This window comes from Peromyscus maniculatus, chromosome 20, assembly GCF_049852395.1.
Source record: "Peromyscus maniculatus bairdii isolate BWxNUB_F1_BW_parent chromosome 20, HU_Pman_BW_mat_3.1, whole genome shotgun sequence".
Classification (NCBI taxonomy): Eukaryota; Metazoa; Chordata; class Mammalia; order Rodentia; family Cricetidae; genus Peromyscus; species Peromyscus maniculatus.
In genome coordinates, this window is record NC_134871.1 from 71878537 (window position 1) to 72139829 (window position 261293).

A 261293-nucleotide genomic window follows, 5' to 3' on the forward strand; every position below is an offset into this window, starting at 1 on the left:
AACCAGGCAGAGGATAAGGACTGACACCCCAGGTTGCCCTCTGACCTCCACATATGTGCTATGGAGCATGCATGCCCACATTCACACACATGAATACACAAATACACACATTGTGCATGCATGCACAAAAATTAATTAACTAATTAGTACTATTAAGCTAGTGAATTATTTTTCCCCTGTTTACTGATAAGCAAAAAAAAAAAAAAAAAAAAAAATCATCAGGGGAATATTAGGTTTTTCCCAGCAAGAACTTGGCTAGGTGTGGTGGTGAATGCCTTTGATGACAGTGATTAAGAGGCAAAGGCAGGCATATCTCTGAGTTCAAGGCCAGCCTGGTCTACAAAGTGAGTTCCAGGACAGCCAGGGCTACACAGAGAAACCTTATTTTGGGGGGAAAAATTTCATTGGGACTGGAGAGATGGCTCAGAGGTTAAGAACACTAACTGCTCTTCCAGAGGACTTGGATTCCATCCCCAGTACCCACATGGAAGATCACAACTGTCTGTAACTCCAGTGTCAGGGGATATGATGTGCTCACACAGTCAGACATACATGGCAGGCAAAACGTCAATGCACATAAAATAAAAATAAATCAGGGCTGGAGAGATGGCTCAGAGGTTAAGAGCACTGGCTGCTCTTCCAGAGGTCCTGAGTTCAATTCCCAGCACCCACATGGTGGCTCACAGCCATTTGTAATGAGATCTGGTACCCAGTTCTGGTATACTGACAGACTGTATACATAATAAATAAATCTTTAAAAAAAAAAAGACCAAACAAAAAATAAAAAAATATAAATAAAAATAAATCATTAAAAAAAGAACTCTGAGTGCCCCACCATCTCCTAAGTCTATATATTCTAGCATATTACATTGATCATAGCATGCTAATAGGCCCTAGATGCCTTGGCTAGATAAACAACATGCCAGGAGGGAATAAGCCTGGGAAGACTCAAAAGACTTCAAGTCTAAGCCAGGCTGTGGTGGCGCACACCTTTAATGCCAGCACTTGGGAGGCAGAGGCAGGTGCATCTCTGTGAGTTCGAGGCCAGCCTGGTCTACAGAGAGAGATCCAGGACAGGCACCAAAACTACACAGAGAAACCCTGTCTTTAAAAAAAAAAAAAAAAAGACTTCATGTCTAGTAAAGATGATTCTGGAGTTCAAACAGGGAGAATGCCAGACAGCTCTTGCAGACTGTGGACTTTAGAGTCCCTACCACTAAGAAAGAAGCACAAAACAAAGAAAACACCTGCTCTACCCAGTCGCCAAGCAACCCAAAAGACGGAGCTTTGATGTATGAGTGTGAGGCTGGCCCAGCCCACAGTGCAGCAGCCAGGAGGCCTCATGACCTTCCTTTCAACAAATGGCTCCTGGTTGCCTCCTACACACCTGTGAAAATTCAACATCCAACCTCTGGACATCGAGGGAGAGCGACTTAAGTGTTACCCAAAACAAGTGAGACGCGGTCTGAAGCCTTACAGTCAGGCAAAGCACGCAGCAGCTTCACAGCCGGAGAGCAGAGACTCCTACAGTCCCTGATTCATCCCCTCCTCACGCTCCCATGCTTGGAGAGGGAGGTGGCCAGAGGTAAGATCTATATTGATTCCTGAGTAATGACTAATATTTTTGCCAGATGTTTGTGGACTTGGAAGACTGGGGGATTGATGACCAAGAGTTCTGGGAAATGGGGATACAGATTGAAATCTCAAAGTAGGCCAAAAATGTAAGACTGTTGTCATATATTGTGAATGTTCACCAAGGGAGGGCTCCATGAGAGACAAAGAATTTAATACCCTACACATCAGATGCACCAACCTGGTGCTATAGGCAAGCTCCTTCCTCAGCACCTCCGGCTTCGCTCCCAAGGGATGAACACAGTAGCCATGGTAACAAGGACAGAGACTACTACATCACTTTATTGTGAGAGATACAGTGATTTGTCCTCTCTGACAGAGATACCCCGGACACAGACGACGTTCAGTATGTCCTTAGATGGTAAACATCACATCACAGCCATCACAGCACCTCAGATAGCATTTCTTCTGGACAGTCTCATGGAGAATCCAGACAGAAAGGCATCCAGAGCCTCACCTTGATTACAGTCCAGTGAGTCATGGGCCAGACTTCTGACCTACAGAACTGAGAGATGAAAAATGTGTTTTTGCTGTAAGGTTGAGATGACTCGTCACAATAGTAGCAGGAAATGGAGGCAACTCAGTTCCAGTTTATGCAGGTGATGTGCCTGTGGCTAATGGGACAGAGGTGGAGACAGACAGAACGGTGTATGAGGTAGCGAGCTGTGCCACAGACAAGATGGAAGTCGGGGTGGGAAGGCAGCTGTTTTGTCCCCAGCATGGCACAAACCTGGTGTGGTGGTACACAGCTGGAACCCTAGCATCCAGGAGGCAGAGGCAGGAGGATCAGAAGTTCAAGGTCATCCTTGCCTAGGGCTGGAGAGATGGCTCAGAGGTTAAGAGCACCGGCTGCTCTTCCAGAGGTCCTGAGTTCAGTTCCCAGCAACCACATGGTGGGTCACAACTATCTGTAATGAGATCTGGCACACTCTTCTATATACATAATAAATAAATAAATCTTAAAAAAAATAATAATAATTCCAGTATCTAGGATGTAAAGGCAAGAATACCAGCCAGTTCAAGGCCAGCCTGGTCTACGTAGTGAGTTCCAGGCCAGCTGGGGCTACACAGCAAAACCCCATTTCAAAAATAAACAAGAACTAAAATTTCATGCAAACAACAAATATCTCTGAGAAAAGTAGTGTAGGACACCGTTTATTAAACTCCCATTCATAGACAATTGTAATGGCACACATCTTTAATCCCAGCACTCCAGAGGGAGAGGCAAAGGCAGACAGATCTCTGAGCTCAAAGCCAGCCAGCCTGGTCTACAGAGTGAGTTCCAGGACAGCCAGAACTTCACAGAGAAACCCTGTCTTGAAAAATAAAAAGCCGGGCGTGGTGGCACACGCCTTTAATCCCAGCACTCGGGAGGCAGAGGCAGGCGGATCTTTGTGAGTTCGAGGCCAGCCTGGGCTACCAAGTGAGCTCCAGGAAAGGCGCAAAGCTACACAGAGAAACCCTGTCTCGAAAAAAAAAAAACCAAAAAAAAAAAAAAATAAAAAATAAAAAATAAAAAATAAATAAAAAAATTAACTCCCACTCATGACTGTATTCGCCCAAGAAAATTTTATACAACCAGGCTACATAGGTATAGAAAATAGGTCTATAAATCAAACATTTACTAAAAGATCACAAAGAAATGTATTTTAAAATAATTCTTCAGTATACATATTAAAAACAAAAGCAAGTTTGCATGGTAATTTGCTGAATGTACTTGTTTATTTTACTTTTATTTTTTAGTTTTTGAGACAAGATTTCCCATAGCTGGCCTTGAACTCCTGATCCCCCTACTTGCGCCTCCATGTGCCAGGATCACAGGTGTGCACTGCCACACCTGGCTACTGCTTGTTCCTTTTTACATAAACAAATAAATCTCAGTTGAAGCTTTAACAATGCAGGAATCAGAGCATTTCAATGGTTTCCAGGGTCAATCAGTATTGTGATCTTATAATCATCCACGCTGAAGACATTCCACAAACACATAATACAACCACAGACCTACACTTAGTTTCTTTTCATGAATTGTGAAAATTTTGTCCTAATTCTAAATCAAAATTTATTTAACAATTTTTTTTTTATAAAACTCAAGTCAGCAACTCAAATAGCAATTTTTTTTTTTAATTTTTTTTTGGCTTTCTTGAGACAGGGTTTCTCTGTGTATCCCTGCCTGTCCTGGAACTAACTCTGTAGACCAAGCTGCTGGCCTCGAACTCAGAGATCTGTCTGTCTCTGCCCCCTCCCCGACCCCTGAGTGCTGGTATCAAAGGGCATGCACCACCATGCCCAACTAAAAACATTTTTTTAGGTTTATTTATTTTATATGTATGTATCAAGTGCATGCCTATTTCCTGTGGAGGTAGGTCAGAAGAGGGTGTTAGATCCCCTGGGACTGGAGTTACAATTGTGAGCTACCATATGAGTGCTAGGAATTGAACCCAGGTCCTCTGGAAGAACAGTCAGTGTTCTTAACCACTGAACCATCTCTCCAGTCCCAAACAATACATCCTTTTAAAAATCTGATTTGTTTTTAACCACTGAGCCATCTCTCCAGCCCCTCAAATAGCAATTTTAAAATTCATACGTTCTGTTCGGTCTCAAACCCGGGACAAACTGCTAATTGAGGCGCCTATTAAAATGTCAATGTGGAGGCTGTGGCCTCCACATGTCCTCGTTCCATTTCTCACTCATCCGGTGTCTAAACCACGGGAGTGGCATCAGTGAGCTCCTGTCCAAGGGACTTGGCGGCTCTGAACCAAGCTGCCGATTTCACTTTAAGATGTGTGCGTATCGTTTGTTTCTGCGGGCTTCTGCCACCCACCAAATTGGACTCCAAATTCTAGGGTTTGTCTCTTCAGCTGCCTTCTCCCTGGTCATCTCCTCCTCTGTAAGTGTCTCTCTGACTCCTGCAGCCTGAGATGCCTCCTGGGCACTCATCTCTGGCCTGCTACACCCCTCTGGGCACGTGTCTCTGCTAAAGAAACTTACTCCTTCCCTTTCCCAAAAGCCTCTGACTTCCTCCTGCAATATACTTGTACCCTTTCTCTAGCCTCCCCGTAGGCAGGGCAGTCCACCCTCACCAGCCACGGCCTGAGACCTTTCCTTGCTTCCTCCCTCTCTTCCTTCCTTTCTTTCCATTCACTAACACAATATATTCAAAAGATGTGCTAATTTGATCGACGGTGAGAAGTGATGATAGGAAAATCTTGAAACTCATTTTCCCACAGTTAAACCTTATGTTTCAATCAGAGCAGAAACTGAGCCGGGCGGTGGTGGTGCATGCCTTTAATCCCAGCACTCGGGAGGCAGAGGCAGACGGATCTCTGTGAGATCGAGGCCAGCCTGGTCTCCAAAGCGAGTTCCAGAAAAGGCACAAAAACCCTGTCTCGAAAAACCAAAAAAAAAAAAAAAAAAACACAGAGCAGAAACTGCACAGTCACAGAAGAAACACAGCAACTCAACCTTCTGTCGCCTCAAGTTTAAGCAGAGGTTTTTTTTTTCTTTCAATTAATTTTTTGTTTGCATTTCATTGTACTTTGTACGCATATGTGGGGGTGGGGTGCGTTCCTGCCATGGTGAGTGTGATGATCAGGGGACAACTTGTAGGACTTGGTTCTCTCCCTCCTCTGTGTGCCCTGGGGTTCGCACACAAATCAACAAACGTGGTGGCAGGAGCCTAACCCCGCCCCCCCAAGTTGTCTCTCCCGCCCAGGTGTTCCTGGCTGTTTGTTGCTAACACGTTTTGTGTGATGGCTTGCTTAGTGCAAAGAACACACACTGTGGGTTTAGAACCAAGCCTGCAAAGTCAGGCTAGGCAATGCTCAGGTGCTGCCGGAAGCCGCTGCAAAGTCACTTGATTCTTTGTTTGCGATTGTTGGTGTTTGATGTTTGAGGTTGGTAAGTTTGTTGAGACAGAGTATCACGCTGTGATCCAGAGTAACCTGTAACTCAGTAGGTAGCCCAGACTGGCATTGGACCCTCATGGATGCCCCTACCTCAGCTTCTCTCCTGAGAGCTGGGATTATAAGTGAGGGCCTCCATGCCACACTCCACACTCCACACTCGTCCCATTGGGTTTTAGTTTGTTTGGTTTGTTCCAGGAGTTTGGTTTGGTTTGGTTTTGCCATTGTGTATTCAGAAACCTTTTATTCTGGTTAGTTTTTTGTGATTCCCACGTTCAGTGATGTGGCATATCTGGGGTTTAAGGATATAGAAAAGAGAGCCGGGCCTTGGATCCCAGCACTCCGAGGCAGAGGCAGGCAGATCTATGTGAGTTCGAGGCCAGCCTGGTCTACAGAGTAAGTTCCAGGAACTACACAGAGAAGCCTTGTCTCAAACACACACACACAAAACAAACAAACAAACAAACAAACAAACAAACAAAGAATACAGAAAAGCAAGTGTCACCATGGTGTCCGGTACAGAATCCATAGAGTTATGTTTTCATACTTACAATAATAACGCCACTGAATAGTGTTCTGTCCCAAACCCTAGGTGTGGAGATGGGAAAGGGTAAGTGTGGCTGTGTTGGAGGTATTTCCCTAAAAGAATAATTGAAGTTTTTCTGGGAATATAGGAAATGATAAAAGGAGGAATCTTGTTAGATTAGGAAGGGCAGAAAAAGAGTAAAAATTCGCATAAATACATCTTCCTCACGTTGACTTCCCTAAAGTATGTTTGGTGTCTGAAGCAAAACTTACAGCACCATGTGTTTTCAAAGTGCACAGAGAAAATTCAGATCGTTGGGGCTGGAGACGCACCTCCATCAGGAGAGCGCCTGCTTAGCATGTGTGAGAGGCTCTGGGTTCCAGCCACAGCTCCACATAAAACAAGATGTGGTGGTCTGCCTGCGGCTGTCCTTCCAGCATTCATGAAGCAGAGGCAGGAGGATCAGAAGTTCAAGGATTCTCAGTTGCAAAGAGAGTTTGAAGCCAGTCTGGAGATATAAACCCTGTCTCAAAACAAACAAACAATAGCAAAACCAATCCCCAGTCTCAAAATGCATGACTCCATTACACACTGTCTACAAAAGAAATTCACTTTCTTTTCTTTTCTTTTGAGGCAGGGTTCCTCTGTGTAGCTTTGGAGCCTGTCCTGGAACTCATTTTATAGACCAGGTTGGCCTCAAACTCACAGAGATCACCTGCCTATGCCTCCTGAGTGCTGAGATTAAAGGCGTGCGCCACCACCCGCTGGCTATAGGCCAATCTTATGGAAGCATTTTCTCAGTTGAGACTCCCCCATCTCTGATGACTCTAGCTTGTGTCATTAAAGCAGCCAGTACAGCTGACCCCTCGTCAACCTGACACACAAGCACATCTCTTTTTAATTAGAACCTTTCCTTTCTCATTTACCCCCAAGATGGAACATCAACATTACTATCACAATATAAAACATAAATAACTTTAAAAGTCCCAGTTCTTAAAAATTCAAACATATTAAAAGTTTAGTCTCTTTAAAATATCCAATCTTGGTGCTAGAGAGATGGATTAGTGGTTAAGAGCACTGGCTGCTCTTCCAGAAGACCAAAGAATTTCCCCCATTCACAAGACAACTAACAACTGTAACTCCAGTTCCAGGGGACCTGGACTCTGTATACACTACATAGGCATACACTCAGGCAAAACACCATCCACATACAATAAAAATAAATAATAAATAATTTTAAAACATCCAATCTCTTTAAAAATCCAAAATCTCTTATAAAAGTTCAAAGTCTTTCAGATGTAGGATTCTATAAAAATAGAAATCAAGTTAAATGCTTTCTTCAAGAGGGAAGAACCAGGGCACAGTTACAATCTGAACAAAGCAAAACCAAACTCTATCAGCGTTCACAACTCAATGTCCAGTTGTCTGGGATCCACTCGTGATGTTCTGGGCTCCTCCATGGGGCCTGGGTCCCTTCTCCAGCTCTGCCCTCCCTCTGCAGCACACACAGCTCCTCTTCTAGGCTCCAGCAGGCTCCACAGCTGCGGCTGTTCTCAGTGGTCGTCCCACGGTCCTGGCATCTCCAAAATGCTGGGGTCTTCTGCTGCAACTGGGCTGCACTTTCACCAATAGCCTCTCCTGGGCTCTCCTCAGGGACTCCAGCCCTGCCACACAGTGCTGCTCTCCATGACCCCTCCATGCCTTCAAAAGCAGCACCACCTGGGTGATGCTTACACTACCAAGTTCAGCTGCCAGCACGAGGTACAACCTCAGCCACTTCTGGAACAGAGCTTGTGTGTGCTGACCCTGAGGAAACACTTCCCAGAAGACTTTACCTCAGTGATTCCGGTCTCTTCTTAATCACCACTCATTTCTTAGCTCCAGCTAACCCGCATCAATTGTCCCAATAATACAAAGGTTTCACTTCAGTGGTGCTGGTCCCTTATTAAACATGACTGATTCTTCAGCCCCAGCAGACCAGAACGACAGAATCTTACAGCAAACAGCTCTAATGGAGCCTTTAAACTTCCCTCTGAAGCTTCACAAGCCTGGCCCGGTTGTCTGCACTGCTTATCTTCCAGGCTCCTACAAAGAGCCCCCTGGGCTCTCAATCAGATCTGTCACAGCAATAGCCTACTATGCTGGTACCAATTTGTCCTGGTTAGGGTTTCTATTGCTGCAGTGAAACACCATGGCCAAAATCATCTTGGGGAGTTTATTTCACTCACAGTTCTATGTAACAGTTTATCTTCAGAAGCAGTGAGGGCAGGAACTTGAACAGGGCAGGAACCTGGAGGCAGGAGCTGATGCAGAGGCCATGGAGAAGTGCTACTTATTGGCTTGCTCTTCATAACTTGCTCAGCCTGCCTTCTTATAGAACCCAGGACCACCAGCCCAGGGATGGCACCACTCACAATGACCAGGCCCCCATTGATCACTAATTAAGAACATGCCTCACAGCCCAATCTTATTGAGGCATTACTAGCCAGTACAAAAATATTCCCAGAGAATATAGAAATGACAAATGAATGCCTAAGAAGATCCCTAGCATCATCAGTCACTAGGGAAATGTGTAATAAAGTCACAAAGAGGTATCAGCATATGCCTATGAAAACAGCTATAATAAAAAATAGTGAGCACTTGCTCCCAGTACCCACGTGGCAGCTCATAGCCATCTGTAACTCCAGTTCCAGGGAATCCAATGTCCTCTTCTGGCCTCTGAGGATATTGTACACACATGTAAAATACACATACATATAAAATAAAATTTTTTTAAAAAACCCAGCAAATTCTGGAGAAGATGTAGGAAAACTGAATCCTGTATACAATCACAGGTCAGAATGTAAAGTGTCACAGTCACTGTGGAAAATGGTTTGGCAGTTTCTTTAAAACCAAATATACAACACAACAATTGTGCTTCTGGGCATTTATCCTAGAAAAATAAAAACTTATACTCATACACACACACACACACAAACCTCTACAAGAATAACAGCTTTATTCTAACTAAGTAAAAACCAGAACTAATCCAGATGTCCTTCCACGGATGAATGGTTAAACAAACTGGGGTCCAACCATCCTGTGGAATACTCAACAATGAAAAGAAATGAACTATTGGCATGTGCAAGAGCCTGGGTAAATCTCCAGAGAATTAGCTGATTGAGAAAAGCCAACCTCCAAAGTCTGCATGCTACATAATTCTGTTTAGGTAACATTCTTGAAACGGAAACAGCCTTGTGACTGTCAGGAGGCAGGGTCAGAGAAAGGTGTGTGCCATTATACAAGGCAAACAGTGAGGTCCTTGTGGCGGGTAACAGATGTTGGAGTCTTTTGTTGTTTTTGAGACAGGGTCTCACTATGTAGCCTTGGAACTGCATGTGTAAACCAGGCTGGCCTCGAACTCACAGAGATCCACCTGCCTCTGGCTCCCAAGTGCTGAGATTATAGGCATGCGCCACCACACCTGGCCTAAATATTAAGATCTTTATCCATGTCAATATCTTGTGATTTTTGTACTGTAATTTTCCAGGATGTTAGCATCAGGTCCAACATTCCGGAGATGGAAGCAGGAGGATTAGGAATTCAAGGCCAATCTAAGCCTCTGTAGGGAATTCAGGCACATCTTTTGGTAAAACAAAACCTATTTACAAAAATACATACATAAAATTGGGGGAAAGGGTACATGGATCTCTGTTTTACCTCTTACCACTGCATGTCTCTCTTTACAATACAATTAAAATTTTAATTTTGAAAATACATTATCAAGGCTGGAGAGATGCCAAGTTAAGAGTACTTGCTACTCTTCCAGAGGATCTGAGTTAGATTCCCAGCACCTGTAACTCCAGCTCCAGAGGATCCAAGATCCCCTTTTGGCCTCCATGGGCAGGACAGAGTTTCCCTGTGTAGCTTTGTGCCTTTCCTGGATCTCACTCTGTAGACCAGGCTGGCCTCGAACTCACAAATATCCACCTGCCTCTGCCTCCCAAGTACTGGGATTAAAGGCATGCACCACCACCACCACCCGGCGTAATTTAAATTTTTAATAATAAAATTCAAATTAAAAATTGAAAATGTATAAATATTTTGTGTTCATCTCATACCCCCAGCCTCTGAGACTCGAACTCACAGCCCTTGCCCAATTAAAACAGAATTTGTCTTTGAGACAGGGTATCTTGCTGTCTAGGCTGACCTTGAACTGGTTTCTATAGCCGCGATGACCCAGAACCTTTCCTCCTGGCTTCACATGCTTAGGGGGCGGGTGGGATTTTCAGTCGTGTGCCACGAGATCGATTTTTTTAATAACCCTTACATGAGCCCACACTTCAAAAAATTTTTATTCCTTTTTTAGAATCATGGAAAAGAGTTCCCACGAAGTTTTCTTGGGAGATTGGATTGGGGTCGTGTGGGTGCAGGGTCTCGCCACGAACGTTCCCGGACGAGTCCCAGAACTGTCTGGAAACCAGGAGATTCTCCCAGCTAGGGGCTGCCGGGAAGCGAAGAAAGGAGAGCCTGTATTCCAGTTCCGGTAGGCTCAAGGGACCTGGAACCAGGTTGCCGGGCTGTGGCCGCGCTGGGACCGGGGCATGGAGCGTCCGGGCGCCACCTGCTGACCCAGCGCACGCGCGCAGGAGCCGCGCCGCAGCGGGTCCACGGTGCACTCGGTTGCCAGGGTCCGAGGACGCGGCGAGGAAAAAGGAGGCCACCGGCAGGGACGCGGCTTCCCCACGCGGTTCGCTGGGGGAGCGAGTCGGGTGGCGCCGAGCCCGGGCTGCTCTGTAAGCGGGTGCGGCCTCGCAGCCCGGCTGCCTCGCTCCAGTAGAGTCCCGAGCTCAGCTTGGGCTCAGCGCCCTCTCCTATCCTGTTTTAATCTTGGAAATGGCTCTAAGGAAGGGTCCCACGGAGACGCGAGTCGCTTTCTCTTCTAGTCTCCTTCCCCCAACCCCGCCCAGGCAAGGTTGAGGGTGGTGAGAGGTTCCATCTGGTCAGGCCATGGTGACAACGAATTTCTTGTTTGCATCATTCTCAGACGTGATTCCAGCTAGCGCAGATCTGGCACATAGTAAACTGCCAAGACTATGTCCCAAATTAACGGATGCATGGTTCGAGTTTGTCCTCTCCACGTCTATACCCTCTTTGTGGCCCTTCCTGACATTTGTCCTCCGTACGAAGTTCAATAGGTAGCCCCTGCTGAACACTGCAGTTACCATAAAACGACCCCTCCTGCTGGGCCGCAGTCAGTCTCCAACTAGATTCCTACTGGAGCCGAGCAGAGCTCTCTCCCGCATAGATTTCCTTTAGGAGGGATTTCAAAGTCATGCCTAAAACCCGTGTGGAGGAAGCCCCAAGCATGTCCCAGGATTTAGCTCCACTTCTGGCATGGACCCCACCCGTGTGGGGACAAGTTCCTTGCAGGCCTGAGTGAGCCAGGAGAGCGAGCTCTGCCCTGGAGCAGAGGGATTAGAACTCGAGAACTTTCAGGTCTCGGGAGGACCTGGTCAGGACTGTTCCTACTGAAGGCCTGCCTGGTGAGGACGTGTTGAAGTAGCTGGTGCTGCCGCGAGGTAAGGCCTTAGGGTCAACCACTGGGAGGCAGAGCGCATTACCAGGCCCTAGGCCTAAAGCACACGGAACTTCTGGGGCAACAGACACCAGGGTCAGAGGGACCCCTGCCAGACTGACAACCTTGCCCCCATGGCCCACTTTCTGCAGACCTGAAGATCTCCCAGGCCCTTCCCACACGTCTGTGGCTGAGGCCTGCTCTGTATTCCCTGCTGGAGATAAGGATTTCCTCTCAAGGCCATGCTGAAGGGCTAGGGAGCCCAGGTAGGCGAGGGAGGGGGAAGGGGGAGATAGAAACCACCAGGTACAGAGAGTGACCCTGTGGTACACCCCGAGGCCACACCCCCACCCCTCTCCATTTCCCGACATCCTGCACTGTTCTTCCCCTCCTACTCCTGAATGCTACCCTCCCCCGCCCAGCATTCTCTGTCCAGCCCCACTTGTGTTTTTTTTTTTGTTGTTGTTTTTTTAATTTTTCGAGACAGGGTTTCTCTGTGTAGCTTTAGAGCCTTTCCTGGAACTCACTCAGTAGACCAGGCTGGCCTCGAACTCACAGAGATCCGCCTGCCTCTGCCTCCCAAGTGCTTGGGATTAAAGGCTGTGCCACAGATGCCGCCGCCTGGCTCCTTTATCTTTTTTTATTTTTTTTAAGCAGAATTTTTTTTCAAACTGATGAGCATACCAGAAAAGTAAGCTGTATAAATGTGTTTTTCTGGACCTGCAGGGTGGCTCAGCAGGAAAAGACACAGGCCATGATATGTTTTCCAGGGCCTGGGGAGAAAGCTCAGCTGGTCAAGTGTTTGCTACACAAGCCTGAAGTCCTGAGTTTGATCCCAGAACCCAGGTAAAAAGCCAGCCATGGCAGCACCCACCCGTAATTCCAGCATTGTGGACAGAGACAAGTAAGTCTCTAGGGCTGCCTGGCCAGCTGGATAATATTGTTGTTGATATTTATACATATGCTGTGTATTTTATTTTACTTTATGAGTATGAGTGTTCGCCTGCATGTATGTCTGTATACCACATGAGTGTCTGGCCCCTGACGTGAGTCAGAAGAGGGTGTCAGTTCCCCTGAAACTGGAGTAACAGATAGTTGTAAACCACTGTGTGGATGCTGGGAACCAAATCCAAGTCCTCAACAAAAACAAGTGCTCTTAACCATGGAGCCATCTCGCCAGCCCCATATATGCGTATTTTAATTTTGTTTTGCTTTGTTTTGAGACAGAGATTCTCTGTGCAGCCCTGGCTGTCCTGGAACTCGCTCTGTAGACCAGGCTGGCCTCAAACCTTTAGAATCCCCAGTGAAGGGTGAAAGTATAACTCAGTGGCCAACTTGTGTTCAAGGCCCCGGGCTCCACCCCTGATGCAGGGTAGTGGTGTGGGACAGCAATCTATAGCACTCAAGTCTGCTAGGTCTGTTCTGGATCAGGGCACTGGACCCATCTGCCAAACCTGTTCTTCCTCTTCCTCCTGCCCCCGGCTGCAGCGCCTCCCCTGGAACATTCTGTAATAATGGACTTTGTGCTGTTTAACAGTCACTGACCATATTTGGCTTACGATGAGGCGTAGGAACGAGGAGACGATTTTAGAATGACATTTATTCTAAATTTTAAAACGCACGTCAGCGGTAGCTCGGAGCTAATAGTCACTCGGTGAAGCAGGTCAGTGAGGCCCCAGGCTGCAAGCGTCCATGAGCAGAGATGGCCTTGCTCAGTATCACGTCCTGGACTTAACTTCGTTCCACACTGTGTTAAGTCACCAGTGAGCAGTAAGTTTTTAGCACTTTAGTTTTGAGAGGCTTTAGCTTTTTGGTTGGTTTGTGTTTTGACTTTTTTGAGACAGGGTTTCTCTGTGTAAACCAGTCTTGAACTCGGGATGGTCCTGCCCTCCCGCTGCTCCGTTGCTGGGATTACAAGTGATTTCATTTTAAAAGAAAAAGGAAAAAAAAAATTGCCCTGGCCTGTCGTGTCTGCCAGTTTCTGTGGTACGGGTATTCCCACCGTGGCCGATCCAATTTAATTGAATTGCATTAATTACTGCAGATTTCTGAATCTGATGGGCGCCTGCCAACTTTGCATATGCAAATGAATGAACGGTGAGGCAGATTGCCTGCGGAGCTGCCAATCATCCAAGGAGGCAGGACAAGGTCAGAGGCTTGTTCAGGATGGTCATCAGGTATGGTGGTCCATGTCTGCAAGGCCAGCATGCAGGAGGTAGAGGCAGGAAGCCTCACCCATGAGTTTGAGGTCAGCCTGGTTTATACAGCAAGCTCTAGGCCGGCCAAGGCTATATAGCAAGACCCACCCCCATCCCCAAAACAAGAAAAAAGAAAACAAACAACATTTAAACATCAATAGGCATATTTCTAATTTTGGTTTGTTGTTGTTGTTGTATCTTTCAGGAAGACTTTTTTTTTTTACTACTTTTTAATTTTTTTTATTTATTTCAAGTTCAATTTGATCCCAACCTGATCTATGAGTTCCAGGACAGCCCAGGATACATAGAGACTGTGTCTCAAAACCACAAATTTTGTGTGCTTGTTTGCATGGGGGTAAAAGCCAACCACAGCATGTGGGAGTTGGTTCTTTCCTGTTTCTTTCTTTCTTCCCCTTTGGTTTTGAAGACAGGGTTTCTCTGTGCAACAGCCCTGACTATCCTGGAACTCACTCTGTAGACCAGGCTGGCCTCGAACTCACAGAGATCCGCCTGGCTCTCCTCCGAGTGCTGGGATCAAAGGCGTGCGCCACCGCCGCCCGGCTTGGCTCTTTTCTTCCACCACGCAGGTTCCAGAGATTGAGCTCAGGTCGGCAGGCTTGGCAGCAGGTGTCTTTCCATTGCAGTCCTCTCCTCCGTCTTCACTCTGCTTTCTCATTTTACTTTGTTTTGTTTATGTATATATACATGCACACACACACACACACACACATATATATATGTGTGTGTGTGTGTGTGTGTGTGCTTTGCCTTCATGTATGCCTGTGAACCATGTGCATGAAGTGCCCACGGAAGGCAGAAGATGTCATTGGATCACCTGGGACTGGAGTAACAGTCAGTTATGAGCCACCATGTGGGACTAAAACCTGGGTCCCCGGGAAGGACAGCTAGCATTCTCAGCCACTGATCATCTCTCCAGCCCTTTGTTTGGTTTTTCCGAGACAGGGTTTCTCTGTGTCACCCTGGCTATCCTGAACTCACTCTGTAGACCTGGCTGGCCTCAAATTCAGAGATTCCCCTTGTCTCTGCCTCCCGAGTGCTGGGACTAACTGTGTTTGCCAAGATGCCTGGGTTGCTTTGTTTTGTTCTCTGAGATAGAATCTCACTATGTAGACCAGACTGGCTTTGAACTTTGACCAGTCCAACTGTCTCTGCCTTCTGAGTAGTAAAACTGGGAGCGTGCTCCAAATGCCCAGCTGCTTCCCACATCTGCAGCTCCTCTTTGTTCCAACGAGCAGAACCTCGTGGGAGAACGGCAGAGTTTCCTCAAGCTGCAACACCCTCCGTCTATATACCCCAGCTTGCAGAAACCCCAAAAGCCTGAGAGCAGGTCTCCGCCTCTGTCATCGCTGCCAGAGAAGAGATCCACATACTATGAGAGCTACTGAATGACCATTAAAGCCTACACAGGTGTGCTGGGCATAGTGACTCACGCCTGTAATCCAAGCACTTAGGAGAGAGAGTGGTTTTCTAGGTATTAATATCACCTGGTGTTTCTCAGTTATCCAAACAGTCTCTTAGTTGCTACAACTATAAATTTTGCAGTCTTTTATTGGCTCAGTACAAATATTTATAGGCCCCAGGCACCACTTAACATTTCCTCTTTGCCCCCGGGGTCACTCCCACATTCTCTACATGTTCAAGGAAGGAAAAGCTGGTGCCTAGTAAAGGAACAGCTTGTCCCCAAGCTCAGTCTCTGGGTTTCAGCCCTCATTCAGAACACCGAGCCCTCAACCAAAAATTCAAGTGAAAGCACACAAGGCAAAGATGTAACAAAGGCTGCGGGTTTAGTTCACAGCCAAGAGACAGCCCAGCCGCAAAGGCTGCTGGGAGCTGTCCGGGGGACGATGGCGATCGTGATTTGTGGTAGGAGTAGAACCTGAGACTTGTGCAAGGACAGAGGTGCACACCCCAGACGAGAGGAGGCAACAGAACTCTCGAGATGCCACGTTTGTCTTGCACATCACAGGACTCAATAGACACAAGCTCCCTGGCTTTCCTGGGCTGTGTGACTGGGGTCCCAGAAACGAAATCCTTGCTCTTGGCTGCAGCAGTAGCAAGAGATCATGGGCAGGCAAATGCCAACCCCAGGCAGTACATCACCGGGGAGATAACCTTGGCTGGCAGGAGCAGCCAGGCATACAGTGGGGCCAAGCTGAGCCAAGAGCACTAACAAAGGGGTCTTGTCCCTGCACCTGTTATCAGGGAATGCTAGCCTTCCAGCGGCCCAGGCCTGGGCCTGGACAAGGGACAGCACCTACCTGAAGAACGTGGCTCTGCCTAGGTGAGCTCTCAGAACCCTGATGCCCAGCGGGCACTATCTTTAGACCCAGTCACAGGGCACTCTTGAGGGCTTTGAAGCCTGTCTTTTGGTTGGCCAATCCAACTCTGATCAAACTGAATGAAGCCTTCCTGATTTTTTCTGGAGCCAACTCTCACATGCTCCATTTCTGGGCATTTTTCACCCCACTCCAGGTCTTCCTAGCAAGTTCTCCAGCCATTCAAGTCCCTTCTAAGGAATACCAAACCATGTTTAAACAGCACGATAAACTTAGTGATAGAGCTCAGAGTGTGTTTGCCTAGCATGCAGGAGGCTCTAGGTTCATCTCCAGCACAACACGGAAGGCATCACACTATTATCCAAGCTCTTTTTGGAAGATTTATTCTAGCTTTTAATTACATGTGTAAGTGTGTGCCTGTGTGTGTGAGTCTGAACATGACTGGAGGTGCCCACGGAGACCATAAGAGGGGGGTTGGGCCCCCTGGAGTGGAGTTATAGTAGTTGTAAGCCACCAGATGTGGGGGCTAGGAACCAATTCTGGTCCCCCGCAAGAACGGGAAGATTTCTTAACTGAGAGTCCTCTCTCCATCACTTATTCACTCTCTTAAGCAAACATCCCAGGTTCCAGAAAGCTCTTGGTAACTCACACAAAAGTTGTCATGTGACTATAGTTTATGCACATCCTGTGTATTGCAAACACTCCTGTGTCTAATCACAGAAATAGTAAATGTAGCTAATTCTGTGATTCCGAGTGTCACCTCGAAACTCCCTGTGGTTTTTCATTATTAAATGTTACGTACACCACATTTCCTTTCTAAAATCAAGATCATTATGACTCCATAGGTTCCAGGGTTCCTTTAAGGGATGGTGGACGTGTAACCGAGATCCAGGCTTAAGTTTAGAGCCTGGGACCTTACATGCCTTCTGGGCCTGGAGATGCTTTGGAGCTGATGAGGAGTAGGATGACGACAGAGGGAGAGGAAGGGTCGGGGACCTGGACAGCACAGGTCAGGGGCCACTGGCCAGCTGATACACAGGTACAGAATTGCAGTGTCTGTGTGTTCTCACCAGCATGCCCAGGAGCAGACCCTTACTCATCAGCCACGGCCTTGCCTATCACTTGCTGTAGCTGCACCCAGAGATCCACACGCCTCTGGAGCCTCCTAGCCTTGAAGGACACCCCTGCCCTTAGCATTGGTGTGGACGAAGGAGCTATACATGGTACACACCTCAGGGAACTACACTTTCATTATTCCTTCACCCAGGGAGTAATTCTTGGCCGTGTTGTAAGGCCCATGGGTGAGACAACACCCTGTGGGTGGTGGGCAACGTGAATGTCGGTCTCCAGGAGACTCAAAGAGGAGAGCAGAGTGTGTGTGTGCACAGAGAACCCATGTAACTGAGAAGACTAGAGCAGTGTTTCTGAAGAGAGGCTAACCTGGAGGAAAACAGTCTGGGCAAAAAGAAAGTGCCCTGGCCACAGCTGGAGGACTAGGTCCGAGTCAAGGGTGCTTACTAGACAAGTAGGATGAGGTGTTTCTCTCTCTGTGTCTCTCTCTGTCTGTCTCTCTCTGTCTCTCTCTCTCTCTCTCTCTCTCTGGGGAGGGTGTTGCAGCTCGGTCATAGATCACTTGCTTAGTGTATATGAGGCCCTGGGTTTGACACCTTACAATGCACACATGATGTGCACACACAAAAATAGTAGTAATAATAGAGAAGTGAAGCACACAATAAATAGAACAGCCACGGTGAGGTGGGCTAGTGGAAGGCAACAAAGACTGGGTATGTTGGGGGAGGAGGGGGCCTTGTCCTTAGGTCCCACCCCCCTCTAACTGGGAATTCCTGCCCCTGTTCCTTCTCTGTCTCTCTCTTTCTGTCGCTCTCTGTCTGTGTCTGTCTCTCTGTCTCTCTGTCTCTGTCTCTGTCACACACACACACACACACACACACACACACACACACACACACCTCTTCTCTTTCGGGTCCCTAACACAAGCTCCCCCGCCCTTGCCTGTAGTCAAAGCCCTGTGGAGGAGGTGCAGCCTGGCTGTCTGAGTGTAGAACCTGGCTTGGCAAACACCAGGGAGACTTGCCCACAGGAAACACCAGGAGACCGCGGCCCAGCGCTTCTCTGTCGCCAGAGACAAGGGGTTGTGCCCAGCATCGCAGAGATGGAGGGTCACTGGGAGAAGGAAGGGGAGCTGGCTTCCTGGGGGTGGTGGGCAGCAGGCTGATTGGTAAGAGCAGCAGAGGGTGGGGACAAGGGACAAGGCCCGGTGCCCTGAGGCTCTCAGAGTCATCTGGCTGGGTCCAGGAAAAACTTCCTCTCTAGAACTAAAGTGGGAACCATTTTTGGAGGGGGGCCGATGGAGTGGAGATGGTTTAAAAATATAGAATTTCGGGCTGGAGAGATGGCTCAGCGGTTAAGAGCACTGGCTGCTCTTCCAGTAGGTTCTGAGTTCAATTCCCAGCACCCACATGGTGGCTCACAACCATCTGTAATGAGATTTGGCGCCCTCTTCTGACCTGCAGGCATGCATGCAGACAGAACACTGTATACATAATAAATAAATAAATAAATAAATAAATAAATAAATAAATAAATAAATAAATAAATAAATCTTTAATATATATAATTTCCTCTTCCCACACGTAGAAGCATGACACACACATTTTATACACGCAGGCGTCTGGGCTGGCAAAATAGCTCAGTGGATAAAAGCGCCTGCCACCAAGGCTGGTGGCCTGAGCTCAGTCCCTGGGACCCACACAGTGGAAGGTGAGAGCTGGCTCCTGCAAGGTCTCCTCTCACTTCCACACGCACACCCTGGCACGGGCCCTCCCGCCCCCATCAAATGAATAAATAATGTGAAAATTTTTCAAGAAAAAGTAAACTTGTGGTTCACGAGCCACAGACAGGCCAAATGGCCAGCCCCAATGCTGCGTGGCCCGCGGGCAGGTGTGTTTGTGTCTTCCTTGTCCTGTGAGTACCCCTCCCTCGGTGTGCGCCTCATGTTACACCCAGGTGAACCAGCCTCGGAGTTGGCATCCCTCACCGCTCCAGGCCCGTCCAGCAGAAGAATCTGGGCATGTGAGGGTGTGGAGAGAGGATGCAATTAAAGATCCAGCTGCCTGCCTTTGACAGAAGAGTGGATGAAAGCTCCGGCGTCTGGGATCCCTGTATTTACACTCAATTTTATCTCCGCTCCTGAAACAGTGGCTACAAACCGCCCGGTTCCAGCTTCTGGGGCAATGCATCTCTCTAAACAGCCACAGAAGTGGCCATGGGAGTACATTGCAGCCATTCCTGTCCCTGTCACCAAGATCCTTTGCCCCCTTAAATTCTCCTGCGCTCCTAGGTGCCTCGCCCCAGAACCTCACTTGCAGGGTTTGGGGTCAGAAGTAGCGAGGCCGTGGTGGTCCGAGGGCCCGTCACGTGACAGAAAGGCAATGCTGGGAGCCTCTGAGTGGACCGAGCCCTAGGATGTCTCCACACAGGCCGGACGGGGCCGGTTGGCTTGTTCTAAAGCACCCTCCAGCTTTTGCGTTCTCTGCTCCCACCAGCCTTGAGCGAGCTGAGGTGAGAGCACACCGACGCCGGCGGCATCTAGTGAAGAGAATCGGTGCCTGGACGGTGCCAAGCCCTGCAGCCCAGAACAGTCCGTTCTGTCCTGCACTATCTGAGAGGTAGGAAGGGCTTTAGGCCCCAGCTCCAGTGTGGGAAGAACCCTTAGTCAGGAGTGGAAACATGGCCCCGGCTAGTCCCATGACTGAGAGGAGGAGGAGGAGGGAGTATCTCATCCTGGTCCTCGCTCAAGGCACCCGGGAGCTCCGTGGGGGCAGTGGAGGAGGGGGAGCAGGGGTCAGTGGATGACCCTCCCCCTCTGCCCTGCTGATCACAGTCCACAATGCTCTCCTGGGGTTATCTTTAAACCCCCGGCACCTCTGTCTGTGCTCCCTCCCAGCTCTGTAAACATCATTATAGCTTTGCAGTTTAAAAACAGAAAATCCAATCTTATCCCACATTCCATCTCCCCTGCCCCCATTTTTGGCTCCTTCCTTAATTCTTCCAGTCCCCCTGAGTCCGGGACCCCCAGACAGCGCCGCCTAAAGCACCTCCTGCCAGGACTTCTTCCGGCTCCTTTTCCACAGCCCACACTCTCCTCCTCAAAGCTTTCTTCCAAAGTCTCAGCTCCTGGGCTCTCTCCTCCTCTGACACCTCTACGACTCCGGACCCACTCAGGGAGATTGTTCTGTCACTTGGGGAGCCTGGCCTCACAGCTGATGGGTACCCATGACCCTTAGCTTGTTAATCAGGGGCATCGGTGGAATGAACCCTGTATTGGTGCCATGAGGTGCCTGCTCTCTCTTCCCAAAAGAGATGGAAGAGAGAATCCCACAATGGGAGGGGCCAAAACCTCCTAGCCGGAGTTCGAGGGCTATCTCTACACACTGATCTAAATGCAAGGCCCCTCCAAGTCCAGATGCTCAGGCTGTGTACAAAGGGAGACCATAAGGGAGGTAAGGTGAGGCCCAAAGAGGGAAACAGAGGCGAAGGAAGGGGCAGTGGTGGATTAGGAACCTGACTACAGAGGCTAAAGCGGACCGAAACCATGGGAAAGAACATGGTGTCTATTCAGATCAAAGAAAATGGAAGTTTACTTGGAGAGGGGCAGCCTTATCTGCTGTTTGCATTCCAGAGAGCCCTGCAGCTTCTCATCTTCGTGAGAAAATACCTGCAGGGTGTCCCTCCTATACCAGGCAGAGAGATTCAGGCATCTCCCCCAGCCTGCTCCCCTTCACCTCCGGCCTCCTGTCTGGCTGTGGGGGTGGGGGGCGGACCAGGTAAACCAGAATCCCACCTTCATTTTCTCTTGTCTAACTCTAAACTCATGCCTTGAACTGCTTTCCCTGAGATTGCATGAGAGGGGCCGGAAAATACAAGGACACTGAAAGGATATGTGCACGCACGCACGCACGCACGCACGCACGCACGCACGCGAATACAAACACACACATGAACACTCACACACAAACTATCAGAAATAGCCGCTGAGGGAAATAGCCGAGTCTCTCAGTCAGATTGCCACCCCTCTGCACCCACACCACAGTGAGATCATGGAAGTCAGGGCAGGAGAGAGCAGTGAGCTAAGAGTGCTTGCTGCTGTTCTTTCAGAGTCGCCCACACCCACATCAGACAGCTCACAACTGCCTGCAGCTCCGGGTCTGGGGAGATCCAACACCTCTTGTCTCTGAGGCACCTTTGCTCGAGTAAAATTCCCACACACAGACGCGTACATACACACCGTCTAAAGCACAACACATCTCCTTTGCAAAGAAGGATGAGGCCGGGTGGTGGCGGCGCACGCGAGGCAGAGGCAGGTGGGTCTCTGTGAGTTCGAGGTCAGCCTGGTCTACAAAGCGAGTTGCAGGAAAGGCGCAAAGCTACACAGAGAAACTGTGTGAAAGAGAGAGAGAGAGAGAGAGAGAGAGAGAGAGAGAGAGAGAGAGAGAGAGAGAGAGAGAGAGAGAGAAACGGGTTAAAATAAGTTATAAGAGCAAGTGGGAGAAGTGTAAGACAAAGCATTCATAACTAATAAGCCTCTATGTCAGGATTTGGGGGCCGGTTAGTGGCCCAAAAGAAAGTCTGCTACACTCCTGCCTCTCTCTCCAGTTTCAGGGATGCAGGCTTGCAACACCATCCCTGGCTGTTGCCCCTTCTAGATGTCTCTGGTCATTTTAAAGTTAGCCTGCTCACTGATTTTAGCCTCCACAGCTCCTTAATCATTGCTCACTTAGAAAAATGACAAACCCTCTGTCCAGTTGTTCATCCTGGAAACCCGGGAATCTTATTTCACACCTCCATCTCTCTTACCTGACTTCCCTGTAACGAGTTACTCACTGTACTTCCAAAGTGTGTTCTAATCTCTCCATCTGCCCACTGTGTCCAGGTTGCACCCACCTGTCCTCAGTATTACCGCCACATCCAAACAACGTCTTCTCGTGGGCCCTAGTGACCTTTCTGCTTTTCTCCACATACTAGCCAGCAGAATCTTCTTAAAAACAAAAACAAAAACAAAAAACAACAACAAAAGAAAAAAAAACAAAACCTTAGTATCCATCATCCACTCAGAATCCCTCAGTGGTCCAGGAAGCATCCAAACAAGGTAGTCAGTCCGCTGGCTCCCTCCAGCCCTGCCACCTTGTCTCCCCGTGTGGATCAGCCTTCAGTCACAAATGGGTGCTGGGCTCTGAACAGCCGCACTTTTCCCACTCAGAGACCTCGGACTTGGTCCTCTCCGCTAGTTGCTCAACACAAATCTAATGTATACCCATACACACACCACTTGACCCCTCCTACCCCATCCTCATGGGTGTCTCTGTAGGCCCTGGTGACCGGAGGTGTTCAGGATTAAGGAAGAAAGAAAGGGAGACAGACAGAAGGACGGGAGGACGAGCTTGAGAAAGGAACAAGGTCTGCAATAAGAACGTGTGTGGACAGAAAGTCCGAAGCTTGACTTTGACCCGCCATTCGAACTGTCTCTTCAGACATTTCATTCCAAACTCGGTACCTGTTCATTCTGTTTCGTCCTGGTACGTCTTCATTATCACCTTCCTTTTTATGGAACGACAGCTACGGTCCTGTGACTCCCTAACCTCGCTCTGCCCCCTGGTGGCCTTTACCTGCAAAACACAGTTGCTTCTTTCTAACCCGGAGCCGCTGCGCAGCCCTCTGATTTCCTGGCTTATAGCGCCACCGTGTGGCCAGTTCTAACAGGCGGCTGCTCCATCCCACATTCATTTCCAATCTTCACTGGTGGTGGACGCTCAGTACGGGCAACATCAATGGATCTAAATCCCCCTCCAGAGCTTCATCCCTGCTGGTCTACCGTGAACGGCCATGCTAGAGGTGTGGATGGCACACAAACGACTGGGAGTCAGGGAACTGGCTACGATGCCCAGTCTCTGACATCTCACCTGTGCCCGCTACAACGCCTCCGCACTCCAGCACGGGGCACAACACCCCCTCTGTATTCCTCACCGCTTCCTACCACCTAGTCCTCCTACCTTCCCATCTCTGCCCATCCATCACCACACCAACAATGAATGTCAGCTTTAAAGATTTATCTTAGTTTATATGTGCGTGAGTGTTTGCCTGCATGTCTTTGTGTGAACCAAGTGTGTATGTCTGACAGGCAGTTGTGAGCTGCCCTGTGGGTGCTGGTCAAATCCTCTGCAAGAGCAGAAAATTCTCTTAACAGCTGAGCCATCTCTCCAAGCCCTTAGTTGTTCTTTATTACAAAAGCGGGGGCCTGGACTGGGCGGTGGTGGTGCACACCTTTAACCCCAGCACTCAGGAGGCAGAGGCAGGAGGAACTCTGTGAGTTCAAGGCCAGCCTGGTCTACAGAGTGAGTTCCAGCACAGGCAGGCTACATAGAGAGATATGAGAGATGCTGTTTCAAACAAACAAAAACAAAGCAAAAGGCCGGGGCCAGGGAGACGGCGCTGCTGGTGAAGGCGTCTGCCTCGAGTCTGATGACCTAAGTCCAATCCGGAGGCCTTACACCGTGGAAGGAGAAGAGCACCTCCTGAAAGCTGCTCTCTGACTTTCACACGTGTGCCGCAGTACACGCATGTGTATGCACACAGAAAATTAATATTCTTAAGACAGGGTCTCTCAGTGCAGCCCTGGCTGACCTGGATCTCGCTTTGTAGACCAGGCTGGCCTCAGTCTCACAGAGCTTCACCTGCCCCTGCCTCCCAGATGTAATTTAATTTAGTTTTTATTTACTTATTCCGATGTGCAACTGTCTTGCCTGCATGTATGTCTGTGCACCATGTTTGTGACTGGTGTACCGGCTGGTTTGTGTGTGCACTTGACACAATCTTGAGTCATCAGAGAGGAAGGAGCCTCAGCTGAGGAAATGCCTCCTTGAGGTCCACCTGTAAGGCATTTTCTCAATCAGTGATCAATGGGGGAGGCCCAGCCCATGGTGGGTGGTGCCATCCCTGGGCTGCTGGACCTGGGTTCTACAAGAAAGCAGGTTGAGCAAGCCATGGGGAACAAGCCAGTGAGGAGCATCCTTCATGGCCTCTGCATCAGTTTCTGCTTCAGGGATCCTGCCCTGTTTGAGTTCCTGTCCTGACTTCCTTCAGTGATGAACAGCAATGCTGGTGTAAGCTGAATAAACCCTTTCCTCCCCAACTTGCCTTTTGGTCCTGGTGTTTCGTCGCAGCAATAGAGACCCTGACTAAGACACCCGGTGTCCAAGGTGGGCAGAAGAGAGCATTAGATCCTCTGGAACTGGAGTTACAGACAGTTGTGAGCCTCCATGCTCCATGTAGGTGCTGGGAATTAAACCCAGGTCCTGTGGAAGGGTAGCCAGTTCTCTTAACCACTGGGTTGTCTTTCCAGTCCTCTAAATGTAGTTTTAAATTAAAAAAGAAAGAGACAAAGACAGGACATGTTCATTGTGGAAAGTTAGAAACAGATGAGCAGAAATAAAAAATTCATGGACCTCTCGGATGCTATCGTCTAGAGAGTTGTTTGTTTTGTGGTGGTTTTTTGTTTGTTTGTTTTTGTTTTTTGAGACAGGGTCTCAACTATGTAGCTCTGACGGGCCTGAAACTCACTATGCAGACCAGGCTGGCTTTGAACCTACAGAGATCTACCTGCCTCTGCCTTCCAAGTCCTGGGAATAAAATTGGGCACCACCAAGCCTAGCTGAGAGAAGCATTATTAAGACTGTGATATTTGGGAGCACTGACTGTTCTTCCAGAGGACCCAGGTTCAATTCCCAGTACCCACATGGCAGCTCACAACTGTCTGTAACTCCAAGATATCTGACACCCTCACACAGACATACATGCAGGCAAGACACCAATGCATATTTAAAAAAAAAAAATTTTCTTTAAAAAAAAGGCTGTGATGATATGTATCCTTCAAGATCTTCGATTTTCCCTTTTTTTTTTTTTTTTTTTTTTTTTTTAGACAGGGTCTCTGTAACCCAGGCTGGCAGCCGAGCAACTTTCTTGCTTCAGATGCTCAAGATTATTGGCAAGAGCCACCATGTTCTTTAAGAAAAAAGTTTTTTAAACTATGTGCATATTTATGTCTGGGTGTAGGTTTGTGCTCAAGAGTGCCATGGCCGCAGGAGCTGGAAGAGGAACGGGAACCCCTGGAGCAGGAGCTACAGGCAGCTGGCAGCTGCCAGATGTGGGCGCTGGGAACCAAAAGGTCCTCTGGAAGAGCAGGGTGCACTTTTAACAGCAGCACCATCTGTCTTAGTCAGGGTCTCTATTGCTGCGACCAAACACCAGGACCAAAAGGCAAGTTGGGGAGGAAAGGGTTTATTCAGCTTACACCAGCATTGCTGTTCATCACTGAAGGAAGTCAGGACAGGAACTCAAACAGGGCAGGATCCCTGAAGCAAGAGCTGATGCAGAGGCCATGGAGGGGTGCTGCTCACTGGCTTGTTCCTCATGGCTTGCTCAACCTGCTTTCTTGTAGAACCCAGGACCAGCAGCCCAGGGATGGCCCTGCCCACATGGGCTGGGCCCTCCTCAATTGATGACTAAATGAGAAAATGCCTTACAGCTGGATCTCATGGAGGCATTTCTTCAACGGAGGCTCCTTCCTCTCTGATGACTCCAGCTTGTGTCAAGTGGACACACAAACCAGCCAGTACACCATCTTTCCAGCCTCCATGTCTAGATCTTTCACAGACAAGATCTTTAACCTTTACCATATGCTTTGTGATTATTTCAAAATGGTAAAGTTGACTTGGATCCACTGTGTTGTCAGTCCAGATCCCACTTGTATGTGGAACATGAGCATCCTTTCATGTTGAGTCTCACCTAACTGGATCCTATTGATAAATTTTTTTTTTTTTTTTTTTTTTTTTTTTTTTTTTTTTTTTGGTTTTTTTGAGACAGGGTTTCTCTGTGTAGCTTTGCGCCTTTCCTGGAACTCACTTGGTAGCCCAGGCTGGCCTCGAACTCACAGAGATCCACCTGCCTCTGCCTCCCGAGTGCTGGGATTAAAGGCGTGCGCCACCACCACCCGGCTTGATAAAAATTTTTTTTTCAGGATTGAACACTATTCCCTCAATGAATTTCACATAATTTTACTTAACTAGTCCCCATTTTTTTTCATATTTATATTGCTTTTAATTTACTGCCATCATAAACTGAACTCTGACAAGCATTCCTCTGGCTGTGTGTGTGTGTGCATGGATGCACGTATTTGTACCTGGAGTTTGAGCCAAAGACCTTCTGATGCCAGGCAAGCACTGTGCTACCGAGCTGCGTCCCCAGCTGGGCCTGACAGCTTCAAAGTCGTTTTGCATTGCAAATATCCCTGTGGAAGGCATGCGTGCCCATTCAAGTGTGACGCCTGATGCACACGGTGAGGCCATTCTTCCGCTTCATGCAAAGCCACACTTTCAGACTGGGTCAGTTCAGGCCACATGTCAGGAAGCACTTGGAGTCACTTGTCATTTGCAGCCCATCTACTCCGGTTCTCGCCTTCCAGGACTCTCAAGTTTCGAGTTTCGTTCCCTGCTGTCTTCTCACCTGGCACAGAATCAGCCTCCGTCTGACTTCAGTCTGACTTCACCTCCGAGGTTAGTGTAAAAGGAGGCCCTGTCTAACTCCCATGTTGTCATTTCCAAATCATACTCAAAGTCTCTGTATAATGTCTCGCGTTTTATCACGTGTTCTATTTTGTGAGAGTCTCGTGTAGCCCAGGCTGGTCTCAAACTTATTATGTAGCCAAGGATGACCCCGGATTTGCGGGAATCCAACTCAGGCCCTTGTGCTTGCTAGTCAAGCACCTCATCAGCTGAGCTAAACTCCCAGCGATGACTTATTTGATCCAGAGCTGCTTCTCTTAAGTGCTTACTGTGTGCCGGTACTGCGCTATGAATTTGTACTAAGTTGTCCTTAAGCATGTGTGGGTAGGTGATAGTGATCACGATACAAAAGATAAAACCGAAGTTCCGGGCCCAGCAGAAAGAGTTCCGGAGTCATTGACCCATGGGTTGGTTAGTAGTGTCACAAACTGTTAGATAACTCCGTAGACAGATGTCAAACGGGAAGATTAACGTGAGTGCACGCGTCTTCAAGCCATCTTGTATTCTTCCATCTTCCAGAGTCTGCACACAGCTCCACACACTCGCCTACAGATACTTGACAGTATTTGAACTTGAGATCTCTGAAAATATACCGTCTGACTTTTAACAAGGGGCTTATAAGGCGAGCGGTGTTGTTCCAGGATGGTCAGAGAGTCCATCTTGACGTGGAGAATACGGGACTGCTCTATCTGTAGTCCATTTTAAAATAGTAAAAGTGACTAAAAGTCAAGCTGTCTTTTAGTATCACCATGTGGGCCATTCCAAATAAGGCCAGAGATAAAATAAATTCAAAGCCCAATGAACATGCTTTGATTACTTACCTTTTAGAAAACATTGTGGTCCATATGGGAGTCAATTCAAAGGCTACCCAAAGTTTTTCTACATCTATTCATTTTTAAAAATAGTTTATTTATGTATATATTTGTTCGTGAGCATATGCTTGCCATGGCATGTAGAGGCCAGAAGAAAACTTTCAGGAGTCTGTTCTCTCCTTGCTCTATGTGAGCTCAAGAGATCAAACTCGGGTGGTCAGTCTTGGTGGCAGATGCCTCTGCCCACGGGGCTGCCAGGGCCTACACCTGTGCATCTGGGACTTCACCTTCAACACTTCAGAGTACTCTTGCAGCCATAACTTAGAACAAGATGGAGTTATTTATTTATTTAGAGACAGGGTTTCTCTGTGTAGTTCTGGAGCCTATCCTGGAACTCACTCTATAGCCCAGGCTGGCCTGGAACTCACAGAGATCCACCTGCCTCTGCCTCCCGAATGCTGGGATTAAAGGCATGCACCACCACTGCCCGGCTTCATTTATATATATATATATATATATATATATATATATATATATATATATATATATATTATTTTTTTTGGTTTTTCGAGACAGGGTTTCTCTTGTGTAGCTTTGCGCCTTTCCTGGAACTCACTTGGTAGCCCAGGCTGGCCTCGAACTCCCGAGTGCTGGGATTAAAGGTGTGCGCCACCACCACCCGGCTTCATTTATATTTTTTAATGATTGCTTTTTATGATATTTATCTATATAAAAATTTACTTTTAGTGTGTATATGTGCGCACAAGCACACACACACACACACACACACACACACACACACACACACACGCTTTCCCACATGCATGTCTATGGCATTCACATGAATGCTAGTACCCTCAGAGGCCATAAAAAGGCATCAGATCACCTGGAGCTAGAATTCCAGGAGGATGTGAACTCTGATGTGGATTCTGAGAACTGAACTTAGGTCCTCTGTAAGATCAGTAAGTGCTCTTAACAGCTGAGCTATGTCTGCAGCCCCAGATCTTGTTTATGGTTCTCATGTGTGACTGTTCTGCTTGCATTTATGAAGTGCACTACATCCATATACGCACAGGGAGGCAATCATAGGGCATCCAATTCTCCAGAACTGAAGTGCTACAGGTGGCTGTGAGCTGCCATGTGTGTGCTGGAAACCGAACCCAGATCCTCCGAAAGGACAGCCAGTGCTTTTAACCACACAGCCATCTCCCTGGCACCAAGATGTGTTCTCTGGTTTGAGCAACGCGTGAGAAACAAACCACAGCCATGCACAGCGACTGTAGAGAAATGCCACTTGAACTGTGCAGCTCTGCCACTCCGTGTGTCATCCGAATAACGTTAGGTGTTTGAAACAGACACCAGAGAGGTAACTCAGCAGATGAAGGCACTCACCGCCCGGCCTCTGTGTTTAATCCAGGGGCTTGTTCTGTCCTCTGATCTTCAAGCAAATTTTATTAGGGTACACAGGGCAAGGCTTCTCCTGAGAACGCCAGGCGGACCACGATCGTTATCCTCCCAGTCACACCCCAGCAGCTAGAGCTGAGTCGGAGGCCCTGCTCAGTTCTTCACTGTGGCCCTGCTCAGTTCTTCACTGTGGCCCTGCTCAGTTCTTCACTGTGGCCCTGCTCAGTTCTTCACTGTGGCCCTGCTCAGTTCTTCACTGTGGCCCTGCTCAGTTCTTCACTGTGGCCCTGCTCAGTTCTTCACTGTGGCACTGAGATCAGCTTTGTCCCCGTCTTACATGCTGTCTAGCTTTTTTAATCATTTTTTATTTTATATGTATGGGTGTTTGGCCTGCGTGTGTGTCTGTACACCACATGTGTGTCTTCGGAGATCAGGAGTCAGATGCCCTGGGACTGGAGTTACAGATGGTTGTGAGTTTCTGTATGGGTGCTGGGAATTGAATGTGAGTCCTCTGGAAAAGCAGCCAGTGCTCTTAATTGACAAGCCATCTCGCTAACCCTGGTCTTAGTCGCTGTTCTATGTGAAGGGACACCATGACCACGGGAACTCTTATAAAGGAAAGCATTTACCTGGGGGCTGGCTTACAGTGTCAGAGGTTTGGTTCATTCTCATCAGGGCATGGAGCGTGACAACACACAGGCAGGTGTGGTGCTGGAGAAATAGCCAGAAAGCTTTACATCTTTATCCTCTGGCAGCAGGCAGAGGGAGCAGACACTGGGCAATGCCCGTGGCCCAGAGGACGTGTGCTCTGCAGCTCTGCAGCTCCGCTGCCTGCTGCCTGCCCACCAGTTTGCTGAAATAACTCCTAGTATCTGCTTGGCCCTGGAGCCGCCGGCATTTGCAGCTGCCTCGCGCCGTGTGGAGTGCTGCCCAGAGCACACAGCAGAGCCTCACCCCTGCCGTGTGTCTTCCGCCTTCCCCCTTCTCCTCAAGGCAGCGCTCCGAATGGCAGAACCTGCTACACCAAGGATGAACTTGCCAGATCCTTCGGCTCCAAGACACCTGATTTATCTCCAGAGTTGCAGATTCAAAATGTCATGTAGCAGGCATGATGGTCTGTAGCAGGTCTTCTCTGGACTGCCAGTCCCCAAATAATCACACAGAGACTTTTTTTTTTTTTTTTTTTTTTTTTTTGGTTTTTCGAGACAGAGTTTCTCTGTGTAGCTTTGCGCCTTTCCTGGAACTCACTTGGTAGCCCAGGCTGGCCTCGAACTCACAAAGATCCGCCTGCCTCTGCCTCCCGAGTGCTGGGATTAAAGGCGTGCGCCACCACCGCCCGGCTGAGACTTTTTATTAATTATGAAAGGTTGGCCTTAGCTTAGGTTTGTTCCTAACTACCTCTCTCTCTCTCTCTCTCTCTCTCTCTCTCTCTCTCTCTCTCTCTCTCTCTCTCTCTCTTCTTTTGGTTTTTCAAGAAAGGGTTTCTCTGTGTAACAGCCCTAGCTGTCCTGGAACTCACTTGGTAGTCCAGGCTGGCCTTGAACACACAGAGATCCGCCTGCCTCTGCCTCCTGAGTACTGGGATTAAAGGCATTCACCACCATACCTGGCTTCCTAACTAGTTCTTAAAGCTTAAATTAACCGGTTTATATTAATCTATGTTTTACCACATGGCTCATTACCTCTCCTCAATAGTGTATGTCCAGCTTCCTCTTTGGCTGGCTGTTCAGCTCTTTATTAAACCAATCAGAAGTTGCCTTAATGAGGTGAGGAAGAACAGAGACACATCTTCATACAAGGACAAAAAGATTATCCCAACAGTGGTGCACAACCTGTAATCCAGCACTCAGAAGGCTGAACCAAAAAAAAAAAAAAAAAAAAAAAAAAAAAAAAAAAAAAACAAACACAAACAAACACAAAAACCAAACCCAAGTTCAAGGCTGTCCTAGGCTACAGGGTGAAACCTTGTGCCCATTTCTTTACTCCCACCCTCCCCCTTTCTTCCTTTTGGGTCAAAGTCTCACACAGTAACTCAGGCTGGCTTGGGTGTCCTGGAACAGCCTGTACAATGCAGGCTGGCCCCAAACTCATGGCAATCCTGCTTCAACCTCTCCAGGGCTGAGATTATAGGCATGAACCACCCAGGCTGCTTGTATATCTCAAGTCCCTCCTTGACTACATCCCTCCACCTAAGGGAAATACAGCCCACTGGGCTGTATTTCTTCTCCTCGCTCTTAGTTTGCAAAGCTGCAATGTGATTACTAAAACATGGGTTTGAACACTGCTGCCCCTTTAAATGCTATCAAAGAAAACTCTCCTTAAAAGACTTTGTGTAATATTCATCCTGCTATTTACTATCTGTTCTTCCTTTTCTGTCTCCATTTTGGTAATCTTTTGGGATGTTTCATTAATTTATTGTATTCTTAGCCATATACCTCTCTGCATAATATTCAATGTGTGTGTGTGTGTGTGTGTGTGTTTAAGACAGGTTTGCTCTATGTATCCATGGTTGTTCTGGACCTGGCTGTGTAGACCAGGCTGGCCTCCCAAGTGTTTGACAGAATTAAAGGCAACAAACTAATTTTTTTATTAGATTGTGTGAGTGTGCATAGGCATGTGCACACTCACAAGGCACACATATAGACCACAGGACAGCTTACAGGAGTTGGTTCTCCTGACATCAAGTGGGTCTCAAGTATCACACTCATGTGTCACCATCCCTTTCTCTTCAATGAGACAGGGTCTCACTGTGTAGCTCAGGCTGGCCCTAAACTCATGCTTCTCCTGCCTCAACCTCCCAACCACTGGGATTATATATAGGCCTATATCACCATCCCCAGACTGAATTATACATTCAACCAGGTAGTCAGGAGGCAAGATGTACAGACATAGGCTCTTACTATGTAGACCAGGCTGGCCTTAAATCACAGATATCCATGTGCCTCTGCCTCTCAAATGTTGGAATTAAAGGTGTGCATCAGCACATGGGCATTATACTTTAATGCTTGCTCTAGTTTATGATGTATTTCCATCCTAGTTTCATTCCTATTACTGTGATTAAAAAAAAATATCCTGACAAAGCAGGGTGTAGTGGTGCATGCCTTAAATCCCAGCATTTGGGTGTAAACAGACATTTCCTGTCCTGACCACCCATTCCCAAATAAACACACAGAGGCTTTATGGATTATAAATGATCAGCCAATAGCTCAGGCTTATTACTAGCTAACTCTTCCATTTAAATTAACCCATATTTCTATTTATGCTTTGCTACATGGTGGTACCTTTATTAGCATGGCATGTTCATCTCCTGCTCCCTTTGCATCTGGTTGGCAACTCCTCACTCTGCCCTTCTCCTTCTCATTATCCTTAGTTTGGGTGCCCTGCCTATACTTCCTGCCTAGCTACTGACCAATCAGCATTTTATTAAATCAATTTGAGTGACAAATCTTTATAGTATACAATAGGATTATTCCACAACATTTCCCCCCTTTTGTCTAATTAAAAAGAAAGGTTTTAACTTTAACATAGTATATAACAACATAAAGTTATGAAGTAAGAATTACAGTTACAATATCCAGTCTATTTGTACTTGGCAAAATTAGAGAAAAAACTCCATTATTTATCTTATCTTTGTGAGTCCAAAGTTTTGTACCTAATTTATCTTTTATCATAACTAAAAAAAACTATATTATTACTATATACTCTTCAACTCCATCAAAGACCCCAGAAGGATGTAATGTTACCTAATGACAAGGACATCAAGCTGCCTGGACAGTCACCCAAAGTTTCTCTGTAACATTGGAGCATCCAACTCTGGCCTACAGGCCTAGCATATCTGACAGACTTTCTGTGAAGCAGGGAATTCTGAAGGACTGTCCTACCTTGTCTTGGCAAAGTTTGGCAGTCACCTTTCTTGTCCCCTGCTGGTCCAGTTTGGATAGTAACTGTCAGCAATTAAGACAAGGGCACTTTCTTTGCCCAGTGGCTAACTTTTGCCATAAAGAAAGTAAACACCATATGGAGTTTCTTTGATGTCCATCATCTTTGAGGTAGATTGGTGTTGCCAGGATCAGACCTGTCTGTCATGAAAAGCTTTAGGTTATTAAACATATTAAATGCCATATTCTATAGGTCTTTGAAGTGTTTGAGGACCATCTATTTATTTGAAATATATCTCTGTATGACCTTGAAAACATATCTAACACGATTATAAGTTTGACTATTATAGGTGACAATTAATCTATATTTAATTATACATTATATTTTTAAATGAGATGTATAGGCACAATATCCTAAACAAGAATAGAAACATAATACAGCATAACAGAAATAATTTTAAATTTGTATCAATAAACAAAAATCCAAACCAATATAAAATATGTAAGAGTAATAGTTGTTTTTTGAATTAAAGTAGACTCAATAATCTACCCTTTTATCCTTTCTATATCCCCCTTTTCCTTTTCAGGACAAGATTCCTGAATCTAATCTCTTTTGTTTAGCTTTTTTCTTGACCATTATCCATAACAACTTGTAAGCAACTCCCCTAAACAATGACAAACATTCATAATTTATTTTGGGGAATGTGGGTGTAGTTCTCTAGACTATTTCCTGCTGATTGACGGAGCTAGTAATCTTTGAGGGAACCCTGAGAAAATTTAGGATTATGATCAAGTGCTGACTGGAGTATTGTAGTAAAAAGTTTTCCTGTGTCCCACCAAGTCCCAAAACTGCTCAGACCCAAGTAAACACTCAGAGGCTGAGCATTCTGTGAGGCCAGATCATCTCGGCCAGCAGCTGTGAAGCTGTTCTGAATGCAGAACTCAGAGGAAACTGCAACAGAGGTGCTCTGAAATGTTGGATATCTGGGTCATCCGTTCCCATCAGAGATTTTTCAGGGGCTCTTCCTTCATCAAACCTGATTTTTCTCAAACTGGAATGAATGCACAGCTTCTCATTTCCTGTGGAAACAAAAGCATAACCTCTCCCCCAAAGTAACATATCCTTTTACTTAAATTTTCTTTTTGTTTTGTTTTGTTTTTCAAGAGTTTCTCTGTGTAGCCCTGGCTGTCCTGAAACTCACTCCATAGACCAGGCTGGCCTCAAACTCACAGAGATCCACCTGCCTCTGCCTCCCTAGTGCTGGGATTAAAGGCGTGCACCACTGCCAGGCACAACCAAAATTTTTAAAGACAACACACTAATACACTAATCCAGATTCTCTGTGTATTTTCCATCTTTATGTGGCTTATTTTTTTTATTACTCTATTCCTTTTTTAAGGACTTTCTCTACCCTTCTTCTTTTCTCTCCTAAGCCTACATATACTTTTAAACACACTGTAACCCATTTAGCAGCTTGAATTTGTCTTTGTCTGAATCTGTCTTTTCTGGATATCGCTATCTTTTGCTGACCACATGAGTCTTTAAACTGCTAAGAAGCATGGCTAGGACCAAAGTGGCAGCTCTGACAGCTGGCTCCACCCCACTCCTCGAGAGGCTGGTCTTATGGCAGAGGTACATTTACTGCCCCAACTCTGGGAAGTTTTGGGGTCCATGCTGCCACCAAGCAGTGTGCCACCCACTGCTCATGAACCCCATTTAGGTGTTCGGCAGCAGGGCCTCTTAAAAGATCCACTTGGTTTCTGCTGCTAAGGCTCACAGGAAGCCATCTCTTAAAGGAGTCTCATCTCTGCTTGCTGCCAGCAAACAGAGCCTACCTGAGAAAAGACAGTTACCAAGAAGCTGCGTTTGACTCCATTCTTGTGTCTAGAATCCTTTTTTAAGCTTTGTCACATTTTATGTGAAGTTTCTGCCATATGTTGGAACACCATATGTAAACAGACACTTCCTGTCCCAACCACCCAGTCCCAAATAAACACACAGAGGCTTGTACGAATTATACTCAGCCAATAGCTCAGGCTTGTTATTAGCTAACTCTTCCATTTAAATTAACCCATATTTCTGTTTATGCTTTGCTATGTGGTAGCACCTTTATTAGCATGGCATGTTCACCTCCTGCTCCTTCTGCCCTTCTTCCCATCATCCTTAGTTTGGTAGCTCCGCCTATACTTCTTGCTTGGCTACTGGCCAATCAGCATTTTATTAAATCAATTCGAGTGACAAATTGGTTTGTTTGTTTGTTTTTGTTTTTCGAGACAGGGTTTCTGTGTAGCTTTGGTGCCTTTCCTGGAACTCACTCGGTAGCCCAGGCTGGCCTTGAACTCACAGAGATCCGCCTGGCTCTGACTCCTGAGTGCTGGGATTAAAGGCGTGCGCCACCACCGCCTGGCTCGGCTCGAGTGACAAATCTTTATAGTGCACAGATTATTCCACAGCACTCAGGAAGCAGAGGCAGGCAGATCTCTATGAGTTCGAGGCCAGCCTGGTCTACAGAGTGAGTTCTAGGACATAGAGTAAAAGTACTTGCCCACTGTGAGGGCCCTAGATTAAATCTCCAGTACCACCACTTACACACACACACACACACACACACACACACACACACACGCACACGCACACGCACACGCACACGCACGCACGCACGCACGCACGCATGTGCACGCACATGCACACGCACACACGGAGAGAGAGAGAAAGAGACAGAGAGAAGGGGGACAGTTTTATTGATGTTATCAATTTGGGTGGGGTTCAATCTAGTAGGAACTCACAATCCCAGAATTAGAACTCACTCCTATATAATCCTAATATATACCTAAAATTTAACCTTACACATTCAAAATTCAGCAAAAATTGAGAGTGATGGAACATACCTGTTGTGGAATATTACTTTAGCTATGTAAAGATGTGGTTGATAAATTGTATACTCTAATAAACTTATCTGGGATCAGAGGACACTATATTAGACACAGAGGCCAGACAGTGGTGGCACACAAGGGAGGCAGAGATCTGTCTGGATCTCTGTGAGTGCAAGGCCACACTGGGAACAGAGCCAGGCATGGTGGCACACTTCTTTTTTTTTTTTTTGGTTTTTCGAGACAGGGTTTCTCTGTGTAGCTTTGCGCCTTTCCTGGAGCTCACTTGGTAGCCCAGGCTGACCTCGAACTCACAGAGATCCGCCTGGCTCTGCCTCCCGAGTGCTGGGATTAAAGGCGTGCGCCACCAACGCCCGGCAACACTTCTTTAATCTCAGCACTGGACATCTCATGTCTTTGCTTGGGAAGGACACATGCCTTTAATCCCAGGAAGTAATGGCAGGAAGCAGAAAGGTATATAAGGCAAAAGGACCAGGAACTAGAGGCTTTTTAAGCTTTTAGGCTTTTAGCAACAGTTCAGCTGAGATCCATTCCAGTGAGGACTCAGAAGCTTTCAGTCTGAGGATTTGTGGAAACAGGATCGGATGAGGAGTTGTCGAGGTGAGTTTGGTTGTGGCTTGTTCTGCTTCTCTGATCTTTCAGAATTCACCCCAATATCTGGCACCAGTTTTTTTTTGTTGTTGTTGTTGTTTTTTTAATTAATAAGACCTTTTTGTTGCTGTTGTTCTGTTTTGTTTTTTGTTTGTTTGTTTTTTGTTTCTTTGGTTTTTTTTGTTTTTGTTTTTGTTTTTGTTTTTTTTGAGACAGGGTTACTCTGTGTAGCTTTGCACTTTTGGAGACCAGGCTAGCCTGGAACTCACAGAGATCTGCCTGGCTCTGCCTCCCGAGTGCTGGGATTAAAGGCGTGTGCCACCACCGCCCGGCCAATTAATAAGACCTTTTAAGATTCGTCTTACATAAAGGTGTGTTACATTTGTTTATGCTGCATTTGTTCAATTATGAAAAGATGTGGGGCTGGAGAGATAGCTCAGCGATTAAGAGCACTGGCTGCTCTTCCAGAGGTCCTGAGTTCAATTCCCAGCGAGCACATGGTGGCTCACAGCCATCTAGAATGAGATCCGGCGCCCTCTTCTGGCGGACACTGTATACATAATAAATAAATCTTTAAAAAAAATAAAAATAAAAAGGCCGGCCGGTGGGGGCACACGCCTTTAATCCCAGCACTCGGGAGGCAGAGCCAGGCGGATCTCTGTGAGTTCGAGGCCAGCCTGGTCTACAGAGTGAGATCCAGGAAAGGCGCAAAGCTACACAGAGAAACCCTGTCTCAAAAAAACAAAAAAAAAAATCAATTATGAAAAAGATGTGTTGCTCTGCCTGCCTAAGGCACCTGTGATTAGTCTAATAAAAAGCTGAATGGCCAATAGCTAAGTAGTAGAGGGATAAATAGTAGGAGGAATCTAGGAGAGAGAGAGAGAGAGAGAGAGAGAGAGAGAGAGAGAGAGAGAGAGAGAGAAAGGAAAATGCCTGGGACCAGCCAGACACGGAGGAAGCAGGAAAAGTAGGACATACAGAATGAAAGAAAGGTTAAAAGCCCTGAGACAAAACATAGATGAAGAGAAACAGGGTAAATCAAGTTCTAAGCACTAGTGGGACACACATAAGCTACGGCAGAGCATTCATAAATGATAATGAGTCTCCATGTCTTCATTTGGGAGCTGGTTGGTGGCCCCAAAGAAAGCCTGCTACACACACCTTTAATCCCAGCACTCAGGAGGCAGAGGCAGGTAGATCTCTAAGTCTGAGGCCAGCCTGGGCTACAGAGTGAGTTCCAGGACAGCCAGGGCTACACAGTGAGACCCGGTGTCAAAGAGAACAACAAAATTCTATAAAGGAGTTTTACTTTGAGACATGCTCATGATGAAACCAGTGACATGATTTTGCTTGTCCCATGGGGAAGCAAAGCAGAAAACAGTAAGAAATTACTTAGTTACCAAAGCTTAACAGAGCAGAAGTAACTGCCTTGTAACACTCTGTCCATCTCTGGGTCGGCTGACTTCTGTCAGGTGAGAGACACCTTAGCCAGTGTCACTGGGAATATGACAATGTCTGTAATTACCATCACATACGCATAAAATGACATAGCACACAATGTAATAATCTTGTTTTACAGACTAAAATTCTAAGGCTCAGAAAAGATTAAAGGTTCTAACTAAAATGTATTAACTAAAGCAATTACGATGTGAAATGTGCTAAACTGCCAAGTATAGTCACGTAATTTTAGAAATAAATCTAATTTTTCTTTTTTTTTTTTTCTTTTTTTTGGTTTTTCAAGACAGGGTTTCTCTGTGTAGCTTTGTGCCTTTCCTAGATCTCACTCTGTAGTCCAGGCTGGCCTCGAACTCACAGAGATCCGCCTGCCTCTTCCTTCCAGTGCTGGGACTAAAGGCGTTCACCACCACCTGGCCTATAAACATACATTTTCATACAAGGTAATTATATAAAGAAAATCTGGGGTGGGGTGGGGGGCGGAGCACGGCTCAGCGGTTAAGAGCACTTGCCCTTGCAAGGACTTAGACTTGGTTCTTAGCAGCCACATAGCAGCTTACAGTTATAGTTGCCTGTAACAACAGTTTGGGGTTGGGGGAATCCTGCACCCTCTTCTGGCCTACTCGGTCACAAGACACACATGTGGTACACATACAAACATGCACACATCCAAGCACATTTAAAGAAAACTTGAAAGAAAAAAGAAAGGAAAACCTTGGAAGACAGAGAGAAAGGAAGATCTGGGCAGTGAGATGGCTCTGAGGAGAAAGGTGCCACCAATGGTCTGAGGTCCGTCCTGGCTCTCCCAGCAATGGTCTGAGGTCCGTCCCCGGCTCTCCCAGCAATGGTCTGAGCTCCGTCCTGGCTCTCCCAGCAATGGTCTGAGCTCCGTCCTGGCTCTCACACAGGTTGTCATGTCTTCCACAGGTGTGCGATAGCAGGAGCACTCCCCCCCACACATAATAAACAAGTAAACAGTCTTTTTTTTCTAGCATGATGACACATGCCTATAATCCCAGGATTCTAGCACTAGCAAGATAGGAGGTAGAGGCAGGAAAATCAAGAGTTCAAAGCCAGTCTTAGAAGAAAAAAGAAAGAAAAGTTGACTACTTGGGAAGCTAGATTAGAGGACCACAAATTCAGCCAGGTGTGGTAGTCCACATGATTTCCACACCTTTAATCCCAGCACTCAGGAGGCAGAAGCAAGAGAATCTCTGTGAGTTCAAGGCCAGCCTGGGCTACAGAGTGAGTTCCAGGACAGGCTCCAAAGCTACACAGAGAAACCCTGTCTCGAAAAACCAAAAAAAAAAAAGAAAAAGAAAAAGAAAAAGGTCTGTGAAAACTTGTAAAGAACCCTGACCTGACCAGGAGAGGCCCTGCTGCTTTGCTGGTTGTGTGCTTGAGTGAAGTATTACTGTTTCTGAGTTTAGGGTCATAACTGAACAATGAGGTCACTAATAATCAACATTGTAGGACCACTGTTAGTACTAAATAAGCTATGTTAAGTGGCCTAACACTGGGAGATGATAGGCGCTCACTAACTGCACATCTCCCTGCCCCACTCATCTCTTATTTGGTGTTTCTCTGAACTTTCTGAAATTCACTGCCTCCAATGGACAACTTAACTGTCAATTCAATTTAAGTCATTTTGTTGTTTCCTTTGGTTTGGTTTGGTTGGGGGGGGGTTCCTCCCCCAACACGGTATCTCTGTGCAACTCTGGCTAACCTAGAACTAGCTCTGTAGACCAGGCTAACCTCCAAACTCAGTGATCCCCCTGCCTCTGCCACCCAAGTGCTGGAATTAATTTCAATGGTCACCTTAACTCTAGCATCATTACATTTTATTGGTCCACAACAGAAAAAAAAAGAAAAAAAAAAAAAAGGATCTCAAGTATCACTCCAGTCCTACTAGTCAGGGTGATTTTCAACAAATCTTCCAGGTGATCTGTAAGCACAGATAAAGGAAGTCCGAGAAGCTGAGTCTGTGTAGCCCTACAAGTTTGCTCTGCCTCACCCATGCACTAATAATGAAAACTTGGGAGTTTTTAAATTGAGTTTTTGTAGTCTAGGCAAAAGTATCTAGAGCTCACCGTGAGTCATTACGTAGCCTTGGCAGTGACCTTTTAATTGACCTTTACCGTGTTATTGCGCATGTATAGTTCACTCTCCTTCCTACCCAACAGTCGGTGTGACCTGCGTGTGCTGTGGGGAGAGACGTGTGTGAGCGTAGGCACGCCTGTACCACAGGACACTTCTGGAGGTCCAAAGACAGCCTACAGGAGTCAGCGCTCTCCCTCCACCATGTGGACTCCGGGGATGAGCTCGGGTCATCAGGCCTGGAGCTGAGCACCTTTACCGGCTGAGCCATTTCACTGGTCCCGAGTAATCTTATTTCTAATTAAAGTGTGGCTTAAATAAAGAGCACCCATCTGAAGTGTGTGAACCCAGAGCTCCTTGCATTTTAGGCCGTGTTCTAACACTAAGCCACATCTTCAACCCTTTGTATCCTGTTTTCTAAAGGTATCATGAAGCCATTCCTGGGGCCCACAGCCCTTTTGTTTCTGTTTTGTTTTGTGGGAGGCATACCTGTGTGGGTGCCCGCCCATCCATGTAGGTGCCGGTGATGCCCACCCGGGCAGTCCAGAAGACTATGCCGGGTATCCTGTCTCACCTCCTTAAAACAATCTGTCACTGAACCTGGCGTTAGGCAGGTGGCCAGTAAGTCCTGCAACTCCACTGTCTCTGCCTTCCACAATGCTAGCGTTACAGGCTAACCCTCCTCCAGCCATGGATCACCTCTTCTAAAAAACAAAACATGTGGCTACAAGGGACAGGACTAAGGCCCTTATTTATGCTTGAGCAGCAAGACCTCTGACTGAGCTTCCCGGCTCCCATTTGTTAATAGCATGGAAGGATTCACTCCGTATTCCAAACTGACCTGGTACCCATTATGTAGTTCAGAAAGGCTTAAGCTCTCAGCAACTCCTGCCTTGGCTTCAAGAGGCCAGCTCCACCGTGCTCATGCCAAACATCACTTCCTCAGAGACCTTCCCTAAGCAGGAAGCAACCACCTTTTACTCTTCTTCTCTTACTTACCTGTAGTGTTCATCATTTGTGATACTTTATTCAAGACAGTTTTGTTCTGTTCTATCCACAAATCTGTTAAGCACTGCCTGACACATGGTTGATGCTCAGCGGTTTTACTTAGTGATGTATAGTGAAAACGGAGCATTGGCTGGAAGAATGTGGTTAGCACTTGGCGCTGGACCTTGTCGGTAAATTGGAGGGTTATATGAGGAGTTAAAGTCCATGGCCGTAACACGTTCACATGTTACCTCTTTTTTTCTTCTAAGCACGTTTAATTGAAACCATTTACAGAATGTTGGGTTTGCTTTGCCTTTACAAAAAGTGACTTAAAAAGAAACTCAGAGCCGGGCAGTGGTGGCGCACGCCTTTAATCCCAGCACTTGTGAGGCAGAGCCAGGCGGTCTCTGTGAGTTCGAGGCCAGCCTGGGCTACAGAGTGAGTTCCAGGAAAGGCTCCAAAGCTACCTAGAGAAACCCTGTCTCAAAAACCCAAAAACAAACAACAACAAAACCCAAAACTCAGATGTGGTGATATATTGTGTATCCCAATATATTGTGTACCCTAATAAAACTTATCTGGGGTCAGAGAACAGAACAGCCAGTAGATTACACAGAGGCCAGACGGTGGTGGCACACACCCGGAATCCTTGCATTCCAGAGGCAGAGACCCATGCGGGTCTCTGTGAGTTCACGGCCACACTGGAAACAGAGCCAGGCGTGGTGGCACACACTTTTAATCCCAGGGAGTGATGGCAGGAAGCAGAGAGGCATACAAGGCGTGAGGACCAGGAACTACAGGCTTTTAAAGCTTTACGCTTTTAGCAGCAGTTCAGCTGAGATCCATTGGGGTGAGGGCTCGGGCTCGGAGGCGGAGCTGTCGAGGCGAGGTTGGCCGTGGCTCGCCCTGCTCCTCCGAGCCCAGCTGAGTGCACCGGGGTACACACCATGTCAACCCCACTCAGAACCTTCTCTAGAATAACAATGGTGGCACCCCCATTCGAGATTCCAAGCCCACTCGGTTCCATGGAACCAGCGAGCGCGGCCCCGCCCTTCGCGGGGGGACCCACCACCCAGAAGTCTGCGCGCCAGGAGACCCCGCCCCGCCGCCCATGCGACCCGACGGCCGCGCCGGGCCCGACGTAAAGCGCAGGGCTTCGCGACAGCTCCGACTCCACCCCTCCGGCCACATGTCGCGCAGGTCTTCCGGCCGGACGCCGCGCCGCCTCCTCGCGCTGCTTTACGAACCCAGCGCGGCGGCTGCGGCGGCGGCTGCGGCGGCGGCGGCGGCGCCCCGCCTCCTGCCTTCCGTCCTCACTTCCCCGCCCCCTCCTGGCTTCGCGTCTCCAAGCCCCGTCGCGCCCGCTATAATCACGTGATTGCCTCATCCGGGTCCTTTGCGTTCTCTCTCCCTCTCCCAACATGGCGGCCTCAGGTGAGTGAGCGGCCGAGCGTGGCCAGGGACCAGGCTCCGAAACAGCCTCCGGGCTTGATCCGCGCCGTGCTGGGGGCCGGGGGGCAGGTGGCCCCGGCACCCCTCGGGCCTGGGGAGCTGCGGCCGGCTGGCGTGGCACGGCCGCTCTCGGGTTCCTGCCCCGGGATGCCTAGGGGGAGGGGAAGGCCGGCCCTCCCCTCCCCCTCACGCCCTGTCCGCCCCGTTGCGCGAGGTTGGAGTGGGGGCCGTAATGGTGGACCCCGGCTCCCCCCCGGAGCGGGTAGCGCGGGGAGGTGTGCGGGAGGCGCGAGGTCCCCCCTCCGCTCTCCCAGACGGGGAGGCACTGCGCCCGCGCCGCGCCGGAGGACGGAAGGAGGCGGTTGGCGCGCGGACCGGAGCGCACGCGACCCGGTCCTCCCCGAGGCGCGAGGCCGTTGCGGACCCTAGTGGGGGGGCAGGGGGTGCCGGGGGGTGGTGGCGGTGGTGCGGGGGGAGCAGTTGGAGCGCGAGTCGGTGGAGGGGCGGAGGAGAAGCCGCGGTGCGGGTGCGCTTGCGCGACCAGGGAGCCGGGGCGAGGTGGAGAAGGCGCGCCTCGGAAGAAGCATGCGCCGGAGTCCAGATGGGAAGCCTTGCTGGGCCCGGGCTTGGCTCGTTTGTGACCTTGTACCTTGTGCTCTGGCTGGTTTCGGAGTGTGACCCCGGCCTCCGTACTCCAAGAGAACGCGTGTTAGGTTTGGTGCTACTATAGTTGGGGGGTAGGGAGCCTAGTGTGCGCCCACGTGTTAGGGAGGAGCTGTAGGGACGGACACCTCTCTCCTGTGCGGTTTTCTTTCCAACTCTAATTCACCAGTATTTACTCAGTGCAGACTATGCCGGGCACGGGTGGGGAACAAGATCAGCTTCCATTGGTTGGCTTTTTGGTAGGTTCGAGTGTCAGGATTCGGCTTGCTTTTGTCATTTTCCTAGATAATTGGGAAACTTCCAAAAGGTGCTATTAAAATAATGGCTAGAGGTTCTGTGGTTTTCTAGCTATTATTTTTTTTAAGTGGGGTGTATATGTCACTGCATTGCAAGTGGTTTGGTTTGGTTTTTGCATTTGCAATGGACCTGTAAGAATGTCAGTGTGGCTTTTAAACACCTAGCTTTAGTTTGGGAAGTACAGCTTATTTTCTCTAGCATGACCCTCTAGTCTATAAAAAATACTTTGTGGATTGCTGCCTCTAAACTTTGAGAAAGGGTCTCTATCTCTATTACTTAGTCTCTATTAATTAGTTGTGACTGTCCTGGAACTAAGTAGACCTGGCTGGCCTTGAACTCACAGAGATCCACTTCCTCCAGAGTGCTAGGATTAAAGGCAACACTCAAAGCCTGTTTTTTTTCTTCCCCTTTCAGGACTGTGTTTTCTCTTTGTAGCCTTGGCTGTCCTAGATTGCTTCATAGGACAGGCTAGCCTCCAACTTAGATCTTCCTGCCTCTGCCTCTCAAATTCTGGGATTAAAAGTGACACCATACCAGGTAATTTATCAGAAATCCCATCTTTGCTGGTCGGTGGTGGTGCCAAGCCTTTAATACTAGTACTTGGGAGGCAGAGGCAGGTGGATCTCTGTGAGTTCAAGGCCAGTCTAGTCTACAGAGTGAGTTCCAGGATAGGCTCCAAAAGCTACACAGAGAAACCCTGTCTTGAAAAAGAAAAGAAATCCCATCTTTTCTATTCTTACAAGGAAACTTAGACATGGTGAGCAAGTGCCCACCTCTACCACCACCCCCCCCCCCTTTTTTTTTTAATTTTGGTTTTTGGAGATAGGATTTCTCTGCATAGTCCTGGTTGGATCCCCTTGCCTCTGCCTCAAACGCTGGGATAAAAGGTGTGTGCCACCACCTGTTTAGGCAAGCACTCTCAACACTAAGTAAGCTATATCCCCAACCCCGGATATAACAGCTTTTGTTAGTATAGCACTTAATTGAAGAAGCCTGTGAGATAATGTAAAGAACTGGTGGTTTCTCACAGCTGAAGAGAAATTGCTTAAAGATTTGTTTAAGGCCATATTGCTTGCAGGTAGCAGAGCAGGGTCAAAATCCTGGAGACTCCAGGCTCTTGGGCTCATTAAGATGAGAAGTACTAAAATGCCACACTAAGCTGAAGTTGCTATCGAAAAAAAATCATCTAAAACTTACAAAACTGTTTTAATCGGTGAAAAATACTCATTGGCCTAGATTTACTGCCTTGTCAGTTCAGTGTCTTATCTGGGTGAAAAGTCTAGATGGATTTCCCTTTTAGGAAATTTTTGGTTGTGGAAGACATAGCTGAACTGAGGATATGGCTCAGGCTAGGGGCACTTGCTGCCAAGGCTGACAGGTTGAGTTTAGTTCCCAGAATCCACATGGTGGAGGCGAGAGCAGACTCCTGAAAGTTATCCTCTGACCTGTGCACTATCAAACAAGTCAGAAGTTAGAAGAAGACATCACAGTAAGCTTTCATTTTATTCGCGTGTGATTCGAACTCAAAAGGTTTGCCTAGTAATATTTCTGCCCCCTCTTTAAATTCAGCTCAGGAAATATAGCTTGATTTGTTGGCTCAGCACAAATTACCTCTTACTTGGCCTTTCAAGATTTTGGAATTGACCACATTTCTTCCAGTTACACCAACTTAGAGTGGCCAGTATACCCAGAGCTGGAAATGGGTCTTGAGTTCTCTGAAAATAACAGATACAACTTAATCACTTCGGTAAGACCAAAAGTTTCTGAAGTACTGGGCAGTGGTGGTGCATGCCTTTAATTCCAGCACTGGGAGGCAGAGGCAGGCGGATCTCTGAGTTCAAGGCCAGCCTGGTCTCCAAAGCAAGTTCCAGGAAAGGCGCAAAGCTACACAGAGAAACCCTGTCTCTGTAAAAAAAAAAAGTTATTGAGGTAATACCAGTTTCCATGTGACCCCTTGCTGACCTTCAGTATATTAGTGTCTCAGAGCTGACTGACAAAAGAGACTGTTTAAGTTTCTAGGAAACTTGAGCCAAAGTGGGAATTTAATTTAAAAAAAAAACTTCAATCTATGAGATTTTAGCTGAATATGGTGGCTTACCTTTGTCATCCCAGCACTCAGGAGGCTGAGACTGGAGGATTGCCATGAGTTCCAGACTAGCCTGAATACAGTGAGATTCTGCCTCAGAGAAAAGGTGTTTTTAAAGTTTTTATTGTGGCTATTTGAGTTGTTAAAGTGGGCTGCCTCTTTACCTAGTGTGAGTTTCTTCATTTATAAATGGACATAGTTTATCCGCAGATCTCTTGGCAATAGGAATCATAATTTTGATATTATAATTTGATATATTACATTAAAATTGTAGCTAGTGTATGTAAGGTGTGCTTAGGACTCATTGTGCTGTGAGGTACTTCTTTGGGTTTATAGTGAGAAAATGGTGTTAAATGGTTGCTTTTATAAAGTGCTGATCTTTATAGTTAAACGGTTTCAAAGGCTGTAGTTACATTGTATACAAATTACCTTTGCAAATCCCATCCTTTACAGAGTATTTGTTGCATTGCAAGGATACTTAGATTTAGATGGCCAAGATTAAAACACTAATAAAGTCCAATTGTGAGTATTGTCAATTGAAGGAAAAGTGTTTCGTATTGAAAAGGTATGTGTGTTCATTTTGATAATAGCTTTAAGATGTAATTCACAAGGGAACTATTTGTATGTTTTAAGGCTTGCCTTTAAGTCTAGCATCTAGCATTTGGAAGGCAGAGGCAGGCAGATTTTCATGAATTTCAGGCCAGCGAAGAGCTACATAGTGAGCCTCTGTCTCTCCTACCCCACCCCACAAAAAAAGGGGCAGAAGGTTGCTACATACAAATAATCTTAGTTGCATATACTTGGGGTTGGGGCAGGAGGTGTTCAGCTATGTAGCTCAGTCTGGTAATTGATATTGCCTGAGCCTCCCAAGTTTTAGGATTTACTTTTTACACACACACACACCCTGGGGTGGGTTCTCTCTGTGGCTCAGTCTGGCCTTCAGCAGCCTTCCTGCCTCTGCTTCTGAGCCTTTTATTTTTGAAGTGAAAATGTCACCTGAGCAGTGTTTCTCAGACTAGCGATAGGTAGAGCTCAGTGGTGAGTGCTGGTCTAGAATGCATGAAGCCAGAGAACAAAGTGTGAACTGTTGAGTAGCAAACGCCTGTCATCTCAGTGCTTGGGAGGCAGGGAGGGGCAGGATTGCTGTGCATTCCAGGACAGCCAGGACTACGCAGTGAGAACCTGCCTCAAAGGGCTGGGGGGGCGGGGGGGGGAGAAAAGGAAAGTTGAGAAAGATCCTGATTGAAGAATTGAGCTGATCCCCCAGGCCTCCCCAATTTCAGACACAATTGAATGTGTTTGTTTTGTTTTGTGTTTTTGTTTGTTTTTCAACATTTATTTATTTGGGTTATTATGTTGGTTTGGTTCTTGTTCATTTTATTTATCTATCTATCTATCTATCTATCTATTTATTGATTTATTTATTTATTTGCACGCACAGGATTTCTCTATGTAACAGCTCTGGCCATCCTGGAACTCACTTTGTAGACCATGCTGGCCTCGGAACTCTGCCTCCCGGGTGCTGGGATGAAGTCAAGATTTATTTTATGTGTATGGGTGTTTTTCTGTTTATCTTACATGTGCCTACAGTTCCTGGGGAGGCCAGAAGGAGGCATCAGATGACTTGGAGCTGAGTTATTGACTGCTGTTAGCTTCTATCTAGGTACTGGGAATCAAACCAGGGTTCTCTGGAAGGACAGCCAGTACCTTAACCTCTGAACTATTTCCTGAGCTCCATATGTTCAGTTGTGGTTTTTTTTTTTTTTTTTTTTTTTTTTTTTTTTTTTTTTTTGTGAGAACCTATTGGACCACAGTAGGTGCTGGCAGCAATAGAGTGCTTACCTAGCATGTGTAAAGCTCTAGATTCAATCCACAGTACTTCACAATAAAGCAAGATACAACAGAGTATAGTGCACACCTGTCTTGTACCTGGAAAGTTGAACCAGAAGTTAAATTACAGGTCAGCCTGAACCACTAGCCCCTCCCCCAGTATATTGTCTCTAATAAGGTCTTCTATGCTTTAAAACTAATTTGGGAGATGATTTTAAATTCTTACATTTAACTTTACCAGGTAGGTAGAGCTTCAGATGTATAATCCCTCTCCTTGGATTGGGCTTAGCTTTAGAAATTAGAAGAAGTTTGCTTTGTGAATTGATTGATTTGTTAACTAATTCATGCAAGATTTGGGGTTGGGGGAAAAAAGATAGAAGAGAGATGAAAGAACTGGACCAGTTAAATTGTTGTGTCAAAGGCTTCATATTATTGGTTTTTCAAGGCAGGGTTTCTCTGTGTAACCTTGGCTGATCTGGCACTCCCAGTATACACCAGTCTGGCATTGAACTCACAAAAATCAGCCTGGCCGGGCGGTGGTGGCGCATGCCTTTAATCCCAGCACTAGGGAGGCAGAGCCAGGGGATCTCTGTGAGTTCAGGCCGGCCTGGGCTACCAAGTGAGTTCCAGGAAAGGCGCAAAGCTACACAGACAAACCCTGTCTCAAAAAATAAAAAAATAAATAAAAAAATAAAAATCAGCCTGCCTTTGTATTTTGAGACAGAGTCTATCTTTGTGTAGTTCTGTCTGTCCTGGAGCTTTGTAGGCCAGGCCAGCCTCGAACTCGGAGCTTTCTGCCTCTACGTCCTGGGTGCTGGAAATAAAAGATATGTGCAACCACACCCAGCCTTAAAATCTTTTTACCACCAGTGTTTACTCCGAGTGGCCAAAATAGACTAATGAATAGATATTAGCTAATGATAGTAGCCAAATGAGGATCAGAATCTCTGACGGGCATCATTCTAACCCCAGGTATTTTTTTTTTTAATTAAAAAGTATAAAATCAGGACTAAAATAATGTGGTTAGAGATGACAGAGTGATTAGGAGTACTTACAGAGGACCCGTGTTCAATTCCCAGCTCCTACATAGTGGCTCTCTATCATCTGTGACTCTGGGTTCAGGGGACCCAAGACTTTGTACTAGCTTCTACAGGCATAAATCTAAAGTGTTCTGTCTTGTATCACATTCAGGTGATCTTATCGTTTGTTAGTTCTGGCCTAGCATGCACAAAGCTCCTGAGTTCAGTCACCATTCAACCTGGTGTGGTGCATTCCCATGTCACAGCACTGAGGGAGGAGTTGGCTACATGGGGGCAGTTAGTGACCAACCTTGTCTCAATGAGGGAGCATATGGCAAACTTAAAGGTGTCTGAATATGAATTGGAGCGATGTGAGTGCTTTAGAACCCTCTGCTTAACTATTTTCAAACAGTAGGAAAGTTCCCGACTGTAGCTCAGTTTGTGGCCAGGCCTGGCACTCTAGTCTTAGGAACAGAAGGCACTGAGAATCACTTACGTGGTCTAGCTGTCCATTGTAGAGCCATGGTAGTGTTAAGTCGCTTAAGAAACTACTAATTTATAGCCATCTTCTCTGTTTTTGTGGCATGTTCATTTGGGTTGAGCATTTAAATCATAACGGTTGATTTGAGGTGGTTGTTCCTTATGTCCATAATGTTGTCTGTAGCATTCATAGTAGGCAGGGCACTTTACTTTCTTGACAGTTGAATTTGAGAAAGCAACTTTCTGTTAAGTATTGGTGTATCAAGTTAGATTATTCCTCTTGAGTTGAAAATTAGGTGAGAATTGGAAGATGGAAGAACTCATGATTGCTAAAAAACCATGAGGCTGCTGGGCATGGTGGCATATCCCTTTAACCCAGCACTTAGAAGCCAGGGGTAGGTAAATCTCAACCAGCCTGGGCTGCATAGTGAGAGCCTGTCTCAAAAAACAACTATGAAGCTGAGAGTTGATACAACAGAGTTGCTTAACTTTTGGAGGAGGGGGAACAGTCACTGTTTACCAAGGCTGGCCTCAAACTTGTAATCATCCTGCTTCGGCCTCCATGACGCTACAGTTACAGGCCAGTGCCAACCAGCCACGTGGGATTTTGTTGGTTTGGCGCTCCCACCCCACCCCTTTGCCTTACTTGTGTGTTAGGCCCTAGGTGAGTGAACAGTAGAGTAGAAAACATCTATACCTTATTTCCCTCTCTGTACCTAAATATGCTTATATACATAAGCATTTATCTATCTCTGTTACATTGGTTTTGTGGGACAGGGTCTCATGTGTCCCAGGCTAGCTTCAGACTCACTGTGTAGCTGAGGATAGCCTTTAACTTGTGATCTTCCTGATTTTGAGTGTATCCTGCCACACCCAGTTTATATGGTGTTAAGGACTGAAGCCAGGACTTCGTACTAGCTGAGCGTTTTCAGAGGTTCAGTCCATCACTGAGAAGGGGAGCATGGCAGCATGCGGGCAGATGTGGAGCTGAAGCTGAGAGTGTCATATCTTGTGGGCCACAGGAAGTCACTGATTGTCACACTGAGTGAAGCTTGAGAAAAGAGACCTCAGCCCACCCCGACAGTGACACACTTTGTACAAGGCCACACCTAATAGTGCCTCTCCCTTGGGGTCTTTTTCTTATATCTACATAGCGTTTCATGTCAGTTTCATAATCCAGTCATCTGACCAGTCTTTGTTGATTTCTTAGAATGTCTTTAATGGTGCAAGATAAAAGTCTAAATATTTGCGGGACAGTGGTGTCTATGTATGCCTTAAGTCCTAGCACTTGGGAGACAGAGATAGGCAGATCTCAGTGAGTTGGAGCAAGTTTCAGTACAGCCAAGGGCACACAGAGAAATCCTGTCTTGAAAGCCAAAAACAAAGTCTAAATACTTGACTGTTGTTGAATATATAATCTTTCTCTTTTCAGCAAAAAAGAAGAATAAGAAGGGGAAGACCATCTCCCTAACAGACTTTCTAGCTGAGGATGGGGGCACCGGTGGAGGAAGCACCTATGTCCCCAAACCAGTCAGCTGGGCTGATGAAACAGACGATCTGGAAGGAGATGGTAATGTCCCTTTGTCATTGTCCTTAGAACTATCATGCTTAAATTTTCACTGTTTCACAGTTGTTTTCCATAATTTGATTCATTTGTGATTGGAAAGGATCTTTCTTTGTAGAGCCTGAAATTCTTTGTGTGTTTTGGGATGTTGAGTTTACTCTGGTTGGCTCTCAACCAGAACTTTCAGAATACCTACTGGCTGCTACATTAAGATTGAGTAGCTAGCTGGGTGGTGGTGGTGCACGCCTTTAATCCCAGCACTCGGGAGGCAGAGGCAGGCGGATGTCTTGAGTTGAAAGCTCAGCCTGGTCTACAGAGCCAGTTCCAGGACAGCCAGGACTACACAGAAACCTTGTCTTTTAAAACAAACAAACAAACAAAATGAGTGGTTAGGTGTTGCGATGCACACCTTTAGGCCCACCCAGGTCCTGTCTGTTGCTGGCTACTGTTTGAATGTACAAGGCATTCTGTATTTTCACACATAATTAGTTATGGTATACATAATTTAGCAGATTGCATTGCAGCATCACTTATGGGGATAATAAAATTCTACACCTAAAAGAAACAACTTGTTTGTTTGTGGTGTTTTTTTTGGTTTTTCGAGACAGGGTTTCTCTGTGTAGCTTTGCGCCTTTCCTGGAGCTCACTTGGTAGCCCAGGCTGGCCTCGAACTCACAGAGATCCGCCTGCCTCTGCCTCCCGAGTGCTGGGATTAAAGGCGTGCGCCACCACCGCCTGGCTTTGTTTGTGGTGTTTTAATTGGTTGGTTGTTGTGGAGAGTTTGTGTGATTTCTCTATGCAGCCTTAACTGACCTGGAATCCATAGAGATCCATCTGCCTTTGCCTCTGGAGTGCTAGGATTAAAAGCCTGTGCTATTATGCCTGGCTGTTTTTGGTTGGCGTGCATGTATGTTTCTGTTGCTATTTGTTACAGACAAGGTCTCTGTAAAACTGTCTTGCTGTATAGACTGACTGACCTCAAGCTTTCAGAGATCTGCTCACATCTACTCACCGCCCCCAGTACTGGGATACAGGCGTGCACCACCACCTCAGAACTTCTTTGTAGTTATTGGGGCTCTTTGTAGTTATTGGGGCATGTCAGTCTAACCACCTTTCTTCCTCCTTTTTCCCTTAAAACTTATTACAAACTGATTACTTTGTGTGTTGCCCATTTTTATAATAAAAATAGGAAATTTCATATAGCTTATACCTTCTCTAAATGTTGAAACTAAATACAAATTCAGGGACCAGGACTAGAATAGTTGGTTTGGTTTGGTTTGTTTGGGGGGAAGGTAAACCTTGAAGGAAGCCTGGTGAGGCGGTACATACCTGTAATCCCTGCAGTGGGAGGGGAGGCAGAAGGACCTAAAGCCCGGGTTTCATAACTCTGTCTCCAAAAAGCAGAGGTGGAGGGGCAGAGAACACAAGGTCCAGCCCTGTGGTGGGCGTGGGAGAGCTGTCTGTCAATAATGGTTAATGTACATCAGAACAGACATGAGTGCTCATTACTCCTGCTTTTCTCTCACTGTGAATATTTTGCTTGTGTGCTGTTGGGTGCCCCAGAATTGGGATTACAGATTAATTATTATGGTCATAATAATTAAACCTGAGTCCTGCAAGAACAAGTGCTCTTAACTCCTAGGCCATCTTCCCAGCCTCACTCCTGAATTTTAACACCTCAGAAGCATTTTCCTTGTCTTTTTGCATTGCTAAAGCACACCCATTATTGTCTTGTGCTTCAGTGGTACAGCCTTGTTGTGGCTTGGGCTGGTGTTGGCATGAATCTCTGGTTCTATAACACCAGTTATAAGGGAGTATTGCTCTTAATTCCTTTTTCATTTGTTTGTTTGATTTGTTTTAATCTTGTATGGGTGCTTTTTGAGACAATATCACTTTATAGTTTTGACTGGCCTGGAATTTACTGTTAACTACCAGGCCGGTCTCAAACTTTGAGCCAGCCTCTGCCTCTATGCCTGCTGGGGTTTGGGTTTGAGTGTCTCATTCTGTAGCCCAGGCTGGCCTTGCTCTCACATCAGTCCTACTGTCCATCCTCCCAAGTGCTCTACCATGCCTGGCTTCTTAACCCCTTCTGTCTGCTCTTCTGTCCTAGTGTCAACAACCTGGCACAGTAACGATGACGATGTGTACAGGGCACCTCCAATTGACCGATCCATCCTTCCCACTGCTCCACGGGCTGCTCGGGAACCCAATATCGACCGGAGCCGTCTTCCCAAATCGCCACCCTACACTGCTTTCCTAGGGAACCTGCCCTATGATGTGACAGAAGACTCCATTAAGGAATTCTTTAGAGGACTAAATGTGAGTGTCTTAATTAATGTTAGACTTTTACGTATGGGGTGTTGAGAATGGTACTTGAAGTAAACTGATAGTGGAAGGCTGCAGAGTCCAGGATGGAAAGAATACATTAATTTTTTAAGAATTAAAGTGATAGGATTTGAACGGTAGACTATAGAGTAGTTGTTTTCTAGCCTTCTTCACCAGTTTTCCCCCTGGAGACTTGCAGATACTTGGATGTTCTCAGAGAAATCAGTTACATCTGTACTGACCACTGTGGTTTGCTGTTGTCCCTGTCATTCCTTCCCTTGTTCTCTCAGATCAGCGCTGTACGCTTACCACGTGAACCCAGCAATCCAGACAGGTTGAAAGGCTTTGGCTATGCGGAGTTTGAGGACCTGGATTCTCTGCTCAGTGCTCTGAGTCTCAATGAAGAGGTAAAGAGACAGTGGAGGCAGTGCCAGGGTGGAGGGCACGCTTCACTTCCACCAGACCAAGTCACACTTCCAACCAGACGAAGTCGTTTGAACTACAGTGGTTTCCATTAATTAGGGGAAACACTTTTGATGGAATTTTAGGGAAGAAGAAATATATCATGTGCCAGGCAGGTTTCTAAAACCTGCTTAATACTTTGTCTCAGCTCTAAGGTTTTACTTTTTCAAGATAAACTGTCCTAATAAAGGCAGATAGAGCCTGGGTGGTGGTGGTGGCGGCGGCGGTGGCGGCGGCAGCGCACGCCTTTAATTCCAGCACTAGGGAGGCAGAGGCTGGTCTACAAAGTGAGTTCCAGGAAAGGCGCAAAACTACACAGAGAAACCCTATCTTGGGGTGGGGGGGGAGGCAGATAGAAAAGTAAACCAGTTTTTATTAAAGGGCATTTTTTTCAGGGCTGGGGGTGTTTAACCCCAGAAACCCCTGATCACTTCTGAGAAACCCATTTCCTCTGCCACATTCCATAGTCTAAACCTACATTTGGTATGATTGTAAATAAACAGCTCTTAGAAATACTTTCACTGGGGGGCTGGAGAGATGGCTCAGAGGTTAAGAGCACTGGCTGCTCTTCCAAAGGTCCTGAGTTCAATTCCCAGCACCCACATGGTGGCTCACAGCCATCTATAATGAGATATGGTGCCCTCTTCTGGCCTGCAGGCATACATATAGGCAGAACGCTGTATACATAATAAATAAATAAATCTTAAGAAAAAAAATAAGAAACACTTTCACTGAATAGTGATTGAATGTCATAACCGGTATCAGATAGTGGTAAAAATTCACGGGTACAGCCAGACACATTGGTTCATACCTGTAATCTCAGCTTTGGGTCGGTATTTAAAAGGCAGTTTAGAAAAGGGAAGTCGGGATACACAGAAATACTGAGTGAAAACAGTGAGGTGTAGACAACATCCTGGCTGCTGTGCGGTGTCCTGTTTGAATCAAATGCTTTGGTACTAATCATGCTAGAGTAGTTGTGGTTTTTGTTTTGTTTGGGTGGGTTTTTTGTTTGTTTGGCTTGGTTTTCCAAGACATGGTTTCTCTGTAACCACTCTGGCTATCCTGGAACTCACTCTGTAGACCATGCTGAACTCAAACTCACAGATCTGCCTGCCTCTGCCTCTGGAGTGCTGGGATTTAAAGTGTATGTCATCACCACCTTGCGATTGGTTAAATTTTAGTCCCATCTCCCGTCGTGTGTGGGTTCCCCCCCTTTTTGAAGCTGGGTCTCTTCCTGTATATTCTGGGCTGGAACCTGGAGTGACTCTGGCCTCTGCCTCGCTCCTGAGGGCTGTAATTATAAGCATGTTAACTGATTGAGAATTGCTTTCAGGATGCTTAACAAACTGCTAGAGAGTTAATTCCATTATATGAAATTGGGCTTTGGGAAAACAAAAAGATTGGTTTTGTATTCATTTAAGGCCAACTTTGTTAATTCTTCTAAGTTTATTTTAATCTTTCAAATCTTTATAAGGGATTTTTTAAGTCAACCAGGGTTAGTTAATAGGGTCCTGTGCTCTCAGTCTCTAGGTAACAGGAGAATTCGAGTGGACGTTGCTGATCAAGCACAGGATAAAGGTGAGAAAAAACCTGGTACAACATTCCAAGTTGGCAGTGGTCCAGGGAAGTAGTGAGTCCTGTAATAACAGTTCTCAACTAGTTTTGCTCCATGTGAGGCCGTGTTAAAGGATACTTGCCACGATGAAGGGACTACGGCTTATAGATACAATCCATAGGGTTGTCCTGTCTGCACCTCAAAGAATCCGCAACCCAAAATGTTAGTAGGTTGAGATTTCAAAGCACCGGGGGCTGAAGAGAGCTCAGGGCTTCAGAGCCCTGGCTGCTCTTCCGGGGGACCCAGGACCTGTCCCACACCTGTCTGCAACTCCAGTTCCAGGGCTTCTGGCACCTCACACAGACATACAGGCGAAACACCATAAATATAAAATAAAAATAAATTATATATTTAAAAAATTTCAAAGCACTGACTAGCCTAATTGAACCTTAAATCTACAATTAGATTTAAGCTGTACTATGAAACAGATAAATATTAAATTAATAAAAACACATTTGAAGAAAAGAATAGATGAGTTACTTTAGAGAGGGCAACTGCAAGACCTGGACCACTTCATGATGCTAGTGCAGTGGAAGACAGAAGCCAGTGAGATGTGATGTGAGGAGTGAGCAGGGTCTTGGCTAACTTGTTTTCTCTGCAGACCGGGATGATCGTTCTTTTGGTCGAGATAGAAATCGGGATTCTGACAAAACAGACACAGACTGGAGGGCCCGTCCCGCCACCGACAGCTTTGATGACTACCCGCCTAGAAGAGGTGACGATAGCTTTGGAGACAGTAAGTTCAGTTTCCGAATTCTTTCTTGGGTCTGTTTGTATAAGTGCCGCGTGGTGACCGATTGCACCACTCTTGGGTCTGTTTGTAATAGACCATTAACACTTAGAAGTTAGGGTATGGCTTAGAGTTTCTTTTGTTTCTGGTTATGTGGGAGGTGTTTGGTTTTTGTTTGTTTTGTTGACAAATGCAGAAAAGGATTTATTAAGCTCCTATTGAAAAGACTTAGCAGAGCATGGTTGTTTATAAAGAAGCAGAGCTGGGGCGAGAGATGTGGCTTGATCAGTTAAGTGACGAAGAAATACCACACCAGGGAGAGCCCAGGGTGGACTCCTAGTACCCCTGCTAAAAAGCCAGGTGTGGGGAGGTAAAAATAGGCAAATTGCTGGAATCCGCTGTCCAGGCTCTTAATGGGTGTGCTGCGGGTCAGTGAGAGGGACCCTGTCTCCAAAAACCAAGATGGACGGTGCCTGAGGGACAAACCCAAGGGTGACTTTCAGAGAACCTGAAATTTGTTCACTCAAACAATACAGCGGCTGCACTTTGTGCTGAAGGCAGTGTGCAAAGAATCTGGTCTTCACCAGACGTTGGTGACAGTGGAAGAGAGATTTGGGAATGTGGTGTGGGGGCAGGGAAACAATGCCCCATATTTGCCACCTAAATCCAGGGGGAGACAATATGGATAGTGATTCACCTTTCTTACATATATGAAAAAGGATCAACACTTCATAAAGATTTGAAGATAATAGACTTCTTCATGTTATAACATGTATGTAATAGCAAGAATAAAATTTAAGGGGAAAAAACAAATTTGAAAGCAGCACTGTGCTGTGCTAAGTTAAGCACACTGTGCTGTGCTGTGTTAAGTTTTGTTTGAGGTGGTTTCACTTTGGTCCTGGCTGGCCTGAGTCTGTGCACATCTCCCTCCTGTGTGCTGAGACTGGGACAGCTTAAGGTTTTGTTTTTGTCAGGTGTGGTCACGCCTTTAATCCCAGCACCTGGAAGGCAGAAGCAGGTGGATCTCTGAGTTCGAACGAAGATAGCCTGGTCTACACTGAAACCCTGTCTCAAAAAAAAAAGATGATTTTATTTTTAGTTGGGTTTGCACCTTTTCAGTGGAGCTGGCACCCAAGTATCATGTCTCCAGAGACAGTGAAACATTGGACCCTGAGCTACAGTTAACTCAGGTCCTCTGGAAGAGCCACGAGCACTCCTACAGCAGGGCCACTCTCTCCAGCCACCACAGCTTATTAAGATTTATTTATTATGCACAGTGTTCTGCCTGCATGTATCCCTGCAGGCCAGAAGAGGGCACCAGATCTCATTACAGACGGTTGTGAGCCACCATGTCAGTGCTGGGAATTGAACTCAGGATCTGGAAGAACAACCAGGGCTCTTAATCTCGGAGCCATCTCTCCAGCCCAGTTCCCACCCCCTTTCTCTTTTTTGTATGATTTATTTTATGTACATTGGTGTTTGTCTGCATGTATGTCTGTGTGGGGGTCTCGGGTCCCCGGTACTAGAGATGCAGACCAATGTGAGCTGCCATTTGGACACTGGGAATCAAACTTGGGTCCTCTGTAAGAGCAGCCTGTGCTCTTAATGCTGAGCCATCTCTTCACACACACGCACACACACACCCCAGTCTGTTATCCGTCCTCTCGATGGGTCCTCGGAATGGAACTCAGGTGGTCAGGCTTAGAGGCAAGAGCCCTTATATGCTGAGCCATCTGGCTGCCCTCTTCTTCACACTAAACTTTTTGAACCAATCTTTGGTTGTTTTGTGTCGAGCATAGAAAATCCCAGCTGTGTTTTGTTTTATGCTTACATGTATTTAAACATCATATTTTGTTATAGAATATATATATTTTTATCACCCCACCCACCCAAGAAAAAAAAACACTTTAACCCAGCAAAATTTCACCAGGGGAACATCCTAGAGCTGTCATTTTGTGGGTGTGTTTTTGTTTGGTTTTGACAGGAGGATAACCTTGAACTCAGTCCTCCTGCTTAGACCTCTCAAGTGTTGTTCCTGGGGCAAGCATTCTGCCATGAGCTCCATTCTTAATGCCCATCAGGGTTTTTGTTTGTTTGTTTTGGTTTTTATTAAATAATTAACTAAGAATATTTTTTTAAGATTTATTTATTTATTATTTATACAGAAGAGGGCACCAGATCTCATTATAGGTGGTTGTGAGCCACCATGTGGGTGCTGGGAATTGAACTCAGGACCTCTGGAAGAGCAGTCGGTGCTCTTAACCTCTCTCCAGCCCAAGAAATTTTTAATTCAGTACAAATGGTTCTTATTTGGAGGTGTGATTGAACTATAAAAGCTGAATCATAGTGAATAGAACTCATTAAGCCAAACTGGTCGAGTGAGCTCCCACATTCTATCAACTGTGGGAGGGGAGTGATGTTACGTATATTCTTTTCTTTCTAGAGTATCGAGATCGTTACGATTCAGACCGGTACCGGGACGGGTACCGGGATGGGTACCGGGACGGCCCACGCCGAGATATGGACCGCTATGGGGGCCGGGATCGATATGATGACCGAGGCAGCAGAGACTATGACCGAGGTAGTCACAGTAACATTATCCATGGAAGCTCTTCAAGAATTTGGCTTTTTGCTTTTTTCCCTTTCTTTGTGACCACAATTTGAGATCTGTTTACAGGCTATGACTCCAGGATAGGCAGTGGCAGGAGAGCATTTGGTAGTGGGTACCGTAGGGATGATGACTACAGAGGAGGTGGGGACCGCTATGAAGACCGGTATGACAGAAGGGACGATCGATCATGGAGCTCCAGGGATGACTACTCTCGGGACGACTATAGGCGTGATGACAGAGGTACTCATTTTCTCATCCTGTCATTGTGGGGCAGAAAGTTGGAAAGTCGTGGTTGTAAATACCTTACCCACTTCAGCTTTGACACAGATGCAGAGTGTAAAGGAGGTAGGGGGCACAGTGGACAGTCGGATGTGGGTGACATGGTGGAAATGAACAGAATCTGCTCCTGAAAAGCCTTCGCATAGAGTAGATGCTTCAGTTAGAATTTAAAGAACAGCCGTGTGGTGGTTTGTGCACACCTTTAATCCCAGCACTGGGATCTCCGTGAGTTCGAAGACACCCTGGTCTGCAGAGAGAGTTCAGGATGGCCAGAGATGTGCAGAAAAACCCTGTCTAAAAAAAAAAAAAGATTTTTATGAGCAGTAGAAAAGTAAGCATTCTATCTTTCAAATGAAGAAAATGAAAGTCCTGTCTGGGTTGTCCTTGACTCCTGATGTTCTCTTTTACATGGTCCCTTCCCTGTCCTGGTATCTCCCTGTCTTCCACATCTATCCTCTTGGATGCATGCTCAGGCTTCATGGTCCCTTAACTGTTATGAACAAAGTCTTAGCATGATATCTTTTAAAAGCTGTTGTTACTGGTAGTGCATGCATTTAATCCCAGCACTCAGGAGTCCGAGGCAGGCAGTAGATCTGTATGCTTTCCAGACCAGCCGTGTCTGGCTCTTTTCTATATCTGTATCAGACACACATACACACTCACACACTCTTTTGTGTGTGATTGCATGCGTGGAGGTTGAGGACAATTTGGGAGTCCAGTCTCTACCATGAGTGTCCAGAAAATCAAAGTCGGGTTGTCAGGCTTAGCAGTGAGCATCTTGAATTGCTGAGCTTCCTCAGCAACCTGCCGTATCTTTAGAAAGAACTTATTATGCAAGCAGGAGGAACTGAGTTCTGTCCCAACACCACATAAAAAAAACTGGGCAAGGGGCTGGAAGAGCTGGCTGAGCAGTTAAGAGCACTCTTGTAGAGGATCCAGGTTCAGTGCTCAGCACCCACATGGTGACTCACAACTACCAAAACTCCAGTTCCAGGGGATCTGTTGCCTCTGGGACCTAAGAAGTCACCAGGCTGTCCACATGTGCTACACACACATGCAGGTAAAACACTGCACATAAGAAGAAAAGCCAGGCAGATTCCTAGAGCTCACTGGACGGCCATCCTACCTTAATGAGCTCTGGGTCAGTCAGAGACCCCCTTCAGAAACGGTGACAGTGCTTAAGAAATGAGTGTCCGAAAGTCGACTTCTGGCTTCCACACAAACCGCACACACAAAAGCTAAATAGTACATTATTTCAGTACATGGACACATGTAATAAAGGTATAAAGACAAAATTTAGCAATTATTGGTGCTGGAGAGATGGCTCAGAGGTTAAGAGCACTGACTGTTCTTCCAGAGGTCCTGAGTTCAATTCCCAGCACCCACATGGTGGCTCACAACCATCTGTAATGAGATCTGGCACTCTCTGCAGTATACATAATAAATAAATAAATCTTTAAAAAGAATTTAGCGTTTATTGTGAAAAGACAGTACAGGTGAACATGTATTGATTTATTACTTAAACCCGGTAGTCGCACTCCCTGGCTTTCTTTCTAGTCACTATACCTTTCATAACAGTTTTCTGAACTAAGGTTATAACCAATTTTAGGTTTATTTTGAAAGTACTGTGACAACGTGGAAAGATAAGATATCAGACTACTCAGAATTTCATACAAAAATGTAAGAACTAGATAGTCTCCTTGGCTGGGAAAATAGCATATCTGTGTGTAAAGTGCCTGCTGTGCAGGTAAAGAGTCTTGAGTTCAGATCTCCCGCACGTGTCCTTTAAAAAGGTGGTAAACTGGGTCTGTTCACCTGCATCTATAATAGGGTGGGTGAGTGTGTACAGGTAGATCCTTGGAGCTCTCTGGCCTTGACATTCGTGTTCTCTCTCATACACACACAATGTGTGCAAGCACACGTACACACTCCTAGGATCTTCCTGTTATATTACTACAACGCCTTTCTCACCTGTTGAAGACACTCATCTTCCAGACCAGATCCTTGAGTAAGATCGTAAGAGCTGTGTCTGGAGTCTGGCTTTCAGCATTCACCTTCTGATTATTTGGAAACTGTTACTTAGAGTTTCATTTAACTTAGGTCCCCCTCAAAGACCCAAACTGAACCTAAAGCCTCGGAGTACTCCTAAGGAAGATGATTCCTCTGCTAGCACCTCCCAGTCCAGTCGAGCGGCTTCCATCTTTGGAGGGGCGAAACCTGTGGACACGGCTGCCAGAGAGCGGGAAGTTGAGGAACGGCTACAGAAGGAGCAGGAGAAGTTGCAGCGGCAGCTGGATGAGCCGAAACTAGACCGCCGGCCACGGGAGAGGTGAGGCTGTCTCTGATTAGGGGTTTCCTTCCTGCTGCTGGGCGGGGGACGTTTGGGTAGTGGGGGTGATGGCTGTAGTCACTGAGCAGGGGGGCGTTTGGGTAGTGGGGGTGATGGCTGTGGTCACTGAGCAGTGTGTATTGGGCGGGGTGCAGAGTGAGACAGTGGCACACACTTGACCTGTGCTACACTTGCCATAGACAGACGCTGGCGGCACTGGGCACAAAAGTAAATCATCATACCTGTTTTTATTATATTTGTGTGGGTGCCCACTTAAAGATCAGAGGGCAGTTGTGTAGATCCTGGGGCACAAAAATCAAACTTGGCTGGAAGTGCTCTTACCCAGCAAGTCATCTACATAATCCCTTACAAATAAGATTACAAGCTGGGTGTGGTGGTGTGCTCCTTTGGGAGACTGGCAGCCTGGTCTGTGTAACTCCTTTTAAAAAAAAAAAAATACACAGAAAAAGGAATTTTTTCTGTCTTTTAGGAAGGGTGTCAAGTAGATGGTGGTAAGTAGATAACATGATAAGTAGAAACCAGAAAGTGCTGATCATGGTAACTCATGCCTGTAATAATTTCAGCACTCAAGCTGAAGCAGGAGATTGCCATGGGTTTCCTTGTCTACAAAACACAGCAGCAGCAAAAAGATTATACGTACTTTTTGGTTTTTGAAAGAGTCTCACAAGCCAGTCCAGAAACCACTGAGTGAGACAAGCTTTGTGCTCCTTCCTGCCTCTGCTGCCCGGGGGTGGAGAACCTACCTTCATTGTTCTCCTCTTGGGGGAAGGAGGGAAGGAGCCTAGAATTACTTTGCCTTTCTTTTTGTGTGCTTGTGTGTTACTTGTTTGTTTCAGAGATGGTAAGAACTAAAGTGTGTGTGTGTGTGTGTGTGTGTGTGTGTGTGTGTGTGTGTGTGTGTGTGTGTGTTTGAGACAGAGTCTGTGTAGCCCTGGCTGTCCTGGAACTTGTTTTGTAGACCAGGCTGGCCTCAAACTCAGAGAGATCCGCCTGCCTCTGGCTCCTGAGTGCTGGGATGAAAGGTGTGCGCCAACACTACCCAGCTTATACCTGTCATTTTCTATAAACAGTTTGTGTCAGGTTCATGGTGGCCTTAAGTGGACTAAACACCATTTTTCTCTGTCCTGTTTTAATCTCCATTGTACAGACACCCAAGTTGGCGAAGTGAAGAAACTCAGGAAAGAGAACGGTCGAGGACAGGAAGTGAGTCATCACAGACTGGAGCCTCAGCCGCATCTGGCAGAAGTAAGTCAGACCAGGGTGGGTGTCAGTGTTGCTGTTTCCATAACCGGGTATGCAGGGACTTGCAGTGTTTTCTTCAGACAAGGCCTCTACTTAGGTATCCTGAACCTTCGTAGACTAGACTGGCCTTGAACCAGCGGTGGTAAGCAAGGGCTGGTGGGTTTTCACATCGTACCTTCAAAAGCCTGAGGAACAGGCACCAGAATCGACTTAAATGATCTGTTGACCACCTGTCACTAAAGACAATACTTGACTGATAGATTTGTCCTGTTTTTTTAACGTTTATTTTGTGGAAGAATGGGGATTCATGTCATGCCTTGAGGTCAGAGGAAATTTTGCAGAAGTCTGTTTCTCCACCATGAGTGTTCTTGGCACTGATTAAATTCATTTATTAGCAGGTCTTGGTAAGAAGTGCCCACACCTCCTGAGCCATTTTGCCAGCCCCTGTTCTCTGCCTCACTAGTGGATGTTGTCTTTCAGAGCCACTCACAAGCATAGCAAGTGTTTTAGTACAGCTTCCCGCCCCTTCCCATACTGTGACCCAGTGTTGCCTAAGCTCTCCTAGCTCCAAGTTTACTTGTTCTATTTTATATTTGTATATTTTAAAAGAGCTCAAGGCCAAAGTGATTTGTAAATTGAGCCAAGTGGTGTAAGAGTTTTCTGGAAATGTTTCACACTTGGAGTAGCCCAGTAACATAATGTGGTCCTTGTGGCAGGTTAAGTGTGGTGTTGGTTTCTGTGGCCCCTTTGATGGCCTTGTACTTCAGATGTAGGAGGCACCTGGCAAGTCAGGCTCCACAGTTGCAGAAAACTTTATGCAAGCCCGAGCGTGTCTGGTTTTTGTCCTGCAAAGGCAGTTGTCTCCTTTACACAGATTCCCCTTTTCTGTGTCCATAAAGCATTTTTCTCAGGGTGACATTGAAACCGTTGGTTTTTGTGTAATTGTAACTGTTAGTCAGAGCGGTCTCTGCTGATGGAAGGACTGATGTGGAGATGCGTCCCCTTCCGTGCTGACCAGTCAGTCCACGTGAACACTATACAGTGTGTAGACAGCAAGTCTCCCCTCTCCCCAGATACACGCAGGAGAGAGAGTGAGAAGTCTCTAGAAAATGAAACCCTCAATAAAGAAGAAGACTGTCACTCTCCAACCTCCAAACCTCCTAAACCTGATCAGCCTGTGAAGGTAATGCCGGCCCCTCCACCAAAGGAGAATGCGTGGGTGAAGCGAAGCTCTAACCCTCCTGCTCGATCTCAGAGCTCAGACACAGAGCAGCAGTCCCCTACAAGGTGAGTAGGCCTGCAGCAGCAGCTGCTTAGCTGGAAGGTGCCCTGAGGGGGGCTGGCCTTTGTAGTGTCACAGATGAGGTTGCCTCCTGTATAATTCATACCCGGGTGTCTCATAACAGTGTCTGTTTTCTTGATTTTTGTTAGCCGGTTGGCATCATTTTGATGGGTTGAAATCAGCTATGGTGGGAGTATTTATACCACAAATCTGTGGACATGTATATTGGGCTTCGCCCTGAGACTACTGTTAGTGTAACCTTGAAAGGTCATGTCACTTACGGGACTTAAGGTTCTCTTAAATTTTCTCAATATTTACGAAGAGAAGACTACTGCCAGCCTTGCTGGGTTGTAAATTCCAAAGCGTATGGCCCTTGAGAGTGGAGATGACTGCGTCTGTTGTCTCTCCTGTGCTTACTGTTCGTGTTGAGAATGCAGGCCCTTGTGGGCTTCTGTAAGGGATGAGCCTGTGCTGTCTTTCTGTATAAACTGACGCTGATTGCTTGCTTCTCTAGTGGAGGGAAGGTGGCCCCCACTCAGCCCTCTGAGGACGGACCATCAAGGAAAGGTGAGCCTCGAACACAAACCGGTCCAGGAGTTTACAAGTCCCCAGAGCCCCTGTGGTGGGTCACAACCGTTCACATCTCCAGTTTCTTCCCGGGCATTTGGTGCCCTCTTCGGTCCTCCACACGCATCAGGCATAGGTGGTGCACATACATGTCGGCAACACTCATGAAATAAAATAACTTTAAAGAAAAATTCCAGAACTAAGCACCTTGCCCAAATAAATTTTTTGTTTTTCTGGACAGGGTTTCTCTGTGTAGCCCTAGAACTCGCTCTATAGATGAGCTGGTCTCACAGAGATCTGCCTGCTTCTGCCTCTTGAGTGCTGGGACTAAAGGTGTGAGCCACCACTGGAAAGAAAAAATTTATTTACTTATTTATTTATTTTTTTAAATGCTGTGATATTTTTTTAGTTTTTCTGTGTAGCTCTGGCTGTCCTGGAACTCACTCCATAGACCAGGCTGACCTGGGACTCAGATCTACCTGCCTCTGTCTCACCAGTACTGGGATTAAATGTATGCACCACCACCACCACCTGGCTTCTAGTCCTTATTTCTGTATTGCTTTTCTGGCTGGCATTCACTACAGTGGGACTTTTGAATAGGTCTTGTTTGTGTGCATGTGTGTTACACAGGAACTTGGGGAGAAGGCCTTTGGAGGCTGGTTTGGAGTGGGGTTACTTTCTCATAGCACATGTTTTCTTTGGCTTAAAGGAAAGTTAGGGTAGAGAGATAGGTTACTTTATATAACTTGAATTTGATTTTGTATTTCTGTTTAAACAGATGAAAATAAAGTAGATGGGATGAGTGTCCCAAAAGGCCAAACTGGGACCTCCAGTCGTGGTCCTGGAGAAGGAGGGAGCAGAGACCCCTGGAAGGAGTTGGACAGGTATGTGTAGTCTCCTCTCACCCACGTAGGGATCCTTTAATGTTAGATGCAGGGGCTTCTGCAAAGTGTTACCAGGTCTACCACTGAACAGACTCAAGTCACTGTTAATTTGAGGTATCTGAAGTTTCTGTGCTGTCCTAGTAATGCTGTTGAATAGGTGGTCTGTGCTTTGTCTCTGCAGGAAAGATGGCAAAAAAGATCAAGACTCGAGATCTGCACCTGAGCCAAAGAAATCCGAGGAGAATCCAGCCTCTGTAAGTGTCATGTCATCCACTTCCTAGCTCAGGTTTGCATCACACTCCTCCTGTTTTCTTGAGACTGGAGAAGTTGGAAATGAGGCAGTGGTGTTTGTTCAAATTAGTGGAAAAAAAAAACGAAGATGGGCTTTTTGCTGATGAGCCAACCTTTCTGAGCCCTCATCCTCTTGGAAAATAGAGAGAGGAGGTATATGGCTGGTGAGCTCTCTTGTGACCCTGGCCCTCCATGACAGCTGAGAGGAACATGCTACCCTTAGAGAATTCCTGTGCTCTGAACTCAGCTATGCCAAAACATTAACCTTCTGCGTCTAGATATTTGGTAGGAGAATCTCAGCAGGCTCCGTTACCTTGTCCCTCTCCTCTGTTACAGAAGTTCAGTTCTGCAAGCAAGTATGCTGCTCTCTCCGTGGATGGTGAAGATGAGAATGAGGGAGACGACCACACTGAGTAGACCTCCACGTGCTGTGCTTTCTTCTAGTCTCCACCCCGGAACATTCAAGAGCAAATCAAACCTCTATCCAGACAAGAAAAAATAAAACTCACCATCTCCTGAAGACCTTTCTTAACTTTTTTTTAATGAAATGAAATTGTTTTGCATGCTGCTGCAGCCTTTTAAAGTATTGAAGTAACTGGAGAATCACCATTGTAGCCAAAGATGTGGCTACCGCTTTTGAATGGGGAAGTTGTGATCTGTTCTGATGATACCAAGCAGCCACCTGTGTGACTAGTGCCTAGGGCTCCATTCAGCAGAAATGTAGTGACAGTGAGGCAGTAGAGACAGGTACAAGGAAGAGTGAGATGTCTGCCTTGTCATTCTTATCCTGTGGTGGTACCCATGAATTCCCGAACATCATCTGAATAAATTTCCCATCCTTGGAAAGGTAGATTTAGTCTCTCAAGTTCTTTTAGTCTCCAGGAGGCTGCCAGTCCCTCTACTTTAATTCTGACTTAACTGGGGCCAACCTAGGGGGAATTGTTTTTTGTTTTTTACCCCCCAAGGGGGTAATTGGGAGTGAGTCTACAGGCCACTAACAAGTAGTACCGCTTGGGGACCAAAATGAATGGGAAACTCAATCGTGGTTTGAAAAGCTTTGAGGGAGTGATCAGTTATTTTATACCAGGTAGTAAGGGAAATGGCATGACCTCCGATATAAACACATGAATAGAAGGATCGTTTCCCAGATGAGGAAGCACGTAGCAGGTGTGGGAAATTCGTCTTCTAAAATCTGTCCTTTCTAAAGGTTCGAATCTATCCACATTCTTTCAAAACCTTGTCACTCTGGTCGTCTCATGTTCTTGATGGCGCTGTCAGCCTTCCAAAAGCAGTCCCTGCTCTCAGGCGTTTTATCACCAGAAGCGGTGGCCTGAGGCTCTGTGGTGGTGTTGATCCTGCCCCTGCCTGCTCCTGCTGCTTTCACCACCCCCTTGGAGGTCAGAGTATTTCAGTTGATGGGCTTGGGTGGTGAATCGGGGTGCATACATGGGGAGAGTTGAGTTAAAGGTCTTCAGCCTGGATTGGGGTGTTTCTATACTTTCCTTTCACTGGAACCCCACGCTAGTGCTTGGGTTTGTAATGTGACCTAGACTGTGGTTTTCTGCTTAGAGGGGGTTGGTTTCTTGACCTCCCTCAAGAATAAAGGATAATGCAAAGAACTATTGAATAAGGTCCTGGCTTCTCTTGCACAGTAGCTTGACCTGTCTGCTTTGATCTGCACCTTTGTGTAGGGGTCAGCTCCAAAGTCGGCAGGCTTCCCTGTTGTGGGACGGCGCGCAGGCAGATGAGACCTTGGTCTTGGTGTGCGAGCCCTAGGCCTGCTGTGCAGGAGGCTGGTTTGGTGTGCTGCAGCAGTGGCCATAGCAAGTCGCTTACCCAGTGGTCTTGATTGGCTAGTAGCTAGAAAGTGGGCTTTTAGAGAGAGACCCACGGTTGAATGGGTTTTTTAAAACCGTTGGTTGTAGACAATGAAAAGGTAGTTTGCCCTCTTCATGTCTATTTCCCTTCCAGATAGTTGCACCAGAAGAAAGCTGTTCTGTCCCACTCTCCTACTTTGCTCCTCTGTTAAAATAAAAGCAGGGGTTGACTTATGTCCCGCTCCTGAATACATGTAAAATTTGTACAAAAATATCTTCTATGAAAATGATTTGTAATCTGTAGACATTACTTGGGAGATGTCTTGAGATGTAAAATCCCATCCTTTGGGTTGAGGGTTTTTTGTTTTTCTCCAAATAAATCCAGTCTTTAAAGTTGAAGTTACCGCTGCAGTTTTTGGATACTCCGTGTTTGAACTGTCCTCGCCTCTTCCCTGTCTCCAGCCCTTGGGTTTTGTGTAGCAGTGGAGGTAGGCCCCAGTACATACGCCCAAGGTTTGGTGCCCTGGTCACTCGCCTCAGTCCCCAGCCTTTTTACTAGTGTTGACACCGGAGTGTGGATGTGACCTGCGGCGCATGCCTCTTAAACTCGGCCATCCATGAGGCCAAGTGGTGCCAGCCACACTGACTGGAGTTGCACACAGCAAGTTACTTGGCACCAATGCAGAAACTGCTGTCCTGGAGATACCTCAGATTTAAGTTTTCCAGACAGAACTAGTTGCTACCAGAAAGCAGGAAGAAGGGTTAGGACAGAGACAGAACCTCTGGAGTCAAGGAATTGGAACACATTTGAGGGAGTTGTATCCAAGAATGATGTAGCACTGGCTGCTGGCCATTAAGGGCAGCTGGTGTGTGTGTGTGTGTGGTGTATTTTGTTTTGAAACAAGGTTTCTCTGTAGCTTTGGCCATCCTGGAACTTGATCTATAGACCAGGTTGGCTCAAACTCCTGTAGATCATCCTGCCCCTGCCTCCCGAGTACTAGGACTAAAGGTGTGTGCCGACACTGCCTGTTTTTCTTTTCTAACAAGTCCAAATCTGGCAGAGTTGGGTAGGGATCTGTGAGTGGCTGTGCTGTGAGAGATTTTCAGTGTGACTAGATAGAGGGTTTCCTAGGCTTCGCCCCAGGAGCTGATCTCCGTAGACCTAATGGCTATCTAACTGGGAGCAACCGAGGTCTGAGAAGAGACTCAGAAACCTAGTTGCAGGGACAGGGCTAATCAGTCCTCACTACCTGTCTGCCCCTGTCAGCCAGCCGAATGCAAACAGGATGTTCACTTAGACTCTAACCTAGAGTCTAGGCTGGGTATACTCCAGGCCACACACACTTGCTTTCTCCTATCAGAGCAGGCACTGTGCTCTGGAATCCGAGGTAGTGAGGGTCCAAGTTCATGCTAAGAACGTCACCTCAAGCGCTTCACTAGCTCGCAGCAAATATTCTCAGGAACTGACTGAGCTTCACATCTGCTTCTGGGAAGCAACATTCGACAAACAAGCTTCGTTTCTCAGCAACCATTATAGCCCCCAGGGCTACAGTGAAGGGGGACTTGTTTTCCCGCCTCCACAGAAAGTTTGGAAGAGAACGCTGTCCCCGCCCAGCTGCAGCAACCTCCTGGTTGGACAAGGCTTGCTCTGTCCTCCCAGGAGATCTGCCTCTGGAGTTGGTTCTGCGCCTTACCCCACACTGCTCTTCCTGGTTCTTAGAGCCCAGACTGAAGTTCTGACCCAGTGCTTTTCAGCCAGGACAGCCCCACATTCTCAAGACCCACCCCAAGAAACTGAGTCATGGGCATGAGGTCTCAGGCTGTGGAAGAGGGGGTTCTTCCTTCAGTGCCAAGATGGACGTCTTTCTGTCTAGTCAGGGTAAGAATATCTGCATGGAGGGAGGGTAAGTGGGTGAACACCTTTATCCATAGTGGCCTGGCTCTTCCCTCCCCTGCGGCCCTGAGCTGGCAATCACAATGCCTCGCTGGCTCCCCAAGCCCTACTCCCTATTACCCTATCCCACCAGGTAGCCTGCTTTAGATCCCTTTCCCTCAGTTCGTACCCGGAGAGTGGTGATCAAGCTTGAGCTGAGAATCCAGCTACCCATCTTATGACTCCTCTCTTCCCTCTCCTATTCCTAGGAACCTTTCAAGTTCCTCTTGGTGGCTGCTTAGGCAGGGTAGGATGCCAGCCTGGTGTGAAGTTCTAGTCCAATCAGTCTTGCTCACTCACTGGTGATGTCATCAGTTAAAAACTCGGAGGTGGTCCCTGCCTTTGATCCCAGCACTCAGGAGGCAGAGGCAGGAGGATCTCTGTGAGTTCAAGGCCAGCCTGGTCTACAAAGCGAGTTCCAGCTAAAGCCCAGGACATTCTGGAAAGGTCTGAATATTAAAAGAGCTAGCTGCAGGCATCAAATAAGTGTATTTTCATATTCCAGGTTAATTGTGTAATCTAATCTCGCCACAGCATCACCCTCAGCCTCCAATCCCTGTCTCTGTCTTCTGACCTCTGCTGCTCTCTCTTCACCGCCAGTGCGACCACTCCCTCCCAATGCCTCTCCAGCTCTTCCCTGGTCCCCCAGGAGTCCAGCCACTGGACAGTAAGAACCGTGGCCTTGCTTCCAGCCTCTTCCCAGCTGCCAGAATAGAATCAGGGGCTCCATCTCCCAGTAATCAGAACCAGACCGCCAAACACAGTCTTTGCCAGAGACAGGATGAGCCCAGAACTCCGCTGAGATGGGGCAGGCAGGCAGACCCAGAGGGCTTGAGCAGGGAGTGCTGGGTTGCTTTGGGCACCTACCCTAGCCTTGAACTCCCGGCACGGCACTTCCCACTTCTCAGCACGGAGATCCTCGGGCTCCACCAACTCCCATTATGGAAATTCCAGTGGGGAGGGTAACAGCAGGAGAGTGGGAACGGCGGCAGGTTCAAAGACTCTAGGACCACATCCCTACCCTCCACCTTCCCCTCCCAGCGTCACAACTCAAACTAGCACCACGGCCCATTAGTTTAATTCCAGACGTTCCTATCCAACACCAGCCTTTAAAAGAAGGGAATGGGATTACGCCATCAGAAGAACTTGCATTGGGAAAACCCAAGAACACCGGGGCGATGACTGAAGCCGTCCAGGGGTGGGAGTCTTGAACCTTCTGTGGGTCCTCAGCCCTGAGTCCTTTGGGAGAAAAGATGACACAGACAGCTCCCGTGGGTCCTAAGACCTGGGACACCGGTAACATTGGGTGTCTAAGTCTGGCGCCCCCACCAGGTCAGGCCTGGTTCGGACGAGATCCCGCATCCGGCTCGGGGCGTCAAAGAGGCGGCGGAGATGCCCAGGCCCCACCGCTGTGCTCTGTACCCTTCTTTTAGGATCTGTGTCCACCTTCTTTTAGGAGTCTGTGCGGCTCACGCGGCTCTCTGCGCCCGCGTCCCTCTCCCTCTGCAGCCTCTCGGTCCGAGACTTCCCCGGGGATCTGGCTGCCAGTCCCTCCCGGGCTCCGGCTGCCAGCTCCGTCCGTCTGCGAGTCTCGGCTGGAGCCAGCCTCCGCGAGCTGAGCCGTTCGCGGGAAGGACAGTGGGAGGAGAGGAGGGGGAAAGGAGGCGGCGCGGGCGGGGAGCGGGTGGAAGGTGGCGATTGGAGCCCGGGAAGAAGGAGGGAGCCAGAGGGCGGGAGGAGGTGGCGGGCGCTGGGCGCGGAGGGAGGGAGGGAGGGAGCCAGCTGAGTGCCCGTCCCGCCGCCGCCGCTGCCGCCGCCGCCCGCCGCCGCCTCCGCGTGTCGCGGCGCGGCCGGCCGGGATGGGCTGGCCCGGGGGCGCCCCCTGCTGCTGCCCCGGTCCGCCGCGCCCCCGGCCCTCCGGGCGCCCCCCACAGGTGAGTGGCTGCGCCACACCGAGCGGGAACGCGGGCGGCGGCCCTCTGCGTCACAGCGCGCGGTCCGAGCCCGGGGGCGGGCGCCAGGGGGCGCGGAGCCACCGGGGGGGATCCGGGAACACCGGGTGCGGCAGGAGCCCGAGGCTGGGACTCCGGCCAGCGCCCTCCGGGTCGCGGTGAGCTAGGGGGCAGTTGGAGATCCTGGAGGTGACCAGGGGGCGGGGCACGGCTGTGGTCCTAAGCTCAGGCCGCCACGCCTTCCCGAGACTCACTGCGCACTACTGTTGGGTCGGGCCGCTCTCTGCGTGCATCCCCAGGTCAGACAAGCGCACTTGGAGCACAAGATGCCCGTGGCGGCTGGCAGCTGTGCCCCGGCCCTGGCCTGGCAGAGGGCATGCAAGCGTTTTCTTCTGGTGTTCCCTGTCTGGGACACTGAGGCACAGTGCAGGCACAGATGAAGCTGATCCCTCCTATGCCCTCTTCTACTTCTGCCCTGCCTAGACACCCCCTAGGTCCCTTTGGACACACCCTTGAATCCTACCTCCATTCCCCTCCCGTCTTTGCTGGGCCTCACTCCTCTGTGGCCCAGCTCCCAGCTTCACATCCAACCACAGCTATTTCCAGGAAGGAGGGGTGTGTGGGTGGGTGGAGGGGTTTCTCCAAACAAACCCAAGGCTTCAGAGTAAGAGGGGGCCCTGCTGAGGAGAAGCAAAAAAAAAAAAAAAGCTCTGGAATATTCCAGGCAGGAGGTGGGAAGTGAGGACCCACAGGCTCTGGTAATGCCATCCCAGCCGTCCCTCAGGCATAGGTTCCCCCATCTCCTTCCAGAAGTACCCCACTCCCGGCAGGGCTCTTGACCAGCCCACATAGTGCCTACTTAGCCCACAGCTCCCGTTGCAGTCATGGAATGGACACTTTTCTAGGTCTGGGCGGGCAGTGAAAGTTCAGTGGGCCTGGAGGATGTCTGGGGACCTTCCCCAGAGGAGGGGACTTAAAAGTAGGACTTTAAGAAGTAGGGCTATGTGCCATAGGTGCAGAGGAAAAATACTGGATGGGAGAAGCCACACTCACCCAGGCACTACAGTGACCCATCTCCCCCAGCAGGGCCGGGTGCTGAATCAGGCCAGGCCCAGTTGCCCACCTGGCCATCGGCCTGGAATGTCCTGGGACACAGCCAGGACTCGGGCAGGGGTTACAGGGCCGCTGGTGCTCTCCGGTTACAGGATGGAGGCACACACCTTGCCGCTCAGGTGCTACCTTCTAGCCAGGGTACACAGGTGACAGGCTTCCTAGAGAATGGAAGCATGTAAGAAGAGGCTCCCCGGGACGGATAGGTCTTCTGGGGTGTCCCAGGGAGCGTAAGGCAGAGGAGGAGGGAGCTCCTGTGGGACCCTGCATAGCCAGAGCTGGAGGAGTCAGTCTCACTGGGACGTTCAGTAAATACCGTGCAAATGAGGATGACAGCGTTTGCATTCTTTCAAGTGACAGCTACAGCATTCCAAAGGCTGCTGTCCAGGGCGAGGGCCGAGAACCCCCAGGCCATTGACCCTTGTTTAGGAAGATTGTTCCATCCTTTCCAAGGCCCCATCCACCTCCTTCCCTTGACTCCTGGGACAGGAAGTTGGCCCTATTCCCAGGAGGGAAGCAGGAGGCCCTAGAGGGGGTGGAGTATGTGTTGGGAGGGGGCCCTCCTGTCCAGTCCTCAGGCCCAGTGACAGCCACAGAGGAAGGAGAGCCAGGCCCAGAAGAGCCATGAAGGTAGCGCTCAGGTTTGGGTGGGTGGGTGGGAGGGGTCCCGGGTGCAGGGGGCTAAGCCAGAAGCTGTGAGTTTTATCCGGAGCACAGTAGCTGGGGTCTTCAGGTGGTGCCCTCCACTGCTTTGGGCTGCAGCAGGATGGACCACTACTGTGGGCAGCTGGGTCTTCTGGCTGGAACTTGGCCTTGAGGAGGGCGCTGCGTGATCCTTTCCCGTCTAACAGGGAAGTTGGACTTCATTCCTACTTTCTTTCACCCTGAGGATTCTGAGTCCTGGGCTGCCAGGGGTACTGGTTCCCAGCTCCACTCCCTTCCCACAGGAAGTCCCAAGGGAGCATAAGAGTCCAGGCTGGAGACTGGCTAGGGACACAGTGTTCTCCTCTGGTCCTCGAGCCCTGCCCTGAGACCTGAATTCCCACCCTGCCCCACTGGCTGATTCCAGGGCTGGATCTCAGGACCACAGACCCCTACACAGGGTGGGCCACCGGGTGAGAGGCAGTTCCAGAGGAGATGGGGAGAGCCGAAGATCTTGGGCGGACACTCCCAGCAGGGTAGATCCTGGGAATCTGATCTCCTGGCCTCCCCCACATCCTCCCCCACCCCACTTCCTGGAGCAGCGACCTGCCCCCTTCCCGCCTGCACTTCCCTCCACTTCCAGGGCCAGGCTTCTCCACACACCAGCCAGACAGCCTCCCCTCCACCCAAGGGAAGCGGCTGCCTCGGCCAGGCTGCTTCCAGGAAGCCCCAGGCCAGGCCCCAGCATTGTTCAGGCCCTGCAGCCAAGAGCGCAGCCAGCCAGACACCATGAAGTCCAGCAGCCCTGTGGAAAGGTTGCTCAGAGCCCTGGGGAGAAGGGACAGCAGCCGGGCCACCAGCAGGGTAGGAGCGCCCACCAGCTGGGCGAAGGTGGGGAGGGTGGAGGTGCGGACAAGGGGGGAGGGTCAGGATTCAGGCCAGACCCTCTTGCTAATCTCAACCTCTTCTCCGGCTCCTCGCCCTGCCTCAGTATTCCCCCTCATTCTTCTGGCCCCCTGAGGTGGCCAAGGTGGCTGTGTGATCCTGCCTCAGTGTATTTCCATCTCTGTGTATTTCCCGGCTTGAGCTTGAGTAAGCCCAGGGGTGGGGGTGGGGGAGTCCGGCTTCAGCTAAGAACGTAAATCCTGACCTCCCAGGGAAGCTTGGGAGTAAAGGGATGGAGAGAAGGCAGTGAAAGGTAGGGAGGCGGCCAGGTCTCCAGGCACTCTAACTGGGAGGTTGCCTTCCACTGACGTCATCTGCACATGATGTTATCAACAAGTGAGTCCCGGTGTCCTCGCGGGTCCCACCTCCAGTCCAGAGAGGTGTCCTGGAGAGTGGAGGGACCAAAGCTGCCCCATGTCACCGTCCTCTCCCTTTGCCTTTCCGAAGGTGTTAACGCTGTGGTGGGCAGATCCTGGGGGAGGAGGGGACAGCGGGAGCTGGAATACAGAGGTGAAAAATCGTACGTGGAGGGAGCCTGCCCACAGACACAGGGTGGGCGGGATGGGCTGAAGTGGGCCTGGGCGACTGGAAGCAGCCCAGCTGCTGGCCTCGCCACCACTGGGTGGGGAGGGGACACACGGAGGCAGCAAGTCAGCTGCTTGTCCGTCCCCACCGTCAGCCCTTCTTGCAGCCCGGCCACCACCCCCACCTTATACAACTGCCGCCGGCCGCCCCGACGCGCAAAGAGTAAACATGTTGTTCTGACCGTGGAGGAGGGAGGGCTTGTCAGCTGCCTGGAGCGTGGGGACACTGAGAGCCAGGGGCTCAGGACTGGCTGAAGCCAGTCTGGGTGTTGGGTGACAATGTGCATGTGTGCCTGGGCCGTCAGCTCACAGTACACAAGCCTCATCTGGAGAGGGCAGGGTGGGAAGAGAGTCAGACTCCCCCCCCCCACCACCACTCTGCCAAGGTTCGGAAAGCCCTCACATTTGAAGTGGCAGTGGCCAGGACATCACATAGCAGCGCCACGTGAGGGGCCCAAGTGATCCCTCAGGGAGGAGTTGACCCAGCCAAGGTGACGCAAGGGGCCACATTCCAAGCCCCGTAGAGGACAGGCCCCATGACTACCCTGAAACAGCTGCGGCCAAGTGTGCCTGGGAGTTCAGAGGCTTCGAGCTAGAAGAGAGGGAAGCAGCGTGGTTCCAAGGCAAGGTTCCTACCCAGCCTTGGAGATGGGCCCACTGGGAACTCATGCCTCTGTCTGTCTGTCACTCCACCCGCAGCCTAGGAAAGCAGAACCACACAGTTTCCGGGAGAAGGTTTTCCGGAAGAAGGCTCCGGTGTGTGCAGTGTGTAAAGTGACCATCGATGGGACCGGTGTCTCGTGCCGAGGTGAGGCGCTCTGCCCGTGTACCCTGAGCCCTCCACTCCATGCCACTGTGCTGTGAGGCTCCAGGGGCAGGCAGATTCACGGAGCAGAAACAACGCCCCCTCTCACCGAAACATCCACCGTGCCACAGCTCAGGAGATTGGTGACTCTGCCACCTTCCCATCCTCACCTGTGACTAAGGGGCTTTCCTCCCTCCTCACCTCCATTCCTAGGCCACAACCTCTGGCCCTCTTCCCTGACTCCGGAGCAGAACCTGTCCATACGCTGCCCTGCTCACAACTCCGGGAATCTAGTGTTGCCCCAGGGTTGGCCTTCAGGACCTGGGGAAGTGGAGGGTGGCCCTTTCCCTGCTCCCATAAGCCTCCGATAACCTCTTTCCTCCCTTCCCTCTCTAGTCTGCAAGGTGGCCACACACAGAAAATGCGAAGCAAAGGTGGGTACCTGGTCCTAGCTGAGGGGGCATGGAATCCTTTCACTGCTCAGACACTAGCTGAGGGGGATCGAGTCCTTTCACTGCCCAGACAGACAGTCTTCTTTACCCACACTGGCACGGTTCTTCCACTCAGTCCCATGTCATTCCTAGAGACCCCTCCTGGGTGGCAGGGGGGTTGTGCTGGGCCCTTTAAGAACCACCCTACTCCACCCCTGGAGGGTTGGCCTAGGAGGGTGGACAGTGAGACAGCGTTTGTCTTGGTGCAGTGCCCAGGCTGCAGCTGGCGAGAGGATGGGGGGGGGGGCGGGTGGAGAAGGAGGAGGAGGAGGAAGGGCGGGGTGGATAGAGAGGGAGCAGGATTTCAGAGACCAGGCGCGGGGCTACACTGTGCCTTTCCACTGGGGAAGGGTCCTCAGGATGCCTGAGTTGATCTTATCCTGGGTGCTGGAAGGGCTGGGCCTCTTCAGGTACATACACACTGTAGGTGGTACCCACGGTCCACCAAGCAGTCCCATCTCTGAGGAGCATTCCTGGTTCTCCTCCTTCAGTGCAGGGGGTGGTCCCAGGGCCTCAAGTTAGCTTGGGGGAGTATGTGCCCATGGGTGGGGTCTCAACGGTGAAAGAGGCTAGTGTCCACCCCTGGCCATTGCCTGCCTGCCTGCCTCTATATATAACTCCTGTCCTGCAGCTGGATGAATGGGGGTCTGTTTGGGCAGGGGGCTGAGAGCCAAGAGCAACAAGCAGGGGGCCTGAGAGGTGGGGGACCGGGAGGCCAGGAGCAAGGCTCCCTTAAATAGCGGAACCTCCACTGGAGCCTGTACTCATCAGCTGACAGCCCCTCCACCTTCCCGCTGAAGCCAGGCACCCCATTTCGCCAGCTCCGTCCCTTGTTCCCATCTCCCTCCAGGTGACCTCATCCTGTCAGGCCTTGCCCCCTGCGGAGCTGGTGAGTGTGCTCTAGGATGGGGCGGGGAAGGCAGGAACCTGACTAGCGTCCAGAGGTCTGGTGGTCTCAGAGCGGGTGTCCAGGAGGTTACCTAGAACTGAGCGCTGTGGTTATTGGCCAGTCATCCGAAGAGATGACTTCCAGCTCTTGGCTGTCATTGTCCATTAGGGCCTGCTGGGGGGCTGGAGTCCTCTCTCTTACCCCAGGGAGTAGACGCAGACATGCCCTCCCACCCCCACCCCCAGGTCCAGACTAGTCGTTCCCTTGGCCCTAACCACTCCCATTTCCTCCCCCACCTTCCCCCTTCTAGCGGAGAAACACGGCCCCGGTCCGGCGCATAGAACACCTGGTAAGGGATGCTAGGGGCCTGGGCGGGGAGGGGCGTGTGGGTAGCTTTTGGGGAGACCACGGTGTGTGGAACTTTGGACTGGGAAGCCTAGAAGAGATGCATCCGAAGAGATGTCTGCTATGGTTTCTCATCCACCAGGGGTCCACCAAGTCTCTGAACCACTCAAAGCAACGCAGCACTCTACCCAGGTGAGTGAGGGCGCCCGGCGACCCCGCGTGGGCACTCTCCACCGGACCCCCACTCAGCTCATGGCAGTGGCCCCCAATAAGACACCCCAGGGCAGTGCTCCCCCTCCGGGCCACGCACCCTCAGGAGTTAGCAGGCCTCAGCGCTCCCCAAGACCCTTCTCCTTATGCTAGCCCCGTGGGGCGCCTCGCCTCTGTCCCCTAACTCAGCTTTGCGACCTCTCGCAGGAGCTTCAGCCTGGATCCGCTCATGGAGCGTCGCTGGGACTTGGACCTCACCTACGTGACCGAGCGGATCTTGGCCGCGGCTTTCCCCGCGCGGCCTGACGAGCAGCGACACCGGGGCCACCTGCGGGAGCTCGCCCACGTGCTGCAGTCCAAGCACTGGGACAAGTACCTGGTGAGGAGCGGGTCGGCCAGGTTCGACCAATGGGAGGGCCGGCCGGGAGGTCCAAATAGGCAAGGCTACTGTTTGCCATCCATCCCTGAGATGGGACTGGCAGAGGGCGGTGTTAGTGTGCAGGGGCGGGGCGGGGCGGGGGGCGGAGCCTGAGCTCAGTCCCGCATGCAGCAGCTCCCGAGAATCCAGCTCCAGAGGATTGCAGCTTCAGAGTAAGGTTCTCATTGAGGGTCCGCCTCCAGCACCTCTGTCTGAGGTTGTCTTTATTTATTAACGCTTCCCTTTATTTCAGCTTTTCAACCTTTCAGAGAAACGGCATGACCTGACCCGCCTGAACCCTAAGGTAGGGGGAAACGGCCAACCCTGTGAGAAGACTCTGCCTCCTTGTGATTGGTAGCGGCTGACATCCACCTTACTCTTAAGCACTCTCCTAGACGACATACCGTTTAAGATACCTGAAAACATGGTGTAGTGTGGCTGAGAAAAGTGTCCAGGCTACTGGTGACGGCTAGGGAGCCCCACCTTGCCTCGGGTCCCCTTGTTACCCCCCCCTCACCTCCTTGTTCCTGTCCCTGCACACACACAGTTGTTCCTTGTACTTCCCCAGGTGCAGGACTTTGGCTGGCCTGAGCTGCATGCCCCGCCTCTGGACAAACTGTGCTCCATCTGCAAAGCCATGGAGACATGGCTCAATGCTGACCCTCAGCACGTGGTGGTGTTGTACTGCAAGGTGGGCTGGGACCTTGGGGTCATCACAGAGCTGAGGCAGCCTCCACCCAGAACTCACAGGTCCCACAACCCTGCCTCTCTCTCTCTCAGGGCAGCAAGGGCAAGCTTGGAGTCATTGTCTCTGCCTATATGCATTATAGCAGGATCTCTGCAGGGTGAGTTGCCCTGGCCCGGTGGCCTCCCTCATCTGGCTCTGTCTGAGCTTCTCCCTGTAGTCAGAGAGTCCTACACCGTAAACCTGGTGTGATGCCACCCGTCTCCACTTGGGTGCCCAGCCCTCTCCAGCAGATGAGCTGGGCTAGCTTCCTAGGGCCGTCAGCAAAAAGCCACAAACCGGCTTAAGATAACTGTCTCCCAGTTCTGAGATGTTAAAACTCCAAAGTCAGGGTGTCAGCGGGGCTTTGCTCTCTCTGTGACTCTAGGCAGACTCCTTCCTCGCCTCTTTCCAGCTTCTGGTGGTGGCTGGCAATTCTGGGCAGTTCTTGGCTTACAGCGGCATTCGTCGTCACGTGGTGTTCTCTTTGTGCGTCTGTTTCTGTTTCTCCTCTTCTAAGGACCAATCCCCCTGATGCTCCTGCATGATCTCAGCTTAACCTATCTAATCACGTCTGCAGAGACCCTCTTTCTAAATAAGGCCCCGTCTGAGGTACATTTCTCTGGGGGAGGGACACCACTCAGCCCGTCAGGTTGTCTAACAGCCCCATTTTACAGATGAGGAAAGTCAGACTCGGGGGAACAGCAACTGGGAAACTGTACGGCAGGGCTTCTAGCTCTCCTCTCCACGGGGGAACCCCTCATGGTTCCTCCGTCCCTGCCCTGGGGCTTAGGCATGGAAGGCCAGAATGAGACCGATCCCTAAGCACCCCCACCTGCCCTGCTCTCCCCAGGGCAGACCAGGCACTGGCAACTCTCACCATGAGAAAATTCTGTGAGGACAAGGTGGCCACCGAACTGCAGCCCTCCCAGCGCCGGTGAGTGGCCCAGTGAGGGAGGGGCGGGTACGCTGGCTCAGGCAGCCCACCTGAACCCGGCAACGCAAGGGAGCCAGGCACCGCGCCAAGCTGTGGGGACTCAGGACGCACAGGGTCGGGCTCTCCTGGCATTCCTTTGCTAGCGGTGTGGAAGGCAAGAGGCCATGCGTAAACAGACGAGATCACTCCAGCGGGTGATAGGGTCTGTGAAGAAAGTAAAGCAGAGGCTTGTAGGAAGGGCGTCACAGGCCGAGCGGAGCTTGCCTCCTTGAAGTGTAGAACATTCTAGGTCTCCCGAGGTTGCGGGGGAGGGTCTGCATGGTTGAGCTGGTGTGAGGACGGTGCTGATGTTTTCCTGGGCATCTCCCCAGCTACGTCAGCTACTTCAGCGGGCTGCTGTCCGGCTCCATCAGAATGAACAGCAGCCCGCTCTTCCTGCACTATGTGTTTTTGCCCGTGCTGCCAGCCTTTGAGCCCAGCACAGGTGAGTCCCACCTGAGACGTATCCCACGGGGACAGCCACTTCCTGCCCCCCTTCACCCCATGCCCCTCACGTCCTCCTCCACCCCTCCAGGCTTCCAGCCCTTCCTCAAGATCTACCAATCTATGCAGCTGGTCTACACGTCTGGAGTCTAGTGAGTACTCCGTTCCCAGGCCCCGATACCTGCCTGTGCCTGCTGCATCCGCCCCCAGCCTCCCCAGGTCCAGCCTTCTGCCTCCAGCCAGGGATGCTGAAGTACCTGCCCCCTGGGGGCTGACTCTGCAGAGTCACCTCCGTGCCCGTGCCCTCGCTGGATGCCTCTGACTGTTCTGCCTTCTCTCTGCCCAAAGCCACATTGCAGGCCCAGGACCCCAGCAACTCTGCATCAGTCTAGAGCCAGCTCTCCTCCTCAAAGGCGATGTCATGGTGAGGGGGATCCTGAGGATGGGGACTGCAGTGGGGTGGGGGCTTCTAGCCATATAGTCGACTGACAAGTCGTCAGTTCAAGCAGGGTTGGAGGGCCCAAAGGGAATCCAAGAGAGTTCACCTTGAGATGAGGGCACCGCACAAGCTGTGGCCTGGCAGCCCTTGGGGTAAAGGCACAAATAAGGCACAATGGATGTGAAGGCCTGACCCCCAGCCTCCTGCCCTCCTTCAGGTAACCTGCTACCACAAGGGTGGCCAGGGCACGGACCGGACCCTTGTGTTCCGGGTTCAGTTCCACACGTGTACCATCCATGGATCACGGCTCACCTTCCCCAAGGACCAACTAGATGAGGCCTGGGCTGGTGAGTCAGAGGCCAGGGAAGGGGCAAGTGGGCAGGGAAGGGGATGCCATCAGGGCCTGACTCCTCACCACCACCACCACCACCACCACCTCCACAGACGAGCGGTTCCCTTTCCAAGCCTCAGTGGAGTTTGTCTTCTCCTCCAGCCCTGAGAAGGTCAAAGGTAAGAGTGGGAGCTGGAGGGGTAGGGTGCTGAAGGTGTCGGGGGTCCCCTCATCCCCAGCACCCCGGTGGCTTTCCACAGGCAGTACCCCACGGAACGACCCCTCTGTCTCGGTGGATTACAACACAACAGAGCCCGCCGTACGCTGGGACTCCTACGAGAATTTCAACCAGCGCCACGAGGACAGCGTGGATGGTGTGCGGGGTGGTGGTGGTGGGCGGGCGGGAGATAAGAGCTTTGTGGCTTGTGGGGGGAGGCACACGAAGGCATCAGTGCTGTCCCCGCTCACTAATTCTTCTCCACGCAGGCTCCTTGGCCCACACCAGGGGCCCCCTGGATGGCAGTCCTTACGCCCAGGTGCAGCGGGTCCCCCGCCAGACTCCACCGGCACCGTCTCCAGAGCTCCCCCCACCCCCCATGCTCTCTGTCAGCAGTGACTCCGGCCACTCATCCACACTCACCACAGAACCCACAGCAGAATCCCCTGGCCGACCACCCCCGACCGCCGCGGAACGTCAGGAGCTGGATCGTCTGCTGGGGGGCTGTGGCGTGGCCAGCGGGGGCCGTGGAGCTGGGCGTGAGACCGCCATCCTCGACGACGAAGAGCAGCCCTCTGTAGGTGGGGGCCTGCACCCTGGGGTGTATCCGGGCCACAGGCCTGGCCTCAGCCGTCACTGTTCCTGCCGGCAAGGTTACCGGGAGCCTTGTGCAGTCCCCAATGGGGGCTACTACCGGCCTGAGGGGACCCTGGAGAGACGAAGACTGCCCTATGGGGGCTATGAGGGGCACCCCCAGAGCTACACAGACGCCTCTGTGGAGAAGAGGCGCCTCTGCAGGTCGCTGTCGGAAGGGCCATACCCCTACGCCTCTGAGCTAGGGAAACCGGCCAACGGGGACTTTGGCTACCGCTCAGCAGGCTACCGGGAGGTGGTGATCCTGGAGGACCCCGGAGCACCTGCTTTATGCTCATGCCCAGCCTGTGAGGAGAAGCTGGCACTGCCCACGGCAGCCCTGTATGGACTGCGACTAGAGAGGGAGGCTGGAGAGGGGTGGGCCAGCGAAGCAGGCAAGCCTCTCCTGCACCCAGTGAGGCCCGGACACCCGTTGCCTCTGCTGGTGCCTGCCTGTGGGCATCACCATGCCCCGATGCCTGACTACAGCTGCCTGAAGCCACCCAAGGTGGGTGAAGAAGGGCGTGATGGCTGTTCTTATGCCATGTGCCCCGAAGGCAGGTATGGGCACCCAGGGTACCCTGCCCTGCTAGCCTATGGCTATGGGGGAGCCGTTCCCAGCTACTGCCCAGCGTATGGCCGGGCACCTCACAGTTGTGGATCCCCAGGCGAGGGCAGAGGGTACCCTAGCCCCGGTGCCCACTCACCACGGGCGGGCTCTGTGTCCCCGGGAAGCCCACCCTACCTGCAGTCCAGGAAGCTGGGCTATGAGATCCCCGCAGAGGATGGAAGGGACAAGTACCCGTTGCCTGGGCACCTGGCCGCAACAGGACCCTTGACAGCCACAGGTGAGCACGCTGGAGCGGCACTGTCCAGGGCAGAGGAGGACTTGAAATGCTGCTGTGGGTGCCATGGGTGGGAAGGAACGGGGCCCGACAGAAAAGCGGGCCCCTGTCCACAGATCCTCTCTCCCTGTCACAGAGTCACCTGAGCTTTCCTGGAGGGATGGCTCCAGTGGGCACACCACACTGCCTCGGTCTCCCCGAGATGCCCAGTGCGGTGCCTCTTCGGAGCTCTCCGGTCCCTCCACGCCCCTGCACACCAGCAGCCCAGTCCAGGGCAAAGAAAGGTACACAGAGGGCCAGGGCTGCTTGGGCACGCTCCATGGGTGTCAGCAGCCCGAGGCAGGGCCGTCTGACCGTCTTCATCTCCCCCTGCAGTGCCCGACGGCCAGACACCAGGTCTCCCTCCTTGGCCCCAACTCAGAGACTGAGTCCTGGCGAGGCCTCGCCTCCTGCTGTCCAGGGAGGCACTGAGAAGGCCCCTGAGCTGCTGGCCAGCAGCCGGCCCGAGCCACCAGACCCTAGCCCTTTCTCCCAGACCTCCCCACCCAGCTCACCCAACGGCTGGCCTCAGGAAAGGAGCCCAGGGGGTCACTCCAACAGTGCCAGCCCTCGAGGGCCTGTGCCAACCACCTTGCCCGGACTCCGCCATGCCCCCTGGCGGGGCCCCCCAGACAGCCCCGATGGCTCCCCCCTTACTCCTGTGCCTACCCAGATGCCTTGGCTTGTGGCCAGCCCAGAGCCACCCCAGAGCTCGCCCACGCCCGCCTTCCCACTGGCTGCCTCCTATGATGCCAGTGGTCCCCCTCAGCCACCTCTCCCTGAAAAACGACACATGCCTGGGCCTGGGCAGCAGCCATCGCCACCAGCCAGGGCTGCCAGTCAACACGTCACCTTTGCGCCTCCTCTCCCAGACGTCACCCAACCCCCAGGTATAAGGGTGTGGGGCATCGGGTGTCCTTTAAAAAACCTCACCTCCCAGAGGGAGACCGTGGGGACCCCTGGGGTCTGAACTCAGTCCCCCCCCCCTTCCTCCTAGAGCACCCTTTACAAGAGAACCAAAGCAATGCCAAGTTCGTCCAGGACACATCCAAGTTTTGGTACAAGCCGCACCTGTCCCGGGACCAAGGTATGAAGCCAGAAATGGTAGTGTGCCCATCCCACCCCACCTCCAAGGCCTGTCTTGGCTGTCTCACCCTGGTGGGGGCTTTGGTTCCTTCTGTCTCAGCTCTTGGCTGAGGGGCTCACCGGCAGCGATTCTAAGCTTTGGCCTCGGACTAGCTGTCCCAGAGTCCTGCCATCCACACAGCTGCCGGAGTGAGGGACTTGGGAACCTGCCAGTGGGGCGCTGTGGGGAACCTGCCTGTGGGGCGCTGTGGGGCGCTGTGGGGCGCTGTGGGGAACCTGCCTGTGGGGCGCTGTGGGGTGCTGTGGGAAACCTGCCTGTGGGGCGCTGTGGGGCGCTGTGGCGCTGCCGCCAGCTCTAACTCTTGCCCCTGCAGCCATTGCCCTGCTGAAAGAAAAGGACCCTGGGGCCTTCCTGATCAGGGACAGCCATTCATTCCAAGGAGCCTATGGGCTAGCCCTCAAGGTGGCTACACCCCCACCCAGCGCCCAGCCCTGGAAAGGTACAGTAGACTGCTGAGGGAGCAGGTGTGGACAGGGGAGAGACTGCAGAGCCAAGAGCAGAGAGATGCACAGGACATCTCCATGAAGGGAAGGGGCAAGGAAAGCACCCCCTCCCCAGCCTAGGAAAGAGTCCCGGGGGTGGGGCGGGGAGACACTGAGATCCTGGAATCCAGGAAAGCCTCACTTTCATCACCCCGCCCTCCTCTCAGGGGACCCCTCAGAACAGCTGGTTCGTCATTTCCTCATTGAGACTGGGCCCAAAGGCGTGAAGATCAAGGGTTGTCCCACTGAGCCCTATTTCGGTGAGAAACAAGAGTCTGAGAGGGCTCTAGGGGGTCAGTTAAGGGAGAAGCCTCAAGAGGGCGGGAGAGAAAGCCCTGGTTAGCCATGCATCCTTCAGGGTGTGTTTTCCCTCCCCTTGCACCTTGCAGGCAGCCTCTCTGCCCTGGTCTCTCAACACTCCATCTCTCCCATCTCCCTGCCCTGCTGTCTGCAAATTCCCAGTAAAGGTGTGTGATGTCTCCCCAGCTCCCACCACCCCTACAGCAAATACAGAGGTCGGGTCCTTCCCCCCCCCCCCCCCCCCGCTGCCCTTAGGGTGGCTAAGGAAGCCTCCCCGCGCTGACCTTCCTTGGTGGCCCTCATCTCCTCAGATCCTCTGGAAGAAGCCCCCGAGGCCCCTGTACCCACCAACATGAGCACAGCAGCAGACCTCCTGCGTCAGGGAGCAGGTAGAGACGCCCTTCCCCTCCCCCTCCCTGGTGGTCCAGAGGACCTTGTAGACTCCTGATGGGGCGGGGAGGGGGCATGGACAGGCCTGTGGGAGGTAGCCCCAGAAGATGCATTCAACCTGCAAAGGCAGAGGGGCCCCATCTTTCCAGGAGGCAGGGAAGGGGTCACAGGCTAAGTTCTCAGGGTGCACAATACAGGAGCCACAGCTGCAGCCGAGGCAAGAACTCCCGTTTTGCTGGCTGTCGGCCCCTCGGGGTCTGAGAGTTGCCTCTCTGACTTGCCGGGACGTGAGGCTAGTGCATTCAGACGGCACGCATCAGAGAAATGCACGGGATGACTGGGTGAGAAGCCCCTGGTCCTGGCAAAGCCAAGCTAGCTCACCCTGCTTCCTGTCTCTTTAGCCTGCAGTGTGCTCTACCTGACCTCCGTGGAGACAGAGTCACTGACGGGACCTCAAGCTGTGGCCAGGGCCAGCTCTGCAGCTCTGGGCTGCAGCCCCAGCCCGGTCCCAGCCACTGTCCATTTCAAGGTTTCAGCTCAAGGCATCACACTGACAGACAACCAGAGGAAGTGAGCCCAGGCACCAGCCTCCCGAAGTCCCAAGAAGGACCGGGGGCCTGGGTTTTTCTTTTTTCCTTTTCATGTGTATGTGTGTGTGGTGTGTGTACATACATGTTTGCCTTTATGTGTGAAGGCTCCAGTTTGATAATTAAGAATCTTTCTGGTCCCAAGTAGTGGTGGCACATGACTTTTATCCCAGTACTCAGGAGGCAGAGGTAGGTGGATCTCTGAGTTCAAGGCCAGCCAGAGTTACAGGGAAATCTTGAAAAAAAGTCTTGGGAAAACATAAAGCTCTTTCTGGGTTACTCTTCCACCTTACTGAGGCAGGCAGGGTCTCAATCAAACCCAGAGGTCACAGATGTGCTAGTCCTGTTGCTGGCCTGCTCCTAGGACTCTGTCTCTGCTTCCTGCAGCTGGGATTAGGGGTTCTGGCATTCAGACTCGCCCTCTTGCTTGTATGGCTAGTGTTAGCCTCTGGGCTGCCTCCCCAACCCAGAAACCTGGATTCACGTGTTTACTTGTATTTTACGTGCGCTGGTGTTTTGCCTGCATGTGTCTGTGTGAGGTGTTGAATCCCCTGAACTGGAGTTACAGACAGCTGTGAGCTGTCATGTGGGTGCTGGGAATTGAACCTGTGTCCTCTGGAAGAGCAGCCAGTGTTCCTAACCTCTCAGCCGTCTATCTCTCCAGCTTCAAAACCTGGATTTTTCCTTTTTTCCCCCTTGATTTTTCAAGACGAATTCACTTTGTAGACCAGGCTGTCCTCGAACTCAGAGATCTGCCTCCTGGGTGCTGAGATTAAAGGCGTGCGCTGCCACCACCACCGCCGCCACCACCACCACCACCACCACCACCGGCAAAACCTGGATTTCTAAGTGTGACACTCCTTCCCCAACCTACTCCTCACAGGCTCTTCTTTCGCCGCCATTACCCAGTGAACAGCATCACCTTCTCTAGCACTGACCCCCAGGACCGCAGGTGAGCCTCCTCAGAGCCCTATGGTCCTGCCAGCCCCAGCTCGCCCTTCAGGAGCGGTGTCCCGGGCTGTACTCCTTCAGGGCTCTCTCTCTCTTTACAGATGGACCAACCCAGATGGAACCACCTCCAAGTAAGTCTCCCTGGGAGCCCATCCCTGTCCTGGCACAAGCCACCCCACATGGCCACCACACCCTCCTGGGAGAGGGATGCAAGGCTAGCCCATTCCTGTCCTGGCACAAGCCACCCTACGTGGCCACCCCACCCTCCTGGGAGAGGGATGCAAGGCTAGCCCAGCCCTGTCCTGGCACAAGCCACCCCACATGGCCACCCTACCCTCCTGCGAGAGGGACGCAAGGCTAGCCCAGCCCTGGCTTTGTCCCTGTAGGATCTTTGGCTTCGTGGCCAAGAAGCCAGGGAGTCCCTGGGAAAACGTGTGCCACCTCTTTGCGGAGCTGGACCCGGACCAGCCAGCCAGTGCAATCGTCACCTTCATCACCAAAGTCCTCCTGGGCCAGAGAAAGTGAAGGAGGCCGCAAGCCGAGTCCACATCAACACTGCACCCTCCCAGCACCCACAGCTCTCACTGCCTTGGCCTGGACCCAGGAGCCCGAAGAGCCGGCGCCCACCCTCCGAAGTGGGGGTGGCACCAGCCCGGGCCACTGTTCTTTCCTGCCCTTGCCTGCTAAGCGAAGTGAGTGGGCCTTGAGATGACCTGGCATGTGAGCAGATGGCAGAGACAGGTGTGAGGCGTGAGGAGCTATCAGTAGTGGAGGCCTGGTGGGGATGGTCCTGCCAGCTCAACCCAGCTGCAGGTCCCATCACGGTGGGAGAGGGGAGGCGTGGGAGCTTCCTTCCTCCCCTCTGAACAGAGACCAGAGTGGGATCACACAAACAGAGGAAAAAAGAGAGTCTATTTTTGTGTAATAATAAAGAATTTCTATAAACTTTTGAGTTGATTACTTCATAGGAAGAAGACATTGTGCATCTCCCAGAGACACCCCCCTGCCGGCCTAACTGTGTCCCACAGCCGCCCTGGCGCCATCCACCCTCAGCTGTCTCTACCTGCCCGCCCTGGCCCTCTGACTGGAAAGGATTCCCTTTCTGTCCGTCCTGATAAATATGGAAACTCCGTCTTTATTGGGCGTATAAACATCTCTGGTCTGTACATACATTTCATACATCATAGTGCAGGCCCGGAAGGAGGGGCAGGAGCCCCAGCAGCACAGCCCCCCCCCCCAGTCCTACCCACTGTGCAAACTGAGACCAAGAGCCCCTGGAAAGGGGGGAGAAGATGGGGGCTTGGTTGCAGGGGCGGGGTCTATGTAGACGCTAGAATCAAACACTGAAGCCAAGAGTCAACTGGCACACACAGCAAGCTGGGCACAGGGGCGGGGCGGGCAGGAAAGGGGGTGAGGGGCCACGCGGTGGCTCTGAGCGACAGCCACAACATAATACATGCCCTGGTGCCTTGGCCCCATCTTGGGGAGCCAGGGCTAGGGGTGCCTTGAAGAGTGCAGACGAGATGGGAGCAAAGGCCACAGTCCCATGCTACCACACACACACACACACACACACACACACACAGAGCAATCTGTACGTGGCCAGGTAGGGAGCCAGGCTCTGGCTTTCTGTGGTGCTTTAGTGTGGGGGTGGGGCTGTCTCTCAGAGGAAAGAATGGAGACCCTAGATGTGATTTAGGACAGCAGCCAGTCAAAGGGGAGATGGCCAAGACAGGCCCCCTAGCCCAGCCAGGGGGAGACAGCAGCATCCGGCTCCCAGGAGGGCAGGGAGTAAAGAGATTTCAGGGGAACTACGTGGTGAATAGACAGGGTGCCTATACTCTACCCTTGGCCCAAATAGCAGGTGGGCTCACACCTCTCAACTCGCACAGGATCCAGTGAGGTACAAGGAGATCTGAGTGCCCCACTAACCAAAGCACGGGGACCCTCCCGTATATCAACACTGTTCTCTGCCCATCACCAAAGGCTCGGGCCCAGGGACAGAAGGTCCAGCCTGACTGGGCCCTGAGCTGGTGGGGGCAGGGTGATATCTTCCCAGAGCCTGCTGGTGAGCAGGGCGGATGTGCCGGGGAAGCCTCTAGCCACTTAAGGGGTGCAGGTCGACTTTCACCTTCTCCCCACAACTGAGCATTCCAATGGTGGGAAAGAAGCCTCCAGAAGGTACAACAGCATCCTTCTTCCCAATGATCTTGCCATTCCGGGTGAAGAAAACCTGGTAGTGGAGGGGAGGGAAGAGAGTGGACTCTGGTCTCTTCCCTGGGGACACTAGAGTGACACCCGACTCCCACCACAGGCTTTAGGATTCACTTGAGGTGATACGGGAAGCAACCACAAGAGGGCGGGTTGAGGCTGGACAGAGGCCGGAACTGCAGCCTGGGCTCTAAAGCCACTGTGAGCCTGTGAGCCCGCCCCAGGCAGCTCCGGATCCTCCCCTCACCGACCCTCACCCCCTCCCACCGGTGCTCTGCCCCAGGACCCCAGAATGAGCCCCTTCCTCCCTACTCACCACCACCTTCTTGCCCTCATGCTCCTGCTCTATCTCCTCTTCCTCTTCCTCCTCCTCTTCCTCCTCTTCCTCTTCACCTTCCTGGTGCAGGTACATGACATTTCGGACGTTCCGGACAGCCCGGGCAGTTGGGGACAAGATCACTGCGTCACAGCTGTCATCACTGTCCCCTAGGAGACAGGAAACATGAGCTCCTGCGGCACCCACCGCCCGCTGCCCTGAGCAGCCTGGCTGCTGCCCAACCTCACTCACCCTCACTGTCCAGAATGTAGTCCCGGGGGAACATGATTCCACAGCCCATAATGTCCCCTTTGTAACAGCGTGGCCCAAAGGGGTCCCCCACACCACTGCCATGGAAGATCTTGCCGTCATCTGTTGGAGAGGGGTAAAGGACACACTTGAAGGGACTGACTCTACAGTCCTCGGGATGAGACAGATGCAGGAAGGACACCAGGCTTCAAAAAGGAAAACAATGTCCACTTGACTGAACTGGTCGGAAGAAAGGACGGGGTCCCTGGGGGGTGAGCACGCAGGGAAGGGAGGAGGGGAGTCCAGGCGCCAAGGCTCAGTATTCTCAGGAAGCCAGCCCTACAGGAGAGCTGAGCGATCTTCAGGAAGGGCACAGGGGAGCCATGTCAGAGGCCTGGAGTGTTCACTCTGGGCCCAGCTCTCCTGCCTTGTCCTGTGCCTCCAGCTTTCAGGACTGAGAGAAACAACAAGATGAGGAGAAAGCCTGAGCAGCCTGGGAGTGAGGGGAGAGTTGGCAACTCTGGCCCTGTCCCCTCAGTTTCCACAGCAGCAGGTCCCGCTTACCTGCGTGGTACGCCACAGACCCTCTGCTCCAGCCGGGGTGCCTGTTCTTGGGATAATCCTACAGCAGGAAGACAAAAGGAAATCTGACATCACACATGACCAAAGAGGACAGAAGAGAGGGGCACCTGAGTCTGTGACAACCCAGACGGCCGGCAGTCCCCAGCCAGGAACCGGGAGAACAGGAAGGGGCCCAGGGTCGGATAAGGTAGCACACTTGGGACACTGTGTCCTATGTCACAGGGCCTGTGCTCTAAACAGACTTAGAGCCATGATCTGCCTCAGCTCACAACCCAGGTTTTCCCAGCACTTCCTGGCCCCATCCCAACAGCCCCAAACTGACCCCACAGGGACAGAGACGGCACTTGCGCCCACCTTCCTGGCCAGCCCCAAGGCGATGTAGCATTTCTCTCCAGGGTCCACGATCTCCACCTCGAAGTAATGGCTACGGGTGCTGAGTGGGTGCCGGGCCTGAGCCAGCCCCACATCCACGATACTCTTGCCCTTCCCCAAATATTCCAGCAGCTGTGGAGCAAGAGCCAGAGGTCAGGGGTCAGGTGGACACTTCCCTGGACACGGGACGGTTTTCTGAGTCTGACAAAATCCCCTGGCTGAACGGAAAGGGATTCTAAAGGCACAGTGGACTCCAAGTTCTAGGCAGGCAGAGGACAAGGATGGCAGAAACAAGGTGTTTAGTGTGAGATGTCTCACATTCCTACAGAGCCACTGTCTGGGACGCCCCTGGGGGTCTTCAGGCCGGAACATCCCATTCCGGGACAACCCCAAGCCTGCCTGCCTTCCTGGAAGAGGGGAGACAAGGGGTATGCAGAGGTCAGGAGCCAACCGCAGACGGGGGACAGGAAGGGACGGTCAGGAGCCAGCGCTGCACCAATGGGACTGGTGTCATTTCTCCAGGTCCTGCTCTCCTGGGCCTGAACTGCGCCATTCATTGCTGGGCCAGGGAGGAGCTCAAGGGAGCCAGGAGACAGCAACCCCGCCCTTCACTTCACTCGGGGCAAAGATCAAAACAAAGACAACCGGCAGGTCCTCCAGTTCCCCACCCCCACTCAGGCTGGAGCTGGGTGTACATCAGGGTAACAACCTCGGTCTGGGAGCTTTACCTGTCAGATGTCAGGCAATGGGGCTATGACCCAGCCCCAGCTCTTCTTTCATCCACCTAGCATCACCTAGGACTCCTTGACTCCCTTTTAATCAACCTAACTGCCCTCAGGACTTTTCTTCTACTCTCTAAGCCCTGCAGCCCTACAAAAACACCGTTCCTTGGGACCTCCTCCACTAATCCCTAGCAAACCTTAAGACAATGGCCTCACCCCACTAACATTCCTGCCTGAACCAGCAGCAAAGCATGAAGGCCTGGGGGCATCTCCTGCAGAGGCCAGCCCTCCTCGTCTCCCTTCAGAGTGGACAGGAAGATCTCACTGTGCTCAGCTCCAGAACCTCCTAGTCTACGCTCCTGTACTCTAAAGACAAGTGAGGACAGATGCAGAAAGGCCAGAGGTACATGGGAGCCACCAGGTCCACACCCAGCCCACCATGTATTCTGTCTGGAGCCCTTAGAGTGCTCCCCGGCCTGGCTTGCTCAGCATCGCTCCCCAGCCAGGAGAAGGGTCAACTGGTGTTTATTAACCTCATCTATCTAGCAGCCTATGATCCACTCTCTCCACCCAGTACTGCAGAGCTGGATCAGGGACCCCACAGCTGCCCTTGACCCATGCTATCCAACTGGCCTCTGTGCTGGAAACAGGGTGTTCTCTAGTTCCGTGGCCAAAGGCAACCGATCCAGATCCTCATCCTTGGGAAAAACCCGCCCAACCATTCCCTCTGCCTCAGCCCACAGAAGACGGCGGCCACAGTTCTGACAGGGTGGGGAGGCTTCCAAGGGCAAGAGGCCATGGGGACGACCTGCCCTGACAGGGAACTTCAACCCACACCCACAGGCTCCTGAAGAGCAGAGGCAGTCGGCTGACATTCTGGCCCTGAGCAACAGGCCCTCTTCAAGAGTGGAACATCCCATCTTGGGGCAGCCAAAGTCATAGGCTGCTCTCCTGCTCCCAGCAAGCCCTCCTGAGCATGCACAGGCCAGAGCAGGGAGTCACTTCTCGGTAGAGCCTTTCTGGGTGCTACTGTTGGGAACTGGGGGTCTGGCTTCTAGAGCCTCACTTGTCAGGATCTGTAGGTTTGGTCCTTCAGTCTATGCCTTGGTTGCCTCTTAGTTTGAAAGACCAAGTTCAAACCCTAACTAGTGTTGCTTGGTTACCACTAAGCTTGAACATCATACATTCATGTAAGAAAAAAGCCTTAATGTCTTCATCAGTAAAATGGGGACACTACTACTTTGTCAAAAATAGTAAAAAGATAAGATAAAATGAGATCAGGGCGTCAGTGGAGCCTGCCACACCCAGTTGATGAAAATACGCATTCTGTCAGGAAATGGGGACTGACCAACCACAATGGCCATGACCTTTCAGCCTGTACCTCCCACTAGAGCAGCAAACCACCCTTAGGCCCACCAGGATGGGTATCTGTGGTGCTGGGTACCATAGCTGAGAGTCCCACTACTGAGACAGCTCCAGTCCCAATGACCCTCCTGTGCATCTGAGCTGCGGGTAGAGGGGGCCCTTTCCACGGGAGCCTCAAGTCCACCACCACCACCACCCACCCCGTCACAGGGACTGCAGATCAGAACTCTGTCTACACTCCAAGCCCTCCTCACTCTTCTCTTGTCGATTCCCTCTCTCTCATCGCTGGCCAGAATGGACTAATTCTTCTCAACTGGAGCAAGCCCGGAGGGCCCAGAGTAGCTGACACAGGAATCAAGTGCAAGCTCCCAGCTCAGGCCTCAACACAGACTCCTCCTGAGTTGAATCGAGGGAGGACCCTCTCCTTTTGTGTACCGAAGCTGCCACTGTAAAGAGTGTCAAGAGCCATGAACAGCGCACAAAGACAAGATTAGTCTAATGCAAGCGTACAGACAGCTCCTAGAACCCTGTCCACACACGACCTCACTGTGCAGGCCTTAGGGGCGGCAGCCATTCTTCAACATCTTCAGCCCTGGGGAGTGGGGGGCAAGAGACCTAGGACTTCTTTAAAAGGAGGGAAAACTGAGGCTACAGACAGCAGGGGAAGAACTCATGCAAAATGAGCTACACCTGGGGTTGAAGAGATGGCTCAGTTAAAAGCACCTGCTGCTCTTCCAGAAGATGAAGGTTCAGTTCCCAGCAACATGTCGGTTCACAACCATCTGTAACTACAGTTCCAGGGAATCCACTGTCCTCTTGTGACCTCCAAGGGCAGCAGGCACACACATGGCACAAAGATATACACGTAGGCAAAACACCAAGAAAGGCAGGCAGGCTGCCTGGATCTGTAGCTCAGGGGGCAGTATCTGCCTAGCATTCAGGAAGTCCTGGTTTCAGTCCCTGACCATCATAGAAAGCAGGTATGCTGATAATCCCAGCACTTTGGAGGTGGAGACAGGAGGATTAGGTCAAGGCCAGCTTCAGCTCTACAGCAGGTTCAAGGCCAGCCTCGGTTACATGAGACACTGCCTCCAGAAAAGAAGAAGAAGCAAGTGCACTGACTGCGCCCGACCAGAGCACCACCCTCACTGCGCTGCAGCATGTCAGCTGACTCCTCTCGTGTCCGCACTGACCGGAAGCTGGAGCTTGCTGTCAATGCCCATGACCTTGGACAAGATCAAAATTCAAAATCTACTTTTCCCCCCTTGTATACTAGGAATTAAATGAACTGAGGGCTTCATGCATGCAAGGCAAATGTCTGACACTGACCGACCTCAAAATTCAAAATCTTAAGTACAGTCTGGCAGGGTTACACATGCCTTTAATCCCAGCATTCAGGAGGCTGAGGCTGGAGGATCCTTGTGATTTCAAAGCCATCCTGGTCTACATAGAGAGTTCTAGGCCGCCAGGGTTACAAAGTAAGACCCTGTCTAAATAATAATAACAACAACAACAATAATAATAATCTCTGAATCATGGCTTCTACTGAAAGCATACAGTTCTCATCTCATCATAATTGGAGAATCTTCATTCAAAGACCATGAGTATTAATCTATCAAAAAGGCCACAGACAGATCAAGGAACAACTACCTGGGCCTGCTTTTCCTGTTCATTGGCTCTTTGACAATTTGAGCAAGTCCTTTCACACTTCTCTGGGACTGCTTTATGGTGATATTATATTTGTACTGAAATGTGATTTTATTTGTATGTTAATAAATAAAGTTGCCTGGGGATCAGAGCTAATAGCAAGCCATAGCAGAAGCCAGGCGGTGGTGGCACACACCTTTAATCCCAATCACATGACAGGTAGATCTCTGTGTGTTCAAGGATACAGCCAGCATGGAGACACACGCCTTTAATCTCAATACCAACCATAGAGACCTAGAGGTCTGTATAGACAGGCAGTGACGAGGAGGTCATGTGGTTGGGTTACAACCAATGAGAAGGCAGAACAGAAAGTCAATAAAAAGACAGACACACAGGAAGTAGGTCTCTTGCTGAAGGGAAAGGACAGCAGTGGCAGGAAGGGTAAGAAGGCGGTTTTAAGTCTCAGCTCTCAGCTACTGCTCTGACCTCTTGGGCTTTTAACTCTGCATTTGGCTCTGTGTTTCTTATTTAATAAGACTGTTACATCTACACAGAACATGTTTGAAAATGGGGGTGTTCATGCTGTACTATCATAATACTACCAATAACTTGTGTCTGCATGCTAAAGATGCCCACTGTCCTGCACATAAAAGAACTCTCCTGGGCTGGCAAGATGGCTCAGCAGGTAAAGTGCTGTGGGATGTTAATGTATGTCCTGTGGGAGCCCTTCTTGGGTTCCTTGTGGCGTTACCCAGCAGGTTTGCATAGAGGATGATTAGGACCATGGGCCTGAGTGCAGGTGTCTGAGATGGTCTGCACTTGGCTGTACTGGGGGATGGTCTGTATGTCAAGTTGCTCTGATTGGTCAATAAATAAAACCTGATTGGTCGTGGCTAGACAGGAAGTATAGGCGGGACTAACAGAGAGGAGAAATAAAAGAACAGGAAGGCAGAAGGAGACGCTGCCAGCCACTGCCAGGACAAGCAGCATGTGAAGATGCTGGTAAGCCACGAGCCACGTGGCAAGGTATAGATTTGTAGAAATGTGTTACTTTAAGATATAGGAACAGTTAACAGGAGGCCTGCCACGGCCATACAGTTTGTAAGCAATATAAGTCTTTGCGTTTGCTTGGTTGGGTCTGAGCGGCTGTGGGACTGGCAGGTGACAGAGATTTGTCCTGACTGTGGGCAAGGCAGGAAAACTCTAGCTACAGTAAAGACCCTCACTGCCAAGCCTGATGAGCTGAGTTGGACCCCCAGACCCACATGGTGGCAGAAGGAGATGATTCCTGAAGATCAAGCTCTGATCTCCACATGCATGCTATGCGCGCGCGCGCGCGCACGCACACACACACACACACACACACACACACACACACACACACACACACACAAATGAATGAATAAAAGTTAAAAAAATAAATAACTGTCCCTACTGAAATACCACTTATGTCCTTCTGAGAAACTTTAGGTCAGATTTGAGGCCTTCCCAAATCTCCATGGTTCTGGGACACCCTACAGAGACCACCATCCACACGGGAAGAAGGCCTTGGGTCCAAGGGCGGGTCCCCAACAGCAAGGGATGTAAAAAACAAGGGCAAAGGATGAAAATGTATGCTAGTCATCTTTAAAGGAATGAACTCTCCTTCCAAGACAACACAGCTCTGATCAGAAATACAGTGGATGGTACAAAAGAACAGAAGATGAAAAAAAAACCAGGCAGGTTATCCTCATTTGAAAGATGGGACAGTTGGCAAACCTAAAAGGACCTATGTTCTCCAAGAGACTCACCCTAGGGCTGGAGAGATGGCTAAGGGGGTGAGGGCACTTGCTGCCAAGCCTAACCACCAAAGTTCAACTCCGGGAACCCACCTGATAGAGGGAGAGTCGGTCCCCACACTTGTCTTCTGACCGCCACATGCGCACACACCAACACACACACACAATAAATTAATAAATAAATGTAATAAAAGATCCACCAGAAAACTGGAGGGAGAAGAGACTGACTGCTAGCCAGGCATGGTGGTTCACATCAGTAACCTCAGGAAGCTGAGATAGGAAGACTGACAAGAATTCACGGCCAGCCTGAGCTAAATGTGAGTTCCAGGGCAGACTGACTACAGTTTTGACTGTCTCAAAACACACAGCTGCCCGACTCCACTGCAGAGGAGCTTGTGTGCACAGTGCAGTGGACTTACCCTGCCAGCAGCCCTAAGCTGAGGTGAGGGTTTAAAAACAGCCAAACAAACTCTACAGCTAAGCTTAAGGGAAAAAAAAATTCCTAAGTGAGTGGACTGAGGACGCTGAGGGGAGGGAAGGAAGGAAGGCTATTTATAATGTCTACAGGACTCCACCTCAGTTAGAAAAGATGCCTGGGAGGAGCTGGGAGTAGAGTAGGGACAGGTCCAGGCAGGGAAAGGATGCCAGGAAAACACTGAGGAGAGGTCAGAATGAGAGCTGGAACACAGCCATGGCTCAGGCCCAAGGGCAACTCTGTGGATGTTGTCAAAATGACGGTGGAAGGAGAAAGAAAGAAGCGATGAATCAAGGCGTGAGCATCTGAGGCCTTGGCTCACAACCACCTAGCCCTCACACCCCAGGGCCAGAGGGAAGTGGGGCATCAGACAGCAGGAGGACGCAGTCTGCCATGCTCTCTGAGCTCAATTTACCTTGAACTCCACAAGGAAAGGCCTTGCTCATAACCCCCCCTGATTTGAAAACAGCTTGTGTTGGGGTGAGAAGGCCAAAGGCCAGGCTGGGAGCAGTAAGAAGGCTGCAGAGAAGAATTCTAAGTGGGAGGACTGAGCATCTCACAAGAGATTAGAGTTAGACTGAAGAGAAACACTTGAAAGCAAGCTTGGAGGCTTCAGGTCCCCCCGACTTATCATTTATCTACGTTGTCATCTTCTACAAAAACACAGAAGAGATTAACACTGAAGTTTATTCGTGACCCCCAAAACTGGGCCTGCATGCAAGCTTCTGACCCCTACCACTTGAAAGGCAGAGGCATGTGAATTCAAAGTTCAAGACCCAACTGGGTTGGAGACTGAGTTCAGATACCAGTCAGGGCAGCTTAGTTAAGACCCTATCTCAAAGCCGGGCGTTGGTGGCGCACGCCTTTAATCCCAGCACTCGGGAGGCAGAGCCAGGCGGATCTCTGTGAGTTCGAGGCCAGCCTGGGCTACCAAGTGAGTTCCAGGAAAGGCGCAAAGCTACACAGAGAAACCCTGTCTCGAAAAACCAAAAAAAAAAAAAAACAAAAAAAAAAAACTGTTTGTCAAGAAGCAGCATTTGGGGTCTCATCCTGTGTTCTGAGATGGACTGTAAGTGTAGATTTTATTTGACCCTATCTCAAAAAAATAATAAAAGAGCTAGAGATACATACAGCTTGGTGGAAGAGAACTTGTTTAGCATGTGCAATGTTCTATTTTAAATACCCAGAAACACAACACACATACACACACACACACGTCCCCAACAACAACCCAACTGTTGTGGAATCTTTTTGTACACTGTGAAGATGTGTCTCTGCCAAAGCACCTTCTGATTGGTTTAGTAAAGAGCTGAAAGGCCAATAGGAGAGGATAGGCGGGACTTCCAGGCAGAGATAGGAACTCTAGGAAGGACTCAGAGAAGCAGAAATTTGCCAGAGAGATGTGGATGTACAGTATGGAGGAGAGGTAACAAGCCACACAGCAGAACATAGATTAATATTAATGAGTTAATTTAAGTTTTGTTTGTTTTTTTTGTTTTTCGAGACAGGGTTTCTCTGTGTAGTTTTGGTGCCTGTCCTGGATCTCACTCTGTAGCCCAGGCTGGCCTCAAACTCACAGAGATCTGATTGCCTCTGCCTCCCGAGTGCTGGGATTAAAGGTGTGCGCCACCACCGCGTGGTGAGTTAATTTAAGTTTTAAGGGTAGTTGGGAACATGCCTAAAGCTAAGGCCAAGCTTTCATAATTAGTAATAAGTCTCCGTGTCATTATTTGGCAGAGAAAGTCTGACTACACCCAACTCCTAGAGTCTTTTTCCACATTTGTTCCTCAGTTCTATGACCAGGGAGCCCAGCTGAGCTGAATCCAGCCAAAGGGAAGCATAAGAACTGGGCTTCCAAAGCTGTTCCCCAACATTGAAGAAAGAGAAGCCTGCAAACGAGAGCGTCGGCTTATTCTGGGAATCAACAGTCAATCTGAGGTCCCAAATGAAGGGAAAAGAAGGGAGGGAATGAGCCTCACAACACAGGTTTGGACTCCAAGAACCACGCCAAGGCCTTGGCTGCTCTACCCAAATTTCCACTTCCCCAAGCCACACAAAAGCCTCTCCCGGGTGCAGCAGCACAGGACTGATACTCCAGAGGCCAAGGTGGGCAGAATGCAAATTCAAGGCCAAGCAAGATGAAGAAAGAGAGTCAGGCATGGCGCACGCCTTTAAGCCCAGCACTCAGGAGGCCCAGCCAGGTGGATCTCTGAGTTCCAGTCCAGCCAGGGCTACACAACGAGACCCTGTCTCAAAGAAGAAATGGTGGGGGGGGGGGGGGGCAACACTGTTCTTCCTCCTCATCCTAAGCCATACCAATGTGCTTAGCTGCACCCGTGTTCTGCCCAGCCCATTTACCTTCAGTGCCTTTTACTTACAGTCCCACAGACTCTGACGTCATGTAGCCGGCCCCATTCATCTTCATAGCTGTCCACCATCATGACGCTGTCATCCTCACGGCCCAGCTCGGCATTGAGATGCAGCCTCACCTCCTCACCCAGGGAATGCATACCAACTGCTGGGAAGAGCCCATCTGGAGACATGGGCATGATGGTGGAGCCCACCTGCAGCACAGGGAGAAAAGAGAGGCTGCCATGTGGGTCAGTTTCCCACAGCTCATCCCATTCTCAAAGGGCATTTCCAAGACGATGCAACCAACCATTACCACATACACACTCACAGACTTAAGAAAGACAGAGGTCCTGGAGAGTTTTGACAATTGGTAAAATTGGTAAAAACTCCTTGCCAAGCAAGTTACATGGAGCTAGAAGTCAAGCCTCAGGCTCTGCAAACACCTGCGTGAGCGCCACAGCAGCACCAATGCACGTCTGCCAAGGCTGCAGAGGGAGCTGACCTCTTGCCTGGCTTGGGAAGCAATCTTCCCCCAGCAGAGTGGGAGGAGGCAAGAAGAGGGAGAGAGTCGCGTGGCTTTCTCTCACCAAAACCACCATCTCTGAAGAAACGAGGACTCTCGGAGTGAAAGAAAATAAAACCAAGGACATATTGCCCCAAATATTCAAACCAACCCAAAACCCTGCAGCTGACACAGCACAGATCCCCTGGACCTGGAGGAGTTAGAGACACTTGTGAGCTACCATGTGGGTGCTGGGAGTTGAACCTGGGTTCTCTGGAAAAGCAGTCAGTGCTCTTAACCACTGAGCCATCTCTTCAGCACCGCTTTTTACATTTTTATTGTCTGAGAATTTCATACATGCATGTAATGTGCTTTGATCAAATCCACCCCCCTCCCCTCCCCTCCCCTCCAATTTCTTCCCTACCCCCACCCGGACCGTGTACCCCCCTCCTAACTTCATGCAGTCTTTTTTCAAACCCACTGAGCCAGCTTAGCATTGCCTACATGTGCAAGGGCACAGAGCCATCTACTGGAGCATGAGCAGCCTCAGGGGCCACATCCCAAAAGAAAACTTTTTTAAAGATAGCACTTCATGTAACCCAAACTGTCCTTGAATTCATCATGTAGCAAGAATGACTTTGACCTCCTGGTTCTCCTGCATCCATCTCCTGAGTGCCCATGCGGTGCTGGGAGCTGAACCCAGAGCTCAAGCATGCTAGGCAAACACACTACCTACCACCTGAGCTACAGTCGCAAACTCTTTCCCTCCCTTTGTCTGTTCAAAGTCTTCCTGCATTGGGCAGTGATGGTGCATGCCTTTAATCCCAGAGGCAGAGGCAGGCAGATCTCTGAGCTTGAGGCCAGCCTTGTCTAGAGAGAGTTCCAAGATAGCCAGGACTACACAGAGAAACTCTGTCTCAAAAAACAGAAACAAAAAAAAGTCTTCCTCCAAATCATGTATTTCTGCCCCTGCTGGCTGTAGTTCCCCATCCTTCTAACCTTAGATCTGGGTCATGTTCCAGCTGCCCTGGGCAGGAAGTGTCTTCTCAGATACACAGGGGACTGCCTGAGGCTAGACAGGCAACAGGAATGAAACCACCACTCTCCACTGTCCCTCTCACAGATCCTGAGGCAGATCCAAGCCACTGAAACCTCTCAGACAGGGTTCCCCACTCACCCGTTTCCCGTTTTTGGTGAAGAAGATCTGGGCAGTCTGAACGTCAAAAGACACAGGCTCAATGCCACAGCCAATCCGGTCCCCGGAATTGCACTTTGAGCCAAACTGGCGCCCCTTGGCACGGCCGTTGTACAGCCTACGGAGAGAGTGGCACAAGACATGGACTATGGCACCTGCTCCTCTGCCTCTTCTCAGCAGCTCCACTCTTGATGGCATCCACCTGTGTCCTGGTATTCGGTCACCCTGACACCCACACCTTACCTAATTCAGTTTATGAAAAGAACCCAAGATAGGAAGCAGTCGAGAAAAGCACTCAGAGGTGGTTTTCCCTTCACATCTAGACTGCCACTCCATAGCAAAGGACCCACTCACTTGCCATCATCAGCATGGTAGGCTACGGAGTCAGGCAACCAGCCAGGCTGGTGATCCAAGCTGTAGTACTGGGGGACCAGCCCCACAGCAATGGTGCCCCGGACGCCACTGTCCACAATGGATACCTGGAGGGAAGAGAGCATGATACAGTTCACAGGGACAGAAAACTGAATGAACTTCTGGAGTGATCAAAGGGAGGTTTATGCTCAAAGAGACCTGGGGGTGAGAGATTAGGCCCTGCCAGGGAGAGTAGGGGAGGGCAGGGCCCCCTTTCCTAGGGTTATTGAGGCAATCACTCTTTTCTTTTTAAGGTGAATTCTTTTTTTTTTTTTTCAATTTATTTATTTTTATCTTGTGTACACTGGTGTTTTGCCTGCATATATGTCTGTGTGAGGGGTTGGATCCTGGAGTTACAGACAGTTGTGAGCTGCCATGTGGGGCTGGGAATTGAATCCAGGTCCTCTGGAAAAGCAGTCAGTGCTCTTAACCACTAAGACATCTTCCAGCCCTGGACAATCATTCTTGAGCCTTAGTTGGGCATCATGGCTCACATCCTTAATCCTAGTACTCTAGAGGCAGAGACAGGTTTCAGGCCAGTCTGGTCTACTTAGAGACACGGAGAGTTCCAGGCCAACCAGGGCTACCTAGGGAGATCCTGTCTCAAAAAACAAGTAGGGGTGGGGAGCTGGAGAACTGGCTCAGTAGTTAAGAGTATATACTGACCTAAGTTTGGTCCCCATGACCCACATCAGGTAGTCCACAACCACCAGTAACCCCAGCTCCTTGCGGATCTGATACTAACTTCCAGCCTCTGTGGGTACTACACTAACATGCACATACCCACACACAGCATTTATAATAATAATAACAAGAAGAAGAAGAAGTTAGGCACACAATCAATTCTGGGCTTCTATTAGGGCAGCAGTTTTCAACCTGTGGGTCTTGACCTCTTAGGGGTCGTGACCCTTTCACAGGGGTCGCCTAAGACCATCAGAAGACATAGACATTTACATTACAATTCATGACAGTTATGAAGTAGCAATGAAAATAATTTTATGGTTGGGAGTCACCACAACATGAGGAACTGTACTAAAGGATCGAAACATTAGGAAGGTTGAGGACCACCGTATTAGGAGCTAGGAAAGTGAGATATGGGTCAAAGTCACCCTAGGCAAGGGGACAGCAGAGCAGAAGGGCAAAGGGTGATGAGACTCCAAGGTGCCTGTCTCTCAGATCAAGAGTCAGGCTGCTCTGCACCCTTCTCCCAAAAGAACAACACTGATGGAAAACTTAAAAGGCCAGGTCATAAATCCAGGAGAAGAGCTCCTCATCGCCAACCCCATCACCGCACCCCGGCTCCCCAGCTCTGCCCAACTACTGCTTGATCACCTCAAAATAATTGCTGTCCTTGGTCAGCGGTCGAGACGCCACATAGCAGCCAACTTCACCAGAATTTCCATGGTAACTAAAGGAACATGGAAACATTCTATGAGCAGGCAAGCCCAGAGGTTAGGAGGAAGTCCCAATACCCCGAACCCCAATCTTGTGAGGGATAGCACAGAGAACATCAAGGCACGCTTCAGAAAATCGGCACATAGCCAGGCGTGGTGGCACACACCTTTAACCCCAGCACTTGGGAGGCTGTAGTAGGGGAATCTCTGAGTTCGAGGACAGCCTAGTCTACAGAGCGAGTTCCAGGGCAGCCAGGACTATCCAGAGAAAATTAATCAATCTGTGTGGATGCACACACACATGAGGTACTTAACCAGCCCCCCTTCCCACTGCTTCTAGCCAGGGCCAACCCACACTACATCAATCCAGTCTAGTTTCGTCATTTTCAGGAGGTAAATGTACAGCCTTCCTTAACTGTGTTTTAGGGGTCCCACAGTCTTGTGTGACCTCAATCCCTCCCTCACGTTGCAACTTTGGCCCTTCCCTTCAGCCCTGTCCTCAGTGGAGCTAGACAACTAGCCTTCAGCCTGGCAGAGTCACTCAGTTCCCACAATTCAGCTTTCTTCCCCTCAGGCTAAATAATGCTACTTCCTTCTCCTCTTAGATGATAACTATCTAGGAGGCAGGAAGGAGGCAGGGAAGATTCCAGACAAAAGAGAGAAAAATACAAACCAAAGGGCTAGAAAGACACAGGGTGGGTGATTATGTACTGGCACTCCCCAGCCACTCCCTGCTGAACCCCATCTTTGAAATGTCGGCAGTGGGGGACTCAGACCACACAGATCCACCGTCCTGGCAGGTCCTGGCAGCCTCCTACACATGCCATGGGGACTTCCAGATCAGAACATGCATGGCCTTTCTGGATCCTTTCCTTGCCAGACCAGAAGACAGGGAGCCAAGATGGCTGAGATGGTACATGCCTGGAATCCCAGCTTTTGGGAAGCTGAGGAGAAGGGCTGTAAGTTTTAGGACAACCTGCCCATCTCAAAAACAAAACAAAGCTGCCGAGCGGTGGTGGCGCACGCCTTTAATCCCAGCACTCGGGAGGCAGAGGCAGGCGGATCTCTGTGAGTTCGAGGCCAGCCTGGGCTGCCAAGTGAGTTCCAGGAAAGGCTCCAAAGCTACACAGAGACACCCTGTCTCAAAAAACCAAAAAACAAAGCAAAGCATGGAGCGGTGAGGTGGCTCAGTATAAAGCACTTGCCTAATGACAGTTGGATCCGTGGGTCCCACCTGACCTAAGACGACCAACCTCCTCCAGCTGTCCTTGAGCAGCCACCCCCGAGTACACACACCCAATAAACAAAAACCAAGGGCAACCCGAGTGACCGGAGGCAGAAAGGAATGCACGAAGGCCACCGGGGTGCCCTCCCTCTGAAACACCTGGAAAGCACTGGAGGGTCAAGGTGGAACCATTTCCCTGCACTCGCCTCAAAGTGTCACCATCCACGAGGATATGTTTGAACCTCTCCTGATACCGGAAAGCCCGGACCTCTCGGATCTCCCGAATCCTCCTCCGCCAATTCAGAAACCGGTAGTGCAAGTTGAGGTCATCCATCTTGTTCATGAGAACAAACCTATGAGAAGAGAAATGACTGAGGAGGAAATGGGGCTGAGCACAGAGCACCTCAGCCTGCTCAATCCTGAGTGTGCAGAGGGCCCCAGACTTGAAGCCCGATGTCCAAATGCATCTCAGTAACTCCAGCCTCGGCCACTCACTCGGTCAATAGATATTTGTTGGGCTTTTTCCACGTGCACGGTCATCGAGGCTAGGAACAAAGCTGTGAGCAAGACAGATGGGATTCATGTTCTCGTTGTTTCCAATCTCGTGGGCGTGAGGAAGCACAGCGGGTAATTAGCACAAATGGCCACTTTAGCCAGCGGAAGAAAAAAGCACAGAGGTGTAACAGACACTGGGCGAGGACAGACTCGGAGGGGCTGCGTGTGAGCTGAAAGGCAGGCAGGCAGCATGGCAGCCCAGCAAACAGCATTCCAGGCAGAGAACAGTCGAGGCACGGGGCCTTGGGTGGAAGAAAGGTGTCGCCGTAGAGACAGACAGACAGACGGCCAGAGCCGCTGGTATATGGGGAAGGTGAGTAAGAATAAGATAAGGCAAGCCGGGTGGTGGTGGTGCACGCCTTTAATCCCAGCACTCAGGAGGCAGAGCCAGGCGGATCTCTGTGAGTTCGAGGCCAGCCTGGGCTACCAAGTGAGTTCCAGGAAAGGCACAAAGCTACACAGAGAAACCCTGTCTCGAAAAACAAAACAAAACAAAAAAAGAATAGGATAAGGCAAAAGACTACCCAGTCAGGAGTTTAAATTTTATTTCAAGGGTATCGAGAAATTGGAATTGTAAGCAAGAAATGGTATGATTTTAAAACATATCCCATCTTGCTGGGTATGGTGATACTCATCTATTTAATCCTAGCAATTTTTTAAATTTTTTATTATTTTTACGTGTATGGGTGTTTCCTGTGTGTCTGTGCGTACTGTGTGTGCCTGGTGTCTTCAGAGACCAGAAGAGGGCATCAGAGCCCCTGGAACTGGAGTTACAGCTGTGAGCTGCCTGCCATGTGGGTGCTGGGAATTGAACCCTAGGTCCTCTGGGAGAGAAGCCAGTGCTCTTTTTGTGGGGTTGGGGCTCGAGATTGGGCTTCTCTGAGTAGCCCTTCCTGTCCTGGAACTCACAGCGTAGCCCAGGCTGGCCTGGAACTCACAGAGAACCACCTGCCTCGGCCTCCCGAGTGCTGGGATTAGTGTTATACACCACCACCGCCCAGCAATCCTTCTAGCACTTTTACTCCCAGGCAGAGGCAAATGGACCTCTGAGTTCTAGAACAGCCTGGTCTACGCAGCGGGTGCCAGGCCAGCCAAGGCTACGTGGTGAGCCCTTGTCTCAAACAAAAAGAATTTATCAGATCGTGACTCTCATTCCCAGCTCACCGGGCGGCAGCCATCAGAAGGGCAGCAGCAGCGGAGGAGAAAAGGAATGGGACTCTCTTGGTCTTTAGACAACCCTCAAGACCAACCAATGAATGAATGAATAAAATTTTCCAGAGAGCCAAACGTGGGAAAACGATGAAGAAATCTGTTCTTCCCATTCCCCAGACACCTGGCACAGTGCCCCCCCTACCTCCCCCAAACACACACACACACAGTAGGTGCTTAGCAAACCTAGGCTAAGCGGAGTTCGATTCCAACGTGCACATCAGGGCTCTTCTGAAGGAGCTACCCATCACCACACGCTGCAGGCGAGCAGACACCTGTGGCACGGCACTAGGAGGCCCCTCCTGGGCCCGGGGCCGGGGCTTGAACCCGGGTGGAAGCTGGAGCCCCAGACGTGAAGGCACCTGATCCTCCAGCACCCGACAGCCTCAGCACCAACCAGCCGCAGCGGCGCTGGGGCCTGGCGCGGCCTCAGCAGGGTCGGGTCACTCGGAGGAGACCCGGGGGCCACCCGGCCTTCACCTGTCAATGCGGCTACGCCCGGTCTCCGCAGGCCCTGCACTAGGGGAGGTGCGCGGCGGCGGCGGGAGGAACGCCAGTGACCCGAGCCCCCGGCGCCGCCCCTGAGCCCGGAGCCGCCTTCCAGGACCCCCGCCTGGAGATCTGCAGAGACCGCGGCCTCCGGGACCCCGCCCCCGATCCCCGCCTACCGGGGCCGCCGCGTCCTCCTCATCCATAGGCCTCTCAGCTCCGTGCTGTAGCTCTTCGGCCGCCGCTGCCGCCGCCACCACACACATCCGGGTCCCCGCCCTTCCTATGCTCCGCGGGGCCCGCCCCCCCACGACGAATCTGACCAATCTGCGGCGGCCTCCGCAGACGGGCACCCACAGCAGCCAATCGCAGGGCTCAGGCGGTGTGGGGCGCGGCCCGGTGAGCCGGGTACCTAACACTCGGCGGCGTCTGCGAAACCCCGGTGTCGGCAGGGTTGGGGGAGGCGACGTGGCTGCACCGACGCCACCCTGGGCGCCAGGAGCTCGGGGAGGCGGTCAAGGGGCGGCTCCCTTGGGGCGGAGCAGGTCGCCGTGCCCGCGCGCGCGCGCGCGTGCGAGCGTCACGTTACTGGAGCAAGAAGTGATGCTTAAAAGCGTTACTGGAATGGCTTTTTGATCCACGGAACAGCCTTTGCTGGGGGGAAAAAAATTCTTAAAATTTTATCTCCTTTTTACGCGTGAGGAGCCAGAGGCCGAGCTCCGCCGCGGCCGCCCTCAGCTGATACCTCCTGTTTACTTCTCTCCAGAGCACCACTTTGCATCCCGTGCCTTCACTCCAGGAAGGGCGTTCCAGAACAGGAGAGAACTTCAGATGCAAAAAAGCACAGTGAAATGAAACCCAGTGCTGTTTGGGAACAGAGGGCTTGCTAGGCAAGTTAGGCCAGGTCAGAATATGCTGGAAAGGACACTAACATTTATCGTGCATCTCCTGTAAAGGGTGGGATTGCCCTTGGGAGGATTTGGGATCCTTGGATGGCGTCCATGTTTTGCTCCCAAGACTGAAGATTCTCTCCAGAGAGACTCACCCTCTGTCTTGAGTACCCTGTGTCAGAAACATGAACGAATATATTTGTGTCTTTCCACATCTGAATTTATTGACTATCAATCAATTAACAAGCTATGTCGGTTCCATTGGCCGCAATTTGCTAATTAGTCCTGATTTACCTGAATAATGGGCTAAAAAACAAGCACAGGTTCTTTTTATTAATCACTAACTCTTGGGTCACACCACGTGTAGACATACATAGGTTATACTGTGGCTACAAAAGGGTTAAAGAAGCCACGGCATAATTCAAGACAGCTGATAGGTTAAGGCAAAGTTACCAGGTCCCACAGCCAGAGAAGAAACCCAGCTAGAGCTGCTGGAGATGCAGCCTCGAAGGCAGCCACAGCCCCTGCCTCACGGCCAAGCAGCAGGTCACAGGGCTGAGCCCAGCCTCAGGCAAAATGCAGGACTGGGTTTTCTGGATAATCTAAGTAGTTCTCATCAACAGTGGACCTGAGCTGTGTGAGCTGAAGCCCCAGAAACAGTGAGGATTTCTCTCTTGTCCTTTGAGCTGCGCACGCTCTCACACACAGTGGTCAGTAGGGTGGGGATCATTGTCCTCACTGTGTTAGATGTCCTCATTATGGGATCCCACTGAGGGTGTGGCACCCGTTCTAGGTCTGATTATGTTTGATAAATTCTTGAGCCTGCTGATACTTAAGTGATTTTAATACACCTACTGAGCATAGGTTCTCAATCTATACTTGGATACATTAATAGGTGGTACCTTTTCACTTTTTAAAAATTAGTGTTTTGCCTGCATATGTATCTATGCACCATATGTGAGAGTTACAGTTGTGAGCTACCATGTGGACTCTGGCAATTGAAACTTGGTCCTCTGGAAGAGCAGTCGGTGCTCTTAACCGCTGAGCCATCTCTCTGGCGAAGCCTTTTCACTTAGCAATAAGTTATCCATCTAGGTCTCAGGGTGATGCTGGTGGCGTGTATGTGCAGAGTCACCCTGCCTCTGCACTCAAGCTGGAGCCACTTGCAAGAGCTGTGCAAGGCAAGACAAAGCCTGAAGCCCCTGACTTACACACCAGAGAAGAACTTCAGCAGGCACAGTCTCATCCCAGTACCCTCTGCTGCACCACCCCGGCTGTATTTATTTTTTTCATGTCGGGTGTGGTGAAATGCACCCTTTTTTGTTAAATATTAGCTTATTGGAGGTGAGTGAGAATGCATGCTGACATGGCCCAAGTGTACGGCTCAGAGGACAGTTGGCAGGACTCAGTCCTTTCCTTCCACCGGGTGGGTCCAGGGGTTGAACTCAGGTCTTCAGGTTTGGCAACAAATCCCTTTACCCTCTGATCCATCTCGCCAGACCCAGCACCTCATCGACTAAAGTCAATTTATAAATAAAATGCTGATTGGCCAGTAGCCAGGCAGGAAGTATAGGTGAGACAAGCAGAGAAGAGAATTCTGGGAAGTGGAAGGCTGAGGCAGGGAAATGCTGCCAGACGCTGCCATGAAAAGCAAGATGTAAGGTACCACTAAGCCACGAGCCACGTGGCAATTTATAGATTAATAGAAATGGGTTGATTTAAGATATAAGAACAGTTAGCAAGAAGCCTGCCACAGCCATACAGTTTATAAGTAATATAAGTCTCTGTGTTTACTTGGTTGGGTCTGAGCAGCTGCGGGACTGGCAGGTGAAAGCTTTGTCCTGACTGTGGGCCAGGCAGGACTGGAGAAAACTTCAGCTACACAAAAACAAAAACAAAAAATGGGCTGGAGAGATGGCTCAGAGGTTAAGAGCACTGGCTGTTCTTGCAGAGGTCCTGAGTTCAATTCCCAGCAACCACATGGTGGCTCACAACCATCTGTAATGAGATCTGGCGCCCTCTTCTGGCCTACAGGCTGAACACTCACTGTCTACATACTAAATAAATAGATAATAAATAAATAAATAAATAAATAAATAAATAAATAAATAAATAAATAAATCTTTAAAAAAAGACTAATTATTGCAGTTATACTGCAATACTATACTAGTTAGCTTACTAGTAGAGTGCTCTTGTTTAGCAAGTTCAAAGTTCAAGCTCAAGACTCTGGGTTCAATTCCAAGCACAGAAGAAAAAAAATTGAGACAAGTCCTCACTATGGATCCCTGGCTGTCCTCGAACTCACTTTGTAGACCAGGCTGGCCTCAAACTCACAGAGATCCGCCTGCCTCTGTCTCCCAAGAGCTGAGTTTGAGGTTGTGCACCATCACTTCTGTTTAATTCTTTATCCCTACAGAGACACCTACAGAGGTCAACTGGCCCACCTCCTGGTTCAGCTGTAAACCTGGAAGAAGGAGAGGGAGATTTAGGGATGGGTTTGATCAGTGTATATATGTATATAAAAATTTGTCAAAAAATAAAGAGGCTGGAGAGATGGTTCAGTGGTTAAGAGCACTGACTTCCTCAAGAGTCGCCTGGTTAATTCCCAGCAGCCACATGGAGTTCACAACTGTCTGTAACTCCAGTTCCAGGAGACCCCTCTCTCTCTCTCTCTCTCTCTCTCTCTCTCTCTCTCTCTCTCTCTCTCTCTCACACACACACACACACACACACACACACACACACACACACACACAAAGCACCAATGCACATAAAATAAATAAATCTTAAAAAATTGAGGATCCCATCATTGGGCTGGTCTATATGTTTTTAGCTCTCTGAATATTTTTTAAGAGAAAATGTTGGCATAATCATGATGGCGACCATGTCGTCAGTCCCCAAGATCTCCTTGTGCTCCTCTGTAGTCCTTCCCTTCCATTACCACCCCCTCCTCAGGATACCACTCATCTGCTTAAAAAATCATTGTATTTATTCATTCTTTTTTTTCTTTTTTTCTTTCTCTGTGTATCTCTGGCTGTCCTGTATCACTCTGTGGCCCATGCTGGCCTCAAACTCACAGAGATCCACCTGCCTCTGCCTCCCGAGTGCTGGGATTAAAGGCGTGCACCGCCACCACCTGGCTATTCATTCTGTACATGTGTTTATATGTGTGTGTGCATATGCACATAAGTACGTTGTGGAACATGTATGGAGGTCAGAGGACAGCTTGCAGGAGTCGATCACTCCTTCAAACACTGGATCCCAGGGGTAGAACACGGGCCACCAGGATTGGCAGCAAGCGCCTCTACCTGCTGAGCTGTCTCCCTGGACCTGCATTTTTCTAAAATTCTATGTAAGAGAACTCAGACACTAAGTGCTGTGTTTGGTGGGCTGTGTCTGCTTTCTTTCACAGCACAGTTATCTTGAGATTTATCCATGTTGTACAAGGCTGTGTAGTCACACAGTTTTCAATTACTGTAACAAGTGACAGATACATTAAGAGGGGAAAGGGGAGCCACAGGATGGCTCAGTGGGTAAAGATACTTGCAGCCAAGCCTGTTGATCTGAGTTTGAGTCCTGGACCCCACATGATGGAAGGAAAGAACCAACTCCCACAAGTTGTTCTCTTACTGCCTCACACATGTAGCATACATGTGCACATGTATACACACAAACACACTAAATACATCTAATTGTTTACATACTTTAAATTTTTATTTATTTACTTTGTGTGTATGGATGTTTTGTCTACGTGTGTGTACCACATGCATGCCTGATGCCCTTGAAGAGCCTGGAACTGGAATTATAGATGATTGTGAACCATCATAAGCTTTAATTTGGTAGCCCATCCTGGCAGGGAGGGCTTGGCACCAGGAATGCCTCTGGTGGTGGGAGTGTGAGACAGTGTTCCTCACATCTTGGAGATAAGGAAGCAAAGAGCTTGGGCTCGCACCAGAATCAGGTAACAGTTTTAGGAATAGTGCCTACCCAATAACCCACTCCTGATAGGTAGATTTAAGAGTTCTTAGACCTCCCAAAACAGCACCACCTGGGGAATCACAAGTGCTGTGGAATATTACTTTAACTAGGCAAAGATGTGCTACATTTGTTTATGCTGAGGAATGTTACTGTAACGGTGTAAAGGTGTGTTACATTTGTTTCTGCTGCATTTGTTTAATTGTGAAAAGATGTGTTGCATATGTTTCCCCTTGCCTGCCTAAGGCACCTGTTTGGTCTAATAAAAGAGCTGGACTGCCAATAGCTAGTCAGAGAAAGGATAGGCGGGGCTGGCAGGAAGAGAGAATAAATAGGAGGAAAAATCTAGGCTCGAGAGAAGGATGAGGAGGAGGAGAGAGTGAGTGAGTGAGTGAGTGAGTGAGTGAGTGAGTGAGTGAGTGAGTTAGGTGCTCAGGGCCCGGGCAAACACAGAGAAGCAATGAAAGTAAGACAGAAACCGGGCGGCGGCGGCGGCGGCGGCGGCGGCGGCGGCGGCGCACGCCTTTAATCCCAGCACTCAAGAGGCCAAGGCAGGCGGATCTCTGAGTTCGAGGCCAGCCTGGGCTACAGAGTGAGTTCCAGGAAAGGCTCCAAAGCTACACAGAGAAACCCTGTCTCGAAAAACAAAACAAAACAACAACAAAAAGATATACAGAAGTAAGAAAGGTAAAAGGCCCCAAGACAAAATAGATAAGAGAAACAGGTTCATTTAAGTTAAAAGAGCTAGCCAGAAACATGCCTAAACTAGGCCGAGCACTTAAAACTAATAAGTCTATGTCATGGTTTGGGAGCTGGTTGGTGGCCCAAAAGAAAAAGCCTGGTATGCAGGAGGCTGTGGGAGACACTTCACATTCAAAACATAACAATATGTAAGGCATGCAAAGCACTTTTTAAAAAGTTAACCCAAAGCTGGGCGGTGGTGGCGCACGCCTTTAATCCCAGTACTCGGAGGCAGAGCCAGGCGGATCTCTGTGAATTTGAGGCCAGCCTGGGCTACAGAGTAAGTTCCAGGAAAGGCGCAAAGCTACACAGAGAAACCCTGTCTCAAAAAAAAAAAAAAAAAAGAAAAGAAAAGAAAACCTTAACCCAGGACTAACCCAGTGGTTAAGAGCACTGACTTCTCTTCTAGAGGACCCAGATTGAATTCTCAGCACCCACATGGCAGTTCACAACCATCTGTAACTCCAGGCTCAGGGGATCTGATGCCCTCCTCTGGCTTCCAAGGGTACCAGGCACATGCATGGTCTCATACATATGCAGGCACACGCACAAAGTAAATACATTTAACCCAGAAACCAGGGGTGGTGGTGCACACCTTTAAACCCAGCACTTGGGAAGCAGAGAAGCAGAGGCAGGCGGATCTCTGTGAGTTTGAGGCCAGCATGGTCTGCAAAGTGAGTTCCAGGACAGCCAGGGCTACACAGAGGAATCTTGCCTCCAAAAACAAAATCAAAACAAACAAACAAAGCATTCCTGCCTGAGTTTCCAGTAAGAACAATTCTTACCCCGAGGTGTGTTTATGTCATAAATGTATGATACGGTTAGATTAATTTGTCACTTTTTACATTCTATCCCAGAATATTCTGGCATCCCAGACAGATGATTTTTCAGTCCTGGGGCTCAAGCACAGGGCCTCAGACATGTTAGGTGAGTTATTTTTCACTGAACTACATCCCCAGGGCCACCAGCTGAGTTTTTAAGCTGTTTATCCTGTGTGGATGAGTATAGCTCGTATACTACACCTCCACAAGATAAAAGAAGTGATTTCAAATATCTGTGTTCTAATGAAGTGATAAATGTTTGAAGAGATTTCTTTAGCCAAATAGCACAGTGTGTGCATGTAATAAATCTCACCTGGTACTCCACTAATATGTACGGCATATTAATCAAGTCAACGTTTGGTTTTTAAGTATGCAGTGGATGGACAAATGTGTAGCAGGAATCTTCAAAGTTCTTATTTATAAAAACAAACCTGAGGCTGGTTATTGGGATGAACGCTGGAAGATCAGAGAAGCAGGACAAGCCACAGCCACCTCACCTCAACAGTTCCTCAGCTGATCCTGGTTCCTCAGACTGGAAGCCTCTGTCCTCATCCGAATGGGTCTCAGCTCAAAAGCCTAAAAGCTTAACTGGCCCTAGTTCTTGGTTTTCACGCCTTATGTACCTTTCTGCTCCCTGTCATCACTTCCTGGGATTAAAGGCGTGAGTCACCATGCCTGGCTGTTCCCAGTGTGGCCTTGAACTCACAGAGATCCAGATGGATCTCTGCCTCCCAAGTGATAGGATTAAAGGCGTGTGTGCCACCATTTTCTGGCCTCTATGTCCATCTAGTGGCTGTTCTGTTCACTGACCCCAGATAAGTTTATTAGGGTGCACAATATTTTGGGAAACATAATATCACCACACAAATGTCAACACTAAATTCATTGGGAGCACAAATCTATTGTGTCCACATCTCCCAGTTATAGTCACATAAACAGGTGTTCTATAGATGTATTTTAATAATTACATTTAAAAATGATTGCATCTGCTTTTATTCATTTAACTACACAAAAAGAAAGTTCCATATCCCCACAAGCTACTTTTTGTTCACTAATTATTCCCAACTCCAAACTGCTTGACTCTGCTCCATTCTCAGCTCTCCTCTCTCTGATGTTCTCGAGGCCCTGGGAACCTAGAACATGCTAAGCACACACATGTATGTACATATGCTCTTCCCTGTTTCCCCGTCCTCTACCTTTGTGTCTTCCTTGGACTTCTGCCTGTGTTCCCTTCCAGCCCTTCCAGCCCTTGTTGGGATAATCTTTGTATATGCTGTGTGAAGATGTGTCTCTGTTTAACCTCACCTGCTTAGGCACCTTCTGATTGGTTTAATAAAGAGCTGAATGGCCAATAGCTAAGCAGGAGAGCATAGGCAGGACTTTCAGGGAGAGATAGGAACTCTGGAAAAGAATCTCAGACACGAGATTCGCCAGCCAGATGTGGAGGAAGACTTATGGCGCTGAGGAGAGGTAATGAGTCAGGCGGCAAAACGTAGATGAATGTGTAAGAGTTAATTTAAGTTTTAAGAGCTAGTTGTGAATAAACCTAAGGTAAGGCCAAGCTTTCATAATTAATAAAAACTCTCCGTGTCATTATTCGGGAACTAGTGATATTAAAAAAAAAAAAAAAAAGACCTGAGCCGGGCATGTGGCACACGCCTTTAATCCCAGCACTCGGGAGGCAGAACCAGGTGGATCTCTGAGTTTGAGGCCAGCCTGGTCTACAGAGTGAGTTCCAGGACAGCCAAGACTACAGAGAGAAACCTGTCTCAAAAAAACAAAGCAAAAAAAAAAAAAAAGGTATAAAGATATAAAATGGCCACACAGATGGGCAAGAGGAAGGGTTTAGTTCTCCTGCGCCTAAAGCTTGGAGACATGGGAAAGAAATTACCTCTGAAAAACCAATTACACCTCACCTTCATTTCCTCTTGTCTCAACTCAAGAACTAAGATGAGAAACTGACAAAGGGTGCTGGAGAAGGTGACCCAGATAGCTGGCCGAATTGGTGTGTAATTACAGAGCTCCACCCTCAGGGTTAAGAACGACAAAATGAGAGCTGGGCTCTGCGGTGAGGGGGTCTGTGTGGAGTACCCCTCAAGGCTTTTGAGGGGGAGACCGTTACTTAACCAAGATAGCACTCAGCAGAGCAGGTTGAGGGTTGTGGGAGGCCAGATGTCAGGAAACAGGCTGGATGTCAGCTGTGGTTATCGTAGTACTCCAGCCAGACCTATGTTCTCTCCCTGCACTTCCTGAGTCTTCCTGGCCCAGGTATGCAGCCTTCTTGTCAAACTTAAAGCTGAAAATAGTCCAGGCAGGCAGTCCTCTCCTTCTGCCTCATGTTATCAAAAGGAAGTCCGTGCCTGAGGATGCACGGGACGGTGGAGCTTCGAGCTTCGGTGATTAGAAGTGTGTGGTGTGTGACAGGAGTCCCTACCAAGTTTATGGACAAACCTACATCATAGGCCAAGGCTCATCTGTCTGAGCCCTGGCACCAGCTTCTCAGGACAGGTTCTCATGCAGACTCCCACATCATGTGCTCCACGTCTCTTCTCTGGGTGCTAAGGCAGATGGCATCCCAAAAGGAGGAAAAGCAGAACTCAAGGACCTCTGTCTGCAAGGAGACTTGTGCCCAGGCAGGAATGAGCATGACTGTCTGGGCACTCATATTGGAAGGATGAGGAAAGGGGACTTTCCTGCCGGGATAAATGCATTCCTGCATTGTGTAGTCCTGCAGAGAGGAACCAAGAGAGCCCCAGGAGCAGAGAACCACAGGGAGGGGAAATGGGGAGCACCAGGATGGAGTGGTGTTAGACATTAGCAGAATGCTAGGTTTTCTCTACAAAGGTGGAGTACGTTTTCAAAAGACCCACTAAGGAGACCCCAGCAGGGAGTCATCTTTCTCCTTCCCAACTTCCCATAGGCTTTTCCGTGGTATTCAGAAGCAGCACACACACGACTCCATAAGAAAGGCCCTAGCCAGAAGCATTTGCAGTGGAAAAAAAGTTAATAAATAATAGGGATAAAGGTTTGGACAGGAACCACGCTCTCCACTCTGGGGTCAGAACACAGAGGAGGCGCTCCAGGGAAGATAGTGGTCACTTTTTCCTGCCTGTTCAATCTGTATCCGTATCTCATGGCAACGGGAAATCATCACTTTCCAAATGCCGCTAGTCCTAAAATCTCAGAGGAGCCACGGGCGGTTCTTTTTATTTTGTATCTGCTTAAAAGCTCAGGAAGCCCTTGCTGACATTCTTGCTTGGGGGCCCAGAATTTAAACTTAGTCACTGTCCGGAGCCCTTGTTTTAGGAAAGAATGAGATTGCTGTTGCATAACTCAGGCTTGTGCTGGCCGGGTGGACCAATGCAGCAGCCCCACTTCTTCCCTGAGACTTCGCTCACCCCTGCCCAGGGTGGAACTATGACTTGGGATGAGCAGGCACTGCCTTTGGATGGACCCACTGGAGATGGCCAGGCAAATGAGCGTAGAGGGACTGAAGTTCTCAGGCCAGCCCCTTCCCAAACCCTGAGGACACAGAACAATCTGAGAAATCCAGAAGACCCAAGGAATGACCAGAGACAGGAGAAAGCTTGAGGAAGAGAGAGTCATGGAGGGACAAGTTAGCTTGAAGGGCAGAGAGGAGGATGACCCCTGGTCTGCGGCCAGATGACTGTCCCTAAAAGCATCTAGAATATAATCCCCTACTTTTACCCATACCCTGCAGGCGTTCAGGACCCCCTTTCCCTGAACTTTGCGCTCAGTGGCTCTCAGGCAGTGCTAGGTTTGCTACAATTTACTCAAGGTGATTCATCATCTCACTGCTGCTCTGGCAACCTCTTGTATCATCTTCGCAGACCAGAGTCTCTGGTTTTATTGTTTTGTTTTCACAGACACAGGCCTGGAGACTTTATTCTGCCCCTTCCCCATTTTACTCTCTCTCTCCTCTCTTGGGTCTACTTCTTGCCCATGGTAGGAACTTCTGCCCAGATGCCAATTATGTCTCTCCTAGCGCTTACCGACCCCCCCCCCCATCACGATTTTTTCTCGGTTCACATTTAGCCCCCAGGCTCCCATCTTCTCATCTGCAGGAGTACCTACTGGTCCTCCTTCTTCCTGTACATACACGCATGCTAACTGGATTTCAGGGTTCGCTGTCCTCCCCTTCACTCCTCCCTATCCCACAGTCCCTTTAGCCAGATGTACAGCTCCCAAATTCCGGGCGAGATTCCCAGGAACAAAGCAAGAAGAAGAAGAAAAAAAATCAGAACAATTTTGGAAGTAAACAGCAGCTGAGAAGGAGGAGGGAGGGGAAAGCCCGGTGGATCCAGGTGGGTGGCCCTCCAGTCCCTCCAGTTTAGGGTATGCCCCTGCCCTCGTTCCCTCCCCTTTCACCTGGCTTTTAAGGGCAGACCCGGCCAGCTGCTTCACAAAGCAGAGAAACAGCAGCGGCTCGCTGCGCTACGCTCTCTGGAAGGAGTGCATTGGGCAAAAACTCTGACCATGACCCAGGACAGGCTGCCCCCTCAGCCGCTGCTGCTGCTGCTGCTAACTCTGTTGCTGGCTGCCGGCTCAGGGTCCGCCTCAACGCGCGGGGTGCAGACCAGCAGCTGTCGCGGGGGCTGCGTGGAGGAGGAAGACGCGGGGTCCCCTGCAGAGGGCTGTGCAGAAGCCGGGGGCTGTCTCAGGAGAGAGGGGCAGCCGTGTGGGGTCTACATCCCTAAGTGTGCCCCAGGACTGCAGTGCCAACTGCGAGAGAATGAAGAGACCCCTTTGCGGGCGCTGCTGATGGGCCAGGGTCGCTGTCACCGCCCCAGGGGGCCGTCGGGTGAGTTCATGTCCACCCCGCCTTCCATCTGCCCACCTCAGATAGGAGAAGTTAGTCTTTCCTGGTAAGAATATGGATCGACGCAGATGGGCAGCTTCTTTGAGCTTCTGGGACCGGCCTATTGGTTCCTCCCAGGCCCTGGGTGGAACGTGAAGCAGAAAGATCAGGGGGATAAAGATCAGCCTTTATGAGGCTGCGTGTGGCTAGGGGCACCCGAGACTAAGGAAGGGAGATGTCCGGACTCTCCATTCTCCCTTCCCTTATTTATTTTCTCCTGGGGGAAAGGGGCATACGTAGGAAGAGGATGGAGAGTTTTCGCTTTAGCTATCCCGGCAGGCTCATCTCCATCACTCTAATGGCCCGTGCTGGAGACAGGACCTGGGTTCCATATGGAGGAGGAGGAAAGGGAACCTCAGACTCCAGTTCCCCACACTGAGAAATGTCTCCTGCTCCTCTTTCAGTGTTGGAAGCACCTGATCCCAGAAGTCTAGAAGAAAAGATACTGAGTAATAACAGGCTAGACCAGGGACAGTGGGCAGGCCCTGGAGAGCCTGGGGAGAGCCAGGTGGGCAAAGAAGGACTCGGCCAAATCAGGCTTATTATTCAAACCTGGTCAGAACTGCTGCCCTCCCTGCCCCACCCTACTGCCCCCAGGGATGAGCACTGGAGACTGAGTCACTGGGTGGGTGGGACCAGAGTGAGTCAGCACCCAAAAGATGGGGGTGAGGAGGCGACTGGACGCTGGAAGGTAGTAAGAGCCCTTGGTTTTTCCATAGAAATCGACGAGAAATGAATTTGGATCCCTGGGTATGGTGCTGCATGTCTGTGATTCCAGCACTTAGGAGGTGGAGGCAGGAAGGTCGTCAGTTCAGCATCATCCTTGGCTACATAATATCAGGCCAGCCCAAACTACATGAGACACACTCTCTCTCTCTCTCTCTCTCTCTCTCTCTCTCTCTCTCTCTCTCTCTCTCTCTCACACACACACACACACACACACACACACACACACACACACACACACACACACACACACACGGTGGGGGGTGGGAGGGGGTGGAGTCCCATTCCTTGGTGTCAGAGCCCAGGCTTCTAGGGCTCCTCTTAGAAGGTGTGTTTGGGTTGGAAAAGGCAGTTTGAAGCAGCATCACAGTTTGGCACCCAGTGCAGGGAGTAAGGTACAAGGTCTGAGGAACATGTGGTACCCAGGGAATGAGGGTTAAGACTACCACAGAGGAATCGGAAGTTTATCTCTTGACACGCTGCTGTGCTTTCCTAGCTTCGTCCTAGCCCTGGCTTGCTTCTGTCGCCCCTCCCAGTCCTGAGCTCTCCCCAGAGCACCCAGACACTCTCCAGAACCAGGTGCACCCTGCAGGTTGGAAGCCTCTCATTCCCTGCTCCTTTGCAGCCTTCAAGGCATCCGGTCAAGGGTTGAATCCAGAGGCTCCTGGACCACGAGTGTGGAACAGGGACAAAAAGGAAGAGGTCCCTATGCAAGGCCCTCAAAGTAACATCTCAGGCCTGGGAGGGGCGGACTGACTCATTGGAGGGGTCATCACAGGGTCACACATTCCATTGGGTCCCTATTGACTCCCCCCCACACACACACACCCGCCGCTGTTTTTTTCTCCATCTCCCTGGCTTGGTGTGCCCTCTTCTGGCCCCTAGTGGAATAGGCAAGTCTTTTCACAGGAAGCCTAAAGGCTGGAAATAACTAATAGTGCTCCATGTTCACTCCGCATTTTTGCTTTCCAAGATGTTTTTAAGACTTGAAGTTGTTCTGGGAGGCGGGCGGTGGTAGCTCATGCCTTTAATCCCAGCACTCGGGAAGCAGAAGCTGGTGGATCTCTGTGAGTTCGAGGCCAGCCTGGTCTACAGAGCTAGATCCAGGACAGCTAAGGCTACACAGAAAAACCCTGTGTGTGGGGTGTGTGGGGTGTGTGTGGGGTGTGTGTGTGAGGGGGACTGAGGGTAGGAGGGAGGTGGTTGCTTTGGGAAATATTATCAGGAGCAGTAACCTAACTGTGTTTTGTAGGATTTTATTTTTATTTCACATGTGTGGGTGTTCTGCCTGCACATATGTCTGTATACCACATGGGTGCCTAAAGGGGGCTTGGATCCTCTGCAACCAGTCACAGACAGCTGCTGTGAGACACCATGAGGATGCTGAGAGTTGAACTCTGGTCCTCTGGAAGAGCAGCCAGTGCTCTTAACCGCTGAGCCATCTCTCCAGCCCCTGTTGAGCAGACCAGACTAGTCTCGAGCTTGCGGCAGCCCTCTTACCTAAGCCTCCCGAGTGCTGGGATTACAGGCACACACCGCCACACCCCACAGTATAATTATCTGTCAGAGGAAGAAACAGCAGCCAGGATAAGGCTGGGAGAAAAACTGTCGACTTTTAGTTCCTAAAGCTGTCGGTTGCTCATTTAGTAGAGACGCACCAGGGCTCGTGTGGAACTAGCCTTTGGCCTTGACCAAGTTCTGATTTCTCCCATTCTTCTTGTGACCACAGAAGAGACTGCAAAGGAAAGCAAACCTCAGGGCGGTGCCTCCCGCCAACGTGATGCAAGCCGCAGAGACCGGCCCAAGAGCCCAGGGACCTCCACCACCCCTATAAGGCCCAGTCCAGGGGGTGTTCAAGACTCTGAGATGGTTCGTGCAGGGGTGGTGGGGTTCAGAGGACTGGAGAGTCTCCCTGGGGAAGTCTGAGCACCGCCCCCACCCACCCCTGTTCCTTTCCAGGGCCCTTGTCGCAGACACTTGGATTCAGTACTGCAGCAGCTCCAGACTGAGGTCTTCCGAGGTGGGGCACAGGGGATCTATGTGCCGAATTGTGACCTCAGAGGCTTCTATAGAAAGCAGCAGGTGAGGAGAGGCCAGGAAGGGAGAAGGAGAACTTACCAAGCTGCAAAAAAAAAAAAAAAAAAAGACACAAAAAGGATATTGGATGTGCTGGGGCATGCCAGGTAGATAGGTGCTGGTCCCTGTCTCAGAAACAAACAAACCAGGACACACACACAAACTACCTCCCCTGCCTCTCAGGATCTTCCAACTTTAAGACTCAGAGAGACTTGAAAAGAGTCGGGGAGATTGTAAGTTCAAGGCCTGCCCGGCCTGCAAACAGTAAGCCTCTGCCTCACAATCACAGTAAAACAAAAAGAAGTCTGATTTGAAAGGGGGGGGGCAACCATTTCAATAGAGGACGTAGAAGTCACCTTAGGCGAGGGCCCTACCTGCTATGGCTGTCAGAGGAGGGCCGGGGAATCTCTGGAGGCATGTGAGCTGGTGGAGCCCGCTCTGCATCTTCTAACTCAGCCTTCTGGGGTAGGCCGAGAACACAAAAGGGAGAAGCAGGTGCTGTGGATCTGGGGCTATTGTCCTGGCCTAGCAGGGTGGGCCCCGTTCAGCAGGTGAAGGGACTAAGAGCTCTTAATTTGTTTCTCCTGCTCGAAGCCTCAGGCCTCACCCTCTCTGTGCCTCTCCCCAGTGCCGTTCCTCTCAGGGGAATCGCCGTGGTCCCTGCTGGTGTGTGGATCCGATGGGCCGACCCTTGCCCGTGTCTCCAGACGGCCATGGGAGCTCTCAGTGCTCCGCCAAGAGCACTGGCTAATCAGGGTGGGAGCCTCCAGGACACTGTCCAGAGCACGGGCTGTCATCTGAACTATGTGCGGCCTTTGTGCCCCAAGACCTGCCTTCAGGCTCTGTACCATTGTTCCTCTCACCCTTGGGCCTTTCACATCTAGCCAGAAAAATTGTTATTGGCTTGGGGTACTAATAAAGCTGTGTTGGGGGCGCCTCTGGTCTACGTCTTTGTGTCCATCCTTCCCTTACAGCCCTGGAGCCCCAGGCTCTCACATCTCTCACAGCACTTCTGCCTTCCCAGTAGACCACTGCCGGTCTCTTCTGCCGTCCTAGGAAGCAGTAGACTGCCACTGCATGGGCCTCAAGCCCTCTAGCCTCATCCAGATACCCACCTGGAGTTCCCTCCTGGGGACTGACTGAGATCGAGGCCTGCATGCAAATCAGTACTGCCACACCTGATTACTGGTGAGATTGTGGTGACTGCAGCCTTGCTTCCATTGCTGATCTTTGGACTGATGGAGGCGAAGGATTAATGGTTAATCCCCAGCAGGAACTTGCCAAAAGGGAAGTCCCGAAGTGCTCACCTGCCCTACTTCCTACCAAAAAGGAAGAAACGTATTATTCAGGCTCTATGTGGTTTACCCAGGCTACCTTATTTATGCTGGCACTCACCTGATGAGGTAGGGACTTTTTGCCCCACCCACCCACCCCCAGAAACTTAAAAAATGTGGACCACTTTCCTGCAGTTACATAGTCAGGCATGGCAAACCCTGGCACCACTTAGTGTTGAGTAAGTGTGCGTCTGACCTTTCTGCTTATGGGGTAAGCAAGGTGTAGAGAAGAGCTGACATTCAGGGGCCTTGAGGCACCTCACCGCCACACAAGTTACAAATGCAGCCCCCAACAAAAATATTGTTGCACACATGTAATTACAGCCCTCGATGTGTACCCTCAGAAAGCTGAATACGAGGTGCATGAAGATGTTTCTGGCCCCTCCCTGACCTTCAGCTTTCATGGAGAAAGCCAGGAGGCACCCTGCTGCGTGATAAGCCTCAGGGAGGCAAAGTCCCCCTGCCACCCAGTCTTAGGCACAGATTCACCCCGAAAGTGAGATAGCAAGCATGAACCTGGCTGTTGGTTGGGGACAGAGGGGCTGTGACATGCAGCAGACAGAGCACAGCCAGGATCTGAGAAGCGCTGCCTTCCGATAACCTCTAACCCCCAGCCCCCTCCAGAGAGGACTTTAGTCTCTGGAGCTGTCGGCTCTCAGTGGGATAAGCGCTCCGTAGGTAGGGCTGAGAAGGGAAGGAAGAGGACACAGCTGCCCGCGGCCCACTCCAGACTGCCGCCATGGAGCCAAAGGGGTCCCAACTGCGGCGAAGAGAAGGGCTGGGAGAGGAGCATCAGAAGGGAGTCTGCGGAGAAGGTGAGCCCCCCGGCCCCTACCCCGACGGCCTGAGGTGGTATGTCCTGCTTAGCAGAGTTGGCTGTGCTGCTGGGAGCCCCTTCCTTGCTATCCTGGGAAGCCAGAGAAGGCGGTTTCTGCACCATCCCCCACACCACTAGGACTGGCAATGGAGGAAAGATGTTCAGAGCGGGGCCTTGCCTTCACTGAGGGCGAATGGAGTACTCACACCCCTGTGTTCTGGGTCCCCTGTTTCCAGCAACTGATTCAGGCTCTCTCTTGCCAACGGCCTCATTCACTGCACATATCACTCCCCCTTTTAATGACTCTACTCACGATTCTAAATATTGACAGGGGAACGAGGCTGGTGAGCACACAGCACATTTTTCAGGTCAAGGTCAGCTCTGACTAGGGCCCTAATTCCTCCCTCTCGGGTGTCCCTTTTGGTTCTTCCTCCTAGGGAACATCAAGACGCACAGAACCCCAGACTTGGTGCAATGGACCCGACATATGGAGGTGAGGGGTCACAGAGGACGGGCTGGGCTGGGGTTGGAGCTCAGCCGGTAGAGAGCTAACCTATCATAACTGGTTATGGTCCAGACTGGGACTGGTCCTAGCACCACATAAACCTGGTGTGACAGCATACAACTATAATCCTAGCTCTTGGGAAGCAGAGACTGGAGGATCAGAAGTTTGGGGTCATCCTTGGCTACACTTTCAAACCAACCTGGGCTACCTGAGACTGGGTGTGGTGGTGCACGCCTTTGATCCCAGCACCTGTGAGGCAGAGGCAGGTGGATCTCTGAGTTAGAGTTCAAGACTACCCTGGTCTACAGAACAAGTTCACGGACAGCCAGGGCTACACAGAGAAACCTTGTCTCAAAAGAAAAAAAAAAGTTTTCAAACTCACAGTTAGAATTAAGGTTAACTGGAGGGCGGTGTTGAAGCCTAAATCACCAGTTACTGCTTAGCTTTTTTTTTTTCATTAATCTCTAGTAATAATCAGAGATAGGACCTCTCTTTTAAAATTAGTGGTGGTGGTAGTGTGTGTGTGTGTGTGTGTGTGTGTGTGTGTGTGTGTGTGTGAGAGAGAGAGAGAGAGAGAGAGAGAGAGAGAGAGAGAGAGAGAGAGAGAGATATTTTCAGAACTCAGTTCTCTCCACTGTGGGTTTGGGATCAGAATCAAGTCACAAGGCTTGCACAATAAATGCTTTAAATGCTTTTACCTTCTGGGCCATCTCACCAGTCCCAGTTTTTGTTACAAATATTTTAAAACCTCAGTTAAATTGTTGTCTGGTAACATTGTTCAGATAATGCCAACCTAGATCCCACCCACCCCCAATTTAAAATAAATAATCTATTAGGTTTGTTTACATCTTATAAATTAAAAAGAGGGGGCTGGAGAGATGGCTCAGAGGTTAAGAGCACTGACTGCTCTTCCAGAGGTCCTGAGTTCAATTCCCAGCAACCACATGGTGGCTCACAACCATCTGTAACAAGATCTGGTGCTCTCATGTGGCTTGCAGTCATATATGCTGTATACATAATAAATAAGTAAATAAATAAGAGTTTAAAAAAAAAAATTAAAAAGAATCAGGCTAGCAAGGTGGTGGTAGCACACGCCTTTAATCCCAATATTCAGCAGGTGGAGGCAGGCAGAACTCTTTTTTTTTTTTTTTTTTTAAAGATTTATTTATTTATTATGTATACAATGTTCTGCCTGAATGTATGCCTGCAGGCCAGAAGAGGGGGCCAGATCTCATTACAGATGGTTGTGAGCCACATGTGGTTGCTGGGAATTGAACTCAGGACCTCTGCAAGAACAGCCAGTGCTCTTAACCACTGAGCCATCTCTCCAGCCCGCAGGCAGAACTCTTGAGTTCAAGGCCAACCTAATCTATGGAGTGAGTTCCAGGACAGCCAGGGCTATACAGAAAACAAAGCAAAGCAAAAAAAGAGAAAGAAAAAATAATTGGGCTAAGACAGAGTTGTTTAAAACATAGGTCTTTGGGCAAGGACAAGAGTCCACTGGTGAGGTCTTACTTTTAGCGTGGCTAGAGTTCAGAGGTTAGGGAGTGAGGACTGGAGATGATCTGTCTCAAACTCTGACTCAGTGAGTGGCAGCCTCACACCTACGGTCATTTTTTTTTTCTTTGAGATGAGTCACTCCCTCAAGCTGGACAAAAACTTATCACCCTCCTGCCTCGGCCTCTGAGCAGCAGGGATTGCAGGTGTATCCTACCACATTCAGCCTCTGCTAAGGCTCTTTGTCCTCACTGATGCGCCAAGAAGAGAGACAGAGGTTGGGGAAGCTCTGGGATCATGCTTACCTCTTCCTGTTCCTAGCACTTAACACTGTGTGGTTCAGAGCAGCTCAGTAAATGCAGGTCAAGGGAGGAAGGAACGGCTGGCGGGAGGAACAACGGGCTCTAACCGGGCTCTGTCCTGTAGGCTGTGAAGACCCAGTTTCTGGAGCAAGCCCAGAGCCAGCTGGCGGAGCTGCTGGATCGGGCCATGTGGGAGGCTGTGCAAGCTTACCCCCAAGACAGACCAGTTCCCTCCGCTGCCCCAGATACCACAAGCAAGTGAGTCTGAGGTCCCGCACAGGTGCCCTTCCAGCCCCTTGACCAGCCTTGGCGAGACCCTGGCTTCAGCGTTCCCTCCTCTCCCCGACCCCGGTCTTCACGGCACTGGCTTCTATCTTTCAGGTCTTGCTCTGCCCCAACCCTGACCTTCTCCTGCTATCACTCCTGCTCCTATTACAGTCTACACTGCCCTCCACCCTTTCTTGGGGGCCTGGTTCTGAAAACTGTCTCAATCTAGGACCCGGGAATTACCCCATGCGAAACGGAAAGTTTTCATCACCCGGAAGTCACTGCTCGAGTAAGTTGCGGGGAGGACAAAGGACAAGAAAAGGTTTGACTAAGGGGCCCCACAGACATCACAGTTCTCATGCACGGGCTTCGGCGGTCTGCTGGGAGGGTCTGGAGAGGTCTCTGCCTCGGTGTTATCCAGGGTTACAAATCAGCAGGAGATGCTCCAGCCACAGGCTTGCCCTCAGCGGGGAGTTCTGGATTCCTGGGCCCCACGTCCCTCACGTGTACAGTCCTGAGCTCCCTACAGGCTGCTGAAGACCCTTCCACCCTGACCCTCGGACTCCTTCCTTCCAGTGAGCTGATGGAGGTGCAGCATTTCCGAACCATCTACCACATGTTCATCGCGGGTTTATGCGTCTTGATCATCAGTACCCTGGCCATTGACTTCATTGATGAGGGCAGGTAGGTCCCTCCCACAGACACAGTGACCTGATCAGATGCCCGCCCTACCTCCCATACCTGTCTTGAACCTTCTTTCCCTAGCCTGGAATGGCCTACACCCTCTCAAATACTTCTCCACGGTAATCTTGCCTTAAAACAGTTGTAAGTGCACAAGCACACACACACACACACACACACACACACACACACACACACACACACACACACTCAACTACTCAATTCAGGTAACTTCCATTGACTTTCTACCAAGTACAAGCCAGGTCCAGATAGATGAGGGTGAAGTCCATCCCCCACCTTTGAACTACCTCCCATCTCTTGGAGAGGATTGACAGACACAGACCTCAGAGGAAGACCTTCCCTTGGAGGTCTGTATTTTGGTGTTCCCAACCTATCCCAAAGACAGGCTTAAGAAGTTGTAAAAGGGAGAGGATGAAGGACCTACAGGTTCAGCTATAGCCCTTACTCTAGTAAAATGTCTATTATTAAATATAAGAGTAGTGCACACCTTTAATCCAAGCAGTCAGGAGGTTGAGGTAGGTGGATCTCTATGAGTTCCAGGCCAGCTTGGTCTATGTAGAAAGTTCCAGGCCAGCCAGGGCTACATAATAAGAGGCTATCTCAAACAAACAAACAAAACAAAACAATAAGAGCATTATTATAGGGATCAAATATCAGTAAAATGTCAAATCAGGCTGAAGGTATTTTGTTTGTTTTTTGTTGTTTGAGACAGGGTTTCTCTGTGTAGCTCTGGCTATCCTGGAACTGGCTGTGGAGACCAGGCTGGCCTTGAACTCACAGAGATCTGCCTAGAGATCTGCCTGCCTCTGCCTCAAGTGCTGGGATTAAAGGTGTGCACCACCACAGACCCGCAGGCCTGGATTTTTTTTTTTTTTTTGTTTAATCGTTTGAGTTTGCCACAGAGTGTTTTCTGTGTATTCACATTCATCTGTCCATAAGCACCAATGAGATTCATGTGGAGGTGTTCAGAAGCAAGATCCTGTATCTGTGATTTTACAACCAATTCTTATCATCTGTCTACAACAACCTATTGGTTTTCCTGACTACAGAAAGTGGAAGTATCAGATTTTGTTCATTACAGTCCTTTATTAACATCTACTGAGGCGGTTTCCAGTGTTCGCCTATTTGCTGGAGACAGGATCTCACAGCCCAGGCTGGACTTGAAGTTGATAGATAAGGATGACTTTGAACTTCTCTTCCTCTGTCTCCACGTCTCAAGTACTGAGTTTTCAGGCATACAGTACCTGGTTTATGCCATGCTGGGGACTGAACCTAGAGCTTCATCCATCCTAGGCAAGCACTGTGCCAACTGATCTATATCCCTAGCCCTTTATTTGCAATTCTCCACCTTTATAAGCCACACATTGTTTTTTAATTTTAAAATTTAATTTTATGTGTATGGGTGTTTTGCCTGAATGTCTAGGCACCACTTGTGTCTGGTGCCCCAAGAGGTCAAAAGAGGGCGTGCATCGCATCTCCTGGAACTGGAGTCACAGATGGTTGTGAGCCACCGCGTAGGCTCTGGGAATGGAATCTGGAAGAACAGTCGGTGCTCTTAACCACTGAGCCCTCTCTCCAGTCCCAAACAATACATTCTCGTAAAAAGCTGTTTTTTCGTTGTTCTTGTTTTTGTTTTATTTTTGAGACGAGGCCTTCCTATGTCCTAGCTAGTCTAGGACTTTCCATCCTCCTGATTCAGCCTCTGAGGTAGCGGAGAATTCAAGCAAGTGCTGATACACTCCACCCAGGCAAATCACAGAGCATGGTTCATTCTATTAGCCTGGGCCAATAAATATAGACACACTGGAGGAACGAAATTCATAATAGTAAAATCACAGCTCATCTTAACTCTTCACAGCCTGATGCTTGCAGTACTGAGGCTTCTGCAAAAACTGACATTGAACTAGGGCTCCAAAGGTCATTCAGATCAAGCCTATCCCATGACTGTGTTTCTGAGGCGAGGGCCTGCTCTGGAAGTCCCACACAACACTGGGGCAAACTTGAATACTTTCACAGCACAGCCTATCAAGGGTCTGGCCCAGCCCTGCATGAATTGAATATGGTGACTTATGCAGCAAGAAGATGAGACATTCGAGGTCATCCTTAGCTACATAAGTGAGCTCCTGGCCAGCCTGGGATACATGAGACCTGTCTAGAAAAAAAAAGCAAAAACAAGTCTGTACTAGGCTTTTTCTCTTGGGCCACCAACCAGCTCCCAAATCATGACACAGGAACTTATTATTAGTTTTGAATGGTCGGCCTAGCTTAGGCTCGTTTCTGGCTAGCTCTTTTAACTTAAATGAATCTGTTTCTCTTTATTTGTCTCGGGGCTTTTTACCTTTCTTCCTTCTGTCTATCCTACTTTCACTGCTTCTGTCTGCTGGCTGGCGTCTGCCTGGCGTCTGGCTGGCGTCTGCCTGGCGTCTGGCTGGCGTCTGCCTGGCGTATTGTCCCATTCTCTCCCCCCCCCTCTCTCCTTTCTTCTCTCTAGCCTAGATTTCTCCAATTTATTCTCTCTGCCCAGCTCTGCCTATCCTTTCTCCTGCCTAGCTACTGGCCATTCTGTTCTTTATTAGACCATCAGTTGCCTTAGGCAGTCAAGGAGAAACAGATGGAACACATCTTTTTTAATTAAATAAATACATCAGAAACAAACGTAACACATCCTTACATCGTTGAACAAATGCAGCAGAAATAAACGTAACATATCTCTGCCCAGTTAAAATAATATCCACGCCACAAACCCCTCAGTGTGTCCAGTTACTGTCTTTTTTCCTCTCCCCTAGGCTGATGCTGGAGTTTGACCTACTCATCTTCAGCTTCGGACAGCTGCCCTTGGCGCTGATGACGTGGGTTCCCATGTTCCTGTCCACTCTGCTAGTGCCCTACCAGACCCTGTGGCTCTGGGCCAGGCCGAGAGCCGGGGGCACCTGGATGCTGGGGGCCGGCCTGGGCTGTGTTCTGCTGGCTGGCCATGCAGCGATGCTCTGCGTCCTTCCAGTCCACGTAGCGGTGAAGCATCAGCTTCCGCCCGCCTCAAGATGCGTGCTGGTCTTTGAGCAGGTGAGGACCCCGGGGGCTCTGGGACCAGGTCGATACAGCCTAGGGTTTGGTGAACCTGCGATTCTCAGGAAAGTATACAAATAGGGTTGCTAGGTAACACTGGCCCTGCAGAGTTGGTGGGGTGAAGATCGCCCTGTCTCCCTTTACCCTTTGTCCCAGCTCTGTCTGTGTTAAGCTTTAAAGTCACGTGACAAAAAATAGAAACTGTTAGCCGGGCCGTGGTGGTACATGTCTTTAATCCCAGCACTCGAGAGGCAGAGGCAGGCAGATCTCTGTGAGTTCAATGCCAGCCTGGGCTACCAAGTGAGTTCCAGGACAGCCAGGGCTACACAGAGAAACCCTGTCTCAATAAAAACTAAAAAAGGAAAGGGGGGTGGGGGGTGGGGAGAAGGAAGAAGAGGAGGAGGAGAAAGAGGGAAGAAAGAGAGAAACAAACAAATAAATAAATATGGGCTCCTGCCAGATATGTTTTGAATTGGCTTGCCTCTCTGTGATAAATCTGACTACAGAGAGGTAAAGTGATTTTTCCAGAGCCACACAGCAATTTGATCTCTTCCACTACAGGTCCGGTTCCTGATGAAAAGCTACTCCTTCTTGAGAGAGACTGTACCTGGGATCCTTTGTGTCAGAGGTGAGGTGTCCCACTGACCCATTGTGAACTCCTTGATCCTCTTGGCTGCTTGGATGAAGCCAGAAGATGCAAAGCTCTGCCTTCACAAGCAGGTTGCCCAGCAGACACAGATCTGACCCTGAGCTGGACTAAGTGGCTTTATTCACAAGTGTGCTCAGGCCTCTTCTGAGAGAACCACTCGGTTATCCAGACCTTCTGGTGCTTTTCAGTCCCAGGCCCAATCTGGAAAGGCAGGGATGTGAGAAAACCTTCATAGAGGAAATCAGGACAGAAGGGAAAGAGAACAGCAGGCTGTGGCAGGCTAAGGAAGGTCTGGAAAGCCGGTCTGCAGTGTGAGCCGGTTCAGTCCCTTCGAATGCACAGCCTGGATCCCTCCCCAATCTACCTCCCCATGCTAACACAGTCCTCTCCACCTCCCCATGTCCTCTCCACCCTCCCCATGCTCACACAGTCCTCTCCACCCTCTCCGTGTTAACACATTCTTTTCATTCCTGTCCAGGTAAGGGTATCAGTGCACCTAGTTTCTCCAGCTACCTCTACTTCCTCTTCTGCCCTACCCTCATCTACAGAGAGACATACCCCAGGTAAGACCTTGCTGCCCCTCCCCAAATACCTAGGCTTGGTGAGGATGGGGCCCTTCTCCCACTGGCACTGGCCACTTGTTCAGAAGGAAGCGAAGGAAAAACAGGCTACCTCTTCCGTTGCCTGGCACATTCCCGTGATCCACTGTCCCGAGTAATCAACCCAGTTCTGTCCTCCACACCCCAGAGTATGGTTGGGCCCCTTCAGTGACACTCAGGCTAAACGACCACTTACTGTGTTTGCTCTGGGAAATCCGAAGTGTTCTAGACCCCCCCACAGCCCTAGGGAATTCACTCAGGCCTGTGCAGTGGAGTCAGCCTCGGAGAGAGGGCTGAAGGCCTAAACCGTGAATGACGCAGACGGATGATCCTCATGTTCTCCTATTGTGCTGCAGGACACCCAGCATCAGGTGGAGCTATGTGGCCAAGAACTTTGCCCAGGTCAGAAAATGGGGTGGAAGGCCTGCTGGGACTCATGGTGGCTTAGAAGTAGGGGAGGCCGGGAAGGAGGCAGCAGCCCTTGCCAAAGCCGTGTGTCCTCCTGTCCGCAGGCCCTGGCCTGCGTGCTCTACGCCTGCTTCATCCTGGGCCGCCTCTGCGTCCCCGTCTTTGCCAATATGAGCCGGGAACCCTTCAGCACCCGAGCCCTGCTGCGCTCCGTCCTGCATGCCACAGGCCCAGGTAAGACTGCGTCATGGTGGGGTAAGGCTGTGCACTTTCCTGGGGAGCGCCTGCCAGGGCAAGCTTCACTCTGTCAGTCTGTGAATCCCTTACACACCTGCCCCCCCACCCCCCGCCCATGTTCACTGCCGCCATCTTTGTGTAGTCTGGTAGCCTGGCTCCCCACTACTCACTTCCCACCCCCTCGTGGGCCTGGCTGTGCCAGTCCCTCCTGCAAACTAATCACCCATGGCCCTGCTTCAAAAGCCCTTCCTGCCTTCCTGCGTGCCTGTCTTCCTTCCCCCTCCCTTCCTTCTACACTGGGGAGTGAACCTAAGGCCTCATACATGCCAGACAAAAGCTTTACCATTGAGCCACATCCCTACCCTCCTTTCAGTTCTTACTTTGAGACAGGGTCTCGCTAAGTTGCTCAGACGGGACTTGAACTCAGTTTTTTTTTTTTTTTTTTTTTTTTGGTTTTTCGAGACAGGGTCTCTCTGTGGAGCTTTGTGCCTTTCCTGGAACTCACTTGGTAGCCCAGGCTGGCCTCGAACTCACAGAGATCCGCCTGCCTCTGCCTCCCAAGTGCTGCGACTAAAGGCGTGCGCCACCACCGCCCGGCTTTTTTTTTTTTTTTTTTTTTTTTTCTTTATGTGTATGGATACTGTGTCTGCCTGAATGTTTGTGCACCACATGCATGCCTGGTGCATACAGAGGCCAGAAAAGGACATCAGATCCCCTGAGCTAGAGAGATAAAGACAGTTGTAAGCTGTTGTGTGGAGGCTGGGAACTGAACCCAGGTCCTCTGGAGAAGCAGCCAGTGCTCTTAACCACTGAGCCAGCTCTGCAGCCTTTTGATTTTTCTCTTTTCCTTTCTGTTTTAAAAAATGTTTATGTTTGCTTGTTTTTGAGACAACCTCTACCCAGGCTGGCCTTAAACTCAGTCCTCCTGCCTCATTACCCCAGGTAGCTGGGATTGCAGGCTTGCTGTACCAGGCTTTGCTTGGAATGCCTTTCTCTACTTTGCAGCATGGAATTGGCTTTCTTCCTGGAGGCCCATGGCTAAGATGCCCCCTTCTTGGGAAGCTTCTCTCTCCCCCTTTTCCTTTTCTAATTTTTATTTTATTGCATATATTTATTTTTATTTATTTAATTTGGGGGGGGTTTCGAGACAGGGTCTCACTGTGTAGTTTTGCACCTTTTCCTGGAACTCTGTAGACCAGGCTGGCCTCAAACTCACAGAGATCCACCTGCCTCTGCCTCCCGAGTGCTGGGATTAAAGGCGTCGCCGCCACTGCCCGGCTTATTTTTTATTTTTTTTAGATAGGGCCTTGCTATGTTGCTCAGGCTACCCTTAGTCCCTTGGCTCATGTGATCCTCCTGTCTCAGCATCTCCAGTAGTTGGGACTAGACATGCGCCGCCTCACAGCCAAACTCTTTTCAGCTCACTTCTTGTTCTGTATTGTATCCTCTGGAACATCCCTGGTTGTCACGATCATTTAGTTCCCGTTACACCTGACCTTGATCCGTGCGTGGGTCCCAGCCTCTGTGTGTCTGTCTCGATATTATGAATTTCCAAAGGTCAGGGACATTGTGAGTCTGTGTTTCTGATTTTCAGGCATAGAGTAGATACTAAGCACTATGTGGAAATTAAGGAATGCATGAATGATGAGTGAACGCATGCTTGCTAAGTGTTGGGGCCCTGATGGCTGGGCAAAGGCTCTCGAGAGCCCGGGGCTGCGGGGCTGCACCTCTTGTCCTGCCCGCCAGGCATCTTCATGCTGCTCCTCATCTTCTTCGCCTTCCTGCATTGCTGGCTCAACGCCTTCGCCGAGATGCTGCGATTTGGAGACAGGATGTTCTACCGGGTGCGGCCTGGACCGGGGCCCACTGAGGGCAGTAGTCGGGGAGGTGGACCGAGGGCCCAGGGAAGAGGGTAGTGGTGGTGGGTGTCGCCTCCCAGTGCTTTTGGTCTCCTGTAATGAGGACTGTGGGCCTCGGGGTGTGGGGATGATGCCACTCCCACGCCTCTAAGCAGCAAGGCTGACTGCTTTTGTGTGGATGGTGCGCCAAGATCTTTCCTCTGGAGTGGATAGGCAAGCTGGTGGGACCCAAGGCTGGGAGAGCGGTTGCTGTCTCTGCTCGGCCCAGAGCCAACCCTTCTAAGAGGATGCAGGCAGGGGTGGGTGTGCGGAGCAGCGATAGCTGGGGCCTGAGATCTCACCTCCATTCCTCCCCAATCCACACCCTCCCCAGGACTGGTGGAACTCTACCTCCTTCTCCAACTACTACCGCACCTGGAACGTGGTGGTCCATGACTGGCTGTACAGCTACGTGTATCAAGACGGGCTGTGGGTACGAGCCATGCACACTCCTCAGTTCTCACGGTCCCAGCGAGGGGGCTTCCTCGGGTGCCCTCTCCTCCTCTTACTGTGCCCCTAACACTAACATTGTTCAGATCAAAGGACAGACAGACATCTGGGGCTTGCTGGCCAGCCATCCTGGCCTCCTTAGTGAGTTTCAGACGCATGAGACCCTGTCTCAAAAAAACAACAAAAGGCACCCAAGTAACAACATTGTCCTCTGGCCTGCACACTCACACACATGTGCACTCGTACACAAAACATAAACATGCACACACACAAAATAAGGTTGGGGGCCAAGTATGATGGCACACACCTTAATCCCAGCACTCGGGAGACAGAGGCAGGCAGATATATCTATGAGCTTGAGGCCAGCCTGGTCTACATAGGGAGCTCCAGGACAGCCAGGACTACAAAGAGAGACCCTGTCTCAATAATAATAATAATAGTAGTAGTAGTAGTAGGGCTGGAGAGATGGCTCAGAGGTTAAGAGCACTGGCTGCTCTTCCAAAGGTCCTGAGTTCAATACCCAGCAACCACATGGTGGCTCCCAACCATCTGTAATGAGATCTGGTGCCCTCTTCAGGCATGCAGTCATACATGCAGACAGAACACGGTATACATAATAAATAAATAAATCTTTAAATAATAATAATAAGGCTGGGGACATATCTTAATAGTAGAACACCTTCCTAGCATGCATAAGGCCCTTGTCTCCGATACTGTCAAAATACAAAACAAAATAAAATAGAATCACAGCTAAGGTCCAATGATCTTAAACAAGACTGGAGTGACCCCTTCTGACCCCAAACCCCACATTCTTTCCATTGAGTCCCACTCCTTCCTGGCTCCTTGAAGAGGGAGGGAACTCCCTGTGGGGGTGTGCTCATTCTCTTGCCTGCCCACCAGCTCTTGGGCCGGCGGGCCCGCGGGGCGGCCATGCTGGCAGTGTTCCTGGTGTCTGCAGTTGTGCACGAATACATCTTCTGCTTCGTCCTGGGCTTCTTCTACCCGGTCATGCTGATGCTCTTCCTCGTGGTCGGGGGTGAGCTGAACCTCTGACCCAGAGAGGGGTGGGAGGGCCTGAGATTCGAGCCCGCCGGGTCTGGGAGGCCTTGGGGAGGCGATGGGCATATCCTGAGGGGCTTGGGGGAAAGATTTCTGGTTACAGCGAAGCATTTGATCAAAGGATGCAGAAGGAATGGGGAGACTTTGGTGTGGCTAGGAGATACGGCATAAGATTCAGGAAGTGAGGGGCAAATGGAGCTTCCCCCAGTCCCTTGAGACCTTCAAGAGTCTCTGCAGCTGGGTCCAAGATCTTGTCTGGGGAGGGAGGATGTCCTTTCTGGTAGGTCACTTCCCAGCCCCCAGCATGGGAGGCCAAAGGAGACAAGGCACAGGAATGATGAGCTGGAATGACAACCCATCTCCTGCCCTAGGGCTGCTGAACTTCACCATGAATGACAGGCACACAGGTCCAGCCTGGAACATCCTGATGTGGACCTTGCTCTTCCTGGGCCAGGGCATCCAGGTCAGCCTATACTGCCAGGAGTGGTATGCTCGGCGACACTGTCCCTTGCCCCAGGTAAGGCAACGACCTCTCCCAGTTCCTCGTCCAAGACGGCATCCAGCAGCCAGCCCTTTGGGGCTCTGATTCAATAGTTATGGTCAGAGACGGCATGTGTGGGGGAGGGGGACTCACGTTTTAGATTCATAATGTGTGTCATCAGCAGTGACCTCGCTCACAATCTACTCTTCCGTGGCACAGACAACATTCTGGGGGCTCGTGACACCTCGATCTTGGTCCTGCCATCCCTAGAAGCCAAGGCACCATACTGCCCGGATAACGGCGTTGATTCTTCTCTATCTGCAAAGCCCAGGGCCAGGGCTCCTCACCGTACTCCCTACCCCATTTGGAGTCAGGGACTTGCACACAGGACCTGCCAGGGGCTACAGGGACTCAGGTACACACCTCTGCGGGCAGCTGACCACGGACTCAGCATGGGTGACTCGAGCACCGCTCTCTGTGGACTGGGCACAGGTTACCTTCTTACCCAGGGCTCTCCAGATGTGAGGAGACCCAGAGGAACAAAGGCCACCAAAGTCTGAGAACTGTCTGCTTCTCCTACTCCTCCCCATGCAACAATAAAATCTTTGTCTCCCTTTTCATTCATCTCCATCATTTGTTGAATTTGTGGGGGGAGTTTTGTTTGTTTTTTGGTGTTTTTGTTTGTTTGTTTTTTGTTAGTGTGACTTTGGGTTTTGTGGGGTTTTTGTTTTATTCCACTTTGTTTTTAGGCAGGGTCTTACTATTTAGATCTAGGAATGGCTTGAGACTTGCTCTGTTGACCAGGTTGGCTGCAGACTCACAGAGATCCACCTGTCTCTGTCTTTCAAGTGCTGGGATCAAAGGTGTGTGGCTCTCTGACCTACACAGGTACACCCTGGTCATGCATGCATTTGCTCTCCCATACACATACACACATACAATACACATTTTTAAAAAAAAGAATAGTCAAGGGGGCTGGAGAGAAGGCTCAGCAGTTAAAAGCACTGACTGCTCTTCCAGAGGACGCAAGTTCAATTCCCAGCACCCACATGGCAGCTCACAACTGTCTGTAACTGCAGTGCCAGGGGACCCAACACCCTTACACAGACATACATGCAGGTAAAACACTAATGCACATAAAAAAATTAAATTAGTTTTAAAAATAGTCAAAATAGCCAAACGGTGGTGGCGCACGCCTTTAATCCCAGCACTTTGGAGGTAGAGTTAGTTGGATCTCTGTGAGTTCAAGGCCAGCATGATCTACAGAGCTAGTTCCAGGATAGGCTCCAAAGCTACACAGAGAAACCCCATCTCGAAAATAACAAAAAGGTCAAAATAAACATAAAATAATATATTAAGAAAATGTTGTCCTAGTTTCTTTTCCTGTTGTTGTGGTAAAATCCTCTAACAAAAGAGACTTAAGGGAGAGAGAGGGTTTACGCTGGTCCGCAGCACAGTCCGTGATGGTGAGGAAGTCAAGATGAAGGAGCTGAGGCTGGCACATGCAGAGTCAGGAGGCTGGGTGATGGGTGCACACCGTCTTGCCAGCCCTTACTTACTTTTTGAGACAGGATCTTGAGCTTTCAATCCTGCTTCAGTCTCCCCACTGCAGGGATTATGGGAACATACAGCTCTGCTTGGCTTCCTATTTTGTTTGGTTTGGCTTTTTGAGACAGGGTTTCTCTGTAGCCCTGGCTGTCCTGGAACTCACTCTGTAGATCAAGCTGGTCTGGAACTCAGAGATCTGCCTGCCTCTGCCTTCCTAGTGCTGGGATTAAAGGCACCACCACCACCTGGCTCTAAAAATGTATTTCTTACATGCAGAATATAACTGAATCTTGCTTCTTTTTAAATTCGTCTTATTTAATACCTGCCCACCCCACTCCACCCCTTAAACCAGCATAGATGTACTGGTGTACTGGCTATTTTTTTTTTTTTTTTTTTTTTTTTTTTTTTTTTTTTTTTTTGTTACTTGACACAAGCTAGAGTCGTTTGGGAAGAGGGAACCTCAACCTCAACTGAGAAAATACCCGCACCAGACTGGCCTGCCAGCAAGCGTGTGGAGGGCCAGCCCACTGTGCTTGGTGAACGGGTGCTATAAACAAGCTGGCTAAAGCCAGGTGCAGTGGCTCACGCCTTTAGTCCCAGCACTTGGGAGGCAGAGGAAAAGTGGATTCTTTGAGTTCAAGGCCAGCCTGGTCTAGGTAGAGAATTACAGGACAGCCAGGGCTACAGAGACCCTGTCTGGAAAAAAAAAAAAATAAAAGCAAAACAAAAACACCAAAATCAGGCTAAGCAAAAGCCACAAGGAGCTAGCCAGTTCCTGCCCTGACTTCCCCCAGTGTTGGACTGTGACCTGGAAGTGTGAGCTAAATGAGTCCTTTTCTCCCCAAGCTGCTTTTGGTGATGATGTTCCATCACAGAGAGAGAAACGTCAGTCAGAGCAGAGCATGGTTTGCGAAAGGATGGAGCCATAAGGAGAATTAAGATTAAGAAAGAGAGATACTGTCCCCAAAGAGAGAAACACCACACACACAAAATAAATGAATCTAAAAATTTTTAAAAAGAGGTGGGGGAGGGGAGCAGCCAGGGAGACTGCTCAGGGGGTAGAGGTTCCAGCATGCCGTGCACTGCATGCAGAGCTAACTACCTGAGACCAATCCCTGTCCCACAAAGTGGCAGGAAGAACCAACTCTTGAACTGTCCTCTGAGCACCACAGTAAATAAGTAACTTTTTAAAAGGCTGGGAATGTGGTTCAATGGCAGATTGCTTACCTGACATGGACCAGGCCCTGGGTTCAATCCCAGCACCACTGTCCACATCCAAAAAAGAAAAATCCCGTGGTGGTGGCAGTGCACGCTTTTAATCCTAGCACTCGGGAGGCAGAGGCAGGCTGATCTCTGTCAGCTTGAGGCCAGCTGGTCTACAGAGTGAGTTCCAGACAGCTAGAGTGCATCTGTATGTGTGCATACACAGATGTGGAGGTGTGCATGTGTGAGCACCCAGATGTGGAGGTGTGTATGTATGCACACACAGATGTGGAGGTGTGCATGTGTGCATACACAGATGTGGAGGTGCAGATGTGTATGCACACAGATGTGGAGGTGTGCATGTGTGCACACACAGATGTGGAGCTGCTTAGGTTACCTGTGGTTGTGAACTGCCTGTCACGGGTGCTCATGCATGTGTATGTAGGTCAGAGGACAGCTTACAGAGTCCGCTCTCTCCTACCATGTGGATCCGAGGGACTGAACTGTTGCTCGAGCTGTCCTGTCTTTTGCCCTGACAAGTGGATGCCTTTTCCGCTGTGTGAGAGTCTGGGCACCCTTGCTTTTCAGTCCCCTACTTGGTGTGTTCTCGGCAAGTGGATCCATTTCCCTTTGTCAGTAACTTGTTCTGTCTAGAAACTGGACAGTGATTTTTCTGTGACCTCAGAATCCAGGCATTTCCTGTCTACGTTTCTGCTTTCTTTCGTCTCCCGTGTCCCTCTGGTCCCTCCGGTCCCTCCGGTCTGCAAGCTTGGGTCTTTCTCTGGGTCAGCAAGGTATTTGTTTCTCTACCCTGTAATTATTGTCTTTCCCCATCTGCTCCTTTTCTTCTTCTGGAGCCAGAACAATCCAGTGTCAGAGCTATCAGGTCTAGAATCGAAGCCTGGTGTTTTTCTGATTATTTCCATCTTCTCTTATGTGCTCTGTGCTTTGAAATACTTTTTCCACTTGCCCATCCAAGCCACTGATTTGAGTCTTGCCAGTAACCATTCTGTCTTTCAGTACACATACTGGGTTTTGTTTTTTGTTCAAAATAACCATTTTATTTCCAGAAAGTGATGGAGTTTGAGGTCTTGGACTTGGTTTTGTTTTTGTACATAACTTGGATATATTTAAGTGCTCCCGACTGCTTCTTAAGCAGTTGGATACTTCTTCTGGGTGGTCCCTATGCTTTCTAGTGGGCAGGGAACCAGCCATAGTAACTGTATCTCTCTAGGGCCACAGCTCTGAGTCACTCTCTTCCAATATGCACACGGCCCTGACCTCTGCTTAGAGGTTCCAAAGGTCAATGACTGCATGCTGCCGTCCACAGGCCTTCTCTCCACTAACCCTGAGATCAAGACCTCACCTGTACTCACTCCCCACTGGTACCAGCAGGGGTGTGACTAATGACAGGTGTTTGGAGACCCAAGTGGGAAAAGGCGGAAATTCCCTTTGAACAAGAATCCTCAAGCCTGAAGAACCACTTCTGGGACTCATTAATATCAATATCGATTGTGTTGGACTCTCTCTCATCCCAGCCTCAACCCAAGAGTTTCTGATTCACTGGCTCACTAACCCTGGAGTGAGGTCAGAGAATTTATATATCCAACGAGTGTGCAGGGCTGGCCAAAACTGCTGATCTAAGGGCCACACTTTAAGAACTATTGCTTTTGAGGCTGGAGGGATGGATGGCTTAGTGGTCAGGAGTACTTGCTGCGCAACCATGAGGACCTAATTCAGATCCCAGCACCACATACCTGGCCAGGTGTGGTTGTACATGTCTGCATCTCCATCGAGACAGGAAGACCAGTGGATCACCAGGGCAGGCTGACTGTCAGCATAGCCAAGAAACAAAAAAGATCCAGTTCAGGGAGAGACCCTGCCTCAAAGTAACAGGCAGACAGTGGTAGAGGAGTGCACCCTGTACCCTCATCTGACCTCAGCCCAGATATTTTTCAGAGTAAATGGCGGTGGATGAGCATTATAGAATGTGGAATTGGGGGCTGGAGAGATGGCTCAGAGGTTAAGAGCACTGACTGCTCTTCCAGATCCTGAGTTCAATTCCCAGCAACCACATGGTGGTTCACAACCATCTGTAATGAGATCTGGTGCCTTCTTCTGGCCTGCAGTCATATATGCTGTATACATAATAAATAAATAAACCTTGGCCGGGCGGTGGTGGCGCACGCCTTTAATCCCAGCACTCGGGAGGCAGAGCCAGGCAGATCTCTGTGAGTTCGAGGCCAGCCTGGGCTACCAAGTGAGCTCCAGGAAAGGCGCAAAGCTACACAGAGAAACCCTGTCTCCAAAAACCAAAAAAAAAAATAAAATAAATAAATAAATAAATAAATAAATAAATAAATAAATAAACCTTAAAAAAAAAAGAATGTGGAATTGGTTCTTTCTGTCATGTGTAGCTCAGGGATTAAACTCGGATTGTCAGGCTTGGCAGTGAGTGACCCTCTGCTGTGAAATAATCCTTGCATTCACTGTGAAGATTTGTCACTGTGATTGGTTTAATAGAGAAGCTGACTGGCCAATAGCTGAGCAGAATAAAGTTAGGTGGGAAAGCAAAATTGAGAACGCTGGGAAGAAGGGCAGAGTCAGGAGTCACAGCCAGATGCAGGGGGAGCAGGAGATGAAGGTGCCATGCTAATAAAGGTACCACCATGTGGCAGAGCATTGATAAGGAATATGGGTTAACTTAAAATGTAAGAGCTGGTTAGTAATAAGCCTGAGCTACTGGCCGAGCATTTGTAATTAATATTAAGCCTCTGAGTGATTATTCGAGAGAAGCTGTGAGACAAGAAAACTCTGCCTATGCCCCTCCACTTAGTTCTGGATTGTTTCTTTTGCTGTTAGGTTAGATATTAATTCAATGTCAGGCAGGCATCGCTTCCTGGTTCCATGCTGGGTCCTTGGGTTTGTTTCTGGTACCAAGGTTTGTAAACTGTAGAGCTGGGCTTTGTGGAGCCATGTGTTCTCCTGACTAGCCTTTGTGATGGCAGACAAGCCCCATGACAGAGCCCCAGCAAGGGTCAACTGTTGAGGGGTATTTGATTGCACTGTGAAACCAACAGACTGGGTTAACAAAAGCAACCTTGGATCAGGGGGCAGAGCCAGTGACTAGTTGACAGGAATTAGCCATAGAGAGTACTGAAGACCCTGTAAGATGGACAGAGAGATGCATAGGAAGGAGTAAGGGGGGAGGGGGGACTTAGAGATTCTCGGTCCTTTTTGGTTTGGGATAGTGTGGAGAGACACTCTCTTGCTGCGTCACTGGCCAAAAAGGAAGGTCAGCTGGTTGCTTCTCTGCTCTAGCAGGTTTTCACCTCAATATCTGACTTCTGAGTCTTTGTTGGTAAATAGAACAACTTAGATTAAAAACAATAGTAAACAGTGGATGCCCACATGCTCCAGAAGAGAATTTGACATTGCTGCTGCCATTGTTGCTGTTATAGTAGTGGTGGCCACCACTGCTACTGTTTCTGGAATTACCATTTCATAATTGCTTACTGCAGCTAGCACAGTGGAGACCCTGGCAGCAAAAGTAGCTACAACGGTTAATTAATCTTTCATTCTATTGGACATGATAAAGTTAATTCAATAGTTACATACATCTTGATTGGCTTTGAAAATTATAAATTTATAAACTCAAGTTCCATTTGCTTTTGGGATACCATCTTACAAGGACTCCAATTTGCAGTAAGGCTTGTTAAGGAAGGGAATGGCTCAGTTGCCTTTAACCTACTGGCTATGGGTGGGTTAGAACTTCTGTTGGTCTTTTCTGTATCGAACACACAGATTGCAAGCCCAGTGCCACTTTGAGATCTTTGACAGCAGTTAACTGCAGCTCACACACGATTGAGCCTGTATGATAATGAGTATTCAGAGATGGGTAATGCCTGGGGGACGCTCACCAACCTAAGAAAGAGCGCCTGTGTGGCCTGGGCAAGCATCTCCATGACGGGTAAGGTGACCTGCTGACTTCCCACACAACCTAAGTCAGAAGCTCATTTTTTTAGTAAAAGGACCTGTAGGGCCCTGGCCCCCATTTTGGGTAACTGTTGCCTTGCTTTCTGACCTTGACCTTGATATCCTCCCTGTGCTAATTCCCTCCAGGGTTCCACCCTCCTGAATGCTTAAGGGAAGTTCCTTGTCTGTATATCCTGCATAATGGGCATCAACAGCTTAGATGCAAGATTGTAAAACATTGTTAGCGAACTTCTGCCCTCCAGGGTTCTCCCATTGTGCTGTAAGCCTGTATTTAAGACCTCTTCCCTCCTTCAATAAACAGCATTCGATATATATAAAGAAAAGGGGGAGTTAATATTTCTTAGTCTATTTAATTTAAAAAATATTTTGTTACTTGAGTGGATTAATGTTATGTTTTGTATAGTTCTATTAAGAAATTGCTTTTGGGGGGTGGGAGGAGGGAAGACAGGGGAATCTGTGGCTGATATGTAAAATTAAATTAACTATAAAATAAAAACATAAAAAAAAGTAAGCTTCACATAGGGCATAACCCAAGCAGGCCTGGATGATGATGATGGGTTGAGGTGGGTGGGACTGCTGTTTCCTCCTCCCACCGCCTGACCTAGTCTACAGGTTTGCCTACTTCTGACTGGAGGAAGCTGGAACGCCAGCTCCCCCTAGATTCAAATAACCACTCTCCTGGCAAATTGCTCCCAACAGCACAGAGACAGCCCCTGCCCCAAATCTCCTGTCCCTACCTCCTCCCCTCCTGACCCTCTTCCCCATCATGACCAAACTAATATAAAGAATGATCTGTGATCCCTTTGGCTGTCTGCTCATTACTTATTCACCACTATGTGGCTTCAAGTCTACAAAGGGCCTCTCCTATTTTATCATGGGATATTGACTACAGTCAATCTATTATTGTCCTTCCCATTATAGAGACCTACTCTAACACATGCTGTAGTGGGTAGTTTTATGTCAAGTTGACACAAGCCAGAATCATGTGAAAGGAAGGAACTCCAAATGAGAAAATCCCCCCATACAATCAATCAGTCTGCAGGCAAGCCTGTAGGGGATTTTCTTAATTAATAATTGATGTGGGAGGGCCCAGATCGCTGTGGGTGGTGCCACCCCTGGGCTGGTGGTCCTAGGTTCTATAAGAAAGCAGACTGAGCAAGTCATGAAGAGCAAGCCAGTGAGCAACACTCCTCCACGGCCTCTGCTTCAGTTCCTGCCTCCAGGTTCCTGCCCTGCTTGAGTTCTTGCCCTGACTTCTCTCAGTGATGGACTGTTACCTGGAAGTATAAGTGAAATAAACATTTTCTTCCCCAAGATGCTTTTGGTAATGGTGTTTTACCACAGCACTAGTAACTCCAGGACAGAAATTGAAGGAATTGTGGTAGTTTGAATGAGAACAGTCCTCACAGGCTCATGTTTGAATACTTGGCCCCCAGTTGGGAAGGAATAGGTGATGTGGCCTTGTTGGAGGAGGTGTGTCACTTGGGGGTGGCCTTTTAGGTTTCAAAAGCCCAGGCCATTCCAGTTGGCCTTCTCTCTCTGGCTCCTGGTTGTGGATCAGATGTGAGCTCTCAGCTACTGCTCCAGTGCCAAGCCTGCCTGCTGCCCTGTTACCATCATCATGGTCCTAGACTTTATGACCCTCTAGAACTGTGACCTGCAAATTAAATGCTTTCTTTTATAAGTTGCCTTGGTCATGGTGTTTTTGTCACAGCAACACAAAAGTAACTAAGAAGATGATAAATCTTGAAAAATTGGAAGTCTTGAGTGAAAAGTATTGAAAGCTTTTGTGCTTTCCTATACCCTTTAAATCTATACAAAGTAGGTAATCTATACTGCAAGATGGCTTAGCAGATAAAACCACTCGCCACCCCAGCTTGGTGACCTGAGTTTAATCCCCAGAACCCATGTAAAGGTAGAAGAAGGGAATCAACGCCAGAAAGCTGTCCTCTGGTCTCGTATGCACTGTGACATGCAACCCACCCCCAGTAATGAATAGTTTATTTTTATTTTTGTTTATTCTATAACTTTTATCACAGTTTACTTGTCTGTGTTTTTTAAAAGTATATTAATAGTGCTGCTGATATATTTATCTCATGTCTACTAATATTGGTGCAGGCCGGGCAATGGTGGCACACCCCAAAATCTACATGACAACTTTTTAAAAACTTACATGCCTTTAATCCCAGCACTCGGGAGGCATAGTCAGGCGGATCTCTGTGAGTCCGAGGCTAGCCTGGTCTACAAAGTGAGTTCCAAGAAAGGTGCAAAACTACACAGAGAAATCCTGTCTCAAAAAAACAAACAAACAAACAAAAAAAAACCCAAAAAACTGTTGGGTTGGGGATTTAGCTCCAGTGGTAGAGCTCTTGCCTAGCAAGCACAAGGCCCTGGGTTCAGTCCTCAGCTCTGGAAAATTTAAAAAAAAAATGGTGCAGAATTTGTCATGTGTCCCACATTTTACATATGTCTTTATCTGCAGTGGACAGTTAGTGTGGACCTGAGAGGACAGGGATTCTCTGTTGGATTTGGAGGCAGGGTTTCTCTTTGTAGCCTTGGCTGTCCTGGGACTCGCTCTGTAGACCAGGCTGGCCTCGAACTCACAGAGATCCACCTGTCTCTGCCTCCCGAGTGCTGGGATTAAAGGTGTGCACCACCACTGCCCAGCCCCCAAAAGCTGGCTCTCAACAGTAAATTAAACTTAACAAACCACTGCTGGGTGGCCCCAGGGCGGTCAGCCTGTGGTCTGTCTGTCTGTACTACACTGCCTCTGCGGCTGTGTTGGCAATCAGTGGGTCGTGGAGCTGGGGAGAAAGGTTCATTGGTAAATGCCTGCCACGGAAGCATGAGGACCCGGGTTTGGACCACATAAAAGCCGGGAGTGGCAGCACACTTCTGCAGCCTCTGTGCTGGACAAGTGGGGACAGGTGGTCCCCGGGAGTCCACTGGACAGCCTCGCTGAATCAAACCCCAGGTTCAGTGACGCTAACTTTCTCACAAATATACGGTGGAGTGCAATCATGGGGAATACCCAATGTCTCTTCTGGCCTACACACACATACACACACACACACACACACACACACACACACACACATGCACACACACACACACATACCCACATACACACACACACACATCCACACACACATACACATAACCACATACACACACACACATACACATACCCATATACACACACACACATACATACATACACACATACACACACACACACATACATATACACACAGACTGGTATAAACATGTACAAACACTACACACAAAGGGAATTTCAAAATGACTCATATATTGTCCTGGCTAGTATTTGCCAACACAACACAGGCTAGGATCATCTAGGAAGAGAGAAAATGTGTCCAAGCCAGGCACAGTGGCACATGCCTTTAATCCCATCACTTGGAAGGCAAAAGCAGGCAGACTTCTGTGAATCTGAGGTCAGCCAGGGCTACTTAGTGAAACTCTGTCTCAAAAAAAAGCAAATGAACAAGAAAGAAAATGCCTCAGTCAGATTGGAGTGTAGGCAAAGCCTGCAAGGCATTTTCCTTTTTTAATATTTATTTTTTATTTATGTGTATGAGTGTTTTTCTTACATGTATGTATGTGCACCATGTGCATGCCTGAAACCTGCAGAGTTCAGAAGGGGGAGTCTGATTCCCTGGAACTGGAGTTACGGGTGGTTATGAGCCACCATGTAGGGGCTGGGACCCAGACCTAGGTCCTTTGCAGGAGCAGACAGTGAACTGAACCGATTGGCCATCTCTCCATTCTCAGTTACTGCAGAACTATATAAATCTCACAATGAGATAGTGTAAATTCTGCAATTTTTTGTTTTTGGTTTTTTGGGGGTTTTTTTTGAGACAGTCTCAAAAAAGCCCAGGCTGGCCTTGAACTTGCTTGGTAGCTGAGAATAACCTTGAACTCCTGATCCTCCTGTCTCTACCTCCTAAATCCTGGGATTACATTGTGGGATTACACCACAATGCCCAGTTTATGTTTTGGGGGCTCCATCCTGGGCTTTTACACATTCTAGGCAAATGCTCTACCAATGTGATCACATCCCTGGCCCTCTTCTTCAACTTCTTTTTTCTTTTTCCAAGGTTATTCTAGATCATTTCTAACTCCATATAAATCTGAAAGTCAGCTTGTTTGATTTCTTCAAACACCTTGCTGGACGGGCTAGCAAGAGGGCTTCGCAGGTACAGGAGCTTGCCACCAAGCTCTATGACTTGAGTTTGATCCTTGGAGCCACCACGATGGAAGAATTGACTCCAAGTTGTCCTCTGACCTCCACATGTGCACTGGAGCACAAGCATGCCCCACAGACAAGTATAAAAAGCTAATTAGGGCCGGGCGGTGGTGGCGCACTCGTTTAATCCCAGCACTCAGGAGGCAGAGGCAGGCGGGTCTCTGTGAGTTCGAGGCCAGCCTGGACTATAGAGTGAGTTCCAGGAAAGGCGCAAAGCTACACAGAGAAATCCTGTGTCGGGGGGGGGGGGGGGGGGGGGGGGGGAGCTAATTAGTTGGGCTTTTATTGTTGTTTTTTGTTTTGTTTTTCGAGACAGGGTTTCTCTGTGTAGCCCTGGCTGTCCTGGAACTCGCTCTGTAGACCAGGCTGGCCTCAAACTCAGAGATCTGCCTGGCTCTGCCTCCTAAGTGCAGGAATTAAAGGCGTGTGCCACCACTGCCCCACTGCTAATCAGTTTAAATATATCCTCCCATCCTCCATATCAAGTTCATGTCTTTTTTTAATAAATATTACCCCACCAAATCCACATTTTCCTGCCCACATATACATAGTATGGGACCATGCCCTGGAGGATGGTCAATTTACCAGGGATCACACCCCTAAAGAAAACTGGCTCTCCCTCCCAAGCAGCCATTAATTATCAAAAGTTCTTCAACTTAAGTGGTGGCGCACACCTTTAATCCCAGCACTCGGGGAGGCAGAGCCAGGCAGATCTCTGAGTTCGAGGTCAGCCTGGTCTACAGAGTGAGATCGAGGACAGGCACCAAAGCTACACAGAGAAACCCTGTCTCAAAAAACCAAAATTAAAACAAATCTTTGGGGCTGGAGAGGTGGCTCAGAGGTTAAGAGCATTGGCTGTTCTTCCAGAGGTCCTGAGTTCAATTCCCAGCAACCACATGGTGGCTCACAACCATCTACAATGGGATCTGATGCCCTCTTCTGATGTACAGGTTTATATGCAGACAGAAGACTGTATATATATAATAAATAAATAAATAAATAAATATTAAAAAAAAAGTTCTTCAACTTCAACCCATGGGCCCCTCTCCACTCCACGCTGGAATGCCAACTTTCTTGATCTTATATAGGCCACAGCTGTGGTGAGTTCATGAGCACTTCAGTCCTGTCTTATCCAAGTTCAACCCTGCCTTCCCTGCCCTGGGCTCTTGCGATCTTTCTGCTTCCTCTTCTGCAATGTTCCCTGAGCCTTGGGTGAGAGCGTGTGATTCAGCCAGACCATCCGAAGGTGCAGACTCCACACTGCTCTCTGCACTTTGACCAGTTATCTCTCTGTTAATCAGCCTACACTGCCCAAAGGTTCTCTGATGAGGCTGTGAGCAGCACTCATCTATGGGTAAAGATGTCCTTTTCAGGGCTGGAGAGATGGCTCAGAGGTTAAGAGTGCCAACTGTTCTTCCAAAGGTCCTGAGTTTAATTCCCAGCACCCACATGGTGCCTCACAACCATATGTAATGAGATCTGGTGCCCTCTTCTGTGTACATAGTAAATAAATAAATAAATCTTTAAAAAAAAAATTAAAAAAAAAAGATGTCCTCTTCAGAGGGTGATTTGAGACTATGTCCATCTAGCAAAATAATAGTAGTGAGGTGATGAATCTACTCAAAAAAGAATCAATGGCTTCTGGTGTTTCCAAGACATTCAAATGCTACCTCTTTCCAGGGCCCCCCGGGGCACTGCCCCTAGGGGAGTTCCTCTCATTAAGCCACACCCTTCGTCCCTGTGAAGATTTTTGATTGGCCATAGGTCACTAAGCTACCTCCCACTAAACAAGCACCACCTACCCCAGTTCCATGATCAGATACCCCAAACTCTAACTTCAGGAGCCCCAAGATCAAATTGTGCATGCTTGCTTGTGCCTTGGAGTTAGTCGTCAAGGTGGGGGGGGGGCTCACCCCGTCCCTGGTCACCTCAACTCCAACCCCAGCAATGAGCTCCCCAGAGATGGGTTCCTGGTCAAATTTGCAGTACCAGACATGGGTTTCCCTCTACAGAGTGCGTCTTAATTCCCTAGAAAGTGGTTGGCTACCCCACATTCATGCCACTACAACCCCTATAATTGAATTTTTTTTTTTTGGTGACAGGGTCTCATTGCTGTGGGATAGTCTGTATGTCAAATTACTCTGATTGGTCAATAAATAAAACACTCATTGGCCAGTGGCTAGGCAGGAAGTATAGGCGGGACTAACAGAGAGGAGAAAAGAAAGAACAGGAAGGTAGAAGGAGCCACTGCCAGCCACCACCATGACAAGCAGCATGTGAAGATGCCGGTAAGCCATGAGCCACATGACAAGGTATAGATTTATGGAAATGGATTAATTTAAGCTATAAGAACAGTTAGCAAGAAGCCTGCCACGGCCATACAGTTTGTAAGCAATATAAGTCTCTGTGTTTACTTGGTTGGGTCTGAGCGGCTGTGGGACTGGCGGTTGACAGAGATTTGTCCTGACTGTGGGCAAAGCAGGAAAACTCTAGCTACAGTCTCATTATGTAGCTGACCTGGACCTTGTTATGTAGAACAGGCTGGCCTCAAACTCAGATCTGTCCGCATCTGCCTCTGAGCACTGGGATTAAAGTACCACCACACCCAGACTCCATATATAATTTTTAAAACCCATGCTGGGATTTTAATAGAGATTGTACTGAAGTTATAAATCAATTTTGAGAGAACTGATAACTTGGCAAATACTGAATCTTTTAGTCCACAAACACGGTATATTCCAACATTTATTTATGTCTCTAGCCATTACTACCTTGGAGGTACCCAATCTCAAGTTTTACTAACAAGACTAGTGGTGTAGCTCAGTAGTGCTTTCATTTTACCTTGAAGACTTGGTTCAGTCCCAAGCTGTACACACACACACATCATCTTCTTTTTCTCTCTCTCTCTCTTTTTTTTTTTTAAAAGATTTATTTCAATGTTCTGCCTGCGTGTATGCCTGCAGGCCAGAAGAGAGTACCAGATCTCATTACAGGTGGTTGTGAGCCACCATGTGGTTGCTGGGAATTGAACTCAGGACCTCTGGAAGAACAGCCAGTGATCTTAACCTCTGAGCCATCTCGCCAGCCCTCTTTTTCTCTTTTTTAAGAAATACTTTTTATGTGCATGTGTGTGCCTGAATGTGAGTACATTCATTATGTGCATACATGAGTCCTTGGACGTCAGAAGAGTTGGATCCCCTGGAACTGGAGTTACAGGTGTTGACAGACACCATGTGGGTGCCGGGCACCTGAGCAGTGTCCTCTGCAAGAGCAGTAAGTGCTCTTAACTGATGAGCATCTCTCCAGCAATCTCCCTCCCCCTTTTTGAGATAGGTCCTCAACTACATAGCCCTGGCTGGCCTCAAGCTTGTGGAAATCCCCCTCTTCTCCCTCCCAAGTACTGGGATTAAAAGCTACAAGCCTGTACCACCACACCCAACCTTTGTTCAGTTTCTCCTGGCAATGTTTCTAGTTTTCTGTGTGTAGTATCTGCAAATATTCTGGTGCAGTTTCCCCCAAATATTTCATATTAACTGACATTACCATTTAGTTTTAATTTCTTGTGGGAGTCTAACACAAGCCAAGGGGTGTGTGTGTGTGTGTGTGTGTGTGTGTGTGTGTGTGTGTGTGTGTGTAGGTCAGAGAACATGTGGGAGCTGGTTCTCTCCTTCAAGGATGTAGGGATTGAACTCCGATTAGGCTTGGTGACCTTTAAATTACACACACACACACACACACACACACACACATTTTTTTCTATACATATGTCTACGTGGGTGGGCATGTGTGCAGCACAGTGCACAATGTGGAGGTCAGAACAACTTGAGGGAGCTGTTTCTCTTCTACACTGTGGAATCCAGGGTCAAAGTCATCCTTGGCGGTAAGCATCCTTGCCAGCCAAGACACCTTATGTCACTCCTTATTCCCAAATTATATTCTACTTACTCATAAGTGGTGGATCTGGAGCGTGGGGCTGTCTCTACTTTCGCACACTTGGGTGACGTGCTGCGAATATTTGTGTTTGGTTTTGTGGGAACATGTTTTCACTGCTGAGCTCTACACAGCTCCAGCGACTTGACAGGACTGGGGTAAGAAGGAAAAAAGGACAGACAGACACACAGACACAGAAAAGCTGAGAGTGGGTGGTCTGGGCTTCTTCTCTGATGAAGAAGCCACAGCAAAGCAAGACACAGCTCCAAAAAACAAGAGGGAAGGGCTGGAGAGATGGTTCAGAGGTTAACGCTGCCTGTGCAGAGGTCTGGGTTCAATTCCCGGCACTCACAAGGTAGTGCAGAGCAGAGGCTCCGATGCTCCCTTCTGGCATCTATAGGCATTAGACAAATTATCTCTGTCCCAGCACCTGGAAGGCAGAGCCAGGCGGATCTCTGTGAGTTCGAGGCCAGCCTGGTCTACAGGGCGAGATCCAGGACGGGCACCAAAACTACACAGAGAAGCCCTGTCTCAAAAAAAAAATTATCTCTGCATTGTAGCAAGTCTTTCTTGGATGGCCAGCCCCAAAATAATGACACAGAGACTTATTATTATAAAAGCTTGGCCTTAACTTGGGCTTGTCCCACTAGCTCTTATAACTTAAATTAGCCCATTTCTATTCATGTATATTCTGCCACACGGCTCTTTACCTCTTCTCCATTCTGGATGTCCGGCTCCCTCTGTGTCTCAATGGCGTCTCTCCAGCGCCCAGATTCTAACCCTCAGTTCCTCTCTCTGCCCTGAAGCCCTGCCTATTCTCTCCTGCCTAGCTATTGGCCACTTAGCTCTTTATTAAACCAATCAGGTGCCTTAGGCAGGTGAGGCAAAACACAGACACATTTTTTAAATGATTTATTTTTATTCTGTGTGCATTGGTGTTTTACCTGCATGTGTGCCCATGTGTGGAGCTGGATTACAGACAGCTGTCAGCTGCCATGTGGTGCTGGGAACTGAACTGAACTCAGGTCCTCTGAAAGAGAAGCCAGTGCTCTTAACCCCTGAGCCATCTCTGCGGCCCCACACAGACACAGATTCACACAGTGTAAACAAATATCCTGCAACTCTGCATTGGCTGTAGTTTGCAGAGAACATACTTTTCACTGTTGTTAAATTTATTTCTAAGTATGTTATTCTTCCTTGATGCTCCTATAAACGAAATTGTTATAATTTCATTTTGGATCATTCATTGTGAATAGATAGAAATATTGTTCATTTCTATATCTTGACAGGGGAGCTTTTTGAGACAGGGTTTCTCACACAGCTGAGGCTGGACTCAGGCTCTTTATAAAGCTTAGGGATGACTTTAAACTCCCCATCCCCAGCCTCTGTCTCTCAATGCTGGGACTACAAGCGTGTCCTGCCACACCCACCTTACATGTGCTCAACTACGCCTTAGGAGCTGAACTTTTCAGTAGTTTTAGACGGGCATTCAGTCACTGCGCTGTATCTCCCTTTATATGTGTGTGGTATCATGGTTTAAACCAAGGACTTCACACACTCCAGTATGTCTAAGTTATTTTGGTGGTTTTGCTACACACAATGCTATATATATAAACAGAGGTAGTTTTGATTTTTACTTTCCAATATATAATGACTTTTATTTCATTTTCTTACCTAATTGCCCTGGCTAGAACCTTGAGCTTTGTGGTGAGTCCTGGCGGGGAAAGGAAGTCAATAAACATGGGGCTGGAGAGTGGTTAAGAGCACTGGCTGCTCTTTCCTGAGTTCAAATTCCAGCAACCACATGGTGGCTCACAAACATCTATAGTGGGATCTGATGCCCTCTTCTGGCATAAAGGTGTACATGATAGAGCACTCATATACATAAAATCAATAAATAAATCTTTTTTTAAAAAGTCAATAAACATAAAACAATAAAGAGAGTGAAAACAAGGCTTTTTTTTTTAAAAAAAAAAAAAACACTGCAATTAATCAGAGTCCATGAACGACAGAACCAGTAAGACCCTGTACAGCTGCATGAGGAAACTTATGGGAACTGGCTCCCAAGTCTGAAGGCCAAGAATTTCCGTAGTACACTACCTACGACCTAAAAGACCAGGAGGGCCAGCTGTGTAATTCAATCTAGGTTCAAGGGCTTGGGGACAGGTGGCATGACCCCTGGCCTGAGGTCAAAGGTCTGGAACAGGAGCTCCAGGGCTGGAGTCAGGAGACAGGAGATGATGATGCTCCAGATCAGGAAGTGTCCTCAAGGACCAGATAATGCACACCCACAGCAGAGAGTCAATTTCTTTACTCAGTCTCCTGATTCAAATGCTACCTCTTCAGAAACATCCTCAGAAATAGTATTTTAGCATCTAGACATCCCTCAGCCCAAGCCAAGTTGTCACATAAAATTAATCATCACAACAATAAACCTCTAATTACGATGAACAGGAAAAAGAAAGAAAACATAATCATCACTATCAGAAATGAAGCTGGCAATACCACAGACCCTGAAAGGAATAAGTGTAAAGAAACAAGTCTGTTGGTAAGTCCCACAGCCTGGTTGAAGTAGACAAGTTTCTTTTTACCTTTTTATAGTATTATTTATTTGACGTATATGTGATAGTGTGCACATCAGAGGACACCTTGTAGCAATGGGGGTCTGTTCTTTCACCTTGTGGGTGTCGGGGATTGATCTCAGGTCTTCAAGCTTGTGAGCAAGTGCCTTTAGCAGCTGAGCAATCTGACTGGCCTGACAAATTCATTTTTTTGAGTCAGGGTCTCACTATTTGGCCTTGGCTGGCTTAGAGCTAGCTAGCCATGTAGACCAGGCTGGCCAAGAACTCATAGAGATCCACCTCCCACTGCCTCCTGGGTGCTGGAATTTAAATGTATGTGCAATTATGACCAGCTTCAATAAAATCCTTGTAAAAACAAAACTACCAGTTAATAAAGATGAAATAATCGTAATAGCCTTTATCAATTAACTAAGTAATTTTTTTTCTTTTGAGACAGGATCTCACTATGTAGTCTTGGCTGGACTAGAACTCTCTATGTAGACCAGGCTGGTCTTGAACTCACAGAGATCCCCCTGCCTCTGCCTCCTGAGTGCTAGGTAAAGGCATGAGCCATCATGTATGATTTTCAAAAAAAAATTATGTGTACTCATGTACATATGCACACACACATTTTTAAAATTACATTTATCGTGTGTGTGTGTGTGTGTGTGTGTGTGTGTGTGTGTGTGTGTGTGAGAACATCCATGCCATGGGATCCATGTAAAGCCAGTGAACAACTTCCAGGAGTCAGTTCTCTCCCTCAGCCATGTAGACTCTAAGATTCAAGCTTAGGTTATTAAGCTTGGCAGAAACCACCTTTATCTGATGAAACATCTCAACAGCCCCAGGAGCTAACTATTCCCTGTGTAAGAAAAAGCTGAAAACAGGCTACAAATTACTGTGTGGCCAGAAACAGTGGTTTAGCCTTTAATCCCAGAATTCAGGAGGCAGAGGCAGAAGGATCACTGTGAGTTTGAGGCCAGCATGGTCTACAGAGTGAGTTACAGGACAGCCAGAGCTACACATAGTGAGATCCTGTCTAAAAAAAAAAATTAAGTAAGTAAGTAAGTAAATAAAATAACTTAATGTGTGATCTAATTTTGTTGGTAGTAGAGGATATGCTAAAAACATATTCTAGGAATATTGTCAAATTTGGGCCATCAGGCTAAATCCCTGTACCATGCAGAAAATTTCAGTCTAAAGAGATCTGTCACCATGTTATAACTCAGCCCAGAGGCCCAGCGGGCTCAACCACGACCTCTGTAGCCCTGAGACGTGAGGGAGGCTCAGAGAACCACAGGAAAGTGCAGCATGCCCTAGAAGCTGGGATAGAATCATTTGAGGACAGAGCTGTGAACTTCACCCTGCAGGAGTGACAGGACCCTCTCTCTACATGGATGTGACACCCAAGAGCCATAACAGCCTGGTATTCTTGGACACTCAAGACCAACTTGAGTTGGTCCTCAGGTGGGAGCATGGACTTGGGCCACAAAGCACAGCAGAATCCTCAATTGGGGACCTCCAGTACAGTAGCAAGCTCTCTACCGCCGAACTACACCTCAGCCTTTAAGTGCTTCCCGAAAAAGTGTCGATCCCAAATGATACAAAGGGCTAACTAAATTATGGGTCTTCATGTGTACAGTCTGGCCCTGAAATTGACAAACACCCAAAGACTCCTGATCCGTCTGCCTCCATTTCCACAGTTCTGGGATTACAGGTGTGTGCTACCATGCCTGGATTCTAATGTAGTCCTGGAGCTCAAAACCAAGTTGACATGATTGCTAGGCAAACACTCTAACAAGCAAGCTACATCCTGAGCCCTGTTTTTTTTTTGTTGTTGTTGTTTGTTTGTTTGTTTGTTTTTAGGTGAGGTTCTTTTTTAAGAATGGTAAGTAGCAGGGCTGGAGGGATGGCTCAGAAGTTAAGAGCACTGGCTGCTCTTCCAGAGGTCCTGAGTTCAATTTCCAGCATCCACATGGTGGTTCACACTCGTTTCAGGGGATCTGATACCCTCACATAGACATACATGCAGGCAAAACACCAATGAATATAAAATAAAGATAAAAATAAAGAAAACATACCAAAATATAACTGAAACTTCAGCTTTATTGTCCTATTTGAAAAGTATGTAATAGTTGTTGCATAATAAAATGGGGAAGCACAAAAGGCCCAAGAGGTTTGATTTAGAAACTGCCTGTTATCCCACTCCAGGGAAATATGCTAACCTTCGCCACAGCTATTCATCAGACTTTTCCTATGTATTTTTTTTAGCATAACTCAGATACCACAGTTATATAAACCCATATCCAACTTTTTCAATATATCATACCATTTCCCTCATATTAATAAAAATTATTTGTAAACATAAATTTAATGAGAGAATATTTCCTTTGTTGTTTTTTTGAGACAAGGCTTTCTCTGTGCAGCCCTGGCTGTCTTGGAACTCAGTCTGTAGACCAGGCTAGACTTGAACTCAGAGATCTTCCTGTCTCTGCCTCTCAAGTACTGGGATTAAAAGCATTCGCCACCACACCCAGCTTAATGAAAGCATATTTCATAAAAACATACTGTAGTGTATTTAAGCACCCTCCTAACAGCAAATACTTAGCTAAGAGAGCTAGTGTGAGGAGGCACACACAGTCAGGGCCACAGTGTCCTAAAAAGGCTGCTTTTGAGAACCCAGGAGGCTCTGCAGAGCTTGGGTGAGGCGGACAGAGGGAGCAGGTTCACAGGTCCTGGCCCAGACGCTCCAGCTCGCACAGAAGGAAGTCTATATCAGCCTGGACCAGTATGGGGTTGGCCACCACCATTCGAAAGAAGTTGGCCCGGGTCCCATGGGGCTGGTAGCCAATCATCATGGAGCCCTTCTTCACCATGCGCTCCTTGAGCACGGGCGCCACCTGTGGGCGATGGAGGGAGCGCTGGAGCCGCCTGTCGGGCTGCCCGGAGCCCCTGGTTCCAAAGGCTGTCTCCGCGCATCCTGCCACCTTCCGCTCACTCACCGCTCACACCCTCTCCACCACGTGCAGCCTGAGTTACCTTCTCTGTCTTCTGCTTTTTTCCGCCCTCTCCTCTCCCCAAGGAAACTGGAGCCGGGAACCGCGTCCAAGCAGACTCCCCTCTGACTCCCAGCACTGCTCCCCCTGGATCTCAAGCCTTCACCCTCAACTCCTTCTCTCCCCTCTTAGTGCCTGACATAGCTTGACCTGTACCACGTGACCCAGTGGTAACTAACAAAACACCCTGAACACAAGTATAAATAAACAGCTCCTCTTCTGCAGCGACAGCCCAGGAGGGCCGGGCACTGGTGCCGCTCCAGGTTCCTAAGGCGTCCAGAACTAATCCATTCTTTTTTTTGTTTTCCGAGACAGGGTTTCTCTGTGTCGTTTTGGTGCCTGTCCTGGATCTTGCTCTAAAAGCACACCTGGGGTGATCTTTCTAGGTTCTGTCCCCAGCACAGCGGCAAAGCTACAGACGTCTGTGTGCCGCACACGGGTGAGTCCCTCCGGTAACACCCTTCTGTGTCCTTACTTTCCGGAAACATACCCTTCTCCCCACCTGCACCCCACGAAGAAAGAAGCTCTGGAGACCTTGCCATCTCAAGAGCGAGGCCAGGACATGCTGTGCCAGGCACAGCCAGCAGAGGGCAGATATACACCAGCGGCTCAGTTCCCTGAATCAGGTCACCCAGAGGGCAGGCCTACCTGAGACAGCCTCTGGCTGTAATCTGGACTCTCCTTCTTCCCCCGCAGGCTGGGAGGCACAAACCAGAAGCACACATTGACAAACTCGGGCTGAGGGGAGGGATGAGGAAGGCATGAGCTGAGGAAGCGGGTGTTTCCCTGTGTCCACTCCTGGTCCTTTAGGAGGCTTCAGGTATGGAATGGGGGATGGGCATTCAAAGGACCCAGGAGTCCTACCTCCATGACCAACTCAAATCCTTGGCGCTTTTTTATCTCCTCCACCAGGTACCTGGGAATAAAGGGAGAGAAAGCACGGTGGAGGAAAGGCAGAGGCGTGGGGGGATGGACGGACGGACACATGACACGGACGGACACGGAAGAGACCCACAGAGGCACAAGGACGCCAATGGAGACTGGAAGACGAGATCTGGGGTCCTTCCACACTTACCGGGTGAGAGCAAAGGCCTGGTCGATGCGCTGCTCCAGCCCTTGCCCACCCTGGGCCTTCCACATAAGCCACAGCTTCAGACAGTCCACGCGACGGCCACACTGCACCACCTTGTCTCCAGTGTCCAGAGCCACGTCGTAGAACTTGTCCTGCTGGAAGAGGTAGTTGGCCTGGGACCCATGGCAGCGCTTGAGCAGGTTCTGTGGGGAAGGAGCCGTCAGAGCAGACCTTCCTACAGGGCGACACGGAGGGACCTCAACAGGGCCTCCCCTTCCCTCCCCCTGCACCTGGACAGCGCTGAGGACAGCTGCCCACCTCCCCTTCCCCCTCCCTGCAGTTGGGCAGCACTGAGGACAGCTGCCCGCCTCCCCTTCCCTCTCCCTGCAGCTGGGCAGCACTGAGAACAGCTGCCCGCCTCCCCTTCCCTCTCCCTGCAGCTGGGCAGCACTGAGGACAGCTGCCCGCCTCCCCTCCCCTCTCCCTGCAGCTGGGCAGCGCTGAGGACAGCTGCCCGCCTCCCCTCCCCTCTCCCTGCAGCTGGGCAGCGCTGAGGACAGCTGCCCGCCTCCCCTTCCCTCTCTCTGTGTTGCTCCCAACACCAGAGCTCTTCCCAAATTCTGCCCAGGATCCCTCTGACCGCAACTACGAGCTGGAAACCCTTTCTGTCCCATGAGAACAAGCCACCGGGCGCATGGGAGCCCGACACAGGGTTGGGGTGGCCACAGAAACTTGGTCTCAGTTGGGAGGGTAAAGGGAACACATTCAGGATAGACTCCTCCATGGTGAAATAGGGAAGCTAAGGAGGGCCGGGGTCTGGGGTGAGGGCAGACCCACCGAGGTGTCCCGGAGAAGAAGAGCAGAACACTGCAGCCCTGCACCGAGAAGCTTGTGAGGGTTCCAGGCCACGGAGTCAGCCCTGGGTGAGACAGAGCAAGGCTGGGTCAGTGGTTCCTCCTCCAACTGCCTAGCAGAGCCCTCCTCCCCTTCCAGATACCCAGTAAAGGGCCGACCCCTTCCCCAGCAGCCAGAAGGAAGTCCCATGCCTGCCCTCCCTCTAACCATCAATCAATCATCTTTCCAGTTTTCATCCCACCCCTCCCCAGCTTCCCTAGTTTGTGACTATTGTGAGGACCAAAGATTTGAGGGGAGGGATTCGGGAAGGAGGCTGTATGCACCTCTGGATCCCATCCAGGAGATGCCTGTGTGTCCGGGACAGCAGGACGCTCCCACCCCAGGCAGCCTGTGGAGCAGGAGGAACAGCGTGGGTCTTGGCCTCAGTGGGGCCCACCCTACCCCCTCGACCCGAGTCTCACTCACATCCACATGAAACCATAATCCGTGACGCTGGCAAACATCGGCAATCGCATCCAGAGGGTCAAAGGCCCCTAGCACGGTGGTACCAGAGGTGGCACTGACCAGAAACGGCACAGAGCCCTGTTGCCAAAAGGTAGAGGAGAAAGAGTCATCGGTAAAGCTGTTCGGACTCGGGTGATGTGCCCTACATTCTCTGCATGCCTGTCCCCAGCCCTGCACCAACCTCCTCTGCAATCTGCGGGCAGGGACACTAGGGTTCACAGACACAGCAGAACCTAGGTCCACCCGTTTCCGAGGTTTGTTCTCTTTCACTTTTAGTGCTGGGCTGGACAGACAGCTCAGTCAGTAAAGATAACTGCCTTGCAAATACGTGGACCTAAGTTCGATTCCCAGAACCTATGTAAACACACACACACACACACACACACACACACACACACACACACACACACACACACGGGAGACAGAGATAGGCAGGCCCTGGGGCTTGCTGGCCACCCAGCCTAGCTTAGCTGGTGAGCTCCAGGCAGTAAAAGATCATCTCAAAAAGCAAGGTGGAAGGCTCCTGGGGAGCAACCCCAGAGGGTGATGTTAGAGTTCCACGTGCACTCCAGGACACATGCACACGAACACACACACAAACATAAGCACGGAACGTCTTACTGAAGAGGCATACTGAAAAGCCCCACACTACAAAGCTCATACCAACATCAGATCAGTGATTAAAAACCTTAGCCTACCCCAAAGAGAAGCCCAAGCATGGACAGCTTCACTGATGAATTCTATCAAACATTTAAAAACTAAACACTGCTGGGTTGGAAAGGTAGCTCAGCAGTCAAGAGCACAGAACCAGCTGCGCTTCCAGAGGATCCACACATACATAAAATAAATCTTAAAGCAATAAAAGCACTGGCTGCTCTTCCAGAGAATCCAGGTTCAAGCTCCCACATGACAGCTCACAACTGTCTGTAACTCCATTCTCAGGAGATTCAGCACCCTCTTCTGGCCTCCCTGGGCACCAGGCACACACATGGCATATAGATATACATACAGGCAAACCACACATACATATAAAAATAAAATTAAAATAAAAAACAATAAATAGATATTACCAGTTTACAAATACTTCCTCCCCGCAAACAGAATGCATAAAACCAACTAGAGCTGGAGACCGAGACAGCTCAGTGCAAGGGCACTTACCTAGCTCACCTGAGGTCTTAAGCAGAATCTCCAAAACCAACCATACAAAAAGCAAACAGCAATAACAAAACACATCAAGCAACTGTGCGCACACACAAAGGAACGTGAACACAAAAATGAAACCAAGAAGCTGGCATTGACGGTGCATGCCTTTAATCCCAACACTTGGGAAGCAGAGGCAGGAGGATCTCTGTGAGTTTGAGGCCAGCCTGGTCTAAATGGAGAGCTCAGGACAGCCAGAGCTACACAGTGAGATCCTGTCTCAAAAAAACAAAAGAAACTAAGAAAATAATCTCCTGTAGCCAGGCCTGGTGGTGCTAAGCTTATCATCGAAGCTATTCAAGCAGCTGAGGAGGATTGTCACGTTCAAAGCCAGCCAGGGCTACAAGGAGAAACCCTCTCTCAAAAAAAAAAAAAAAAAAAAAAACCATCAATCAGCCAATCAGCTAATTAATTAAAGTCCCAAAAGAGAGCTCTGGGGATAGTTCGGTGATGGAGCACTCACTTGGAACGTTCAATGCCCTAGGTCCCATCGCCAGTACTAAACACATACACACAAAACCAAAGTTACAAAAAGTCAAAAGACCTGCAGGTGTGGCTCCACACTCTGTGATTCTGGCACTTGGATTTAGAGGCAGGAGGATCAGGAGTTCAAGGCCAGCCTGGGTTACACAGCACTCTGTCTAAAAAAGACCTAACTGTAAGAATTTAAATTATGCTGTGTGTGGTGGTACATGCCTTTAATCTCAGCACTTGAGAGGCAGAGTCAGGTGGGTATCTTTGAGTTCAAGGCCAGTGTGATATGGGTTCCAGGCCATTGAGGGCTACATACTTAGACACAGTATCAAAAAATAAAAAACAAAAATAATGTAAATTATAGGGAACTGGGCAGATGGCTCAGCAGTGAACATTTATTATGAACACTTGCTGCTTCCAGCAGACCTGAGTTCAACCTCGGCACCCACACTGGATGACTTATAACTACCTGTAACTCCAGTTCCACATGATCCAACACCCTCTCTGGTCTCCACGGGCACTGCACTCACATGCACATGCACACACAGACATATATACACATAATTAATTAAAAGTATAAAACACTTAAAATATTAAAAGAAACTTTGTGCTTTTTGTTTAAGTAAGATACGATATCCAAAGCACAAGGAACCAATGCAGGGCTGGGGTGGGCAGCAGGACGGCCAGAAGTAATGGTGTTTGCCACCATGTCTGACGGTTTGTGTGACTCCTGAGCCCCCCACGATGGAAGGACAGAACTGACTCTCTGACCTCCATATGCATACTTAAGACGCTGAGGCAGGAGGATCACTCCAAGTTTGAAGTCAAGCTGGGCTACACAAGAGGACCTTGACTCAAGAAAAAAAAATTTTTTAATGGAATTATCAGTAGGTTCCACTTCTGGTATGAATCCTCCAAACCACAAGCGGAGTGCTATGGTCTTGGTATGTTTATTTCTTTTTTTTTTTTTTAAAGATTTATTTATTTATTATGTATACAGTGTTCTGTCTGCATATACACTTGCAGGTCAGAAGAGGGCACCAGATCTCATTACAGATGGTTGTGAGCCACCATGTGGTTGCTGGGAACTGAACTCATGACCTCTAGAAGAGCAGCCAGTGCTCTTAACCTCTGAGCCATCTCTCCAGCCCCTGGTCTTGGTATGGTTTTAAGTGTGTCACTGTGAACTATTAAGAGAGTAGAAATTTAATCCAACCGTGATGCTGGGGGTGGGAGTGGGGTGCCTGGCCTTACTTAAGGTCACTGGGTGGCCCTTATGGTTACCTCTATAGTTGAGTAAGAAGGAGAGACCAGAGGAGACACCCACACCTGGTCCCTGTCTCTTACCATGTGATGTCCAGTACTGACTCTGTGCTCTGCCAGCAAGAAGGCCATCACCAGGTTTAAGCCTTGAACCTTGGACCAGAGCTGGGAGCCAAAATAAACCTCTTTTCTTTATTAAGTTACCCCGCTTAGGTACTTCACTGTGCTAACTAGAAGTAGACTAACACGGGGTCTTAAAGAGGTAGTTGTCCAGAACAGCATTATCTGCAATACCTGGAGTGCAGTCCTGGTGTCCTGGATCTCGCTATGTAGTCCAGGCTGGCCTTGAACTCAGATCTGCCTGCCTCGGCCTGCCAAGTGCTGGGATTAAAGGCCTGTGCTACTGCCACCCAGCAGAAATCAAGTTTTAACACACAAACTTTCAGACAGACTCAAACCATATCCAAGTCGCAGTAATCTGGACTGCCCTCTACAAACGTAGTAATGCCCCCCACCCCCCACCCCGCCACTGTCACAAAACAAAGTGAAAGCAGATCTGCACACTTCCAAATGTCCTCTCGATGACAGAGGGGAGTTGAAGGCAGCCCCCGCCCCAAGAACGTCCACCCAGATGGGGAGGGCTGTGTGGGGAGTGGAACATTCTAGCAGGGAAGTGGCTCTCTCAGCTCTCCAGCATCAGCGCCAGCGCAAGCTCGGGATGTCCTTGTCTGGCCACCGCCTGACGCATGCCTCTTCTCCCTTCAGTCTCAAGCACCGTTCCTGAGGGTGTCCTACCCCACCGCTCTCACCTCCTGACTTGATTTTACCAATGCTCCTGTCGACCTCTGGGACAGCAAACATACAATCGTTTTACAAGGATCGATGAGTGTCGGTCCTCCTTACACTAATAAAAATAATCTATCAAAATAAAAAGTGAGGTGGAGAGATGGTTCAATGGTTAAGGGAACTCACTGCTCTTGCAGAGGACCCAGGTTCAGTTCCCAGCACCCACATGATGGCTTACAACCACCTGTAACTCTAGTTCCAGGGGATCTGACATCCTTTTCTGATCTCCATTGGCTCCTGAACACACACACACACACACAGTAAATATGATAGGTAATATCTATAATGATGATAGATACATGTCTGATAAGCACATGGCAAGATTCTCAATACCATTAATTAAATAAGGAAATGAAAATCAAACTATGGGGGGGGGCCCGCGCGCACGGGCGGCAGCACCGGCACACGCCTTTAATCCCAGCACTCAGGAGGCAGAGGCAGGTGGATCTCTGTGAATTTGAGGTCAGTCTGGGCTACAGAGTGAGTTCCAAGACAAGCAGGGCTACACAGAGAAACCTTGTCTCAAAAGCAAAAAACAAATAATTAAGAAAGGATGGTAGAGGTAGAGATGGCTCAGAGGTTAAGAGCACTGCTTGGTCTTCCAAAGGTCCTGAGTTCAATTCCCAGCAACCACATGGTGGCTCACAACCACCTGTAATGAATTCTGATGCCCCCTTCTGGCCTGCAGGGATATGTGCAGCCAGAACACTGTATACATAATAAATAAATTAAATTAAAAAAAAAAAAGAAAAGAAAGGATGGTAGGAAGGAAAGAGAAAGGGGGGCAGTGAGGAAGGGAGGGAGGGGGAGAGAGAGAGAGAGAGAGAGAGAGAGAGAGAGAGAGAGAGAGAGAGAGAGAGAGAGAACCAAGAAAAGAAAGAAGGGAAGGAAGGAAGGAAGGAAGGAAGGAAGGAAGGAAGGAAGGAAGGAAGGAAGGAAGGAAGGAAGGAAGGAAGGAAACATGTTAGGAATCCCTACCCCTAGCTGGGAACTACCAACAGTTGACAGCTTCCGAGAGGAGGGTCAGTTTTCTTTAAGGGTGTAGCACTTGGAACCAAACTCCAATGGGAGCATAAAGTGGAATCAGTCGCTACTTTATAACAATAACAACAACAACGATGATGAAGAAGAGGACATAGGTTGAAGATGCTGCTTTTTGGAGGACTGAGTTCAATTCCCAGCACCCATGTCAGGTTGGAGATGCTGCTCTTCTGGAGGACTGAGTTCAGTTCCCAGCACCCATGTCAGGTTGGAGATGCTGCTCTTCTGGAGGACTGAGTTCAGTTCCCAGCACCCATGTCAGGTTGGAGATGCTGCTCTTCTGGAGGACCGAGTTCAGTTCCAAGCACCCATTTCAGGTAGCTCACAACTGTCTGTAACTTCAACTCCACGGGTATCTTGATGCCTTTGGACGCTACACGTGCCTACACTCGTTTGCACACACCCACACACAAACACACCATTTAACTATAAAAACACTGGGGCTGGAGAGATGGCCAAGAGCACTGGCTGCTCTTTCAGAGGACCCAGGTTCGATTCCCAGCACCCACATGGCAGCTCACGACTGTAACTACAGTTCCCAGGGACCTGGACTCTGTATGCACTGCATGTACACACTACGCAGATATACATGCAGGCAAAACACCCATCCACATAAAATACAAATGAATAAACTTTAAAAATAGCTCTTTTAAAAAAGAGAGGTGGACTGGAGAGACGGCCAGCAGTTGGGAGCACTCCCGGCTCTTGCGGGAGGTTGGTACCCAGCACCCGCACGGTGCTCTCAACCATCTGTAACTCCAGCTCCAGGGGATCTCATGCTCTCCTTTGGCCTGGGCAGGCACCAGGCATGCACACGGTTATATATAAAGACAAAGATTAATTTAAAATATAACGAAAGACAAAGTTGGGAGGAAATGGGGAAAGGCACAGCACACGGAAGGAGTCATGGGGAAGCCTGGGGTTAACATGATCAAAATACATTGTATGCACATATGAAAGTCTCAAAAAAATAAACTTTTTTGTTAACTTAATTTTTTTAATGTATATTTTGTCTGCGTGTATGTCTGTGTAGACATGTGCGTGCAGTGTCTGTAGAGTCCGGATCCCCTGGAACTGGAGTTACAGACAGTTGTGAGCTGCTATGTGGGTGCTGGGAATTGAACCCAAGTCCTCTGAAAGAGCAACCAGTGCTCTTAGCCACTGAGCCATGAAACTTTTTTTTTTTTTTAAAAAGAGGAGGAAAATGTTTCTTCTCCAGAAGGAAAAAACAGGTTAGCACTCCCTCAGCGATTAAATAAGCAATTCCACTCCTAGATATACAACCAAAAACAGAAAAAAGAAAAGAAAAAAGAAAGAAAAAGAAAAGCTCTGGGTGGTGGTGGCTCAGGCCTTTAATCCCAGCGTTTGGAAGGCAGTGGCAGGCATGTTCACATCAAAGCCTGGGCACCGATGTTCACAGCAGCATTATTCACGGTTGCTAAAAAGTGGAAACCACTCAAAGGTCCATCCGCTGGGAGATGGTTGTATAAAATGTAGCAAAACCGTATCATGAAAATTATTCAGCTGTAAAAAGGAACAAACACAGATGAACTTGAGGACATTATACTAAATAAAAGAAATTCTTTGCAAAAGGCCAGAATTAAAGTCCGGTGATGGTGGCGCACGCCTTTGATCCCAGCGCGTGGGAGGCAGGAGCAGAGGTAGGCAGATCTCACTGAGTTCAAGGTCAGCCTGGTCGCCAAAGCAAGTTCCTGGATAGCCAGGACTGGCATACAAAGACACCTTGTCTCAAAAAACCAAACAAAAACCAAACCAAACCAAACAAAAAAAGCCAGAAATATTCCTAATTCCAGCATAGAGAAGCTCAGAGGCACTGTGCTGGTCACTGGCTGCCCAGACCTTGGGGGGGGGGGGGTGGAAAATTGTGGTGCATGGGGATGATGATGAAGATGGCAACAGTTGTGTGGCCCCCCACCCCACCCCCACCTGTAATGACAGCACTGAGTGAGCTAAGGCAGGGAGATCAAGCTTGAGGCCAACATGAGCCACATACTGAGTTCAAAGACAGCAGCTAATGTCTGTCTAGTGCATCCATGTCCAGGAGTGAGGGTAAGCACTCTGCACACTAATGAATTTAATCCTTCAACAGCTTATGTAGTGACTTCTGTAGTACATCCATTTCACAAAGGAAGAAACTGACCAAACAGACCTGTCGTAATTCATCTTCTTATCTACCTGCAGTGCATTCCTGCTGAGCTCCTGGCCTGGCTCCAGAGAGCAGCACCTAGCCCTACACCTTCCTTTGTTTAACCACATCTTTGTTTGTTTTTGTTTTTTGACACAGGGTTTCACTGTGTAGCCTTGGAGCCTGTCCTGGAACTCACTCTGTAGATCAGGCTGGCCTCGAACTCACAGAGATCCGCCTGCCTCTGCCTCCTGAGTGCTGTGCGCCACCACCGCCCTTAACCACACCTTTTGTTGGTTTCTCTTATGTGAATGCCCTATGTGAATCTTGTCTGAGGGTCAAGGATCAGAGAGCCCCCCAAGGATCAAAGGACCATGCAAAACGTGGTCCAGGAAACCTGGAAAACCCAGGTACCTAATAAATCAAGGAATGTGCACTTGGCATTTGGTCTCTGGGAGCTCCTTTCAGGTTGCTTTCTGGCTAAACTGTAATAGAGAGAAAATAAATATGCCCTGGGCGAAAGGAAAGTGCTTCAGTCCCTCGAGGCTGGACCCCCCTGCAGCCATGAAAGGCTAGATTCATCCTTAAGATGCCTCTGAGTCTTCATTCCACGGACCCGCCTGAACCCACACACCCATGACGGGACACACAACGACATCTACCAATGGGCATTAAATTGTTTTCATTTCATACTCTGTTCCAGTAAATGTCCTCATGCACAGAAGTCTATGAGCTTGTGATAATTAACAACAATTCTCTGAACAGAGGACCTCTGAATCTGCGGGCAGATATATTTAAAAATTGTGCACGGCACCAAACACACCCCACCTGGAGGCGAGAAGTAACGGCCCACCTTCTCCCCCACGGCAGCAACGCTCATCAAAGCCTGTACATCCTTCTCAGTGTCTCCCTGTACTGACTCTCGGTCCACAGAAACCTTCCACACTATGTATGCTTCGGGCACCTACCATGTCCCCACAGGGCTGCTTGGGATCCCCTTGGAAATTCAGAACCTAACCCACCTGCAAGTCTCTGCAGAGACCCCGACACTAACGGGTGTGGAAATAAAGGAGTGGGTGAGCGGTATCGCGAGCAGGAAGAACCCAAACCACCTTTCATGAGGGGAGGAGGGCCCGCCCCACAACCCAGTGACCTCACTCACCTCAGCCTCGGCCAGACTAATCTGCCTCTCCAGATCCTCAGGGATCATTTTCCCTCTGAAAGAGAAAGCCGGGTGAGTGGACAAAGTGCAGGTACTCCAGACCAGGAGAGGTCACCAGACACAGCCGGGTAAGGCAAAGAAGCAACAGAGGAGCACACTAACACCTCAGAGCACAGGCTGGGGATGCGAGTGGGCACCGGGAAGCGGGAGCGGCAAGATTCTGAAAGGAGGGCAGGCAGGAGAGGTGCACAGGATGAGGGCCCGAGGCCAGCGCGTTTTCATAAGTAGGTGACACACGGCGCCAGGCCGGGTCAGGGCCATGTCGGCAGAAGGACCTTCACCTCTCATCAGCCTTGACCACTCGGACACTGTCGGTGCCAAGTCCCAGAAAGGCAGCTCCCTTACTGATGGAGTAGTGGCACTGTGGAAGGAAGAATGCAGAGGGCGAGTTAGCATGACCTGAGCTGCCTGGAGCTGCGGCCCAGGGGCTGAGGATGGGGAGGGCAGAGACAGGTAAGAGCTGTGTGAGCTGCAACTGATGGGACCTTGCGGCCAGGGCTTTCAAGTGTTCACGTGAAGGGATTGTGTTGGATCTGAGTTAAATAAAGACTCAGAGCTGGTGGGGCCTGAGACTGCATTTCTGATAGCCCCCCCCCCCCAGGTGATGTCCATGCTGCTGGACCGTGAACCCCGGAAGTGAAACCTGTGCTACTGCACTTGTCTTTCCCTACTTCCAAGAGGGCAAAAATGAGAATGCACACGTATTTGGCCTCCTTGGAAGGAAGCACACCCACCGGAGGGCAGGAAGAAGACTTGTAGGGTCTCTGACTGAGCTGAAGATTAGACTCAGGAGTCAGGGTCGGGCCTGTGACTCTTCCCTACCTCCTTGGATGTGAAGAGGGCCAGGGGTGGCAGTGCCCGGAGGCCTCTCTGCTTGCAGTCTGGGAAGCGCTGATAGCGGGCCAGATTCATGGCGTACATGTTCGAGATGGAGCCGCCTGCCACAGAGGGGGGGTCAAGGCTTCAGTTTCCTTCCCCGACCTTTCTACCCAGAACTCATCACAGAAGCAGGCATCACATTAGCTCCCGAGCCATGAATTCCCAGGATTCACAAACAGCACAGGAGCCAGAAGAGCCCCAGGATCAGAAGACACCCCCTACACCCCCTGAGCTGCCCACTAGGCTCACTTTTCCCATGATGGCCTCCAGAGCATTTCTGACCAATGCCAGGATAAAGGGACTGGGAAGCCTCTCCAAGGTCCAGCCCAGTGGAACCAGAGAGGAAACAGCCATCGCCCTCCACACTACTTGCACAGAATAGGAGAAAGTAGAGGAGGTGAACCCTTGACAAAGACCCAAGAATGGCCCCCTTCTCACATACCAGGACAGAAGACCCCATCCCCAGAGTTCCAGCCCACCAGGGCACGGAGTTTCTTCAGCACCTCCTCTTCCATGAGCACAAACACAGGGGCAATCTCATATGTGTACCTGCCAGAGGACGTCAGTGAGAAGGAAGGCTGACGTGGAAGTACTGCCCAGCTGAGGCTGCAAACTAGGGGAGTCAGAGGGGGTGAGGGACCCAAGAGAGAAACTGGTGGGGGTCAAAGAACCAGAGAGCTCACATGAGAAAACCTGGGGTCACAAGGCATGAGGAGGTTGGACGACAGAAGCCCAGAGGACAGACAGGAGGGAGGACATTCTGTCAAGAGGCATTTGTAGAAAACAGTGGCAAGGGGCAGAAACCACTCTCTTCCACCCAGACGACCCTTCCCCAGCAAACCCAAGTCCTTTGTAGAAAGAGGACATTAGATGGCTCACTGGCTGGTGTTGAGGGTTTCTGTGATGATGCGGCCAGCCAGAGCATGGGGATCTAACCCTGAGAAGAGCTGGTTGAAGAACCGGGGGTGACCTGGAGAAGGGGGAGCAGGCAGGGGTCTCAGGGTGGAGCTGGGGACTGGGGCCAGAAACCCCTCCCGCCGGGTTCCCGGGCACACCAGTCTTGACACTGTAGTGAATCACGGCCCGGCAGCGCTCCAGGATCCGCTCCCGAGACTCGCCCTGGCTCTGCAGCTCCAAATCCAGCAGCTGCTTCAGCTCTTCAGGCTCCTTCCATTCACAGACCTAGGAGGAGGGGCCAAGACGCAAGGATTTTAGACCTTGGCTGAGATCCAGCCATACTGTAACAGATGCAAGGCATCATCAACTCCCAATGAAAATAGGTCAAGAATGCTTTCTTTCACAAGTGTACCCAAGCAAGGGGAAATGAAGGACGAAAGCGCGATCCAGAGCGCAGATCTTGAGACATGGGTGAACTCGCTGGAGTCAAGTTTACAAGACGGTGGGAGGAGGAAGAGGAAGAAGGAAAAAGTCCCACCTTCTCGGAGGCACTGGTCCCTTTGCGAATGGCCTCATCTACGACAATCCCAAACACATCCCGGAGCAAGGCCTCCACAGCCATGGGATCCCCATGCAGGGCAGTGAGTGGTCTTGAGGCAGCCATCGGGATGAAATCTGCAAGCAGAGTGGAACGGTTCCCCATTCAGTCCGTGCCCCACTGGACCCAACACGCAAGACTTTCTACTTGGTAAAGGTCCAAGGTCCTGGCTAAGTACAGAGGAGGGCAGGTGGCAGCATCCAAGGAGAGAGCGGGAGGCAGCCGATGCTAAGTAGGTGGGATCGGCGGCCACCGTCTACCTAAGGCAGAGACACAGCACTTACCTTTCTGCCCAGGTCTATGTTCAGATGAGCTGGTGACAAGGTACACCATGGACTTTTCGGAATAATAGGACCAAGACAGCGGAGAGAGTAGAGTAAAGCCAGAAGTCACATGGCTGTGGCATAACTCTCATGACCCTTGCCCGGAAGAGAACTTTCACAGATTTGGGACAGGGACAGCTGGCTAGGTGCCCTGAATAATCATTAGCTGACAGAAGGGTGGGGGCATGAAGAACAAGGCAAAGGCAGGGGGCGCATCTACCTCAGGGTAGATCATGAGTGGAGACTCTAGTCCAGGGGATGGGGGAAGGCTGGAGGAAGGTGAGGCAAACAGCCCAGGAAGGGCCTGAGATGTGAGAGTCAAACCATTCGACTTCTGAGACTGCAAAACTATTCTAGTTTCTCCTCTTATTTTCTTCTTCTTCTTCTTCTCCTCCTCCTCCTCCTCCTCCTTCCTTTCTTTCTCTCTCTCTGAGAGGTTTCTCTGTGTAGCCCTGGCTGTCCTAAAACTTGCTCTGTAGCTGGCCTCAAACTCACAGAGATCCACCTGCCTCTGCCTCCTGAGTGCTGGAATTAAAGGTGTGCACCACCACCACCTGGCTAATTTTCTTTTTCTTCTTCTTTTTTAGGGTTGCATGTATCCCAGGCTGGTCGCCAACTTGATATGTGGCCAACAATGATTTTGAACTCATCTTCCTGCATCTACCTCTCAAGGGCTAGGATTATAGGAATGAGCCACACCATACCCAGTTTATATCATCCTGGGACTCAGACCCAGGGCTTTGTACCTGCTAGGCAAGCACTGTACCAACTGAGCTACATCCATACCCTAGCCTCCCCCATCCCCCTTCTATCTTTAGACGGAGACTTAGACGTAGCCCAGGCTTTCCTTAAAACCAAACTCCTCCTGCTTCAGCCTCCAAGAACTGTGGTGAACAGGCCTATGCTGTCAAGCCTGCTCTGTCCTGGCTTTGGAAGTCCTCTCACAGGAGACCACGCTGAGGAAGCACTGTGTCACACAAGCATGCTCTCTTGCCATCCATGCTAGGAATGAGACAGCCCCTGCCCTGACAGAGGACACAGACAGGCATGCAACAATAGCATAGGGCCTGATGGATCCTGACCCTAAGTGTCCTCAGAATTCAGAAAAGAAGTCCCAGGAGGCTGAAGTCCGGGGAGATCTGTGGATGAAAGTGCGGCTGAGAGGCTGAGACTTGAGTCTGGGCAGCAGAAACAGAGCAGGGAAACAGGAGGTGAGAAGCACTGGAACAGAAGGAAGACCATGAGCTGCTATGGGGATGAGCAAGGCTGGTTAACTCAGGCAGGAACCGGCCAGCTGGGACGCAGGAGCAAAGGTGAGTGTGTTACGGCAAGCCTTAGGCATCAACCAGACCCAGGAATCTAATCTCACCCTGCAGAAAATGAAGTCACTACAGGACTCTGTAGCAAGTCTTATAATTAAATTGATGCTGATAGCTAGTTGTGCTGGTTCAAGTCTCCAACCACAACTGGAAGCAGAGGCAGGAGGATCGTGGCAAGTTCCAGGCCAGTTAGCACCACATACAAAGACCCTGACTAGCAAAGACAAAAACAAAACAAGAGTTAGAATGGGAAAGATGAGCTGGGTGGTGGTGGTGGTGGTGGTGGTGGTGGTGGTGCACACCTTTAATGCCAGCACTCTGGAGACAGTGGCAGATGGGTCTCTGTGAGTTTAAGGCCAGCCTGGTTCTCAGAGCTAGTTCCAGGACAATCAGGGATACACAGAGAAACCCTGTCTCAAAAAAATTATATATATAATTATATATATGAAAACTGATGCTTTCAGCTGATGTGTGTAGGCCCACTCACTACTACAATCCTAGTGCTTAGGAAGTTGAGGCAGGAGGATAACCATGAGTTTGAGGCTAGTCAAAACTACATAGAAAGCCCTGTCTTAAAAAAAGGAAGAAAGGAAGGAAGGAAGCGAGCAAAGAGAGAAAAGAAAGGAAAAGAGAGAGAGAAAGAGCAAGCTGGGTGGTGGCCTACGCCTTTAATCCCAGCACTCGGGAGGCAGAGGTGCCAGTCAAGTCTACAAATGGAGTTCCAGGACAGCCAGAGCTGTTACACAGAAACTTCTCAAAAAACAAGAGAGAGACAGAGAGAGAGAGAGAGAGAGAGAGAGAGAGAGAGAGAGAGAGGGAGGGAGGGAGGGAGGGAGGGAGGGAGGGAGGGAGGGAGGGAGGGAGGGAGAGAGAGAGAGAGAGGGAGAGAGAGAGAGAGAGAGAGAGAATATGAATGAATGAATATAAAACTAATGCTCAAGAGGCCAGTGTGGTGGTATTGTGTTCCCTAAAATATTGTGCACCCTAATAAACTTATCTGGGGTCAGAGAACTGAACAGCCACTAGATACAGAGGCTAGAAAATGGTGGCACTCACGCCTTTAATCCTAGCATTCCAGAGGCAGAAATCCATCTGGATCTCTGTGAGTTCAAGGCCACATTGGAAAGTCAGGCATGGTGACACACGCCTTTAATCCCAGAAAGCAAGCCTTTAATCCCAGGGAGTGATGGTAGAAGGCAGAAAGTTATATAAGACGTGAGGACCAGAAACTAGAAGCATTTGGCTGGTTAAGCATTTGGCTGGTTAAGCTTTTAGGTTTTGAGCAGCACAGTTCAGCTGAGATTCATTCTGGATGAGGACTCAGAGGCCTCCAGTCTGAGGAGACAAAACCAACTGAGGATCCGGCGAGGTGAGGTAGCTGTGGCTTGTTGTGCTTCTCTGATCTTCCAGTTCACCCCAATACCTGGCTCAGGTTTGATTTTATTAATAAGACTCTTTAAGATTCCTGCTACAGGCCAGTTTTTGGCAGCAGGACCCAAGGAGAACTGATAGGCAAGGAGCAGACTACACCAGGTTTGGTCATTCTCTGGGTTACACTGCTTCTGACAAGGTCTCTGTTGAAGGAAATGGAAGACTCAGAGATGACCGTGGAGTTCTGTACTTGGGTGACTGGAAAAGTTATAACCCCAGGACAAATGTGAAGGCAAGAGGAAGAAACCGGAATGAAAGTGAAGGAGAGACTTCCTTCCTGCAAGTGTCCATCCAAGTGAAGCCTTCCTGAGACAGAGATCTGCCCTCAGGGAGGCCCAGCTAGAGCTCCAGTGAGATGACCAGGGAGCTGAATCTTTGTAATGCTCAGAGGACGGTTGAGGGAGAGCGCCAACACTGAGGTTTGAGGAACCCCAGGAGAGGGCAAGCAGGTCTGAACACAGCCACTTTCCTGAGTGCGACTGCTCAGGCGTAATCCACTGTCTGCATTCACTGGGTCTGGGGAAGTGGGAGCACTAGCCGGGACGTGAGATGGGGGGGGTCAGCTCTTCAACACCACTCTGCCAGCTCCCCCACCCCAACAGTGGCCAACACGGCGTACCAAGGTCAAAAGACTAATTAAACAGGCAAACGGGGCTAGGGTAGATTCAGAGCTTGCCTACCACATATAAGACCCTGGGCTCCATCCCCAGCGATACAAAAACAAACAAGATATGGGTGACCTCATATTAGTATGCACAGAGCTTCCTCACTGTTCTTTATGTAACAGCTTTATGGAGACACATTTTACATACCACAGAGCACATCCCTTTATCCAGGGGTTTTAGTATAGCCACAGACTCGGGCAAGCACCACCACTGCCTAACTCCAGAACCTTTTCCTCATCCCAGGGATAAACTCACTGGCAGTCACTGGTTCCTCCCACCCAAACCTCTGGCAACCACAAATCCACCTGCTGTCTCTACAGATTTGCCATGCTGTGCACATCCCCATCCCCGTCCTCCCCCCCACCCCCACCCCCACTCCCAGACAGGGTTTCTCTGTGTGGTTTTGGTGCCTGTCCTGGATCTTGCTCTGTAGACCAGGCTGGCTTCGAACTCAGAGTCCCACCTGGCTCTACCTCCCGAAGGGGCGTGCGCCACCATCACCTGGCCTGTGCAGGTCTCTTAAAAAGCAGCATACAGTATGTGGGGTTTCATAACTGGCTTCTTTTACTTGGCACATTGTTTTAAAGACCGTAGCATGAGGCAGTATTTCACTCCTTTTATGACTGGTTCATACTCTTTGCAGGTACACTATGTACTTTGCTTGGCCATTTGTAAGTTCCTAAACATTTCGGTCATTTTTGCCATTTGGCTCTGATGAATAATGCTGCTATGAACGTTTGTGTACAAGTTTTTGTGTGGGCATGTGTTTTCAATTCCCCTGAGGACATACCTGGTCTGTGTCCTCAGACTCGCATGCTGAGTCACACGCTAACTCTATGTTTAACCTTTTGAGGAATTGCCAAATTGTTTTCCAAAATAGTTGCCCTTTTACAGTTCCCACCAATAACCTACGAGGACATCAGTCCGTCCACCTTTGCAGAGACTTGTCACCGTCTGCCTTTTTTACCATAACCAGCTGCATGTCTGATAAGGCCAACATTCATAAAACTTGTACCAATGTACGAAAATGTGGACCAGCAAGATGGCTCAGTAAGTTAAAGGTGCTTGCCACCAAGCCTGACCACCTGGATTTGATCCGTGGACCCCACATGATAGGTGTAGAGAACTGACTCTTGTAGAAGTTGTCCTTCGACCTCTATACACACATGTGTGCGTGCGCATGCACACACACACACACACACACACACACACACACACACACACACACACGATAAATAAGTAAACATAATTTTAAAAAATGCCATTGGGACCAGTGAGATGGCTAAAGGTGCTTGTTACCAAGCCCGATGACCTGCATTTGATCCCAGGAATCCAAACAGTGGAAGGAAAGATCGATTTGCAGAAGTTGTTCTCTGAGCAAACAAACGGCAATTAGGAATTACGTTTTTAAAAATGTCTTAGTAAATGTCCAGGCCCTTAGCTTCAACAAGACAGAATGACATACAACTTCTGAAATTGAGGAATAAAAACTTTTGAAATTGAGGTGTGTAGCTCAGTACTGCAGTGGTTTACTACTGTGAGGCCCTGATTTGACTCCCAGGACAACACACACACACACACACACACACACACACACACGCACGCACGCACGCACGCACGCACGCATGCACGCACGCACATACGCACGCACACAAAATAAATTAAAAAAATAGACAGCTCAGTATAGTTTTATATAAGGAGATCAGTTTTTTTTAAGTTTTTATTTTTTTAAAATTTATTTTATGTGCGTTGGTGTGAAGGTGTCAGATCCCCTGGAGCTGGAGTTACAGACAGTTGTGAGCTGCCATGTGGGTGCTGGGAATTGAACCCAGGTCCTCTGGAAGAGCAGCCAGTGCTCTTAACTGCTGGGCCGTCTCTCCAGCCCCGAGTCAGTCAGCTTTTATGAAGCACTGACACATGTCAGAGTCCACTGTCCTGTGCTCACACAACTACAGATGGCCTTCTGTCTGTCAGTCTGTCTGTCTTAGAAAACAGGGTTCTGCTGTGTGGCCCTGTCTGGCCCAGCACTCATGAGTTGACGCAATCCTCCTGTCTCGGCCTTGTGAGCACTGGGACTTTAGGTGCATATTCCTGTGTTCAGCTTTGTTTTGCTCCATTTTTGCAGTGCTGGGATAGAACACAGGGACCAGGGTTCAATTCCTAGGACCACGTTGACAGTGATTACAGCTGCGGGAGATCCAGTGCCCTCCCTGGCATCCTCAGGCACTGCATGCATGTGCTGCACATATGCACATGCAGGCAAAACAGCCATACACATAAAATTAAGTTTTGTTTTTTGTTTTTTAAAGAGAGCACACAGAAATGATGCGCCCTTCAACCTGTATGCTCAGCACTCAGAGAGCCCTCATCCATCTCTTACAAAGACCAGGGTCCCCAAACCATGGAATGGTACCACCCACCATTCCTGTATCAATTAACAATCAAGGTAATACCTCACAGACATGTCCACAGACCAATGTGATTTACACAATTCCTCAGAGGAGATTCAGATTAAAAAAAAAACAAACATAAAAAACATAAAAATAAAAATAAAATAAAAAACTAGAAAGGATTGAGACGGGTTTGAGTGTGGTAGTGCACACCTTTACAGATCTCTGTGAGTTCAAGGCCAGACTGGGCTGCATAGTGAGACAATGTCACTAAACAAATAAATAAATAAATAAATAAAGATGATGATGATGATGATGATGATGATGATGATGATAAAAGTTAAGGAGGGGCTGGGGAAGTAGTTTTGTGATAGGCAAGGCCCTCAGTTCAATCCCCAGCCCCACAAAACAAAATCAAAAAATATTCCAAAATATATTCACTTCCAGGCTCAAGGAATGTCCCTTGTACATCATTTTATTTCCCAACTTCTTTACTCACTACCATCAAAGGTCTAAAGGATGGCAAAGGGAGCCAGGCAGCTTGTTTCTATTACGCAACCCATGCTGGCTCTCAAGAAAATGGGTTCAGCTTGTTCAGCAAACATTGACTGACTGTCTGCTTCTGCCTCTTGGCTGGCACTGCCCCAGAGACTGTGTTTATCCTGTGGGTTCCAGCTAGCAGCCAGCAAAGGAACCCATCATGCAGACTGAAGGCAAAATCATGTAATGGAGTGGGCACTCACTCCAGAAAGGCAGGACTGTACAGTCTGGACAAGCGGCCAGTCCAGGCTTCCAGGTGAAAGCACAGATGCCGCCGTCCTTCAGGAAACGGTGGCGAGGACACACACTCATCAGGAACCATCACAGCACTGTTTGCTTAAGTGATGGAGTGAAGCTATTACACAGAGAAGCCCTGTCTCAGAAAAACAAAAACAAAAAAGTGATGGAGTGAGCCTGAGAGTCTGACTGAGGCACACTACACCAGAGGAGTCTGGACAGTTAGCTACTGAGGCCTTCGAGATGGTGCAGCAGGTAAGGCCTTTGCTCTCAAGCCTGGTGAACTGAGTTTTTCCATCCCTGGACCCAAATGGTAGCAGCGGAGAACTGACTCTCAAAAGCTGACCTCTGGCTGGGCGGTGGTGGCGCACGCCTTTAATCCCAGACAGAACTTGGGAGGCAAGGGCAGGTGGATCTCTGTGAGTTCAAGGCCAGCCTGGTCTACAGAGCAAGTTCCAGGACAGGCTCCAAAGCTACACAGAGAAACCCTGTCTCAAAAAAAAAGAAAGAAAGAAAAAGAAACCCCACCTCAAACAACCCCCCCCAAACAAACAAACAAACAAACAAACCAAGGAGTTGTAGGCTGGAGAAATGGCTGTGATGAGAGCAGTTACTGGTCTTGCAGAGGGCCCAGGTTTGGTTCCCAGCACAGGACCATCTATAACTCCAGTTCAAGGGGTCCCAACACCCTCTTCTGGCCTCTTAGGGTACTGCACACATATGATGCACATATCTTCACGTAAGGCAAAACTTTCATACACTTAAAAACTAATACACATATGATTAAAAATTAAATCTTGAAAGTATTTAGTCACAAATCAAAACTAAGGAAGTCCACTGTTGAATTATTATCATCTTTTGTTGTTGTTGTTGTTTGTTTCTTCCCCAAGATGGGGTACCATATAGCCCAAGGATGACCTTGAGGTTCTGAATCTCCTGCTGAAGGGACTCTAGCCAGCTCGAGCATGGCAAACATGGCTCTGGCAGGCCTTGCCCTTCTCCCTCATTCCCTCTGCCTTGCTAAACCTTAGGTCACATCCCTAAATCGAGCCACGAAGGTCTAGTCTCTTATTTGGCCACTTCCTCCTCCTGAGGCTGACTACCAAGGTCCAGCTATCAAAGTATTGAAGTCCAGCAATCAAGACTCACCTAATTAACACGCTAAATTAAAATTAAACACCTCATCCCAACACAGGGCTTCCCCTTTTACCTTTATAAACTGCCATTTGCCTATGGGTCTGTCTCCTCTCTATCCAGAGGCCGTCCTTTGTCCCACTGCAGGACAAATGCCCCTCCCCCTTTCCCTGTCCCCTTCCCCTTCTCTCCCATAGTCTATCTCCTGTCTTTGTCTCTTACTCCCTGCCCTTTGTCCCTCTTGGGCAAATAAGTCTCTTTTGTGCTGAGAACTTGGTCTTGGTGGTCCTGAGTCGATGCTGGGCCTTTCACCTGCTTCTACCTATCTCCCAAGTACATGGATCATGGCCCCTTCACTAGGAGCTCCTTCCTTCTGCGGTGGTTTGCCTTGGGTGTTTTTGTTTAGTTTCATTTTTTTGTTTGTTTGTTTGTTTTTTATGTCTTGAGACAATCTCACTGTGCTGCTGTTCAGGCTTCTCAATTTCTGGGTTCGAGGGATGCTCTTGCTTCAATCTCTCAGCAGCTGGGACAACTGGTATGTATCATCTCACACAGCTTTTGTTGTGAAACAATTCTGAAAATATGAACTTGCACTCAAATATCAAACATGCACTGTCTGCTGGGTTTGTAACCCAACACTCAAGGCTGAGGCAGGAGAAACTTGGGAGACTTTGAAGCCAGCTTGAGCTACAGCCTAAGGTCCTATCCCAAAAACAGAAAGTAAAATATACTTTCTGGCACATTACAGGTGATGAAAACAAAAAAAAAAAAAAAAAAAAAAAAACACGTACTAGGTGAAAAAATATTTGTATGAATTCAGAAGAAGTGTCATGGTACAGAGGTCACCAAGCTGGTAAGACTTGGGGAGCAGTGGAGAATAGAGAATTCAGTAGCTGACTGTCTAAATATGCCAAGCCATGGATTCCATCTATCCCCAGCACCAAAAATATAATAGTTGGGGCTGGAGAGATGGCTCAGCAGTTTAGAGCACTGGCTGCTCTTCCAGAGGACCCAGGTTCAAGTCACAACATCCACATGGTGGATCACAACTGTCTGTAACTCCAGGTGGTTCATAGGTGTCTCCAATGACAGTTACTAGGTATTCTACGCCCTCTTCTGGCCTCTAAGGACACCAGGCATTCAAGTGATAGCCATACATGCAGGCAAAACATTCATACACACATAAAAATTTTAAATATATAATAATAAAACAATGATAAGAATGATTATCTTCAAAAGCATGACTAGAAGAAAAGTTAACCATTTTTTACATTTTTGTATCCTGGTATCCTGTAGACTGGCAATAGATAAGCTTTTTTTTTTTTTTTTTTTTTTTTTTTTTTGGTTTTTCGAGACAGGGTTTCTTTGTGTACTTTTGGTGCCTGTCCTGGATCGAACTGGAACTCACAGAATTGGCTGGCCTCGAACTCACAGAGATCTGCCTGCTCTGCCTTCCAGATGCTGGACTTAAAAGGTGTTTGTCACACTTCCTTGCTTAAACTAATTTTAAAAAACTTGTGTGTGTGTGTGTGTGTGTGTGTGTGTGTCTGTGCAGGTCCAAGTGCCTGTGCATACTTGGAGGTCAGAAGGAGGTATAGTATGTCTGGCCTATTACACTGCCTAGTCCTTTAGAAGCAGGGTCTCTCCTGCAACCTGGGGCTCCAATTCCCTGTTAGGCTGGAAACTAGCAAGTCCCAGAGTCCTCCAGTCTCCGCCCTCCTCAGAGCTGGGTTTACAGGCATATTTCCATGACCAGGTTTGTTACCTGGCTGTTCAAAGGATTCAAGATTTCCTCAAGATTTCCCAGCAAGCACTCTTTTTTGTTGTTGTTTTTTGGTTTGGTTTTTCGAGATAGGGTTTTCTCTGTGTAACAGTCCTGGCTGTCCTGGAACTGGTGGGTTTTTTTTTTGTTTTGTTTTGTTTTGTTTTTTTGGTTTTTCGAGACAGGGTTTCTCTGTGTAGCTTTGCGCCTTTCCTGGAACTCACTTGGTAGCCCAGGCCGGCCTCGAACTCACAGAGATCCGCCTGGATCTCCGGAGTGCTGGGATTAAAGGCGTGCGCCACCACGGTCCAGCTTTTCCCAGCAAGCACTTATAACAGCTGGTCCATCTCCCCTGGGCCCCAATTTGTTTTTAAAACGTTCCTGGTGACAATTCTCTCCGTTGTATGTCAATTTTAGGGTGATCCTAAGAGGACACGGAAATTACTTTAATGGTCTAAAATGTGCAGGGAAACCTTATCTTTTTTCATTACAGACTTTTTTTTTTCTTCGATAGTGTCTTGCAGTCTCCTAAACTCACAAGACAGCAGCTAGAATAGAAACTAGAACTTAAGTGGAATTCACGTTTCCTTCTGCTAAGCGTGCACTTCGAGTATCCCATCTTTTAGTTCCCCCTTTTCAAATGCAGCCTGGCCCAGGGAGCAACAACATGCATGTCCAAGTCTCCAAGAAGACTAGTCCACCGAAGGGAAAAAGGCCTTTTCCATTTCCTGCACGGAAGCCTAGGTTAGATCACCTAGACTAGGGAGGAGAGAAACTAACGAGTCTGGCTCGGGGCACAGGGTTGCGGGACGGGACCGGGGCAGGGCTGTCTTGGGTACTTGGAGACCGTCTCCGGGACTCACACTCGGGAGTGCGGTTTAGTGCGTACCGCAAGGCTGCGCAATGATTTAACTCCTCTCCCCACAGCCTGCAGGTCTGCGCCGGACAGCAAGCTCCGGACGCGCCAACCTGACCAAGTGAAACGAAAAGATAAGGGGCATGGACTGTTCCAGCTTCTATTTGGGGCTCCGCACTCGGGAGCACCAGGAGAGAGAGAGAGATGGAGGTGTTCCAGGAGCCAGGCAGCGCTACCCAGCGAACCTTCTCAAAGAACACTTCGGGCCCCTTACGGACTCGCGGAGCGAGCCGGGTGCCTGCCCTCAGTCAAGATGGCGGCCGCGGCGCCGCCGCGCCACGGCGCACGCGCGCCCCCCTTCGCACCACCCTCCTCCGGCCCTCCGGGCCGCCACCCCTCCCACCCGCCAGCTGCAGCGCTCCGCGCGTCCCCAGCCTCACCCCTTCTCGGCGGCCCCCTCCTGCCCAGGCTCCCGGGCCCGGAAGTGGATGTGGCCGCTCGGCAAAGAAGCCGAGGGGGAGGGAGAAGTGCTTCCGGGGAAACGGGCCCCGGGTTGGTGTTTGTAAACTTGCCTCGGTCCCGGCGCGGGCAGCGGCGGCCGCGGGCTTGGCACGGGGTGCGCGGGGCCCCCGGGGGAGGCGCCGCGCGGCGGAGGAGACGGCGGGAGGCCGCGCCGGGCAGGTAGGCGCGCGCCGCGGGGAGGCAGCGTCGAGGCGGGCGGGCGGGCGGGCGGGCGGCGGCGCCTCGGCAGCTCGCAGGCCGTGGGGCGCCGCGCGCGCGAAGGGGGAGGGGAGCGGGGCGGAGGAGGGGCGCGCGGCGGAGGGAGGGGGCCGCGAGGGGAGGGCCGGGCGGCCGCCCCCGCCCCGCTCTCCCCGCCCTCCCGCCCGGCCCTCCCCGCCGCCGCCGCTGCCGCCGGGGTGAAGGGGGCTCGCCGGGAGGGGGCGCGGGCACGAGCACGCGGGCCGCGCGCGGCTCGCCCGTCCCGGGCTCGGCCCCGGGCCCGCGCGCTGCGGCTGCTCGCTCGCTGGCTCGCTGGCTTGCAGAGGAGCGTGCCCGCCCTCCACCTCCGCGGCCGATCTACGTACCCTCGGGCGGACGCGGAGTAACGCTCACGTGCGGGCACTGCCAAGTCGGTGTCCGCCAGCCACCCCGGCGCTCGGCGGTGGCCCCCGAGCTTCCCTCCGCCGCGGTTCTGCCGCCCGCGTCTGTGGAGTGCCAGCTTTGCAGGCCGGCCCACTCGGCACAAAAGCCCCAGAGGGCCTCCGCCCCCTTCTTCCGTTCCTAAGATGGCAAATCTGAGCGCTTACCGTGTTGGCAGATTCTCTGTAGGAGACCCAACTTACTTTTACTCCTGTTGGCTGCTCCTCCTGGCCCAGGAGGCCAATTTCTTCTACTGACCCAGAAAGAAAGCGCTTGCTTGACTCATGTCCTCCTTTTGAGCTTCTGAGTGCCCAGCAGAATAAGTGGAGAGAGCGTCACTTACTGTATGGCCTGAGGATGTTGCACTTAAGGGGCTCGTCTCCCTTTCTGGTTTCAGGTTTCTGGAGCAGACCTAGAGCTTCACCAAGAGAAGTCAACTGGGAAACCAACACTGATAGACTCTCATTTCTTCAGGCAATAGGCAGAAGTCAGAGACCTCGGAATTTTGCAACACCTGTTTTCCCTTTGGAGGACACTAAATTCTTTGAGAAGACAAGGGCTGTTCAGTATGGCAGCTGAACAGAATGGACAGGAAGGAGCCATTACTGAGATTTGGTGACAGTTCTTCAAACAGCAGTGTCTAAAGGAGAGCTGGATAAAGAACTTCTGAACTTTTGGGTTCATTAAGTGAAAAACCAGCATGGCTCAGGTAAAAAGCTCTAGCGTCCTCCTTCAAGACCATTCACTGGGAAGCCTGTTTGCAATGTCACTCTTGAATTCCGCCTTAGCCGACAGTATTGACCGTCCCCAGTGAGCCGAGCTCTGTATTAAGCACCAGGGGGAGATCTAGAGGAAGGAAAGGAGACAGGCCTCCCTGCCTTCAGGGAGCTTCCAGTCAAATGAAGGAGGTAGGCTATCTACCGCATCACAGGCGCTGCTGGGCCCTTGGCAAAGCACCTCGTCCTCAGTGTACCTCTGGTACGTGGAGTGCTTGGGCAGAAGGGAGTGAATAGTCTGGTGAATGCTTCATTTGTTTTTTTTTTTTCAACAGGAATTTTATTGAGCTCCTGTTACATGCAAGGCATTGTGCTTGGAATACAAAGATGAATAAGATTGTCCTTGTCCCCAGTAAGCGTCCAGGCTAGTTGGGGGGGGGAGGGGAGGGATGGAAAGACAGTCTGTTATTTATTTTTATGTTCACAATGCCTCTGCGTCTGTTGACTAAAGGGGTCTGCAGTGATGAGGGGATGGTGCTGCCGACGGGTGCTCCTGCCTGGACGGAGGGATGAGAGCGAAGCCTGGAGGACGCATAGGGTTTCGCCAAACAGACAGAGAAGGGCATTCAGACGGGGGGACTGTGTGGGCACAGACTTAGAGGCGTGGGAAAGTGTGGTGAGGTCCAGGGTACTACCTGTAGTTTGGTAGTTGTTAGGGAGCAAAGGATTAAATGGGGCATCATTAGGGAGACAGGATAAATAAGGATGAATGGGGGAGTTGTTTTCTGGAGAAGTCAGCAGAGTGTGGCCCAAGGGCTTTTTGTGCCTTCCTAAGGAATGAGATGCTCCTCTCTAGGGAGTGGGAACTCCCTCAAGAATGTTCAACAGCAGAGTAAATGTCTTTGAGAAGGTAGTTGTCACTGTGAAGGTGGCAGATGAATTGGAAGGACAAGAGGGCCTGCTCTAGTCTTCTGAGTGGAAAGCTGCTGCGTGCTTCTCTGAGCTTTCTTTGAGGACACCTCCTGTACCAGTTCACCAGGATGGCAGCCTGATTGTAGTGGGATTGGCTTTCTTCCAAGTGCCGCAGCGCACACGGCTTCTCCTCCCCGGCAGAGCAGAGCCTCTGGATTTCGTCTTTCTTTGTCTATGTGCAGCTTAGTCCACAGCATGGTGTTTACTGTTCTGCTAAGCATTTTACATCAGTCTCATTCTCCTTCATCCTGTGAGGATAGGCATTCTGACAGGCATTTCACATCTGAAGGAAGCAAGGCTTCAGAGAGAGAGAGACTTGCCCAAAATTACACAACCCAGATAGCAGAGCTAAGATGTTTAACTTTGGACTAACTTTTTTGAATAGCAAAAGTATGGGGTACTAGTTCAATAAAGTCAGGTCAAAGACTAGGGTGGGAAAGGGATTGTTTCTTAAAGCACCCCTGTTTAATTAACTTTGTAAAACTATGTAGTGCACACATATAAATGGCCTAAATAAAGTGGGAGCAGGGGGAGCAGGTGTGTCGCATGCCTTTAATCCCAGCACTTGGAGGCAGAGGTAGGCAGGTCTCTGAGTTCAAGGCCAGCCTGGTCTACAGAGTGAGTTTCAGGATGGCCAGGGCTATACAGAGAAACCTCCGCCTAGAAAAACCTAAATAAATAAATAAATAAATAAATAAATAAATGGCCTAAGTGGTCAAAAGAAACTGTATATTCAACTCCAGAATCGAGGTGATTTAGGTTTTCTGTTTGCTATAACTGACAGCACTTAGGAAATTTAAAAGCTAAAGTGAGAAATAACCTGATAGAAAATGTAGTTGGTGCCAGACAGTGGTGGGGCATGCCTTTAATCCCAGCACTCGGGAGGCAGAGCCAGACGGATCTCTGTGAGTTCGAGGCCAGCCTGGTCTATATCATGAGTTCCAGGACAGGCTCCAAAGCTACACAGAAATACTGTCTCAGAAAAAAAAAAAAGAAAGAAAGAAAATGTAGTTGGCACCAGCAAGGTCTGCCCATCTGAAATTGGCTTTGAATCTGAGCACTACTGGGGACCACACTGCTTAGCGGTTAAGAGCACTTCTCCACAGGACCCAAACTCAGGTCCCGGAACCCACGTCAGCCAGCTCACAACTAACTCAGCTGCAGGGGATGTGACACCCCTTTCTGGTCTCCTTGGGTACCTGCCCACATGTGGCACATGATGCGTGTGTATACACACACATAAAATAAAAAGTAGTCATCAAAATAAAATCTTTTTTTTTTTTTTGGTTTTTCGAGACAGGGTTTCTCTGTGTAGCTTTGCGCCTTTCCTGGAGCTCACTTGGTAGCCCAGGCTGGCCTCGAACTCACAGAGATCCGCCTGGCTCTGCCTCCCGAGTGCTGGGATTAAAGGCGTGCGCCACCAACGCCCGGCCCAAAATAAAATCTTAAGTAGCAGAGGAGTCAGCAGATGGTTCAGCAGATGAAGGAATCTGCTGCCAGCCTGACAACCTGAATTACATCCCCAGAAGCCACATGTGGAGGGAGAGAACTCTGGTCCTCTGTCTCCACTATGATGCTGGCATGAGCACACACACAAAACAAATAGGTAAAGGTAATAAAAATAAAAGAATTCGGAAGAAAGGCATTGCTAGGAATCTCCAATTTCAGTGGGTCAGACAGACAGACCTCATACCTGCAGTTAACGCTCAGAAATGCCTTAGGTAATATGTGGCCACACACACTATTTGGTACAGTAACCACAAGTGTTGATGCTGTTTGATTATTAACTTGATCTGTGTGTCATTGCTGTGGGAGGCAAAGGGGGCAGCAGTTCTTGGTGAGACAGTTAGAAAGGACTTGAAGGAGGCAAGGCTTGATGGTGAGGGAGTTGTTCCTGGAGAGAAGCAGTCTGTTGCTGGGTGTTGAGGATAGCAGCCTGTTTTTGTCCTGTCCTGCCAGGTGACCTGACACCTCATCTCCTTCCAACTTAGGCAAGTCTTCTGGCTTGTGAAGGCCTAGCGGGTGTGAGTTTGGTTCCCACTGCAGCCAGCAAGAAGATGATGCTGAGCCAGATTGCCAGCAAGCAGGCCGAAAACGGCGAGCGGGCGGGCAGCCCTGATGTGCTGAGGTGTTCCAGTCAGGTACACACTGAGTCCTTTGTGGGCTTGGGGGTCCAGGCCCCAGCTCTGCCAGGAGGCACCAAGCTGTGGCTCCTCCTGCTTTGTCTTGTTGCTTCTGTTTAGGGAAGTGGGACTGGGGTCCAGCTGGGAGAGATGAGTGTGGGTGTTTGGAGAGCTAAGGAAGGTGCTGTACCTACAGAGTCCTAGACCAGGAAAGGCGAAGAGGAAGTGGATTGTGGAGAGGAAGCAGGTGGTTTACTCTCTCCTTTAAAACTGTTTGTCAAGAAGCAGCATTTGGGGTCTCATCCTGTGTTCTGAGATGGACTGTAAGTGTAGATTTTATTTGTCTTCAAAGGGCCACCGAAAAGACAGTGATAAATCCCGGAACCGCAAAGACGAGGACAGCTTGACTGAGGCCTCTCATTCAAAAAAGACTGTTAAAAAGGCAGGTAATGGGGTCAGCCCCGAACTCATTCAGTTTGGTAATGGGTCGTCTCTTTCTTATCACTGTGGCTCACATTTTTTCCGTAGTGAGTTTGTGCCCTGATTTCTTCCATGGCCACCCTGACAGTTGCTGTCCACCCCTGCTGACCATTCTTGGTACACGTGGGGAGTGTGACGTGTGCTCTTGTAGCAGGGGCAGGCCAACCCCACCTCATTCATACCGAGTGTTAGCTGTGGCAAGACAGCTGGTTCACCCAGTCTATCTTCTTCTCTTCATGACTTTTAGCCTAAGGGATATGACAGGAGACAGCATCTTTCACAGTATCAGAGAGGTTCTTTGTCCAGCAGCTGGAATTGGACCCAGAGTAGAACAGCCTCTAGGAAGAGGGCAGAGAGATACCTCTATGACATGCCTGATTGTTGCCCCCAGGTGGTGGTAGTGGAACAAAATGGCTCTTTTCAAGTAAAGATTCCCAAAAATTTTATTTGTGAACACTGCTTTGGAGCTTTTAGGAGCAGTTACCACCTCAAGAGGCACATCCTTATTCACACTGGTAAGTCTCTTGCCTGTATTCAAGCTTGCATTCAAATGGGGGAGAATAGGCTGTAGCTTGTATTCCAGCTGGGTTTGTTTTCCAGGAGAGCGTTAGAAGTGGAGGCAGAGGCTAAGTTGAGTGACACAGAGGGATTGCATGGCTCTGTGTCTGGTGTCGCTGAGACCAGCAGTTTGACTTGTTTGTGATCACTAAGGTGTCTGGAAGACAGCTGGAATGCAGTCCCTACAATAAACGTCTCTGGGTACTCACTTCTTTTTGCCTCTGGCCAGGTGAGAAACCATTTGAGTGTGATGTATGTGATATGCGTTTCATCCAGAAGTACCATCTTGAACGCCACAAGCGTGTGCACAGTGGTGAAAAGCCTTACCAGTGTGAACGATGTCATCAGGTAAGGTTTGCCTGTCATCTGCCCTGGAACAGCAGCACACATCAAGTTTTCCCTCTCCAAGTAGAGCCAGTCCCTTCCCAGCTGACAGAAGGGCCTCCATAATACAGTGAGCACCTCAAAAAGAGGCCCATCGCTGGCCTTACGGGGCTAATCATGCAGAGTGCTTGTTAGAGTATCATAATATCATTTGTTTTTGTTTGGTTTGGTTTAGGGTTTTTTGTTTTGTTTTGTTTTCCTTGAGTCAGGGTCTCACTATATAGTTCTGGCTGTCCTGGAACTCACTATGTAGACCAGGCTAGCCTCAAACTCACAGAGATCTGCCTGATAATTTCATTTCTTGAGTTCCTATTCTGTGCCAGGTGCTGTGAGAACAAACTTGACAGAACCTGAGGAGGCTGGGCGTTTTGATCTCATTATCCCATAGGTAGCTTGTGCTGTCTTCCTTCATGTGGTGGGGAAATGCGTTCAGGGAAGTTAACTCTCCCCACGCAGCAGGTAAGAGTGGAGCTAATATTTAGTCCAACTCCAAAGCACCTGCACTGTGGAGGAAGCGATGTAACCTCTGCCCTGGGGGTCCAGTGTCTGATCTGATGAGAATGTAAGTGTGAGGGCCAAGCCAGACACAAACAGGAGATGAGAAAGGATAGGAACTGACATTTCCTGGATGCTCTGCTTAGAGTCTTAGAATGCTAGGCTGAGAGCTGCTGGTGGTGGTGATGATGGCATGCGGCTCTAACCCAGCGTCTGAGAGGCACCCTCTGCTGCCCGTAGAGAGTTTGAGTTCCACCTGCATGGTGTGAGCTCTCGTCACCAAGCCAGAACGCTAGAAGGCAGCACCGTGAGGAGCCTAGCACGCACTGTGATCCCAGCACTCAGGAGAGGCAGAGCAGGAGGACCACAAGTTCCAAGCCAGACTCAGTTAAGCAGCAAGGCCTGTCTCGAAGAAATACAAGGTTTCCACCCTGTCCTTTGGCCCAAAAGTGTTCACACCTTAAGATAAGTACGTGATGAGAAGCTAGTGGTGTGCATCTCCGTGGTGAGTTAAATAGTAAGTGTTTGAGGATGAAGCAGCTGCTGTGTTGGGTGCTCTGAACCTGTTCCCTCAGGTAAACAGACAGGGTCAGGGCTGTCAGGGAGCTTGCCCCTTGCCACATGACTAAAGGATAGAACCCGCATTCTGAGTCCAGGCCCTCTTCTCCAGCCCTAGCTGCTGCTTATTGTGTGTACATAGTACAGCTCGGGTGTGGAGGTCAGAGGACCTCCTTCTACTGTGTGGGTTCTAGAGGTCAGACCCAGGTCACCAGGCTGGGCCTTTGCCTGCTGAGCCGTCTCACCAGCCCCGCCCCCCTTCTGAGATGGGTCTTAGGGGTCCATACTGGATTCCAACTCTCTTTCTTTTTGTTTTTTCGAGACAGGGTTCTTCATGTAGCCCTGGCTGTCCTGGAACTCACTCTGTAGTCCAGGCTGGCCTCGAACTCACAGAGATCCGCCTGCCTCTGCCTCCTAAGTGCTGGGACTAAAGCCTTGTGCCACCATCACCCGGTGTTTTCTAACTTTCTGTGTAACCAAGGATGAGTTTAAATGTCTGATCTTCCTGCCCTTGGCTCCCGAGTGCTGGGATCAAAGGTGTGCACCACCATGCTCAGTGTATCGGGTTCAAATACACTGAGGATCAAATCTAGGGCTTCATGTGGACTAGGCGAGCACCCTACCAGCTGAGGTGATCCCAAGCCCCTAGAACCAGCATTTGGTCCTTTCTGTTGTTTGAGACAGGGTCTGTCTATGTAGCCCTGGCTGTCCTATAACTCACTATGTAGACCAGGCTAGCCTCGAACTCAGAGATGCACCTGCCTCTCTGCCTCCTGAGTTCTGAGATTAAAGGCGTGTGCCACCATCCCCAGCAACATGGGTGCTCCTAACCACTGTGCTCCTGCTGTGGGGATGGTAAGGGAACAAGAACATAGCATATGCCTTCTCTGCGAGGAAGGAACCTACTAACAGATGACTGAATTTCTCTTGGAACTTAATCCTTTCTCTCTCCACAGTGTTTTTCTCGGACAGACCGACTACTCAGACACAAACGGATGTGCCAAGGATGCCAGTCCAAGACATCTGATGGGCAGTTTTCTCTATAGACTCGGGGGCCCTGGGTGGTGGGAGTGATGAGAAGAGCCCACTGAAGAGCACAGGCCTCTGCTCTGATGGCCCCACCACCGCTCCCTCTGAACCTGTCCCCCTTCCTAGAGGAGTGGCCCCAGGTGAGCAGAGGTGAGCATCGGAGGACAGCGGCTCCAGAACCTCAGTTCTGTAAATAGTCGGAGACTATACGGATCTCGGGAAAGTTCCACAGCATTCCTGGGCAGGGGAGCTGGTCCCTGGACCCTTAGCTGAGGTCATAGGTGGGGACTCAAAGGTACAGGACCAAGACTGAAACGTTCCCACAACCTTGGACTGGGACTGGCAGCTGAGTGAGACGGACTGAGGAGCATTTGCTCTGCTTTTGTTGTTATCACGAGAATTTCAGCAGGTCAACGGGGACACCAGCGATCTGGAGACGCAGAGTCCTGAAGGACTGTGACTGGTCCAGCCGCTTTTTGTTACCATAGGCCTTTGGTGTTCCACAGCCCTACGCATTACTTCCTGTTTGAACGAAAATAGGACCAGGGCTGGCATCTGAGCTTACTTGGACTTGTTATACACTGTGAGGACAAAAGGAGAAACTGGGAGGGACAGGTGTGGGTTGGACAAGAAGAGCGGACATACCTTTTTATCTCCTCACGAAGAGCAGTGTTGTGCCCATGGGTGTCCTCGTGGTTTGTGCAGCACCAGTGCCTGATGGGGCCGGCTCAAGTGCCTTTGGAGGAAACTTGGGTGGGGCAGCCCACGTGGCCCCTTGTTCAGGGCACTTGGTCTGGGTTATGGCTGTGGCTACCTCACTGTCCTTGACTCCGGAAACCAGGCAGCCATTGAGCAGGAGTTAGGGTATCACAGTGGGCCGTCCCCTCATGCCGTCTTAGAACAAGGACAGCGCAAGGTCTGCCACCAGCTGTTAGAGGCACAGAAGTGGTGGCCCTGATGTGACTGTGACAGAGCCCCTTCCTGCCCAGGCCTGCAGCTGTATTCAAGTAGTGGAGTGGAGGTCTGTCTGCAGTCCCAAAGAACATGATCTCGGCTTCCTCCTTGGTAGGCATCCCTGCCAACAAGGTGGAGGAGGAGGGCTGCTGCAGAGGGAGGGCCCTAATGTCTGTTTTAGTGTTGACCTCACTCTGTTCCAAAGCCCCATCTTGTCTGCCCTTGGAAAAGCGATGAGGTGTGTCTGTCTGTCTGATTTGTGGGTGCTTGTGTGTGTTTGCTTGGAAGGGATGAAAATTATTGAGCCAAATTTATTCGGCCACCAACTTAGAGGACAGAAAGACCTGAAGGGTGCCTGCCTCCCGGAGGCTGCTGAGAACAAGGGAGCCGAGGGGTTTTGTTTCAGGAGGATTTTTGGGTTGGTTTTTTTTGTTTGTTTGTTTGTTTTGTTTGTTTTCGTTGTTTTTAGATTGATTCAACAGTGTACTGCTTAGAGTGTTTCTAAGCCAGGGCTTATGAACATGTATTTTCTAAAGAGAAATAACTCCCTTCCTGCTAAAGAAAGGATCCTTAAGGGAGGTTTTGGATTTCATTGAGCACTACCCCACCCTGGGGGGCCGACTTCAGGTATAATCATGGAGACTGACCTGAGCACACGCACAGCTGTAGCTGTGGGTAGGAATCTGAGATGGCAGCCTCCAAGAAGAAGTTCTTGCCTAGCAGATGAGGGCCAGGCAGCAGCAGACTGTTGTTGAGGGACAGTACATCATACCTCTTGGGTTGAAGTACTTCAGGGAAAAAGAAGGGAAGATGCCGCAACCTTCATCTTGACTCTGACAGCACCTGAGAGCCTTGGGTGAGGTGTCTGAGGATGCTCACTGCCGTGTGTTCCAGCATCATGCTGTCCCTACATCCAACATGCTCTGGAACCTGCACCTCAGTGCATGCTGCACCGTGTGGCCCCTGGCGTCTCTGTGCACATAAAGCAGACCTTTGGTGTTAGAAGGTTCTGCTGGGCTGGGCTTTTTCTGTCACTCAACTCTGGGAAAGGATATAGTGAGAAAGATATCCTCCCAAAAATGCTTCTGGAAGTGGAATCCCTCCCTGCTACTTGAAGATGATCTATTTGTGGGGAGAAATAGAAGAGTGACCCATGCTTCTTCATGTATGAATGTATGTGCTGGGTTGGCGCAGGCCCTGCAGACCTCGGCTTCCTGCCTGAGTGGAGAGAACTTTGGGATGTATGTACAGATGGCCCTACCGGAACTACACTGCCAAGGCCTGGGTGTGAGAAGCTCAGGCTGGCAGTGGTTGAGGACAGACAGGCTCTGGGGCGAAGAGTAATAGGACACCCAAGGGCCCAGGAACCACATCTCCACCCCAGGGAAACCACAGATGGCTGCAAAGGCCCCTGGTGCTGATGCTGCACCTCTGCCGGGGTGGCCTGTTAGCACTGGACAGATGCTCAGGTGTGTGTAGACGGGAGATGAAGAGAGGGCAGGTGCTCAGAGATCAAAATGTGAATGTGGGGTTGGGTAGGGGAGAGATACCAGTCCCTGGGTGGGCTCCTGTGCCAGCCCACATCCTGCCCTTGCTGGTGCCTGCCCTTCCCATTGGTCCCCAGCAGCCGCCTCTCATCACTTAGCTACTGATTGTGCTCCATGGCTTGACCCGGGGGTTAGATGAGTGGAGCTGCACCAGTCAGCCCTCGCCCCAGGGTCCTCTGCCCCTGCTGTGGCCCTGGGCTTTTATCTTCAATTCCCCTCCTGCCGCGCTCCATTTTTTTTTTTTTTAAATATACTTATTTTGCTATGGGGGAGGGGACTATCAAATGAACAAGATCACTTTTAAATGGTAGTTTTTATAAGATGTTATAAACTTGTATCTTTTTACCATTAAAGTGCAGTGTATGTTCCTTCGTGATATATTTAGGATATTTAAATAAAAAGAATGGCGCTTTTCTACATTCCAGCTCCTCTTTGAGAAGACTTGATTTGTTGGGGGCACTTGATCACCAAAGGGCAGAGTGGTTTTAATAGGCTCCCTTTCTTTCCTCGATACAACTTGGAACAGAGCGAACTGCTCTGCTGAACATCTCTTCTCCATACAAGAGCAACAAGCGGAGGCAAAAACTTGCTATGTTTGCTGAGAACATGGCTCTCGACAGCCTGACAAGACATGTCCCGACTCCTGTCTAGGTAAGGTCCCTTAGAGGGTGGTAGATAACTCCGTCAGCATCACCCGACACTGCTGGCCCAGGTGTTCCCAGGTCACACAACAGAAACATGCCTGCCCTCCGGTGACCTGAGACCTGGGCAAGGCAGTCTGCTTTTCTGTCTTGGGGTAAAGCAAAGTGGAGGCTGTCGTCTGAGGTGGGAGTTTATTGTGGGAGAACCCTTTGTGAGGAGGGGAATGGTCCAGGCAGGAGGAGGGGCCCTCTGAAGGTCACTCTGAACCAGACGGATGGCCGCCTGACGGACCCTGCTGTTCCCCACCGTCCTCCAAGACGAGTCCTAAGTGAGCTGCCTGGGTCAGAGAGAGGGGCCCGGAGCGTTTGTCCCTTGGAAGCGGGGGTTGATCGTGGTTGTGATGGCACTTTTGTAGAGAGGGTTGCTGTCCTGTGGGAAAACATTGCGAACTGTAAGGGGAATGTCAGGCTCTCCCCGTTACCTACTTCTGCAAGGCCAACCTAGAACTCAAGTCAGATCTCAGAAGGCCTGGCTATGCTGAGGGAGGGGCGTGGGTGGGGGAGCTTCGGAGCTAGTTACGGGTTAGGGAAGCAGAAAGGGGAAGAGAACCCACCAGAGGAGTCGCGTAAGGAAAGCCTGGCGAGCTGGCCTCACCTGCTTCCAGTTCAGCTGCTGCTTCTCCTTCTCAAAGCGGCTGTACTCGCGACGGTCGTAGATTTCCACAGAGAGCCGGTAAGCCAGGACTAGTCCTAGTCCCACTGCCACAATGCCACCTATGCAGCCCAGTATGATGGCGCGGGTGTGATCTGCTCCCTCTGGCAGGGCCAAGGTATCAGAGCTGGTCCACAGTTGCCCAGAGAGTGCCCAGCCTCCCCAGCCCTGTCACTTTGAACAGGACCCAGCAGAAGCCAAGGTCGCCCTCCTCCCTAGGGCTTCAGTCTTGTGCCCTCCACCTTGGCCCTGGGTTCGCAGCTCTGCTCCAATCCCGTTGCCCTTGCGTTCATTCACATCCCCAGTTCTGAGGTTCCGCCCACTTACTCTCTTGGGGTCTCACTCTCAGGATGACTCCTCCAGCCACATTCTCCACCAGGAAGAAGAACAGCTGGTTGTCTAGTGTCCTCTCCTTGCACCAGCCATCGTCCAAATTAGGGACCAAGGCCAAGGTCACATTCACATCGGCACAGGCCACGCTGCAGTTGGCTGCCAGGGGACCGGTGCCAAAGGCCGCACACTCCGCACAGTCCCTGTCCGGTGAATGCCAGTGAGTTCCCATCTGGGCAGCTGTGACCTGCTAGCCCTCCCCCCGACACCCTCAAGGAGAACAGGCAGGCAGGCAGGAGTTCTTAGCAAGCCTCCCTTGCCCCGGTTCCCAAGATGAGAGACCCGAGGCCTCACCTGTATTGCTCACATGGCGACTGGCAGCCCAGGCACTGATCACACAGGGCCCCGTAGTAGCCCTCCTGGCACTGGCAACGGTTGCATCTGCAGTGCCCATGCCCACTGCAGAGTCCTCCTCCAGGACTGACGCAGCCGTCCACACTCGCACTGCACTCACACGCTCTGCCCGTGCGGTTGGTGTGACAGTGGCACACTCCACATTGGCAATGTCCAAAGCCTGGGGAAGAGCCGCGCACGGGGGACGGCCGTTCTCACACACAGCCGGCACAGCATGCCGCTCCAGCCCGTCTCCACTGCGCCAGGAGAGCCCGAGTGCCCCAGGAGGCCCTCCCACCCCTCCCGTCTCCCCAAGACCCCAGTACCGCCGCAGAGGATGCCCTCGTGTCGTTCGCAGCTGGCGTCATCACACTCGCACAGACGCCCAGAGCTCTGTCCGCTGCAGCTGCACCGTCCGCATTGGCAGCGCCCCTTCCCGCTGCAGAGGGGCCCCGTCCCATTGGGGGCCCGGCAGCCAGATTCCAGATCTGGGGAGGACAGTTCCGCCTCAGAGCACTCACAGAGCTGACCAAGGCGGCCAGGGGCACAGCTGGGAGGGGAAAGCACAGAGACATGGGTCAGAGTTTGACCATCTCTGGCCTGTCCCCCAAGAGCCTCTAGGCCAGTGGTTCTCAACCTGTGGGTCACGACCTTCGAGCGTCACGTGACCCTTTCACAAGAGTTGCTTTAGATCATGGGGAAACCCAGATCTATACATTATGATTCATAACAGTCGCAAAATTACAGCTGTGAAGTAGCAACGAAAATAATTTCATGGTTCGGGGCGGGGGCAGGGGAGGGGTCACCACAATAGGAGGAAACTATTAAAAGCTCACACAGCATTAGGGAAGGCTGAGAACCACTGCTCTAGGCCCGTGTTCTCAAGGGAGACGGAGCCAGAGTAGCTGGAACAATGCCAGGCTACAGTGGGGCCAAGGGTGGAGGAAAGAGCGGAGGGATTGGGGTCCAGGTGGAGGCCTTGGCATGTATGGGAAGCTTCTTCGGGGCATGACATTCAGACGGAGTCCTAAGGTGTCTGGGACGCTCCAGGGGGCAGGAAGCACAGGAGGAGGAATTGCAAGAAGAGGGCCGGGAGCCGAAGGAGCATGCAAAGCCCTCCTCACCTGCATATCCCGCACTGAAGGTCCCCCTGGCCATCGCTGCAGTGGGCAGCGTGGGTCTGGGCGTCACTACAGTTACAGTCACACAGAGTGTGTAACTCCACAGTCAACTCCTCCGAGAAGCCCAGGGCCCAGAGCCGCAGGAGATGGGGCTCTGGGAGGCAGTGAGTGGCTTGAAGAGTCACCCAGAAGTCTACCTGAGATGGGAGGACCAGACAAAGATATGCACACCCTGGTGTGTGTGCGCGCGCAAGATCACACACACACCACACACACACCCCTAAGCTATATGCACCCTCATGTGGGCATACACACACACAAGCTAGACACACCCTCATGTGCACACACACATACCCCTAAGCTATATATACCCTCGTGCACACACACACACACACACACACACACACACACACACAAGCTATACACACCCTCATGTTTGCACACGCACACCCCTAAGCCCACTGACCATGCAGTAAATTAAGAATGAGTGGAAGCCTACCCTTGCTCTCCACGGCTGCCCCCATATATTCTCCTGCTTCTGTTTCCCACTTGTGTGTTCTCTCCCTGCGGCTGGCTCTTACCGTCTGGTTGACTCGGATGTCGCTGCACTGTGCCCGGGACCCAGCCTCACCCTCCCTCTTCTCAGGACCCCTACAGTGAGATTCAAAAGAGATGTTGACTCCAGGAGGGAGGGAGGCGTGTTCAAGAGTCACGGTGGATGACAGGCTCTGTGGGAAGGGAGGGAGGAGGCAGCCCTGTGACGGCAGCACCCCACCCACGAGGCACCCCACTTCCTACCCTCCTATTCGCTCCTCATTCTGCTTATCTCTCTCTCTTGCACCCCGGGGCTCCTCCCATCCTCCCAGTTGGAAGTCATTTCTGAAGAAGGACCATGCTGGGATACCCAGGAGCCAGAGGCCTCAGCTGTAAGCACAGCAGCCTGTGAATCATATGACTGTTTGTCAAACCCAAACCAGGACCCACAGCCTGCGTGTGGAAGATCTAACAGGCAGACTTTTTTCAGTATGTTCACTCTGGAAAGGCCAACACTGTCTCAAGATTCTGCACTATGGTTAAGAGATTTTTCTTGGGGGACTGAAGAGATGGCTCAGCGGTTAAGAGCATTGACTGCTCTTCCAGAGGACCTGGGTTCAATTCCCAGCACCCATATGGCAGCTCACAGCTGTCTGTAACTCCATTTCCAAGGGATCCCACATACAGACATACATGCAGTCAAAACACCAATGTATATAAAACAAATAAATAAATAAAAAGATTTGTCTTTGGTAGGGAGTGATTTGAATTGAATCCAGTAGGCTAGGCAAGCAGCCACTGAGTGATACAGCTCCAATCATCTCACCAAGACTGAGGACACATCCTTGTTATGTATTGAGAACGGGTCTCCTGTGGCCTAAACTGACCTCAAGAATTCCTGATCCTTCTGCCTCTGCCTCCCCGGTGTGAAATTATAGACATGTGACACCACATCCTGATAATAATAATATCTTGCTATCAAGAGCCCTACAGTCAGGCCTGGTGTCGCACACCTGTAATCCCAGCATTGGGGAAACCAAGGCAGGCGGATCTCTGTGAGTTCAAGGCCAGCCTGGCTTCCACAGGAGTTCCAGGACAGCCAGGACTACACAGAGAGACCCTGTATATATATATAAATAGAAAAAGGTCTACAGTCTAGAGCAGAAGTGAGACTTAAGCCCAAGAAACATTCAAAATTCATGAAATTCTGTTTCTGAATTATTACTACACTTGATCTTAGCCAAAAGGCCGAGAAGCGATGTTTTTTGTTTTTTTTTTTTTGTTTGTTTTTTTGGTTTTTTGAGACAGGGTTTCTCTGTGTAGCTTTGCACCTTTGCTGGGACTCACTTGGTAGCCCAGGCTGGCCTCGAACTCACAGAGATCCGCCTGGCTCTGCCTCCCGAGTGCTGGGATTAAAGGCGTGCGTCACCGCTGCCCGGCCTGAATTATTACAAATTTAGAGCAAGCATGGTGCTCCCCCTTCTTCAGGTTTAGTCCTTCCTGGGTCTATTTCCTCAACAACAACAACAACAATAATTATTATTATTATTATAAAGCAGGTGGGGTGAGGGACCTGCTGGCACAGGACGGTAATCTAAAGACAAAGCAAAGGTATGGACATTTCAATACTACACAGTATCTCCAAATAAAAAGTAAAGGGTTAGCCAGGCTATGGTAGTGCACACCTTTAAACCAAGCACTCCGGAGGCAGAGGCGGGAAAAATCTCTGAGTTCGAGGCCAGCCTGGTCTACAGAGGGAGTTCCAGGACAGCCAGAGCAACACAGAAAAACCCTGGCTCGAAGACAAAATAAAACAAAACAAAACAAAAAAGTAAAGGGTTGAGGATGTAGCTCAGTATTAGAATTCATATTCAGCATACAAGAGGCCCTGGATATAACCTGGATTTAATCCCCAACACTGTATATACTGGGCATGGTAAGACACAACTGTTATCCCAGAGCTCGGAAGCCAGAGGCAAGTGGATTGATGCAAGTTCAAGGCCAGCCTGATCTACACAGTGAATTCCAGGCCCGCCAGGGTAGATAGCAAGACTCTGTCTCTAGAAACTAACAAACAACAAAATCAAATTAAAAATTATCGAAGGGGAGAGGCTGGAGAGATGGCTCAGAGGTTAAGAATACCAACTACTCTTCCAGAGGTCCTGAGTTCAGTTCCCAGCACCCACATGGTGGTTCACAACCATCTGTAATGAGATCTGACACCCTCTTCCGTATACATAATAAATAAATAAACCTTTAAAAAGAATTATCGAAGGGGTCGGGCGGCGGTGGTGGTACATGCCTTTAATCCCAGCACTCGGGAGGCAGAGGCAGGTGGATCTCTGTGAGTTAGAGGCCAGCCTGGTCTACAAAGTGAGATCCAGGACAGGCACCAAAACAACACAGAGAAACCCTGTCTCAGGGGGAAAAAAAAAAAAAAAAATATATATATATATATATATATATATATATATATATATATATATGCTGGAGAGATGGCTCATTGGTCCGTTTGTTGAGACAGGGTCTGGGTGTTGGGTTCTCAGGACCCACATCGTCGCCCACAACCATCCATAACTCTAGTTCCAGGGGATCTGATGCCTCTTCTTACCTTTATGGTCACCAGGCATGCACATATATATACACGGTAGCAAAACACTCATAAACATAAAATAAAAAGTTAATAATAAATAAATCCTTAAAAACATTTTTAATGAGATGGGACCAGTGAGACAGCTCAGCAGGCAAAGGCACTTTTTCTGCTTGCTGGATGAGTTCGGTCCCCGGAACACTCACATACAGGTCGAAAGGGAGAGCCAGCTCCACACACTTACCTCTGGCCTTGATACGTGCACTGTGGCATTCATGTGTGCCTACCTCATGTGCACACTTGTACATAGACACATTCGCAAAATAGTATATTAAAACTTTTTGTCTTCAAACCCATATACATACATGCAGTATTAAATGGGATCAGTGGGTATTAAAAAAAAAAACATGAAATTGAGGGGGAAAAGTTGTGGGGGGGTCTGATAGGGAATTAGAGGGGAGAGAATGAGGAGCTAGATCTGATCTAAACACATTATTTATGTACAAATATTAAATAATTTTAGAATTTTCTTATTTTATGCGTATGGGTGGGTGTTTTGCCTGCATGTATATCTGTGCACCGTGTGCACGCAGTCCCCATGAAGGCCAGAAGAGGGCGTCAGATGCTCTGAAACCATATTTATGGTTGGTTGTGAGCTAACACGTGGGCGCTGGGAACAAAAACCAGATCCTCTGGAAGAGCAGCCATTGAGCTTAAATATTGAGCCATCCCTCCGGGTCCCCTTAAATATTCTTTAGATCAGTGAAGAGAGATAAAGTTACGTAAAGTAAGGGCTACAGCTCAGTGGCAGGGTGTCTGCCCAGGCACAGGCAAGGCCTTAGGCTCAATCCTCAGTATGGCAAGCAATCTAAATATATTTATGAATGTGAATACATGAACTGCTAATGGCGGCCATGCGGATAGGAGCCATGAAATGGTAGAACTCAAAGCGGTCATCCCGCTTGGTTATGCCCTGACACCCGAGGACCGCTCCTCCCTCGCCCCGCCCCGCCACTGCCCACCCACCACTCCCAGCTCACATCGTAGGCATCCATGATGAGCTGCACCACGTTGCTGGAGTCTTCGCTCAACTCCCCGACAGCAGACTTGGGAATCAGCTGGCTCAGCTCCTGCGTTGTGAGGACGGGAGGGGGAGGTGATGGATAAAGCGTTAAGAGCATGGACTCCTGGGGGTCTGGGAAGAATGGGGGGCAGGGGGCGGGGCGGGGCGGTCTTTACTCAGAGCTCTCACCTGATAAACAGGCAGTGTTGGGCTGGTCACAGCAAATATAGGCTGGATGTTCGCTGCAGTGAGGGCCTGGGCTATTTGACCCACAGAGGGGTAGTCCTGAGGTAGGAAGTGAATAAATGACTATGTCTCCCTTTAGTGTGCCACAGACTCTCAGGGGGCGGGAAAAAGCAAGCAGGACTCAGTTCTACTAGTAGGAGGGGCCCTGGAGGCTGAGCAGACCAAGGAGGTAGGAGAGAAGGGGGGCGGGGTCTTGTCATGGCAGCTCGGGACATTGAGAAGGGGGCAGTGTTACGGGATGCAGGATGCTTTCCAGTGAGTAAAAGACCGCGAGAAGAGATGCTGCTCAGATGGAGAGGCGGGCTGGGGCCAGGGACGACTCACAAACTCCGCACTGTGGACGTAGACGCCATTGCTGTCCAAATGGCAGCGCCCATCACTAGGCATGAAAATGCCACCCAGTTTCCCATCCCCGGCTGTGTGGAAAGTGTCGTCTGAAGTGAACACCAGAAGTCGGGACACATTTCTCCAGCCAATCTGCTCCTGAGGGGGAAGGAAGCAGGCAACGTGTACACCCGGGCATGGCACTTGAGCTATCCCAGTCAAAGAAATGGGTGAGAAATAGGTCGGTTTGTCCCTCTCTCTGTCCCTAATTCCCTGTTCCAAGCTCTCTGAACCCCCTCCCCAAACAAGTGGGCTGTTAGTGGAGGCCCTCTCGTAAACTAGGAAAAGTGCCTCTTTCTCAAGGTAAATAAACTATCCAGCCTACCAGACAACTGCCGAGATAAACTTGCAGGCCACAGTGAGATGGTTTTGTGCATCACGCATCCATCACAGGCAGCCCCAGCCCCAGACAGCTCCTGGGACTCAGATCCTGACCCCATTTCCTCACCTGGCAGAGGGCAGCCTGCAAAATGGCATCAAAGCCGCCTTCAGGCGAGTCCAGGTTGCCAGAGACATTCTGGCGCCCCACCTCTCTCTCAAAGGCTTGAGCGTCCCCAGTGAGGGACAGCACATGGTGGAAGCTGAAGGGAGGCTGACAGCGCTCCAGGCGGCTGGGACACGGATGGTGAAGCTTGGCGGGCACCGTGCTGACAAAGGGCAGCACTGTTTTGTCCACGAAGGAGCCAAAACCTGAGAGCAAGGAGCAAGGAGGCTGTGTCAGAGGTCACGAGGCAGGCAGGAGGGCACACCTAGAAGGCAGGGACCCGGCACCTGGCAAGGACAAAGCTGTGGCACCACCAGCTCATGAAGGTGCAGATGGGGGAGATGAAGAGGAGGAGCCAAAAGGGGCAAGCCAGGCTTCCTGGAGGCTAAGGAAGCCAGAGTCAAGGGTGTAGAAGCAGCGGGTGGCAACAGAGGGGGAGCTGTGGTGGTATTGTGTTCCCCAAAATATTGTGCACCCTAATAAACTTATCTGGGGTCAGAGAACAGAACAGCCACTAGATACTTAGGATAGGCAGTGGTAGCACACGCCTTTAATCCTAGCATTCCAGAGGCAGAAATCCATGTGTTCAAGGATACAGCCAAGCATGGTGACTCACGCCTTTAACCCCAGGGAGTGAGCCTTTAATCCCAGAGAGTAATGGTAGAAAGCAGAAAGGTATATAAGGCGTGAGGACCAGAAACTAGAAGCATTTGGCTGGTTAAGCATTTGGCTGGTTAAGCTTCAGGCTTTCCAGCAGCAGTTTAGCTGAGAGCCATTGGGATGAGGACACAGAAGCTGCCAGTCTGAGGAAACAGGACCAGCTGAGAAGTTGACCAGGTGAGGTTAGCTGTGGCTTATTCTGCTTCTCTGATCTTCCAGCATTCAACCCAATAACTGGCCTCAGGTTTGATTTTTATTAATAAGACCTTCTAAGATTCCTGCTACAGGGAGCTTTTGAGCAAAGGGAAAAATCATTACAGAACGTTGAGCAGGAACATAGCACTAGGCTGTGCAAAAGACACTGGGTTGAGACAGGAGCATAAGGGCGATGTCCATGTTGGCAGCTGTCTGTCTGAACTGTCTCTTAGATTCTGAGCCTCAGCTAGCCCTCTGTCTAGCAAGGGGTTCTCCTATGGTCAATCCGAAATCCCCTCGAGCTTACACCTAATTGAGTGTCTCTTGGGAGAGATGTCAAGATGCAATGGCCTGATCAGGTCTATTAAACGCTGGGAGAATCTAAGGCGATGGCAGAAGCTAAAAGCAGCGACCAGGGCTGGCAGGGTCTGGGTAGTGAATGCACGCTCACCTATGCGCACAGAATGGGTGACCTCCTGCAACCGGACTAGCAGGGCGTGCCCGAGCTGGCGCACGCGTTCCAGGTCATCCTTCATCGAGTAGCTCAGGTCCATAAGGTAATACAGGTCCACCGGGTATCCGGCAGCTCGGAGAAAGCGGACCCGGAATTTCTGTGGTTCCCCTGATAGACAAAGGGGGGCTTGGCTCAGCAGCCCAGTGCATTCGAGGCCCAGCCCAGACATCCACCCCGAGCCGCCACCCGAGACCCACCCGGTCGCAGCGTGACCCGGATCCGCTGCGGGGCCAGCTGGGTGGCCCCCTCGCCACGGTCTCCCTGGCTGAGCGGCTTGTCCTGCAGCACCTCCTGGCGGCCGCGCGGCTCCTCCAGTTCCTGCTCAGGGCACCCGCGGGCCAGCAGCTCCTCCCGCCGTGCGCAGCGCCGTGCCTCTGCCTCCCCGGAGGCGGTGAAGTTCTGTGCCCCAGGAGGAGGCGCATTGGAAGGAACCCCAGGCCCCACGACGCTTCAGCCCGACTACCAACACCACCCTGCAAACGCCGCCGCTTGCAATCACCTGTCCACCGCGCTCTGATCTCAGCCAGCTTCCTGATCTGAGCCCTGATTTATTCTCACGTCCACTTACCTCCACAGCTACTGTGAACACAGATAGTTCTTTCTTCTTCACCAGCGCCCCACATCCTGTAGCAGTTCTCCCCCTACACACACCCCACCCTGTCTCCTGATCTCAACTCCCCTTCCCGCAGCCACCCACCTAGCCCCTCTCATTAGAACCACAGACTTCCTGTTGAGATCTCAGAGACCTCAAGGCTACAGGAAAAAGGACTTGGTAGTCCAACTTCCCCTGCATAATCAGATCAAAATGGGAAGGGGGTCAGTCACACCCAGTTTCTGGGAAGAAGGGGGATAGACAGAAAAAGGCACGCACGCAAACACACACACACACACACATACACGCAGGCGCGCACGCACACACACACACAAACACACACGCACACGCAGGCGCGCACGCACACAAACACACACACGCAGGCGCGCACGCACACACACACAAACACACACACACACACACACACACACACACGCAGGCGCACACGCGCGCACGCGCGCGCGCACACACACACACTCACACGATGATGTCTGGTACCCTACACTGACTGGAAAGCCACAGGGGAAGGAAATGGTTAGGGTGGCTTCTCAGTGGGCATGGGTGCCAGCCCTGGTCTAGGGACTGGAGGAGGTAGCCACTGCCTAGGACCTCTGCCTCCCGCGGAGTCTACGTCTTCATGACTTTCACTGTCACTGGCCTTGTGGGCCCGCCCAGCAGCTATAAACATGGCTGCCTATGAGTGTGCCCTGTCTCCTACCAAAGCTCACGCTGCTCCTAACTCTGCATCTTCCTGTGAGGGACACCGTTGCTCCTGAGCCTCTACAGCTCCTCTGTGAGCGCCTCCTCTTCAACAAAGAACGGCTTTGATGGACCAGCAAGGAATACACACTTCCCAGCATCCTTTGCTCCTCAGGCACCCCAAGCCTTCCCTCCGGCCGCCGCCCACCACTCTCGTCTTAAGCCCACGGGTGTTTGGAAGTCGTCACTTGCTTTGTTCTCCAGGCCAAGCTGCAGGCTGGGACATAATAATCTGTACATACGTGCAGAGCCCGGTCATGCACTTTCTGCGGTGAACTGATTATCTCTCCAAATTCCCGGGTTTAAATTTATTTACTTCCTGAGACAGGGTCTCACTCACTCACTGTGTAGCCCTGGCTGTCCTGGAACTCACTGTGTAGACCAGGCTGGTTTCGAACTCACAGAGATCCGTCTCTTCTGCTTCTGTGAGTGCTGGGATTAAAGGTGTGCGCCACTATCCCCGACCTTTGGAGGTAATTGCTTTTAGGTGAAGTCATGAGTGGGGGACCCTCATGATGAGATGTGCCCTTTTAAGATGTGACAGCTGGGGCTGCAGAGGTGGCTGCATGGTGAAGAGCACTGACTGTTCTTTCCGAGAACCCAGGTTCAGTTCCCAGCACCCACATGGTGGTTCACAACCAGTAACTCCGGTTCCAAAGGATCCAACACTCTCTTCTGACCTCCATAGGTGCCTGCACACACATGGTGCACACCCACACACTCATGCACACACATATATACACAAAATAAATAAATATTTTTAAAAAAGAATCGACAGCTGAGGACGCCCCCCTCCCTAAACTCCAATTCCCTTGTACTAACATAGCAAGAAAGAAAGTAGCCCGTGTCTACGCCAGGAAAAATCACTCCAGGGAGAGCCAAACGAGACAGCATTTTGCTCTTGTGTACCCCAGTCTCTGGAATCATAAGAAATATGTTTCTGCTATTTGAGACATTTAGTCTATGACATTTTGTCACAGAACACTGAACTGGCCAATACATACATAAGCACAAATTCCCACAGGGACATCCTCCTCTGAGCTCGTAGGTCACAGGCTCTTTCATACATGCACAGAAACGCGCGCACACACACACGAGTCACACATACCCAGAAAGATCACAGACAGGCCCACACAACACACAGGCATGTCCAGGCTGTGCACACACACACACATGGTTCAAGGGCCACAGGCACATCTTTACCAGCTGTTTACACCAGGCACAGCTGGGGTGTGAGAGGATGCACTTCTGGCAGGAAGGGGCTGGCTGGCAGGATCCGGTCCGAGGCAAGTCAGTGTCCCCCCATTCTGTGGCCTCCTCTGAAGATGCGATCTTGGTATCCGACTCACTCTCACCTCCACACAGAACCAGCAGGAAAATGAGAACGGCTGATTTATCCACCATGGCCTGTAATGGGATATAAAGACAGACACGTGCGTGAGTCCTCAGGGAGGGCCCCAAGCTCTCGTCCTCTCAACTTAGCTTGTGGTTACCCTGCTGAACTCTGCTCCAAAATCCATATCTCTCCTGAGAGTTTCACATCCTCCTATGGATCCGGCAGCTTTTTCAAAATGATGGGAAGTGACAGGTGCCAGAGCAGGGTCGGGGTCTCAGAGACTCGTGTTCCTCTGTGTACACTTCAGGTACCCAGGGTGCTGCAGACACGGCTCAGTGGTTAAGGACACTGGGTGCCCTTCCGGAGGACGCCCTCCCATCCTGGGCTCCATTCCTAGCACCCACATGGCATGCCAGCTCACAACTTTCTGTAACTCCAGTTCCAGGGGATCCGACACACTCTCTGGCCCCCAAGAGCACCAGGCACCCATGTGGCACACAGATATACATGGAGTAAAAACACCCATAGACATAAAATGAAAGTAAATGCCAGCTTTTTAAAAAACAGAAGAGGGGTACACACAGTTTTTCTGGAGTCCCATTTCCATCCTACTTCAGGCAGATTACAACCTGCCTGTAACACCATCTCCAGGGCCTCCATGGGCACCTGCACACATGTGCACGTACTCACGCACAGGCACACACACATACACATAAAAAAAAAGCCAGGGGTAGTAGCACATATGGGAGGCAGAGGCAGGGGGATCTCTGTGAGTTTGAGGCCAGCCTGGTCTTCAAAGCAAGTTTCAGGCAAGGCAGGTCTCCTCTCTCAAAAACAAATAAGAGCCGGGCAGTGGTGGCGCACGCCTTTGATCCCAGCACTCAGGAGGCAGAGCCAAGCGGATCTTTGTGAGTTCGAGGCCAGCCTGGGCTACCAAGTGAGTTCCAGGAAAGGTGCAAAGCTTACACAGAGAAACCCTGTCTTGAAAAACCAAAAATAAAATAAAATAAAAATAAGAAGAAGGAAAGGAGGGAGGGAGGGAGAGAGGGAGGAGGGAGGGAGGGAGGGAGGGAGGGAGGGAGGGAGGGAGGGGGAGGGGTTCTGGAGCAGTCAAGACTAGACCCCAGATCCCTTCACCAACTTTCCAAGCTGTAGTGAAGGTAGAACCAAATGGGACTCACCAGACTCTCTCCCACCCAGATCCCTCACTGGCTCTAGCATATCAATCACTTCCCCGCACCCTCCACCTCCATTTGTAAGTGGAGCAGTTGAGTAAATAATCTGACAGCCTTGAAGTCTGAATAATAAGCAAAGGGAGAATGGAAATAAGAGGAAAGGGGTGAAGATGGGGGAGTGTGGTCAGGGAAGGGTGGTCCCACACAGTAGACACAGTAGCCCAGAGGAAGGGCGGCTCCTAAGAAGAAGATCTTGTGGATGTTGGAATTTATATTTTATTTTGTTACTATGTTTGTGCACCCTGTGTGTCCCTGGTGTCCTTGGAGGGCAGAGGAGAGCATCGGATCCCCTTGAACTGAAGCTGTAGATAGTGGTGAGCCGCCATGGGGACCAAACCCAAGTCCTTGAGAAGAGCCGGGGCTCTTAACCGATGAGCCATGTCTTCAGCCTGATAGTTTTGTTTTATGTTTTATACTTGTTCGTTTAACAGGTAGCAGGGAGCAAACACATGTCATAGCACGTGGGTGGAGGCCGGACGGCATCTTGTGGGGTAGGTCATCAGGCTCAGCTGCACGCATCTTTGCTCACTAAGCTAGCTCTCCAGTTGTTTTTCTACTGTTGCTTTTGTTTTGGTATTTTGGAGACAGGGACCTGGCCGGCCTGATCCTCACCGTACAGCCCAGGCTGGGCTTGAACTCAAGGCAATCCTGCTTTTCCCTCCCAGGATGATGGGTATGAGTTGCCATACCCAGGCAAATTTTCTGTGGCTGGGAGTGTAGTTCAGTGGTAGAAAGTGTGACTATGTGTGAGGTCCTAGATTATACTGCAAAATTAATTAGTTAGTTTTAAAAACTGAACAGGCCTGCTGGGTGGTGGTGGCGCACACCTTTAATCCCAGCACTCGGGAGGCAGAGGCAGGTGGATCTCTGTGAGTTCAAGGTCAGCCTGGTCTACAGAGAGAGTTCCAGGACAGCCAGGACCACACAGAGAAACCCTGTCTTGAAAAATAAATAAATAAAGCCACATTAATCAAAACTAGGTGTATGAACCAATGGAGTAGAATTGAGGCTGCAGGCAGGTGTGATGGCATTCGGGAGGCAGAGGCAGGTGGATCTCCATGAGTTCAAGGCCAGCCTGGTCTATATAAGGAGTTCCAGGCCAGCCAGGGCTACAGAGAAAGATCCTGTCTTTAAGAAAAAGAAAAAACAAAAACAAAAACAAAAACACGGAGATGAGGAAAAAGAGAAGGAAGATGAGAAAAGAAAGGAAGGAAGGAAGGAGGGGAGGGAGAAAGGAAGCCCATCCACCTACAGCAAATTGATTTTTGAAAAAGGGTGTCCAACCATTCAATAGGGGAAAACAGCCTTCAACCAATAGTGCCAGGATGATGAGATGCCCACATGTGAAGAATGAGGACCTCTATCTCATACAGAAGTAAATGGAAAACAGATTTTTAAACCTTTATTTTATGTGTGTGGGTGTTTTGCCTGCATGTACACCTGTGTTCTGTATGCACTCCTGGTGCTCTCAGAGGCTAGAAAAGAATGTCAGGTCCCCTGGAACCAGAGTTACAGATGGTTGTGAACTGCCATGTGGGTTCAAACACAGAACCCCTGAAAGAACAGCCAGTGCTTTTAACCACTGAACCGTTTCTCTGGCCCAAAAATAAGATTTTCTGGTTTGTTTTTGGTTTTGCCTTTTTTTTTTTTTTTTTTTTTTTTTTGGACAGGGTTTCTCTGTGTGGCCCAGGCTGTCCTGGAACTCGCTCTGTAGACCAGGCTGGCCTCAAAGAAATCGGTCTGCCTCTGCCTCCCAAGTGCTGGGATTAAAGACATGTGCCACGGCCATCCAGCCTGTCTCAAAATTCTTAATTTAATTTGAAATAAGGAATTTCCAAATAAATTCCCATTGTATGGATAAACTAAGTAGTGGTTGACCAGTTCTGTAACGATGGGCGTTACATTCAATTATTTGGGGTCTAATGAATATCACTCAATAGTACAGCCTTGCCTAGCATATTCAGATCTCTCATTTCAATTCTCAACTCTACATAAAAACTTAATAGTTTCTTTTTTATCTTTATTTTAATTTTTTGTGGATTTATTCTTTTTATTTTACGTATATTTTTCTGCATGTGTATCTATGTACTACATGTGTGCTTATGTTCTCTGAGGTCAGAAGAGGGCATCAGCTCCCTTGAAACCAGAATTGTGGATGATTGTTAACTAATATGTGGATGCTGGGGATCAAACCTGGGTCTTCTGGAGGAGCAACAAGTGCTCTTAACCACTGAGCCATCTCTCCAACCTCAAAAACTGAATAGTTTTTAATTGCCTCGTATGTCAAATAATGACACAGGAAAACACATGCTCTCATCATGTCACGTGTGTGTGGTCGACTCTCTAGGAACCCTCTGGAAGATCTGTGGTATCAGCCGGCAGCCATCATTCATTTGCAGCACCGGTTAAGTATTGACAACGTAAGCTCCCTGGGGATTGTGCTATGGTGTCCCTTGGCCACCAGCATCCTGGTTCGAGACCCTGCCTGGAAGCACCCACACTCTCCTCAGCCTGGGTCCAGACTCAGGTGCCGACGCGCTCCAGGGGGTCTGGGGAAGGGCGGGGGTACTGAGCCATTGAATACCCCATCCTGCTCACAACCCCATGTGACCTCAGGTGGGTGTCGTACTTCGCAGAACTTCTGCTCTCAGGGAGAGGCTGCCCCCAGGCACAGCCTCAGTGAAACCTCAGACCTGCGTGCCTTCTGCTGTGCTGTGGTCGGGGAGGCTCGAGACTCTGCAGCAAAAGGCTCAGCTTTGACTCATCTCATAGATGGGGCCCGCTGCCACCCCGTTCCCAAGATAGAGACCTCAAGTCCACTCATCCCTCCTAAAGGGGGCTCTGAGCTCGCAGATGGCCTCCCCCACCCTTCTCAGTTCTGTCCCCTCCCTACCTCGGCGATCCATGCGTCTTGCCACCTGCCTATTACTATTTTTTTTTTATACCACTCTGCTGTTTTCTACGCTTCACACTTCTTTTTCTCTCTAGTCCTAATCAGAGAGCGGGGAAGAACTTCCTACCTCAGCCCCCGCCTTGCAAAGAGAAACTGCAGTCCCCCAGCAATGAGCCAAGGACACCCAGGGCACAGGACGGGGTCCATGGATTAAGGCATCTCAAGCCTCCTGGCTGAAAAAAAAAATTTTTTTTTTTTTTTGAGACAAAGTTTTTCTGTGTGGTCCTGGCTGTCCTGGAACTCCCTCTGTAGACCAGGCTGGCTTTGAACTCACAGAGATCTGCCTGCCTCTGCTTCCCAAGAGTGCTGGAATGAGTCACCATGCTCGGCCCAGACCAAATAATTCTTATTCTAATTCTGGACTCAGTTGTTATTTCACTATACCTCACAATGACTGTCAATCAGAGCTATGTTTTGCTTGTTATGATTCCTTATGAATCTAAGTAAAAAAAAAAAAAAAAAAGTTTTTGGGTGCAGAGGATCAAGTTCACTCAAGCTTCCCCAGTGAAGTATGAAGCCAGGGCCTCATGCAAGCTAGGCCAGCGAACTACGGCCCCAGCCCATAAATAACTAAGTTATGATTGTGCCTATGCCTTGACAGTACTAACTCTGTCGGTAGCACAAGCTTCGGCAGCCCTGGAATGCAGAGTCTGTGGCCAAGGAGCCAAGTGGGAAGAATCCTGGGCTGTGGAAAAAAACATCAAGTTGCAAGGAGAGCATCCAGGGACAGGAGACCATGCTGGTGTAAGCCTTGGCCCACGGAGATCACTCACTCACAGCATCTCCGTCTCTCCCCTTCCCTCCCTCTGGCTCCACTGGGGAAAGCAATGGATGAGCAGCGACAGGAGGCTGTGATACCAGAGAAGGAGATACCGGGGACCATAGGAACGTAGACAGGGGTTCAGAGCCTTTCTCAAGACTGGACAAGGTGCTGGAGAGCCCAGGTCACAGCCTTCCTCCCAAGAGGTAGGGAACAAGTGGGCCGGGTGAGGGGGGAGGTGGGGGCCGGTGCCCTGGTGGTACTCACAGGTGCTTTCGTTGCAGCCCTTCCTCTGGCGGCGGCAGCAGCAGGAGCAGCCTGTGTACAGCTCTAGAGGCTGCAGAGGAGGAAGTGACAACGCCCTGGGTGGGGGACTCTCGGAGGGTGGCTGGTCGAGCAGAAGGTGGAGCAGATAGATAGGAGAGGGCTGGTGAGGACCCAGGAGTCCCATCACCGAGCATCCTTCACGTGCTTAACTATCGAGTTACAGTTAAGGGCCACAGGAACCACATCAGACAGCGGCAGTACCTCCACCCCTGCCCCTGTCTCACAGACGCAGAGACAGAGGCTGGGAGACCAAGGAGAGACCAACTTTGCAAAATGTCACCCAGGTAGCAAGGGGCTGGGCTGTAATTTAAATCCACGCCAGCCTCCCTCCAAGACTGATGACCTCTCCCGGCCTCATGGAGGAAGGAGCCAGACAGGAAGAAAAGGAGAGAACTGAGATATGCTCCTTTGGAGACCCAGGGACCACTGTGGTGTTGTGATGGCTAAAAAAAGAGAAGAAAACACCTCTGTCTTACGAATTTTTTGCCAGCTGCCCTTGACTTCAGTCCCTGGAAGATAAGTTCACAGCAACCCTGACTCAGGGACCCCCACCCCAGAAATGGACTGCTGTGGCCATCATCTGCTGCGTTATGACATGGCTAACTGCCTTTTGGCCCCTGCCACCTGCTCATGCAGACACTCAAGGACCATTTTGAGGTCTCCTTGACCACCTAATCGTGGCAGAGCAAAACAGCTCTTGGCTTGCTTGTGCAGATACTCAAGATGTTGTGGTTTTCACCTTTAAAAATACTTCTCTCACCCCACTTCGGTGGCAGTCTCTAGTTTGGCTCAGAGATTGCTATCCTGCTGGCAGTATCAATACATTTAACTGATTGTAATCTGGATTGAGTCGGGGGTCTTGTCCCAGGAATCTCAAACTCCTGACAGTGTCATAGCTGAACTTGGGACTCTGGAGCTAACCTGCCTGACTTAAGATCCTGGCTTTCTCTCCCTTAACAGGAAACAGTAAGGGTTGGGGATTTAGCTCAGTGGTAGAGCGCTTGCCTAGCTGGGTTTGGTCCTCAGCTCCAGAAAACAAAACAAAACAACAAAAAAAAAAAACCAGGAAGCAGTAAAACTCCTTAGCTGTAGTCTCTCACCCAGTGGGTCACAGGGGTCACCTAAGACCACCGAAGAACATGGGTATTTTCATTATGATTCATAACAGTAGCAAAGTTAGTTATGAAGTAGCAATGAAAATAATTTTACGCTTGGGGGTGGACACCACATGAGGAGCTGTATTAAAGAGTCGCAGCCTTCGGAAGGTTGAGAATCCCCGCTCTAATCCTTCCTATGGCTGCCTTTTCACTGGCCCTGTGGTAAGAATGAGATGGCTTCAGTCAGTTGTCTACGGGAGACTATCTGGCACAATAAGAGGACAGGTGCAGGGCGGGGATGCAGATTCAGTCTCCATCCCTGAGAAAAGAGGGAGAGACCCCATCATCAGGAGTGAGGAGTCTTAGGGGGTAGGAAATGGAAGCATTATTAAACACAAGGTCTAGACAGTTGGCATGTTAGAGAGGCACTGAGTGAGGCTTGGATGTGCAACTGGGGGTCCAGGGCGTGGGAAAGAGTGGAGGAAACGGGAAGGGAGAGTGCAGGAGCCGCAGCTGGGGCTGAGGCGGGATAAAGCCGACAGGGAGGAGGAACGGTTGTGTGAGTACTAATGGGATTTTTTTTTTTTTCCTGGCTCACGGTTGACCACGAGAGCGCTGAAAGGAACCTGGAGGTTTCCTACAGGAAGCAGGCATTCCTAGTGAACAAGGACTGGGTCCGCTTTCCGGCTGCAGTCACAGGGCAAAAGTGTTCCTATCCCAATAGATGCTCCTGAAAGTGAGGCCACTGGGGGAGACAGCTGGGCCGGAGGTGCCCCTCTGGGTGAGCCTTAGCAGGCTCCGGGCTGTGGGACAGCCAGACCTTCTGCCCTCCCCCTCGACCAGTGGTTACCATGACAATGCCCTCTTTTCCCCTGGCCCTGTGGTTTCCTCTGAATCTTCTTTCACTTTCTTCTTCTGCTTTTCCCCCTCCTCTCTGGCCTCCCCTGCCCCACACCCACCTCCTTCCCATATGCTCAGGTCACTGGTGAAGAGATCCAAGAGCAAGGTAGGACAGCACTGTCCCAAGGCAGAGCTGGGGGCTGTCGGAGGAACCACAGAGGGCAAGGGGCAGAGGGCAGAGGGCAGAGGGCAAGGGGCAGAGGGCGCCGGTCTTCCAAAGGCGTGGGGTAGAGTTAAGGTCTGCAGAAGGTAGAGAACATTAGGAGACAAAGTGACCGGAGGGCCGTGGAAGGAGCGGGGGTGGCAGGGGGGAGAGAAGCCTCGAGTGAGTGGGTCACAAGGTGATGGTGTGGGCACCGAGGATGCCCGAGCCCCCTAAGAGCCAGTTCAATCGCTGCCGAGCCAGAAGCGGCGGCTCCGGCCTGCAATCACAACATTCAGGAGGGTGAGGTAGGAGGATTATTAGTTGAAGGCCAGTTTGAGGTACAGTGAGACCCTGTTTCAAACAGACAAACCAACAAACCCTAAATCCACTGCAGCTTAGATGTGGAGCTGTGGTTCTCTTCCAAGCCTAGGGACAACCGTTCCAACCACATGAAACTTCAGGAGATGCCGTCCAGAGAGAGCAAATACACACTTAGCCGTCATGAGCCCCTTAGGATCCCACCAAAGGTAAGAACTCACTGGTGGCTGGGGGAGGCCTAACATTCAGAGTGGGCCCCTGCAGCTCCCTCCCGGCCCTTCCTTGCTACTGCTACCTAACACGTTTTGTTATTGTCTTTGCCCCCCTAAGAAAACTATAAAGTCCATTAGCAGCTCTACCGCCCCACCCAGCTCCTGCTCCAGGTCAGCAGGTCACTTCCCTGACTTGGCGACTTGGCCTAGAGGGAACCACGTCCCATGAGTTTCCATCACTTTATTTTGCAAAAATAGAAAACTCAGCAATATGCGATACAGCGGGGTGGGTGGGAGGGGAGATGTAAACAGAGGGGAGGGGACAGCACCCTGACCCCCCAGAGAAAAGGGGGAGCCTGCAGGAATCTTATTTGGCAGCTAAATACAAAGGGGGGGCTTGGGGGAAGAAGGGAGGGGTCACGGAGGCCCTGGGCTCCCCCTCCCAAGACCCCCGGGAGGAAGGGGTCATTCCAGGGTGTAAACAAAAGCTAATAAATAAATAGAGGCTTCCTCTGGGTCAGGGTGGGATCAGCTAAGCAGCATCTCCCCTCCCCGGGCCAAGCTGCTCTGGGGGGTCACGGGTAGAAGGCACTAGGAGAGGGATCCCTGGCCCCTCTGTAGTGTAGGAGGGTCCCTGCCTGGTGGCTGAGATGGGGGCAGGAGGCCAAGGCACGAGACGGGGGTGGGGGGGCAGAGGGAGGGGCTTGTAAAATGGAGGGCCCAGGACGAGTGCTGTACCTCAGCGGAGAGGTCCAGGAAGGGCTTACACGTCTCCCTTCACCCTCAGGCCCCACCCCAGAAATGCAGGGTCCAGCCTGCCCTACACCTGGCAGGATCATGGAGCCCAGGGGCAGGGTGCTCGGCAGGGGCATCACACAGCACTGGGCACCCAGGGCAGGGCACAAGGGTGGGCTCAGCCCTCCTTGAGGGCTCCCCTTTTGGTCTCTAGTGTTTGCTCCCAGAGGCCCAAGCACCGGCAGAGGAAGGGGCTGTGGGAAGGCAGGGCTTCCTCCTGCCTGGGGAGCCTGCAGCCTGAATCTGAAAGGCAGTGCTGAGATTTTTTTAAGAGTCCAGACCCAGGCTCACCCCTTCTCCGGTTCTTCTGGGAGGTGCAAGGCAGTCCTCCAGGACTGTAGAGGGAGCCAGTTAGAACAGGACAGGGATGAACACAGGCACCCCTAGAAACTTTGGCAAAACAATGAGCTCATCGGAAAGGTGGGGAGTGGGCAGGGCAGGTCCTCCCCCAGTCACTGGTGGCGTCTGGGGAATGGTCAGTCTGCTGCCTGGAGCCCAGCCCCACAGTGGGGTAGGTCAGGGGCCCTGGTCAGGTGGGGGACTTTGGCCCCTTTCGCCCTGGCCGCCTGGAGCTTCATCCTCACTGGAAGCCTTGGGTTGGGGGCCAGGCTTCGAGGAGTCGTCCTCAAACATTTCAGGGTTCTCCAGCATCTCTCGGATCAGGGGGGGCATCGGGCCTGGAATCTCCATCTTCAGAGTAATGGCCCTTTCTGCTCCTACAAAGAGAAGTGAAGAAGCTTGGAAGAGCAGAAGCACATGGGCAGAGCCCTGCCCCAACCTTCCTTGAATTGACTCACAAGTGTTCCCGGCTCAGGCGTTATCACTTCTCGGTACCTAGTTCTCCCTCTCCTTCCGTGTGGTTCCTAGGTGCCATTACCCTCGGTACCTAGTTCTCTCTCTCTTTCCGTGTGGTTCCTAGGTGCCCTTACCCTGCCCAGAGCTTCTACCTGAACATTACCCAGCCTGCTGCCTATCTGCCTCATTATTTCAGGCTTTCTCTTCTTCTTTGCTCTTTTTTTAGAGACAGGATCTTACTATGTAGCCCTAGCTCTCTTGGAATTCTGTCAGCTAACCTCAAACCTACAGCTGTCCTTGGGGTTAGAGGTCAATGCCAAAGCAAGCAGCTTCAGCTTGCTATATTGCTCTGGCTGGCCTTGAACTTGAAGCAATCCTCCTGCCTCTGCGTGTTGGAATTACAGGCATGTACCACCAGTTTTCGGGGTGTCTTCTTTTTTCTTTCTTTCTTTCTTTTTGATTTCCTGAGACACGGTTTCTCTGTGTAGCCCTAGCTGTCCTGGAACTCGCTCTGTAGACCAGGCTGGCCTCGAACTCACAGAGATCCACCTGCCTCTGCCTCCCGAGTGCTGGGGTTAAAGGCGTGCACCACCCCACCACCCGGCTTCTTTTCAAAACTGCACTGTGGGTTTGTGCGATTGGCAGACGGCTCGGGGATAATATGCTCACACAAGCCCAAGCCCAACAACCTAAGTTTGTTCCAAGAACCTACAGAGAGGTGAGAGGAGAGAACCAACTCTACAGAGCTGTCTTCTGACCTCCACACACGTACTGTGGCACACACGTCTGCACACACAATGAGTAACACGTTTTTAGGGCCAGTTTAATAGCTCAGTGAGTAAAAGCATTTGTAACTGAGCCTGGCAACCCAAGGACCTACTGTGTGAAGGGAGAGCTGACTCCTGTGAGTTACCCTCTGACCTCTACATCATACAATGACAAGAACGCCCCACCATAAACAATAAACAAATAAACTTTTTGAAGACCACACTGCATGCTACTTCGAGCCCCATGACAGAGCACAGCAGTCAGGTTCTAATATCCAGAGCTTTCCGGCCGTTCCAAGGCTGGCTCTTAATAACTTTTATAACCAGTAATGTTTATCAAGCACTCGTGATGTTACAGGCACCCTTCTGAGCCAGCACTGCCCGAGGGAACTCCCTGTGATGATGGAAATGTCCAGGCTAGCCTTGAACTCATCAGCTCAAAGTAATCCTCCTGCCTCAGCCTCTCTAATGCTGAAATGACATGCATGAACTACCACCCATCAGGTTCTTAATTCCAGTCTCTAAGTATATCATGTAGTGAGTTAATTTAGTTTTTATGATAAGCTTTTGAGGTAGGATTAAGTTTAGCCCACCCAGTTTCCAAACAGAAAAATAAGGAGGGCTGACTGGGGTGTCACTATGCATAGAGTGATCGCCTAGGGTTCTACCCCTGGCAATATACACAGAGACACACACAGACACACACAGAGACACATACACATAGACACACACACACACACACACACACACACACACACACACCAGTAACCAAACCAAAACAGAAAAGAATTTGTCTCAAATCTCCCCGGAAGGATACAGTCGAGCTAGGAGTTCACTGGGTTCTCAGTCCCTGCCTCTTCCTGCCTGTGCCTGCCCACCTGTGTGACTCAGGAGACCTGCAGATCTGGGAAGGGGGCTGACTCATAACTAACCCTTGGTGCTGATGCCCCGGAGGTCGGTGATTTTCATAAGCATCCTTGGAAACATGTAGGGTTGGCTGGGTCTCCGTCGCCGGGCATAAAGCCTCAGGGCTTCCAGCAAAGGCTCCTGCAGCTTATCCACCTTCTCAGGTTCCTCCAAGTCCATGCGGTCTATACAAGGACAATAGAATGAGACAGGGAAGGACACGGCCTCAGAGTCAGACTGTCTCATCAGCCCCTTCACTGTGGTCCCCAAGCCCTCCAGGTTATCTCCCCTGACGTAAGGCCTGCCTGTACCTTTAACCACTCAGCAAGGACCTTGCTCTGGGTTAGATTCTTCTATTAGATTCCCCTCTCGGCACTGTGGCCAGGGTTCCTGAGTCCCCTGAACTCTGCCTCCTTTTGTCCTTAGCTTGGTTAGCCAGCAAAGATATACACGATCTGAGGAAGTCTGTGGGATGGGGTCACTGGTGACAATCCCACAGGAAGAGACCCTCATGTGGATGGAGTGTGGTGAGAAAGGGAGCCCATACAGACACCAGGGGGCGCCCCCGCACCTCCACAGATCAGGCAGATGGCACTGAGCAGCCCCGTCTCCGTGTCATCCATCTCCAGGGGCAGGAGCTGCCCAGCAAAGGCAAAGACGAGGTCTGTGAGGGGCCCAAAGCCAGCATTGTGCATCTGGGTGCGGTTCAGGGTCAGCCCGTCCGAGAACGTCATGGTGTCTTGCTCTGGGGTATACCTTGTACAGATTCGCAGCATCTGGAGGTTGCGGGGGAGGTAAGGACAACGGTTAGTGCTGCCCCTGAGGACGAGTTCCTGAGTGAGTTTGGTTCCCAGTAAGGAAAGCCTGAACCCAAGGAGTAAGACAGGAGATTGGGAAGGGGAGGTTAGATGAGCCAGGAGGCAAAGACCAAGACAAAAGGATCTTAGGTAGAGGAGAAGCGCGGTGGTGGCAGAAAATGGCCCAGAACCCGTGGGCCTCACTCACTAGGATGTCCAGGCAGGCGGCCTTGAGCAGGGTGATCTGGTCAGCAATGCTGAGCCCCGTAAAGCCCGGCAACCGCTTAGCAAACTCCACGATCTTGATGATGCACTTGGTGGCCAGCTCGCTGAACTTGTCCCACAGCCCCAGGTCCAGCTGGACCCGGTGATCCGCACTGGAGTTCTGCGGGGAGGGGGGGGGGGAGATGAGTTCCTACGGGAAGGCTCCCCCTGCCTGCCCCGCCCAATCTCACCCAGGCTCTGTCCACTCCTCACCGTGGTGTACTTGCCCAGCTGGCAGAGCGAGGGGAAAGTCTCCTGGTGGGCTTTGCTGACCTTGGTGATGAGTTCTTCTAACTGTGGACTCAGTTCATAGCTGTCGGGTGAGCCCTCCTCCTTCACCTCTTTCTTCTTCTTGTTTCGGTCATTCCTTACAGCTTGGAGTTGGAGGTAAAGGGAGGGGAGGGTCAGGACCCTCAGTCGCCTTTTGGATGTCCTCTCTCGCCCTAGCTTAATGTGCTCAGTTCTCAGTAGGAATATATATTTCTTCCCTGGAACCCTAATTAGTGCCTTAATTTCCCTATCTCCGACATAAACTCCCATTTCCAGGCTGCTTTGCCCCAGCCCCACCCAGGGCCTGCAGTCATGCTCCCTCCCCAGGCCAATTCGGCTCCATCCTGCCCTTCCGGTTGCCCTGCAGGAGCTGGGGGTTGTGGGGGGGCAGGATATGCAGGCAGGATATCCACTTATAGCCTTGGCAGCACAATGGTGGTGGTGGGGGATGGAAAGGAGGGGCCAGCCGGGAGCCATCTCAGGATCTGTCCTGTGAAAGAACCGAGGAGGAGGAGGGGAGGGGCCAGACCAACCCTCCTGCCCCACCAGACAGAAGGAAGAGAAACCCTCGTGTCCAGGTTTCAGAAGAATGGCCGAGAGAGGGGAGGATGGCCAAGGGCTGTGGCCTAAGGATGAATCTAACAGGACTGGTCTTGTAGAAGGAGGCGGCTACGGGGCAGGCCAGGTCTCAGAGTCAGGGAGCCTGGGCAGCAACGGGGAGGCCACCGGAAGGGACGGGATGCGACAGAGCCTACCTTCCTTGGACATGCCCACTTCGAAACACTTCTGTAGCCGGCAGTACTGGCAGCGATTCCTGGTGACCTTGTTGATGATACAGTTTTTGTCGCGGTGACATGTATACACCATGTTTTTCTGGATACTGCGTCTGAAGAAGCCCTACATTTGGGAGCAGGAGGAATGTCACTGAGCCGGGATGCTGGGAATACCAGAGTTCCTCAAACAGTACAGGTGGCCCTAGGCCTGACCCAGTCCATTTTGTTTGTTTGTTTATGGCGAGAGGAGTGCCGGCCGGAGAGTGACTGAAGCCTGGGCCTTCTGCATGCCGGCAAGCATTCTACCACCGAGCTACCACCTCAGCACATCACCCAATCTGTCAATCATCCATGCACAAAACTCAAGTGAACACAGCACGTGCCCCCGCCCCCGTCTTTAAAATATTTTTGCATTATATTTATTTATTTTGCATGTGTTAGGGGGTGCGGGGTGCATGTGTAACCCCAGGGTGCCAGTAGAAGTCAGAATAGCTACTTTTCCCTTCCGCTACACGTGGGCCCCTGGGGATAAAACTCAGGTGTCAGCCTTGGCACCAAACACCTTTCCTACTAACCCAGCTAAAGGTGGGGGTGCCCCCTGCATAATACTGTTTTTGATAAGAGGTTCTCTTTTACGTGCTGCTGAGGTTCCGCGTGTGCTAAGCAAGCATCTGCCTCCGGGGCTGTATTCCTCGCCTGTGTACCCACCCACCTCTGACCTTACCCCTTGCGGGTGACTCTGAGTCCTCCGCCCGTCCTCCCCACCACATACACACCTTGCAGCCTTCACAGGAGCTGACCCCATAGTGGTAGCCGGAGGACTTGTCGTTGCATACGAAGCATGGCTTATAGACCCGAGGTGGTGGGGGTGGTGAGGGAGAGCTGGGCACCATCTCCTCTGAGCTGGTGCTCTGTGTCTCCACCGCTGGGGGAAAACCAGTAGGAGAAGGTCAGCAGAAGCACCTCACCGAATGACCTCTCTTCCTTTGAACCTGCTGGTGACGGCTGCAGTCACCACTGTGCCAAAGCCCTTAGCAGGTACCCTCCCCCCCCCCACCAGAAAGGCCAGGCGGCCACTGTCATTGCAGCTCGTCAGGATTTCAGGCCCCCACCCTCAGCCCACCCCCACCCCCTCAACCCCCACCTGGCCAATTCTTCTACGTTAAATGCTCATTTCTCCAAATTCCAGACCAAGGCCAACCTAGAAGTTAACTTCTCTGCTTCTGTTTCCCCAGTCATAAAGCTGGAGAGATGACTCAGTGGTTAAGAGCACTGGCAGCTCTTCTGGAGACCGGGTGTTCAATTCCCAGCATCTACACAGTGGTGTACAACCATCTGTAACTCCAGTTCCAGGGGATCCAACTCCCTCTTCTGGTCTGTAGGCACCAGGCACACACACACTACATGAAATACACACAGGCAAACACCCACACACATTTAAAAAGGCAGAGAGTGGAAGGGGTTAGGGCTCACTCCCTGTCACTCTGGTAACGTTGAGATCCACCATCCTCAGCCTTTGGGAACAATGGGGGGGGGGCAGCAGATGTGGAGGCCACCTACAGCTGGCACCTGGCTGAGTGACTTCATTCATTTCATTCACTCCTGAAAGACTCCTCAGGGTCAGAGGGGAAGCATTACCAGCAGAGCGTGCAGCTCGGTTTCACGCTGCCAGCTGCCAGCAGAGACGAGGCTCTCAGGTCCTCGGACCAGAGCTAAGTGGCCTTTGGTGAAAGAGGCTGGAGGGAGACAGGTATTTGCTCAGATCCTTAGGTCTAGGAGCAGTTTGGGGTAAGCAGAGAGTCAGGTGACCTAGGGTAAACAGAGCCCGAGGGGGAAGGGAGCTAGCTATCCCAGACTCACTCTGGGCCAGGCTTCACTCCTGAACGGCCTCAGGAAACAGCAACTGCAGTTTGTAAGGAGTCTTAGCCTAGGCCCAGAGTAGGGGGAGCCCACACTTTATAGGGGAGGCTGATAGGTACATGCCACAGGCTGTGCGAGTGTGGGGCTCATCCTCAGAGGCTCAGGGCATTTGAAAATTACTCAGCCTGCAGGACCTGTGGCCCACATTTGGAAGGCCCAGGCGACTGGAAGCAGTGACTGAAGTCACCTTCAGTGACCCCTGAACCAGTGCCAGTCCTTCCTCCCACCCTCGGTAGCCCACCTGGCCACAAGTCCATCTGACCCAAGGCACTGAGGGGGAGGCCCAAAAGCTAGGGTTCCAGACCAGCTCCACCCACCTTACAAAGAGGGAAGCCCTCCCCACCCCCCACCCCACCCCCACATACTCCATTAGCATAAGAACCACGATGGCTTTAGATCCCCCGAAAGGAGTGGGGGCAGAAGGGTGCTGGGAGTTTATTCAAGACTGGGGGCAGGGCTGCCTGTGCCGTAGGTGCTGAGAGGCGTGGGAAGGACTGGAATGCCTCTCGGGTTCTTGCTCTTTCAGGCCCATCCCGGGGTCCCCAGAGCATGTGCCTTGCCCACAGGCCTGTGCGTGGGGTGGTACTCTCTCCTAGGCTGACGCCCTCCCTGCCCACAGAGCACTACCCCATTTCCTCATTTCCTCTCTTGCGCAAGGCCTGGGTGCGGTCAGACTGGCATGGGGTAGCACCAGCCAATTATAAGACGGCAGGCCCTGGAGAGCCTGCCCTTGGGCAGCTTCTCCCATCTGAGTGGTACCGTGGCCCACTCTGGACACCCCTCTGGCACATACATCCCTGCCCCCTGTATCCTAAAACTCAACCCGATGGCTCTGAGGTCACTGTGGGTGGGGAGAGCTAAAATGCTAACAGGGTCTCCTGGGAAGCAGGGTGATCCCCCTCTTCAACCCCAAGCGGAGACCTCTACGTTGGGATGCAGTTCCTAGGCTAGGAAGGGGCCCCTGCCGAGGAGGAGGGGGTGGGCTCTGGGGTTTTCTCCTTTTAAAGCCCAAATTGCTGAAATTGAGGAAATTCCTGGCCAGGCTGAGCGGAGCTTCAAACAAACTCTTTATAACCGGCTGTAAACGCTCCCAGCTGCGAGGCCCAGAGCTGAGCCGCCTGGACTCACAATCTAGCTAGCACACATCTCCTTGAAGACACACTTTTGTGTGAAGACACACAGACACAAGAGCAGGCAGACTGACTGTGGGCTCCTTAGCTAGGGCCAGACCTCTCAACAGAGGAACTCAGACATCAAGCCACACTTCTCCATGTAGGTGGAGCACACCCAACACCGGGCGACACATATACCAGCCAACAGCTCCACCACCATAGAAACACCACAGTCAGCCAGCACACCACCAGGACACCAAAGTCCCCGTCCAAATGTCACAAACGTACCATCCAGCTCTGCTCCACACCGCTTTTCCTCTCTGAGAGTGTGGCAGGAGGCCCGCGGTTGGTTTTGTGTGCCTACCAGGACCCTTATTGGCTAAACTTACTGGCACAAGCTAAAATGCAAAAACATGGAACTACCAAGCCCAAACATCCCAGGGGTCGAAATGGTCCCCCTGCCCAGGCTCCTGCGGCCAACCCCCACCCCAAGATCTCTCCACCTCAAACCAGTGTGCCCAACCCCCCATTATATTGGGCATGACAAGGTTAAGAATTCACAGAAATCTGGTGCAATGTATTAGTACCATGTTTTCTCACCCTTTAAATAGCACACTTCAGTTCTTATCCCACCCAATCCCAATACAGTCTCCTGTCTGCTACCTCCCTTTTCCACTCTCCCAGTTGTTAAATCTGAGCAGCTCTGCCCTGGAACAAAAAAAAAAAAAAAAAAATCTGAACTTGTAAACAGCGCTGCCGAGTGCCAAGGAGCGAGGCGCGTTGGCGGGGCTCAGTGACCCGGCGTGCGCACTCCCCCAGCGCCAGCCACCCCGCCCGCCGCCCGCCCCTTCCCAGAGTGCCCCCGAGCCGAGCCTAGGTCTGCAGTCATCCGTACCCGGGCTGCGAGAGCAGTGCCAACTCCCAGTAAATCTGGGGGTGTTCCAGGCTCCTATCCCAGCCCCTTCTCACAGCCCACCCCCGCCAGGCCCCTGTGGCCCAGGCTTCAAAGCCGCTTCTCATCTGGACTTTATTTTTACTGCCTCTCAGTCCCCAGCTTTTTATTACCGCTCTGGAAAGGGGTTCCAGGGCCCCATGCCTGGCATCTCCCATTACAGAGAAGGGAAAGATGTATATTTGGGGGCCTTAGGATTGTTCTCCCCTACCGGCTGTCACTTCCAGACCACTCCCCACTCCATACACTTGGCTTTAAACTTTTTGCTTCCTGCTGAAGTTGTGTGTTGGAACCATAGGGGGGAAAAAAGTCATCTGTCAAGACAACCGAATACACGCTTCCAGTTTTTTGTTTGTTTGTTTTAATGAGGATAAACACAGAATCCAGCTTTCTCGCTCTTCCGTGCACACTCCTTGCACCCCACAAGCAGAGCACACAGGATGCTCTCTAGAACACAGCACTTTCCAAAACCGCCCCCGCAGCCACGCAAGGCACACGCCCTCCCGACCTCACGCCACAAACATCCCCACACTGGGCCACGCACATCTGCCAACCCCGGCTCGGGGGGTGTCAGTGGATAGAGAGACCCCCTGCTCCACACCCACATTCCCTAGGCAAAGGTCTGAACAAGCCAGGGATTCACAGGCTCTGTGATTTTTTTTTTTTTTTTAATGCTCCTAACTTCCCGCATGGACTTTACAAACGCCACCCCTGGACCAGGGAGCCATATCCCTCCGAGACTAAAGACTCAAGGACACACTAGCAATATACATCCGTCTCTCCTATCCTCAGGGACTCGGGAGTGGCGTCAACCAAAGCACTGGCTAAATATCCACCATCAAAACCACACACAACTCCAAACACGACAGCACTCACGCAAAGGAGACGGACTCGGAGGCCCTCATGTTTAAAGGGCCAGTACCTCACATAGAAAGGACCAGAACACCCGCCTGCACCCCGGCTCCAAACTTTACATACGGAAATAGTAAGCACCAGCTTCTCGTGCACCCAATACCCGACCCCCCAAACTCGAATACCTACATTGTAGACTGGCAGGTTGCGCCCAGGCAAAAGACTCAAGTCCGGCGAAACAGGAGCTGCCGGTGGCTCTGCGTAGCAAGCCCGCCCCGGGCCCGGCGGCCCCATACAGCCGTCGCGGGCCCGGGGCAAACGATTCCATGCAGTCGTACATCGCGACCCGGCTTGGAGAGAAACTGGGTGCTAGAATACCAAGGACCCGCAGCCCATTCCCCCTCCTCCCCCCGCAGCGCCCTGCTCCTGGAGGGGGGAGGGGGAGGGCTAGCATAGGGCGCTGAGATGCATGGGGGGTAAGGGGTGGGCGGGGAAGAGGGGGATCCCCAGCAAGGGAAAGGGACTGGGCGGGGCACGAAGGCGAAGCAGCAGCTTCTGCCTCGGCCTGGCTCACTTAGGGTGCCTGGGCAGCAAGCACTGTGGAGACCTTTTGTAAAAGCGGAGCCTGGAGGGATGGGGGTGGGGCTTCGAGAGCGAAGGGGGCCGGGCACCGAGATGAGCAGAGCGGGGAGTGGAGCACATACACAGTCACATACATCTACGCGCTGAGCGGCGCGCGCGCTTGCTTAGACATACATCTGTGCATGCGTTTATTTTGGCAGGCAACACAAACCTGCAAATGTGCAATAGTGAACAAGCATATCTGCACCCACATAAATTCATAGGTGCCCGAATTTGTGCAAATACACCTGGCTCCGGGAAATGCTTGCAATCCTGTTCTCTCCACAGTCCGGAGGCTTTGCACGCATTTGCACTCAGGCGCGTGCCCAGGTTGGGATGGGGGAAGGAGTGGAGGAACCAAACGCACGCATTTCCTTTCACAGCGTCTTCCCCTCCCTTCGACCCTTTCCCCGGGCATACAAGTCAACACAAGCAAAGAGTGTTAAGGATGCCTGCGTAGAGGGGAACCTTGAAATGCCCGCGCGCCGCTGCTCTCCAGAGCCGGAGGACCTGCCTTACCTCCTCCTCCACCCCCCTCATTCCCAGGCCCGGCTCCTCCTCCTCCTCCTTCTCCCTCTGCGCGCGCGCGCGCCCTCTCTCTCTCGCTCCGACGCGCGCGCGCGCGCCTGGGAGCCGAACGCTGCATTCCTGCGGCTGGGCGCGCGCGGCCGCCTCCTTCCTTCCCGTCCTTCCCACCCCCGGTCCAAGGGCCAGAGCGCGCTCCCGCGGTGAACTCTCCGGGAACCCCCCTCGGGGCGGGTGGCCGGGCGCGCTCACCTCCTCCTGACCCGGCCCCGCCCCACCCCGCCCAGGCCGTCGCCAGCTCCGCAGCGGAGTCCCCCCCCCACCCCGTCCCGCCCCCTCCCGCGCAGCGGAGAGTCTACCCCTCCTAGCTCCGGCTATCCTTCCTCCGCCGCCGCCGCCGCCGAGGGCTGGGCCGCCTCCCTCCAAGTCCCCGAAGCTCTATCCCGCGACTGACACTCCCAAAGTGCCTCGACTGCCCCCCTCCATGCCCTCTCCCGGAACCTGACTTCACTTCTGGAACGCCAAACTACCCCCTGAACTGTCCCTACAGTGTGCCGGGCTGCGGCTCAGACGAAACTGCCCCTACCCCCCCATCCCCACCCCATGACAACTGCCTCTACCCCGGGTTTGCACTGTGCTACAGGCCCTCCTCCGCCGTAACTGCCCCGCTGGTCACCCCACTGCTTGGGGTCACTTTTATTTACCCCCACCATAGGAAAAGAGCTGCCCCTCCTCCCTCGGTGCCACCTGGAGCGCCCCCCCCCACGGGGGGCGCCCTCGCCGGGAGCCGAGGATGAGGGTTGGCCACGTCAGAAGCTGGCCCTTGCCAGGCCGCCTCGGATCGGGGACCCTGGCCCTGGGACAAGGCCAGTGGCGGCGGCGACTCCCGGAAACCGCCCCCTCCCCCGCGCCCCGCCCGCCCGCCGGCCGCCCGCCCGCCCGCCCGGCGGGCCGGCCCAGCCGGCTCTGTCAGCACCGCTCACACGGGGAGCGCCCGGGAGCGGGAGCGGCGCCCGGCCCGACCCCCTTCCCCCGCCCGGCGGCGGCTGTGGCTCAGCCAGGGCGGGGCGCACTTTTCTAAGAATCTGCTGTACCGAGTCGGGGTCGCACTGGGGTGCTGAGAGAGTGGGGCGCCTGCTGGAAGAATAAAAAGCAGGAAGGGGTGCCAGAGTAGGCAAAGAGGGAGGGAGCGGGGGAGGGGGGCCGGGTGGCTGCCAGGGACTCGGGGGGGGGGGCAGGGCTGGGGAGGAGGGCCTCAAGTGCGGATGGCGACGGTGGGCTGGGGTGGACGGACGGGCAAGCTGGGAGCTTGCAGGGATGAAACGGAAGACGAGATCTCTCCAACCTAGTGTGAACTTTTCCCTTCGTGACCCGACCCTAGCGCTCCATTTCTGAACCCAACCGCACACCCCATCCCACCACAAAAAGGGGGATAAGTGCCTGGGTTGGAGCAGGGCCAGTAGGCAAAACGTAGAAAAGGAAGAGTACCCCCAAAAGACAAGGAGAAAAAGGCCTTGGCGAGTCAACTCCGGGCTTGTAAGTTCCCCTTCCCCCTCCGAAATCTGAAAGGTCCCAATTAAGTCAGGCCTGCCTGGTTGGTAATTAGAACCAGAAGTGGCCAGGCCACAGGGAGGGGGTTGGGAGGAGGGCACAAGAGTAGGGGGAGGGCTCCAGGAAGCCAGGAGTTCTCAAAAGCCCGCCCCCCCTGCTCTTCACCAGATGCACCCCACTCCTCATCACCCCGTCTCTGTGTGCTTCGAAAGCCTTGCTGGGAAAGGGGCCTCGGGACCAGGCATTAGGGTACCAGGCCAGCACATCCATCCCATCAACCCCAGCTCCTTGTTCAAGACACAGTACAGCCTGGGATTGGAAGTAAAATGGGGGGGGGTTGTGCCCCTCTTTTCCCCAAAGCGCCCCCCCACGCCCCTTATTGCAGCAATTACACCCATTAGCCCTTCTAGCATTTCATGGGAACCAGATGTTCCCCCGCCAGCCTTGGTGGGGGTATGAAGAGGGGCTGGTGCCTGACTCACCCCTTCCCTATGGTCCCCACCACTAGGGTGCACCCCCTCCCAGCGAGATCCTCGGAAAGCTTTGGTCCCAGGGGCAAAGAATGCGCCCCTCCCCCACCGAGAAAGCTCCCAGCCCGGTCACCCCTCGGAGCTCCACCGGCCCCTGGCAAAGATTGAGTTTGGCCAGGACTAGGTTCAGGGAGCGAGACGGCTAAGTCTTCCCTCTCCCCATCCTGCCCCCTCTAGATGAGGTCTGAGGATCACCGGCTTGGCATCCTTCTGGCTTTAGTAACTCCCTTTCTTCCAAAACCTTACTCCAAAAACTGAAGGGCGATTTCAAACCGAAGTAGGCCCCGCCCAGGAGGGTTGGTCCTACAGGACAGGTCCCACCTGAAGAGCACTAGGACCGTCTTCAGAAGGGAGGGGGGGGTAGCAGAGGGAGGTGTGAAAGGAAGGGAGAGGTCCAAAGCAAGGACACGAGGAACTCTCGGCTGGATGGGGGCTGGGACAGGGTAGGGGGCCCGGAGAGGGGGGGGGTGCCGCCTGGGCCCCAGCGGCGGCGGCAAGCTCGGCTCCCCCCGCCGGAGAGGTTTCCTGTTGCAATCAAAGCCCCGTTTGTGTCGGCCTGGAGCTGGAGTTGGAGCCCGAGGAGGAGAGACTGGGAGGGGAGGGGAAAGAGGCAGCCACTGGGGTTTCTTTCCTGGAGGAGACCTCGCTGCCGCCTGCCTGCCACTTTCAACTGCTACAGCTCACTGCCCGAGCTTTCTCCTCCCAGTGCCTGGGCCCTCTCTGGGTCTGCACCTGTACAGTTAGCTGCCCCTCCGGTCCAGGAGTGGGCATCTCCAGTTTAAATGGGACTCCTTGTGCCAGCCGGCCTTCAAGAGTCTCCAAGTAACTCAGGACCGTGGAGTTTGGGCTCCCTGCCCCACAGACATGGAAGTTATTACCACCACAACATTTGGAGGACAGACTGGGCCAGGTCTTCAAGACCACACTCTATCCCCGTAGTCTTGAAAAGCAAATATATCAGAGGTACAGACAGAACGCCTTTCATTCACACGCATGCATGCATGCATGCATACACACAGGTGCGCATGCCCATACACTCCCCTGTTTTCCATGCACACAGGCCTATGCTTGCCTAGCTCAGCCAGCAGCACATGCTCTCCTCTCCCCTCCTCCCTCCTCCACCACAGGGTTCTAAGATGCCTGCCTCACCCACTGAGGCCCCAGGAGAGCCCTAAGAGGTGGAGCAAGACCTCTCAACAGGGATATATATACCCCCAAGGTGCCGAGAGCTGACTCTTCAATAAGATCCAGAAACCAGCCCCCAAGGAGAAGCCCCTTCTTAAACCATCCTTTCGTACCCTGCGTGAGAGGGGGTTGTATGAGAGAATGGAATGGGAGACAGAGATTCAAGGTGAGTGTAGGTGTGGCAGCAAATCGATGAATCTAATCCACCCCTCCTATGAATGACACAGATCATCACAGCCAAAAGGGGACAGCAAATCAAAGAAAGGGAGATTGTCTCTCTCTCATCCTCTGCCAGCTACTCTCCCACCAAGGGAGGTGCCCTAAACTCCAGGATTCCTCTCCTCTGCACTACCACTGGGAGCTGGATCCCCCCCCCACCCCCAGCACACAGTCTGGACCCAGACCTTCCCTCCTCCCCACCCCACCTGCTACCTCCCTGCCTGGGCCTGTCCCTCTATGCTAGCTCGCCACACCCTCTATGACAGGACTGCCTTCCCGTGCTCACTCTTCTCTGGGATTTCTCCTTGCAGTTCCCATCCTTCAGAGCAGCCTTTCAGGACAGCCTCACCCTGGCACTTTCTCCTTCCTTGACCTCACTTTGAACCCTGACCTCCATCTCCACGTATCCAGAGTACAAGGAGGGCACAGGGAGAATTTCCCTGGGTCCTGGCCATGTCTCCGAGCATTCTTCCTTCTACCACTGTCTTTCTCGTCTTTCTTTTTCATTCCAGCTCCTTTAGTTACCTCCCACAAAACCTGGGAAAGTTCAAGTCCCAAGAGATTAAGGTGTATGATTCTCTGCAAGAAATCCATTCACGGTGGATCAGGCTTATTCCCCTTGCCTGGTGCAGGGGATTTCATAGAATGACATGGAAGAAGAGTCTAGCAGAAGTTTCAGAAAAAGAGCTCTGTACTCTCACTCACCCTGCATGCCCCATGGTAACCTCTGCTGAACCACAGCCATGCCACAAGGCTGTCCCCACCAAACCAGAGGCCTCCTGAACACCTCCTGATTCTGCACACTGTTGCATACACTGGAGTTCTGTGTATGAGCAGTCTGGGAGATGCTGCACACACACACACACACACACACACACACACACACACACACTGCCTGATAAGCACACTCTGTCCAGTGGAGCTGCCAGCCCAGTGTGGCCCCCTATGTACACGCCCTCCAGGTGTGCCCCCTGACTCAGACAAGGGCCCTCCTCTTCTACTGAGCTTCAGAGCTCTATCTTTTTTTGTTGTTTTTTTGAGACAGAGTTTCTCTGGGTAGCTCCAACTGTCCTGGAACTCATTCTGCAGAGCAGGCTGGTCTCGAACTCAGAGATCCCTACCCCTACCTCTCGAGTGCTGGAATTAAAGGTGTGAGCAACCATGCCAAGCTAAAGAATGAGAAATTTATCTTTTTGTCTTTTTTTTCTGTCTCTATTTCTGCCCTCCAGGTAAAGCTCTCTTACACCTCTTTACATTATACACAGACCCCTATGCCAGAAACTAGAGGCCAAGGCACCCCATTCCACCCCACCTCCCATCTGTCAGGGCCTGGTCAGGAGGGACAATCATCAAAGGGTCCCAGGGAGAGAAAGGAGACTCAGGCCTTACGCACTGTCAACATGCAAAGACTTAATGCAAGGAGGGCAGGCCTGGGGGACAAGCAGGGATCTGCATAGTGTGTGGGCACTATTCCAGGCCTAGAGGGAGGGGAGAAGTCCAGAACCACGGAGCTGAGGAGGAGGGCGCTTCTGGAGCACCCCTTGCACTGTTCTAGATTTTTCTGTGGACCAAGAGCCAACTCTTTGTCATCAGGCTATTTCTGTCCTCCTCAGAACCTTTAAGAACATTTCCAGCCTGGCGGCGGCGGCAGCAAGGCACACATTCACATCCCAGCACATCCCATCCACCAGGCAGAGCCAGGTGGATCTCTGTGAGTTCGAGGCCAGCCTGGTCTACAGAGCGAGATCCAGGACAAACACCAAAACTACACAGAGAAGCCCTGACTCGAAAAACCAAAAAATAAAAAAAAATAAAAAAGAACGTTTCCAGCCCCGCACATCTTCAGGCACCTGGCACTAAATTCCTTGCCTATTTGCGGCCTCAGAACCTCCATCTCTCCTCTTCATCACAGAGCCAGCTGACCGATTTCTCAAGTTCTCTAGTCCCTGTCTGTCTCCCTCCACCTCCCAAGGCATGCAGCCTTGAAGGACACCAGGCTCACCCTCAGGTGTCTATACAAACATGTTCCCTTCTGCTAGTCGGGTGACCCAGGAGGCAGTTTTAGATCCTCTGCTTCGAGATCGTATTTGAACAGAACTGTCATTCACAGACTCTCAAAACATGTCCAACCCCACCCCCACCACCCCTCTCCCATACACACCACCAATCTATCAATCAGACTTTGCATCCCCTGTCCACCTTTCCAACAAGGGCGCCCATTTTCTACACCACCCCCTACCCATTTGTCCTCATTCCCCGAGACCCCTGAGACTCACACAGAGAGGCCATCTCCTTGGGGAGGTCAGGCTGGCCCAGGCCCCGGAAGCTAGGACTCAGCATTTCAAATGGTGGCGACCCTCTGAGTGCCCCTGGGAAGGCGAAGGGGAAGCCTGCTCCTGGGTAACCAGATCCAGGCCCCAGGGCACCAGTCGCAAAGAGTCGTTCCTTATTGGTGGCCATGGCAGCGGCGGTGTGGGAATCCCTTGGGCGGGGGTGGTCTTCAGCTGCAGCCCCCGCCCATGCCCACTGCCCTGGCCTGGGAGGCTCCGTGCCCACCCTGGCTGGCCTGCCCACTGGGTCTCCAAGGGTCCTAGAAAGAAATAAAGAAAAAGGAAAAGTAAGACAACACCCACTCTGAGGCCCAAGGACATGACCTTCCCTCAGCTGGTCCTGTATTACCCTGGCTTGGGCACTTGCAGTATCAGTGGGTAGGGCAGAAAGTTGTAGAGAGGCTAAGGAAGTCTTCAGTTTGGCTTCAGGGAAGGGTAAACTGAGTGTCTGAGGTGAACAACGATCTGAGAACATCTGGTGGGGAGATTCCTAGACTGAGGCGTCCCAACTAGACATCTCCTTTAATCCTCACATCTGTACCTTGAAGGAGAACTTACTACTCCCATATTACAGCCGAGGACACTAAGATGTAGTGACTGACTTAAGGTCACATGGCTTTAAAAGGTGGAGTCAAGGCCAGGTGGCAGTGGCGCACAGCTTTAAATCCCAGCACTCGGGAGGCAGAGCCAGGCGGATCTCTCTGTGAGTTCGAGGCCAGCCTGGTCTACAGAGCGAGATCCAGGACAGGCACCAAAACTACACAGAGAAATCCTATCTCGAAAAACCCGAAAGAAAAAAAAAAAAAAATGTGGAGTCAAGATTCAAACACTCAGACTGGGGATTTATAGCTCAGTGGTGGATCACTTGCTTAGCATGTAGCAAGTGCAACATCCTGGGCTTGATACCCAGCACCAGGAAGGGGGGAAAATCAAGCTGAGTATGGTGATGCTCACCTTTAACCCTAATTAATACCTTTGATTTCAGCACTCATGAGGCAGAGGTAGGCAGATCTCTCTGAGTTTGAGGTAAGATCTTGCCTCAAAATAAAAAAAAAAAAAATAGTGGAGCAGTGGTAGTGGTGGTTCACACCTTTAATCCCAGCACTCGAGAGGCAGAGGCAGGAGGATCTCTGTGAGTTGGAGGACAGCCTGGTCTACATAGCGAGTTCCAGGACAGCCAGGACTGTTACACAGGGAAACCCTTTCTCTAAAAACCAAAATTAAATAAACAAACAAACAAATAAAAAGTAAACAAATAAAAGATGAATCAATTCTAACTCTACCACCTCGGCAGCAGCAAGGTGCTATCTCTGCTGTGACTCCTGAGTCCTGTGGCTTCGAAGAGTACAGTGCAATGGTCACATGCAAACTCCCTGAATTGATGTCCCCACTTAGTGGCTGTGGGACTTGGGAGGACTCATTTCATCTCTCTGTGCCTCAGTTTCTCCATCTACCATCTGAGAATAGGGCCCACCTGGTGGTAAGGGTGTTTCGAGGGTTCAATAACTCATCACTCTCCGAGTGTTTAAGATACAGTAGGGCACGTGTTAAATGCTACGTCAATATTTCATACCTTGCACTTCCTGCATGCCTCTTTTTAATTATCATTTCCTTTCTGTCTTCCTCAATGCTCCTTCTGTTTCCCCTCCCAGCTCTTTCTCTGTCGCCAACCATCCCACAGTCAGCCTACACTCCCTACGCCCTCTACACTCTCTTTTTAATCAGGGGTGCTGGTGGAACTCTGAGATAACTACGATCCCAGAAAGTCCCCTCCTCGTCCTCAGTTGGTGCTGCTGCTCCTCTTCCTCCTCCTCTTTCTCTAGGCCCCCAGAAAACTCTGCTACATTCTTTCCTACCTCTAACATAGATTCTCCCCACCCCAGAAATGTTTAACCTGAACCCAGGAGAAGGGAAGCCTGAGAGAGAGGACAGGGAAATCCCAGCCTGGCCTGTGGTTCCCACGGTAATGCTGCGGTTAAGGCAGGGGAGCTCTTCAGAATCTCTAGAACCATCTACCATGTAAGTTCATGGGCTGGGAGAGGAGCTACAGGAACCAGAACCCACGGGATGAAGAAGGGCAGAGGACCACAGCATGGCATCCCACAGGTGGGCCACAGGCAGGTCTACATCTCTTTCCATTAGTAATTGTTTCTAGGATCAGCATCTCTGGCTGTTCTTTGTATCTCTGCTTTTTCCTCCTCTCTCATCTCTCTCAACCTCCAAACTCCTCCGAATAAACTATCACAAGAACTCAAACCCCAACACCACTGCCCTTCACTCAGCTCCCATGTGTGAAGGAGCCCCTGTTCCTCACTCAGTGCCACCCATAGGTCCAGGACCCTCCAACTCTTTACCCCAGTGCTCCCCAGAGTCCTGAAGTATTAACTCCGAGCCTCCGGGACCCTTCTCCTTTTCCTTCCCTCGTCCATGAGGTCCTCATCCCAAGTTAAACCCTGGTAGAGCCAGGAGTCCAGGGCCCCTAAGGCCCCTGAGCCATAGCTCAACAGGCTGGGCTACATTCCAGGTGGATTAACCCCTCCGACGCCAAGAGCGATAAACTAGTAGATCACCCCCAACCCAGTTTTTTCCCCAGATTCTGCACAGACTGGGAATAGGTTCTCTAGGCCAGCAATCCTTGTCATGGCATCTTACCTACAGATAGGAAACAGACCTCCAGGGTAAGGCAGGGCTTCAACAGGAGGTACCAGGGAGGGATGCTCAGCTTCCCCAGCCCCCCAGGCCCCCACCCCTCGTCCTCACCAAGGATACTCTGAGTTAAGCAAAGGACAAGCCAACTCTCCCTGGCCCTGGCCTTCATCCTCAACCTCCTGGGAGGGGAGACTTGGAAGTAAAGAGGAAGGAAGGTAGTAAAGCTTCCTCTCTCCCAAGTCTGGCCTCTCTGGGAAGGGGGGGGCGGTGTGCTCCAGTCCCAGGTAAAAGAAGACGGCAAGAAACTGAAGGTAGCACAGAGTGAAAGGAAATCCTAAAGGAGGGCCCTGACTGTCTGGGTCCTTCGGGGACCTGCAGAAGTCAGAGGACACATCCCTCTTCCAGGATGCCACCTCAGATGGTGTGGCCTGGAAGGCGGGGCAACTGACTTGGGGAAAGGGTTCTTACAAAGCTGCTTCTCTTAGAGATGAGGTGGAGTTGAGGGGAGGGCATGGATGAAGGGGGCTGCCGGATGGAGGGGGGCGTCTCCCTGCTGCCATGCCCGCTCCAGAGCCTGGAACAAAGCTGCTCTTGTCAACTGCTCTCCGCCCGCTGCCCCCCTCCCCTCTGTATAAACACGACCACCTTTTTCCATGACCCCATCTCCAGAATGGGCGGAGGAGAACCCAGGCATCCTCTGCTCTAGCCTGAGCCCCCAGCCCGCCCGCCCGCTCTCCAGGAGACCGCAGTGAGCCCGGCTTCCCTGGCTCCCTGCCATGGTTGGGGGAGTCTAGACCCCCTCCATTCCCCACCTCTCATCCTCAGGTGCCCTCCCTCTAACACACTGGCCCCAGGGAGGGGCAGTACCCAGGAGGCAGGCAGGCAATGCCCGTGGAATGTGTGTGGGCATCAGAGGGCACGGGCAGGGTGGGGCAGAGGGGGGAACTGGAGGTGCCAGTTAGGTGGCTTTCTGAGCCAGAGGTGGGGGTGTGCCGGGGTTGCAGGGGGCGTGTCCTGTGCTGCCTACCAGCTCCCAGTCACTGTGTGTGTGTGTGTGTGTGTGTGTGTGTGTGTGTGTGTGGTGTTTGGGATACCCAAGCTTCGAGCACCCTGGACACACACACACTCACTCCCCTTTGCCCCCCCTCCAGTCTCCTCCTCACTGACAATGGCTGTGGTCCTCAACCTCAACTCAGTATTTGAAGAACGACCATAAGGGCAGGAGCTTCCTCAGCCTTTGAGGAGTAGGATTCCAGCGGCCCCAGGCTGGAGCCCTAAAAGAGGGTGCTATCAGAGCATTTTGTCCTGGGGTCCTCTCCTCAGACATCCCTGCTGCTCCCTCCCTATGGCCACCAACTAGGCATATTCTTACCCGCTGGCCTCTGCAGAGATTCCCTCCTACATACTGGGCCAGGCTGAGGTGAGGGGACCTGGTGGAAACAAGAGAAGCTCTGTCAGCGGCGGCACTCCAGGACTAGGACTCCCGAACCTGCCCCGGTGTCCTAACTCTTTGTTCCATTGGGGCTTCCCCCCTAGAATACTCCAAAAAAGCCAACTCTCCCCCCCCACACACACCACCACACACACACTTCATTGGCTTACTTGTGTAGCTAGGGATAGGTCAGCGGGAACCCTGACCCTGCAGTTCAAACTCCACAGACCACTTTTCCTCCCAGCTCCTGACCCAGATAGCCAGGACCACTTGCTCGACCCTTTCCTGGTCCGTCTGCAGAGACGTGCCCTTCCATTGGCGGAAGGGGACTAGGACCATCAGATCCACCCGTCAGTACCCCCCGGGGAGTGGAAGAATGCCATCCTTTCTCACCGGAGGGAACCTCGTCTTCTCTGACATTCCCGAGTGCAAGACAGGTTCGCTTGCCCGAGACTTTCCCAAATGCTCCCCCCCCCAGTACTCACCAAAAATCAAGAGCAGATAACCCGGCTCATCCTCAGTCTGCCTAAAATCTTCCCTTTCCCTTCCCAGGTCACGACTTGACTCCCAAGTTGGGGCAGCAGGCTCCCTAGCAAGCCCGGCTCGCAGCCGGGCCACCCCCGGAGGAAAAGGACCCCCGAGGCTCCCGACGCCCCCGCCCCGGGCTCACTTCGGCGGAGGACCCCGGCGTCCGCGGCCGGAGGGCGGGCGAGCGGGCGGGCGGGCGGGCGGGCGAGCCGGCTTCCCCGCCTGACTCACCTGGAGGGGAGGGCGGGGGAAGGCAGGCCGCGGAGCCCCGAGGTCCCGGCGTCGGGCGGTCTCGGGGATGGAGCGCCGAGGTGTTAGGGGCTCGCGGTAACGGGGGGCTCCCGGGGGGGGGCACGGCTCTAGGCTGGGACAATCCCGGGGCCTCTCGGAGCCCGCCCGCCCACGTGACCGCCCCAAAATATCCGACACATTTTCTCCCAAACCGCACACTGACTCCGCAGGCGGGGACACGGAAAATATTTTCTTTCTTTTTCTCCCTCCCTACCCCCCCCCCACCTCCCTCCCTGCCCGGCTCCCTCCTCCCCCTCCCGCCCTCGCTCCTCCCTCCCCTGCCGCCTGCCCCTGCCCGGCTCCCTCCTCGGTGCCCTGGGGCTGGGGGGGGGGGAGTGGATGGGGGGGACTGGGCGGGGCGGCCCAGGACGCCTGGGTCTCTGCCCCTCCCATTTGCTGGGCTTCCGTGGCTCCATCCCCGGAGGCCGGGCAGAGCTGGCAGAGGTCAGTGTCCCGGGCTCCGTGATGCCAACCCTTTCTCTCCGGCGCTTTCTCCTTCGCTGCCATTTGGGGAGACTGAGTTGTCTCCTCCGGCCTCGCGTGTGTTCTGCCAGGCCGGGCTCTGGTATCTCTCCCAGGGTAGGCAGTGGGGGACGTGGACACTCCCAGGACGTGGGGTGATGGAGCAGGAGGATGCCCGGGGAGAAGGCACTGCCCCCTTAGTTAGCCTCCACCTGTGGGTCAAAGCAGCCTTCCCCCCTCCCCCCTGCACCCCGGCCTTCTCAGTCCTATGGCCTTGGAACAAACTGGTTTAACTCCTGGGGGTCCTGAGGGTGCTGCGAACTGGGTTCCCAGACCTCCTCCCTCTCACACCGCCTGCAGTCGGCTCCAGGAGTTAAGGCGCGTGGGTCTCTCGCTGCCAATATTGTCCCCACCTTTAGGCTTGGATTTGGAGGGGGAGAGGCTGGGAGGAGGGCTGAAAGAACATTGGGGGGGTGGGGGGGACTGGGAGGAGCCTTGCGCTGGGTGTGAGGGAGAAAGCCCAGGCGAGGGTGTGTGTCTGGCCCAGCCAGCGAGGCCTGCCTGGCTGCCTGGTAGATGCGCCACGAATGTTGTTGACGCTGCTGGGTCCCTAGAAGCCCAGAGCCAGTGTCTGTGTCTGATAGGGACGTCCTCTGACTTCAGAGAAGCCAAGACTGACAGGCTCTCATCCCACAGAGCACAGAGCCAGAGAAAAGTGGAGTCCAAGGTCTGTGCACAGAACCGAAGCACTCCCCCAGGGGGATGAGGAGAAGGATCCTTGGACAGGCCGGGCCAGGCACTAGTCCACAGGATCATCCCCAGCAGCACCCCCAGGGTGGCCAGCACCTGGGGAATGGGCTCCTCGGTCACATCACATTTTCCACCCTGGCATTACTCAGCTCTGGTCTTGCTGCTACCCTCGGGGCCAGGTGTCCTCCCCCCCCCCCCCCCGAAAGACTTCTTTGGGTAGCCACTATCAGGTGAAAGAGGGTTGGGGTGGGGGGGAGAGGAGGCACGCGGTGGCTATCCCAGGAGACCAGAGACGTCATGGGGTGCAGACAAGCGCTCCTTTTCACTCCAGGGCTGGGAAGAACTGGGAATAGGTACTCCAGGGTTCTGTCCCCAGGTGGCCTGGCTGCTGTTGACTTTGCTGGTTACCCTGGGAGCAGCTCTCAGCAGTGTGGGAGGGGTGCGTGTCAGGGAGTTGGACCCTGGCATTGAGGCTGGGGTGGGATAGTGAACTGCCTGTGTGGCAGAGACCTTGCCAGGAGGCTGCGACGTTAACCCCTCCTGCCCTGCCCTGGTGGTGGCTGGCGGAAGGAGGGGCGGGCCCAGCTGCGGTTTGGGAATGTGGCCCTAATCCCCCTCCCCACCCCACCCCAGCACATCTGTACTTGGTTTACAGTGAATGAGTCTCCTGTCCTCGTGAACCAGGCTTGGGCACCATTCCCTTCCTGCCCAGGCACTGGGACACAGACCCAGGCACCACCCTGCTCAGCTCTCTCCACCGGCTCTCCCTTCCCTCAGTTCTTCCCTTCACCTTTAGAGGATTTCAGGGCCTTGACCCAGAGACCAAGCATTGGAGCTCCGAGGCTGCAGCTGGGGGCAGTGATGGGAATGGAGAAGTTAATGGGGGTGGGGGTGGGGGTATGGGAAAGCATTCAAAGGGACAGTGAGTCTAAAATTCCATTGTTCCTGCCTTCCCCCTTTGTCTTAATTTGTAGATATGTCTCTCTTTGTCTGTGGCCGGTGTTTGTTCTTTTTGTTTTGTTTTGTTTTTGTTTTTTTTCGAGACAGGGTTTCTCTGTGTAGCTTTGTGCCTTTCCTGGGACTCACTTTGTAGCCCAGGCTGGCCTAGAACTCACAGAGATCCGCCTGGCTCTGCCTCCCGAGTGCTGGGATTAAAGGCGTGCGCCACCAACGCCCGGCCGGTGTTTGTTCTTTTATCCACCCTGGTTACTATAACTAATTACGTACGTGAAATTTCCTTGTTTTAGCCAAAAACTGGAGTGTGAGATGGAGAGGTGATGACCAGGAATATTTGCCCGGTACCAGCCTCTCTTATCAGTAATTGTCTCTGCCCCTAACCAAGACCCAACCACTGGGGTTTGTAACAGAAGCAGTTGGCCACAGCAGGCAGGGCCTGGTGACAGAGGCCTGTAATCCCAGCTACTCAAGAGGCTGAGGCAGAAGACTCACACATTTAAGCCTTGAGGCTGGAGAGATGACTCAGCAGTTAAGACCACTTACTTGCTAATCTTGCAGAGGGCCAGGGTTCAATTTCCAGCACCCACACAGGCTCACAACCATCTACAACTCTGCTCTCTTTGGGGACCAGGCACTCATTCAGGCAGGCAAAACAGTTATGCCTACAAAGTAAAATTTAAAAAGCTTAAAAGGAGAGAGAGAGAGATTGAGAGAGAGAGAGAGAGAGAGAGAGAGAGAGAGAGAGAGAGAGAGAGAGGCCAGCTTGGGGAAATTAGTGAGATATTGTCTCAAAAAAAAGAAAAAAAGAAAAAAAAAAAGGAAAACAGGGCTGGCTAGCTCAATTTTTTGGTACAGCACTTGGTTAGCAGTATAAAAGCCTAGGCTCAGGTCCCAGTGATACAAAGATAAACGCACAGCAGAGTGAGGAGTTCAAATGCTCCCCTTCCTCCGTTCCCCATCTTGCAACTGAGTGGCATTCTGTCCAGGATTTCCCTCCTCGTCCTGGTGGAGGGGACTCAGCTCCCTTTTCTTTCCCTGAGGTTAAGCCTATTTCCAGGCTTTGCTCGATTGGTAGGTGCTCCATTTGCTCACTGTGGCAGGTCAGGAAAGTGATATCCTGGGGGTCCTAGGACCATGCTTCTTCCTTTGCTACCCCTTTTTTTTTTAAAAAAATGCTTATTATTTTATGAGCGTGTGTGTGCGCGTGCGTGCGTGCGTGCGTGCGTGCGTGCGTGCGTGTGTGTGTGTGTGTGTGTGTGTGTGTGTGCACCGTGTGTGTTCAGTGACAGTGAGGGTCAGAAGCGGACACTGGAGAAGGACATTGGTGGCAGTGGCAGTGGTACACACACCTTTAATCCCAGCACTCAGGAGGCAGAGAAAGGCAGATTTCTGAGTCTGAAGCCAGCCTGGTCTACAGAGTGAGTTCCAGGACAGCCAGGCCTACATGAAGAGACCTGTCTCGAAAAAACTGAAAAAGAAGAGGGCATTGGCTCCTCTGGAAGTGGAATTATAGCCTGTTGTACTATGTGGGTGCTGGGAACTGAACCCAGGTCCTCTGGAAGAGCAGCAAGTTGTTCCCAGCTGCTGAGCCACCCTTTACAACCGGCATAACAGAGCAAAGAGCAGGAGTAGCTACAGGGCGAAGATTCAGGAATGCCTTCCTGGCCTCTTACCCCACCCCTACCTTTCACCCTTGTCCCTTCCCACCAACATCAAGACACTGAGCGGGTCATTTTCTCATGCTCAGCCTGGTCCTGCAGGCATGTCCTATGTCACACTCAGAGATTGCTGGCAGATGTCTGTGGGGGCTGGGAGAAGCTGGGTTACAATCCCCAAGGACATCATTAAGGCACAGAAGTACTAGAGGGCCTTGGAGACCAGGGCACCAGGGGAGAACATGATGAAAACATGTTTTGTACAACACGTGTCCTTTCCTCGTCCCTCCTCCCCTCCTTTGCCCACCTCCTCCCTCCAGGTGCCCTGGGCGAAGGCTGGTGCTGGCCCTGCCTCGGTGATTGTTCAGTTTTACCCTTGTACCGGGTCTGTCTGTGCTCGCCAGCTGGTTGGCTCCGCTGGTGTGTAAGTCTGTATGTGGAAGGTCCTCACCAGCCCCAGGGCTGTCCGGATCTCTGTGTAGAATAAACGCCTTGGTTTTGAAGCCTAACATTTTAGGGCTGCTCTGCACTGCTCTAAGAATTTCTTTCCTGGCAGATACCGTTCATGATTTCAGCAAATTCGTATTGAACAGACTATGTGCTAAGCAGTATGCTAAGCCCTGGGAAGACTTATATATGGTCCCTGCCCTTGTTGGCTCCAAGGCTGCTGGAGGTGTCAGGTGTTAACTAACTAGGGCAATCAGGACCAGAAGTGCTGCAGGAAGAAGGGTGTGTTTACACCCAGCCCATGACGAGAGCTTTCTGGGAAGAAGAAAGGGAGAGAGGAGGGTAATGAAAGAGTATGTTCAAAGATCCTGGGGCTGAGGTCTTAGATCTCAGTCATATCACTCTGATAAAAATAAGAGGGGGTCCCTATTCCTATGCCACCCCCGTGTCCAATACGCCACGAAGAAGGGACAGTGAAAGCCTCCTCATGGCCAAAGCTGATCCTAGGACACATGGTAATGCTGTGCTGGAATGACTTCGTGTATTCCTTCTCCTTGTCCTAAAGGGTGAAACCGAGACACAGAAAGGGAAGAATTACAGGCTTAGGCTTGAGATTACCATACAGAAATCAAGGCTCCAAATTGGCAAATTCTCCAGCATGAAGAATCTTGCGTTTGCCTGGCTGGAGCCTCCTGGGGAGAAAGCTTTCTCCTCCCTGTACACTCCGCCTCCTGCAGATCCAGCCCTGACCTGCCCTACTCCCTGGAGCTACCCTGTCTGCCTCCACAGTCCCTGCAGTGTGTATGAGGTGAGCGCTCCAGGTGTCTGCCAGCAGCGCGTAGGCGGGTGCAGCTGTCTGTTTTGCACAGAACCTGCCTAGGGGAGGGAGGATCTTCTCTCTCCGCCTCCATCCATTGCCCAGGTACCCAAGTTCTAAGGGTCTTCCTTCAACTGCTTCTTTTTAATTCAGTGCTTGGGATCAGACCCAGGGCCTTGTGTTTAGTATGGGCTCCAGCACGGAGCTACATACCAGTTGCTCCAGTTCTTCCTTCTGAAGAAAAGAAAAGAATGGAGGGCCCTTTGGAGGAGGGGATGGGCCTCTCTGTGACCATGCCTCCTCTGGAGGTGGCAGAGGTCATGGGACCAATGGGGTTAAGCTCCATCCCTGCTCTGACCTACTTTTCTACCTGTGCCCACATCCCCTGAGGCCAGGCTGTTGGGTGGGGCCAGCCTGGCACCCCTGCACCCACACCTGGGACTTCCCCTGATTGGAAACTCCCAGGACCCAGGCCTCCTCCTGCTCTGCCAACTCCCACCAACAGCCTGGGTTCAGCTCACCCATCCCTTGTCAGATCTCTGCCAGTCTCCTGCCAAACTACATCTAGATACCCAAACCAAGGGACCCCAACCCTGTGGGTCCACCCGTTACAGTCCTCTTTGATATCTGGCTGCCTGCCATCTGAAGATTTTTTTTTTGAAGATGTGGGGAAGGGGAGAGGGGACTTGCAGGAAGCTGCCCTTTGTTGAGCACTTACTGTGTGCCCACATAATCTCATGTGCATAATCTCATTTAATCCACACCAATGGGATCCAGAGAGCTCACAGTTATCATCCTCAGTCTATAGACGAGGGAGCTGAGCAGCTGTGTGACTTGCCCAATGTCACACTCGAGGACACGGCTGAGCCAAGATGAGAACCCGGGTATTGGCAGTCCTGGGCTCTCCTGGTCATGGCCGACGTTCTGTGCCTGTTACAGCCTCCCACTTCTCTCTCCATGGGACAAGAGACTTGGGAACTAAGTACAAGCTAACGCAGCAAGCATTTATTAATCATCTTATAGACACCAGGCACTGACAGGTGCCAGAAGTAAAGAGGTCACTGTCCCCAGGGTCTGTGGGAGAGATGTGTATACAGACTAGGACAGGTCTAACTCCAGGGTCCCAAACGAGCCTTGGACTTGCTATGTAGCCTTAGATGACCTTGAACGTCTGGTCCTGAATGCAGAGTTACAGGTATGCAGCACCGTTTATGTGGTGATAGAGACCAGAGGGAACCCAGGGCTTTATATATGTCAAGTGAGCAGTCTACCAGCAGTTATATTCCCCAGCACAGGAAGAGTATTTTTCTTTTTGTCTTGTGTGTGTGTGTGTGTGTGTGTGTGTGTGTGTGTGTGGTGTATATGTGTATGTATGTGTGTATGTGTGTATATGTGCATATGTGTATGTATGTGTGTATATAAATGTGTATGTGAGTGTGTGTGTGTGTATGTATGTATGTATGTGTGTATGTGTGTATATGTGCATATGTGTATATATGTGTGTGTATGTGTGTGTGGTATGTGTGTATATAAGTGTGTGTGTGTGTGTGTGTGTGTGTGTGTGTGTGTGTGTGTGTGTGTGTATTTGTGTTTCAAGACAGGGTGTCTCTGTGTAGCTCTAGCTGTCCTGGAACTCATTCTGTAGACCAGGCTGGTGTGGAACTCACAGAGATCCACCTTCCTCTGCCTCCTGAGTGCTGGAATCAAAGGTGTGCGCCACCACCCTCTGACTCCCATTCTATGTTTTTAAAACAGAGTCTCTCAATAACCTGGAGCTTCCCAAGTAGGTTAGGTTGGCTGGCCAGTGGGTTCCAGGGATACAGCTGTCTCTGCCTTCCAGTACTGGAATTGTAAGCATGCTCCACCACGTGCTGGGGACCAGACTCAGGTCTTTGTGCTTGCATGGCAAACCTTTAACGGGTTTGAGCTGGATCCTCAACCTCCTTTTCCTTTAGTCCTGCCTTAGCACCTAGTGTCTCTAAACAACTCAATTTTTTTTTTTTTTACTTACTGTATAGCCCGGGCTAGCCTCAAACTCATAATCTCCCTGCCTCAGTTTCTCAAGGGCAAGCATCGAATTTGCAGTCATACCTGGCTCCATTTCCCTTGTTCCTGGGCTTTGGTAATAGAACAGTAGTGTAACTCTGTAACTCCTTTGTGTCTTGTTTTGCTCAACTTTTCTGTGAGACTTTTTTTTTTCACCTTTAAAATTTTTATGTGTATAGGCTGTTTGTCTGCATATATGTGCACCATGTGAGTGCCTGGTGCCCACAGAGGCCAGAAGAGGGTGTTGGATCCCCTGGGATGGGAGTGACAGACAGTTGTGAGCCACCATGTGGATGCTGGGAACTGAACTCGGGTCCTCTGGGAGAGCAATAAGTGCTCTTAACCTCTGAGCCATCTCTCTGGCCCTTTTGCACATGACAGTTTCTGGAGAATAGTGGCCTGAGTCCAACCGTATGTTCAATTTTCTTTTTTGTTGGTGTTGGTTTTAGTTTTGCTTTGTTGGAAGCAGGGTTTTGGGTATGTAGCACAAACCGACTTCGAACAGGCAGTGTATACTCCTGCCTCAGCTCCCAAACATTATAAGCATGTTCCACCACATCCCTCAGGTTCAGTTGTATCAGACAATGCCAAGATGTTTACCAGATGGTTATATTAGTCCGCTAGTACCTATAATCCTGTAACTGGGGAGGTCAAAACAGGGGTTCAGAAGTTCAAGGTCATTAGCTACATAATGATTTTGAAGCTACCTAAACTACAGAAGACCCTGTCTCAAAAAACAAAAACAAGTTAAAAAATAGGTAACAATAAGTTCTAACAGGGTCAAGAATAGCAACAAGAAGCCCCCCAGACTTTGTTATCTCAAACCATCTGTGGTTATTCCTTTTTACTTGAGTAAAATCCAAGTCCCTGCAAGCGGTTGGTGCACAGGCCTTTAATCCCAGCACTCTGGGAGGCAGAGACAGGGATCTCTGTGAGTTCAAGGCCAGCCTGGTCTACAGAGCGAGTTTCAGGACAGTCAGAAACGTTACACAGAGAAACCCTGTCTCAAAAACACAAAACAAAACAAAAGATCCAAGTCCCTACCTTGACTCACAAGCCGTCCTTGGTGGGGCCTCTCCACCTTAATCTCTGACCTGTGACCTGTGTCCTGCACTCTGTGGAATGCTCTTCCACTGGAAATTTCCATGGCTTGTTGTCTCACTTCCTTCCAGTCTTACTCAGAAGACGCCTCTCATTAGGATTGGAATCTCCAATAAGAATAAGGGAGCCCCCAGATCTGCTCTGCAGCACCACATTAAAGAAGGGGAGCAGGCAGAGGACAGGCTTATAACCTCCCCTCCCCTTCCCTCCCCTCCCCTCCCCTTCCCTCCCCTCCCCTCCCCTCCTCTTCCCTCCACTCTCCTCCCCTCCCCTTCCCTCCACTCTCCTCCCCTCCCCCTCCCCTCCTCTCCCCCTCCCCCCACTCTCCTCCCCTCCCCTCCTCTCCCCCTCCCCCCACTCTCCTCCCCTCCCCCTCCTCTCCTCTCCCCTTCCCCTCCCCTCCCCTTCCCCTCCCCTCCCCTTTCCCTTCTCTTCTCTTTCCTTCCCCTCCCCTCCCCTCTCCTCTCCTCCCTTCCCTCCTCTCTTCCTCTTCTTTTCCCTGTATTCTACATATTATCATTGGGGTGCTCACTCATGCCACAGCATACATACGAAGGTTGTAAAACAACTTGTGGGAGTTGACTCTCTTCTTGGTGATGAATGTTGGGTCTCCAGGCTTGCAGGCTAGAACTTTACCGGCTAAGCCATTTCTCCAGCCCTTCTCCCTTCTATTTATTTTGTGGATTTACTTATTTTTATGTGTATGAGGGTTCTGCTTGCATGTGTATGTGTGTACCATATGCATATCTAATGTTCACATGATTCAGAAGAAGGCATCAGATCTCCTAGTACTGGAGTTACAGATTGTTATGAGCCATGTGAGTGCTAGGAACTGGACCCAGGTCCCCAAAAGAGCAGGAAGTGCTCTAAATTGATAACCCATGTCTTCTGCCTGCTCCTCTTCTTTAATGTGGTGCTGGGATCAAATCTGGGGGCTCCCTTATTCTTTTTATGTTTTTGTTTGTTTGTTTTTTAAGACAGGGCAGATCTCTGTGTAGTTTTGGTGTCTGTAGACCAGGCTGGCCTCGAACTCACAGAGATATGCCTGGCTCTGCCTCCCGAGTGCTGGGGTTAAAGGCGTGCGCCACCACCGCCTGGCCAGGCACCCTTATTCATACCTGGTTATTTTAGGTTCTTTCAGTCGCAGACAGCTCCTCTCCTCTGCCAGGGCTTGGCAACTTGCCCAGAATCCTTAAGGACCATCCAGCGAAAATGTTGGGGTGCTATCTAGGTTCCCCTCTGTGAACCACTTTTATCCGATGTTCCTATGACAATGAGAATAACCACTCACCCACTCACGCTCTGAAATGCTGACTTATCGACCTGTTGGGCTCCCGTCCCCACCCTGCACTCCTCCTTGCTTTTATGGGCCCTCCTTAACCGGGAAGATTCAGCTATCTAGTCCACTCCAGCATCCAGCCCTGATCCGTAACAGGCCAGCAAATAATAGCTGTCCAAGCCAGCTGTTGGTTTCTCATAGACAGCCAGGCACCCCCACACCCACACTCCAGACTCGCTCACTCCAGAAACTCCCAGAACCCAGGCATCTTTAACACGCCTATCGTCTCCAGCAGCATCCCTGACTCAGTCCCCTGGATGCTTCTACTGCTGGGCTGTTTCCCTGAGACCCCTGGGAGCTTACGAGGAGAACCTGAACCCTAGTTCTGGCCCACAGGGCTAGAGAGACTCCGGCAGGTATCCAGGCCTAAAACTGCTATAAATTCCTTGTGACTGAATAGAGGGAAGAAAGGTAAGAGTCGTTCATTCCAGCCAGGAATGGTGTGAACAAATGACTGCTGGCTGGCATGAAAGTGCACATCCTAGCCGGGCGGTGGTGGCGCACGCCTTTAACCCCAGCACTCGGGAGGCAGAGCCAGCCTGGTCTACAGAGCGAGATCCAGGAAAGGTGCAAAGCTACACAGAGAAACCCTGTCTTGAAAAAATTAACAACAAACAAAAGAAAAGAAAAGAAAAGAAAGAAAGAAAGGAAGGAAGGAAGGAAGGAAGGAAGGAAGGAAGGAAGGAAGGAAGGAAGGAAGGAGAGAAGAGCACAAACTATTTGAGGTCTGGTCCTGATCTGGTCTGGGTAACGGACCATCAGCAGAAGGGAGGATGGATGAAAGTGTTGCCAGATCTAGAAGAGAAGGGCCAGGTGGGGAGGTCTGAGCTCCCTACAGGATCAGCAAGGCTCAGAGTTTCTTAGACTTAATCCTGCTCCCCACAGATCCACCCAGCCCTCCCTTCTACCCAGCCCCCAGCCTGCCTGATCCTGCCGCCAAATGGACTTCTCTCTGGGCCTGCGCTTGGGGCCTCGGAACAAGAAGGCCACCTACCAGGAGCCCCCTCCGCCCTCTGGGCATGGGCCTCCAGCCACTTCTCCCTGCTTGTCCTGCCCTCCCAGCTGCCCCAGCTGCCCCCCTCCCAGCTGCCCCCCTCCCAGCTGCCCCTGCACGGCTTGTCCCTCGTATACAAGTCCCTGCCCTTCCTGTCCAGGTCTCCCTGGCCCACCCTGCACCTGCTCCTGCCCTCCTTGCCCTGCCTGCCCTCCCTCAACCTGTCCCCATACTTACTGCGTCCCCTGCTCAAGTCCGCCTGTGACCTACTGCCACCCCTCACCTTGCCCGGTTTACCCTTGTTCCAGTTCCCAGGCCTGTCCGAGGAGCTCCCACCCGGGCTGCGGTAGCGGCTGCAGCTGTGGCCACAGTACTGCTTGGAGGCCTCGGGGCTCCACAGGCGGCTGTAGTTGCTGCTTCAGGAGACAGAGGGCTTCTCGAGGGCTCTGTCTGATCATCTAGGACGAGAGGATGTGTCCCATGGAAGATGGCTCAGCTGGTACTGGCGTTACTTCCTCAGACAGAAGCTCTGTGTAGAGTGAAGACGGAGTCAGGTGGACACCTCCTCCCCCCAAGTCCTGAAGGGGACAGGGGACCACCCCTTGGATATTAGTTTCTGGGTGTGCTCCTGCTGGTTCCAGAACCTCTTCCTCGGCACCTTCTGGAAAGGGTCCTCAGAGCCTTCCTTGCAGCCCTTAAGGTAAGCCTGTCCATGGCTCCTTCCGTCCCACTCAGCCTCCAGCGGAGACCTTTGCATATCTCCTTTGCAGTTCACATGGATATGACAGACTCCTCTTCTAGAGGATGGGGAAAGATGCTTTGTCCAGAGGCCATTCCTGACTCTGGACCTCCACCCATACTCCTGATTATCTCAGAGTCTCTGGCCTCCTAACCTCTCTTCTTCAGCCCCGACAGAGGAGGCTGGCAGCCCTTGGACCAGAGGGCTCTTGGCTTCTCCCTCCCCTGGGAAAGCTTTGACATCCTTCCTGGTCCTTTGTGTCCATCCAGGAACCTTCTGCCCGGATGTTTTGTGTTGGAAATTTCTAAGCGCTCACTTAGCCTCATGACCTCAATCTTACCGCAGTAATCCTGTCTCTGTCTGAGACAGCCATGCTCATCTATCCTGGGGAAGAGGGGAGCCGGGGACCCTTCTCTCAGGCTCCCAGTGGTCCTACTCACACATAGAATTATACTTGTATGTTCCCTGTTGGGCTAGAGATGAGAGATTCAAATGCCAGCAAGGGAGGTGCTTTCTGGATTTGGGTGGGTTGGGTTTTTTGTTGTTGTTTTGGTTTTGGTTTTCTTGAGCTAAGGACCTAACCCAGGACCTTGTGCTTGCTAGGCAGACACTCTACTACTAAGCTAAATCCCCAACCCTGAGACGGTTTTACATAGCCTTATGAACTCACTGTATCGCCAAGGTTAGCCTTAAGCATCTACCCTTCGTGCCTCTACTTCTCAAGGGCTGGGATTACAAGCATGTGCCGCCCGCCACACCTAACTCTCCCTTGGACTTTCAATTTACCTCGGCTCTCAGTCCTCCTCTTCCTTCTCTTTTTTCCTTATATTTTTATCTAATGCGTGTGGACACTGTCATGCCACAGGTGGAGGCCAGAGGACAACTTCTGGGAGTCAGTTTTCCCCTCCACCCCATAGGACACAGGATTAAGTTCAGGGTCTCAGGCTGGGCAGCAAGTAAGTGCCTTTATATGCAGAGCCGTTTTGCCAGCCCAATCTCTGGTCTCTGTTTTTGTCTCCTCTAGGTTTCTTTTTCTCTTTGTTTCGTTCATTCATCTTTCTTTCTTCTTTCCTTTTTCTTGTTTTTGACTCTAGCCCAAGCTGCCTCAGTTTCCCCAGTGCTGGGGTTATAGATGTGTACACTGTGCCCAGCTGATTCATAAAGGACTTCGAAATTCGGGAATCGTGATACCGTCACCCGAGTCCACAGATGAACCTTAGCGTCACTGAATGTGACAGAGCCAGATACTGTTTGTCTGCTGTCATGGTGCAGTCTGAAGCATTCAGTGTCGCCTAGAAAAGAAACACACAACCCGCTCAACGTGAAATAAATCAAACCCCCATTATTCATCACATGTGTGCATGGCCATGAGTGTGCACATCACATGTGTGCAGGTGCTCATGCTCATGGAAACCAGAGACAAGGTTTCTCCGTGTAGCTCTGGCTGTCCTGGAACTCGTTCTGTAGACCAGGCTGGCCTTAAACTCACAGAGACCCACTTGTCTTTGACCCCCAAGTGCTGGGATTAAAGGCGTGCGCCAGCGCTGCCCAGCTGATTTTTTTTTTTTTTTTAATAAACCACAGTCTCTCCCTAGGTCCTGTCTCTGCATCCTCAGCTCTGAAATTACACTCTTGCCACCATGTCCACAATTTTCACTTGGGTCCGGAGGACTGAATTCATATCAAGTTTAAATGCCAAGCAAGTGCTTTACCTACTGAACCAACTCCTCAGCCCCCTCTTAATGAGAAATGCAGGAGATGGAGAAACATATTAAACGACACAAGAAGGAAGTAACTAGACTCTGGTAAAATGTGGACGATTTTAAGAAAATCTGACCCAATTACCTAGATAAGTCAATAGCTGTGGGGAAATGAGAAGGGACTTAAAACAGAACTGTAGAGTTGAGGGCAGACTTCAGTGTTAGCGCCCAGTGACGCACAAGGGTGGGAGGATATAGACGACCACACCGGAACATGGGGATCTCTTTTTGTTCAAGATTTGGGGGTGCCAACCATCAAAAGATATTTTAGACGTTGAGAACATTTAGATGTAGACTGGGTTGTAGTTTTTGTTTTTGAGACAGGGTCTAATGAATTACGCAGCCCTGGCTGGCCTGGAACTCACTATATAGATCAAGCTGGTCTTGAACACACGATAATCCCCCTGCCTCTGCCTCTCCGGTGCTGGATGAAATGTGTGTGTCACCATTCCCAGTTTGTGTTCTACTGCTTTTTCTAAAATTTACTTAACATTTACCGTGTGTGTGTGTGTGTGTGTGTGTGTGTGTGTGTGTGTGTGTGTACACAATGAATGTGGAGGCCAGAGGATAGTTTTCAAGTCTGTTCTGTTCTTTCCTTCCACCAAGTGGGTCTTGGGGATCAAACTGAGGAGGTGGCAGTCAACCCTTTGCGCCATCCCACTGGTCCTGGACTGAGTTTTTTGTTTGTTTTCGTTTCGTTTGTTTGTTTTTAAATTATTTATTTATTATGTATACAGTGTTCTGTCTGCATGTATGCCTGCATACCAGCAGAGGGCACCAGATCTCATTACATTTGGTTGTGAGCCACCATGTGGGTGCTGGGAATTGAACTCAGGCCCTCTTGAAGAACAGTCAGTGCTCTAACCTCTGAGCCATCTCTCCGGCCCTGTTTGTTTGTTTTGAGACAGGATTCCTCTGTGTACCAACCCTGGCTGTCCTGGCACTTACTCTGTAGAACAGGCTGGCCTTGAACTCAGAGATCCACCTGCCTCTGCCTCCCAAGTGCTGGGTTAAGGGCATGCGCCACCACTGCCCAGCTGAACTGAGTTTTTGTTGTTGTTGTTGTTGTTTTGTTTTTCGAGACTGGGTTTCTCTGTGTAGTTTTGGATCTCACTCTGTAGACCAGGCTGGCCTTGAACTCACAGAGATCCGCCTGGCTCTGCCTCCCACATGCTTGGGCTGAGTTTTTTATGATGCCAAGAAATCAGTGCTAATTCGTTAGATGTAAGCGTGGCCCTGAGGCTATCACCTAGCGTTGATACAGAAGTGTAGAATAAAACAACCTCCTTACTTTGAAATGTCTCAAAGGAGAAAACAGAAGAAGTAAGAGTCACAGACGCTATAATATTGAATTAAATGTGTATGGGCTCACGGAATTACATGTTCCACATTTGAGTATGTTTGAACACTTTAATAATAAAAATTAGAAATGAAACTGGGCTGGTAAATTGGTTTCTAGCAACTCTCCGAGCATTTCTCCCTGAAAGCCAGGATTTCCTCATGGCTTCTCACACAGATCGTAGCCCCGCCTGCTCCATTAGAAGGCTGGTAAACTGCACATACAGGCCGCTCTATCTCCTCTAGTCACCCGCTAGCAAACTTCCCAACAAGATCTTTTGCAGTTGTACCTCACAGTCCAAGGGGTCACAGCAACCTTAAGAGTATATTTTGAACAGATTCTACAATAGTCCAAAATAATGTAGGGGCTGGAGAGATGGCACAGTGGTTAAAAGTGCATACTGCTCTTGCAGAGGACCCACATGGGTTACCAGCATCCACATGGCAGTTCACAACCTTCTGTAACCTAGATTCCAGAGGTTCTGATGCCCTCTTCTGGCGCCTCAGGGAACTACATGCCTATGGTAGGTGTCTAAACATACATATAGGCACACATAAAATCAAAATAAACAAATAAAAAATTATTTTGTTTTGTTTTGAGACAGGGTTTGCCTGTGTATCCCTGGCTGTCCTGGAACTCACTATGTTGTCTAGGCTGACCTCCAACTCAGAGATCTTCCTGCCTCTGTCTCCCAAGCCACCATGCCAAGTTAGTAAGTCTTTTTTTCTTTTTCTTTCTTTCTTTCTTTCTTTCTTTCTTTCTTTCTTTCTTTCTTTCTTTCTTTCTTTCTTTCTTTCTTTCTTTCCTTCCTTCCTTCCTTCCTTCCTTCCTTCCTTCCTTCCTTCCTTCCTTCCTTCCTTCCTTCCTTTCTTTTTCAAGATAGGGTTTCCCTATGTAGCCCTGGCTGTCCTGGAACTCAATTTGTAGATCAGGCTCACAGAGATCCTCATCTCCAGAGTGCTGGGACTAAAGGTGTTCACCACCATTGCCCAGCATAATAAATCTTAAAACAAAAAAGCAGGTTATGGTGTAGCTTTTAATCCCATCACTCAGGAGGCAGAGGCAGGCAGATATTTGTGAGTCTACATAATGAATTCCAGGACAGTCAGGGATACAATAAGACTCTGTCACACTAATGAACAGATTACTGGCTGGCAAGATAGCTCAGGAGGCAAAGCTTCTTGCCATCAAGCCTGATGACCTGAGTTCTATCCCTGGAACCCACATGGTTGAAGGACAAAACTGACTCATTGGAAATTGTCCTCTGACCTCCAAAAAGAAATTAAATTCACCAGGCCTGGTGGCACACACCTTTGATCCTAGAACTAGATAGGCAGAGGCAGGCAGAGCTCTGTGAATTTGAGGCCAATCTGATCTGCATAGTAAGTTCCAGGCAGCCAGGGCCACATAGTAGTGAGACTTTGTCTCAAAATAAATAAAATTAACTGTTAACAAATTGTTTCTCCTGATTAAACCTCAGATCCTTCCACCCTATATTCTTCAAGGTTTTGAACAGACATAATCAACAGTTACCAATAGCTTATTCAGGTACCGCACCCATTTCCTCTTCCCAGGAACTGTGCGAGAATGAAGCCCTCGACCTGATTCCTGCTTCACCTCTTACCAAGGACCTCTGGATAAGCTACTTCTATTTGGGGGCTAATAGCACCTACCTTATGGATTATTTTGACAGTTAAATGAGATCTGTCATCTATAGTAGTTGGCCAGGGATTTTTTTTTTTTCAGTGTTAGGGATCAAAGGCTCTCATTCATGGTAGGCAAATGTTCTATCACTGATCTACATAACCCATGGGTGACATTATAAAAGACAGGTATGGCCCCTGTGGGTGTGAAATGTGTATAGGGCTGCATCTGCAAATAGGGCTTCCCACAGCTGGAGGTGTTGTGCTTGCTATGGGGACATCTCTGCAACCAGGTGTAAGCAGAGTGATGTATATAAACCTGTATTTGGTTTGGTTCTTTTCAACCCTGACCCACTTGCCACACCTCTCTCTATGAAATATGTAACTGAAAATGGAAATTTTAGATTTAATTTTAAGAAAGAAAGAGTGTGCCTTTAATCCCAGCACTCAGGGGGCAAAAGCAGAGCGATCTCTGAGTTCAAGGCCAGCCTGGGCTACAGAGTGAGTTCCAGGACAACCGGGGCTGTTACAGAGAGAAATGCTGTCTCAGAAAGAGAGAGAGGGAGAGAGAGAGAGAGAGAGAGAGAGAGAGAGAGAGAGAGAGAGAGAGAGAGAGAGAGAGAGAGAGAAGGAAGGGAGGAAAGAAAGAAAGAAAGAAAGAAAGGAAGGAAGGAAGGAAGGAAGGAAGGAAGGAAGGAAGGAAGGAAGGAAGGAAGGAAAAAGAAAGGAAGACCTGAAGAGAAGACTCGATACTTACGAGGACCCAGGGTCAGTTCCCAGCACCTACATGGTGGCTGACAATTATCTGTAACTCCAATCCCAGGGGCTCCGACACCCTCTTAGGCCTGCACAGACACTGAACACTTGGTGAACAGGAAGAAAAGGCAATCGGCTCCTGTAGTCTCAGCACTTGAGAGGTTGAGGCAGGACCGTCTGGGCTACAGAGTGATACCCTGCTTAAAATTAATGAACTAACTGTTTTTTGTTTCATTTCATTTTTGTTTTTTGTTTTTGTTTTCCAAGACAGGGTTTCTCTGTGAAACTCTCGCTGTCCTGGAACCACTCTGTAGACCAGGCTGGCCTATAACTCAGAAATCTGCCTGCTCTGCCACCTGAGTGCTGGGACTAAAGGTGTGTGCACCACCACACCTGGCAGCTAATAAATTTTTAAAGCCAGGCATTGCTGGATGTAGTGGCAGGTGGCTAAGATTTTGAGACTAGCCTGTCTACAATGCAAGTTCCAGACCGGCCAAGGCTGCGTACTGAGACCCTATTCCCCCACCAAAAAGCAATATGGAGGAGAGATGGCTCAGGGTTAAGAGCATTGGCTGCTCTTCCAGAGGACCTGGGTTTGATTTATCTGACACCCTTTTCGGAACTTTGTGGGCACTTTGTGCACATGGTGCACAGATATACACGCAGACAAAACATTCATACACATAAAATAATAAAATCATATATATACATATATATGTGCACACATGCACACACACACAGACACACACACATCCTTCTGGCATCTGAGGCAAATAGCTTGCCAGCTGAGATGGGGTCTTGCTCTGTAGTACAACCAACCTTACAGGCTTGAACAGATGTCTCAGAGGTTAAGAGCATTTACTTCTCTTTTCCAGGGGACATGGGTTTGGGTCCCAGCACCCATATCAGGCAACATGTAACCACCTGTAACGCCAGGTCCAGGGAATCCAAAGCCTTCTGGCCTCCAAAGGTAACTGCACACAGGTGGCACACATAAACTCCTGAAGCCTCATACACACACATAAATAAAAATAACAAATAAAAATTTAAACAGCAACAAGAAGTACATATACTCAGAGATTGGGCACATAATTATTATCAGATAAATATTAACTGTTAACATGGACCAGGACTTTCTACAGTAATTTACATGGAATACACACACACACACACACACACACACACACACACACATATATATATATATTCATGTGAAAATTACCTGTGAATAATTAGTGTATTTATTACATTATCATTGGTTGCTTTAGTTATTGGGAATATAGATGGAGAAAAGAAATGCCAATGTATAGGGAGAAGTAACAAGAAAATAAACAGAAAATTCAGTCCATCGGATGGTGTTAAAGTGCTTTGGAGAAGAAATAGCAGAGAAGGAAAAACCGAAGGAAGCAGATCTCGGGGCTGGTGCTGCTGAATTCCAAGCTCTTGGGAGATAGAGGCGTGAAGGTCAGGAGGTCAAGGTTAATTTTGGCTACATCCTGAGTAGAAGGCCAGTCTGGGTAACACAAGACCTTGTTTATAAAAACAAATAATCCGGCTGGCCAGGGCTGTCACACACCTTTAATCCCAGCACTCGGGAGGCAGAGACAGGCCGGATCTCTGTGAGTTCGAGGCCAACCTAGACTACAGAGTGAGTCCCAGGACAGCCAGGGTTGTCAATCAATCAATCAATCAATCAGTAAGTAAATAACCCAAAAGGGACGGGGCTAGGGATGTGGTTCAGTTGATAGAGTTCCTGATATAAGGCTCAGCACTCAGGATCATAAGGTTCAAGATCAAATTGGGCTACAGACTTTAGGCCTGGGGACTCATGAGAAACTGTCTCCAAACGAAGGAGGGAGAGAGCTGCAAGAGCCCAAGAGCAAGTGTTGCTTCCGCAGAGGACCAGAGTTTGGTTCTCAGCAAACACATGGCTTTCACAAGTGTCTGTAACTCCAATTTCAGGGGATCTGAAACTTTTTTCTGACTCTGTGGACACTAGGCACTCGCATCATACCCAGACATACGTGAAGGCAAAACAAAATAAAACGGGGAACTCCCCACAAAAACAAAAACCAAAAACTGTTTTGTGAAAAAGAATGGTGAAGAATGACTTCTTAGGGTCTTTGTTTGCTTGTTTTTTTAATTTTTCAAAAAAGATTTATTTTATTTTAAAATGTGTTTATAACCAGGCATGGTGGTGAACACTTTTAATCCCAACACTTTGGAGGCAGAGGCAGGCGGATCTCTGTGAGTTCGAGGCCAGCTTGGTCTACAAATTGAGTTCCAGGACAGCCAGGGCTGTTACAAAGAGAAACTCTGTCTCAAAAAAGCCAAAATAGCCGGGCGTTGGTGGCGCACGCCTTTAATCCCAGCACTCGGGAGGCAGAGCCAGGCGGATCTCTGTGAGTTCGAGGCCAGCCTGGGCTACCAAGTGAGCTCCAGGAAAGGCGCAAAGCTACGCAGAGAAACCCTGTCTCAAAAATCAAAAAAAAAAAAAAAAAGCCAAAATAAAATAATAATAATAATAATAATAAAATTTTAAAAATGTATTTACTTTTTTATGTGTATGAGTGTGAGCCTAAGTGGTTGTATGCATACTACTTTCATGCAGGTGCCTTCACAATTCAGAATCGACCAGTCAGATCCCCTGGAGCTGCTGGAGTTACAGGTAGTTATGAATCATGTACTGGATGTGGGTACTGGGAACTGAACTCTTGGTCCTCCGCAAAAACAGCAAGAGCTCTTACTTAATCTGTTAATCACTGAACATTCTCTCTAGCCATCATCATCATTATATATTTTTGGAGGGGACAGAATCTCATTCTAGTCTAGTAGTCCTGGAACTTACTATGTAGCCCAAGTTGGCTTTGAACTCTCAGTAATTCTCCTGCCGCAGCCTTCCAAGTGCAAGGATTACCTAAGTCACCATGCCATGGTAGGAAGTCTTCTTCAATAACACGGCATTTGAAAAGAAAACTGGAGGAGGTAAAGAAGGTAACCATCTGTCGTGGAACCTTGCAGGAAGCAGTGTGCAGAGGCCCAGGTGGGAGCAAGCGTAGACAGAGCAGTAGGCAGGATCGTAGAGTATGAGGTCATGGAAGTAGCAAAAAGCCCCCGGACAGATGCATTTGTACACCATCAGAAAGATTTTGACTTCCATCTTTAGTGAAAAGGGAAGCCATTGGAGGGTCTCCAAGACATAATATTGAGGCTAAAGAAAACTTAACAAACATCGCAAGATAAAGCAGTTCCTAGGTAGCAGGAGGTGGGAGCTGAGCTCCAGGGCTGCAGTTTTTTTTAACTCTATGCGGCCACTGAACGTTTAGCCTTCTTCATTCGGACACTGCTCTCCGATGAGTTCACACGGAGGCTTGGCTAAGCTGGTCAAGTGAGATGGGAACCTCGATCTCTGTGCAGCCGGGAGTCCAAGTTCTTTACACCACACCGCCTCCCTCAGGTGTCTGGACAATACTGACTGCTGGCCGGGAGGTTATTGCGCCAGACGCAAACCCTGGAGTAGCCCAGCCTTAGGGCAGTGCAAGCGGTGGCGGCTGGCTCGGCGGGACTGCGGGCATCTTCCCGAGGTACCGTGTGGAGGGGAACGGAGAAGATGCGCTTCCATCCGGGATGATCCCGCGGGTACCCGCGAGCTGGAGGAACCCAGGTCACCAAACACCACGCCACCAGGAACCGCGAAGCCTCTCCGGACCGCAGCCCCCCCGGACCGGCTCTCCAGCTCCGGGGCGGGGCCAAGACGGAGGGGCGGGGCTTCGGCGCCGCGCCCCCGTCACGTGACGGGGCCATCATGGCGGCGGCCACGGGCCAGCCCGGCTCCCGGAAGCAGGCTGCGAGGGGCGGGCGCGCTGCTGGAACCCGAGCGGAGCCGGAGCCAGCGCGGGGAGGGTGGCCCGGCGGCCCTGGAGCCGGACGTGTCCGGGGCGTCCCCGCAGACCGGGGCAGCAGGTGAGACGGGCGGGGGGGGAGCCGGGCGAACCGTGAGCGTGTGAGCTGGGCTGGGGCTAGGGGGCGCAGGGGGGTTAGCGTGACCCCGACTCGGGGGAACCCGCCGTGCACGCGCGTGACCGTGAAGCGATTGCAATGGGAGGCCCGGCGCGGGCGGAAGGAAGGGATGCCCGGGATAGACGTGGAGACGCTGAGCTCCAAATCTGGCCAGCTCGGCGAGGATGGGAGGTCGCGCAAGAAGCGTACGGAAGCTGTCACGGAGAAGGGCAGCAGCCCCTTTCAGAACCTGCGGGACCGGGATTGCGGAGGGGAGCCCCACTTTGCTGGGCCAGGCCAGGGTGGGGCGAGTGCCCTGGCCTCTCCCCTAGCTCACCCGTCCGTGCCCCACGGAGTCCCGGGAGACGGCCACTCCTCTCACCCACCCGACTGGTCCCTCCGGTCTCAGCTCTGGGGGAGTGGAATTGACGGTGGAGTTGGGTGGAGCTGCCTTCTTGCTAGACTATGGATGTGACTATGACCGACGTTCTCTCCCCCAGGTCGTCCGGGGGCCCACCATGCTGGTGACGGCCTATTTGTCTTTTGTGGGCCTCCTGGCCTCCTGCTTGGGCCTGGAGCTGTCAAGATGCCGAGCCAAGCCCCCGGGAAGGGCTTGCAGCAACCCCTCCTTCCTTCAGTTTCAACTGGACTTCTATCAAGTCTACTTCCTGGCCCTGGCAGCGGACTGGCTTCAAGCCCCCTACCTGTATAAACTCTATCAGCATTACCATTTCTTGGAGGGTCAGATTGCGATCCTCTATGTGTGTGGCCTGGCCTCCACGGTCCTCTTTGGCCTGGTGGCCTCCTCCCTAGTGGACTGGCTGGGTCGTAAGAAGTCTTGTGTCCTTTTCTCCCTCACTTATTCTCTGTGCTGCCTGACCAAGCTGTCTCAGGACTACTTTGTGCTGCTGGTGGGCCGAGCGCTTGGTGGGCTGTCCACGGCTCTGCTCTTCTCAGCCTTCGAGGCCTGGTACGTCCACGAGCACGTGGAGCGGCATGACTTCCCTGCCGAGTGGATCCCAGCTACCTTTGCCCGAGCTGCCTTCTGGAACCACGTGCTGGCTGTGGCAGCCGGTGTGGCGGCAGAGGCCGTGGCCGGTTGGATGGGGCTGGGGCCTGTAGCACCCTTTGTGGTCGCCATCCCCCTTCTGGCTCTGGCCGGGGCCTTGGCCCTGCGCAACTGGGGAGAGAACTACGACCGCCAGCGCGCCTTCTCCAAGACGTGCGCCGGCGGCCTGCGCTGCCTCCTCTCCGACCGCCGCGTGTTGCTGCTGGGCGTCATACAGGCCCTGTTCGAGAGTGTGGTCTTCATCTTTGTCTTCCTCTGGACGCCTGTGCTGGACCCGCACGGGGCCCCACTGGGGATTGTGTTCTCCAGCTTCATGGCTGCCAGCCTGCTGGGTTCCTCCCTGTACCGCATCGCTACCTCCAAGAGGTACCACCTGCAGCCCATGCACCTGCTGTCCCTTGCTGTCCTCATCGTGGTCTTCTCTCTCTTCATGTTGACGTTCTCCACCAGCCCCGGCCAAGAAAATCCCGTGGAGTCCTTCATCGCTTTTCTGCTGATTGAGTTGGCCTGTGGGCTCTACTTCCCCAGCATGAGCTTCCTTCGAAGGAAGGTGATCCCCGAGACAGAGCAGGCGGGCGTCCTCAACTGGTTCCGCGTGCCCCTGCACCTGCTGGCCTGTCTGGGGCTCCTTGTCCTCCATGACAGCGACCGGAAGACGGGCACGAGGAACATGTTCAGTATCTGTTCTGCCGTCATGGTGATGGCCCTGTTGGCAGTGGTGGGACTCTTCACGGTGGTGAGACACGATGCTGAGTTGCGGGTGCCCTCACCCACAGGGGAGCCCTATGCCCCTGAGCTTTGATTTTTTTTTTCCTGGACGGACTCCGGAGTCCCGCCTGCCCACCTGGGTGACTCACTTTGTGACTCCGTCCTGCAGCCCCTCTTGCCCAGTGCTTTGTATTGGGAAGGACGCGGGGCTGAGGACTGGAAAGGTGCCAAAAGTTGACTGTGTGATTCCTTTTTCCCTTGCTGTGTAAAAATAAACACTTTTAATGGATCATTGATTGGATTTACTATACCCATCTCCATTTCTGGTGAGGGGGCAAGTGGAGATTTTGAGGTAGAGATGAGTTTACCAGCAGACACTTTCTAACGTCTTCAACCTGTCAACCAGAGCTGTGAAATGCCTCTCAGTACAACTGGGTAGAAAGGACCAGAAGCTCTTAAATCCTTCATTCCCTTGACTGGGACAGGCACCCTCTCCAGTTGTCAAGCAAAAATCCTTGGTCCACATGCAGGGGAAGATGATCTCTTGCAGCTGGGGTTACAGGCATGTGCAGGATGCTCAACTTGTTACATGATGCTAAGATCTGGACTCTAGTCCTCATGATTATGCAGCACGTGCTTTTAACCACGGAGCCATCTCTCTAGCTCCAAAGGGGGAGGATGACCTCTGAACATGTGGTCACTGCTCCAAACATCAGGCTGTGGAACAACGATTCCAGAGGTCTGGGCTACTGTACTGCAGTGACGACCCCATTAGGACACACTAAGGTCTTTCCTGTAGGAATAAGCTTGTTATGAACATGCATGCTTGCCTCCCTTCAGCCTTTGTGGCTACAAATGCTCCATTTGTCCAGGGCCGTCTGGGCCTACGAGGTCCTGTGTCCCTTCATGAAACATAAGCAAAGGGCTGCCAAGAAGAGAGTGAGTGGTAAAGGACTGAGGGACTGGGACATCGTGTCTGTACCTGATTCTTCCCCACCCAGCCTGGGAGAAGGCTAGTAAGTCATCAGGGCAGGAAACATGACCAGTGGGAACACCAGTTTTGTGGGCTCCTCCCTGCCTCGCCTCTGATTGTATCTGTCTTTCCTCCACCCAACAGAACCAGGGCTTCTCAAGGGAAATGGAGCCTGGTTTGAGAAGGGTGGAGATGGAGAGAGAGAGTGGTTCAAGGGTGTGTCCTGGAATGTGCTGGAGACGGGCACTGGGGGACCCACCTGTTCTGGAAAGGAATTAACTACCTTTCCTTGGGTCTTAGAGAAATTCAGGATGTTCCAGGTCCTGTGAGTGCCAGCCTGTGTGGAGAGGATAGTAGAAGCTGATGGAAGAGTTTCTGCAGCAGAGGACTGGAGAAGAATGGACCACAGTCCCAAATGCCCACTCAGTTTGGGGAAGGCAGTGTCTCCCCACCCAGGCTGTGGAAGTTGAGGATAGGTACAGAAGCAGGGATCACCCCCACCCCACCTCATCTTGAAGCTAAAAAAAGGCTGTTGCAATAACTTAACTTCCTCTTTCCGCCCCATTGAGCTGGACCAAGATGCATTTTATAGTTATCTGTAGACATTCTGTCTTTTCCTATCACATCATGGTCTCCTGAGGGCAGGAGGAAACTGTCTCGTTCACTAGAGCCTTGCCATATGTACACACAAGTGGGTGCTTTGCTGTTGGCTGTGCCTAGTGTGTGTCTGGAGAAGAAGCAGCTGACCTCCCATCTACCTAGTCAAGAATGGCTCATGCAGAAGCCTATTAGAATAGATGGGAATCTAGAGCTTAGTCAATGATTTGGTTTTGATGTTATTTTCGGTTTTTGAGATGGGGGTCTCACATGCTGTCCTGACAGGCCTGCAATTGAATCTGTAGACCAGCCGAGCCATGAAGTCTCAGATGCCTGCCTGCCTTGCCTCCCGAATTACAGATGTCCATGCGGAGCTAGTGATTTGTTTTAGAGATGACAGTACTTGCCGATGGAGTTATGACGGGGGTGGGGTTCATGTTTTTAAATGATAAGGAAGTAGAGGAAAGGGAGACTTAGGAAGTTCCTTCAATTTTGTCTCTGATGAGCTTGTTTCAAAGGGTCAGACGAAGACAGATTCTTCCTGTGCTACTCAGTGTGCAAAGCTCTGGAAGGCAGCTTAGGGTTGTCCCTATCACTGGAAACATTTTTTTTAACTGAGTAACTACTGTGTGCTGTGCATTGTATTGCTGGTGCTTTGTTTTTTGTTGTTTGTTTGTTTGTTTTTTCTTATTTCTTTTTAAACTTAAGAGGAAAATCCATGTAAAGGGAGTAACTTGACTAAAAGTCATGTAACAAAGCACTAATTTAATCTCAGCACTCAGGAAGCAGAGGAAGGCAGATTTCTGTGAATCCCAGGCCAGCCTGGTCTACTGAGCAAGTTCCAGGAGAGCCAAGACTACATAGAAAAAAACCTGTCTCAAAAAAACAAAAACAAAACAAAAAAAAAACACCCGAGTGTAACAAATGAGTGATAAACAGACTGATAGACTAAAGCGTTTGTCTTGTTGCCAGCCCTGTGACCCTGCCAGGACACACACTGTTTATGTCCCTTGGGTTTGGGTTTTAGTCTCCAGCCTTGCTCCTCCATCCCAAGCTCTGCTGCCAGAGATAGACCAGAGTGAGAGCATTTAGGCTGCGATCTGATCCATTTATGGTAATAGTTCATATGGTTCAAATGAGATGTTGATGCCCAGCGTAGGCACACTACTTGAGGCTGCACAGTTAACTGATCCTTTGTATGGTCGTTCAAGCCTGTACTCCAAGCACTTGGGAGGCTGAGCTGTAGCTAGAGTTTTCCTGCCTGACCCACAGTCCCACAGCCGCTCAGACCCAACCAAGTAAACACAGAGACTTACATTGCTTACAAACTGTATGGCCATGGCAGGCTTCTTGCTAACTGTTCTTATAGCTTAAATTAATCCATTTCCATAAATCTATACCTTGCCATGTGGCTCTCGGCTTACTGGTGTCTTCACATGCTGCTTGTCATGGCAGAGGCTGGCAGTGTCTCTCTCTGCCTTTCTGTCCCTCAATTCTCCTCTCTGTTAGTCCCACCTATACTTTCTGCCTGGCCACTGGCCAATCACTGTTTTATTTATTGACCAATCAGAGCAATTTGACATACAGACCATCCCACAGCACTGAGCAGTATGATCAAAAGTACAAGGTCACTCTAAAGCTTCGTAACAAATTAGGAGATAGCCTGGGCTATACAGCAAGACCCTCTCAAAAGAAAGGAAGGGAGGGAGGAAGGAAGGAAGGCAGAAAGAAAGGAAGGAAGGAAAAACCTTAGGTGAAATAGCACAAGCCTACAATCCCAACACTCAGGAAGTGTGAGGTGTGGGTAGGAGGGTCAGGAGTTCAAGGCCATCTTTAGCTATGAAGCATGTTGAAGGCCAGCCTGGGTGGGCTACATGAGACCCTCTCTCAAAACAATAGCAACAACAACAAAATAATAGCATCCAGACCCAGACCCAGCTGTCTGGTCCAAATCTGATTCCTCCATTCTCTACCTCAGTTTCCTTATCTGTGAAATAGGAAGGACAACGTGGTTTCTACCCTATCAGGCTCTTAGGAAGAGTAAATTAATTGCTGTGCTTAGGTCCTCAGAATAGTACTTGGCCCACATTTTAAGTACTACATAAGTGTTTGATTATCTTTTTCGGTGCTGGAGACGGAACCCCAGGGCTTCACACACACTGACATCCTGGATAAGTGCTCTGCTACTGCACTGTACCCCCAGCCTCAGCTGTTCATCTTTACATTTTAGTTCTCAATTTTTCTAATAACAGCTGATTTTATCAGGCTTTGAGGATGAGAGTGACTAGATGGGCTGTAAGGGATGCAGAGCTTTCCAGCATGTCCCAAGGGCTGGGGGATTCCCAGCAATGTTTATTCTTGGTCCTATCCCAGATGGAAGAATCAGGCTATCCAAATGACCTTCTGCTTTGGGCGTATGTGTGCAGCTGAATTGTCAGTATATTCCACTTGAACTCCTTTCCTCTTCCTCAAGTGGGAAGGTCAGTTTGGGGTCAGACTCAATACCAATCACAATGTTCCCTCAAGAACCCTGCTCCTTTCCACCCAGCTAGACACAGCATGCTCTTCTATGGCTTTTAAGTGGTCCTGAGGAGAGAAGAGAAGCATCCTGCAGAACCACATGGACAAAGAGATGGAAGGCCTGGGGAAAGACAAGCTGCTGGTCCCAAGGCCTGGATGACAGCCTTCTTGGATCAAGGGTGTGTGCTCTGTTTCCACATTGCTCTTCTCCTAACCCAATCCTGTGGTTCTTCTTGTCTCTTCCATCCCCCCATCTCTCTTTCTCTCTCTCCCTCCCTGCTTCCTCTTCTGTTTGTCTGTTTTATTGTTGTTTGGGACAGGGTCTTGAACTCACAGAGCTCCACCTGTGTCTGCTTCCCAAGTGCTAGGACTAAAGGTATGCACCATCTGCCTTTAATTCTAGCACTGGGGAGGCAGAGGCAAGCTGATCTCTGTGCATTCAAGGCCAGCCTGGTCTACAGAGTCAAGTTCCAGGACAACCAGGGCTACACAGAGAAACCCTGTCTAGGCTGATCGGTGGTGGCAGTGGTGGCAGTGGTGGCGCACACCTTTAATCCCAGTACTCGGGAGGCAGAGCCAGGCAGATCTCTGTGAGTTGGAGGCCAGCCTGGTCTACAGAGCGAGATCCAGGACAGCCACCAAAACTACACAGAGAAACCCTGTCTCAGAAAGCCAATTTTTGTTTGTTTGTTTTGAGACAGGGTCTCACCATTTAGCCCTCGCTGTCCTGGAATTTAAAGAGATATGACTATCTCTGCCTCCCCAGTGCTGATATTAAAGGTATATACCATCTGTGAGCACGAAACTCTGGAAGCAGAGGTGGGAGGATTGCCACAAATTCAAGGCTGACCTGGGCTGTATAAGGAAATCTTGTCTCAGACAAACAAAATACCAAGCAAATCAAAATCATATAGGCTCCTTGTAAAACTCAAATGAGAATAGAGAATTGTATATTTAATATAAGTATGTAATGATAAACATGTAAGTGTTATATTAAAACACATTTGTATTGCCATAGCAACATAGCAGTGTGTGTTGCTTTAAGCAATTGATGTTTGATTAGACACACTGAGTAAGGCTTGCTAGCTGGTTTCATCATTGTGTGCACATGATAGAGTGTAACCTACAGAAATTAGAGGGGCATAATGTCAATAGATGAGAAATATTATGGGACTCCCATCATATCTGTGGTCTGTCATTGAACAGGAAGTTGAATAGTACATGACCAAGTGTGAAAACGGTCAGATTTCATTAATTCTGAACATCAGCTATGGCCACTGTTAAATGTATTTCTGCAATCTGATGGTCCATCAGATTACATTATTTATTTGTTTGTTTATCTTTGATTTTTTGAGACAAGGTTTCTCTGTGTAGTTTTGGTACCTGTCCTGGATCCTGCTCTGTAGACCAGGCTGGCCTCGAACTCACAGAGATCCACCTGGCTCTGCCTCCGAGTGCTGAGATTAATGGCATGGGCCACCACCACCTGGCTAGATTACATTATTTTTTAATTTAATTTTTAAAGATGTGTTTAAGGGGCTTAAAAGATGTCTCAGCAGTAAGGAGCATTGGCTGCTTTTCCAGAAAACCTGGGTTCAAGTCCCAAAACCCACATGGCAGATCACAACTGTCTGTAACTCCAGTTCTAGAGGATCCAACACCCTCACACAGACACACATGCAAGCAAAACACCAATGCACATAAAAATGAATAAATCTTTAAAAAAAAGATGTATTTAAGATTTTTTAGGTTTACTTACTTTATTTTATGTGTATGAGTATTTTGCTTTCATATATGTATGTGTACCACATGTGTGCCTGGTGTCCAAGTAGGTCAGAAGAGGTCATCAAATCCCCTGGAATTGGAGTTGCTGATGGTTGTGATCTACCATGTGTATGCTAGAAACTGAGCCCAGGTCCACTGGAAGAGAATGAGATGCTCTTAACTGCTGAGCCATTCCTCCAGGCCAGTAACTATTATTATCTTATTATTATATCATTTCCCCTTCCTTTATCCCTTAGTTTTTGAGGTTTTTTTTGTTTTGTTTTGTTTTGTTTTGTTTTGAGACGGGGTGTAGCAGGCTTGACACGGAGACATCATTAGTTATGAATGCTCGGCCTTATCTTGTGCTTGTCCCACCAGCTCTTATAACTTAACCTGTTTCTCTTCATCCACGTTTTGCCTTAGGGCTTTTTACCTTTCTTTCATTCTGTATGTCCTACTCTGTATTTTGCTGGCTGGAGGCTGCCCGGCCGGCCGTGGGCGTCTCCTTCTCTTTCTCCCTTGTTCTCTCCTCTCTCTTTTTTCTTCTCTTTTCTCCCACTTATTCTCTCTGCCCCCCAGCCCCGCCTACCCCTCTACTGCCTAGCTATTGGCCGTTCAGCTTTTTATTAGAATAATCAGGTGCCTTCAGCAGGCAAGGCGAAACAGCATCACATCTTTACATAATTAAACAAATGCAGCAATAAACAAATGTAACACATCTTTATGTCCTTAAAAAAATGCAGCATAAACAAATGTAACACATCTTTATGTCCTTAAACAAATGCAGCATAAACAACTGTAATGCATCCTTGCCTAGTTAAAGAATATTCCATAATGACAAGCTTTCTCTGTGTAGCCCTGGATGTCTTGGAACTCACACTGTAGCCTCCTGAGTGCTGGGACTAAAGGCATGTACCACCACCACCCCCAACTACTTTTTATTATTTTTTTTTGAGACACAGTATTACTTTATACCCCTGGCTAGCCTGGAACACACTATGTAGACCAGGCTAAACTTAAACTCAGAAATCTGTTTGCCTCTGCCTCCCAAGTGCTGGGATTAAATGTGTGTGCCACACACCTGGCAATTATTTATTTTAATGAATTGAGACAGGATCTCATTGTGTGGCCCTGACTGTCTTGGAACTTGCTTTGTAAACCATGCTGGCCTGAACTTTGCCTCTGTCTCCTGAGTGCTGGATGCAGTGGGTTTGTTTTTTTTAATTTTTATTTTTTTGGTTTTTCAAGACAGGGTTTTTCTGTGTAACTTTGGCACCTTTCCTGGAACTCACTCTCTAGCCCTGGCTGGCCTCGAACTCACAAAGAAATGCCTGGCTCTGCCTCCTGAGTGCTGGGACTAAAGGCATGTGCCACCGCCACCACCACCTGGCAGATGCAGTAATTTTTAAAAGAAAAACTGGATTATACTGAACTGGAGAGATAGCTCAGTAGTCAAGAACTTGAAGACCCAATTTCAATCACCAGCTCCCATGTATAGAGGCTCACAACCACCTGTAACTCCAGCTCCACAGGATCTGAGTTTTGCAGGCACCTGGACTCATGTACACATATCTACACATACAGAGAGACACATAATTATAAAATAATAAAAATAAAAAAATAGATCATACTATTCATTATTTTCTGAAGTGGTGTGTGTGTGTGTGTGTGTGTGTGTGTGTGTGTGTGTGTGTGTGTGTTATGTGTGTATGTGTGATGTGGTGTGCGCGCGTGCTGGAAATTGAATTCAGGGCATTGCACAAGCTAGGCAAGCGCTCTCCCACTGAACTACATCCTAGCTGTGACTTGCCTTTTCTATTTTGGCCAGGTGGTGGTGGCAGACACCTTTAATCCCAGCACTCGGGAGGCAGAGCCAGGCAGATCTCTATGAGTTCCAGGCCAGCCTGGTCTACAAAGTGAGATTCAGGACAACCACCAAAACTACACAGAGAAACCCTGTCTCAAAAAAAAAATTTTTTTTTTATTTTATGAGCACTGATTGTTTTGTGGGCATGTATGTCTGTGTAAGGGACGTCAGATCCCTTGGAACTGGAGTTACAGACAGTTGTAAACTGCCATGTGGGTGCTGAGAGTTGAACCTGGGTCCTCTGGAAGAACAGCTAGTGTTCTTAACCACTGAGCCATCTCTCCAGC

The 261293-nt window shown here is 50.5% G+C and overlaps 12 protein-coding genes, 2 long non-coding RNA genes and 1 other non-coding gene across 41 annotated transcripts; 8 read left to right on the top strand and 7 right to left on the bottom strand.

The window, feature by feature from the left end:
• The first annotated feature begins 42160 nt into the window (after positions 1-42160).
• Eif4b (eukaryotic translation initiation factor 4B) lies at positions 42161-65744 on the top strand. 6 transcript variants are annotated; one of them, XM_076556900.1, is made up of 15 exons: positions 42161-42299; positions 50125-50262; positions 52367-52575; positions 52872-52988; positions 54567-54621; positions 55260-55394; positions 57832-57969; positions 58066-58239; positions 60379-60607; positions 61776-61888; positions 62944-63157; positions 63667-63719; positions 64498-64603; positions 64785-64857; positions 65231-65744. In XM_076556900.1, the coding sequence occupies exons 1-15, from the start codon at positions 42287-42289 to the stop codon at positions 65309-65311; spliced, it is 1848 nt and encodes a 615-aa protein (XP_076413015.1). In that variant the 5' UTR covers positions 42161-42286; the 3' UTR covers positions 65312-65744. The 6 variants fall into 6 exon arrangements, with proteins under 6 accessions (XP_076413015.1, XP_076413017.1, XP_076413014.1 ...); XM_076556902.1 differs by having other exon boundaries at positions 61776-61873; XM_076556899.1 differs by lacking the exon at positions 42161-42299 and adding an exon at positions 42765-43030 and having other exon boundaries at positions 61776-61873.
• A 4686-nt stretch (positions 65745-70430) lies between these two features.
• Tns2 (tensin 2) lies at positions 70431-86485 on the top strand. Of its 4 annotated transcripts, XM_076556896.1 has the most exons (30): positions 72304-72336; positions 72440-73212; positions 74577-74685; positions 75079-75116; positions 76024-76062; positions 76373-76411; positions 76550-76599; positions 76825-76996; positions 77289-77339; positions 77604-77726; positions 77816-77880; positions 78613-78696; positions 79068-79180; positions 79271-79331; positions 79528-79603; positions 79836-79965; positions 80063-80128; positions 80210-80323; positions 80436-81647; positions 81781-81928; positions 82020-82573; positions 82681-82770; positions 83144-83269; positions 83480-83572; positions 83702-83779; positions 83924-84001; positions 84404-84572; positions 85473-85541; positions 85642-85671; positions 85927-86485. In XM_076556896.1, exons 2-30 carry the CDS (start codon positions 73138-73140, stop codon positions 86063-86065), a joined length of 4191 nt encoding a protein of 1396 aa, XP_076413011.1. In that variant the 5' UTR covers positions 72304-72336; positions 72440-73137; the 3' UTR covers positions 86066-86485. The 4 variants fall into 4 exon arrangements, with proteins under 4 accessions (XP_076413012.1, XP_006981925.2, XP_076413011.1 ...); XM_076556897.1 differs by lacking the exons at positions 72304-72336; positions 72440-73212 and adding an exon at positions 70431-70578; XM_006981863.4 differs by lacking the exon at positions 72440-73212 and having other exon boundaries at positions 72196-72336.
• LOC143269824 (uncharacterized) lies at positions 70877-71249 on the bottom strand. Its single transcript, XR_013046595.1, has 2 exons — positions 71120-71249; positions 70877-71010 (listed from the first exon to the last, which is right to left on the bottom strand). It is a non-coding gene; the product is annotated as an uncharacterized LOC143269824 (long non-coding RNA).
• Positions 86486-86655: 170 nt separating the features above from the next.
• On the bottom strand, positions 86656-104906 carry Spryd3 (SPRY domain containing 3). 2 transcript variants are annotated; one of them, XM_006981861.4, is made up of 11 exons: positions 104769-104906; positions 102543-102689; positions 101050-101125; positions 99661-99785; positions 99289-99424; positions 97636-97821; positions 89253-89402; positions 88881-88938; positions 88320-88439; positions 88068-88237; positions 86656-87773 (listed from the first exon to the last, which is right to left on the bottom strand). In XM_006981861.4, the coding sequence occupies exons 1-11, from the start codon at positions 104789-104791 to the stop codon at positions 87639-87641; spliced, it is 1326 nt and encodes a 441-aa protein (XP_006981923.1). In that variant the 5' UTR covers positions 104792-104906; the 3' UTR covers positions 86656-87638. The 2 variants fall into 2 exon arrangements, with proteins under 2 accessions (XP_006981923.1, XP_076413020.1); XM_076556905.1 differs by lacking the exon at positions 104769-104906 and adding an exon at positions 104287-104607.
• A 10474-nt stretch (positions 104907-115380) lies between these two features.
• On the top strand, positions 115381-119643 carry Igfbp6 (insulin like growth factor binding protein 6). The gene is made up of 4 exons (XM_006981860.4): positions 115381-115838; positions 118351-118490; positions 118581-118703; positions 119326-119643. Exons 1-4 carry the CDS (start codon positions 115514-115516, stop codon positions 119446-119448), a joined length of 711 nt encoding a protein of 236 aa, XP_006981922.2. The 5' UTR covers positions 115381-115513; the 3' UTR covers positions 119449-119643.
• LOC121824303 (uncharacterized) lies at positions 116762-120151 on the bottom strand. Its single transcript, XR_013046596.1, has 3 exons — positions 119813-120151; positions 119072-119157; positions 116762-118743 (listed from the first exon to the last, which is right to left on the bottom strand). It is a non-coding gene; the product is annotated as an uncharacterized LOC121824303 (long non-coding RNA).
• A 556-nt stretch (positions 120152-120707) lies between these two features.
• Soat2 (sterol O-acyltransferase 2) lies at positions 120708-133588 on the top strand. Its single transcript, XM_006981859.4, has 15 exons — positions 120708-120846; positions 121286-121341; positions 123277-123410; positions 123649-123708; positions 123996-124103; positions 126908-127184; positions 127749-127815; positions 128315-128399; positions 128792-128837; positions 128948-129077; positions 130827-130924; positions 131313-131411; positions 132329-132464; positions 132859-133004; positions 133188-133588. Exons 1-15 carry the CDS (start codon positions 120771-120773, stop codon positions 133236-133238), a joined length of 1569 nt encoding a protein of 522 aa, XP_006981921.1. The 5' UTR covers positions 120708-120770; the 3' UTR covers positions 133239-133588.
• Positions 133589-152561: 18973 nt separating this feature from the next.
• Csad (cysteine sulfinic acid decarboxylase) lies at positions 152562-178532 on the bottom strand. Of its 3 annotated transcripts, none has more exons than XM_006981858.4 (15): positions 178269-178532; positions 166467-166603; positions 166087-166213; positions 165911-166001; positions 165474-165580; positions 164975-165090; positions 164434-164513; positions 164093-164147; positions 155922-156038; positions 155780-155844; positions 155439-155520; positions 154605-154804; positions 154394-154445; positions 154178-154267; positions 152562-153373 (listed from the first exon to the last, which is right to left on the bottom strand). In XM_006981858.4, exons 2-15 carry the CDS (start codon positions 166590-166592, stop codon positions 153200-153202), a joined length of 1482 nt encoding a protein of 493 aa, XP_006981920.2. In that variant the 5' UTR covers positions 166593-166603; positions 178269-178532; the 3' UTR covers positions 152562-153199. The 3 variants fall into 3 exon arrangements, with proteins under 3 accessions (XP_006981920.2, XP_015855902.2, XP_015855901.2); XM_016000416.3 differs by lacking the exon at positions 178269-178532 and adding an exon at positions 177756-177887; XM_016000415.3 differs by lacking the exon at positions 178269-178532 and adding an exon at positions 166811-166946.
• On the top strand, positions 176997-178861 carry LOC143269825 (uncharacterized). The gene is made up of 3 exons (XM_076556906.1): positions 176997-177071; positions 177255-177864; positions 178721-178861. Exons 1-3 carry the CDS (start codon positions 176999-177001, stop codon positions 178737-178739), a joined length of 702 nt encoding a protein of 233 aa, XP_076413021.1. The 5' UTR covers positions 176997-176998; the 3' UTR covers positions 178740-178861.
• On the top strand, positions 178798-188563 carry Znf740 (zinc finger protein 740). 14 transcript variants are annotated; one of them, XM_006981855.4, is made up of 7 exons: positions 178798-179231; positions 179375-179451; positions 182003-182152; positions 182487-182576; positions 183006-183129; positions 183402-183520; positions 185566-188563. In XM_006981855.4, exons 3-7 carry the CDS (start codon positions 182069-182071, stop codon positions 185653-185655), a joined length of 507 nt encoding a protein of 168 aa, XP_006981917.1. In that variant the 5' UTR covers positions 178798-179231; positions 179375-179451; positions 182003-182068; the 3' UTR covers positions 185656-188563. The 14 variants fall into 14 exon arrangements, with proteins under 14 accessions (XP_006981917.1, XP_006981918.1, XP_042120598.1 ...); XM_006981856.4 differs by having other exon boundaries at positions 178845-179032; XM_042264667.2 differs by having other exon boundaries at positions 178893-179032; positions 181971-182152.
• Positions 188564-188958: 395 nt separating this feature from the next.
• Positions 188959-206035, bottom strand: Itgb7 (integrin subunit beta 7). Its single transcript, XM_006981853.4, has 15 exons — positions 205909-206035; positions 200561-200764; positions 198204-198405; positions 197944-198114; positions 196602-196843; positions 196094-196252; positions 195713-195808; positions 195501-195590; positions 191918-192064; positions 191340-191533; positions 190542-190765; positions 190177-190396; positions 189820-190025; positions 189436-189596; positions 188959-189210 (listed from the first exon to the last, which is right to left on the bottom strand). The coding sequence occupies exons 2-15, from the start codon at positions 200759-200761 to the stop codon at positions 189124-189126; spliced, it is 2400 nt and encodes a 799-aa protein (XP_006981915.2). The 5' UTR covers positions 200762-200764; positions 205909-206035; the 3' UTR covers positions 188959-189123.
• LOC143269837 (U2 spliceosomal RNA) lies at positions 192942-193130 on the bottom strand. Its single transcript, XR_013046609.1, has one exon. It is a non-coding gene; the product is annotated as a U2 spliceosomal RNA (small nuclear RNA).
• Positions 206036-208866: 2831 nt separating the features above from the next.
• Positions 208867-230780, bottom strand: Rarg (retinoic acid receptor gamma). Of its 3 annotated transcripts, none has more exons than XM_016000409.3 (10): positions 230645-230780; positions 229826-229883; positions 225751-226064; positions 214784-214932; positions 213990-214131; positions 213178-213338; positions 212909-213085; positions 212475-212679; positions 211930-212088; positions 208867-210151 (listed from the first exon to the last, which is right to left on the bottom strand). In XM_016000409.3, exons 3-10 carry the CDS (start codon positions 225932-225934, stop codon positions 209952-209954), a joined length of 1377 nt encoding a protein of 458 aa, XP_015855895.1. In that variant the 5' UTR covers positions 225935-226064; positions 229826-229883; positions 230645-230780; the 3' UTR covers positions 208867-209951. The 3 variants fall into 3 exon arrangements, with proteins under 3 accessions (XP_015855895.1, XP_015855898.1, XP_006981914.1); XM_016000412.3 differs by lacking the exon at positions 230645-230780 and adding an exon at positions 230371-230547; XM_006981852.4 differs by lacking the exons at positions 225751-226064; positions 229826-229883; positions 230645-230780 and adding an exon at positions 219033-219396.
• A 10160-nt stretch (positions 230781-240940) lies between these two features.
• Positions 240941-243562, top strand: LOC107401800 (uncharacterized). Its single transcript, XM_076556909.1, has 2 exons — positions 240941-241972; positions 243106-243562. The coding sequence occupies exon 1, from the start codon at positions 241219-241221 to the stop codon at positions 241732-241734; it is 516 nt and encodes a 171-aa protein (XP_076413024.1). The 5' UTR covers positions 240941-241218; the 3' UTR covers positions 241735-241972; positions 243106-243562.
• A 7743-nt stretch (positions 243563-251305) lies between these two features.
• Slc61a1 (solute carrier family 61 member 1) lies at positions 251306-253574 on the top strand. Its single transcript, XM_006981851.4, has 2 exons — positions 251306-251472; positions 252009-253574. Exon 2 carries the CDS (start codon positions 252027-252029, stop codon positions 253377-253379), a length of 1353 nt encoding a protein of 450 aa, XP_006981913.1. The 5' UTR covers positions 251306-251472; positions 252009-252026; the 3' UTR covers positions 253380-253574.
• Positions 253575-261293: the final 7719 nt, after the last annotated feature.

Bases quoted from the DNA above. Each gene is read 5' to 3' on its own strand.
- Eif4b (XM_076556898.1), top strand. From the start codon at position 42,919: ATGGGAAGCCTTGCTGGGCCCGGGCTTGGCTCGTTTGTGACCTTGTAC. The intron at 63,720-64,497 runs GTGAGCCTCGAA...CTGTTTAAACAG, and splicing joins GGACGGACCATCAAGGAAAG to ATGAAAATAAAGTAGATGGG. The intron at 64,604-64,784 runs GTATGTGTAGTC...TTGTCTCTGCAG, and splicing joins CCCTGGAAGGAGTTGGACAG to GAAAGATGGCAAAAAAGATC.
- Tns2 (XM_076556897.1), top strand. From the start codon at position 70,504: ATGGGCTGGCCCGGGGGCGCCCCCTGCTGCTGCCCCGGTCCGCCGCGC. The intron at 80,324-80,435 runs GTGTGCGGGGTG...TTCTCCACGCAG, and splicing joins CCACGAGGACAGCGTGGATG to GCTCCTTGGCCCACACCAGG. The intron at 84,573-85,472 runs GTGAGCCCAGGC...TACTCCTCACAG, and splicing joins CTGACAGACAACCAGAGGAA to GCTCTTCTTTCGCCGCCATT.
- Spryd3 (XM_006981861.4), bottom strand. From the start codon at position 104,791: ATGAGGAGGACGCGGCGGCCCCG. The intron at 88,440-88,880 runs GTAAGCGGGACC...CCTCTCCAACAG, and splicing joins GTCTGTGGCGTACCACGCAG to ATGACGGCAAGATCTTCCAT. The intron at 87,774-88,067 runs GTGAGTAGGGAG...CTCCACTACCAG, and splicing joins ATGAGGGCAAGAAGGTGGTG to GTTTTCTTCACCCGGAATGG.
- Igfbp6 (XM_006981860.4), top strand. From the start codon at position 115,514: ATGACCCAGGACAGGCTGCCCCCTCAGCCGCTGCTGCTGCTGCTGCTA. The intron at 118,491-118,580 runs GTTCGTGCAGGG...GTTCCTTTCCAG, and splicing joins GTGTTCAAGACTCTGAGATG to GGCCCTTGTCGCAGACACTT. The intron at 118,704-119,325 runs GTGAGGAGAGGC...GCCTCTCCCCAG, and splicing joins GCTTCTATAGAAAGCAGCAG to TGCCGTTCCTCTCAGGGGAA.
- Soat2 (XM_006981859.4), top strand. From the start codon at position 120,771: ATGGAGCCAAAGGGGTCCCAACTGCGGCGAAGAGAAGGGCTGGGAGAG. The intron at 121,342-123,276 runs GTGAGGGGTCAC...TCTGTCCTGTAG, and splicing joins AATGGACCCGACATATGGAG to GCTGTGAAGACCCAGTTTCT. The intron at 130,925-131,312 runs GTGCGGCCTGGA...CACCCTCCCCAG, and splicing joins GAGACAGGATGTTCTACCGG to GACTGGTGGAACTCTACCTC.
- Csad (XM_016000415.3), bottom strand. From the start codon at position 166,859: ATGGTGTACCTTGTCACCAGCTCATCTGAACATAGACCTGGGCAGAAA. The intron at 155,521-155,779 runs GTGCATACAGCC...TGTCTCACCCAG, and splicing joins CTCCTGGATGGGATCCAGAG to GGCTGACTCCGTGGCCTGGA. The intron at 154,805-155,438 runs GTGGGTCTGCCC...CCTTCCCCACAG, and splicing joins TTCTTCTCCGGGACACCTCG to AACCTGCTCAAGCGCTGCCA.
- LOC143269825 (XM_076556906.1), top strand. From the start codon at position 176,999: ATGTCCAAGTCTCCAAGAAGACTAGTCCACCGAAGGGAAAAAGGCCTT. The intron at 177,072-177,254 runs GTTAGATCACCT...CTCTCCCCACAG, and splicing joins TTTCCTGCACGGAAGCCTAG to CCTGCAGGTCTGCGCCGGAC.
- Znf740 (XM_016000417.3), top strand. The intron at 182,153-182,486 runs GTACACACTGAG...TTGTCTTCAAAG, and splicing joins TGCTGAGGTGTTCCAGTCAG to GGCCACCGAAAAGACAGTGA. The intron at 182,577-183,005 runs GCAGGTAATGGG...TGTTGCCCCCAG, and splicing joins CAAAAAAGACTGTTAAAAAG to GTGGTGGTAGTGGAACAAAA.
- Itgb7 (XM_006981853.4), bottom strand. From the start codon at position 200,761: ATGGTGGATAAATCAGCCGTTCTCATTTTCCTGCTGGTTCTGTGTGGA. The intron at 195,809-196,093 runs GTGAGTCGTCCC...TTCCTACCTCAG, and splicing joins ACGTCCACAGTGCGGAGTTT to GACTACCCCTCTGTGGGTCA. The intron at 190,766-191,339 runs GTGAGGAGGGCT...TTCCCCTCCCAG, and splicing joins CTTCAGTGCGGGATATGCAG to CTGTGCCCCTGGCCGCCTTG.
- Rarg (XM_006981852.4), bottom strand. From the start codon at position 219,297: ATGCTAGCCCTCCCCCTCCCCCCTCCAGGAGCAGGGCGCTGCGGGGGG. The intron at 212,089-212,474 runs GTGCGGGGGCGC...GTCCTTGTATAG, and splicing joins CATCTGCCTGATCTGTGGAG to ACCGCATGGACTTGGAGGAA. The intron at 210,152-211,929 runs GTTAGTTATGAG...TTCTCTTTGTAG, and splicing joins CCGGGGCATCAGCACCAAGG to GAGCAGAAAGGGCCATTACT.
- LOC107401800 (XM_076556909.1), top strand. From the start codon at position 241,219: ATGGACTTCTCTCTGGGCCTGCGCTTGGGGCCTCGGAACAAGAAGGCC.
- Slc61a1 (XM_006981851.4), top strand. From the start codon at position 252,027: ATGCTGGTGACGGCCTATTTGTCTTTTGTGGGCCTCCTGGCCTCCTGC.